The sequence below is a fragment of the Camelus dromedarius genome, chromosome 9 (genome assembly GCF_036321535.1).
Source record: "Camelus dromedarius isolate mCamDro1 chromosome 9, mCamDro1.pat, whole genome shotgun sequence".
Taxonomy (NCBI): Eukaryota; Metazoa; Chordata; class Mammalia; order Artiodactyla; family Camelidae; genus Camelus; species Camelus dromedarius.
Window position 1 is genome coordinate 21,852,837 of NC_087444.1, and position 288,358 is coordinate 22,141,194.

Genomic DNA, 288,358 nt, shown 5'->3' on the forward strand with positions numbered 1-288,358 from the left:
GTGACAGTCCTAAGATCTAAAGGTGCCTCTGCCTTCTGTGTTATGCTAACCAAAGAGAAGGGGAACTTGCGAGAGCTGAGGAGATACGTACAGTAAGGAACTACTACGCTACAGCCAAATACTTGAAACGCCTTAACCTTCAACTTTGACGGTTAACAGATGAGTTAATTCTGAGCCAGGCAGATTCCTATTCATTAAATCAGCATTTACTGGTTTAGCCAGCCACTGGCTACATACAATCCTTTGTACTGAAACTGTTTAATGACTAGTATCTCTTGCAAATGATGCAGTGTTACCTGTGGATGCCTGTAATGCCGTAAAGAGGCCTGCGAATGGTTTATCAGGAGTATAATTTCTAAGCTTATTTAAAATATAAATATATCAGTCTCCATATTTCTATATATGTTTATTTTAAATGAGCTTAGCTGTTACACTCCTAATAAGAAGTACATGCCTAACAAGTTCAAGGTCCCTGGCTGGAAGTCAGGTGCTTAATGTACGAATTGTAGTAATTCCTTCTCAGTGACAAGTATCCTAAGTCATATCTCATCCCAGAGAAGCCTAGCAGAGGACCTAGGACAGTAAGCAAGGAGGCAGCGGTGTCTCACTGGGCACAGGACGATCTCCACGGTTCTGCTCACCGACACCAGAGCAGCGTTTCCAGGCCAGAGCAGACGGGAGCTTAGGAAGAAGCCACCTGGCCTACAGCGAGTATCTCCAGTCCCCCCTTTCCTCACCATTTATTTCTGAGGTGTTACGGGACTCGAATGCTCTGATGTGACACGCCACTGGCCCGGCCCAGCCCTTGTTGGGGCCGAGCGCTTGTTCTTCCCTCTAAATGCAGGCTGGCCCTAAACTCTGGCTCCTAAAGAAGAGAACGCAGCAGAGGTAATAAGATGTCTCTTCCAAGGTTAGGTTCTAAAACACCCTGAATTCTGCCTCGCTCATGCGTTTTCAGGTCTTCTTGATTTTTCTGGTAAACATAAGCTTCTGTGTCGTGAGATGCCCTAGGGGGAGCGCAGCCTCCAGACAACAGCTAGGGAGGGACTGAGGCCCTCCATCTAATATCCTGCAAGGACCTGCATCCACCACCACTGCTGAACCAGAGTACCCACTGCTCTGCCTGGATTCTGACCCATGCAAGCCATGAGATAAACGTTGGTTGCTTTAAGCTACTCAGTTTGGGGGTAATTTGTTACATAGCAGTATCTAACTAATCCTATAGAGCACGTTCTATGGAGCAGATTACCTCACCTTGTTATGTTTCAGATTCCTCATCTACAAAATGGGCATAACGCTGCCTACACCATAGTTACTATAAAGTACTTACCACTGGCTCCGAGAAAACACAGAATACATTACTTTTGTTACTGTGTGAGATATACCAGATAGAAAACTACAGAATAACTCCAGTATATACATAAACAGAAAAGATTAGAAAGAAGTAACATTTTAGTCTGTCAGATATTAGAGAATCTTTATAGTGTTTATCTTTAATAAGTACAGTGGGCATCTTTTAATCTCATTAACTCAATATGAACAAAGAGGTATAAGGCAACATCACAAGATGTTTCTTCTACTAGATAGATTCATGACATTACTTTTGATAGATTGGTTCCAGCAGGTATTATGAATCTATCTGATAGCTATTCTGTAGTTTTCAGAATTATCCAACTAGAGATGAAAAACCACTACTTCTCAGTTTGGGATAACTTCTGAAAGTCATAGACAAGAACTAAGATAAACCACACCTTAATCAGTGGTTCCCAAAGTATATTCCAAGTCCCTTAGGGGTCCTGAAGACTCTTTCAATGAGTCTGTAAGGTCAAAAATATATCAAAATGATGTGTAATAGATTTAATAGTGTCCAGAAACTCAGGTCCACCCATGACACCTATGAATGTGATCTTATTTGAAAATAGGGTCTTTATAAATATTATAATTAGCTAAAAATGAGGTCCTACTAGATTAGGGTGGGCAGTAAGTCCAGTGACTTGCCCTTAGAAGGATGCCACATGGACCCACAGGGAAGGAGGCCCCAAGACAACAGAGGCAGAGATTAGGATTGGCACGATGGCAGCTACAACCCTAGGAACACCGGGGATTCTGACGACCACCAGAAACTAGGGGAAGAGGCATGGAACAAATTCCCTCAGAGCTTCCAGAAGGAACCAACTTTCGTAATACTTTGGTTTCAGACCTGAAGTGCAAGAGAACAAACACCTGCTGTTCTAATCCCCCAGCGTGTGCAGACTTGCTGTGGCAGCCTCCAGAAACAAACAGTGTGACCCCCATCAAATCGCCCAGGACATTTCCACAGAACTAGAACAAATCATCCTAAATTTTATATGGAATCACCAATGAGCCAGAACTGCCAAAGCAATACTGAAGAAAAAGAATGAAGCTGGAGGAATAACTCTCCCAGACTTCAGACAATACTACAGAGATACAGTAGTCAAAACAGTGTGGTATTGGCTCAAAAACAGACTATTGGATCAATGGAACAGAATAGCCCAGAAATAAACCTGTGTACTTACATTTGATTAATCTTTCACAAAGGAGGCGAGAATATACAATGGAGAAAAGACAGCCTCTTTAGCAAGGGATGTTGGGAAAACTGGACAGCAGCATGTAAATCAGTGACGTTAGAACACTCCCACACCACATACACAAAAATAAACTCAAAAGGGCTTAAAGACAAATATAAGACAAAACACTGTAAGCCCCCTAGAAGAAAACATAGGCAAAACATTCTGTGACTTAAATCATTGTAATGTTCTAGGGCAGTCTACCCAGGCATTAGAAATAAAAGCAAAAATTAACAATGAGACCTAATTAAACCTATAAGCTTTTGCACAACAAAGGAAACCATGAGCAAAACGAAATGACAACCTACAGAATGGGAGAACATATTTGCAAATGATGTGACTGACAAAGGCTTAATTTCCAGAATATATAAACAGCTTATACAACTTAACAAAAACCAAACAACCCAATCCAAAAATGGGCAGAAGACCTAAACAAGCAATTCTCCAATGAAGACATACAAATGTCCAATAGGCACATGAAAAAATGCTCAATTATTGGTAATTATCAGAGAAATGCAAATAAAAACTACAATGAGGTATTACCTCACACCAGTCAGATGGCATCATTCAAAAGTCCACAGATGATAAATGCTGGAGAGGGTGTGGAGAAAAGGGAACCCTCCTACACTGCTGGTGGGAATGCAGTTTGGTGCAGCCATTATGGAAAACAGTATGGAGATGCCTCAAAAATTAAAAATAGACTTACCATATGATCCAGCAATCCCGTTCCTGGGCATATATCTGGAAGGAACTCAAATTTGAAAAGATACATGCACCCCAATGTTGACAGAAGCACTATTTACAATAGCCAAGACATGGAAACAACCTAAATGTCTAACAACAGATGACTGGAATACTAGCCATAAAAAAGAAGAAAATAATGCTATTTGCAGCAACAGGGATGGACCTGGAGATCGTCACTGTAAGTGAAGTAAGCCAGAAAGAGAAAGATACCACATGATATCATTCATATGTGGAATCTAAAAGAGGAAAAAAGAAGACACTAATGAACTTTTCTACAAAACAGAAATAGACTCACATAGTAAACTTATGGTTGCCTGGGGGTAAAGGGGATGATCGGAAGGGATAAATTGGGAGTTCAAGATTTGCAAATATTAACTGCTATATATAAAATAGATAAACAACAATGTCCTACTATACAGCACAGGGAACTATATTCAGTATCTTGTAGTAACATATAACGAAAAAGACTGTGAAAACATGTATATATATGTATATGCATGACTGACACATGCTGTACACCATAAATTGACAGATCGTGAACTGACTACTTTAATAAAAAAATAATAGCAGATTTTTGTACCAAGAAATTGGGTGCTGCTATAGCAAATACTGTAAAATGTGGAAATGTCTTTGGAATCAAGTAATGGGTAAAAACTGGAAGAATTTTGAGCTGCGTGATAGAAAAGGTCTGGATCATACCTTGAAGAGACTGTTGGTAGAAATAATGGACATTAAAGACAGTTTTGGTGAGGACTCAGAAGGAAGTGAAGGGGACAGTACAGAATACTTCAGCCACCTTAGAGAATTTCATATCATGAACAATGCTGGGAGAAATATGAACACTAAAGGTGCTTTTGGTAAGACCTCATGTGGAAACAAACATGTCATTGGATAGTGGAGGAAAAGTGATCCTTGTTGCAAAGTGGCAGAAAATGTGTCTGAATTGTGTTCTGCTTTTGAGTGAAAAGTAGAACTTGCAAACAATGAACTTGGATATTCAGCTGACGTTTCTAAGCAAAATTTGGAAGACATGGCCTGGTTTCTTGCTGCTTATAGTAAAATGCAAGAGGAAGGAAATGGTCAGCAGAAAGAAACCAGAACATGGTGATGTGGGAAATTCACAGCCTATCCGTGTTCCAAGGGATGCCGAGATGCGCTCTGGATAGTTCATCAAGGGTACCGCCGGAAAACCCGGTGGAGAAATCAGGCTCGTGACACAGCCAACCATCTCAGCAGAAGCTCGGAAGAGAGATGAGACTTCCCAGGGAGGATCTGTGGGGACCTTTCAAGTCTACTGGTGTGCAGCCCCTGACGTCCATGGAAGACTGACAGTTTCTGAGGATGTTCTATCAGCAGGAACCCTGCCTGCCTGGCCTAGGGTGGGGGTGGGGGGACAGAGAGGAAATGAGGGAAGGCTGCCGGACCTCTGGGATTCTAGAAGCAGGAAATAGGCTGCCCAGAGGGTAAGACTATCCAGGCTAGGAACTGAGAGGGTGGGGCCAACAAGGCCCCCGAGGATCCAGAGGGTGAGACGGCGAAACCCCTGTGGCCCAGAGGGCAGATCAAGACACAGATGATTCTTCTGAGGCCCTGAAACATAAAATCTACCCCACTGCATTGCAAACACACTAGACCAGTGACTCCTTTATGCCTCCACTTTCTCCTTCTGGAATGGGAATGTCTGTCCTGTGCTTATCCCACCATTGTATCTTGCAAGCTGACAGCTTGTTTTCTCATTTCACAGGCCCACAGATGGAGAGGTCACTAGGATAGGTCAGCAGAGCCTCCCCCAAACCTAATTTAGATGATGAGATGTGGAACTAACAGAGCTGATGATATTTAGATGAGATTTTGGACTTAGAGTTAATGCTGGAATGGGTGACGACTTCAGGGAATGCTGGATGGAGTGAGTGTATTTTGCGTGGGAGATGGATGTGAATTTTGGGGGTCTGGGGGAAGACTGTACTGAGTTTGCCCCCATAAAACTCATGTCTACCAGAACCTATGAATGTGACCTTATTTGTAAATAGTCTTTATAGATGCAATCAAGTTAAGATGAAGTAACGGCTGTTGCTCTTATAAGGAGAGACAGAAATACACAGGGAAGAATGCCATTGGAGACAGAGGCAGAGATCAGGGTGGTGCAGTTATCAGCCAAGGATCACCAAGGACTGCTGGCAACCACCAGAAGTTAGGAAAGAAGCGTAGAACAAATTCTCTCAGAGCCTCTGGAAGGAACCAACCCTGCTGACACCTTGATTTTGAACCTCTGGCCTCCAAAACTCCAAGAGAATAAATACCTGTTGTTTTAAGCCCCCTGATTTGTGGTACTTTGTTATGGCAGCCTCGGGAAACTAATGCAAGATGTTATTTGCCTTTTCCTCTCATTAGTGCATACAGTGGACTTTTCCAGAGACTATGTGATGTGTGATATGGTGACAGGCTGAATACAGAGCATATGTGATAATCCAGCCATGTTCTATTAAGCCAGACATTAAAGAAATTCATAAAAATGTAAAACAATGCTCCTCTTACTAAATTTTTGGAAAATGGTTATTTTTCATTAACAATTTATTTCTGTTAATGTACTGGGTTTATTATTTTTTAAAAAAAGAAATTTTAAAATTTCCCCAGTTTTAATTCTAATTTTGTAAATGTTGATAAATGTGACCCATATAAATAAAAGCTTTGGGGGCTCCTCAATAATTTTTAAGAACATATAAGGAGACATAAGTCCAAAAGATTTGAGAACCACTGGCCTAACTGAGTTCTCGAGTCCAAAAGGACATGTGCTGTTTCTTTTTGGGAGAGTCGCATCAACATCGAAAACAGCACTTGAGAATGAACTTTTAGAATCATTGAAGCAGGTAGGGTTTTTACTTCTTCAAGATTCTCTGAGCTTCATTTTCCTTATTTGTAAAGTGGGGAAAACATCTATTTTGTAGATGGTATGAAGATTAGACAGACAGTGAGTATAAAGGGGTAAGCTGTTACAGTTATTAAAAACAAGTATTTCCACCGGACTAAGAGGCTCATTGGTTCCTGGCTGTTAAGAAGACAGGAACAAACTCGAGGTCTAAGGCTGCAAATCTGAATGGGTGACAATCAAATTACCATTTATTACTTACCTGACCTACTGTGGAGAAATTTCACGGGACATGAAGACTCCAAGGGCAGAGGCAGAAATTGTAGAAATCCTCTGGACCATGGGGTTTTCTTTACCCTGGGGAAAATCTTTTGGTCTCTTCTCATAATTGCTGCTTGTTAAAACTGGTAAAATACTCATTAAGGACTATGATTTTCACGAACAAATGATTTGTATATGTAAACTCAGATAACATTTTAGAATTAGAATCTCTTCTCTAGCATCATTAGCTCAATTTTAGGTACTTTTCTATCTAATGCAAATTCCATGTGCTCAGGCTTAGGGGATGAAGTGTGGGTATTGATCTTCCGTGTATGTTTTTCTGCAAAGTGTGACTGGCCTTTCTATAGGAGCCATCAGTCACCATAATCAGGCCCCAGACTACATCAACATCATGCTTTTTTGGTGGGGAGGGGGATAGATATTGAGAAATAGTTTACGAACTACCATTGTTTACATTGGAAGTAGATTAAAAATCTAATAAAACTCTTTCCCCATCTTTCTGTGCCTGACAGGGTGGTCTCTGTAAGCAAGGAAATAGAAATTTTATTAGCATAAATGTAAAATTATTTAATTGCTGTGATCAGCAGCAGGGTTTCAGTTACTTTGGATCACATCTAGGTGACTCGATAAAGAAGTTGTGCACATATAACATACACACACACACACATACACAGACACATACACAATGGAATATTACTCAGCCATACAAAAGAATGAAATAGTGCTATCTGCAGCAACATGGATGGACCTAGAGATTATCACACTAAGTGAAGTTAAGTCAGAGACAGACAAATGTCACATATCATTTATATGTGGAATCTTAAAAAAATGATACAAATGAACTTATTTCAAAGCAGAGATATAAAGACATAGAAAATAAACTTAGGGTTATCATGGAGAAGGGGAGTAGGGGAGGGATGAATTATGAGAGATTTGCAGATATTGACTACAATATATAAAACAGATAAACAATAAGGTCCTACTACATAGCACAGGGAACTATGTTCAGTATCTTGTAATAACCTATAATGAAAAAGAATATGAAAAGGATTATCTGAATCATTAGGCTGTACACCAGAAATACAACACTGTACATCTACTGTACTTGAATGAAATAAAATTTAAAAAAAAAGATGAATGAAGACAAGTCCTTGCCCTAAGAAATTTAACTCTCTGGTTTTAAAAATAGAATAAATGGAGTTACGGAGTGCAGATCTGAGGGGACTGGACAACAGCATTTTGACTTCTGTGTTCTCCTTACTCAAATGTAGTTTTTGCACTGCATGTGACTATTCAGATGGAACTCTGAAGGATATTTGCTTCCACGGGTAAGAAGAGGATGTCATGCTCAGTCATAATCTCAATATTGTGGGAGATGTGTGCTGACCCCCGGGCGCCGTCCTCTCCGACAGCCATGGCAAATAACTCCACTTGCAGCTCTGTCTGCAGACCAGCTGCCACCTACAAGACAACGTAGCTTTAGAATCAGGCATGAATGAGTTCTAACCTTGGTTTTAACATGACTTTGGACAAGCTACTTAAACTCTCTGATCTTGTTTTCTCATCTGTAAATTTGTCACTAATGAATGATTGCTGTTCCAGCATTTAGAAGAATTACTTCACAGATTAGTTAGGTAGAATTCCAAGTGGGACCCAGGATATGCTGCTGAAGGAGAGAAGCAGGGGCTATTTAGGAAAAAGCATAAGGAAACTAAATGCCAGGGTGCAGGAGGGGGCACTGAGGGCAAACTTTTATAATGTCTATAATTGTGCTATTTCTTGAATATCAGTAGCAAGTCTCTATTATTGTCATCCTTGCAGATAATGATACATACACTTACTCCAAGAGAAATATAAATTTAATCTTAAATTTAATCTAAGAGATTGGGTGAACACCACAATTTCCCAGCCCTGCACCTTGGTTTACTGTATTCCTAGTGTAGGACCTGTAACCTGGCCAAGCCAGTAGAGGGAGACAGAATTAGTTTAAATGCCAAACTGCTTAGATCTGAAAGCTACACAGACGAAGTTCATATCAACAAAAAAGAAACCTGATATATACAATGAAGACGCAACACAGCAAGGACTGGGCTTCTGGCCTTGTTCCTTGAAAAGAACACTAGCCGGGAAAGAAAGAGCGGTTTGTACTTCTAAGCTGCCTCTTGAGGAGGTGGGTTACAAAGAGGATTTGAGAACAGTTATCTGAAAAAAACAAGTGAGAAACTACCACATGGAAAGCAATTAGATACGAACGGAATTTGTTTTTTCTTCAATAGAGTTTTATAAATAATAGAGTGGAAAACTGTTTCAGTTTTTTCAGCACTGTGCTTGTGAACGTCTGCATGCTGGAAGAATTCCAACAGCTCTGTTTCTGAGACCTGGACCGTTAGCTCTCCAAGCCCAACAGTCAGAGCCGGGCTGGGGAGTGACGACACTCTGCACGTGGGGCAGGAGTACCGCCATCACACTGCTGCACCCTCCCTTGGAGGACATGCATTTAGTGTTGGCAATGAACCAAGCTGAACGGTGGCTAGATTTAGATACGGAGAAATCTGCAGGTTACATTTCTGCCAGAGCCAAAATCTACTGTTAAAGAGAAAAAAAAACAAACAAAATAGCATAGACTGAGCTTCAAAGAATACAAGCTGATTTTTTGGTACATAAAAGGTGGATCCAGCCGTCATTTTGGCATAATCCCTACTTTAAATGAGAAAGACTTGCGAACTTCTCAGAACAGCAGAAGAAGAGCTTGCTTTGACCATGTCTCTGCTTTATGTTGTGAAGGTTCTGAAACTTGGACATAGCACAGTGATGAAATGTTTCAGAGAGGTACTCATGGATTAGTGGGTCTAGTCCCCAGATGTATTTCTGTTTGGAACTGCAGCCTATATACCACTATTTTATAGATGATAAGATATTGTAACTGGAAGAGGGTTAGGAATTGATCAGGTTAAGCTCCTTTCACAGATGAGGAAAACAAGGTGCAGAGGATTAACCAACACCACCACCAAGCTGCTTGGTGGCTTAGTCATGACAAGAAGCCAACTGACTTCGCGCTCTTCCCAACATACAAGAACTGTGGCTGCGTTAAGATCTTGGGCTTCAGTGAGCACTGTGTGCCGGTTATGGGCTGGGATGCCCTTGCTCAGCGCTCTCACGAGCCCGTGCACACCCCCATCTGTGATGAACGGTTCACGTACCCACCAGACTTCTCACGTCATTCTGTCCCTCCATCACACATCTCTTGAGAGCCCACCATGTGCCCGGCTCTGTAAGCTTCTTATGTGTCTCACTCATTTCTAACATCCCCAGTACCCTGGGCATATGGGAGGAACTTAAAAGTATTTTAGTGAAATGAAAGGAGTGATAAATCAGCCAGATGGTACACTGACCAAGAAGTAAATATTAAGGGGGGAGGGTATAACTCAGCGGGAGAGCGCATGCTTAGCATGTAGAGGTCGTGGGTTCAATCCCCAGTAATTAAAAATAATCCATTTAAAAATAAAAATAATTCCCTGACGGGGAGCCAAAACAATAAAAATATAAATATAAATAAACCTAATTATGCCCACCAAATAAATAAATAAATAAAAGTTCCTTTAGAAAAAGAAAGAAATGTTAAGATTTACAAGTGTGGTTTTATTACATTTTGAGGCAACCTTTTGTTGGCATCATACTACACTTCTAAAATTATACTTTGAAGTAAGTGGCAACACACCTTTTTTTATACTAAACACCTTATTTGTAGGAATGTATCAAATAAAATCAGAGCAGGTTGACATTTTAAAATTTATATTTCCAGAGATTTTTGAAGAAATAAGACAGCTCGTAAATTTAAATATGCTACTATGTCTAAGTAATATTCTCCAGCAAATACCAAGTGAACAAACCAGATTTACATAAAATAAAAAGAATGAGATATTTATTTTTCCAAGGGATTTTTCACTTTGTAGAAGGATTTGTTACAGGATATCTTCAGGTTATCAGCTTCCCAAGTGTGTATTAAATCATAACTAATTTTTTAAAAGGTATATATTCTCATACAACTGTACAGAACTGCAGCATTGGGACAAGTGAAGTGAACTTCAGAAATGTTTCCATAGCTGGAAGTTTAACTCTGTTTACACACAGGGCATGCTCATGGTTGTTACACAAAGTAGGTGACATCAAGCTTTAAACGGAACGGGTAGGATGACTTAAAAGGTCACTTCACTGGAAACACACACATATTCGTATGCACACACATGGACCCACACAACAGACAGAACACAGGACTTACAGGCCCAGGTTTGTAGGTCACTTTCAGTCCTGTGCTGGGAGGGGGCTGCTTCACCCTAAACCTACCAGGCAAAAAGATGGGAATACATTTATGTCATAACGAAAAACACGAGCACGAATGCACTAGGAAGTAATCAAAGCAGGAAGGTGTTAATATCCCCTACACAGGAGGGCGAGGTCCAGACCATTAGAAAAACAACATAATATTCAATTGGAAGAAGAATCTGGAGCCTGTTTCACAACTGCCTTTCCAACAGTTTTCATCGGCGTCAAACAGACTCCAACACGTTTCCACCCTTTGTTATCGGATGCTGACTAGCGCCTGGGGCCCGGGCAGAGTGTTGTGAATGTTTGGCTGGAGTGTGCATCGCAGTGTGGCCGCCAGCGTGAACACAAATGCTGACTGCCAGATCATTAAGCTGAAGAATAAAGGCTCTTTTGGAAAGCAGTGGAGCGTGGAAGCCAGTCTTGCTCTGTCGTGGTATGGGGTTTGCGTGTTTGGGGAGAAGAGAAACAGAAAAGGCTCAGAAAACGTTGGAGAAGTTGAAAAGCCCCGTGCTCACACGTGGTGCCTATTGATCACCTCCCCTTCCTGTGGTTTGCGGGTTCTGCCTGAAGGTTAAAGCCCTGGAGTAAATTAACGTGCCGAGGAAAGCCTACCTCCACGTCGACCGCAATCCCACACCCTCTACCATCAGCTTTGCTGTCTGCCCTGCAGCGGCTGAACTGAGCAAGCGGAGGAGGGAAATCTCTAACGCTAAAATTATGTCCTGGACTCACAGTATCTGCATGGATGAGTTTTAATAGTTTGAGGTTGCCTCTCGATTTCTCCCCACCCACTCTGTTGGCAACAAACCGAAAAACCAGTAACATCTGATCTGGTGGCCTGGGTCCCTCTCAGGTTCTTTCTGAGGAAGTGAATGTGATTCCTGAAGTTGAGGATCTGCCTCAACTGAAATGGGACAGTGATCTTTTCAGCTGGATGCTCCCGTAGCATTGCTCCATCTGATCTCCAATCCTGAGTCTAGAATCACAGACATGCTTGGAGGACTTACCACTTACACGAACTCTGCAACTGAAATAAACATTTATTCCATTTTTTTTAGAGGGGAAAAAAATCCTGCGTAATCCTGAAGTATGATTCGAAGTAGAAGAGAGGAGATTTTGTAACTGTGAGCTGTCTTGGTAGAGATGGTATATTGACCCAATGGGAAGGACCAATCTCCCACAAGAAGCGGTGATCACAGCTGTGTTGACAAAGCAAGGTGCTCCAGGGAACTGGGCAGGAGATCTGAGATCTACCTTCGCTGCAGCCTGTAAGACCTTAAAACAAGTTACTCAGTTTATCCCTTTGTAAGAGTCTCTACAAGCTCTAAAATCCTATTGGTTTTGACCTGAAAGTTAACGACTCATTCTTTCTAGTCACTGACTGCCAGATACAGTATATTTTCAATTGGGAGCACAGACTGTGAGTTAAAGTATTTGTTATTAATTCCAAGTCACATCATCAGAGTCAGAAAGACCCTGATGATTCAGGGTTAATTTTTTTCCTTTTTGCCTCAATTATGCAGGATTAATGTAATTAAAATCACATCGAGATCACAAAGTGCAAACAAATGGTACCTGGTATTAGAGTTGGTGGTGGATTTGAGAAACAGACTTTCAAGTTTTGTGTGTTATTTATTGTAACACGTATACAACTTCCCCTTCAATTTTTGCTAGTGCAGATCAGGTCTTCTGTTTCTTCTACTGAAGTATGAATAATAATTAATGGGAAGGCAAAGAAGCACTAAACATAGCTGAGGCTTGGTAAATACTGATTTGTTGAAGAATGAATGAATGGATGAGTCAGTGAATAAATGATTGAATGAATGATGTGGAGATTCAAGAGTTAAGGTGCACTTAACAGTTCAGTTCAATAAACATTCACTGAAGTAGGCAGCCGAAGAAAAGTCACAGAGTAGGGGAGGTGATCTGGGCAGAGTCTGGAGCCTTGACCTCACCTGCATAAGTCCACTCCAACATTCTTGAGCTTTACAGTGGTTGCATAGGTGTGTCCTTCTTTGAGCACTCCAAACTTCACTGAGGGTGGGAGAAGGTGGAATCCAAAAGGGGATGAACTTGCATTATTAATGGCAGCAGATGCAACAGAAGATGTTCTCACTCTTCCTCCAACAGAATCTTGCACCTTGTATTGAGGAAAAAGCAATGAAATATAATAAAATGGTTTTATTTTGCATTCCCAATATAAGAAAAAGGTTCTGCCCTAACCCACCCCAGGCCATGCAGCAAACCATGCAGGAAGCTTACTCTGCGCTCCAGCCAGCCTACAGCTACCACACAAGGCAGGGCCTTGCAGCCAACTGGGCCAGGACCAGCCCTGCCTACCGGCGAGCCCACAGTGGTAGGCCCTGCCACAACAGAAAGGCACATGCAGCCCACATAAAGGCACCCTCAAGTACACAGATCTTATGACTAGAGGGGAGCATGCTGCTGGGCCCATGGGACATCTCCTACATAAGCTGACTTCTCAAGATTAGGCAATGTAACCAACCTACATAACACCCAGAAATAAACATAGAGAGTTGGGCAAAATGAGGAGACAGAAATATGTTCCAAATAAAGCAACAGCACATAACCTCAGAAAAAGAACTAAACAAAGTGGAGATAAGCAATCCAGCTAATAAAAAGCTGAAGATAATGATTATGAAGATGCTCACTGAACTCGGGAGAAGAATGAATATGGTGAAAATATCGACAAAGAGTTAGGAAAAAAAGAATCAAATGGAGCTGAAGAATACAGTAACTGAAATAAAAACTGCACTAGAAGGAACTGACAGTAGACAAGATGATGCAGAGGAATGGATCGGCAGTAGGGAAGGCAGTAGTAAAAATCACCTAAGCTGAACAGAATAAAAGAAAAACACTTAAAAAAAATAAGGATAGTTTAAGAGCCCTCTGGAACAGTATCAAACATACTAACATTTGCAATATAGGAAACCAGATGAAAAAGAGAAAGAAAGAGACAAAGAACTTATTGGAAGAAGTAATAGCTGAAAACTCCCTGACCTGGAAGAGGAAACAGATATTTGAGTCCAGGAAGTATAAAGTCCCAAACAGGATTAACCCACAGAAGTCCATATCGTGACACATTAAATTAATTAAAATGGCAATGAAAATGACAAAAACTTAAAGATAAAGAGAGGATCTTACAGCAGCAAGAGAATAGCAACTAGGAACTCCCACAAGACATCAGCTGACATCTCAGGAGAAACTGGGCAGCTCAGAAAGGAGTGGCACAATATACTCAAAGTGATAAAAGGACAAACCCACAACCAAGAATACTATCACGGCAAGGCGATCATTTAGATTTGAAGAAGAGATAAAGAGTTGCACAGACATGCGAGAGCTGAGAGTTCAGCACCACTAAACTGGCTTTACAAGAAATATTCAAGGGACTTCCCTAAGCAGAAAAGGAAAGGCCACAACTATAAATATAAAAATTACAAAAGGAAAATATCTCACTGTAAAGGCAAACATTCAGTAAAGGTAGTAGATCAACCACTTTTAAAGCTAGAAAGAAGGTTAAAGGACAAAAGTAGTATAATTATACATGTGCACAAGGAGTAGTTAAGGGATATGCAAAACAAAAAGATGTAAAATATGACATCAAAAATATGAAATGTGGAGAGGAAATGAAGAGTTGTTACACTATGTTCAAATTTAGGAGATTATCAACTTAAAATTATCATATAAATGGCTATATGCTGTCATATAGGAATCTCATGATAACCACAAGCCAAAAACCTGTAACAGATGCACATATAAAAAAGAGAAAGGAATCCAAACATAATACTAAAGATAGTTATCAAATCATACAGGAAAAGACTAAAGGAAGAAGATGGAGGGAACAAAAAAGAACTATGAAAACAACCTGAAAAAAGCAACGAAGTGGCAGTAAGTACATACCTGTCAATAATTACTTTAATGTAATGGACTAAGTGCTCCAATAAAAAGACAAAGAATGGTTTAATGGATTAAAAATCAAGACCAATTATTATATGCTGCCTACGAGAGACTCACTTCAGATCTAAAGACACACACAGACTGAAAGTGAAAAGATGGAAAAAAGTATTCCATGAAAATGAAAACGAAAAGAAAGCCAAGGTGGCAATACTTACATCTACTTGCAATACTATTTGCAGATGACATGGTACTATATATAAAGAATCCTAAAGACGTTACCAAAAACTATTAGAACTTGGTAATAATCCATATCGTAATAAGAATTTGGGTTACACAATATTTGCATTTATCAAAACTCAGCAAATACATGCCTAATATTTTTGCATTTTATTGTATGTAAATTATATATTGAGGAAAAATATAAGCAAACATTGAATTCTAGCTTATGATCTGCGTGTTTGAGTATTTAGGGCTAAGTGCAGTAATGTCTGCAATTTACTTTGAAGTGCATCAAAAAACAAGATGGATTAATGGATAGATAGAAGGATAGATAAGTGATAAAGCAAGTATAATAAAACATTACTGTAGAATCTTTAAAAAAAACCATACACACTATTAGAACTGATAACTTAATTCAGTAAAGTTAAAGGATACAAAGTTAACATACAGAAATCTGTATTTGTTGCATTTTATACACTAATAACGAACTATCAGAAAGGGAAATTAAGAAAACAGTCCCCTTTACAACTGAGTCAAAAATAATAAAATACCTAGGGATAAATCTAAACAAAGATGTAAAAGACTTGTACTCTGAAAACTATAAGACATTGATGAAAGAAACTGAAGATAACACAAATGGAAAGATACATTGTACTCATAGATTGAAAAAATATTGTTCAAATGACCATACTATCCAAGGCAATCTACAGATTCAGTGTAATCCATATCAAAATATTAAAGGCATTTTTCACAGAATTAGATCAAATAGAACTAGATGAAGTAATTCTAAAATTTGTATGGAAACATATAAGATCCCTAATAGCTAAAGCAACCTTGAGAAAGAACAACAAAGCTGAAAGTATCATGAACTCTGATTTCAAACTATACTACAAAGCTATAATTATCAAAACAGTATGGTACTGGCACAAAAAGAAACACACACACATCAATGGAACAGAACAGAGAGCCCAGAAATAAACCCATGCCTTTATCGTTAGCCAATCTACAACATAGGAGGCAAAACTATATAATGGGGGAAAGACAGCATCTTCAATAAATGGTGTTGGGAAAACTGGGCAGCTCCAGTTTGATTATTTTCTCAAACCATATACAAAAATACTCAAAATGCATTAAATACTTAAATGTAAGACCTAAAACCATAAAACTCCTAGAAAAAAATACAAACAGTACAATCTTTGACAACATTCAATCAATCTTAGTAACATTTTTTTTTTAGATCTGTTTCCTCATGCAATGGAAACAAAAGCAAAACTGAACAAATGAGACTCCATCAAAGTAAAAAACTTTTCACTGAGTGAAGGAAATGATCAAACAAAATAAAGGCAGCCTACTGAACAGGAAAAGATATTTGCAAACAATATATGTGATAAGGGGTTAATATCGAAAATATACCAAGAACTCAAACAACTTAACATCAAAAAACAAACAACCCAATTAAAAAATGGGCAGAGGACCTGAATAGACTTTTTTTCAAAGAAGACATACAGATGGCCAACATACACATGAAAAGATGCTCAGCATCACTAATCATCAGGTAAATGCCAATCAAAATCACAATGAGATATCACCTGACATCTGTCAGAACGGCTGTCATCAAAAAGACAACAAATAACCAGTGCTGGGGAGGATGAGGAGAAAAGGGAGCCCTCCTTCACTGTTGATGGGATTGCAAATTGGCACAGCCACTGTGGAAACCACTATGGAGTTTCCTCAAAAAAACTAATAGAAACTGCCGCAAGAACCAGCAATTTCACTTTTGGGTATTTACCTGAAGAAAACAAAAATGCTAATTAGAAAAAATATACCCATACCAATATTCACTGTAGCATTATTCACAACAGCCAAGATATGAAAGCAACCTGTGTGTCCATTGATAGATGAATGAATAAAGAAGATGTGATCATATGCATAAATATATATCCAAAATATTACTCAGCTATAAAAAAAGAAATCTTCTCTTTTGTAATAACATGGATGGATCTAGATGGAATTATGCTAAGTGAAATAATTCAAAGAAAAAGACAATCCTGTATGATCTCCCTTATATGTGGAGTCCAAGAAGCAAAATAATCAAAACAAAATGAAAACAGACTCATAGATACAGAGAATAAACAGGTAGTTGCCAGAGGGAGGGGACTGGGGGTGGGACAAAATAGGTGAAGGGGATTAAAAAGTATGAACATTTAGTTATAAAATAAATAAGGCACAGGGATGTAATATAAGAAATATGGTCAATACTACTGCAATAACTTTAACATGAGACAGATGGTTACTAGACTTATGATGATGATCATTTCATAATGTAACCAAATGTCAAATCACTATGTAGTACATCTGAAACTAACACAGTATTGTCTGTCAACTCTATTTCAATTGAAAAAGTTCAGAGAATTGAAAGACAGATAACTTGCTCAAATGGTAAATGAAAGAGTAAAGTTTTAAACTCAAGTTTGCCTGACAGTTTATGCTCTTTCCTTTGTGTCAGTGATTCTCAAACTTCAGCTCCCATCAGAATTACCTGGAGAACTGGTTAAGATATCAACTGCGGACTCCACCCCCAGAGTTTCTCGATCCGTACATCTAAGAGGGGGCCCATGAATGTGCATTCATAACAAGTTCTCAGGTGTTGCCAATGCTGCCAGTCAGTTAATCACACTTTGAGAACCACTGCCCTATGCCCTGTTATTCTCCAGGCTGGTAGCACTGACCTCACCTGGGAGCTGGTTAAAACTGCAGACTCTCAGGCCCCACACCAGAGCCAGTGAGTCAGAATCTGTATTTTAACAAGATCCCTAAGTAACTCTTTAAGTTTGAGAAGCACTCCTATCACATGCCACCTATACACATGGCCATAAATTCTCTGATGGCAATGAACACAGTGCATGAAATTTCTAAAGGATAACTATCAAAACTTGACTGGTGGGCTCAAGGAAGGCTTCCTGACAGATGTGAGATGGAATCTTAATCTTAGAGGTTCTGAGGAAGGAGCCTGGTGCCTTTAAAGAACCACGAGAAGCCCAGAATGGGTGAAGTGTAGTGAGCTTGGGACAAGGTGAGGGAGCCTTGCCTTGTGGTCATGCTAAGTCATCAGGATTTCATCCTAAGAGTCATGAGAAAGGTGCCCAATGAGCCCCTGAGCCAACAGTGTGCTGGTAACCCGGCTCTCCAAAAAGAAGCTTGATCATCAGTAGCATTTGCCAATTTCCATGGTTTGAGCACTCCCAGCCTGGCTGATTCAAGCTAGTGACGGCTTAACCGCTGGCTCATAAAATTCCTCACATAAGCCTGTATGAGCTGGCTCCAGCAAAGCACAGCCTGGGTTTCTCTCTTTTGACTGAAGGCCTTCATGGTGAGATGGGAGGACACAGAGGCCGGAAATCAACAACTTGGATCAGCCAGGAATACATAAAATGTGGACTGACTCTGGGAAATGTTTCCATGTCTGCTTTACCTTTGCAAGAGGTTGAGACTTGGGCTTGGAACTCAGCAAATAGTGAGGTAGCCTCACTTTCTCTTTCCTGGCTTGTCCTGCCACATCCTGCAGCAGTGACTGCGTGGGAATTTTCAGGGGCATACACAGCTCTGATTCTGTTAGAGAGAATGTTGAAATTACACCATGTGGATACTGTTTTCACAGACATTCGGGGTCATACCAGAAAAGAGAATAACATAGAACCAACTTGGGAAATTTTCTCCTTTCCTTCTTAAAGAACAAAGGCTTCTTATTAACTCTGGGACTCTCTCCTTACATTTTACAGAGATTTTACCTAGTATTAGTCCTCACAATAACCATAAGAGGTAGGGGGTGCTATTAGCATCATCTTTTTTAAAGAAATGAAGAAAATCAGAGTCTAAGAAGTTGAGTGACCTGCATGTAAATCAACAAGGTACAAACTAATAAGGAAAAAGTCTTAAGAATTTCGTTTCAACTAGTAAATTAATAGTTTGAAAAAGTGGTGTAGTAATTACAAATTACGCCAGGGAAGTAAATCCTTAGATCACTAGATTCGGTGAAGGAGTGAGCAAAAGTAGATAATCTACACAGCTGTGTGTATTTCTCCAAATATCCAGGAGGTTTAAATAAGAATTGTGTTTAAGGGATTAGCAGATACAAACTACTATATATAAAATGGATAGACAACAAGGTCCTACTGTACAGCACAGGGGATTATATTCAATATCTTGTAATAACCTATAGTGAAAAAGTGTGTGTGTGTGTGTGTATGTGTGTGTGTATGACTAATCCCTATGCTGTACACCAGAAACTAACACAACATTGTAAATCAACTATACTCCAATAAAAAAAGAAATAAGTTTTAGATCATCAAATTTAAATATCCTTTCTTGAGGTTCTAAATGTATCTCTAGACTTCCCAGAAGGCAGAGCCTGGGTGCTGCATGGAACCCCTGACCCTCCTCTCACTGGATCGTTGCACAGATAAACTAAGATGATCTAAGTAGAGAGATCTGGCACAGTGGCCAGTGCTGAACACATTTTCATTTCTTCTTCCTTTTTTCTGTTTCTAAGGTTAATTAATTTTGATTCTTTAAGAAAAGCTCTCTCTCCCTGTTTTTGCAATTTATTCTTAAAGTTGGACTCTTTAACCTAAAAGAAAAAAATTCACACAACTTTCTTGTTTCAGTGTTCTAAATGCTAACATTTAATTTCATCCATGCCTGGAGGGAATTAAATAAACTCACAGATCTGCCAAGGTTAAAATATTGACGTATTTATGCTAAAGGTATATAAACAGTTAACAGCAACAACCATAATATTCCAATGGGATGACCATAAAATAAACTTATTTCAAGTAAAAAGGGAACAGAGAGAAAGGAATAAGCTAGCAGAAGTTTTTTTCTAAGGTTTACAACCATCATACCAGATCTGAAGGATTTTTGGAATTTTCAAGAATACATATATATGTATATATGTCTGTGTATGTATATTATGTAAATATTATAGACATGTAAAATATATAAAATGTATAAATATTTATATATTATAAACATCCTTTCTTGAATTCAAATCAAGAGGAGAAAGGGAAGGGAACCGATACTTGAGTGCCCACTGTCCGCAGGGGAGCACCACACGTATGTTTTTATACAGAGCATCTCAGTTCAGCCGTCTGAGCTGAGGGTCATGGTGACTGTAATCTTGTATGCTCAGCACTCACCCCACTGCCCACCTCCATACTCACTCCTACCACACATACTTCTGGTGCCACAACATCCCTGACCCCGGACATCAGGATGATAAATGACCCATATAAGGCCAACGAGGGCCCTTTACTGGGATATTTCCACTGAAGCTGACGGGGGTGAGTCCACCTTGCCCATCAGGTTATGGATCTGGAAGAATCAGAATCCTGGACCTCTGTGGTCCTGTCCCTGCCACATGGACATTACCTGCCTTTTGTATGAGAGGATAAAACCAAACTGGGATGACTTAAGAATGGGGCAAGATGGAGAGAATGAGGACGCCCAGGGACAGGCAATTGGACACAAACACTCTCCTGAAAAGCCTGAGTGCCTGCATCACCCCTGGGCGAGCACCAAAGCCACTTCTCTGTGGTTTGCTTTTGAGTACTAATAAGCAATGAACACCCCACTCCCTGGCTTTTTTGTTATTGTTTAATGAGTTTGAGTTTCAGTTCTCAAGTTGAAGAGTCTTAACTAATATAATGGTAGTATCTCTTTTTCACATATGGGGAAACTGATGTTAATTTTATTTACAAGCCAGAAATAGACTCACAGAAAACAAACTGTGATTACCGTGGGGAAGGAGGGGGAAGGGATAGATTAGGAGTTTGGGATTAACAGATATACATTACGATATATAAAATAGATAAACAATAGGACCTACTTTATAGTACAGGAAACTATATTCATTTCTTGTAATAAGACATAACAGAAAAAGAACTAAAAAAATGTATCTGTATGTATATGTATAACCGAATTGCTTTCTTGCAAACCTGAAACTAACACTTTAAATTAACTAAACTTCAATAAAAAATAAGAGTAACAACAAAAAAAAACTTGTCCAAGAAACTGAAAAGTGGCAGGGCTGGAATGTGTCCCCATGTGTGTCAGATTCCACCAGGATCACACTCCTGACAGTGTGAGATAATAAAAATATACATTGGTCTCTGCCTCTGGTTCCTGGCACAGCCTTTCTAAATCCCTTGTAATTTTCTGAGTGGTAAGAGTACTAGGAGCATCTTTGTTTTAATATTTGGTCTTGGACCCTGATTCCTGACACAGAGCTTCTAAATCCCTTGGAATTTCTGGGGTGATAAGAGTGTCTTTTGACCTAACAAAGTGACTCTTGGTGGGCTCCTGAAAAGCTTCAGGATGGGGGCTGATCACCAGAAAAACTAAGCCATGAACAGAAGCTTGGAACTTTCACAGCTCCATCCCCATCCTCTGAGAAGGAGAGAGGACATGGAGACTGAGTTAATGATCAACCATGCCTGCGTGATGAAGCCGCCACAAAAATCCCTTAAGTAGTGGGTTTGGAGATCTTCCAAATTGGTGAGCACATTTACATGCCAGGAGCATGGTGCACCCCACCTCCAAAGGCACAGAAGCTCTTGTGCTAAACCCTTCCAGATCTTGCCCTATGTACCTCCTCATCTGGCTAGTCATCTGCGCCATTTATCAAATCCTTTATAATGAGTTCTGAGCACTGTGCTAGCAAAGTCATGGGAACCCCAATTTACAAGTGGTTGGCCAGAAGCACAGGTGACAATCTGGACTTCTAATCGGCATCTGAAGTGCAGGGGGTAGCCTTGTGAGACTTAGCCCTTAACCCACAGAGTCTGTTCTAACTCTGGTTAGTGTCAGAATTAAACTGAATTGTAGGACACCCAGTTGGTGTTGCAGAATTGCCTGGTGTGAGATAATCCCATGCATATCTGATTGCAGAAGTGTTCTGAAAGAGTACTGAGTTTTTCCTGGACAACTACCCAGTGTGTCCTAGTTCATCTGTGCATCCTAATCCCCTGGGCTGACTCTGAAAAAACAGAGATTCCCTAGCCACATGCCAGACAAACCATATTTTAGACCAGAACAGAATCAGAATCTCTGGGGGTGGAGCTCAGTGATCAGTGTTCTAACGTACGTATTCCCTTTGGTCACTGTTGCCTACAGGCAACCATCCTCACGACTCGATGTGTCTTTCTTCTTTGTATTCTTACCATATGTGTATCATTGTTTTATAGGAATGCATTTTACCAGTCTAATGTGTACCAAATAATCACTCATACTATTATCATTAACAGTAAATACTGATCGGGAGTTTATCATGAGCCAGGCACTGCTGTAAGCATTTTACATATGCTAACTAATTTAATCCTCACAACCCTGTGATGTATAAACCTTTACAGAAGAGGAAACAGGAAGATACAGAGAGGTTCAACAGCATGGCCAATGTAACACAGTTATTATATGAGGAGTCAAGTAGAGCCTTATATAAGTTATATACACACACACACACACACACACACACACACACACACACACACTTCATTATATAAGACATTGTATAATTATATACATCATTATATAAGTCATAAGCTATTTTCACTAGGAGTCAGATAGAGCTTGAGCTCTGCCCTATACCATACTGCCTCCTACAACAGATGGATTATTATCCACTGAGCCTACCCAGGGCTTCTCCAGGATTGGGGGGTGGGGGATTGAGGGGCTTGGAGTCACAGCTGGTCACCAGCTGATAAAGAGGTATATTTAATATCTGAATGACTGGAATGGTCTTACTAGTGGTATCATCTGAAATTACTGCAGGTCCTGACTAACTGAAGAACCAGTAATGGTTCTCTGTCTCTATGCTGAGGCCGACTATAGTATTTATGCCTGAGAACATTTTTGTTTGCTTTTAGGTCCTCTCAGAGCATGATTTTATTTACTTGGCTCTGAGCATGGCTTCCCAGGAGGTGGAGCGGACTTCTCTGCCGCGCTGACTTGGAGCTCAGCTGCAGTTCTTGCTTGGACCCATTAAAGAGTGTGTGAGCGGCGGCCAGCTCTGCGCAGAGGCTGAGGGCAGCAGCAGGCGGTCCGTCCCCTCATCTTTCCAGAGCTGTGCCTCTCCCCAAGATACTCTCCATACATTAAACTGTTACATTACGTGACAATATTTATTATAATCTGAACTCCTCTCATTGATTTGTTTCCTCATTTATTGTCTAGTTCTGCCCATAGTATGTTCAGCTCCCTAAGACTTTGGCTTCTTAATTGCTGTATTTCCATGCCTAAAACAATGCCTGGCATCGGATACACAATGAGCATCGAATAAATTACCTCCTAAATGAATAAGCCTTATAGAAGAGATGAGTTTTAGGTCAGGAAGGCAAAAGTTTTCTGTAAGATAAATCTCTTAATTTACCCATAAATGTGGCAAGATGCTCCCTTGATAAGAGGGAACTAAGACACATAGTCAGATTCCCATCTGGCTTCCCATAGGGAACATGACCAGGAATCAAGGGGCGCAAATTTATCCACACAATGTAAATTAGTCTGTTTTTCTTTCTTTCTTTCTTTCTTTTTTTCTTTTTACCTATCACATTTAGTTGAATTAACTTCAGTGAAATCAGTGTAGTGTGACCTCGTGAGAATTAGATATTATTCTATAGTATTCCATACTTCAATTTCTGCTACCCCAATGAGATGATGTGCTGTGTAAGACAGAGATTACATTTTTTTTTCTCTTCCAGCACCTGCAGACCAAGAAAGTACTGAAATAATAGGTAATTCTAAGTCCAACTACCAAATTCCTGGCTGCTCATAAAAAGTTACCAGGTTCCTGACCTTAAGTAAATCACACAAGCTCTTAGAACCATGGATAAAACAAAATAATGTAATAAATGAATCAAAATAAAATGAATGAAATTAAAATAATAAAATAACAAGTCTAAAAAACCTGTCATTTCTTTCCTTCAATCTGGGTCTTGTCATTCTCAAAATATTTTCTGAGATGCTTTGAGGTGCTAAAGAAGCCTTGCAAAATTTCATAGGTCCAGGATCCGTGCCCCTCTAGAACTCTTTCTGGAACCACAACCATACTCCCAACCCCCAGTCCCATCTCTGGTGCTCCAAAAAGACATGATGTTCAGTTTTGGGAAGCAATGAGATAAAGAAGATGACTGCCATACCGCTGGTAGATGTTGTTACATCTTTTGTTTGTTTCTGGCTAGCAGATTCCTTGGTATCCACAAGGTCCTCTGATTTTGGAAGATTAAGCATATCTGAGGATTCTTGTTCTGCAACTTTATTTGTCTGGGAATCTAGAATAAAACCCAAAACAAATATTTTAAACTGATATTCTGGACAATAATGATACAATGACTACTAATGTTTATAGTCTTCTTTACAGTGAACAAGGTGCTTTTCCCCTCAACCCTCTTTAGAAAGACTAAATGGAAACAAACCATTAAGAGGCTGAGATTCTTCAGTATATGATGCAGTGTTTGCCATGAACAAACAGGGAGACACACTCCCTGGGAGCTAGCTGGTTCTTTCTGGGCCTTAAGATTAACACAGTAGTTGTCATTTTGTTGGGTTATGAAACAGAGACCAAGTAATTTGGTCTACTTTAACTGGCAAGAGTAACTGAGATGCAATTTTTTTTTTTTTTTTACATTTCCAACCTTAAATCTATTTGTTACTATGAAACTGTAGCTCTTTATTAAAACGTATCCCAAAGAAATCAGCACAATAGGAAACAAACTTTAAATATTTGTTTAATATTTAAACTGGGGATGCAAATACGTTTCAATTTGTGTGTGTACCCAAGCTGGTTAAATGGTGTGGCTGCCCGCAGGACTGTGCTGAAAAAAATGGGGCCTTGCCCCCTTTCAAGAGGGGCTAGGCTCCACTGGTTACTGTCATCTGCCGGGGTGCAAGTGGCAGCATGAGCACCCTCCACCTTCATCCCTGACTTCACCCCATCACATTTATAAGACTTGAGCTTCACTCCACAGACTCTGTGGTAATGAGATGTTTTCCCTGGCTGTGCTCATTCCAGGCAGCTGAATTTGTGGGATTATACTGTACAGCAGAAAAATCCCTCTATCTGAGTATTTTAACTGCCAGGTTTATTACAGAGAAGGACTAAATTTCATTTCATCCCTAAGTTCTTCAACATGCATCTCCTGAAATGAGGATATTCCACATGTCCACAACACTACCGTCACACCCAGGAAAACATCCAGCAATTCCACAGTGCCCTCTAATATAGAGTCCCTTAATCAAACTCATGCAATTGCTCTAAAATATCTTCTTTTAAGGCTGTTCTTTTCCTCAGTTCAGCATCCACAACTTATGCATTCCAAGTAGTTTTTATGCCTCTCCTGTCTCTTTTAACACAGAACCACCACCCCATCTTTTTTCTTTTAATGACATTGACTTTTTTGAAGAGTCCAGTTGTCTTATAAACTGTCTACATTCTGGGTTTGTCTGATTGTTTCTTTTTGGTTCAATTCAGGTTAAGGACTTTTGGTGAGAATTCTGCACAGGTCCTAGGAAATTCCTGCTGCGTTATATGAGAAAGCACCTAACGCGAGGTTGTCTCACAATTGGTAGAAGTTTGAACACTTGGTTAAGATGGAAAATGCCATCTCTCTCCATTGTAAAGGCACATTCTCGTCCTTCTAATTAACAGGTAATGTGTGAAGTGATACTTTGAAATCATGTGAATGATCTATTCAGCAACCTTTCATAACTCCCATCATTTTTAATTAGTCAGGTCTTCTGAACGCTTTCCAGTATATTTTAAGCACCCAAGATGGAAACTAAATTTTATTTACTTCTCAGTTTCCTCATATAACTGAGACAAACCTGTAATATACTGGTCACAGTACGTTATGTCATTAGCTATTACTGAGGCAAAAAGTGGAAGGAAATAGTTCTGTTCTCAGAGGCCACTATTAGATATTCTTCATTTAAGCATGTTAACAGGATTAAGTGCTACGGAAACAACTTACCTTGAGGAAGATCGAATGTACTTCGAACAGCTGCCTTGTTTGCATCCTCGTCTTTCTTTGTAAAAGGAGGCAAGTTTTTGGAAAGGGAGTCCAGATAATTAAACTTCAAGGAAAAACCAAAGACTTATTAGACTCATGCACGGCTGAAGGGCAACTACCACTTGCCAGCAGGCTAAGCTGGCAAGCAGTGATGCAAAGCACGCTTTTTAAGGCCCTGAAAATACAGTTTGCAAACTACAAGTTTTTCAGGAGACTGGTTCACTCAATTCTAGATTTTTGTTAATTAGTCATAATTTCCTATCATCTCTTGTCGGGCAGCCTCTGGTTAATAATAGCATCTGGAATTTTCATAGAAACACAGGGAGTTCTAAACACGTGAAAATACTCGCTTTGCTTGAGAGTGTCCAGGTTTCATAGAAGAGGAGAGGGTTGCCCTGCCTCTGTGAGCTTCCGAGAACTCACAGTCTCTCAGTGTTGCCTCAGCAGCTAAGGGGTGAGGACATTTTAACAGAATAAAAACTTCAAAATGGGATTTATCAGAGGATGATCATCAACAGGGGGAATTCAACCTACAAAAAGGGGGTGCTTGAAGGAGATGGGAGAAGGTAACCAACAGTGATGATGCAGGCAAGGGAGGTGAAGCTGCAGAATCACACTGCAGAGAATTTCTCTCATATGCTTATGAGGACATGGGTTTAAACAGTATGGGTTAGCCAGTGCGGTTGATGGGTTGGCGGTTGAAGTAGGAAAGAAACAACATCAGGAAAGGTAGGTCACATTAATAACAAAGGCATTGCATCGACTTTTATGAAGACTCTTAATTCCATTGTTGTTAATTACATTCAATTACCTGAGACTGATACAACTTGCTCAGTTCAGATTTGAAGTAGGGTGATACTACTTTGTTCCTTATTTCCGTTAGATAATTTTGTGTTTCTTCAATTTCCTTCCTAGTTGATATTTCCAGAACAATGCAAAAGAAGACAGAGTTTTTTAAAATGTTATTTGCTTGTGTTTTACCTCTCAATCCCACAGAAAACGGAGATCACTAATAGTAAAACTGATAAGAACTTTAACTTGGGCATTTAAAAAGAATTAAAAAAAATTTTTTTCCTCCTAACAGAGGCGTTGGGGATTGATCCCAGGACCTTGTGCACACCAAGCATGCACTCTACCACTGAGTTATAACCCCCACCCCGACTGAGCTACATCCCCCACCCAACTCAAGCTTTCTTTTTTTCTTTGTTAACTTTGAGTTCATTCTCTACTTCTTCTAGAATCAGGCACATTTCCTACCTCAGAAATCAGACTTTTATATAAGACAGGAAATAATGATACCAGTTGGTCTCAAAAGGCTACAAACCACATGGTTGCCTTTTTGGCATGTCTTTCCATTTCTCTGAGTTTTAACTGCCAGCTAGTCTACTGATTTCCATAATTTCAGCAGCAGTGGTAGCAAGTAAACTAAAACCTGGGGAATGGCTTATGAAGAATGTGATTAGTGATCACAAAGTAAAATAAAAAACAATCATGATAATCCTACTAATTATCTTTCCAGAATGGGAATTGCATACTGGGGAGGCAATTTTGCAGCTAAAAGCTACACTTGCCCGCCTTCCCTGTATAGTGGGCTAGCCAGTGAGAAGTAAACTGAAGTCACTGGGTGAGGCTCCAGATAGCTTTTAAAAACGGTTAGCTCAGCAGGAAGGCTTTCCCTTTGCTCTTGACTCATCTCTCTGTCTACTTCCTAAATTATGAATGAAATGAATGGAGCTGCAGCCGTCATTCTGCAACTATGAAGCAACCCTGAGGATGGAAATCATGTGCTAAGAATGATGGAACAGAAAGAAGGAATCTTAGTTCCCCATGATGCTGTGGCATTGCACACTACGGACTGCCCACTTTTGACTTCTTCCATGTAGAAAAAATAAACTTCTTTCTTATAAAGCACTGATTTGGGCATTGTCTGTTAATTGTAGCTGAACCTACCCCATCTGAAATAGTTTTCATTTTTAAGTGCTTACCGCGTGCTTGGAACTTTGCAAAGTACTTTACGTTTAATTTTATAGTAACTCTATGAGTTACTATTATTATCCTCATTTTACTGGTCAAAAAATCAAGGTGTAGAGAAATAACCTACTCTAAATCACATAATTAGTGAGAGGTGAAGTCTGAATTGAAACCCAGGTTGCCTGCCCCCAAGCCCATGACCTTGGTAAGTGCACATGCATGTCAGGTGGTGGTGAACTGACAGAGAGCTTAGATATTAGGTGGTCTAACCGTTCTCACTTTATAGATAAGCAAACTGAATTCTTAAAGTAAATTTTACTGAAGTAAAACAACCAGTGGGCATCATACAGTCTGCAAGTAATCAAATTGGAGCTGACTCTAGGTCTGCTGGCTCTAAGACCAGTGCCCTTTCTCTTATCTGAGACAGCCTCTCTGGAAATACTGGCTGCATTCAAGTATCATCTTATTTAAAAAATTTCTCCTGAAAATATCTCTACTGCCTCACTGGATTCATCAGTCTCTGGCAGCCTGGCTTTTGCCTCCCACTCTCCTAAAACTGTTCTCACCAAAGAAATCAATAACCCTTCCAAATGATAGGCCCAAATTCCCCTTCTCATTCTCCTTTCTGATTCTTCCATGGCGTCTGACACGTGGTGACCACCTCCTAGATCCTCAAAATGTTCTTCTTCCTTAACCCTCCTCCCCGATCCATCTTCCAGACTGCCATCCCTTCTCTTTCTAGGACACCTATCTAATTATGTTTCACTTCCTTCTTCAAAAACTTTGGTTGGCTTGCCATTACCTACCTATGGATTAAAATTCAACATTTGTTAGTTTCAAAATTTTTTTAAAATGTAAATGGAGAACACATGCACATAATTCAAAAAGCATAAAAGAATATGTAATGAAAAGGAAGTCTGTCTCAAGTGTCCCCCATCCTCCCACTCCCCCCCGCCCCAGGCATGCACTATCTCCAGGCTCTTAGAATCACTTTCAAGGAGAGTCTCTAAGAAAGCATATACCCTCTAGTTTGACCTTGCATAGAGGGGTGGTCCCTGAGACTGAAGGTCTTATCTCACCACTTCTCCAACACACTCCACAAGGTAACCAAGACATTTTTATTAAGAAGCGTATTCATCTTGGGAGATATTCTGGAGAGGAGCCACACAAATGTGTACAATAGTGCCATCTGTCCTACGATACACTCAATAAATATATCTGGTTTCCTTTCTTTATGGCGAGAGAGCTGGGGTTGGAAGACTCAGCTCGGACTGAAAGGAAACTGAAACACATAATGCTTACAGCGCATTCATCACGTACATTATAAGAATCCTTGAATGTTCATGACTTTGCTCTTCGTTAAGTTCGAGAACATTTCTTAGTCTATTCGAATTACAAAGACACAGAGACTTCCTGAGAGCTTCCTTGCTTAGGAGAGAGAGAAGATCTACCTAATGGTCAAACGGGCTTCACCAAAGGCTAATAACATCACTGCACAAAAGATGAAGGACCCCCGGGCAGAAACACAGCAGAGGTTTAAAGAATAGCAGGGAGCTGGGATGATAGGATCTTTCAATGTATCCCATTCTAAAATTCTATGACTCCACAAAACTGGGCCTTTTCACATGCTTATGTGTATGCTTCAGGAGAACATTACCTCTTTTGGGCTATCTTTTCTTTCCAGCGCTTTACTGTTTCTGTGTGCCTGTGTGAAAGGAAAGGAAAAAGCATGATAAAAAAGGCAATGCTCTCAGCTTACAAACAATGAAAGAAAAACCACCTCTACGATACATTGTTAACAGTGTGGGAGAAGAAAGGCTGAGATTCCTCAGTGTAGTCCCCCCAGTGTGACACCTGCCCCTTCCCCCAGCTCCTGGATCATTGTGTGCTGAAGACTCACTGGAACACATTATTGGGTCAGCTTACCTCCGCTTCTTTTCAAAGACATCTGTATCGAATGTTTCTGGTGGACGTTCTGGTGTATTAGCCAAAGACTGATTGAATAAATCAGTTAAGTGGGCTGCAACTTAAAAAATAGATGCTTTAAATTTTTATCCTCACTTCTTTACAGCACAACACACAATCGGTACCAAATGACTCATTTGAGATGTTTTCTAAGAGATTACGTTCAATCTATCAAGTGTTTACTAGAATTTCCAGGACCCAGCTGCCATATAATAGGAAACAGGCCTCTGTATGAAATATCCTACGAGAGAACACACATCTTACAGTCAAAATGTAAAATGTAGTGACACCTTATTGGTCCCACATCATCAGGGGAGTCCATGTTCTACCTAATTGAATTTCTTCACATCTGAAGCACCAGAACTTAAAAAAATTAAACATTTTATAGAAATCGGTTTTCTAAAAAACGGTATCTAAGGATCTAAACCTAAGGATCTGAATATAATATCATGGTTGTTTGATAATTTGGACAGTAATTCTCAAAGTTTATGCCATAGAACGTGGTCTCGGTGGGATGTTAACAGGAGATAAAAGTAAAAAGGTTCCATGTGCCATGGTTATATGAGCCAGGGAAACACTGATTAATACAGGACTAAGTATGTTTCATTACTGTAGGACTTTTCTGGACCCTTCATTAGTTAGTGTGCATTGTGGCTGTCTGAGAATATAAGGCAATGCACAGCATTATCCAAACTTGTTATTTAAAAAAACTTTAATTTAATTCATTTATTTTAATTTTATCTTGGAGGGGGGAGGTAATTAGGTTTATCCATCTATTCATGTTTAGAGGAGGTCCTGGAGATTGAACCCAGGACCTTGTGCATGCTAAGCACGTACTCCACCACTTGAGCTATGCCCTCCCCTCTACCCTCCATCCAAACTTAATTTATCATAAGGCTCTTTTTTTTCCCCTGGAGCTATCTCATAGACTAGTGTTTCAAGGAAGTGCTTTGGGGACTGTTGACTTAGGATCACCACTATTAATAATTCAGGGGCAGCTGTAAACATGCAGGACTCTGTTTGACACCTGCATCCGTTTGTCTGTTTGAAAAATAAGCTTTTTGTCCTTCACTATCAGGCAACCTGCAAATTTATCTCTACAGTCCTTGTTCCCTCACACCAGAGGTTACAAACTCAAATGCTACAACACTGGGTTACCAGATAAAGTATAGAGCATCTAGGTAAATTTGAATTTCAGATAAACGACAAGTCATTTTTTAGTATAAGTATACACCACGTTATTTTGGGACATACTTAGAATATAAAATATTTGCTGTTTGATGAAATTCAAATTTAACTGGGCTTTCTGTATTTTTATTTGGGACATCTGGCAACCCTAACACGAGAGGCTGCCTAGGCAAAGGAGTGAGCACAGAGTGTAAGGACAGGGGGACTCTGCAGGTGGGATGGAGTCTTCCGTTCACAGCCGTTCTAAGGGGGCAGCTGCCAATCACCTCCAACACGTCATCATGTGACACCAGGGCAATTCAAGGAAAGGAAAATTCAGATATCCAAAACAATAGAAACGGCTGTGCAAGCCAACACTGTGGGGGACACAGAAAACTCATCTGTGGCCTGAAGGGAGCCAGTGGCTGCCAGTTTCTGACTTTTGTCATATGGTCAAAATAGAAAAGAAAACCCAAACCACCAAGTTCTCCGCTGCTTGTCTTTGTGAACTATGAAACCATATAACCAACTTTGTTGGGGCTGTATAAATCCTCAAATAGACGTGTTTTCCAAAAGGAGACTGTTTTACTGTGGAAAACGGTACAAGGCTTTTTTTTTGGTGACAGCTGTGTCGTTGCTCCAGAGTTCTCTGAGTCTGCGTGTGTTGGGGGTGGAGTGTAGATTGATTAATTGTTTCTTTTCCGTATGCTTGCTATGTTCTAAATACAAGTTGAGGCTAACTTAAAAGACAAATGTCAACTTTTTTCATTCACCCTGTGATAGTTAAAGAGGAATTAGAGGCCATCATGGTTTCAAGGATCTTACAATTTGGGCAGGAAAAAATATATAAATAAATCATCACAACACATCACGGCCAATATGACAACAGAAATACATACACGGTACTTTGCTATCAAATGAGAGAATGAGAAGTGTATTTAAAACTGTTCCTTTGACATTTGCAGACATTTTGCAGAAAAGATTAAATGTAATTACCTTCAGTAACATGACTTTTTGTAGTTTCCTCCATTTTAGGGAAAGACTGAAATGAAAACAGAGAATTCCTTAACGGTGATGAATATATTACATACAAAATTTACTTTGTTTAGAAGGGTTCTTTATGTGCTCTAATTGATCTTTTATGGAAATAACCATAAAATGAATTAGTTTTTTAATGCCGATACAGAAAGTTATTTGATTTTTTTAGTTATTTTTTAATTAGCAAATTTCTAAAAATGGAAATCATTTTAAGTGTAGAAATTGCTCTTTCTTCCTTCCTATTTCATTCATGAATTCATACAACACTGCAACGAAAGTCAGTTTCTTCGAAGACAGTAAAAATTTTATTTAAGAGCCTTTAGAATTATTTATGATTTAAGGAAGAGCCTAAAAAGCATTTGGAAAATTTGATACATATAAAAAGTCAGAATTCCACAGAAATAGGAAATTATAAGGAGGGAAATGCTTCCTGGAAGTGGCAGACACAGCTATTATTTATAATATTTTGTCTTGAAGCATCTAATACTGAGTAAAAGCACTGGCGTACGAAACATTTCCTTCTCACCATCACTAGCTTGAGGAGATCTGCTGCATTGCCCCTTTCCTCCTCGGTTCTGTAATCTTTAACTGTCATTTCCTGAAGCTCATCTTCTTTCTTTAGAATATGGTTTATATAATCCTAAATTGGCAGGATAAAAGAAATCAATAAAACCCGGAAATACGGTAGCGAGAGTTCCAAATTGTCAACATCAACCTGAAATACTACAAAAAGGTTAAGAATATGTTACATTCACAATGCTCAGCAATGGGTTATGGGTTAAACAATCTGGAAAGCCTTTTCCTTATTATGTTAATAAGCAAAAACTTGACAAGTCCCAAAGTACAGCTCTAAGAGCCACAGCACATTAGAATTGTATGAAGACCTCAGAGAGGCCCGGCTTCTAACTCAGTAAGTAAAATGGGCAGAGTTGGGTTAGATGATTTCTAGAGTCCTTTCCAGGTACAGTCTTCATGATTCTATGAATGTAAGTTGCTCAGTCCATGCTTTGCTTCCAAGAGAAACAGACTTTACTTTTTCCATCAATATTTGATCTGTTCCCATATATAACGGTCCCCTGCTGTATGCCACGTGTGAGTATCTAACCATAAACAGAGCACATACAGTACACGTTCTGAGAGAGCTGGCACACTGGACAATGTAACTACACCTATGACAGTTACACAGTTTACACCTGTACATAGCTTGTACAGTTCACTACATACTTACAAATTCTTAGACCATTTCTCAAAACCAACAATCTTTTTCTTCCATGGACAAGTATCAGGTTAATCTGCAGTTCTATTTTTTCAGAGGTTACTAGGTCAGTCTTCCATATAGTGAGAAAGGAGGAGGATTACATAGCAGTCACAGAGAAAATGACTTGTCTTCTCAATGTCTCTGGGGCCTCAACCCTCTCTGTATCTTATGGGAACCAGTAAGGATTTTCTGCCTCTCAACCTCCTACCCACAAGAAGATTGACAGTCACGTGTTGCATTAGATAAATATCAGTAGAATTACATAATTTCAGGTTCCACAGGAAACCGAGAGGACTGATTTGCCCTGTTCCTGATTCTCTGGGGTCAGGGTACCCGAATTCCGTTACCTTTAGGGACATCTGCAGCTTCAGTTTCACCTCATTCTTTATGACCTCGTGCTGGATGAACTGGCGTATCTGGAGCACATCGGGGCTTTTCAGGGTAGGGGCTGGGGCGCCCACTAACTGCTTGGACCCAATGTCGAGGCCCTTCCAAATCTGAGTGCCAAACGGAGGTCCTGGAGTTTTTTTCTGTTAACAAAATCAAAGAAAAACAACCATCAGAGAAATAAAAATTTTTTAACGTTGTTATTTTTTTTTCCACTGAGGACTTATTATGTAACATGATGCTAGGAATCACCTGTTAGGGAATACAATGATGAAAAAAATGATCCCTGTTCTCAAAAAGGTTTGCACATATAAGGAAAATTGGGGACAGAACTGGGCAAGTTCTCCTTTTTCTATGTGTTACCAAGAATAAGGCTATTTTAAATTCCTGTTGCATGATGTCTCCTGGGATAGCATTTAGGGGATGCTCAGCAATGCTTTACCACGGTAACACAGCAGCAGCCTGGTTGTGCCAAATGCGTGTGACTGTTCCTTAATAAATACCACAGGTCACCCAAGACATCTGAAAGCCATCTTTAACTTTCTGATTCCATGTTCATTTGGACCTGGAGAGCTTCTTTCAGAGAGAAATCATCCCACAGATCTGAATGGTCCTTGATCTCACTCCAGACTAAGCATGCCTCCAAGGTGCTCCCAGGACCCTCAGGCAGGAATGTCTGCCTGGAGTGGACCCACGTCTCTGTGTGCTCCTTGTGACTGATTTTCAGGAGTGGTGTGCTTTGATGCTATGTCCTGAAGTGTGTCCGATGTCGGGGCCACTCCCCTGGCATAGAAATTCACAGCCATAGGAGTTGCAGAGGAAGAGAATGAACTTCCTCCATTAATCTCAGATGTGGCATATTACTTCTCATAATGCAGTACTTTCAACTTGGATATACTCTTAGCAAACTATTTGGAGTGGCCTTTTCATTTTTTCAGATAAGGAGGTAGAGATCCAGTATGACTTGTCCCAATCCCACACTAATAATTGACAGAGTCCAGGCTAGAATCCAGATCATCTTCGTTCCCTGTGTTGATTATAGTCGCCAAATTAAAATATAGGGCTAGGAGATCTCTGTTTTCTTACGTGCTCATAATGAAAACTTAACACTAATATCGCTCTCTGATCATATCCATGCCTTCACTAATTTAATAATTTAACATTTTGACAGTATACTGGACATATTACATAAACTGCTTTCAAAATGAAACAGCAAACCTTGCAAAATGTAGGGCTTCATGATTCTTGATCAAGATAATTTCTTTCATCCTTTAAAAAACCTTAGGTGGGGCTTCTCTAAACTGATGCAATCATAATGTTTACTTTTTAAATGGCAGTTGCAAATTCCCTCTAATACGTCATATTATTCTTATATACTCAGTTTGTGTATCGCATAACGTCAGTAATTACATTACAGGAGCGGTGTAACATGAGTTACTCAGACTAGATATTTTTATATTATTGGAGGATGTTCAAGCTACAAGAAATAAAACTGAGATCAGCTAGTTAGGTAGATTGCTCTAAAATCTACAAATGTTAACATCTTCAAATATAAAACTCCTTGAGCTCATTAACGACTTACGTAAGAATGAAAATATGTGAATACACAGGAGAAGACCTGGACTCCAATCCATGGACGGATGGATGGATATGCAAATACAGTTATTTGAAAGCAGAAAATGTTATACCTCCACTGAAGGAAATGTGTCCCATGTCCTTGACTGGAGATTCGGAGGAACAATCGTATCTAATTCTTTCTTCATGAGCCAAGGTGATGCTTCATGGAAAGGGCGAAGGACAGTGATGCTCAGGGCACCTGGTTCACAGAGAGTTTGTCAGAGGATAATTTCTCTATTAAAAATATTCTGAGAAATTCAGTAGGTATTCACCACGTCCAATAAACACCTTTGACAAGCCAGACACAGCGTTTATGCTCAAGGGCCTTACAGTCTTAACCAGAAAGGAGAGGCTTTAATCACTGGAACACCTAGAGCCTGGATTGAGATCACCCGAAAGTATTCATTGACACCTGAATGTCCTTCAGAAACCATAGCCAAGTCCTGTCAGTTCTCCCACTAAACATTTCTTGACTTCATCCACCTCCTCCCTCTCCACTGACCCCCACCTTAGATTATTTCCCTCAGGGGAGCCTGTTTGAGACTCCAGCTACAACTAATGTTTCTGCCCGTATTTACTCTGTGAATGAACCTTCCTCCGTGGTCAGGGTGACGATGATGTCCGTCCGTGATGTGAACTCTTCTTGTCCTGCCCACTGCTCCTGGGATAAAAGTGAGTCCTTAATGTTTTCCCACCTCTGCCTCAGCTTATGCTCTCCTCCCTTCTGTCCTCTGTCTACACTGGCCTTTTTCCCTCTGTTCCCCAAAGCTGTAAGCTTCCTGCTTGGCATCCTCTCTTTCAAGAAAGCTCCTCCTCCTACTTTAATTAACGCCTACTTATCCACCAGCTCTTGGCTCCAATGTCTTCCGGGAAGCCTTCCAGACGATGTCAGGTTCCTCTGTTAGGTGCTGTCTTAGAACCTAATCCTTTACTTCATGGACCTTTCACCAATTTATAATCATACAGTTGCTTGTGTGACTATATAATTAATGCCTAGCTCTCTCACTAAACTCTAGGCTCTATGAAAGCAGAGTCCATTGGATTCCTAACACCCAGCCAGTGTTTGGCACTTGGTGGGCTATCAAGCAGATGCTAGTTAAACGACTGACTCATAAAGCAATTTGAGATGAATTCTTATTCTCTTACAGTTCCACACGTGCACCACACAGTCAGAGTTCCCCACTCCCCACGTTCACAGAGAAAGAGCAAAGCTGATTATATCACGCATGTGGTCACAGATACAGTAAAAGATACAATTGTTACACAGATGTGGGTATATTCATAAATGAGCACAAAATCTGTCCCACAGACCAGACAAAAGATACAAAGGAAACACACACACAAACCTAGACACAGCACATTGGCTTGGTACACAGATAACATGAAAGTGTTTTTTTCCTGTGTTTAAATACACGTTACATATACAATAGTTCTTACTCAATGTAATATAAGTCTCTAATCTTCAGTTACACACTGATTTCTCTGAAATTGACTCAAATATGTAAATACCCAATAAATATATAATATCCTATATTTCAGGCTGGTGTTCTAACTCACAGATCAAACGTACTTTCTTTTCTTATTATATTAAATTCATCAAGGCAATATCTTCAAAGTGACAAAATATGGGCTTACAAAAGATACCTCACTTTTGTTTTTTCCTACCAAGATGAAACAAACACATAACTAGGAACCTAGATACATAATGAAACATACCTAACGTACGTGAACACAGGTACCAATCTGCTTATAGGTCGGGGAGGGACCAATTTGCATAGGTTGATGCTTAAAGTGTGGTATAAACAAACCACTGCATAAATAGGCTGACATAGCCCGGTGGAATGTAGAGTTGAAAAGCAAGCAAAGGGAAGAAAGCAGAGATGAGGCGGGGTAGATGCGATGAGGAGGATGCGAGTTGGTACAGGGACCCAGTGAGTTCCAGGCTGGGTCCCTACCTGGCTGCTCCTGCACGGGCTCCTGAAGAACCACAGTCGCTGATTCTCCATATGCCAAGGAGAGGCATTCTTCTATGTCACTGTCTCGAAGAAGTTCCACTCCGGATCCATCAGCATAGACGACAAAAAACCTATTTGAAGAAATAAAAATCTAATCCCTTGACATATTCAGCTAAAATGCTCCTTGAACTTGGAATTGAAAACAAAACTCAGGATATTATTTGTATCATATTACCTGGGGACATGTTCACCATAGATTTGCAGGTGATTCTTACGGAGGTGAATAGATGATAAAGTATCATAGCCTTCAGGTTTTGAATTTAAATCATCTTCCAAATTGTCTTCAGGCAGGACAGTTGACACGGTACCATCAACCATGACCTAAGGGACACAGTATATAAACAATTAAAAGTAAAAAAATGCTATAAAGCTTACATTTCGATTGATCTCATTTGAGAAGGCAGGTGATCAGGTGGTATACTCAGAAAATCAGGGATATTTATTTGTAAGGTATTGTGCACTGAGTATAGTTAGCATTAATAAAAGTGACAACCTAGGAGCACATCTCCACTTACAAACCGCACCTGGACTGTGAAAACGAACTAGAAGATGAACCGGAATACACTCAGAGAGGGTGACTAGGACGGCAGGGGACTCACAACCTTATCTTCTGAGGATAAGTTCAAGGAACTGGGAATTTAAACACAGAGGAAAGGCTATCCATGTGGGCAGCTGTCTTGAAATATTAAAAGAGTGACAGTATGGGAGAGGTTTATGTTCTGTGATTCTAAGCACAGAATTAGGACTCACAGGTAGACTACACAGGGAAACAGACTGGGTATCTCTCTGAGAACTGTTCTGGCCATTACTACCATCTATATAGGGCATGGCTGTCTCCAGGAGGGAGTGCAGTTCAGGCTGACAGGCCACTGAAGGGAATGCCCCTAGAAGAGCATCAGTGCCTAGAAGAATGCTTGGCTTGGGTATTTCAACTTAGTGAGTCTGGGCTTTAAGTCTCAATTTCAAGTGGGAAGGGGAGAGCTCAGTGGTAGAGCACGTGCTTAGCATGCACGAGGTCCTGAGTTCCATTCCCAATACTTCCATCAGAACAAACAAACAAACAAACGAAAGTCAATTTCAATGCACTGTCCATTGAAACCTGTTAGTAGCCCGAATTTATGCTATGAAGAGTCTCACTTACTTAGCACAAAAAAAACTAAGTTGGATCAGAGCATATCGACATACCAAAGTCAGGGACTCTGGGGTAGAGTTCCAAGTCTAAAAAATAACTTTGCCACCTGCTTGCTAGCTAACACATGGAATTCCACTGTTGGGTGAGGAGTGAAAAAAAAAAAAAAGGTACCAGAGCAGGGGCTGGCAAACCTTTTCTGGTCAAGGGCCAGACAGGGAGTGTTTTAGGGTTTGCAGGCCATACAGTCTCTGTTGCAGCTACTCAACTCTGCCATCACGTGTGGAAGCAGCCGTAGACAACACATAAACAAAGAAGCATGGCTGTGTTCCAACAAAACTTTCTACAACAACACTGGAATCTGAATTTCCTATCATTTTTATGTGTCATGAAATATTTTTCTTTTAATTTTCCCAACCATTTAAAAATGTAAAAACCATACTCAGCTCGTGGGCCCATATAAAGACATGGCCATGGTTGGCCAACACCTGGCCACAGGGACGAGAGGAAGGACAGAGAAACAGAAGACAGAGCTCTACCATCAAAGAGCTGAGCACCTCTCTGGGCTCGCCGCCTCCCCATCGTCAGCCCTACTGGACCCTTACACTAACTGATAACTTCTCACCGTGGATTCTCTGCCTCAGCAAACAAACTTGCCTGCTGCTCCACACATAGTCTCTCATTTTAACCCTGATACAGAGCATTCTTACATCATTCCTCTTTGCTGGCATTGTTTTTAGTCGTTAAGTAATGTTGTTTTCCCTTTTGTTCTAATTATTTATTTGGCTTTAACATTTCAACCATCCCAATTAGGTGCTTGCTGTCCCCTAATGAAGTACCCTTGAGAATGAAAGATACTGACATTCATTACTGCTTGTCCCAGGTCCTGGCAGTAAGTAGACAACTAATTCCAAGGCAGCCACGGGAAAAAGTGACAGGGAAATTCTCCAGTGTGAAGTATCTCCACAGCGAAGACACAGTCTCTGTCCCCATACTAAGGATGCACTTTACCTGAAAGGTGTTTCCTTCAGGATCCATGACCTCGCAGATAACCTCTGATGTGTGCTTCATGACATACCTGCTGGCTCTCAGCTGCTCACGTTTTTGGAAAGGATGGTACATATCACTGCTTGATTCATGGCAATATATAGCCGAACAATCCCTATCAATATAAAGACAGCCTGTATTTGGAGGTAACACCTGGAAGGGTAACAGAAGGAGAGAAATGACTTAAAATTTCCTGCTCGATTTGAGGGATTTGGAAACTCATTTTAGGAAAAAGATTACCCCTAGATCCCAGCCACAACTTCCTGTGTTTCCAGGAAGAAAACATGGCCCGAGAGGACTTAAGCTTTGGGAAGATGACTTGATAAGGAGGCAAACTGAATGATCAGGATGTAACTGCTCCCGAGTCTCATGTTTTATCTACTCACTATAGTACCTCTTCCAAGTAATTGCCTTGTTCCTTCCTATTTAGGATGTTTAACACAGAATATTAAAAAATATTTTAACTTAAGTAAACACACTTGGCCCTATCCAAAATGTTTAGAATCCTTTTATGTTCTTGGGCAAGAAGTATCTCCAAGAGGGTCAAAAACTATGGGCCAGATGCATTTAGAAACTTTTATTTATCCTCATTTCTCTGGTGTTTTTTTTTTTTTTTCTTCCGTCTTTTGCCTCAACAAGTGACATTTATTCAAAGAAAAAAAAAAAAAAGAAAAAAATGACAGGCTGTCCATCCATTGGCTCCCTTCCCACCCCTCTCCTGCTACTCCTCAGACCCCCTTCAAGGGTTAATCCCCTCCTTAAGTAATAGCTTTTGTATAATGACTTCTGGTTCAGATAAACTCCTTTGTGAGGTATAATTCACATACCATAAATTCACCCTTTTAAGGTGTACATTCAGTGGATTTTAGTATATTTAAAACCTTGTGCAAACATTATCACTAATTCCAGAACATTTTCATCATCCCCCAAATGACATTAGCAGTCACTCTGCATCACTCCTACCCCTAACCCCTGGAAACCACTGATCTGCTGTCTCTGTGGATTTGACTATTTCAGACATTTCATATAAATGGAAGCATGCAACATATGGCCTCTTGTGTCTGGTTTCTTTCACTCAGCATAATGTTTTCAAGATTCATCTGTGTTGTAGTATGTGTCAGTACTTCATTCTGTTTTACGGATGAATGATATTTTATTGTATGGATATACCAAATCTTGTTTATTCATGAATTGATGGACATTTCAGTTGTTTTCATAGTCTCGCTATAATTGAAAATGCTGCAATCAACATCTGTGTACAAGTTTTTGTGTTTTAATTTCCCTTGGATATCTACCTAGGAGTGGAATTGCTGGATCATATGATAACTCTATTTTTAACTTTTGGAGGAACTGCCAAACTGTTTTCCAAAGTGACTGCACCATTACACATTTCTACCAGCAATGCATGAGTGTTCCAATTTCTCCATATCCTCACTAACACTTGTTACTATCTTTTTTATTCCAGTCATTTTAGTGGGTGGGAGGTGGTAGCTCATTGCAGTTTGATTTGCATCTCCTAGTGACTGATGACGTTGAGCATCTCTTCATGTGCTTATTTGCCATTTATATATCTACTTTGGAGAAATGTCTATTCAAATCCTTTGCCCACCTTTACAATTATTAGTTTTTGTTGTTGAGTTGTAGGAATTCTTTACATATTCTGGACACTAGATTATTATTAGACATATGATTTACAAATAACATCTTCTATAGGTTGTCTTTTCACTTTCTTCGTGGTGGCCTTTGAAGCACAAACTTTTAAAAATTTTTGATAAAATTTGTGCTTTTGATGTCATATCTAACAAACTATTGCCTAATTCAAGGACTTGAAGATCTGTACCTGTGTTTTCTTTTAAGCTGTACATTCAGTGGGTTTAAAGAGTTTTATGGTTTGAGCTTTTATAATAAGTCCTTGCTGCTTTAGAGTTCATTCTATGTATGGTGTAAGGTAGGGATTCAACTTTATTCATTGTTTGTTGAAAGCCTATTCTTTCCCCTGTCGAATTTCTTGGCATGTTTTTAAAAAATTTACTGACCACAAGTTGACAATAAATGAATTCTCTGTTCCATTCCATTGGTCTATGTGTCTATCCTTATTCTAGTATCACACTGTCTTGAGTATTGTAGCTTTGTAATATGTTTTGAAATCAGGAAATATGAGTAATCCAATTTTATTCCTCTTTTTCAAGATTGGTTTGGCTGGGTAACTTGAAGTAACAAAAGAATTTTATCTTATTGATTTTTACAAAAAAGGCAGTTGAGATGTTGACAGGGAACATGGGGATTACTGCCATCTTAACAATATTGTCTTCTATAAACTGAAAATAGTATATCTTTCCATTTATTAGGTTTTCTTTAATTTCTTTCAGTGATGTTTTGTAGTTTTCAGTGTAGAAGTCTTGTATTTATTTTATTAAATTTATTCTTAAGTATTTATTTCTTTTTGATGCTATTTTAAATGGAATTTCTTCATTTCAATTTGGATTGTCCATTATTAATGTATAAAAATACAATTGATTCTTGTGGATTGATTTTATATCTTGCAACCTTGAATTTTTTAATTAGTTCTAATAGTGTGTGTGTACACTATATTTCTGATAGATTGTATTCCTTAGCATTCCTTAGAAGTTTCCTTTTATTCCTAGTGTATTGAGTTATTTTCTTTTTAATCATGAAAGGGTGTTAGATTTTGTCAAGTGCTTTTTCTGAGTCTATTTATAAATGATCATGTGGCTTTGTCCTCTATTCTATGGTATATTATATTGAGTGATTTTTGTATCTTGAACCAACTTTGCATTCCTGGGAAAAATTCCACTTGGTGATGGTGTATAATCCTTTTTATATGCTGCTAGATTAGTTGGCTAGCATTTTCTTGAGGATTTGCATCTATCTTCATAGATATTGGTCTGGAATTTTCTCACGATGACTTTGTCTAGTTGTGGTGTCAGAGTAATACTGATTTAAATAATTAGTTGGGAAGTGTTCCTTCCTCTTCTATATTTTGGAAGAGTTTATGAAAGGTTGTTCAGTGTTAATTCTTCGATAAACGTTTGGCATAATTCACCAATGAAGCCATCTGGGCCTGGGCTTTGCCATGTGCCAAGTTTTAAATCACTAATTCAATCTCTTTAGTTGTTTTAGATTTATTCTGAGATTTTATATTGCTTCTTGAGTTAGGTAGTTTGTGCCTTTCCCTAAATGTAGCCATTTTATCTAGGTTATCTAATTTGTTTCTGCATAATTGTTCATAGTATTCCCTTATAATCCTTTTTACTTCTGTAAAGTTGGAAGTAATGTCTTCTCTTTCATTCCTAATTTTAGTAATTTGTGTCTCCTGTCTACCTACCCCCGCTTTCTCTTTGTCTGTCTGTCTCTATAAGTCTAGCTAAAAATTTGTCAAATAAAATAATTTCTGGTTTTACTAATTTTTCTATTATTTTCTATTCTTTCTCTTATTTCTACTCTAATCTTTATGATTTACTTCCATATGCCTGCTTTACATTTAGTTTGCCTTCTTTTTTTTCCTAGTTTCTTAGGATGAAAAGTTAGGTTGTTGATTCAAGATCTTTTTTAATATGGGCATTTAAGCATTTAAAGCTATACATATCCCTCTCTGTGTATTGCTTCTGCTTCATATAAGTTTTTGTATATTAAAATTTTTATTTGCAGTCATCTCAAAGTATTTTTAATTTCCTTGTGATTTATTCTGTGTTAATTTTCACATATTTGTGCATTCCTTTTGTTACAGACTTTTAATTTCATTCCACTGTGGTGGGAGAACATATTTTGTATGATTTCAATCCTTTTTAATCTGCTGAGATTTGTTTTGTGGTGTAACAGCAAGTCTTTCCTGGAGAATGTTTGACACACGCTTGAACATAGTGTATTCTGTTGTTGAGTGGAGTGTTCTATAGATCTCTAGCAGGCCTACTTGGTTTATTCTGCTGTTTAAGTCTTATTTTTGTGTTGATCTTGTCTATTTTAGATATTGTCTAGTATCTAAAAGGTACTTAAGTCCCCAAATATTACTGTTGAATTGTCTATTTCTCCTTTTAACTATGCATTTTAAAACGTACAATACACAGCTCTGGAAATACTCATTTGTTTTTGGGCTCTGTTGTTAGGTGCATAAAATGATTATAATTGTTATGTCTTCTTGACGGAGTAATCTTTTTATCATTATAATACATCCTCTTTGTCTCTGGCAATATTTTGTCGTAAAGTCTGTTTTACCTGATATTAGCAGAGCCACTCTGGTTCCCTTTCTCTTAGTTACTGCAGGTATATCTTTTTTCATTCTTTTACTTTTAACCTATTTGTGTCTTTATCATAAAGTGTATCTCTTGTTGACAGCATGTACTCATATCATGCTTTATGATCCATTCTTCCAATATCTGCCTTTCAATTAGGTCGTTTAATCTATTTATATTTAATGTAATCACTGGTAAGGTCAGATTTGCATATTCCAATTTTCTACTTGTTTTCTATATGCCGTACATCTCTTTCTCCCCCTTTATTCATCCATTAGCATCCTCTTTTGTTTTAAATAGATATTTTCAAGGGTGTCATTTTAACTCCTTGATTCTTTGACTATTTTTGAGTTATCTTCTTAGTGCTTCTTGGGGATTACAAATAACATCTTAATTTATAACTGTCTAGATTGAATTAATACTAAGACTTGCAATATTACACAAAATCTTTGCTCCTATATAGCTCTACCTCTCCCCCTTTTGTTATCATCAAAAAGTACATTTTTATACATTATAAGCACATAGGTACACTTTTGTAATTGTTGCTTTATGCAGTTGACTTTTAGATCAAAGAGAAAAAAAAGGTCACAAACAAAAATACATGTATACTGTCTTTTATGTAGTTACCTATATAGTTACCTTTAAGAGTGTTCTTTATTTCTTTGTATGTATTTGAGTTACTGTGTAGTGTTCTTCCATTTCAGCCTAAAGGATTCCCTTTACTTTTCCTTGTAGGGTATATCTAAGAGCAGTGAATTCTCTCAGCTTTTGTTTTTCTGGAAATACCTTAATTTATTCTTCATTTTTGAAGGATAATTTTACTGAATAATGAGTTTTTCATTGATGATATTTTTCTTTAAGCACTTTGAATATGTCTAGACTGCCTCCTAGACTCTATGGCTTCTGATGAGAAATCAGGAGATTCCCTCATATTTGATGAGTCTCTTCTCTCTTGCTGCTTTCAAGAGTCTTTCTTTGTCTTTTGTCTTTAGTTTGATTACGATCTGTCTAGGTGTGGATCTCTCTTGAGTTTATCCTATTTGAAGTTAAGATTCCTTTATGGGAAGATTGTTTCCATCAAATTTGGGAGGGTTGAAATCATTATTTCTTCAAATAATCTTTCTGCCTCTCTCTCTTTTCCTTCTCAGGCTCTCATTATGCAGAAGTTGATATGCCTGATGTTATCCTACAGGTCTCTGGGGCTCTGTTCATTTTCATTCATTTTTCTCTCTCTCCCTCAGACTGGTTAATCTCAATTCATCATTTTCAAATTTGCTGATTCTTTCCTCTGTCAGCTAAAATTTTACGTTGAGCTTCGTTAGTAAATTTTTCATTACAGTTTTTATGTTTCTAACTCCAGAATTTTCTGTTTGGTTCTCCTTCTTCGCTCTCTTTTTTTTTTTTTTTTTTTTTTTTTGGAATTTCTGCACTTGGTGAAGCATCATTCTCACATTTTGCTTTAGTTCTTTACATAAGATTTCCCTTAGTTTTAAAAACATATGATAATAGCTGACTTACATTTCTCTGTCTACTAAGTGCAAAGTCTGGGTTTCCTCGGGGATAGTGTCTATTGATTGCTTCCTCCCTCTCCACCCCAGTTTAGGGGCTGTAATTTCCCTTTTTCCCCCATGTCTCATAATTATTTGTTGAAAACTGGACATTTTAAGTAGTATAGTGTACAATTCTGGAAATTAGACCCCTGCCTCAGGGCTTGTTATTGTTGGTTTTGTTGTTGTAGCTGTTTGTTTAGTGATTTTCCTGAACTCTTCCTTTAACATTTACATTTATTGTCATGTGCAGACCTAACATGTTTGTATTGTTGCTCAGAGGTCTGCTCATAATTAGGCAGATGTTGTCTTAAGTAATTAAACTAATGCATCTTTCAGCCTCTGCTGAGGGCTGTTTGCCTAGTGAGGTATTTTTCCAACATTCCAGCAGCAAGTCTGCAATCCGACCTTAGCCCTCACTCCCTGCTTCCGTAGAGCCTCTCCATCTCGGCAAGAGTGAAAGATCAAGGCTTTCTGAGTTCTTTTATGGGCATTTACATAGCCCTGCATGTAAGTGCGGCTTTCTAGAGTCCAAGGAATATGTCAGAGCTCTTCAAAGCCCTCTATGGACTTCTCATTTCCCTTCTTTCCCCTTTAACTATTTTGTTCAGCCTCTTGTTCGTTACTGCCACTTCAGGCAGCTGTAACGTTAAATAATTACCTCTCTCTGGGGAAAAGCCTGTTTGTAGGGAGTGAGCTCAGAGTTAGATCAAATAAAGACAACCCCTGAAGGTGGAGGTTTCCAGGGAACTGCCAGACAGGCCAAACAATGACAATATTTTGTGATGGAGCTTTTGAGGGGCTCCAAATTTATTCTTCGTCTGTCAGTGCTGGTTTTCATAGCTATTATGCACATGAAGGTGATTTTCAAGGATGCTATGGAACTGGGGGAGGGGAGAGGAATCTGGCTGTTCTGCCACAGTGTCAGTCTTTCTTTCCTTTTTATTTAAATAAACAATGCCCAGATTATTGTCATCCTCTGGTTAATTTCCAGACCTCTGAAAAAGTTGATTTTGACAATATTTCCAGTTTTATAGTTGTTTTTAAAGAGAAGTAGATTTTTGGAGGTCCTTACTCCACCATTCTGGAAGTTTCTCAGATTGACTCTTCCACATTCCCCAGGCCCAGAGAACCCCATTGGACCTTGACTAATTCTGAGGCTTCTCTGTGGTTTCAGGCACATTTTAGAGAAGGCACCGGTGATTGGTTAAATTTGCAATTTTCCCGGCCTCCATTAGTCCTCATCAAAATGGACCCAAATTGTCAGAGACCGACTCTGTAATTTACCAAAAGCCGCTCTGGACAAAAAAATGATTGCCTATAACTCTCAGAATTAAGACACACACCATAGGTGAAGCAACCATGTACAAAAGCCAAAAAGAAAACCTGGTAAGAAGGACGTGCCTTGCCTTCTAGGAAGGTATCCTAGAGAAACAGCTATGCTGAAGCCTAGAGACTCAACATGGCAAATACAGCAATGACCCCTGTGCATACATACATATGCATACATGACCCCTATGCATACATATATATGTGTGTACATTTGCTGCTCCTGCTGTTATTGTTAGTGACTGTCTTTGATTAACCGGATACGCAGTTAACAAATCAAATTCCCATAATATTACACATTTATACTCCTCAGAGTTTACTATAAAATTTGCCTCTTCCAACTGATTTCACATTGAGTAGAGGACAAGCCACCCTCCATCAGGATGTTTGTTTATGGTATTGCTATTAAAGCCAAGGCCTTCTGAAGTCCTTTTCTGTAGGATTCTTATGAATGCTTATTACATTTGTGTATTTTCCCCAAAGGAGTCAGGATCAGACTGGTATAGAATAGTCAGAAGTTCACTCCAGCATGTACATACACACGCGCGCGTGCGCGCGCACACACACACACACACACACACACACACACACACACACACACACCTTTCCCCAGAAAGATAGGAGGTCTTCTGGTCTAGGGAAATGGGCTTCACCTCCTAGACCCAGGGACAGAGGAAGATTTCCTATGGGAGGAAATAAACCCATTACTTGTTTCTGAAACCCTCCAGATGGGCAGAAAGTCCCACCCTCACTTTTGACACATTATGGTCATAGAGGATAACAACTGTTACACTCACTTTCTCTTTGAGGTTTTGATTAATCTTTCCAGGGCTGCCAAGGCACAATAGTGGCCAATATTTCAAGCTCTAGCTCCCTTTTTCACACCCTGCCTGAAATTCAGCCTCAGTCATCACACTGCCCAATGTCCCCATGCTGGTGAGGAGGTAATGACAGGTGGGCCAAGGCCAATGGAGGCTGGGTAGGAGGTATTTTTGAATGGCAGCTTTCAACTCTATAAAACTACAGAACTATATATAAGTGTTCCTAAGCTTACTTGGAGGCTTTTTTTTTTTTTTCCAGTTGGGAGCTAAGACATGTGTGTTTCTCAACCAGGAGCCATTAAAGTTCATCCTTTCTTGGCCTGTGTTTCAGATTGGGCAAACAAGCAGTGACTGAATAGTGTCAGACACTGAATATCTCCAAGTTGGATCTCTTTTCTGTTACGTCTCTTCCTCCAGTGATAACTGTCATTGGTCCTAAAATTCCTTTGAACTCATAGCTGTAACCGTGAGAGTCTGGGGCTTTGATAAAAATAAGGCAAAGCTGGCCTCATCACTGAATCTTAGTAGGACATCTGGTACCAGAATCTGTTAGGACACATGGTACCAGAACATGGACGCTGCCTAAAAGAACGGACATTCAGAGTGCCACACAGGAATAGCATTCTTCTCCAACTGCAATATATCATGGTCATCTCTCACTCTCAGCATCTTCCTTGCCCCACAAGGATCTGCACTGGATGAAGAGGAAGGAGGATGACACCAGGAGAGATGGGAGGGATAAACTGGTTCCAGCAGCTTTCACAGTAATGAAGGTTTGTCACTGACGTCTTTGTCCATCATCTTTCGGCTTCATGCTCTCAGTATCCTGTGACATTAGATGTGACACACTGGCACTCGTGTCCCTTCTCCAGCAAGGGGAAAGACCAAGGCAAATCCTTCTGAGACTGAAGGGACTGCAGGCTGACCCAGCGTGGTTGTGTTTAACAGGGAAATGCAAGGAGGCAGAGGAGTTAACGGTGCTTCTCCTCATCGCTCCAAAGACAGAGCTGTGCTTCAGCTGGCTGACTGCCCTCTCAGGACCACACAGAGCACATGCACCCTCCCATCCTGCCGGGACACAAGGTAGCAAGGGGACAGTCTGGAGGTGGGAAGGACAGGAGAGTGAGAATGAGGGGAGAGGGGGCAGGAGCTGAAGCTGGTCTGATGGGGACAAGCCAGCACTGACTGCTTCTAAACCCCACTTTGCCCACACCTACCATATAAAGGATCCCCAGCAAATTCTGGTTTACAAACTTGAACCCCAAATACCCCAAAGTATTGAAAGACAAGCAGGACAATGTTTTTCTGGAATGGACTGTAAAAAGAAGGCGAATAAATTTAAAAAGATTGCAGATGTTCACTGCCACAGAGGAATGGGTTTCCTTCATTGAGTGGCCACTCACCTCTGGCACTCCTCATCGCCCCCAGACCTACCTGGTATGTTCCCTGTGGCTTTGCAATGATAGACGTCCCATCCCCAAAGGTGGCACAGCAGCTACTGTCCTCGCAGTTGGTGATGACAGTGGCGTAGTGTGAGTTTTCTATCCGCATGCACTTCACCTGCCTGGTGACCGTCCGAGGACCTTCGGCTGCAAGCAAATGCAAAGGAAGCAGGTCTGATAGGATGCATGCGTCCGCCTGCTGACTCTGCTCCTGGACTAGGAGTTGAGATCTGGGGCTGAGAACTCACTCCTCAGGGCTGGACTGTGGGCTACTCTATGTCAACGTAGAGTAATTCTTCCAGAATATCTCTTTCTACTTAATTTAGTGTGCTGTTTTGTTCTTACCAGTCTTTTTATTTTGAGAAATTGAAAATACCCAGAAAAGCAGAAAATGTAATTTAACTATTTGTAGGCTCACCAATCCAAATTTACACTTGTTAATATTTTGCCATATTTGCTTCATGTTTAATATGTCCATAAGAGGAAAAACTGCAGATCAAGTTGAAGTTCACTTTTCTCTTTATCTCTGGGTTTATTTCTTTTTCTCACAATTTATTTTTATACTTTTATATAAATGTATGTATCAAAAACAATATATGACCTTTTGTGTGCTTTAAATTTGCATAAGTTATACATTGCTCTATGTAACATTCTATACATCTTCTTTCACTTAATGTTTGGTGACCTTTAGCTATCTTGATGTATACATGTGTATGGATATGTGTATGTGTATGTACATGCATGTGTGTACTTCATGGCTTTTAATTGCTATATAGTATTCCTTTGTAAGAATATACCATCTTTTATTTTTCTGTTCTACTGTTGATGGACATTATGTTTTCCCAGTATTTTTTTTTTTTTTATTGAAGTATAGTTGATTTAAAATGTTGTGTTAGTCTCTGGTGTACAGCATTGTAATTCAGTTATACAGACACATATATACATATTCTTTTTCATTTTCTTTGCATTATAGGTTACTACAAGATATTGAATATAGTTCCCTGTGCTATATAGTAGGACAACGTTGGTCATCTATTTTGTATGTAGCAGTTAGCATCTGCAAATCCCAAACTCCCAATTTTGTTTTCCCAGTATTTTCATATTATACTTTAATATTGTGATGCAAGTAGCATTCCTGTGCCTGTTCCCTGTGCAAATGTACAAGAGCGTCTTTCTCTATAGACCCAGGAGTAGAGTTAGTGCATCATACGATAGGCACATTTTCCATTTACTAGATATTTTTAAATTGCCCTCCCAAGTGGCTCTTTTAATTGTCACTCCAACCGGCAGAGTATAAAGGTTCCTCTTTTTCCATTCACTTGCCAATTTTGTTCCACTTGATTTGGCAATGAAGCATTTAATGTATTAAACAAATAAACTCTGGAATTAAAGACAAGTGAGTCAGGGAGTAATTTTTCTTTTAAAATCTTGTTTAAATTTAGGTTAGGAAATGTGGTAGGCTTTTAGATAATCTGAACAGATTCCAGTTCATTAGCAGCAGCTGCCGCTTGCTTTTCGCTCACACCACCCTTCTGATAAGGAGAGTTATCACAAAGATCTGAAGGAGGACTGACCTGAGGTCACCTATTTCTGCAAATTAGATTCCTTAAGGATCAAGGGAAACAGGTCTGAGATCTAACGTCCAGGACAGTTGAGCCATGATTATTAACTTTCAGTTGCTACCAATCCAGGCTGTAGGTTTTTAGTGGTAAAAATGGAAAAGGCACCATTACTGTCCATCAGCCAACTAGCCCTGTGATCACTTGCATGTCAGCTGAGGATAAAGATCATAAAAAAGGGCCTCACAGGCCCTGCTCTGGACAGCAGCAGTATTCTCTGGTTCACCTCAGTTCTTAAAAAAATTATTTTTCTCGTGTGTTTCCAACAATCAGTGAGGTTTCTACCTGTCTTATTCTAAAGACATAAAATATTGTCATCTAGTTGAAAAATAAAACTTACTTGTTTCTTGATCATCCAGAGAGATAATCTGATCTTCATAAACTTGATAAAAGGTTGTGATTCTGGTACCATCAGCATGATCTACTATCCGGGTACCGTCTTTCATTTCAACGATGATCACTTTGTCTTCTCGAGTTGTCATAACCTGGACATACAAAGGCAGAGTGCCATCACTCGGTCAGGAGGTTAATTCCAAGCGTGCTTATTTTTACTTCCCACTGATCACCATCAAAGTCTGCTTATTTATTTATAAGTGAAAGTTTTATCTCATCCACTTGGTCTAACCTTTACAACAATCCAGGGAGGCAGGAGATGATATCCCTGATTTGCAGATAAGGAAATTTAGGCTTAGGGAAGTTAAGAAACTTGCTCAGGGTCACTTGGCAAGTGCCAGGGTTGATGCTGGACTAAGGCTGTCTGACTTCAGAACTGATGTTCCTTCCACCGTTGCATGTTTGTGAGTAAAAAGTGAGTATCAGGACTGACCAGACCTAGGTATTTAAGGGAAAATGACGCCAGGTCCCCGTGTTCTTGGAAACTACAGGTTTAAGGTAAACATGGCTGAGGCTGCTGTGCACGCTATGTGAGTCAGTGTACAGGTCTCGGCCTCGTGTCATCAGATCAGGAAGATGGGTGGGGGACAGAGACTTCTGTGTGTCAAGTTGATCACCCACCACAGGAAGCCAAGGGGTAGTCACCTTGTCAGCCCAGTACATTCCAGATCTACTCCAATGCAATCCACTGGAACGCCCATTTAGAGCGCTGACTGCGTGCTGTGAAGTGTGACAGGTGCCGGGGATAGGTATACAATGATGAACAAGACTGACGTTTAAATCCCTAACCTCTAGGAGTTATAGGCCAGAGGGAGGTCACACATTCAGAAGTTGCCATTCAGGGACCATGAGTGCCTTAGTGAGGGTTCCCACGTGGGCTGGCTTCCCCTGAGGAAGCAGCACCAGAGCCTGGATTTTGTGTGTCGGTGCAGGGGAGCAGCATGGGTGAAAAGCTTGCTAGACACAAAAGACCCCAGTGAGCAGTGGGCAGAGGGGTGGGAGACAAGCTGGAAGGTGAATGACCAAATTGGGGAGAGCTGTAAGCCACATGGAGGACTTCAGCCTTTATCCCAAGGAGGGCAAAGCAGTAATGAAGGGTTTTAAGTATGTCGACTAGAGCGGGAAACACAGGAAAAAAGGAAAAATTCAGTTAGTCTTGACAAGTACTTCAATCTGAAAGAACAATCAGATCATTATATATTGTAGCTAAATGGTTCACCAACGAAGGTCTGAACCCCCAGCTGTGTGTGTGGGTGTGCAAGCGTGTGCGTGTGTAGATGTGGTGGACGTGGAGATGCATGGACTGATCTCCCTTCAGGATGGGACTTGCTGCCCAGCTGCGGGGACGGCACTTGGCAAACTGCCTCCAGGTTTGAGCTCGTCCAAGCACTGCCTCAGCTGCAGAGATGCTTGGCCTGACTCACACTGCTTCAGGTGAGCTGTGTCCAGTGACTGAGTGTGGCAGGGGGTCCCGATCTGGGTCCCGCTCCTAGACTTGTGACCCTGAGACAGATGATCCTGGCTCCTGAGCTCCTGCCTGGGGACCACGGCTTTGTCGGGTCTGCCCCACAGCTCAGCTCCCTCCTCGGAACAAGGCGGCTTCCTCCCTTTCCTTTCACAGATGGTGTCCCTTATAAACACCTTGCACTCCAAACTCTATCTCAGTGCTTGCTTCTGGAGACCCCAATTGGCAACAATGTATTACAAATTATATAATGCATATTTAAATTACTGAATATTTTCTAATTTGGAAGGTCCTAAGGGACATAAATTTGTCTGAAGAGTCCAGAGGGAAGTGAGAGAGTTTGCTAGTTAGTTTTTTGACTTGAGTGTCTAGGGCTTTTGGGAGCAAGTGATAATTAACTTTTAATCTTTTTATGGTAGGCATAAATCACTATATTTGAAAAAGAAGTGCATGCTGATTATTATTTTAGGTTCTTACCTTTGGCACTCTCAGCCAATGGTTGCTATAGCTATGGATATCTACCCCCTTACCTCCCCAATGAGTACGTATAACGAGAAACACTGCTGTAGAATGCGGTGACTGAGAGCATGAGCTCTGCAATTAAGCTGCCCGAGTTTAAATCCTGGATCCACAGGTGGCTGGGTGATTCAGGCAAGTTGTTTAACCTCTCTGTGCTCTAGTTTCCTCATCTGCAACATGGAGCCAACACTAGTATATTCTTCAGAGATGTTATATGGATTAAATGAGATAATGATGATAAGCTGGTTAACACTTCATGTGGTCACCAAGTTAGCAGTGATAAATGCTAGCTCTTTACCTAGTATAGATATTAACGTATTATCATTTAGAATTAGTCAAACATTTTATACCACCACATAACATTGACAATTTCTGGTCACCACAGGATGGGAAAATCATTATTCTTAGTGTTGGTAAGAACACAGTAGCAAAAATATATACTGAACACCTGATAGCACTTTATCTGAATTAAAGTGAGTTATATGAAGTGACAAAAAAAAAATCCTGAGATGATATGCATTTTAAGTTTCACAAAAAAGAACTAGCAAACAAGGTAAGCGATTATGAAATTATTTCAGAAGTAGGCTGGAGAAGAAAGGAAAACACATTTGGTTACATAAAGGAATTTATCTCAATAGCAAGCAGGCATTTTGCTTTTGACCAGCAGCATGTAGTTGTGGTTGCAAACATATTAGAAAAATTTGCAATACACAATAGTTTGCCATACCGTGCCATTGACAGGATCCGTGGCCTTAAAGGACAAAAATGGGGCCAAGTCTGCTATTCTTTCTAATCCTTTGGTGCCAATCCGATTTCCTTGAGGTGTAGTTGTAAACCAGGTGCCTAGGTGAACCTCCACGGGAGTTACTGTTTGAACTGTTTCTGGCGGGGGGTCATGGCTTTCATTCTTATGTGCCACTGTTGACTGATTCTTTTGACTTTTTCCTGTGGAAGTTCAAGTAAAATCAAACACAACAATATAACTATAATATCAATGGTATAAAATTACTCATTAAGTTTTAATATAGTGTAAGCTACCTCAGACACTGTGGCAGAGAAATTCTAAGTGGCATTCATCAAATATATTATTTTTCAAGAAGGTCTTAGCACTTGAACCTTGGCTGGCTCCCCACCACCTCCCTACAGACATGCGCATGCCGACACAGCTCACTCTCTGTGGCACGGTGCCTGTTCTGGTCAATTTCTGTGCACTTTTGAGTCTTGCTTCTATATCCCTGGATTCCAGATTTGGGGTCCCATGGCCTGGTTTTGAAAACCTACGTTTTCTCCTGTATATGTGTCAAACTTTCAGATTCCTTCTTTTAACTTATTATACTCTAGCATTTCAATAGATTCCTTTCTTCAGTCCTGGATCTGGAGAGCATTACCATCCAAGCACACCTTGGCCTCTCACAGGGGAGAGGGTTTGTACAGTTTAATTACTACACTGATAATCACCAGATACACAGACCCCTCTCAGTCTCGTCCCCGTCCCCACCATTTAATTGGAACAGGAAGATAACTGAAGAAACCCACGGAACTCTGTAAATATTACCTCAATTCCTCTGTCAAGGTAGATTTACTCCATTTACATGAATAATAATGAGTATTCTGTGGACAAGTTTTGCTAGTGTTGCCAAGCCTCAACTACAAGGTAAACTCAGACTAAGAAACAAATTGCAAAAAAGGTAGCAAAGGATTGCTGCCTCCAGGAAGAGCCTTTAGATTCAGACCATGAAACATGCTTCAGGGCGTGGATCTTGGCCTCAGGTGCAGAGTCAACTAATGGGAAGAACGAAAGAGGACAGATACATTCAGCTAAGCATTTCCATTGCCCTAAGACTTAATTTGGACCTATTTATATTTCCAGAGCATTAAAAGAGAACCGAAAAATAGAACTGTAGGAATCATTTAACATGAGGCTCAGAAAGCCAATGTGATAGAAGTAACGGAAGTGAAATAAAAGCTCCTAAATATAAATCTAACTGGAATTCTAGAAGAAGAGGAGAAAGAGATGGACCAGAAACAACATTTGAAAAGATAATTGAGAAAATTCCAGAACCAATGAAAGATACTACAAATTCAAGAAGCCCAAAGTATTCCCACTTCTATAAATAAAAAGAAATCCACACCTACTTAAATCATATTGAAATTGTAATAAAAAAAGAAAATATTTTAAAGGCAGTTAGATTGTCTTCTAAGCAAAAACAATTAGACTAACAGCCACTGTTTCAAAAGCAAAATTGGAGGCAAGAAGAGTATGAAGAATATTGTCAACATATTGAGAGAAAATATCCGTTAATCGAGAGTTCTATACCCAGCAAAATTATATTTCAAGAAGGAGGGCAACATAAAGACATTTTCAGAAAATGTCTCTTGTACAACCAAGAGGCTAAAACCTCCAGTTAAAACACAAAACGGTCGACTTTAATTTTTACAATATGCTGCTCACAAGAGATGTTTTAGACATAAACCACATAAGGTATGGAAAAAGTTATACTGGGAAAGAATTAAACAACAGATGATGTAGCTATAATAAAATAAGCAAAATCAACATTAGGGCAGAAAGATTCCTAGAACAAAAAGTCATCGTTATTTATAACTTAGATGATCGATTTCTTGAATATGTGTGAGCACATCTGACTGTCTTTCATGATTGGATTACAGCATTCTGTTGATTCTTATTTTGTGGCTGGCTTTATTCCTTTCATAACTATGTAAGTTTAAAAAGCTAAAGCTATTAACTGTTCTTAGAAACAATGAACAGCACATATATGCAAATTTAAAAAGGTATGTGCAGTACATTGTATACATATATTTATATGCAATATATTGCACATGTGTAGTGAAATTGCATCAATTTTACCTAATAAAAATGAAAAGTGAAAAAAAAGTCATTGTGTGCTGATAAAAAGTTAAATTCCCCAGGAAGGTAACAATTCTAAATTTGTAAGGATCTAAAATCATAGCCTTGAAATATACAAAGGCAAATCTGAGAGAACTATTAAAAAACAGAATTATTTCAGATCTAAAGAAACAAAGATTAAATTGTAAGGAGTGCAAAAGGGGCTGTTCTGCTCTCTCAGGAAATTTATAAACATTATTTCTGCTGAATAAATTGATATTGTACATTAAAACATCTGTAACATAGAATAACGATTGTTAAATTTTGACATGTGGGGCAAATATGGCCCACTCTCTTGCTTTTGTACAGTCTATGAAGTAGTAATTTTTTGCACGTTTCTACAGAATTAAAAAATCAAAAGAAAAATATTTTGTTATGTATGAAAATTATATTAAATTCAAATTTTAGAGTCCATATATAAAATTTTATTGGAACACAACACAGCATGCTTATTTGATTATGTGTTGCCTAAAGCTACTTTCATGCTACAATGGCAGAGTCAATATTTGTGACAGACCATATGGCCCACAAAGTCTCAAATATTTACTACCCTGCCCTTTATGGAGAAGTCTGCTGAACTGGGATAGAAGTGGGATAACACAACTAACAAGTTTGATCTAATAGATATGAACAGAACACTGTACTCAATAACATCAGGGTATATGCCCTTTTCAAACATATACAGAATTAAAAAAAAAAAAAGTGACCATAGATGAGGCTATATCTCATGTTTCAAAAACTTCAAAAGATTAACGATCAATTATAAAAAGAACTAGAAAAATTTCATAGGTGTGGAAAGTTAGAAACAAGTTTAAATAACTTGTGGGTCAGAAGAGAAATTAGAAAACGTTTAGAACAGAAAAAATAATGAAAATAGTAAATATTATTTCTTGTGAGGTGGGAGCAGCAGATGTAGAATGGCAAGTCAGCGCCTTTGAAAATCCACTCCCCCCTCAAATCAGTGAGAACACTGGAAAAGATGATCGAAATTAACTTTTTCAGATCTCTGGAAATAAGTCAAAGGATTGCAACACTTGGAGGAACACTTCAAGGAAAACATCTGAATTGCAGTAAGAACAAGGGGTTTGTGGTGTCAGAACTTAGCCTGCTCCCATCCTCCACCCTTCCGCATCTCCAGCTCCACGGGAGCCTTGGACTCGCAGTAGCTGTGAAAACCAACAGCCCAGCAGCCACTAGAGGGAGCAGGTGGGCTTGGAACTCTCCCTAAACCCCTATTCACAGAGAACTGTCATTGTTGGACTTGCCTGAAAATGCTCTAGAAACCCGCCCTCTGACCTGAGTCAGAACCAATTGTGAATAACCTTTTTCTAGGGCCGTCGTTGAAACAATCTAGGACAATTGTTTACAGTATATCTTCCTGAGACAGCAATACTAGTTGGGGCAAACAAGAGGCTGACCAAAAACTGTAACAGGAAGAGCTAAAGCATGATGTATCCATAGAGGGCTTTGAAAAACTCCGACATTTGCCTGAGATTCTAGAAGGCCACAAGCAGGTCTGTACCCATGCCCCGGAAAGATCTGAGAAATACCGAATCTCTCACCCCTGGCTGACCTGAAGGCTAAAGCTAGGTTCTAAACTTCCAGAGTGAAGAAGGTGGGCCCCCAAAGCACACAAAACCCCTTGGCAAAGGCTGGGAGACTTTTTAGTTTGCAGCATTTAAGGAACTCTCTGTCCAATCACTAGCTGACCACTAAGATAACTGTGCGTAGACCCCAGTGGCCACACAGGACAAAGGAAACTGATTTTATTTAGTAATGTCACTAAACAAACAGTAATATGAGCAAGAGCAACAAATGCTAGGGGTGGGGATCTTATTTCCAGAGTTGCCATGAAATGAGAATTTAAATCTTGAGAGAGGTATCCTGAAGGACACAAGTTCAATATACAAACATCAATTGTACTGATAAGAATGAACAATCCAAAAATAAAACAGTTTTGCTTCTAATAGCATCAAGAATAAAATTCCTAAGAAAAATTTAACAAAACAAGTGGATAATTGTACCCTGAAAGCTACAAAATAACACTGGAAAAAAATAAAGACCTAAATAAATGGAAAGATATTCCATGTTCATGAATTGAGGGACAATACCGTTAAGATGGCAACACTATCAAAATCTATCTACATAAATAGTGGAGTCTCTACAAAAATCTCAGCTGTCTCTTTTGCAGAAATTGATAAGCTGATTCTAAAATTCATACAAGAACGCAAGGGACCCAGGATAATCATAATAATATTTAAAAAGAAAAACAAAGTTGGATGACTCACAGTTTCCAGTTCCAAACTTACTGCAAAGCTAATGCAACCAAGACAGTGAGATGCTGGCATAAGGTAGACATATATCAGTGAAACGGAATTGAGAGTCCAAAAATAAACCCTTCCATTTATGGCCAATTGATTTTTGATTTAGATATCAACCAATTCAATAAGGGAAATAATCGTCATTTTAACAAATGTAAAAGAACGAATTCAGACCCTTACCTTATATGACATATAAGAATCAAATCAAAATGAATTAAAAAAATGCAAGAGCTAAAACTATAAAACTCTTAGCAAAACAAATAGGACTAAATATTTGTGATTTTAGATTTTTCAATGGTTTCTCATATAGGATGTCAAAAGCACAGGAAACCAAAGAAAAAAATAGATAAGCTGGACTTCATAAGAATGGACTCCATCAAATGACACCACCAAGAAAGTGGAAAAACAACTCACAAATCATACATCTGATAAGAAGCTTGCATCCAAAATATACAAAAACGTAACAACAAAAGAACAGAAACTTGGGGAAAAGATTTGAATAGGTATTTCTCTGGAGAAGATACACAAATGGCCACTGAGCACATGAAAAGATGATCAACATCATTAACCATTAAGGAAATGCAAATCAAAATCAAAATGAGATACCACTGCATACCCACTAGAACGGCTACAGACAGACAACAGCAGTGTTAGCAAAGATGGTGAAGGAATTGGAAACCTCCATACCTTGCTGCTGAGAATGTCAAATAGTTCAGCTTCTTCAGAAAACAGTTTGTCAGGCCCTCAAAATGCTAAGAATAAAGTTATTATGTGACCCAACAATTCCACTTCCAGGCATCTACTCAAGAGAAATGAAAATACATGTTCACACAAAAATTGCTACAAAAGTGTTCATAGCAAATTTATTTGTAATTTTCAAAAAGTGAAAACAGCTCAAATGTCCATCAATTGATGAATGGATAAACAAAATGTGGTATATTTATCCAATGAAATATTATTTGACCACAAAATCCGAGTACTGATAAATGATATAACATAGATGAACCTTAAAAACATTATGCTAAATGAAAGAAGCCAGTCACAAAAGGCCACATACTGTATGTTTTCATTTATATGAAATGTCCAGAATATGTAAATTCGCAGAATCAAAAAGTAAGTTAGTGGTTCTAAGGTACAGGTTGGGAAAGGGGAAATGGGGAGTGACTGCTAATGGGTACTTTTAGGGAGGGCACTGAAGAAAACATTCTGGAATTGGATAATGGAGATGGTTGCACAGCCCTGTAAATATACTAAATTTGATTATTTTAAAGGATGAATATTATGGTATGTGAATTATATTTCAGTAAACCTGGTGTTAAAATAAAACTCATGAAATGAAGCTAACACAGTACCCTGAAGGAGATTTATAGCCACAGATGCTTACATTAGGAAAGAAGAAAGCCTAAAAATAAGTGAAACATCTTAGATAAATTAAAAAAAGGATAAAATAAACAAAAACACATGAGTTTTTGTCAGGTAGGTAGCAGCAACATAGTTGTCACTTTCCCCTCTTCTCATTCTGGAAATCATATGAAGTAATCATAACAATGAAAAACATCCAGAAATCACATTTGTAGAAAAACTAGGGAAATCCCCAAGGTCCAGCTGAACATAAGTGCTCCCGAAAGCAGAAATGAGAGAGCAAGCCCACAGGTTCAGATGTAAAAGTGTTATTAGAAGGAACAGGGTGTAGGTCAATGTAGTAGCGAAAGGACAGGATTCCATCCTGGGAGAAGCTTGGGTGGGCAGTCTTTAAAATGAATAGAGTAGGATCCCCCCTAAAATGGAGAAGGAAGATTTGGAATGTGCCAGGGACAAGGACTGAGGTGGTCTTTTCATGGCAGGTTCAGAAAGCACTAGTGAAATACAACCTCTAAGAATGAATGTATCTAAGGAAACAACCCAGTCTAAAAGTGGGTGAAAGATACCAACAGACACCTCACCAAAGAAAAATGAATATACAGTTGATAAGTAAGTATATGAAAAGATGCTCAATATCATATATCATTAGGGATTAAAATTAAAACAATGATGAGATACCATTACACATCAACTAGAATGGCTCAAATCCAATGACCGACAATGCCAAATGTTGCAAGGATGTGGGACAGCAGGAAGTCTCATTCATCACTGATGGGAGTGCTCAATTGTACAGCCTCTTTGGAAAACAGTCTGGCGGTTTCTTACAAAGTTGAACATATATATGCCAACAATCATGCTCCTACGTGTTTATTTAAATGAAATGAAAACATGTCTACACAAGAACCTGCAGGCAAATATTTATAAGCAGCTCAATTCACAATTGACAGAAACTAGAAGCAACCAATATATTGCTCAAGAGATAAATGGATAAACAAACTACTGCACATCTATATGATGGAATATTATTCTGTGATAAAAAGAAGTGAGCTGCCAAGCCATGAAAAGACATGGAGGGATCTCACATGCATATTAATTACTAAGTGAAAGAAGGCAACAGAAAAACCTGAATACTGTCTGATTCCAACAATGTGACATTCTCAAAATGGCCAAACTATGTGGACAATAAAAAGATCAGTGGCTGTCAGAAGTTCTAGGCTGGGATGACTCAGGATGGAGAAGAGGAGCAGGATGAATAACTGGAGCACAGGGGATTTTTAGGGTGGTGAAATTGTTCTGTATAATATTCTAGTGGTGGATTCATGATATTATGCATTTGTCAAAAGTCATGGAACTGTATATAACACAAAAAGTGAACCTGAATGTAAACTATGGACTTGAGTTAATGATAATGTATCAATATTGATCCTTCAACTGTAATAAATGTACCACATTTTCAAGATGTTAAAAATAAGGAAAACTGTGGAAGAGAGGGAGTCTCTGGGAACTCTCTGTGCTTTCTGCTCATTTTTTGTGTGAAACTAACATTGCTCTAAAAAAATTAAGTCTGCTCGTTTGAAAAGAAAAGGCTGTGTCACCTCAGATGGAAGGGCTGTGAAGAAATCTGAAACACCATGCTGGAGGAAGAAGCCCTTTGAAACCAGGTAAGGCAGTGAGAGGAGTGGGCATGCAGACCATCCTTACATCAAGTCCTCTTGTATCAACAAGAGAGTGAGCCATTGAGCTGGGAAGTTTGGAAAGCTCTAAGGAGACTTTCATTCACTTTTCCAACCACGAACCTTCTGCTACCACCCAAGGAAAATCCATTTCACTAAATTTTGAGTTACCAAAAAAGGAATTCACTTGGCGCCCACACAAGGTTACTGGATGCTGTGGTGAGATGTGTGAAACTGAGAAAAAAAGACTGAATCTTGGTCTCAGATCATTAAAGTCCTATGAGAAATTGAGAAATATTTGTAATGCATGAGAGAGTTAGTTAATCTACGAGTTAGTTGCCCAGACTCAAATCCCTGCTCTACCACCTCCTACCTGAAAGACCTCAAATAAGTTACTTGAACTCTCTGTGTCTCAACTTCCTCATCTGTAAATTGGGATTATTAAAATACATACCTCACAGGGTTGCTGGGAGGATAAGCTGATTCAACATTTTCAAGTATTAGGAATTGTGCCTGGTACACAAACACACATCTCCTATATATAAAGATCTCTTAAAATGAAAATGAACATCCTAACAGCAAACCAAAGAAAGATGTAAACAGAAAACTCACAAAGAGAAAAAAAAAAGCAATAAACGACTTTAAATGTTTAATCTCACTGGTAATCGAAGAAATGCAAATTAACATAGTAGTAAGATACATTAATGGTCTATCAGATTGAGTAAGATGAGAAGAATGACAACAAACACCCAGCACTGGCCAGGGTATGAGGAAGCAGACGTGTTCACACTGTGGTAGAGAAAGGGCTATGAATTGGCAATGTCTCAGAGGAGAGCAAGATAATAACACAGATTATGGCAGATGCTACTGACTGCTTACCCAATTCTTCTCCACCTTCTTGTTTCCCTAACAGTAGTGCTCATCTCCTGGGAAAAAAACAAAACTATCGGATGCTGTTTTCCCAGCCTAGGTCCCCTGGCAGGACTAGTCAGTGAGACACAAGAGAATATCTGCTGGGGTGGGGGTGGGGAGCTGGCAAGATCTGGAAACATCTTCCTCGCTAATACAAGAGAGCCTCGTGAAAACTCTCTGTCCACCCCCTCTCCTTTCTACTTTGGAAGTTACGATACGACGACCTCATGACTAGAGCTAATGTGGACTTCTTGCAACTTCTAAGGAAAAGAGAAAGACAGAGACGCCTACTCAGGACCTTGATACCACAGATCTGCTCATCTGGCTCTAAAATAGTAGTCAGCTAATGTAATGTCGGAGTACATAATGACATAGGAAAATGTCCGCTATTTATTACTAAGAGATAAAGCAATTCATGAAACAATGTGTAATGCTATGATTCCCAGTGAAATTCATATATATATATATGACTATCTATGAATCTATTCAATAGAAATAGAAGAGTGATAATAATATTGAACATTGGTTAAGCACCTGGATGTACTGAATCCATTATAAACTGAGAGGCTTCAGTGATTACCTTTCTTTGTGATTACAGCCTCCGATGGTGCTGTTTCCGATTTTTGCTGAGACACCGTGTCCATCAAGTCCCCACTGGGCGGGCTTGCTGGCACTTCAGCGGCAAGACAAACAGGACCTGAATCGGGACTACTGCTCACAGTCCCATCTGCAAAGAGAATCTGAAAAAAAAAAAGACAGAAGTTTGGCATTTTCAGAAAGGAGGAAGAGACTGATTAACGACAGTGTGTCAAACTGAAATTGGTTAAAAATCATTCAAAGAAAAGTATTTGCAAACTTCTGGACCCACCAACATAAAGCACGTTATAGAGGAGCAGATTTGGAGCTCAGAGACAACAGATTCATAGCCAGCACAATAGTATTACTTTATTTTCCGTTTACCTTCTACTTCGCTTCTTTTCTTTTTATTTCCTGTCTTTTATTAGATTGACCTCTTTTATGTTTTCCCATCTTTCCCCCTTCCCTCTAGGTAATTGGGAAATTACTCTATTTCAATCTTTCTGACTCCATTTAAAACTTTATCACATGTCTAAATGTTTAGTTTCTATCAATATCTATCTAGTATGTAGAGTATCTAAGGTAGTGTTTTTTCTTCTAACGTTATTCTTTGTCATTTTAAAGCATCATTCCATTTTCAAATGAGTTGCTTCTCTTCCCTGTCATAATACTGTTCCTTATATATACAGCTTGGCTGTATTTTCCTTTGCAGCAGGAAAGAGTAACTTATCTAACACATTCTTTTACCTGCGTGGATCCATCCAACATGTATTTGACAACAGTGCCTTGACGGGTGATGACTCTCGATGCCTCTTGCTCCAGTGGTGGCATCACCGTTTTGTAGAACTCATAGTACTTCACCTTCTGGGGGTAGCTCTGTCGGACCATGATGTCCCAAGTGGGGTCCTCATCTATAACATATTGATCTTAAAAAAAAAAAGGAAAGAAAAGAAAAGAAAAGAAAGAAAGAAAAGAAAAGAAAAGAAAAGAAAAGAAAGAAAAGAAAAGAAAAGAAAAGAAAAGAAAAGAAAAGAAAAGAAAAGAAAAGAAAAGAAAAGAAAAGAAAAGAAAGAAAGAAAGAAAGAAAGAAAGAAAGAAAGAAAGAAAGAAAGAAAGAAAGAAAGAAAGAAAGAAAGAAGGGCTTACTGTGAACTGGGCAATGCTGTGTGGCTGGGATTTTATCTTCCTGCTTAATTTTTTTTTCTTCATTCTATTGTCTACATCTGAATAAGAGGGCAGTTTTCATGACACATGGCCCGAGTACTGGTTCTCGGCTGCCTTTCTTACAGTTGAATGTAGTAAGGCCATCGACAAGGACTTAGTAGGTATGTTCTCCATGTGAAAGCCACTCCCTCAAATGATGTCCAGGATATTTCAGGGCAAAATTAGGAAGGGAGCAGAGCTATGCTGCCTTAGATGTTCTCCTTTCTCCCCATTGGTGTTTTTCTCTCACCTTTGAAGAAGCTTTTGCCTCTAGAAACACATTGCTCCCGCCTGGTGTTCCCTAGTTGCCTGGAGCTCAAAGGTGAATATACTCAGGCTTGCCCTTCTTAAATCATTTATCATCTTTCAAAGTTAACATAATCCCCTCATTTCTGATCAAGTCCAGATTTTTTCCTCAGAGTTCTACTCTTCGCTGGCAATCAAGGAAAAAAGCACCTAATATATTCCTCAAAAGAACATACTGTTAATGAGAATCTCTGGCACACAACAGCTACTCGGTTTTTGCTAACTGAATCTTTTCCTCTTCTCCATTTATAAAGTGGGTTATTAACAAGAAATGATGGCATTTCAAGGACTATAATCGGGCTGATGGGAAAATATTTTGGAATAAGCTTCATGGTATCCCTCAAGTCACAGAAGTAATAACTGTGACAAGATAATAAACATTTGTTGAGCTACTTCTGTATGTTAAATACTTTGTATATGCATTTTTATCAGCCCACCTCAATAACCCTTTTAGACACGTTCATTTTCCAGAGGTTTCAGGTGAATAAATAGAGGCTAACTTCTCCAAGGTCACACAACTAGTCAGGGTCAGAGCTGAGATAGGAACCAAGTCTCTGTGCGTAACTATTTTTTTATGCTGTAAAAACAACCCCTGCTACCATGACCAAAACAAAACAAAAACAAAAACCTAACATTGGAATAATGTGCTCCAGATTAGAAAGTATCTTCTCATTTAATACTTATAACAACTCTGTTTAGTGGATAACATTATTTTGTAAATGAAGAAATTCAGGTGGGGAAGGATTCCAAGGTCACTCTGGAAAGAACTCTAGACTAGGTTCTTTCTTCTTACACCATGTGACCTCCTTTCCCTTGCCCAAGGCTGACCCTATGAAGAGAGCTCTGCTTTGATTTATGTTGTAATTATTTTCAAACTTGAATTAGGATTTCATAATATATGGAGGGTTCCAGAAAGATTCTGCATTCCACGCAGAATTATTATTAACCACATTGTCTATTATGACATAAGAATACACATATCATACTAAATAATGGGGTGGGAAGGGATAAATCGGGAGTTCAAAATTTGCAGATACTACTATATATAAAATCAACAAGAAGTTTACACTGTATAGCACAGGACGAAATTGACACAACATTGTACACTGACTACACTTCAATTTAAAAATATCTTAAAAAATAAAAATAAACAACAAGGTTCTCCTGTGCAGTACAGGAAATTATATTCAGTATCTTACAGTAACCTATAGTGAAAAAGAATATGAAAAGAATATATGTATGTATAAATATGACTGAAACATTATGCTGTACACCAGAAATGGACACAACATTGTAAACTGACTATACTTCAATTTAAAAAAGACAATTAACAGAAAAGACAAGTGAAACAAGTATCAAGTTGTGGTTTAATAACAGGATCAAGCAAACAAGCAAGTAAATAAGTATGTCCTCGAACTTGAAAACAGTATCCCTCTCAGTACACTCATAGCATCTTCGACTTTGGTAGCCATCGTTAGTAGTATACGCAGTCAGAAACATCACAGAAACCTGGACCACTAAGAATCCTTGGAGATAGAAATAAGGGTCCATGCTCTATTTTTAATAATTCAGAAAGCCTAATGAAAAGAAATATTCAATCAAAATAGATCAACTACATCATTTAGTTTCTTCTCATTTGGCTGGCAAGTAAATACAACATTGACTTATTTTTCAATAGGCATAATTTTTATCTTCAATAGATACACTTTTCAAATATGGGGTACATAAGGGAATTATAATAAAGAAGATATTTGGCTATGAAAGGATAGGATCCACTGATATAATGTAACATTTGCCAGACAGAGAAACATGGTCCAGAGACAGTAAGTATTCAAAGGGCCATACAGCTAATGAGAACCCAAGTCCCCGCTCAGTGCTTGCTTTGTTGCATCTCCTAATTCTACTGCATAGTGGGTCTCCATTTAAATGATACTCACATCAACCACCAGTGTGGATTCCTTCCCCTTATCAGGTTAATTAAATAAGTCCTACTGTAATTATTTATTCATCTTAATAGGTTAGGAACAATGTACAGACTTAACAGAAAAAAACAGATTCTATAAAAGTATATATACTGATACCGAGGAACAAGACTGGTTTTCTTCATCCACTTAACCTGCACTTATCTCTACCTACTCTGTCCTTTGTTTTGATCAGACCAGCAAAGTTCTGTGCGTGCAGCCCTTTGTAGAGGCAGGAACACAGGGCCACACAGTGGTTGTTAAGAGCATTGGCTTTGTCACCACTGGACCAAGAACAGCATTTTATCTCTGCCACTTAGGGACTGAGTGACCTGGGGGAAGTTACTGAACCTCCTGATGCCTCAGTTCCTTTATTTTGTGAAATGAAATTATTAGGACTTAGCTTATGGTAGTTGTATTTTGTCATGTATGTTAAGTACTTAAATAGTGCCTGACTCATAGTAAGTGCTCAAAAAATGGTGGTTATTATTGTTATTAGCCTACTGTTTATCATCAACAATAAGTATATTTAACTGATAGGAAACCATTTAAATGGTGATTTAAGTCTGTATGACTTATTTCCCCCCTGCCTCCTTGACCCCCCAGCCAGCACTCACCTGGGGACTCTTGCCCAATGAAGGTCACCTGGAGCCCATTGGGGCAAGACACGTTCAGGTTTTGGAAGGTGGGGACATAAAGAGTCTCTTGTAAAACAGGTTCTGGTTCTACTTCTTCCTGTAAATAATTTAACATGTGAATAATTTCCTGTCATTTTCTAAATAAGCTATTGGTTCACTGGGACTAAACAAGGACTTGCTGAAAGCTGAGAATATGACTTGTCCATGACTAGTGGGCCCTGCCATGGACTCTAAGGATGCATGAGTCTCTACCTTTGTGCAATTTCTATTTTGCTTGTAGAATGGCATCACACATGTGAAACAGCTAAATAATAGTACCAAATGGTTGGCACATCTTTCCTCAGAAAAGGGAGATATTGGAGTTAATGAGAATAATTAGGAAAGGATCATGGAGGAGTTGGGGCTTGAATTTGGCCTTGAAAAATTGCTCTCTGTTTGCACATGTAGGTGTAAGGGCTGACCAACATCCCACTGCCTTCAATGTCGAATTCTTACTGTTTTGATGCTGGAGACATTAGGCTACTGGCATATGTGTCTTTATTTTTCTACAATGAGCATGCATTGCTTTCTTAGTAAGTCAAAACAATAAAAGGCAATAAAAAGATTATTTATAAATTAATGAGAGTTTGGGTGCATCTACTTAACAAAGTCTAATTAATTTTATGCTAACTGTGCCTGAATCCCTTGATTGGTCATGCATTCTCCAGGATGAAGGTTATTTGGCTACTTTCAAACCATAGCTGAAGATAATCATTTCAGTTTTTCCAACTGGCTCTCTTAGTGCCTCGCCACTAAAATCTGTCCAACTGACTCCCTAGTGCTGGACCTTTAATTTATTCTCTCTAGTCTTCTATTGTTGATCATTTAGATTGTTCTGCCTTTGTTACTAACAGAGAATGAAATCTGGATAGTTGGCTGGAAATCAAAAACACAAAGCAAAATTAAGAGGAGAAAACTCATGAAATTCTGTAGAATTTTAACAATAGTGCTCAAAGACACAAACATCCCATGACAAACCTGTCATTACACTCAAAACCAGTGACTACCCCCCACCCTTCCATTATCATCCATCTGAAAAAATGCTGGGTGGACTGATTGGTTTGCCACCAAATTGCTTTCAGCTCAATTAATGAATTACTGGGGGCTATTTTGCTCAATACTTGAACATTTTTACTTAACAAGGGTCAAGTACCCTAGCTTGAGAAAACTCATCTAGTAAAGCTGGGTAAATATGGTGCAAAGGCTAAACAACATTCAAACCCCATAACTTTTCAAGGATCAGGCTTTGAAATCCAGGTCCCCAATCACTTCTGAACACATTTTTTTTCCAATAAATTGAGGATTTGTACATTGTACAAACTGTCCAACTGTACCTGTTAATACCAAGAGTCGAGATTTTATCAGGAGATTCCTTTGTGTCCCTCTTTCAGAAACTATTTTGATCTGTATGCTTCAATAAGTGTCCATTAGGAAAACGTTTGTGTGTGTGTGTGTGTGTGTGTGTGTGTGTGTGTGTGTGTGTGTATTTGCATATGGTGGAGGGTTGGAGGCAGGGGGTGGCTACCCTTTAACTGGAAGTGGGTTGTCCCATAGTCTTGCTGAATTCTTAGCACACCAATATCTAAGCCCCAACCTACCAAATGGAAGTGTTTCCACTATTTAGAGACCCTCCTCTTCCAGTTGTTGTTTATCTCAATGGAACCAAATAAATGATTGAAAATAAGGAATAGTAGGAGCTTAATCAACCAAAAGCCTAAAGAACACCCAAGATCTAATATGGGAAAATGGCTAAACTAGTTAACCATTAGTTGAACTAATGGTTGAATGAGGTTGGGATGAATGACCTGAGACAGTCCATATATGACTATATCTCCTGGTATGGGGATCCCACTCCTGTGCCCAGATCTCTTCTTTTGCATTCAAAATGGAAACCTCAAGGAGTGTTCATATATCTACAACAGTAAAATACATGTACTGTAACAACACTATTGACATAACTCATGAATTTAAAAAAGTTAACATTGAGGCAGAAGCAGAGTTGGGGAATCCATGGTGATCCCTTCACCTTTTTCTCTTCCTTCTTTGGGTGTTCCTCTTCTTTCAGGGATTCTTTGTGTTTTTCTTTGCCTTTGGTTTTCCCTTTTCCTTTGCCTTGGGGAACAGTCACGATAACAGGAATTACTGTTGGAGCAAGTGCTGATGGGATATTCAACATCGCTTCCAAATCAGGATCCTTCTCCTCTATAAAGAGAAAAAAAAGCAAACAAGTAAATCAGACATTTATATTTGATGTGTTTGTTATATAAAAGTTACATCTCAAACATTTATACAAGTCAGCAATTTTTACCCTGCTGAGTAGGATTTATCAGCTGGATAGACTTCAGCGGTACTGCAGTTGATATGAAAATCAGAATTGTAGTTTAAAAATCTGAGGCGCTGAATACTTTGATATATTTGATTGAGTCATTATTTCACGTTTTTGCCTTCCCAACTAGATTATAAACCCCTAATGATACAGCAGTAACCATCTCTTCATTTATTTGAGAAATACTTATTGAGAGGCTCTTACATGTAAAAAGTGTGGAGCAGTGGACAATAATGAAAAAAATAAGGGACTTTATCAAGCCAATGTAGTTTAAATAAGATCTGCACTCAAATAGCTTCAATACAAGGACATATTAAATAGGAACATGATAAGGGATACAAACAAGAAAATTTAGAAAAGAAACAGATTTCTAGTTGAGATGAAAAAGTTTTCTTGTAGAAGACTCATTTTATTCTGGGTTTTAGTGGACTGTCAGAATTCTAAAAAGGGAGCTAATCCATGGAAGAATTACATCAGAGCCTTTGAGCATCCTTTACACCTTGAATTATATTCCCCTTTGGGTTCCAGAGTAACACCACCACCTGGATTTCCTCTCACCTCCCTGGTCATTTTTTCCTCAGTCTCCTTTACTGATGCTTCCTCTTTGTTATGCCCTTAAATATTTATTGTTAGGTCCCAGGGTTTTTCCCCTTACCATTACAGTTGTTCTCAACTCCAGCTGCCCATAATAACTATTCATGGAATTAAAAAAATAAATATTCTCAGCCCCAGCCTTGACCTATTGAGTCAGACTCTGGGGATGAGGCCCAGGCATTTGCGTCTGTGAAACACCTCACATGACTGTGGTACACAGCCAGGGCTGAGCATCTTTATTATCTCTACTAGATCTGAGTATCTTGGTCACTACCGGGGCTCCAGCTGTCACCTCTGTGCTAATGACTCCCAACTGTCCATCTCAAGGCATGCCCTTTCTTCTAAGCTCCAGCTCCATATTTCCAACTGCTTTTAGACATCTCCCCCTGCTTGTGGTACTGGAGATATTTCAAAATCAGTAAGTCTTGCCTCTTCCAAGCAGATAACCCTCCTAAGTTCATTCTGAACCTCAGTTAACACCATGACCAATCATGCCCTTTGTTTCTCAAGTTAGACACTGAGAACATTTGCATTTTCTCTTTCTCACTCACTCTATACATTCCACCAGTCACCAAGCCCTCAGAAATTTCCCTCAAATCATGCCTCTCCTATCTGTTCCTATCACCTTAGTTCATATTCTCATTATCTCTTGCTTGATTTTTTTTTGCAGCAGTTTCCTAAAACCACCACTTCAGTGTACTTTCCAAACCATCACTTTAATTATGTTCCTAAAATAAAATCTTTTCATGTCACTTCCCTTCCCTTATTTAAAAAGCTGCGGCACACATTAATCTTATAGGACAGACCATGCTCACTCTCCTCCACTCCAATCACACTCAACTTTTCATCCTTCTGTAAAGACACCATGCTTTAACACAACTGTGTATTTATACAAATGCTTCTTACTATCTAGATTCCCCTGTCCTTGCTGCTTTGTCCAGAGAGTTCCAACTCATCTATAAATAAAGTCTCATCTCAGATACTCTACTTTCTCTCTGAAGTATTTTCTAGCTGCACCCAGTACTCAGTTTATGTATGATTTCTAGCACTTATGCAATCATTTCACTATTAATGGTTTTTTTCCCATTAGACGATGAGTTCTTCGAATAGACGTAACACGGTTTTATTCATCTTTGTGATTCAGTGCCAGCAAGATGCCTGACCCATAGGGAGTACAGCATATAAATAAGTGAATGGTGTCCAGTTACAGGCAACTGGAAACTCCCGCTCTCATCCCCATTCAGTTACTCATTCAGTGAATATTTACTGAGTACCTATTACCATGAACCACAAATTGGGTAAGCAGTGATGCATGAGACCACAGGAACTTGTAATGGGCAGCTCAGATGAAGGGAAGCTCAGGCGTACAATGTCATGAGTTAAGTCTGTGATGGGGAAGTACAGAGCATCATGCGAACCCAGAAGAAGGGCATTTGACACAAAGACCCTCCACACTGCTGTACTTTTCCTTCGGTATCCATAGGGGACTGGTTCCAGGACACCCCATGGATACCAAAATCTGTGGATGCTCAAGTCCCTTATATAAAATAGTGTAGTACTGATTTGTATATAACCTATGGACATTCTCCCATATACTTTAAGTCATCTCTAGATTACTTATAATACCCAGTACAATGTAAATGCTATGTAAATAGCTGTTAGGCTGCATTGTTTTGGGAATAATGACAAGAAAAAAAAAGTCTGTACATGTTTGGTACAGACCCAACCAAACCACCATCACAGGCTTCACTACATGGAGCATGTCAGCAACAATGTAAGATTCTCTTTCTTTCAACACTTAGATAGATTACTTTTGTTTAATGACCCCCAAAGAGAAGTACATAGACTAAAACACAGAACATTGAAAACACAAGTACATGTAGAAAATATAATCATAAAGAGAAAATATAAATTCATTCACTCATTCTCTCTCTCACACACACACAGTGTGTTAACACTCACCCAAACCCTGCTTCTTCTCTCTTCACTACCCTTGTATGGTGATGACAGTGACAGTGATGGTTGCTGTTTGGCGCCTATAGGGCTGATGCAGTGAGGCGATGAGATGTGTGGCACTGTAGGCAAGTGGTGAGACACAAGGCTAAATTTAAGCCTTCTAGCAGGGTATCAGAAGGATCATCTGGCCAGAAGAATGGGGCTCCAGCTGCAGACACTGACTCTTTGGAGGAGGCTTCATAATACTAATGTCAGGATGTCTGGAGGCTGAGGCTGAGGGTCTTCAGGTATTGAAGGTCTAGGCTTCACAACTGCAGAAGCTTTGTTAGAAACACTGTTATAGGAAGCTGCTTCTTCCTTTCCTTTGCCTCGTCAAACAAGCCTTGCAGTGGTTGTAGGCACGTTGTCACACCTTGGGTGACATGGAGGTTTCAGTCCATCAAAGGATCTTACTTGAGGGTCATGTCCTTTAACACTGGCACCTGCTGAAAAACCACTGCAGTTTTTCAAGTGTCCAAATTGATGGGTCTGCTTCTTCTAAATTTTCTGCATCATCACAATCATCTGTAGAAGACTTCAGCAGATCTTTGAGCTCCTTCTTGGTGAGGGTTCCGCTACGCTCTTCTATGTGTTCCTTGATGTCATCCTAGGTGACATCAGAGAAGCCTTCCCCGCCGCCTTCCCTTGCAACATTTCAGATATTCCCGACTTCTGCACCGACAGTGGGGAAGCATCCTGGAATCACTGACTACCTCACGCCGCACGGGCTTCCAGCACGCACCGACTGTCTCAGCTCTGGGGCGTCTGCCGCCTCAGCGGTAGGCGTGAGGCCACTGTGACTGGAGAGCTCTTCCACACAGCCTCCGTGCTGCAGTCAGGGTCAGCACAAGGGCGGCAACAACGTCCCGGAAGGCGAAGCGGGTACACGCTGCGTTAACGTACTCCCTGAGGCCCGGACGGAGGGGCTGTAGCAGAGACGGGGCGGGAGGAGGCAGGAACAGCGCTTCCACTTTCCTGTCGCTGAGGCAGAGAAGTTGAGGATGGCTGGGAGCATTGCCAGTTGTGAGGAGCACCTGGAGTGGCAGCCCCTTCCCTCTGAGGTATTTCTTCACTTCAGGGGTGAAGCACTGGTGCAACCCTTCCCAGAACGAGATGGCCATCACCCAGGCCTTCTCGTGCTGCCAGAACATGGGCAGGCCACTTGTGGTTTTGTCCCTAAGGGCCCAGGAGTTGTTTACGCCTAGATGAGGCTTGATCCCGTGACCTGCTGCATGGCCGCCCAGCACCACGGTGAGGCGAACCTTCGGGGCCTTGAACCCCAGGGCCTGCTTGGCACTCTCACAGATGCAGGTGTGGTTGGGTGTCTTCTTCTGGAACAAGCCTGTTTTACCACAATTGAAGACTTGCTCTGGAAGGCAGCTTTTCTCTTCTGAGAGTTTCTGGAACTCTTCTGGGAACGCTGATGCGGCCTTGGCATCGGCTGATGTCTCTCTCCCGTGATCTTCAAGTTCTTGTGGGCGCAGCCCTTTACCTAACAGCCGCCTCTTAGTGCCCTTCCTCTCGCTCTCCTCCACCCCCTCACCGCAGTGCTCAGAGAGCCGCAGTGCTCCTTCCTGCATAATTTTGCCCCCAGCAGGGATACACTTCTACGACACGTCCCTTAGCTGCACACATAACGTTTCCTCAGTCTCTGTAAGCGCTTCCTTCATCACGAACCAGAGATCTACTTCTGCCATTAGAGGCGCATCACTAACACCTCCATGAATCTCGGCTTCTCTCTGCTTTACTGTGGGAATGTCCTCTTCGCTCTCAGTGACCTCACATCCCCTTCAGCAAGCCACATGCCGCTTCTCACAAGATCTGAGAGTTTTACTTTCTTGTCAGGAGACAGCACTTCCTGTTCCCTCTCAGCCTTTGAGAGGTTGCTTTGACCACTTAAATGCTTCGCGGGAGCCATTTTTTCACACAAACAGAGCGTGCACACGAGGAGCAAATGAATGAGATGCGAGGTGAATAGTGTCAGGCAGTGAGTGCTGGAGGGAGAAACGGAGGGAGCAAGCTGCCCCCACACATCACTTCCATCACGTGGAGTCAGCAGAGTGCTCGGCATGTGGCACATTGCGGGGCAAGTTTTTGCTTTTTGGAACTTTCTGGAAATTTTTTAAAAGACTGTTTTCAGTCTGAGGTTGGTCTAATCTATGAATTCAGAACCCATGGTTACGGGATACGGAGGACCAGCTGTACTGCACAGTTTGCTTTTCCATAAACGTGTCATGCTTTTATACAACAGGGCTTTTGCACATGCTATTTCTGGTCTCTAGAAGTCCCCTCCTTTGATTCTTTGCCTAAGCACTTTCCACGCACTTTCCACTCACCTCCAAAGACCCAGTTGACACGGGTGAAGCATTTCTGAGAGCGGGTAACCTGTAAGCTGAGACCTGAGGGGTGTGAGGAAGTTAACTGTTGGAAGTGATGGTGTTACACAGCAGCAGAGAGAGCTCTGAGCAAGTGGACAGTGTGAGCAAATGTCAGAGGTAAGAGAAAGCACAGTTTGTCAAAGAACAGAAAGGCACAAAAAGAATGGTAGCCAAGAAGCAGTGATAACCTAAATGCCCTTTGGCACATGAATAGATAAATAAAATGTGATGTATACATACAATGGAACACTACTCAGTCTTAAAAAAGAAGGGAATTCTGTAATGAGCAACAGGGTGAGCACATTATGTCCAGTGAAATAAGCCAGTCACAGAAAGACAAAACTGCGTGATTCCCCTTATATGAGGTTATCTAAAATGGGTGCATTCATAGAATAAAGAGTAGCATGGTGGCTGTCAGTGGCTGGGGAGAGAAGGAACCTGGAAGTTACTAATCAATGGGCACAAAGTTTCAGTTAAGCAGGATAAATAAGCTCTAGAAAGCTGTGTATACTGAATTAAGAGGGGAGACTTGGCCTGCAAATTTGTTTAGCCATTAGCAGATAAAAATTCTTACATATTAGTATTACATGCATCCTGAAGGAACTTATAATGTACTTTCTACAGACTCATGCCTTCAACTTTTTTTTATACACAGAAAGTAAAACATTACTTATTATCTACCCCTATAAACATTTTCAAATGCAGTCCTTATAACCTGAAATCAGGGACATTTGCTTTAAATGGAAAGATTATATGTTAATTTAAGGACTAAACCAAGAATGAGGAAATCACTTAGGAAATGGCAGTAACATACTTGATAGAGAGTAGTGTGTAAATGTCTTAATCTAAAACAACGGTAACCTTGTTCAGAAGGGGTATGGTTGTTTAGGGATGTGTTTGATCATGGATTTTAATACGTACTCTGTTAGGCACCAAACCACTTCTCCAAGTGCTGGATTAAAAATAAATTAAATACAAAATTACAAGTCAAAACTCCAAATAAAGCAAAAATGCTAACAAATTTAATGGGCTCTCTAACTCACTACAGTACTACAATATCTGGCACAAGGGGAGAAAACAAGATTATAATGATCCATGCAAATGATGTCTCTACAGAAATGGAAGTGCACAGTAAGGGAGACAAGGGGGTCCCCGTGCTTCACACACAGGTTAAGGCGGCCCAGCACAGGGATAACCTTTTGATTTTACAAAGCTTTTTTTTTAATCTGTTGTGGTTAGACCCCTGTAAAACGCATCAGAACCCACAAGATTTCCTAATTGGTTCCTGGTAAAGTGACAAGTTATTTTGTGGTTTGTAAGGAAATGGCTTCCAGTGGAGAATTTGTTTATTAAAAGTGTGGTAAATAAATCCTTCAAGATGTCCAATGAATGGCTCCTTTAAGGTGAATGTTCTGAAGCACCTGGAGGAGTTCCACCATCACAGGATTCACAGAAATATTATTCTGTAGGAAACCAAGAGGAATCCCCTTGGCAAATCCTGCCTTTTTTTGGCACCAACTAACAGACTTATTTTCGTGGGCTAGTGAACAAAGATAACTTATATGTGTGTCCATGTGATTATATATATATGAGAAACACTCTTTAAAATGCCAAACTGTTGTTATTTTCTATGTATGAAAGATTACATATGTACATACATGCACACACACAAATACATATGTACATACACATATATTCCCACTGCTCAGGAAACGAGGGGCATTAAATCAGAACATGTGTGTCTACAAGTGAGCGGACTGAGGATGGGCAGACGCCCTTGGTCACGGGACCCTTATCCTTCCCACTGTGTTTATTTCACCTGGCGCCATTCCACTCGGTCCATAGGAACTTATGGAGAGGCAGATTCCGTTTTCCAAGGTGGCAGAAAAAGATCCAAACTTGCTGACAGCTTTATTCTCTGCATTTGATTCTTCTAAAAGATAAAATCAAATCAAGGAAATTTCCATTTTATCAGAATGAAATGTAAGCAAAACTCACTGTGAAGTGGAAATCATCTAAATATGTAAAAACATGGATATGATTAAGTAATTGAAATATGTATATATAGACACCAATGAATTATTATAAAAATCATTTTTAAAAGCCTGTTTTTAAAGCATATTTAATGAATAGGAAACTGCTCATAATGATAAAGTAAGAAAAAAATACAGTACGAATAGTGGTTACTGATGGGGTGGTAGAATTACGGGCAATCGTTATCTTTTAAAAATATTCTTATATTTCCTAATTTTTACACTAAACCATATATTTTTATATCAGGTAAAACCAAAAAAAAGTAATTTTAAAATTTCTGTTTCTAAGTTCTTGGGTACATTCAGAGCTGTCAAACAGTGTATTCTTACCTTGAGTTTGGAAAACATTGTGACCATAACTAAATTTATTAGCAAGATTTAATTATTGAGCTTCTTACTAACTTGAGTCCAAAATATTTTAATTAACTCTTCTCCATCTGCAGGTATAACCCACAATGAGTGAGAAGCAATTAACCTCCCCAGGTGGTGTTGCCGGGAGACATTAAATGGCGTTATCAGAAAGTTTCATGGTGACTTATCAGTGGACATCCACTTGGAACTCTCACCTACAAGCAGGGAGAGACCATTCGGGCCAAATTTAGGATTCTTCTCTTATCCTTGGAACTTAAGAAATTTGATACTAGGTGACAGAGCATAGAAAGAAAACCCTTCATTTTGTAGCCAGTATTGGAGAGAAGCCAAGACATTCAGTAGGAATCATGAGGACTTGAGTCCTAGAGACAGCACTTGGTATGGTGCATAAAACAAAATTAAGCCAGAATGGATGTTGCAAACTCAACATTGCTACATAAAGGTAGCCAGGCTAGGAAGACTCTGCATGACAGCTGGAATCAAGGGCTGGGTGCCTAGAGGAGGCAAAACTAAGTAAGGTATAGATGGGCTATGTATGCAATGTACATACACATTACATTAGGGAAAATGGGTACAAACACAATGCAGAACAATTCAGTTACCATCTGAACAATTACACATACTAAGTGCCCGGGACGGGTCTGATGCAGTGCTCAAGTATTGACACCCAATGCCACCGAAATGCAGCCGCTTACTTGTTTCAAAATTCTGTCCTTCCTCTCTTTCTTCTTTCTCATCTTCTGAAGAATAATACTCTTCATTTTTTTCTTTTTTTTTTACAATTTTCTTAGGGTCTCTCAAATGAATTATAAAATCGTGCTTGTCCTTTTCCACTTTGACTTTGATAAAAGTTGGACCTGGGATAGAATCATGGGATAGAAGGCAGGCTGACTGTGATGCCCCGTTTTAAGCTCTTTGACAAGACCTCTAAGTCATGTAGCATAGAATTTAAGCCAGGGATAGGAGTATCTGGGGATATCAACATTTTTATAAAAAGATACCCAAAAGGAATAAAGTGATGGAGGAATTCCAAGAATAAATAAGTAAATACACAAATTCCAGGTGGGCCAGGGAGATGTTTGCAGATTTTCTGCTCGCATCAAAAATCAAATTGGAGAAGGGAGAATGAATTGGCTAAGCTAAGATATATTTATACTCAACTTTATGATTAATCACATATGATAGTTAATGTGAAAGGGTTTTGCAACTTACAAAGAATTGTATAAATGTTAGTTATAGTATTTTCATTAGTGGGAACATACAAGAATTTTCCAAACAATGCATTCTCTCTTCTAGTGCTCTGACTCATCATCTCCTTTTCCAGCTTTTTACTGCTTTTTTTACCCAGCCTTTTCTTTTCAACTTTCATTGAACTGTCATCTCTCAAAGTTGATAGGATTAAGATGAAAATACTGTACTTGCTATGAACCATTTGAAACTTACATACATTACATTCCTATGCAAATCTTGATAAAGGTGAAGAACAGTTATTGAAAATAGAACACGGCATTATAAGACTTGAGTCTGGTGCTCTTCTCAGTTATGTGGTCTAGAGTTCCATTTTCAATTACTACTAATTGTACCCTCTATCCAGGGATGATAATCAAAATATTAAAACATGGTAATATAAATAAATATTTATAGCTATGTATTAATAAAAATCCCTTTCATGTTTTAAATAAACAGTCTTTATATAATAAGATGGTCTGGCATTTGATATAAGTTGTACCACAAATCATTCTTTAAATAATCTGAATAACTTGCAGCCCTTTGTATTTTAAAGATCATTGCTATGATCTTTTGTCTGATGTGGCAGTTACTATCTAAGGATGCTTGAGCCATGATTCCACATAGAGAACAGCATCTCACTCTTGCAATGATTTCCTCATTAAATTGATGGTCATTTGATGACAAGATGGGAAGAAGGAAGGAAGGAAAATTAAGAGAGGGAGGGAGGGCTGGGGGAAGGATCAGGGGTGATAAGTGGTGAGCTGGCGTCACAGGCAGAGTGTGGGTGGGAGGAGCCCACGGTGCCCTTTGCTGGGTTGCATCGTCTTGTGGACATTAAATAGGATCCTGTTCCTGTCCCCTCCCCCACTGACTCTTCCCAGCTCCCAGAGACCACTGCTCCCTACTGGACAATAAGCTGTCAAAGAAGCCCAGGTCCTCAAATCCATCTTAAGGGAGTTTTAAAGCACAGTGAAAAGAGAAGCTCTGCATGACGTCCCTGATAGGTTCCCGAGAGCCCAGGTCTGCTCTTAAGAGAGAATTAAGCATTTCCTTTTTCCAGACTAGGTCCTCCACAGCTCATCTGTAAGATAAGAGTCCTCTTCTTCTTAATGACCTGAACCCAGAGGCCTTTGCTCTACAGCTAAAGTAACTGCATATTGGCAGCAGGCCCCCAGGCTCTGTGCTCCAGAAACCAAACCAGGAATTTGCTCCAAATTCACAGTACGTGCTTGGTTTCTGATGTAACACTGCATGTTGTAATTAATATTATTAATAATTGCAGCCACTATTATTCGACTTTCTAATCATACAGAAATATTTTAACAACTGGAATGTCTGTGTTACTGTGTCCGAGCTAACCTCTCAGTGGGCTTGTGCTTTGCAGAGTCAGTCATAATGGAAGTGTGTGGAGTCTGAGAAAGGCGGATGTGGGATGTAAATGAGTCTCAGTGGCACATCACTACTCTCAACTATCACTCAGGAGTGCAAGGCACCAGCTTGATCTGAAATGGGTTAGTAGCTTCCAAGCTATTAACCAGCTGCTTTCCAAATGTACCTTTTTCAAATGTTGTCTTTTCTACTTCAATCCTCCCTCCATCTGAAGGATACAGATAATAATTTGTTCCTGAGATGTGGACGGGTGTATCTCCCATATTGTATCCACGAAACTAGAAGAAAAAAAACATCATGCTTGGAGTGTGTAAAGGCAATTGACAAAAGTGAAGTCATCAGTGTAAGCCAACGAGAGGTGCCGTAAGCTTAATTTTTGCTAAATGATTTGTCTGTCACTTTGCAGACTCAGAAACCACTGTCCATATTATCCTGAGCACCTCCTGTGGTGTTATGATGACAGGTAGGACGAAAGGCGGTCCATGATTTTAAACTCTGTTCATTGGAGCATCCTCATGACCCAGTGCAAATCAAGTCACTGGACTACTGGCAAGGCAGGGCGAGAAGGAATCAACTTTCCTTTCACTGGCTGCTCATTTTCTGTTTAAAGTCAACTGAAATATTGAGGAGTTCTAAATTTACACATACAGAAAGAAGGTCATGTGTGTGTTAAAGACATTTTTTACTCAGTGTCACTAACAGCTCCAGGAGATGCTGGTGCGTGCTAAAGCATGAAAACACCTGGCTCAGACTAGTAACTAGAAATAAAGGGCTGTTACATTCCTTAATTTCATTTTTCCCTCATTAGGTTTTCCTCATAAAACTGCTTGAGGCGGAGACCAGCAAAAGGAAGTTTTTACAAAAGCAAGCAAGCAACATGGGTGCCTATAGAGAGGCAGCCCCATGTACTCAGCAAGTCCTGCCATCTGAGACAGAGAAGCCAACCTTTGTGTCCACTACTGTAACTGAGCAGAACCCTGTGGGGCCTTCCCGGGACAGACCCATATCCTCCGCTTTAGTCCCTTTCTGAAGGACATAATGGTATCTGATTAGTCACTTTAGAGATGCTAAAACCACCACCAAATGGAAGAAATGAGCTACCTGATGCCCATAAGCACTGAGCCTCCAGACCTCCTGGTGCCTAAGGATTGATCATGTTAACCCCCGTGACACTGCCCTGTTATCTCACCATCAACCCATCAGAGAGCTGTGCATGAGCTCTTTACATACCCTGGGATTCCCCCACCTCACCTTGCCTTTAAAAATGTTTCGCTGAAACCCATCAGGGAGGTCAGGGGTTTTGAGCACCAGCTGCCCTGGACTCCTTGCTTGGTGCCCTATAATAAAGTGCTCTCCTTCACTACAACCCAGTGTCAGTAGGCTGGCTTTACTGGGTGTGGGCAAGCAGACCCATGTTTGGTTTAGTAACGCTCTGACCTCTCAGAGACGCTTATTCATATATACCTAAGTGAATGCTTACGTGTCAGATGTTCATCTTTACCACCCTTAGTTAACCTAGCTTCATGGCACTCAAGAAAACTGGCCTGGGGGTGTTCCTATCTTGGTAGTTGGCCGCAAAAGAGATCCTTGGTGTAAGAGGGTGGAATACAGGTCTGAGATGATTTATACTGGAAGAAACCCCGAGGCCTCCATGGTGGCAGTGAAGACGGGGAACCTGACGTTTCCACAGAAGCTGTGTTTTCCCCCAGACAACTAGGAATGACCCAAAGGGTTTTTTTTTTTTTTTAGAAAATTGCTTTTACCGTGTAGACAGTCTCGGGTTCTGGTTCCTGGAGGGGCTCCTCTGCCATTTCTGGGATCTTTATTTGCTCTTCCTTACTTTTGTCCTTTGTGAAAGATTTTCTATTGAAATTCCTGTCTTCTTTTTCTGGCTTTTCCTTGCCTTTCTTTTTACCAGCTTCTTTACTCTTCTTTTCTGCTTTTTTTTCTTCCTTTAAGCGTTCTTCTTCTGCTAATCGATCTTGTTCTTCTTTCCAGGCCTGCAAACACATATAAAAAATTTAATGGGATTTTTCTGGCAGTTCGAAATTTGTAGATACTGACAGGCATATGTAGAATAGATAAACAAGATTATACTGTATAGCACAGGGAAATATATACAAGATCCTGTGGTAACTCATAGCGAAAAAGAATGCGACAATGAATATATGTATGTTCATGTAAAACTGAAAAATTGTGCTCTACACTGGAAATTGACACAACATTGTAAACTGACTATAACTCAATAAAAAAATGTAAAAAAAAAACCTCTCAAGCTTATGAGAGACAGAGAAAGATAGAAAAACCATTTGATCCAAATTGAAGGAGACTTAAGAGATATGACAACTAAATGCAACAATCAATTTTGGATTGGCTCCTGGGTGAGATAGGAAAAATAAACAGTTGTCAAAACACACACACACACACACACACACACACACACACAAATTTAATAGGATTTTGAAACAAAGTTGATCCCATTGAGGTTCATTCTGGAAACTGTTTCACATGGTTTTTATAAGCGGTGTCTTTGACAGATCAAAATACTGAGCTAGAAACTGTGTCACTCTTGATTCTATTTCTCACATCCAACTGCACACTAACCCCTGCCAATTCTCTTCACTGCAGCTTTTTTCTCTCACCCTCTGTTGAAGTTTTCTTTAGTTCAGGTCTTTTTATCTTTAGCCTGAACTGTTAGGTATCAACCTCATAACTGGTCTCCTTGCCTCCACGTGAGTCCAGGCCCCAATTTAGTTCCTAAACATGGTTAATCCGTAGTATGGTAGACCATGTCAAAGAAACATTCCTGGGATAAAACAGTTCCAAAATAGATAAAATAACAAATCAGCATTGTAATGCACGGGAGGACTGGCAGCAAAGTAAAACATAAGAGAAAGCACTAATCTAATGAGGAAAGGAAAAACTGAAAACAGCAGTTTCCCAGGGTTATCTGCCCATCTCTGGCAGCCTAGAACTTGGGTTTTAGGGAGTTATAGGGACTAAAGCCATAACCTGGGAGATCAGACCAGAGACCTCTGAAAAGGGCAGGTAGTTTTGTAATGATGCTTTCATTGAGTGAACTAGAAAAAAATCTTGCCCCACAGAGTAAGATCATGAATTTTAACCTTGACTCTTGAGTTAAAGCAGGAGTGAAGTGGGTAGAATGAAGGCCGCCCCTGAGAACTCCTAGCCACAAGTCTGTCCTCACATAGATTTGTAGCCAAAATGCGCATTAACTTAAAAATATTCTGAAAAGGCTGGAGGCTGATGTGAGTTCACAAAGGACAATCACAAAATGTGAGGAAATAAGCCAAAATCAAAAACCTGAAGGAGGAACTATGAAATTACACCTGCAAAGACTGCAGCTATTGGAACTATCAAACAGAGAATGTAAAATAAGTATTCTAACATGCATCAAGAAAAGGAGGCATCAAAAGTGTCACTAAGAAATGAGAGGATCAAAAATAATAAAGCGAGTTTGAATGCCCTCTTGGAAATGGAATAAGAGTTTTGAAAAGGCAGTATTTGAATAGATAATGGCTGAGATATTTCTGGAGTTGATGAAAACCACTAATCTTAACATTTGGGAAGATCAATGACTCAAATCCAGGAAATAACAGTGGTGTGCTGGCTGTGACTTGGCTCTTATTGACTTGAAAGAGTATATTGTTAAATCTTCAGGAATTCTGTGAGCCAGTTGTTAATCACAGCCATTATTAAAATCAAATGACACAAATGCACAATTAAATAACATTAAAAACAAAGGCAATAAATACTCAAAACTTGCCACTTTCCTAATTAATTTTGTTACGTGTAACTATTATCTATGCCCTTGAAGTTATCAATGTAAATTGTATGTGTGTGGTAGAAATACAGTGGTGTGCTACAGCACACTGCTTCCAACTCCGAATTCAGGGACATCATATTGGTAGCTTGAAATCAGCCATGATTGGAGTATTTATACTATGGATATCAGCAAATGCTATAAATCAGGGATTGATTATTTGTTGATCCTCTAGACTTAAAAATGTACTGGAGAAAATGTTAATAATACAGATTAAACTTAAAAGTATGTTGCGTTTGGAGCCGTTAATATTGTAACTAGCACAAAGACACTGAGGAACTATCATTCCAGTATTTAAAAACTATTATCTGATTCAGCAAAGAGGCTGCTCTTATCTTTGATGAATAAGTGAGATACATAGATACATCCCTTTGTTTTTCACTTTTGTCTTACCTGTTCACGTCAATGAAAGTATCAATCAGCATTCATTTTGGAACTACACTTGTTTGTCAGTTGCAACCATAGGCTGGCTAAGGATATAAGAGCTTGGTAAAAAATCGATGAAAGCATTCCGTGAGAATCAACTGGCTAAATGGAATTCACAATAAAGGGTATTATTTAGAATAAACTTTATCTATCTATAGACTTTTTTTTCTCTAGAGAATAAACTTTATCTATCTATAGACTTTTTTTTCTCTAGAGAGCTACTGCTAAATATTCATCAGCACATCACTGAATGTTTTCAAACCAGCTAGAGAGAAAGAGTAACTACTAGTAGGACAGAAATAGAGTGTATACATTCTAAACCTTTCCTGTCAAGGGCCATATAGTATTTTAGATCTATTGGGTCAAAAGGTAAAAACAAGGACATTGGGTAGGTATTTATGTAATGAGCAAGAAAAGTAATTTCTGCAAATATTTTATTAAAAAATCACTGAGTACAAATTTCCCCCATAATAGTCTACTAATAAGAAAAAAATAATTCTTTAGATGGGGAGAATAACATTTTACTTCATTACGGTTAAGATTAGTGTTCCCTATCATCAAATTGATTGCAAACGAAGAAAGAAAATAACCTCAATACAAAAGAAAACAAGAAAAAAGGAAAAACGGATCCTAGAAAAGGGAACAAAATAGAAGACAGATTGAAGAAATTCCTAATATAGTTTATCAGAATAGATGTAAATGGCTTCCACTCTTCTGCTAAAACAGAAATGAGCCATGATTTTTTAAAAACTGTTTTAATTCTTATTGTACTGAAATGTAATCAACTTACAATGTTAGTTTCATGTGTACAGCAAAGTGATTCAGTTAAACATGTACATACATATATGTATATATATTTTATGTATGTGCATATATATACTTTTTTTCAGATTCTTTTCTATTACAGATCATTCCAAGAAATTGAATACAGTTCCCTGTGCTCTACAGTAGGCCCTTGTTTATGTATTTTATATATAGTAATGTGTATCTGTTAATCCCAAACTCCTAATCTACCCCTCCCCACTCCCCCTACCCTTTCCACCCAGTAACCACAGTTTGTTTTCTATATCTATGAGTCTATTTCTGGTTTGTAAATAAAATCTTTTCTTTCTTTTTCTTTTCTTTATTTTTAGATTCCACATATAAGTGACATCATATGATATTTGTCTTTCTCTATCTGACTTACTTAATATGATAATCTCTAGGTCCATCCATGCTGCTGCAAATGGTATTAGGGATGGCATTATTTCATTCTTTTTTATGGCTGGGTACTATTCCACTGTATATATATATACCACATCTAGTTATCTGTCGATGGACATTTAGGTTGTTTCCATGTGTCGGCTATTATAAATAGTGCTGCTATGGACATTGGGGTGCATGTGTCTTTTCAAATTACAGTTTTCTCAGGATATATGCCCAGGAATGGGATTGCTGGATCATATGGTAAGTCTATTTTTAGATTTTTAAGGAATCTCCATACTGTATTCCATAGTAGCTGCACCAATTTACATTCCCATCAAAAGTGTAGGAGGGTTACTTTTTCTCCACACCCTCTCCAGCATTTATCGTTCATGGACTTTTTAATGACGGCCATTCTGACTGGTGTGGAGTAATAATGCCTCATTGTAGTTTTGCTTTGCCTTTCTCTGATAATTAACCTTATTGAGCATTTTTTCATGTGCCTACCGGCCATTTGTATGTCTTCACTGGAGAATTGCTTGTTTAGGTTTTCTGCGCATTTTTGGATTGGGTTGTTTGCTTTTTGTTATTAAGCTGTATGAGCTGTTTATATATTCTGGAAATTCAATTATTCCCAAAAGTTTAGCAAAAAAGATCATTTCCTGTCACACTACACAAACCCTCTAGCACAACATAATTTTGAAATTCCGATTAATCAGTTTCATTTATTTTCCCTTGGATTACCTTGAGAGAGCCTTCTAAAATAAAAGGAATCTTTTCCTTCTCTTTTTCTTTTTCTTGATCTGAGATCTCTGTTTTGCTCATTCCTTTGTTGCCTATAACCAGAGGAAATTAAACTTCTTAGTAAAACTCTCTAAAATAAAGTTTCATAGGGGGGACCAGACCTCTGGGTGGTAGGGGATCTCCATTCCTTCATCTCTAAATTCTTTTTTTTTTTTTTTTTTTGCCATCTTTGGACTGGACATCTGAAATGGAACCGAGCCCTTTCAGGGATGAGCACCTCACCATCAGCAGTAGAAGTACATTCCATTCTCGGTGTGTTAAGATTTGGCAGCTTTTACTGAACTGGACTCTCTCTCACTAGAGTTTTAACCTAATTCATTCTAATTTAATCCCTTAAGGCCACAAGAACAAATCTAACTTTTCCTTTCATACTGAAGCCCTCTTCTTGCTGTTCTAGTGATTCTGCTGTGAAGCTTTACAACTGTCCTGACCTGAGAGATCTCAAACTGTTTGCAATACCTAGCAGGTACATTCCAATCCCAAATCAACCATTTACTGAATTTCCACAGACATCCAGTTACATAGTTATTAAGCTTTTGGTTCTGCTCAGAAGCAGAAGAAAGAAAAGGTAGTCAACCCACAATTTTTCCTACTAGAGGCAAGTATGGCCCTGGACACAGTTGTGAGAGGGCAGCCCCACCTGTCTTTTGATACAGTTCCATGCAGCATTCCAAGTACTTACTGCTGTCCTGCTGCGTCCCCAGCAGGAGGAAGGCCAGGCTGATGGATGGATTATCTAACCATTTTGGTGAAAGGTGAATGTGGCATCACTGACTTGGTTTTCTAAGTTTTACTTTAGAATCAAGCCAAGAACAGATTCCTTGGTAATCAACAGAGGTTGCAGACACTTTGGAAATTACATAGCTTTGCTTCTTTATAAGCAATCACCCTCAACTTTGGTTATCAGAAATAATAAATATTATTTCACGCAGAATCTGTTCCCTTTGCACAAACCCAGTAAAATATCTTTATTTTCCTGTCGAATTACCTCAGTGTTTCACTTCTTTATCAACTATCTGTCCTCTTTTGTCACCCTCTTCTCCCTTCCCCTGACAGCATCAAAGCCATGAAAACTAACAACAAAATTCTAAAATACGTATTGACGTAACATCCTGTCGAGTCCCTGTCACAGGCCCCCAAGAATCCCTTTTTTCATTTTTAGATCACAACCCCCAGTTAGTCTCGGGACTCCTCTGTTTACTCCTCGGCTGTCTGAATCTCATTTTGGAAGTCATAATTATTCTAATGGAGACATACTGACTCTGAATTTACTTCCTATATTGTTAACATGTCTTAGATAGGGAAACCTATCAATCCCAAAATATAGACATCTGGCACTTCCCTAACATCACATTTGATCTGAACATATCGAATCTTCCAGATCTGGGAGGAAGTGGGGTCAATGTAAGACAAATGTCAACGTAAAACAAATACTCTCATGTTTGGAATGCAGCCGTTCTATTTTTTAGGGAAAGTGATGAGTCACAGAAATTTTGTGGACAATTTTTTTTAATCCTGAAATATTCACTGTCTTGATTAAATTAATAAGTAGGAGAATATCTTTGGACTTTAAAAAAATGTAAGTTCAACTGGTTACTTACTTTTAGATTTTTTAACAGCATAAATCTTGCTAGAAGAAGACATTTTGGTACCAGCAGATTTCATTTCCAGTTCATTCTTGGTCCTCATGATTTCCTCAGCCATTTTAGACTCCTGATATATTGCTTCTTCTTTTATGATCCAATCTTGAATGGATTTTGCAACAAGTTCCAAATAATTCCTTAAAAAGCCAAAGAACAGCCAGTGATAATGAGTTAATACTAGTTAAAGTCAACAAATGTTTAAGATACTGATTGTGCAAATGAACTTTTCAAAAATGAACTGATCCTAAATTGCCCGTAAAACAAATGTAACAGATTCAGATATATCCCAGATATATTTTGTACAAAGAAGTCATATACAAAAAGCCAATGAACATATGAAAAATGTTCAAGACATGTAAAATTAAAAATTAGATTATTTCTACCCAGACCAAGGATTAAAATGTTTGATAATACCAAGAGTTGATGACAGCTTGGAGAAACAGTCACCCTTAACATTGTTAACTGGAGAGTAATATGGTACAATCTCTTTTTAGAGCAATTTCATAACACAACAGGAACTCGCTTAATATTGACCGCTAGCTAACTGAGTCACGGGATTAGCTGAAACACTCTGTCTTGCTAAAAAACTTACTGGCCTTGTGAACACGCATGTCCTAAATACTAAGCCCTAAGCAGCTTGTACATCTATGTACACAGGATTTAGTAATATTTGTTCCCCAAATCATTTATTCTATTTATATTGATTATTGTAATTGTTTTTTAAATGTTATGTACACTTACAACACATAGGTTTTACAATTTAAGGTTTGACAACACAGAATAATTTTCAGACTGTGTGAAAGCAAGAATTAAGTTTTGAAAAAAAATAAAGCTAGATGAATTCTATACTCAAGTTGCTTCACAATTTCCTTTAATTCTTGATTCCTTTTAAAGAAATAAACTGCAAATTGTAGACTATGAATTATGGGTACACATCATTCGAAAGGTAAAAGACATCTTAAACTCAGTATGTCCCCAAATGAACTCCTGATCTTCCACTCTAAATTGTACCCATCAAAGCCCTCTGGAGTCTCAGCTGATGGCACATCTACACTTATCATCAGGTCAAGCTGAATAGGTCCAATGCCCTGAAGTTATCTTTGGCTACTCTTATTTTCTTATGTTCCTCTTTCAATCTGTCAGGAAATCAAAAGGATTTTTTAAAAACATGTATTTAAAGTATATCCAAAATCTGATCACTTCTCACTTCCTTTACTGTTATTGTCCTTGTCTGAGCCACCACCACCTCTCACTAGGATGGCTGCCAGAGCCTCGCAACTGGTCTCTGGTTCCTACCTTTGTCCCCCTGCAGTCTGTTTTCAACAGAGCAACTAGGGAGATCCCTTTCATCCTTAAATCAGATCACGTCTCTCTTATGCTCAGGACCTTTCAGTAAATCTGCATTTCAAATAAAACCCAGAATCCTTACTACTGATCTGTGATGAGGGAACACAGATATGTATACCTTGAATGAGATGACAAAATAAAGAACATTTCAGCATCCAACAGTTCAGGAAATTTGCCACCCACAGATACTTTCTTAAAGAATTACTCACAAACATATTCCAGCTTTCCAGCTGCATTTTTTTTTTTTTAAATCCAAGAAAGACAACATGGGATATAAGTAAAAGAGTTGACCACAAAACACAGAAAAATCTACAATTAAATGTAGATACCTATTTATGCTATTTATTTGTGATTAAAGAATATTATTTACAATTGGAAATAAAGATTTCTAGGCAATTTCTAAATGAGAGGCAGGGGATTTGTTGGGATTAAGGGAAAATATGTGAAAGATTTTAACATTTTCTGTGAAATAATATTCATTAACTCCAGCTATTAGATAAAAAGTTTAAATACGTGATTTAAAAGGGTTAAGTGTAACCTCTAGAAGAATATAAATACAATGTATGACTTTTAAAAAACTCATTTCCTATGCTAAGAATAAACTAAGGAGATCGAATCTAACAAAAGGAAGGAAAGGGATTAATCCTGAAGTAAAAATATGTTTATATAAAATTAATGGTAAGAATGAGGCCAAACATATTACCAATAAAAACTATAGTGAACAGATTAGATAATTTAAAATGTAAAATTCTTTAATGCTGTTATTAATTATTATTAAAATATTTTAAAAGACAGAAGGTCTCAGAGTAGCTGAAAAAATTCAAGCTGATATTTAAAAGAGAGGTTTCTAAAAATCAAATTGATGCAGAAAAATAAAAAGGTGACAGATGGCTGATGAGGTAGCCAGAAGTCATCTGGGTCCTTGATATCTTTTGAGTAGCTGCACTATCCCTGAGACGTTGTCCGACTACAGATTTTTTTTTTTGCTACAGGAGAAAAATAATACCCTTTTTAGTTTAACCATTGAAGTCAGTTTTCCATTAATGTAGTGAAATGCCATTCCTAGTTGACATGCAAAATTATTGAGAAAGGTATATTAGTAAATTGTTATATAAAAGAGAATTTCCAATATTAGTATCAAATATGGTTAAATTCAAGGTGAAAAGCATTAAAGGGAACACAGACATCTTTATCATGTTGATAAGTTACAATCCTTTATGAAGGATGCTTCTAAAAATAGATTCAAAAATAAATTCATGCATACACACATACATACTCAGTACACATGCAGAACTGACAGGAAGGAGAAACAGACAAAGTTATACTCATAAAGACAGACGTGAACATGTCTCTCTCAGAAATGGACATACGTTATGAGAACACTGTTTAATTTTATTCTAATAGACTGGAAAATCTAGATGTCATGCATGATCCCACAGAAAAATACAAATTACCAAAAGTAATTGAAGAAGTAGAAAACCTGAAAAGAGAATTAACTTTAGAAGGACTGAAAAAAGGTCATAGATAACCTATCCTTCATTCTTCTGCCCTACTATCTCCCCCATTCGTCCCTGCTAGCCAGCCCCTAGAAATCCACTAATTCTAAATGGTTTTCCTTGTGAAGTATCCTTACCCTTCGCAAAATCATGTACTACATTATGGAAGCTGCTGTGTGTGTGAGCAAAGGCTTAGCAACAGGGCCTTGGGAAATGACCTTGTAGTCCAACTTCTGACAGTATTGTTTCTTTGTTTGTTTTGGAAACTCCAGTTAAGATAGAGGTGGAACGTGCTGACTGCCATATGTGCTCTGAAACCTCCAATCTGTGGGCCTGCAACTTACTGAGGCAGCTGAGAGCTGGCCTGTAGCTCTTGGTAGGAAACTGAGGCTGTGGCTTCCCTGGGTGTGTGTCCCGTTTCAGCAGGCGTATACAACCAGCGTGAGTGGGGAAAGGAAAAGAAGTGGTGTGCTGGGGTGGCCACTGAGCCCCTGGGTGAGATGAAGATGCTAGTCACACTATACTTCCTTCCCTGTAGTCTTTCCTAAAGCTGAGTAAAACACAGGATGGGATTAAAGCCTATTGTGCTACGCACGCAGTTCTGATATTTGAACCCACAACCAACCTGGAGAACTAGGTCATAAAAATCATACGTAACTGTCAATGTTATCAGTAATGTTAGTGTAACACTGATACATCTCTAAGTGATATATTTTACACATTTGGGGAGAAGATTATAAACATCATTGATCTGATGAAATAGGTTCCTGAGAGAGAAAAATTGTAGCTATAAGTGATGTATCGAACTTATTAAGTTAAAATGTAGGTAATAAATCAACATGTTGGGTTTTATTACTTAATTTGGGATATCTGAAGCAAAGCATGTGTAACATTTTTTATCAAGGTTTTCCTTGAAAAGGCACGGTTTTCCTTTTGTGAAAAGTGTTGATGTAAATAACAAACCTTAGGGTTTGGCATTTTGGGGTACCCTATAGTTTTTGTTTCTGTTGTCAAGGTATCTTTTTCTTTTATAACATTAAATTTTCTAATAATTTCTTGTGATGCACAAATGTGCAATTAAAAGATAAAATCTCCAGGTAATTTCTCCCATTAATTCACATTTTTCTATAGATCATTTGGGATTTTCCTGTGTAAATAACAACCTAAGCTATCAATAATGACATTTTCTTCTCTTCCTTTTCAATTCTTACACTTTTAAGGTATTTTTATCAATTTATTTTGCAAATTTACATCTTCATTAAATGTTGCTTAGAATTGGTGATAGTGGTTATCTGTTTTGTTTCAAATTTTACAGAGCATGTTTGTTACACTTCTCATTAAGAATGATGTTTACATCTTAGTAACTTCAAAGGCATTCAAAAGACAATGGAATAATTTTTCCAATGTGCTGAGAAGAATTTACTTGTCAATCAAGGATTATATCCTGAGCAAAATTATCCTTCATGAACAAGGTTAAAATGCAGACACTTTCAATAAACAAACTTGACTTTATTACCAAAGATCCTCACTATAGGAATTCTTAAAGCCTTTACTTTAGGAAGAAGGGAAAATAAAATAGTAAGCATATGTTAATTCACACAAACACTGGATATAAAAACAAAAATGATACAAATTTGTGGGGTAAAAACATGAAGATAGGACTAAAGTCTTAAGACCACAATAACAGAGGCGACTACAATGAAACCACAGATGACTGCTAAACAACCATCGAAAAAAAGACTAGAACCTAGCAAAAAAAATCTTCAACTGGAAACAAAGAGGGAACCACAGCGGGACGGTAGGAGGGGCATGATCACAATATAATCAGCCTGTACCCCCAAGGTGGGCGACTCACAAGCTGAAGAATAATTCAGTCGTGGAGGCCCTCCCACAGGAGTGAGAGTTCTAAGCCCCATATCAGGCTCCCCAGCCTGGGGTTCCAGCATTGGGAGGAGGAGACCCCAGGACATCTGGTTTTGAAGGCAAGTGGGGCTTAACTGCAGGAGCCTCACAGGACTGTCGGAAACAAAGACTTCATTCTCTTGGGAAGCGTACACCTATCCTTCTGAAATGATTCCAAAAAATTGCAGAGGAAGGAACACTTCCAAACTCATTCTATGAGGACATAATCACTCTGATACCAAAAACCAGACAAAGATATCACAAAAAAAGAAAATTACAGGCCAATATCACTTATAAATATAGATGCAAAAATCCTCAACAAAATACTAGCAAATTGACTCCAACAATGCATTAAAAGGATTATACACCACGATCAAACGGGATTCATCTCAGGGATGCAAGTTTTTTCAATATCCGCAAATCAATACTTTCTTATCATGCAAACTTGGAGTATTTATAAAAACTAACCACATATTAAGCAATAAAGTAGGTCAACACATTTCATAGCATCAGTATTCTATAGAACATGTTATCTGACCACTGTATCTTGACATTATAAACCACAACAAAAATGTAACTCACAGCCAAATGTTTAAAATTAAAACTCACATTTCTATGCAGTCGATGGGTCAAATAAGAAAACATTATGGAAATTAGAAATGAAAGATAAAAATTCTATCAACCAGATATTTTGTGGTGCTGCTTGGTGGCACATAGAGATTTTGCCTTAAGTGCTTATAAAGCAACAAACAACAACTCAAAATCCTGGGATAAATTTCTAATTTAAATTAGATAAAGAACATCAGATTAATCCAAAGAAATTCAAAGAGGAAATAAAAAAGATAATAGAGATGAGAATATAATCAAAAATAAAAAGGAGAAAGAATCAAGATCAACAGCTGATTTTTATAAAAATCAACAAAACTGGCAAACTGTTGGCGAGATTGGTCCAGAAAAATGTAGAGAAATCACAGATTAAAAATATAAGGTATTAAAAGGAATAAAGGTAGATATGACACAAAGAAGCAAAAGCATATTGTAATCAACTTTATGCCAATAACTTGAAAACAGGTGAAATGGTAAATTCCTACAGGAATAGAAAGTATTAAGTCTATTAAAAAATAACTATATTCAATATTCTGTAATAATTTTTAATGAAAAAGAATATGAAAATGAATATATGTATATACACCAGTAATCGACACATTGTAACTGACTACATACACTTCAATTACAATAAATAAATAAATAAAAAGAAAACCCAAAGAATCTAATAACCCGACAGAAGCTGAATCAGTAATTAAACATCTCCCCAGGTCCAGATGTTTTTATCTGCAAGTTTTACCAAATGCCAAAGGAACATATACCTTAGTCTTGTACAAACTCTTTCTTTATAGAGGGAGAACATCCTCCCATTAATTTATGAGGCTAATAAAATCTCAGTGCCAAAGCCAGACAAGAACATTTAAAGAAGGGAAGATGATAGTTGAATCTTACCCATGAATTCAGACACAAATATCCTAAACAATATATTAACAAACCAAACGCAGCAACTTACAAAAAAGATAACATAATAGACAAACTGGATTTTCACAAGAATGTAAGGCTGAATACTAGAAATTTAGCACTTTAACCAATTAAAGAAAAGGAAAAAAAAAAGGACACCTAAATTGATGTAGAAAGATCATTTGATATGATTTAATAGTCATTTATGATTAAGAACTCATAGCAAACTAGTCATAGGAGGAACTTCTCTAACCTGATAAGGAGTATTTACATAAACCCTATAGCAAAAAACCAAAAACATACTTAATAGATGAATATTCAAAATCTAGAACAAGACAAGTATGTTCTCAAAATCGTACTGGAAATCCTAGTCAACAAAGAAATAAAAAGTGTAATTACTAGCAATAAAAAAAACCAAAGAAAAACAACAGTTCAAGATATGAGCTTGGTGTACCTATTATGTGCCTTAATTTAAAAAAATCATTTTATAACTTTAAAATGTGTGTTCCTGCGTATATATATATATGCATGTACACAACCTGTTTCCCCAATTATTCTGTCAGTCCATGTCCATTCTACCTTTCTGTATCCCTTAGGACTAAACCAATGCTATACAAAACATAAATACTGAATATACATTAGCTAGTATTGAAAAATAATTAAATGTCATTATTATTAATGAGAAGACAGAGCAAAATCTTAAGATAGCAACAAAATAACTAAGGAGCTGGAAAGAACAAAAAGAAAGACAATGATTCCTATAGGTCTCAGTTTTCTGGGAACCTGACTGCATATGCCACTCAGTTGCCCTACTTTTGAGTTTTCCCTAGATGAAGTGGAGTTAACCCGAAACCAGAATGCAGAGTTTCATGTTTTGTTGTTTCTACTTTAAATGTTTCAGAGGCTTTTTATTGGAGTCTAGATCAATCCAATATAGTTTAATAATATCCCCATTAGACGCAATGGGGCAAGGAATGGTATCTGTCTTCTTCAGTAGAATAGTTTCAATTCCTATCCTAGTGCCTGGCATGTAGCAGACATTCAACTTGACGAGCTGAATTGAACCTATAGTACCACACAAGTGCTTTTATCAAGTTGAACCACCGAGCTTCAGCCAAGGAGCTGAAAACTAAGTAACTAACAAGCTAACGAGATAGCTAATTACCTGAATCCAACATTGGAGTGAAGAGCAACATTCCAATATTCACGATGCAGACGTTGGAGATTCATTGGATTATGAAAGACTAATAGTAAGGAGTTGTCTTGGGTATGGTGATAAGAATCAATACACCTATATTGTTGATTGGCTTCGTGAAGAACCTGAAAACCAAAGTAATTCCATTGTTGTGTCTTTTTTCCCCAAGAGAAGGGTCTCGTGCCGGGGCATTTCTCTGCCCCTTTCTTTTTCTCCCCTTACCGCCATGAGGTTAGTCAAGGTGAGAGCATAAATGGTAGATATTTGGGGGGGCATTCCAGCAACTCTTACAGAAAAACAAATACAAGGCTCTAGGCATACAGGCATTTGCTCAAGTGTTTTTCATTAAGGCTTGGAGATAATAGTTACAGTCTAGGAGTTAGTTACTTAATGTTATCTGTGCCTTCATCTAGATCGTCTCATTTTATCATTATAAAAATCCCAGATAAGTAGGTAGGATTATTTTTCCCATTAAAAAATATTAAAAGTTGCATTTTTTTTCAGCATCAGTTGCGGCCAAGAGAAAATAAAAGACCTGTCCAAGAATACAGTACCCCTAAGTTCTGGTGTCAGGGCTCATCTAGATGTCACGTTTCACACCCCACACAGTGCTCTCCACGACACCACGCTGTATGTAGTACAGAGACATGACCTGAGTGGTCTTCTGGATACAGATTGGTCTACATGACTTCTATCCCTGACCTTTCCCCAAACATTCTATCATCAGCACTGCAACTCTAGCCCCAAACAGAGGGGCACAGTGGGCAGCTCGCTGTCCTATTGCCTTTTCCTTATGCCAGTCAACATAAGGAAACAGATCCATCGGGAAATAAATCAGACAGCTGCGGGTTTTTGTTTTTGTTTGCGCTGTCCATATCAATCTAGTGTAGGCAGATTTCTATTCTCTACCGTTTGGATGATCTAAAGGCATGGAATTGCCTATTATGTCAGGAAAGGACTGTTTTACTTTTGCTTTCAATTTTACACTGGTAGCATAATCAAAATAACACATTTACGTCCCCAATCTAGTCCTCCACATGAGTGTCTTTATGAAGTGGCATTTAAAGCTGTACATCTGTTCCCTGAGAGCCAATACAAGAAAAACACATGTGGTAAATATCTTTGCATTTTAAAAACTTGCTGTGTAGGGCACTAGCCATTACTTTACTTTTTTTTTGAAAGGCAAATTCCTTTCAGACTTTAAATCCAAAAAACAAATATGTTTATCTCTGATGAACGTGTATTCTTCCTTCTATTCAAGAGCACCACAATCTTTCTGTTTCCACATTAATTTTGACTGATAGGATATACGGCACTAAGCTTCTCAGAACTGAAGTTGTTCTCAATCAATATTTGATAAACTTTCATATATTTCTTCTTCTTTTTTAAAAACTTGGCCTCTACCTATTATTCTGTGTTAATATCGTTGGTCTCATTAACTAATTTTTTTGTTAACAATGAAGACCTACTATGTGCCAGGCTATGTATAGGTTCCAGGAAAACAAAATGAACTAGATAAGATTTTTCTCTAAAATCTAATCAGGATTTTTTATAGAGGATTCTAGAGTTCAGAGAGGTGTGTCTAAAAAGATGAAACTGATGGAACATCTGATATGTAGAGAATGGATCGAGTCAGGCAAGAGTGGAAGCAGGTTGATGACTGGGAGAACATTACAGTAGATCAAGAGGATGGTAGCTGGATTAAAGCAGCAGCAGTGGAGATGGTAAAGAGCTTGAAGATACATTTTGAGGTGTTCCCTCAAAACCTGATAACGGATCAGACATTTGGGACAAAGGAAAAGCTGAAATAAGGAGTAGCACTTAGCCTTTTGGCAGTGGTGACGTTTCCTGAGATGGATGAGGGGAGAAACATGCTCGGGAAAATTACAAGCTTCCTATAGGACACTGAATTTAAGATGCCTATCAGAGATTCAAGTGGAATTTGGAGGTAGGTACACTAAGATGGAGCTCAAGATAGAGATAGCTTGGAAGATAAAATCTTATGAGACATCAGGATTAGACATATATAATAGATGAAATAATTAAAAGAATATTTGCAAAGGCTTTAAGATGATTCAGGCCTGGGACTTGAGGCACTTCAATACTTGAATATTAGGTGGAGGAGAAGTATTCAACAAAATTTCAAATGGAGCCCTGAGGAGGAATCCAGTATGGTGCCTTGGAAACCAAGAATGAAGAATGTTTCACAGGGAAATGATTGGCTTTGTAACTAAAAAATCAAGGAAGATGAACATTCATTAGGTTTGGGGGAACAATTACATGTGACCTTGAAAAGTGAAGTTTCATGGAGCGGTGAGGACAGAGATAAATCAAAATAAAAACGTCTGAAATGAACTTCCAGGTAAAGATGGAAGATTAAACACATGCAGTCCTTAATCCCCTCACTAAAGGAACAGTAAAATTTTTGAGTTTTAATATTACAAAGTTAAAGGCCACAGAAGAGGCAAATGCAACAACATTTGACAAGCTGGAAAGCAGAAGGATCAGGGGTAACTGACTTAGCAGAACATACAAAGCCAAATCCTAAGATTAATTTCAAGAGAGCAGAAGGAAATTTATGTGTGTGCAGAAATACAAGAAGGTTCTGGAAATGCCATGGAGTGAAAGGGGCATTGAAAACAGGAAAATTAGTCTTTTAAGAAGCCATTAGGGCCCCCAAAAGCCCTCAACAGTTCTGAGCAGCCAGCGGACTGCCCATCTCCCATCTCAGCAGAAGGGTGACCCACATAAAGTGACCCTGTGGATTTAAAGGCACACTGAGGGAGAGATATACCCCGGAAGAAAGAGAATTGTGTAAAGTCTAAATTGGCATGGTCCAACAGAAATATAAGGTGAGCCACAAATGTGAGCCACATGTGGAATTTTACATTTTATAGTAGCCATATTTTAAAGGCTAGGGAAAAAAAGGTAAAATTAATTTTAACTATTTTATTTAACCCAATATGTCAAAAATATATTATCATTTCAATATGTAATCAATGTAAAAACTGTCAATGAAATATATCACTTTCTTTTCCCACTAAGTCCTTGAAGTCTGGTGTCCATAGCACTTACACAGTGCATAGTGTACTTACAGCACATCTCATTTTAACTAGCCACACTTCAAGTACTGAGAATCTACATGTGATTGGTGGCTGCCACACTGGACAATGAGGATCTAGAGACTGAGTGGTAAGAAACCTTAAACTCCTTCCCTCTACCACTTAGCACCCAAAACCCTGACTGGTAGGTTATATTTTGAAAATAGGAGATTAGATCTTTTTTTTTTTTCCTGGAGACTCTAAATGGCCCAAGAGTACAGAATTAATGTATCAGCACTGGCAGGTCTCCCAAGGAAACCCCACAGCCAAATCACCCAACAACAAAGATCAGTTTTTGACAACTTCCCCCAACCCTGGACCTCATGCAACATTCCTATCAAATTTTTAGTGCCTCATTATTAAGTTACAAAAGGGTAAATATCATTAGACATTATTTCCCAATATGAAAAATTGAAACAAAAAAAAAACTTAAAGAAAACTTTAGGAAAAAGACACAATGCAGGGAGAAGACACTAAGACTTCAAAGGAGTTTAATATCCTCATAGAGATAAGAGAAGATATGGTACCAGGGACTGTGAACAGATTGTTCTATAAAGGTAATTTGTAAATATAAATAGAACTTTAGGAAATTAACACTGTAAAAACAGACACAGAGGACTCACTAGAAGAAGTGGAGGAAAGAGCGCCATATTTCCAGAATAAAAAGAAACACTGTTGGAAACTAGGAGGGTAAAGATAAGGAAATTGGAAGTTCAGTCCAGGAAGTCCAACATCTGAATAATAGGCGGTTCAGGAAGAAAAACTAAAGAAAATGGAGGGAGATGATAATTAGTAAAGTTATGATTGTAGGACATTTCCCAAAATATAAAGACCAGAGTTTCTGGATTATACTGGGCTCCCCAGTACAGTATTCAGGAACAGAACCACATACCAGTGCCCATCAACAGGGAATCCAGACCCTTAGGAAAAACAGAAAACCATCAGAGACTCATAAACAGGTGATCACCAATCAGAATTTCACTGGTTTTTTTCTCAAGGACCATCTGGAAAGGCATTTGAGGAATGCCTTCAAAATTTTGAGGGAAAATGTTTTTAACTTAGCATTTTACATAAAGACAACTGACAGTCAAATATAAGGGTACAATTAAGACGTTTTCAAACAGCCAATGCCTCAAAAATTTACCTTTCATCTATTTTAATTCAGGAAGCAACAGGAAGAGATGGTCCCCTACAAAAAGAGTATAACCCAAGAGAGAAGATGACATGGGATTCAGGAGACAGAGTATCCAACTGGAAATAAAGGTAAAGTTGATACGAGACTCTGGGATGATAGTGAAGGGAGAGCCCAGGACCACAGCTGTGCAGGAGACCTGAGGGCAAGCAGCAGTGCAGAGCACACAGGGAAGGCATCACTTAGACAACAAAACTGATAAAATATCTGTTAGGTTTGAATAATAATTTAGACAACTAAATTAAGTGACAAAAAAAAAAAAACAACAGGTAAATACCTTGAAGATTTTTACTTCTGGGAATTTAGGCATAGGGGTGGGAAGGAGTGGCTATTTTTCATAAGACTCTTTGTAGAATTTTTTGGCTTTAATAACATGTGGATGTAAAACTTTGATAAAAGTAAAATTGAAATTAGCAAGACAAAAATATAGGTTTTGGCATAAAATGTAAAAGCAACAAAAGCAGCCAATTTTAGCATTAACTTATTATGTTGCATGGTGGTTCTGGGGCTGGATTTCTTGGGTTCATATCTTGCTTCTCTCACTTACCAGCCATGTGACCTTGGGCAAAAGTTACTATTGGTCAAGGTGCCTCCGTTTCCTACTACTGATACAGTTTCTACTTCAGAGGATTATTGAAAAGATGATATAAGCTAATAATATATATTAATCATTGACTGGCACATGGTAAAGTACTCTATAAATGTCAGCTATCACAGCTTCCACTGACCTGTCAATTGCATCAGAAAATAGTTTGAAATGTGAAAACGGAAGAGAACTGACAGGCAAAATGGGGGAAAACAAGGTTGCTACCCAGTAATGCTTTACTTTTATTATTATGGGTTTTTTTTTTTTTTAATGTGTAGCAGTCATGCACGTATCTTTTTTTCTTAAGATTTTATAAAAAACATCCTTTTAGAAAGTGTATTTCAAACAATCTTGGGCACGCATAGCTCAATCTGGGCATTAACTCATTTTATAAATGAAGTAAAATGGGAATATTGATCTGAACGAGATCTAAGCATGACCTGGAAGTGACCTAGAAGTTGCAAGTCACACCACGCCTCCCCAGACCTATACCCGACTGCCTTCCAGGGACTCACAGTCCGTTAATACCTGAAGTAGGACTTTCGGTTTAAAATGTTCCGTGAAACTCCAGTCCATCAGACTGCGTTGCTGTGTTTTCTTTATGTCCTCTAAGTCCGCTTCCACAGTCATCTTCTTGGGTTTCTAAGAAATCATAGGAATACAATTTCAGCTTTGATTTGTTTAAGTTCCAAGTGGAGCCCTCTTGGACTCCATCAACTAACCAGCATGCACTCCGTCTAATTGGGGAAATCTGCATATGTAGAAACCCATATGGCAACATTTTAAGAGAACTCCTGCCAGAAAGAATACGCCTTTGACTTTTTTTTTATGGGCAACATAATCTAAATATTTTTATTGTTAGGTTATACTCTTCTGAGTTCTGTTAGCAATTATAAGCAGGTTTTCTGAACTCGCTTCAAGACAGCATTAGTTCTACACGGCTGTATGGTCAGCAGGTGTTCGTGAAGTTGCCAAGCCACACTGTCTAGAGAGGCGCATGGAGCTGGGAAGTTTTGCTTGAGCGGCTAGTGGAATTAACTCCTTTCTCTCCAGTTGGAGCTGGTCTGGGGATGTCTGAGTAATCCCTCTCCTCTAGCATCAGCTTTCTCCTGCTAAGCGTCTCTCTCTGCCTTTTTTTTTTTTTTTAAGTTCAGTTTTCTCAGATTATCTTACTTGCATTTACACTTCTAGGACAATAATTTCTTACCTTTTCAAGAGGGTCAGCATTTGTGAAGGTTTCATCTTTGATCTCATCGTTCATGGTGCACTCTGCAAATCAAAGACACCAACATCCAGTTGCATTTAGGCTTTGTTCTTCCCTTGGTCAATGCTGTGCCTTTTTGTTGCCATATGTTCTATGTTTCTGTGCTGAAAAGGTAATTCCTGAAAGGCCTGTTTGATGCCTCCAAAAAAGATGTTTGTGTCAATAATTCTAAATCAGTGTCAACCTAGAAAAGTTATACTAAAGCCTTTGAAAGAACCCAGCTTCCTATCCAATACTCTCCTAAATCATGTATCAGATAGGGTGCCTTCAGGCTGTATGGCTCACTTCTAGCAGTGTACCTTTTTCTTTCCCAGTTGCAAATATTTACTGATTAAACTAAACCAACTGTGCAGTATACACTGTCTTACCTTGCTAGCGACTACCACAAAGCCTTTTCAAACTTCTGTGGTTCATATCTTGTGGGTGCTAGACTAGGACAGTGGTAGAGGATGCACGGAAAGGAGAACTACCAGATAAATGCACCTCCTGTTTGAAAATGATACTAGTCATCATCCTGTAAAGCATTTCTTCCATTTACTCATCATTTATTAATTTATGATGCATTTAACGGTCACTGGCAGATTTATAGATGGCGTTTAAAAAAGGTAGTGAAATCAATGGCTAGCTGGACTCCATGGACCAATATGAGTCATACACACCAGCTCTCCTTGTGGCCAGAGTATACTTAAATGATACCTGTGATTGTGACCTCCTCCTTGGCTTCTGCGCAAACAGCCATATAAATGGACAGAGAGGAAACAGATTCATGCTGTTGATTTCTGAATCGCCATGCTTTACTAATTCCCAACAATAACAAAAGTTACATAGAAGAGTTCGATGATGTATAAGTTTAACGTGGATAAATAGATGTCTTTCCTGTGAATGTCTCAGAAGTGCTAATACGCTCACGTGACTGCGAATCTCTAGCAAGGAAGTGGATAAAGTATACAGCATACTGCAAATCTGACCAAAGCAGTAGAGTGGGGGATGAATCTTGTTAATAGATCTGTCATGCTGCTAATAAACAGCCCATCTGACTTTTTATCATCTTCAGAGCAAATGAACCCCCACAAGGTCATAGAGGAAACGGCTCCAGCCTAAGTCCCAAACACATCTCCTGCCACTCTCCCTTGCTCTTTCCACACCAGGCTCACTGGCTTGCTTGTCGTGTCCTGAAGTTTTTGAACTTGCTTTTCTCTCTGTCTGGCATGCTTTGCTTTTACATAGTCACCTCTTTCCAGCCCTTACTTCATTCAAATTTTTGCTCAAATGTCACCTCCTCAAGAGCCTCTGCCTATTATCCAGCTTTATCTGTAATCAAAGCACTTATCAGTGCCTAATAATACTTGTTGATGTCTATCCATCTCACATATGAGTTCCTGGAGAGTAAGAACTTCATCTTATCTTTCCTAACGGTACTCTGAGCACCCAACACATGGGAGAAACTCGGTAAAATTTTTTTTTGATTGAGAGAAATTTACATCATATATTGAAATAAATATCGAGCCAGAGAGAGAGACAGCAGAAACATGTAAGAACTACAACAAACGCTTATTTGGGGCAAGCTTAAGATTCAAGTTTTCATTCTGTGGCAAAGAGATCCGTATCTGGGCTACTGCAGGGAGTAGTCAATTACATCCAAGCAGGATAGGTCAATGTTTTCCTTTCTTTTAGGAGCATAGCTACTTATATTTTTGCTACTAGTTCCATCTCACTTTGGGCTGGTGAAGGGGACAGCAAGAATGTTCCATTTTGATTTAGAGAAAAACTATATAAAGTCAGTTCAGTTCGGTATTCATATAAATACAGCCACTCAAAAGAAAACTCAGGCCAACTCTAACTCTAAATAGACCATGATGTCCCATGTGTCCTTGAAGCAACTGATATGAAATCTGTGGAATAAAAATTATTCTGTTCTATGGGCTGCCAGATTTCTGGGAGATGTGATATTCCCTCGTGTGTCTCCAGTTTAGAAAATATGTTCTAAAAAATTGTGCATTGGTTATTCTGTCAAAGGAGAGAACAGTCTAAGACTAATCTGAACTCTTTATTTAATGGTAGAGTAGAAGTCATTTTTTTTTAAACTTTCTTTCTGATTTCTTCGACCGCATAATCCTTTGACAGTGTGATTCAGTAGTTTTTGATACATCTGGAAATGGATGCATTCTCATCCCTTTGAAAAACAGCTTTCCTAATCTGTTTTACTTTAGAGATAACAAGATCCCTCTGCAAAGCAGTGACTTTATTAAAAAAACACCCAACAAGCATAAAGGGCACATCTAAACCTATAGCCTCACGGTTATCAACTCTCAGCTTTTTCATAAATATCCAATAGGCCCTGTCAAGTTCAAAACCAGTCTCAGATGGAAATCTAGTGTTTGGTAGAGAAAAGCACAAATATTCAGCCCTTCATGTCCAGGAACAGACTTTTATATGTATTTGATGCTAAGAGGGGTGTGCAGGAAATACAGGAACAATTTCTGCTTTGTTTAAAGAGATTTAAAGTGGCTGCTTTAGAAGTGTGACTCAGAGTTAGGGGGAAAATGCAAAAAAAAAAAAATTAGCAACAACAACAAAAAGTTCCCTTATATATAACAGCCTCAGTGAGGTACCAAGCCTCAGCTACCCTCCCTCATCCAAATGTAACAGCTCCTTGATGTGGGCCAGCATACACTCAGCAGAATCCCTTATAGACCGTGGGTTCAGCTCTTAAGATTGCTTGGCCTCTAGGATATTTTATAGCATTTTCAGTCCTGATGATTTAGGGAGTTGCTATAAACAATTACTTTGCACCAGGATCCAGAATGCCAATTTATGGGGTTTGACCACCAGGTGGCAAAAGCTGCCTGAGGAAAACTATATACCAACTGTTCTAAAAGACAGAACAAAACAAAAACCAAGCAAAATAAGACCACCTTTCCCCACAACAAACAAACAAAACAAAAATTCTGCAGCAACATGGATGGACCTGGAGATCATTATTCTAAGTGAAGTAAGCCAGAAAGAAATAAAAATACCATATGATATCATTCATATGTGGAATCTAAAAAAAAAAAAAAAAAAAAAAAAAGAGGATACTAATGAACTCATCTACAAAAGAAACAGACTCTCAGACATAGTAAACAATCATGGTTACCAGGGGAAAGGGGGCAGGAAGGGATAAATTTGGGCGTTTGAGATTTGCAAATGTTAATCACTATATATAAAAATTGATAAAAACAAATTTCTTCTGTCTAGCACAGGGAACTATAGTCAATAACTTGTAATAACCTTTAATGAAAAAGAATATGAAAACAAATACATGTATATGTATGCATGACTGGGACATTATGCTGTACACCAGAAATTGACACACTGTAACTGATTATATTTCAATAAAAAAAAAAGCTCCTCAGGTCTTATATTTATATCTCTCCTGGCTTATTCTGGCTCTACATTAACTCAAAGAGAATTCTTTGTCATACATTTATATCCTCACAGGACATACTAACACCATAACATCTCAGGTTAACTTATTTGGCTTAATTTTTTGTGAGACAGACTAGTAGGTAAGGGTACTTAGAACAGAGAAATAGGGAATCTGCCCTAATGGAAGGGAAGGAGGAAGGAAGAGGAGGAAAGAAGAAGGAAAGAAAGATTCAAAGGCAACAAAATTAGGCTATCAGCATGAAGAAGAGACTATGAATATGCCTAAACCATTAGATGCAGCACAAGAATTTCTGGAACTAAGGAAGCCACAAGACACAGTGGAGGAAGCACTGGTTTGGAGTTAGACAGCTCTCTGTTGGGATCCTGACCTCCTACTTGTATGTGGTTGAACAAATTACTTAACCCCTCTGAGTCTTTCTTTCCTTGTCTTCAGTATTAGGCTAACAGTAGCTCCCTTATAGGCTTGATGTTTACATAAAGTATTAGTCATATACGCAAAATATCTTAGCATAGTGCTTGGAATATAGGAGGCAATATTAAATAAATGTTATCTCCTTCCCTCCTCTGTCCCCCTCACCCTCACTTATCTGCTCTGCTAACAGACAAGCAGATTTTCTCTAAGTCCACTCCATTGATGGCTTCCCCTTCTACCCTCACTTAAATAAATGAAAATGGTAAGATGACCATTTAGTCAATATTGACTTAACACCTGTTCTTTTATGGCACTGACCATTTTTTAAGTGCTTTTTAAAATTATGAAATGTAACAACACAGAAAACTGCAATGATGTATAAATGTTTGGTATGATGAATCATAAAGTCCCAGCACTCCAGATACCTTATGTGTGTTCTCTCACTACTACACTTTTTTTTTTTAAATGAAACTTTCATATTATTCCTGATTTTTTTGTGTGTGGATCATTTTGGGTTCGCGACACACACAATATTTACAAATCCTAACAGTTTTGTTTCTTCCTTTTCAACCCTTATAATTTATCTCTTTTTCTTGTCTTACTGAGTTGGCTGGCATCTTCAATGTGACACTGAATGTGAGTGTTTATAGTGGATAGCCTCTTGATCAAGGGAAATCTTTCAACTTTTCATCTTAATATATAATGTTTATTATAGTAATTTAAAAAATTTCTCTGGTAGAGAAACTTTCTTTCTACTGCTAATTTCCCTAAATTGCTATAGAATTTTAAGTGCTTTTTCTGCATCTATTGAGATTATGTATTTTCTCAGTGTGTTAATTGATAAATTATATTGATTTTTATGTATGTTTTTCCTTCTATTCCTGTTATAAAAACTTGTTTTTGATTATTATCATTTTGTATATTGCTAAATCAGTTTGCTTATGTTTTGTAGGATTTTGGTGTATATATATTCATGAATAAGTTTCATTTATAATTTTCTTTTGTTTTTATTTTGTTATTCTTGACAGTTTTATTACAAGGCTTACATTACCTTTATGAGTAGGAAAGGATACCCTGTTTTATTTCCTGGAATTAATTTTTGTTAAGATTTATCTTGTTAACTATTTATTTTTTGAGTGTTTAATATCACTAGTCAATGAGATTATCTGAGTTTGGCATGTACTATTTGGGAAGATTTTTAATGATTGATTTGATTTATTTAAATAGTTCCAAGACTATTCAGATTTCCTATTTCTTCTTGAGTGAATGTTGTTAAGTTATACATTTCTAGTCATTTTCTCATTTTATCTTTAGACTTAGTGGAATAAGTTGTTTATATACCCTTTTACTATCTTTTAAATTTCTATAAAATCAAGTTAAGTCCATTTCTTTACTCCTAATGACTTTTTCTCCTGATGTCGTTATTCATGCTTCTTCTTTGTCATTATCTTTCATAAAAAATTTCTCTATTTTAGAAGTCTTCAAAGAACCAAACTTTTGCATTATTTGTTCTTCCTATTGCACCTAAAATTTCCATAATTGCTTTGTAGTTTGAGAACAGACTCAAACGTTTTGGTATGTGAACATTTTGTTGAGACTTATTTTATGATGCAGTATGTAATTAATATTTTTGAAATAAACATACTTATGCCCTATAAAAAGCTATAGTATTAAGGAGGCCTTGATATAGGCATATGGGTAATTGTAATAAATGGTAGGAAATGGTCACTGATGCCAGAAAGGAAGTGAAGATTAGTTATGAGCATGGGAATGCTAAGGGAGGCGTTACCAAATGAACACCTCTGACAAGGCTTCATGGAGATGCCAGTGAAACCTAATCATAACCAAAAAGGGAACTCAAGGTGAAAAGTATCAAGGGGGCAGAATCACAGAGATTGAAAAGAGGAGCCTGCCCAGAGGAAAGAGGGCTTCATTCTGTTTGGCTAGAGCATGGGATAAGTGAGCAAAAGGGAAAAAGTGGAAAGGGTTTTGGAAAAGTAATTTGGAACTACTGAAGAAGCATGTAAAGCAGGCCAAGGAGTGGATTCTGTTTTGCAGGTAGTAGGGAGCCACTGAAGGTTATAATTAGAGAAATAACAGCTGTATTTTAAGTAATTAATCTGACAGCTGTGTGTAAGATAGCTCAATAAAAATTTAGCCTAATATTCTTCTATGCATCTATACCTTCTAATGTAACAATATTTATGATGCTTTATTCTAGGATGAGAGTAATCAGCTGAGCCATATGGAGGAGGAAAGGGAACTGATGTTCACTAAGCACTGACTGGGCAGTTCATTATGTTACTGCAGGTAATTTTAAAAATAATTTTTGATATAATCACAATAATCCTGTGAAATACTGATGATGAAAGTTTTAATTATGTTCACTGTACTATATTTATGAAGGCAAGAGTGGACTAAGAGGCCTTATGATATTTTAAAAAACAAGGGCTGAAATAAAGATTTACTCTACAAATATAAATGCTAGAGAGGGTATGGAGAAAAGGAAACCCTCCTACATTGTTGGTAGGAATGTAAATTGGTGCAGCCACTATGGAGATTCCTTGAAAAGCTAAAAATAGAGTTACCATATGATCCAGCAGTCCTGCTCTTGGGCATATATCCAGAAAAGATGAAAACTCTAATTCAAAAAGATACCTGCACCCCTGTGTTCAGAGCAGCACTATTTACAACAGCCAAGAAATGGAAGCAACCTAAATGTCCATCAACAGATGAATAAAGAAGATGTGGTATATATACAATGGAATATATTGCTCAGCCACAAAAAAGAATGAAATAATGCCATTTACAGCAACATGGATGGGCCTAGAGATTATCATACTAAGTTAAGTAAGTCAGACAGAGAAAGACAAATACTATATCACTTACATGTAGAATCTAAAAAAATGGCACAAAAGAACTTACTTACAAAAAACAGAAAAAGACTCACATAGCAAAAAAAATTATGATTTCCGAAGGGGAGGGTGGGGGGAGGGATAAATTAGGAGTTTGGGATTAGCAGATATACACTAGTATCACAAAACAGATGAAAAATAAGGTCCTACTGTACAGCACAGGAACTATATTCAAAATCTGGTAATAACCTATAATGGAGAAGAATCTGAAAAATTATATATATATATATATATGAATGAATCACTTTACTATACCTGAAACACTGTAAGTCAACTATATTTCAATAAAAAAGATAAAATGAGGACTCACTGAATAACAATACTCAGTAACAAAGCTTAATTAACCAAATAATTTAGATATTAAACAGTTTTTCAGTTGAATTAGGGAGGCATTTACATTTAAATAATGCATCTTGAATTTTTTTGGATTACAATTCTATAATAGTGTCTGTACACACACATGTGTGTGCACACACACATACACGTTTACTTACCCAAAGGCTCAGTATGGAGCTGAGACCTCAAGCTGCTCTCCTGCTCTGACATTTCTCTATTATCAGAGTCTAAGGATTTCTTATTATTCAGGTCAGAATGCTTCAGATTGTTAGTATCAGGCTGGCTAGGATCTGAAGGTTCTTTGTTGACCATGTCATCTTGTGCAGACGTCAACAAATTCTGATCCAGAAATAAAACTCTGTCTTTGGCTTCATTATCTAGGCAGCGTAAAGAGGATCTGTAAGGTACAACACTAGACAAACGGACAACCACACAAAGCAGGAAGGTCCTTTGCTCCTTCCAGGCGGTGTACCTGATCGGCGTTTTGTCTCTTGGGTGCTCATCTTCGTGATGTATTGTTGCCTCATCTGCTTAGCGAATCTGGCAGGGTTGTCCCATGGTATGTTGAACTCTTCAGAATCTGTCCCATACATCATCCTCGGAGGCTTCAGTTTCCCTTCTTTATCAACCTCAGAGAGTTTCAGGCTCTCAAAAGTAAACACTTTGAAGGCTCGCTCCACTTCATTCCAGCTCAAGACTTCTGTAAGAAAGCAGGACCAGCGCTGCTAGGAATGCTCTTTATTACCACCCGGTTCGGGGCTGACAGAAGGGTAACCAGGGGTCAGTCCACCAGAATGACATAGGAGTCACTCTGTTATAACGGGTGTTGACCTGAATTTAAATGTGGACTCCACAATTCTGCCACAAATATCAAAGGTAACTAATAAGAAAGCTACACCATCAAGACATAATTTATCAAGATAATGCCACAAACTGCTTCACAGTTTAATGAATATTAGGTGTCCAGATTAATTTACCTGGACTTTCCAGGGTAACATATTGGTTGAATATGCTGAAAATTTGTCATTTTTAAGCAAAAGTGTCTTTTGCTGCTGTTGTAATTTAAAACAGAAAAATTACTCATTTGTGTCTAACATAGGCTGTTATATTCAATAGGCTTTTCTTGTCACTCAAGCTCAGAAAAGGCCTCTTTCCACCCAATGAACTGGCACGATGCTTTACATAATTTTACTTCAAAGGTTATCAGCCTTTCAGGGGCTCCATTAATTTGTGTATTTATTCTTCTATAGCATTTATTCATACGTTCACTTACTCTTTGTCTTCGGTGTGTTAGGTTTTGCCATAGATCCCTGAGAGTCAAAGAAAAGATCTGGTTCCTGCACTTTAGAAGTTCAAGACAGAGAGGTGGGAGGTAGGAGTTAACAAATAATGGTGGAATTTCACTGAGGAAAAATGAAATGTTTGTGGCAGGTCGATGAATCACAGGTCACCTCCACTTTCTCTCCAACAGAGATGAGGGCAGTGGGAGGGTTCCTTTTGGAAAAGCCATGGGAAATTCAGAAGAGAGATAAGAAAAAGGTAAAAAATTACAGGATTAAGGGAAGTTTGCTCATTCATTCATTTCACAAATATTTTTTGAGCACCGACTAGTTGTCGGTGACCTTAATAAAAGCTGGGGCTACAGCAGTAAACAAATCAGTGAACTGATGATCTCATAGAGTCTTCATTGTAGCAGCTGGAGACAGTGAAGGGTTAAGTGTACACTGTACCAGAGATGATAAGAATAAAGCCAGGTGAGGGCATAAAAAGTGAGAACAGTTGGGGACGGGCTTCTATTTTTAAAAGGTAGTCAGAGAAGAGCCCCTGAACAAGTAAAGCAAAAATGGGAAAGAAGGTAGGGGGTCAGATGGGTATCTGGGAGAAAAGTGATCGAGGCAAGAAAAGCAGCGAGTCAGAGACTGAGGCAGGGGTGTGATGGCCTTGCTCAAGGAACCACAGTGAGGCAGGTACTGACAGAAGGCAGGGGAACAATGAGAGCTTGACAGAGGATGAGCTCAAAAAGTGGGTGGCAGAAAAGTTTAGACTTCAACTTTGGGAAATGGGGACTCAATAGAGGGCTTTGAGCTAAGAAGTAAGAAGGCTCATAATCTGACTCACATTTTAGGAGGGCCATTCCCATGACGGTGCAAAGCAAAGACTGTAGGTAAAAAGCCTGTAGACCAACTGGAAAGCTACTGAAATAGTCCGAGTGAGAGGTGATGGTGGACGGGCCAGGATGGTAGTAAGGGACGTGGTGAGACTGGCTGTGGGGCATTAAAAAAAAAAGAGGAACCAAGGTTTTGGTAGCAAATAGTTGTCATTTACTGAAATAAGGAGAACTGTGAAGGGACAAGTTTCAGGGGAATCAAGAGTTTGGTTTGGGATCTGTTAAGCCTAAGGAAAGGGAAAATTGGAAGGCGAGGTGGAGGGACAAGGGCTTGGGATGGGGACAGGCGAGCAGGATAGGTGGGAAGTTTCAATGGTGCCAGCGAAAACAAGAATCCTGTGTAGTATACAACACGAGGACTGTCACCAATATTTTGTAATAACTGTAAGTGGAGTGTCACCTTTAAAAATTGCATAAAAAAGAATATATGTACATATTTTCCTACAAAAGACAAAAGCAGATGTCAGCATACTAATCATGCTCTTCTTATCCTTTGTTTCTTTTCCTTTTCTTTTTTTTTAACTCAATTATCTTGGAAACTGTTCCGTATCATGATATAGGTGCGCCTCATTGCTGTTCATCTTGTACCACCTAGATGTCCGATATTTTAATGAGAACTTTTGATGGACACTCAATTTGTTTCCAGTATTTTGCTACTGTAAAAAAAACAATGATTCAACAAATGTACTTGTTCATATAAAAAAAACAAAAAACAAGACTCCTGGGCTGTGTGTAGACCTGAGGTGAAATGAGAGAGAATGAAATCATATCACAAGGCAGGAGGAGAAGAGGAGGGGGCAGGATTCAGGTAAGAGCCACGTGTACTCGGGACATCAGGATGATGCTCTGTGAACAGCAGACATGACACTAGGCTGCAACCCACATTTCCTTGAGGTGATGGCATAACCAGGTTAAACGTTTTGGCTTTTTCTATGTCTACCCTGAATGAAAAAAAAAATCAAAGGAAAAATCAAGATAAAAATATTTCATAATTTGCTTAGAGTTAGAAATGAAATGAGGAGAATCTGCACATGTTTTCTCTTTTCTCGGTCAAATCAAGATGTCTGAGTAGTCTCATGTCTCTTCTTGTAAGCAGGAATGTGTCTGCACACTGCCTCAAGTGAAAATAGGATTTGTTTTAGGAACTGACTGTCCAGATCACAAAATCCCAGCGACCTCTGCAATGAGGAGCCGATTTTAGCTGTCCTTAATGACCCCTCCTTCCACCGTCCTCAAGAGCAGAAAATGGCCCTTCCTACGTTGAGAGGAGGTTCACTAGAATCAACACTCTCAGAAACAGCCCACAGGGGGCGCTCTAGTCTCCCCCATTCACCAGGATCGAGAGATTTCCCCACTCATCTCCAGTGATGTCAATGAGGGGATGCGGGGTTGGGAGGCCAGGAAGAGGAAGAAAGAAGACATTATTCAAGATAAGAAAATTATAGTCAGTCAAAACACCCAGCTCAGCCTCTGCGAGGTTTTTCAATAACCAAAAAATTTTTTGCAGATGGGCCGTAATGGTCAGAAGCACCTTAACTCTAAATGAATGCATGTAAGCTGTGACAAAGCAGTGTCCTTACCGCTCGTACAAAAGTGCATGAGCTCATGAATTGTAGCTAGACGCTTCGTGCTGTTCCGTGGCGGGGGCAGAGGGAATTCAAGGAATTCCCACAGTGGCAACTTGGACTGCATCTCCTGCTCAATTTGAACCGGGTCAAAATTCTTGAGGTCCTGATGAAAAAGAGCAACATGACAGAAGACATTAAAATAAGCTGTCAAGCGCCTTATGCATATGGAGAAGGCAAAACATGATACCTCTGCTCTCATTATTGGGGAACAGGGGAAATCAGTGGTAATGGGGGAAGACAAACTGTTGGTATTTTGCTGAAAGTCAAAAAAAAAAAAGGCTAGTTCTCATTTTGCCAGAGATTCTTGGTGCACAGAAATGACGGCTCCCTCATTCAGAGTGACAGCCTGCCAAAGTCTCAAATATATTCATCTCTCCCTTCTGAGATCCTTTTCTGGCCTCTGCTAGTTTTTTTCATATTAGCAGATATATAAAGTAAATTAAACTACAAGGTTTTCATGCAAATTTGGTGTAGCCACAATCAATTTAATGGTTAACTGGACCATTAAATCTACTTAGGCCAGTTTTCTTTGCTGGCGTAATTTCCGTCTTATCTATTTCCATTTTCTGAGCTCTCACTTTGCAAGTGGGTATCCACTCGGTGTATTACTTTTAATTAGCAATGGTAAAGCTAATTAAGATTTCCTCAACTGAATCATGACAAATGAGCTGTCTTGCATCAGTTATCCTCGGGGTAACCTGGTTAATTATTACCTTTAGCACGTACTTCTTGTGGGCGTGGGCATCATGATAGTTCAGTAGGAGAGGGGCTTTGGGTACTGGTGTGCTTTCATTTTCTTCTTCAGATAAAAATAGTTCATGGAGGTTCTATTCAAATTAAAATAATATTGATTTAGGAGGAGGGTATAGCTCAGTGGTAGAGCTAGCATGCATGAGGTCCTGGGTTCAAATAAATAGATAAATAAACCTAATTACCCCCCCCCCCAAGAAAGATTAATAAAAAAAATAAAATATTCTTATAAAAATAATAATTTTGATTTAAAGAGAGAATCCATACATTTTCAAAGCATGCACACTTTGGGGATTTCTCATGCCATCTGACCTTTTTCTCCCTCTCTGTCAAGCAGAGAGAGGGCAGGATGGACACAATGTGAGTGGCGATCCTACGGTCCAACCCATCTGCTCTGGGAGGCGGCTCCACCAGACTGGGTGGGACAAGGTCTTCTTCACTTGCCACAACCTGTTGATGTAGAGTTGGGAGGAGTTGGTGTAATGGTCAGCTCTTTACTGATACTCGTGTATTTCCCTTGTTCTTAGTGAAAAACGAGGCAATTTCTACCAAGAAAGGATCGTGATTACACAAAGTGCCAGGATAATCACCAACAAATGCCCAAATAAAAGGAAAAATGTTTATGATCAATACGTTAAAGGATATATAATTTTAATACATGCATTAGACAACATAAAATACAAATGGTAAACAAGAAAACTGACCATGGTGGAAACCAAAATAATACTATTAATATAATTTTTCTTAATGATTTTCTCTTCAAGCATTCAAAACTGTGCTGTCACATTTTGGAGTCAATAAGCATCTACTGAGTGCCCATAAGTCAAGCACTATGTGGGGCATCCTCACATACACTACCTCATTTAGGCCTCACACTAATACTGCTGAGTAGAAATTATCTTCTACTTCACAGAAATGCAACTAAGGAGTGAAATTAGGTGATGGACCCAAGCCCAAGACTATTTAGTGGGAAGAACTAGGGTTCAGGTTAAGCCCTCAAGACAGAAAAGTTACAGATGGTGAGATCAGTAAAGGGTAACATTCTCCTTTATAGGAGGAAAGTGATGTCTAGAAAGATTAAATGCCTTGTTCAGTTTTACATGGTAAACAAAAGAAGTTGAATGTCATCGAGATGGGCACCTAATTTATAATTTTTCTCTTCATCTTAAATACTGAAATCACTCTCTGTGATTTCACATCCCTCTACAGGATTTCTCAACCTTGAAACAAGACATTTTGGATCATATGATTTTGGTCATGGGGGCTATCTTGTGCACTATAGAATGTTTAGCAATATCCCTGGCCTCTACCCATTTGATGCCAGAACCCCTCCCAATGTGGCAACCAAAAATACCTTGACATTGCCAATGTCCCCTGGGAGGCAAACCCCCCTGTTGAGAACAATAACAAAATTGTCTTGTACTCTTTACCATTTGTCAACACCCTACTTTTAAAGAATCATTCCTGTCTCTACTTGCTATCTTTACCATCTCTTGGACACACTCCAATCACAAAAGACCATGCAGAACTGTTCCATCTCTGAAATATTACATTCTACTATCCTCTCCTATAAAATCCCACCCAATTTCTCTTATATTTCAATTTTTCATCCCTCTATTCTTAAGCATATATTCAGCCAACATGTATCTATTATTGGAGCCCTCAGGCACTGAGCATATCAACTGTCCCCTTTGGTGCCTGGGAAATAGTAGATGGTTAAAAAATGTTTGCTGCTTTATTTTTTTTTTTAACATTTTTTATTGATTTATAGTCACTTTACAATGTTGTGTTAAATTCCAGCATAGAGCACAATTTTTCAGTTAAACATGAACATACATAGTCACATTTTTTTCTCTGTGAGCTACCCTAAGATCTTGTGTATATTTCCCTGTGCGATACACTATAATCTTGTTTATCTATTCTACAATTTTGAAATCCAGTCTATCCCTTCCCACCCTCCGCCCCCTTGGCAACCACTAGTTTGTATTCTATGTCTATGAGTCTATTTCTGTTTTGTATTTATGCTTTTTTTTTGTTTTTGTTTTTGTTTGTTTTTTAGATTCCACATATGAGCAATCTCATATGGTATTTTTCTTTCTCTTTCTGGCTTACTTCACTTAAAATGACATTCTCCAGGAGCATCCATGTTGCTGCAAATGGCATTATGTTGTCGGTTTTTATGGCTGAGTAGTATTCCACTGTATAGATATACCACCTCTTCTTTATCCAGTCATCCGTTGATGGACATTTAGGCTGTTTCCATGTCTTGGCTATTGTAAATAGTGCTGCTATGAACATTGGGGTGCAGATGTCATCCTGAAGTAGGGTTCCTTCTGGATATATGCCCAAGATTGGGATTCCTGGGTCATATGGTAAGTCTATTCCTAGTCTTTTGAGGAATCGCCATACTGTTTTCCACAGTGGCTGCACCAAACTGCATTCCCACCAGCAGTTAGGAGGGTTCCCCTTTCTCCACAGCCTCTCCAGCATTTGTCATTTGTGGATTTTTGAATGATGGCCATTCTGCCTGGTGTGAGGTGATACCTCATTGTAGTTTTGATTTGCATTTCTCTGATAATTAGTGATATTGAGCATTTTTTCATGTGTCTTTTGATCATTTGTAGGTCTTCCTTGGAGAATTGCTTGTCCAGGTCTTTTGCCCATATTTGGATTGAGTTGTTTGGTTGTTTCTTATTAAGACGTATGAGCTGCTTATATATTCTGGAGATCAAGCTTTTGTCGGTTTCATTGGCAAAAATTTTCTCCCATTCTGTAGGTTGTCTTTTTGTTTTACTTATGGTTTCCTTTGCTGTGCAGAAGCTTGTAAGTTTCATTAGGTCCCATTTGTTTATTCTTGCTTTTATTTCTATTGCTTGAGTAGATGGTTCTAGGAGAACATTTTTAAGATGTATGTCAGATACTGTTTGCCTATATTTTCTTCTAGGAGGTTTATTGTATCTTGTCTTATGTTTAAGTCTTTGATCCATTTTGAGTTGATTTTTGTGTATGGTGTAATGTTTGCTGCTTTGAGTTGAATTGAATAAAATGAGGAAGACTAAGATAAATAAAATGACACTGTAAGCCTTATAGGGCTGTTGAACTCTTAGAAATGTACTGATATAAAAAGACTACTGATGTTTCAAAAGCCTTATGGGGTAAATAAAGGGAAATATGAGGGTGTGCACCTAACTGGTTAGAAAGCTAAAGCAGTCAGCAAACATAAAGATGTATACTGGAGGTAACAGAGGTGATATGTTCTAAAAACATTTTAATACTTGGCGAGATAAAGGAATATGTTACATACATGAAATAAGAACAATAGGCAGTTCTAAAAAGAAGTTAGAGGATTGATAAATTTAAAATGTTAGTGTTGAAACAAAACTTCAATAGCAGCCTGGACTCCACTGAAGAAATGTATTAGTTGGAAAGTAAGCTGGAATTCCCAAAGGGGTAAAACTGAAAGAAATTTTAAAATATGTGGAGGAAAAACTAGGAATTCCAACATATATCTAATAATAATCAGGATAAATCAATAGAAATACTATCTGAAGATATAATTTACTTGAGCAAATACATATTCAGAGTCTACTGTGGGTGAGGTGTGGTTATTGTGTGCTGAGCAGAGAGAACAAGACTAGATTAGGTCCCTGCTGGCATGGAGATTACATTCCAGTGAGAAGGAGGAGGTAAGACATAAAGCAGATAAACATATTTTTTAAAGATAAGCATGTCAATAGGCAAATAAAGCTAGATGAAGTGGTACAGAGTGCTCTGTGTTGTTGTGGGCCTTCCTTAGTTTAGGAGGTCAGAGAAAGCCTATCTCAGGAATGCCCTTTCATTGGGGACTGAGTGACAAGGAGCAGCCACCAGGCAGACGTGTGAGAGCAAAACCTTCTAGGAAGAGAAGTCAGAGTAAAAAACTAAAGTGAAATTGGTGCATATGAGGAAAAAAACAGCAGGTCTATGTAGATGACCAATAGTAAGAGTGTGCTAGAGTGTGTGTGTTGTGGGGTGCAGGAGATGAGATGACAGAAACAGCCCAGAACCATATTTCTAGTCTTTATGGACCAGTGTAAGGAATTGTGATTTTACTCAGAATGAGATCAAAAACCAGACTGTAATTCTTTAGAACTTAATGACAATGATAAAACAAAGCCATACTTATACATTGCCTTATGTTATCAATTATAAAGAAAACTCTAATAAATGTCAGGGAAGAAAACCAGATTACCTACAAAGGAAAAAGGATCAGACTGACATCAAACTTTTCATTAGCAACATTAGGAGGAAGACCACAACACAGCAAGTTATCCAAATACTTTTTCATTTAGATGGACTAGGTTCAAAAGCAGTTTCTGCCACTTACTTACTACTTGGAAAAGTTACTTAACCTTTTTATGCTTCAGTTTCCTTATCTGCAAAATGGGGAATAAAAATAGTTCCTGCTCCATAGGGTTGTTCTAGGATTAAATGAGTTAGTTAATAACAAACTCTTTCAAATGCATATGTATCACTCTCAAGAATTGACCAGGTGCACCAGGTCATACAGGAAGCCCAGGAAATCAAAAAGCATCTTTAACATGCAGATCATGCAATACAATTTGAAACTGACAATAAACAGTGGAAATTAAAAGATTTGGAACTGAATACATTGAAAACATCATGATGCAGCTAAAGAAATACTCAAAGGGAAATGCATAGTCTTAAGCAAAGTGAAAAAGACTAAAAAAAATGAGATTTCAATTAAAATGAAGTTTAAAAAGTAGAAGGAAGGACATAATAAAGATAAATGAAGAAATTTATAAGTGAAAAGGAGTGGATCCATGATATAAAATGCTGGTTCTTAGAAAATTGCTGTTTCATTGAAATCCGTGATGAAGAAAGGAGGGCACCCAAAAAGAACACCAGTCATAGGAAAGGAACATAACCAGATACAGAGGGAACTTAAAAATGCATATTAGTAGACAAAGAACTTTTCTGATACTAAAAACACAAAATAAAATGGACATACATACTAAAGAACATGACTGATTAAAATTGGCCGCAGAAGTTGAAAAATCTAATTAAATCCAAAAGTGTGAAAGAAATTTTAAATACATTTGAAGATCATTAGCTCCCCCATCCACCTGTCCTACTCCTCTTTCTCTTTCATTAAAGTGACACCACATAGTTTTAAGGATGTCAACCAAAACTTCCGGGAACGTTACATAAACTGTTCCAGAGCATAGCGAAAGAAAGAGGGTTGAAACTGATAAAGCAAACTTTAGTTTTATCTAAAATGTTCTAATCTTTGTAAAGAAGAATGCTTTCAGATATTAGGAGTGTTTTTTTAAAACAGTATTTTTTTTAAAATACAGAAGCAAAGAGAGATGAAGACACTGACTCAAGGATGCCCACCTGGGAAAGAAGCTTCAGCGTGCATCCACCTACCTGTTCCAGCATACAATGCAGTACCAAGGGCACGGAAATGAATTCCTCTGGAATTGGATTCAGTAAATCGTTGTAATATCTCATGTCTACTTCATTTGTGATGATGGACGCCACTGTGAAATATACAAAACACCACTGTTCAGTTAAGATGTGTTCTCTGTTTCTTCCATCAAAATTTCATCCACAAACTCAAACTATGATCATGCACTGATAAATGCAGGATCTGTAGGTAGAGAGAGAGATGTGAAAGTGACAGTCATTCCTTAAAGCACCAGCTCCTGGTGCTGATGCTCCAACAACAGGTTTCATACATGCCTGGTGGTGGTGGTGGTGGAGGTTGAGCCTGAGGTTCCTCATATTGTGTTTTCTTCTTTCCAGGGGTTGCAGTGGCAGTTTGTGGAGGCTAAAAGAAGGATAATTAAAAAGAAACACTTGAAATACCCAGCTGAGAGATGCTTTCATCAAATGCTGGTATGATGGAATCTGATGGGATTCTGAGATTATATGGTTATGTTCACACCATGAAACCATTTGCTGATATTAGGATCAAATAAACAGGTTTTGTCTCAGGAAGGAAAGAAGTTAACGGGTACAGACACTTGCCAGTTTTTCCTAACAGAGCCCACTGAGCAATTGCCAAGAAAGAGATGGGAAGATGGGACACTGAGTCAAAAAAACTTTTCTCCCCAGGGTGACTAGGAATCATGCCATTCCCCCTCTTAGAATCCTTCAATGGTCCCCCAGGGCCTTCAGGGTAAAATCCAAACTCTTTTGAGCTCAGCACCAAAGGACATTCTGGCTCCTGCCTTTCCAGCTTATATTGCTGCTCTCCAGTTTGCAGTATGGCCTGGGAGCACTGCTCTACCCCGTGGTGTGATCCTGGCTTCTTTCCTTTGACCTCCACATCCTTGTGCGTCTTGGCCCCTTTCTTGAGAATACCACTCTGTCCCTCTCCACAGTCAGGCTTTGCCCGGGCAATTCATGCTCAGCCTTCACCACATCACTTACCCTGACTCCGGCCTCTCCACCCTGCTCTTCTTGGGATCAGGCCAGGCACCGTATTTATTGCTTCTACTGCATTCTCAGCTTCCTGTTCTCCCAGCATTCATCATGCTAGGTTGAAATCACCTTTGGCTTGACTGCCATCCCCTTTAAAGGGGATGTCCTCAGTGAGGACAGGGGCTGGGTCTTGTTCATTACTGTATTGCCAGCACCTGGCTCAGGGCTAGCACACGTCAGGTGCCAAATAAACATGATGATTCAGGTATCCGTATCCCTCCTTGTTCCAGATGTTCTTTATTGCACCACGGCTGAAAGTGGGTTCTATCATCACCTCTGCGTGTGGCAGATAGTCAGGGAGCCTGGTAAAGCCCCCGCCACGTGAATGCCCTTTGACGCTGTGCCTGGGGGCCTTTCCTCGATCCCACCCTCCCCCATGAAACCCCAGCAGGTAGTGTTCCCTTGCTACCAGTATTTATGTGATTTTTTTTCCCTCCATGTTTTATGAACGTGAAAATTAAGTTGTTCAGTTGATCGCTCAGCACGCTGAAGACATCCAAGCATGCGCCTACCTCAGAAATCGACGTAGCTTCTAAGACAGGTTTCTCACTAACCACCTGCGGGACGTTAATGAGCTGCATGTTTTCCAAATAGCGCTGGTGCTGCCTTTTCCAGTCCAGGCTGTCGTACATCAAACAGGCAATATTTTCAAAAATCTCGGTGCCCAGTTCCAGCTACATGTGAGAGAATTCGTGATGATTAGTTATTAGTTTCATATTGCTGGAATCCGAAGTATGGTTTGAATCTCCTTTAGAGCCAAACCTATTACTTTTTACAGGGAAGTGCATCCCCGGCTGGTCCCCAAACCACTGAATCCCAGCCACGGGGACTGAGCCTTCATTTGTGGAGCCCTTCTGGCCCGTCTTGTTCACCACAAGGCAGACTGCTTGCTCCCTTGGGAGAGGCTGTGGCTGCTGAATATTGTAGGAGCATAATGAATGCTTCAACATAGTGGAAAATGCCCTATTCATTCATCTCAGCAGGGTGGACTACTTTTTAGGTATCTCAGTTCCTAAAGCAACACACTGGATATGTGGTTTCCTTGTCCTCAGCCGAAGACAGGCTGTGGATGAGCTCTTACTTGGCGACAGTGGAAATCACCTGCACAGCTTTGAGCACCATCCGTGTAAGTACTCGGCAGTGCACGTGCAATCAGTATTTCCTCCTTTCCTCCTCGCCTCTTTTCCTTCCTTTCACTTGTGCTACCTTTAGGGAGGAAAAAACCTGGAAGGCATACTGATAGACTACTACTACTACAGTACCCACGAGCTGTATGGTCTGGCAGGCAAGCTATAGATCAGATGCTTCTCTTATCCGGGCTTTCATTTCCGGAAGTAGAAAAGCACTAGGTGTGTCTGCTTGAAAGCAAAGAAGGATTAAATAAGCTCATCCTGTGTCTGAATTGAAGCGTTAAGAGTGAGAAAGCTTCCTGTAGGGCCAGTGAATCACAGTCTGGCAGGAGTCCAGGGAAGTGCCTAGCCTTGACTATCACAGCACAGCTGTCAGTCTGAGCTTCATGCATCCACGCTAAGAGGGAGGGCTACGGTGAGGAGGGTATAGCTCAGTGGTAAAGCGCATGCCTAGCATGCACGAGGTGCTGGGTTCAAGCCTCAGTACCTCCGTTAAAAAATAAGTAGTTAAACAAACCTAATTAGCTACCTCCCCAAAAAACAAAGCCTAAGAATTCTTCAATTAAGCTTCAACCTGATAGTTTTTGCCAAAATTCTGGTATATAAACACGTTTGTTTGTATTTATAAGAAAAACAGTAAAAATCTTCTGCCCAATTATCCCATAGTTCATTTAATTTAAAATCCAACAGCAAATCACATGCTAAAAGCCAGAAACCTATTTCAGCAACCAAAGTCTTAACTTGAGATGTTGCAGATGTCATCCGTGAGCAGTCAGCACATCTTGATGGGCATATATTTGATGTAAAGCTTTTGTTACCTTGGTTCAGCAGAAATACAGTCTGCTTGTTTGTGGCCAAAGGTATTAATGCTTTCCTTCTTCCAGAGAGGAAGAAGACAACTCGGCTGGCTCCTGGCTTGGATATGAGGCCATTATCAACTTACATATAGAGCTGAGAGCGAGACACCATGGATCTACACTGTGCATTTAGTCTCCTTGTAAATAGAAATAGGTTTGTTATTTGTATATTTCTTAAGTGATCCTGAGTTTAAAATGAATTCTGATCTTCAATATTGAGTCCAATGGCCTTTTCTTCTGGATCCCAATTCTTTTACTGAACTGCTTTCAAGGCTTCCTTTCCCCATCACCCTCAGTGCCAGGTTGTTCACTCACAAACCATACCTTATAGAGGCATACCTAGGCTCTGAAAGTCTCCTGCAGTTGAACCCAGATCACAGCCCTGGCTTGAAGAAGAGGTTCAATAAATACCTATCAGCAAAGTGGCTGACAGAAGATCGGTGTGTGCAGGGGGGAAGCACAGCCCTGCAAGTCTCCTGCGACAGCTGAATGTGCTCATTCCTGACAGTTACATTCATGGCCCCACTAGACACCCTGGACGTTCATGTTCAGTTCTGAAGTCAGGAATGTTCTACCATACCTAGTATTTCAACTTAGCTGATAATATTTTTTCACCATGAAATTTTTGAACTTTAATTGCCACTTAAACTCTTCCACTCTACATTTTTAAAAAGGAAAATAAAGCCACATTCGCTTTCTTAAAAAAAAGAACTGATTAAAATCTTCCAATGAACAGAAAATGGTTAACCCTGGAGTAGGAAACAGGATGCTGGGAACCATGCTGGGTCTTTTGCAGCTCCAACTGTGTGCCTTGCTGTTCACATCTACGTACAGATGATGCCATGGAATGTCTTCGACCTTGGGCTCGCTGCACTTCAGCTCTTCTCAGCCTATGCCTGAAGGGTAAAGAAGACACACAGAAGGGAGCGGAGCCAAAGGTTCTTGGTTTGAGGTGGCTTTAGAAGACATTTATTATTGCCTCCTCTGAATGATGATTCAGGCTGGGATCTCTGCCCTATCGAATCAAAAGTGAACACATGTTCTTGACAAGGTATGAAGCCAGAACTTGGCCCAAATGAGAGGAGGACTATTTCCACAAAACTGAAATTTGTGGATGTGGGCTTTTGCTAGGCATAGATTTTTATGTTCCTGGTAGAAGAGCTGGTCTGTTATAGAAGATGAATAGAAAGCTGCCTTTGAGATGATGTTTCAGGATCCCAGGGGTATAGCCTCTTCCTGAACATATCACACATTTGCTAGGCATAGTCTAGAATTACAGTGAAATGGGATGGAATATTCACAGCACGACATGACTTGGGATGTCAGTGTTGCTGGGATGGGGAAACGCAGCCCAGTTTCACACGGAGCAATAAAGGACAAGTGGCTCGTTTCTGAGCTCGGGTTTGAGAGGCAGGGGAGTGAAAGGCGAGGTGTGTAGATGAAGCAGTGGGAGGAAGCAAAGCAAAGGGAGTCCGGGGTAACCAGTTTTGCCCACCACAAGCTCTGCCTTCAGCACCAGCTTTTCTAGGTTCAGCTTTGTTTCCCGCGTTGAGGTCAAAGACAATATTTATGCTTACCGTTGGCAAGGTATCCGACTTAAGTATTCTGTTGCTACATGGTAACATCTAATGCCTTCTGTTGACAGCCTTTTTAACTGCAACTAATCTGTCCATTGTTACTTATTCAAATCCTATCCATCCTTCAAGTTTCAGGTCTAGGCCCCCTTCCTCAGTGTCTTCACTTGCTCCGCTAAGTGCACACCCATCTCAAGGTAACGGAATCAGGGACTCTTATGGTGAGAAATGTATGTACTCCAACCCACGGCCATGGGCAGCCTACACTTTGGCTCAGAAACTGTTCCAGGCTTTGATCTCACTCTCTTCCTCTTACACAGTCAGATTTGGTTTTCTGCTTGTTTCATGGCAGCTACCTTCAGTCACCATCCACAGACACCCATCCTCTACCCTGCTTTTCCCAGCCCCCTTCAAGGCAGCCTCACTGTGGTCCCTCTCCAGGACTCTGCTTTCAGTTCAGCCCCTTTTGATGCTGAGATATATTGCCCTGCAAGGGATTCAATGCTCCTGGACTCCTGTTTGTTGGGATAGGGGGTCAATTAGAAAGAGACCTGAGAGGTCTCTTTTTTAGTAACAGGAATGCCTGGATAGCTTCCCCGACATCCAGGATAAGTAGTTGCTCAACATTCTTTTCAGAAACACCCCCATATATCTAGCATTTGCTACTTTTCAAAGCATCCCATTTCTTCTTTTTCTGAATGAACAGGAAACTCAGAGTGCGCATCATATAACAAAGCACACAGATGTGTGGCACCTCAAACACTGCTTCTCTGATCACGGTTTTGGTCCTGCCTCTCTGCAAGCACCTTGACAGCGGGGGCCAAGAAACACTCTCAGCAAATGCCTGCTAATTGTTGGGGACAGATCCTGTTAGGATAGATCCTGTTGGCCAAATATGTTTTTTAAAAATATGATTTTGGCAATATAAGCAAGGACCTAGAAGAACAGTGCTTTGAACTGATATGTAAAAAAAGAAAGGCAGTATAATCAGACAAACTGTAAAATTCACTATTTTCACAATGAATATATTACATATTAAGACTCTACTGTCACCAAATAAAATAATTAGCATCCTCTATCTTCATCGACATCTTTTTCTTTTGTCGTTAATTCACACAGAAAAAGCTGAAGAATCGGGCTATACCCATGACTGGGCATTCAATGTGATCATTGTCTTGAAGGTAAGAGAGCCTAGCACAAAGCCTCTCTACAGTCAGTGATCAAGAAGCATCTGTGAAATGAATGAATGGGGTAAAGGGAACCACAGCGCCACATGTTCAAACCACTCTCTCTCACTAACACACGTACTAACCAACATCTTGCCATCTGACCAGTCGGAGGGAAAGTCATCAGCCTTGACCATGTATTCAAGCCGAGCCACATCAAAGAGATTTGTTTCAGGTCTCTCATTATTCAGGATTGGTTCCAAGTACTTCCAGAAAATTTCAAGTTCTTTTATGGCATGCTCTTTCTTCAGTTTTTCAGCTTCTATATCTAACGAGAGCAACATGTTTACATTACAAAATGAGACTGCCGAATTTCTTCCCACTTTAGGTGGACGTGGTGAGTCATATGCATTGTAAGATGTCTGTACAGTACCAGAAAATGCATATAAAGAAATGTGATTTTCTTCAGTGTTTGAACCTGGACTAGATAATTAAATAATCAGAGGATTTTACTTCTGGAATTGATATTAAATATGACATTAAATTTTCCCATCCCTTCATTTTTAGAGTTGAGGCCCAGAAAGATTATGATAAGGTCACACATTTTGGGAGCTAAATATGGTTGAAATTTCCATCACTCTTAGATGGCATCTATATAGAAGCAAATTTTTTTGCCAAATCACTTTTTGAGTATTTTAGTGTTTGCTGCATAATTGGTTAGAAATGCCATTGATCCAGTTCTCCTTCCCGCGTGGCTAAAAACAGACTGGATCAACGGTTCATGCTTCAGTTAACTTTCAGTCCCACTGAAACAGCTGCCAGCTTCTCTGGGCATCTGTGCTCTGACTGTAAAATAATGCCAGCTTTCCACAAATTACACTTGAAAATTTGTCTCCCACATTTATGTTTATTCATCTACAACTAAATAGGTTCTACTAAGCTTTCATTATTCTCCCGTGAAGTCTCTTTTTCTATGGTTTTATTTTTACACATTAAATATTTTTCCTAAAGAGACTATGGAACTTACACACCATTTCCTCACTGGCTTCAATAATAAGTTATTTAATGTTACAACTATCCTTTGAGAGCGTCAGGAGTAGCTGGGTTTGAATCTCAACTCCTTTACTTAATAGCTGCCTGTAGACTGAGAGTCATTTTTGGTAAAATGGAAATAATAAAACAGACTTCCAAGGGCTGTCATGGAAACTACATGAATCGACACACTTATAGCCTTGAGCAATAAGCCTAGACCCAAGGCACGTGCCCAGTAAATGATAGTTATTATGATTATTGGGGTAGCCATTTCTAATTTAGAACAGCAATTTTTAAAATGTTGTGTTACAGAGATTGGGATGTGGCTGTGTAGGTTACAAAGCACTGCGCAAAGGATATTATTAATCAATAACAATAAAAGCAACAGCATATGGGAAAAAGAGCTTGGACCTCTAGGTCACACGGGCTTACACTGAATCCTAATTCTACTACCTGAAGTACACAGTAGAGTTTTGTTCTCATCCCACAGAGGTAGTCTAGTCCAACCCCCTGAGGTGAAGACCCCGAGGCTCCAAATGGCAGAAGAGTCCTGTGGTTGGGCCTTCATCCCACAACTTCCTAGTCTAAGGCCTGGAAGATAAACACCCTCTCTGATTTATCACAATAGGCCAGCAGCAAAGCAGAGCAAGAATCCAAGGCTACGATGTCCCTCGGGCCATCTGCCGACTGTGGCTTCCGGAAGGACAGATTATCTGCAGTTGATCCATCCAGCTCCTGCTTTGGGGAAAAGTTCTAGATCAAATTTTCCTGAGCAATGTAGTTGGATCACCAAGTCTTTTGACCTGCAGTCTGTGTTCTGTGTAGCTAGCTACGCAGGGGTGTAAACACAGGGTGTGATTGGAATTTGTGAAATTTATAACCCCTGGCTAGCGCAAGCGGCATCAACAGCAAAGCAAAGTCTTGAAAGGACTGAATAATGTATGTATTGTATCACTATGTTTTGGACAGAAAATGGTCTTTGTACTTTGAGGACAGCAGGCAATATTCAAGGACTCAGTAAGCCGCGTAATGGACCACATACCTTCTGGCTGCAGAAAACTCTCCTGTTGCTGGCTAACTGTTGCCAGGTGTGTCTGCAAAGGTTCATAATTCTCTGAAGATATTTTAATCACGCTGCTTATGGGAATGCCAAGCTCAGTCATAATCGCTAATAGCTGAGGGTTGTTGAAGCCCACAACGATAATGTAGTGCTGGGCACCGTCATCTGGCTCATCATCTGTTCAAAATACCATAAAAGAAGAGCAGCCATCATTGTAAAAGAGAACAGGTTGCGCTCAGCCAGTTCAATTGTTCTATACATTATGCATGCATTTATCCTCCCTCTGGCTTGCCAGAAACAGTCCGGTTGGCTGGAATGCAGTCATGTAGGCTGGTTTTCATTATTGCCCTTCCAGGAAGAAGGCCGTGGTCGGTTTACAGAAGATTAAATCACTTTTGCAAATGAGACAGAGTCGTAATCGGAGGACAGACATACATAGGGCCTGTCGTCATGGAAAATGTGTGCTTGGGTTTTTGTTAAAAAAAAAAAAAGAAGGAAAAAGAAAAAGTTTAGGCTGTAAGTTTTCTTGGTTCTAATCTCTTTTGAGCAACATCTGGCTTTACTCCTGAATTACGAGTAGCTGCAGCTTTGTGGTATTTTATAAGTAGAGGTGTTTACAGGAGAGGGAAATACTGAATATGAGCATGCTCCCTACCAAAGCATTCTGTGTATTTATGTCAATCAGTGTGAATGCTATGTCTTATGCAGCAACTATGTATTTACTACATTCAATTTAAAAAATGTATATTGTGCACTTTCCTAAAATTTTTCTCATTTTGCCCTTCTGTCACTGTTTTGTTAGTGTTAAAACATGAGTTTATAGTAATTAATATGATAATATCTATCATTATATTAAATTTATATTATCATTATTAATATATGTAATTAATATGTTTATATTAACGTGAGATTATGCGGGGTGAAAATAATTTTCGGACTTTGATCAATACAAGATGGTATCTGAAAACATCACAATAGGCCATTAAGATCAATTTTACAACAGTGCAAGGATCGCACAAACTTTCAATCTCCAAGCAGTGATTTTTCTTCAATTACTAAAATAAATCTGTATTGATATTGCCTATGAAATCCATAATATAACCTCTCCTAAATCTAGCGAGTTGAGAGCAGAGATATATTAGGGGAGTCAAACAGGAAATGGACGTGACGGCTGCCATCTCATTTAAATATGACGCAAATGACAACAGTAGCTCCTTTTGGGTTCGTGGGAAGGTGGCAATGAATTACTCATGGCTGCCCAGGTCAAATCATTTTTATGTCAATAATCTAAAATGAAACAAAATTCTGGTGGCTCTGCCTAGGACAGACTGATAGTGGGAGAAGCTGAGGTCAGGAAGCTACGTGCTCTGCATGATTAACTGGTCAGGTTTTATCACCACTGTGTTTCACTCAGGGCAATAATCACTTTACACTGCCTTATGAGTATGTTCCCAGCAAGACAGTCAGCAACTTGGCGGCACAATCAGCTCATTATTTCATCTGTTACCTGCACTATGTAATGTGCCTATAGCAAGTCACATGGCTGAATAAATATTGGCTCAAAACATAAGTGAATTACAAATAGAAATATTTCTCTATTAGGGTGTCATGGGGGATATGTGATTCATGGTCTTGAAGAGAGTGAAAAGGCTGAGGAAGATTAAACATAGTTATTGGGATGATTTCCCAAGTGACTCTGTAGGTCATAAGGCAAGAGGTGAAAGGAACATCTTACTGACCAATGTAATGTTTGCAGTCGTCCTCCTCTCCCCTCCTTACTAACTGGGTGGTCTTCTTCACTGCTGAGTTTGCCTCAGGCGGATCCTTTCCCTTTCCTTTGGCAACCTTGGCACCTGGGGCCTTCTTCTCCTTGGGAGATTTTGCTTTCCCTTTATCCTTTTCAATCTTAAACCTGTCTTCGAGCACCTGGAAAGAGAGAAGACTTTTTCTGTAAATCATACAGTGTGCAAGCAATGGCTTTTATCCTGTCAGGTGAATGAATTCTTTATTTCATCCAATCACTTCTTTACTCATTTATTCATTCTACAAGCCAGGAGAGAGGAGATCCCCGGTGGAACCCAAGCTGTGAGAGGGCACATCTATACACGGGGACTGGAGAGGCGGATGCTAGGAAACTGTCACACAAACAGCTTTCTGGAAGGGAATTTATCCTAAAGGAGTCAAGCCTGGCCTAATAAACACCTCAGTTGGTGGTGGGCAGGGCGAGTGGTGGATTCTGAGTACACTGTGGTGGCAAGAACTTAGGTTTATCTAATAGCCTAACCCCAGGGGCCCCTATCTGCTACTACCAGAGACAGAGGAGCTGGAGTGATAAACAGTTTTTACTTAAGGTGAGCAGACTGTTCCGAATTATCTTGTTAAATCTGAGATGCTCCTGAGATGACAAGGAGGTGGCTGAAGACACACGTTCTCCTCTCAGAAGAGAGGTTTGGCTGGAGTTAGAAATTCAAGTATGGGTAACACAGAGATAGTAGTTAGCTGCATGGGAAAAGAAAAAAATCCCCTGGGGTAGGAGAGCTCAAGAAATATGAGAACTGAACCTGGAACCATGATGGAAACTCTAATACTTACAGATCGGATATAGGAGGAGATGCTGGCAAAGAGAAAAGTGTCAAAAAGGTATGAAAAAATATAGAGTGTGCAGCTAGAGACCTGGAGGACTGAAAGTATTTGTTGTTAGGGGTGACATTATGAGAGAAGTTATGGTGAAGTGTGGAAGAGTAAATAGGAAGTAACAGTAGGAGAACAATTTGTGTGGACCACCCCTCCGAGAAGTTTGGTGGTTAAGGGGAACCAGGGCTCTGAGACTGTTCAGTGGATGGGTGGGCAGAAGGGGAGTATGAGGTCAAGCTATCTATGTATGTGTGTGTGTATATGCATGTGTATACGTAAAGTAAGGAGGTGCTGTGTTTGCAGGCTGATGGAATGATCCAGGAGAGAGAGAGATACTGAAGACACTTGGGAGACTAAAGTCCTTGAGGAGGCAAGATAAGATCAAGAGAATGTGTCAATAACTGGACTTTGATAGGAAGAAAGGCAATTTCTCAGTTTAATAAGAGGAGCAAAGAGGGGATGGATGTTCAACATCTATTCACGACAAAAAAAACTTTTACCAAAGTGGGTATAGAGGGAACATATCTTGACATAATAAGAGCCATTTATGACAAACCCACAGCCAACATAATATTCAATGGTGAAAAGCTGAAAGCCTTCCCTCTAAAATCTGGAACAAGACAAGGATGCCCACTGACACCACTTCTATTCAACATGGTATTGGAAGTCCTAGCCACAGCAATCAAACAAGAAAAAGAAATAAGGTATCCAAATTGGAAGGGAAGGGGCAGAATTTTCACTATAGGCAGATGACATGATACTGTAAGACTCTACACAAAAATTACTAAAACTGATAAATTCAACAAGGTAGCAGGATACAAGATAAACTTAAAGAAATCAGTTGCATTTCTTTACACTAACAATGAAATATTGGAAAAGGAAAGTAAAAATATAATCTTTTCCAAAATCACATAAAAAAATACTTAGCAATAAACCTGACCAAGGATGTGAAAGATTGAGACATAGAAAACTATAAAACACTGATTAAGGAAATTAAAGATGACTTAAAGAAATGGAAAGCTATCCCATGCTCTTGAATTGGAAGAATTAGTATTCTAAAAATGGCCATACTACCCAAAGCAATCTACAGATTTAATGTGATCCCTCTCAAATTACCCAGGACATCTTTCACAGAACTAGAACAAATAATCCTAGAATTTATATGGAATTACAAAAGACCCAGAATTGCCAAAGCAATACTCAAGAAAAAAGAATGAAGCTGGAGGAATAACCCTCTCAGACCTCAGACAATACTACAAAGCCACAGTAATCAAAACAGTGTGATATTGGCATAAAAACAGACATGGATCAGTAGAACAGAATAGAGAGCCCAGAAATAAACCCACACACCTACAGTGAGTTAATCTTTGACAAAGGAAGCAAGAATATACACTGGAGAAAAGAGAGCCTCTGCAGCAAGTGATGTTGGGAAAGCTGGATAGCAGTATGTAAATCAATGAACTTAGAATACTCCCTCACACTATACACAAAAACAAACTCAAATGGCTTAAAGACTTAAACATAAGACAAGACACTATAAAACTCTTAGAAGAAAACATAGGCAAAGCATTCTCTGACATAAATCTTAGCAATGTTCTCCTAGGGCAGTCTACCCAGGCAATAGAAATAAAAGCAAAAATAAAAAATGGGACCTAATTAAACTTAAAAGCTTTTGCAAAGCAAAGGGAACTATAAAAAAAATGAAAAGACATTCCTATGGAATGGGAAAAAATATCTGCCGACTATGAGACTGACAAGGGCTTATTTTCCAGAATATACAAACAGCTATTACAATTTAATAACAAACAAACAACCCAATAAAAAAATAAACAAACATTTTTCCTGTGAAGACATGCAAATGGCCAATAGGCACATGAAAACATGCTCAATATCACTATCAGAGGAATGCAAATCAAAACCACAATGAGATATTACCTTATACCAGTCAGAATGGCCACCATTCAAAAAAAAAACTCCACAAATGATAAATGCCTGAGAGGGTGTGGAGAAAAGGCAACACTCCTACACTGCTGGTGGGAATGCAGTTTGGTGCATCCATTATGGAAAACAGTAGGGAGATGCCTTAAAAAACTAAAAATAGACTTACCATATGATCCAGCAATCCCACTCTTGAGCATATATCCAGAGGAAACTCTAATTCAAAAAGACACATGCACCCCAATGCTCATAGCAGCACTATTTACAATAGTCAAGACATGGAATCAACCTAAATGTCTATCGAGAGATGACTGGATAAAGAAGTTGTGGTATATTTATACAATGGAATACTAGTCAGCCATAAAAAAGAATAAAATAATGTCATTTGCAGTAACATGGATGGACCTAGAGATCATCATACTAAGTGAAGTAAGCCAGAAAGAGAAAGAAAAATACTATATGATATTACTTATATATGCAATCTTTAAAAAGGACACCAAGGAACTTATTAACAAACCAGAAACAGACTCACATAGAAAACAAACTTACAGTTACCAGGAGGGAAACAGCAGGGTGGAGGGATTAATTGGGAGTTTGGGATTTGCAGATACTAACTACTACGCATATAATAGATAAAGAACAAGTTCCTGCTGTACAGCACAGGGGACTATACTCAATACCTTGTAATAGCCTATAATGAAAAAGACTATGAAAAGGAATATATATATATATATATTTCTTCAGTGGGGAGGTAATTAGGTTGATTTATTTGGTTTTTCAATGGCGGTACTGGGGTTTGAACCCAGGACCTCTTGCATGCACGTGAGCTATACCCACCCCTATATATATATATATTCTGAATCACTATGCTGTACACCAGAAATTAACACAACATTGTAACATTGTAAACTGACTATACTTCAATTTAAAAAAAGAAGGGATGGGTGGCTGGATGCAAGTGCAAAAAAGAGAGAGGTCTTGATGGTGTTGAGGAAATCTCCATTTTTTCAAGTGAACGATGAGGCAAAGTTATCAACTCAGATTGGTCAGGTACGAGGTAGGAGGTTTGAATAGAGAAGATAACATCACAGAAAGTGAGGGAGCAAGCTCACTGAAGAAATAGGGTTGAACTCTCTGTCAGTGTTAAGCTTATTGGAAATTTTGAGATTGTTAATTTAAAAGGAAACCAGTGCCCTTGAATCCACTCAGCTAGGAGGCACTGGTAAGACTGGTGCAGGTGCTCTCAGGGCCACGCCTGGGATCATGGTGAGTCCACTAGAGTGGAAAACCCTGTGCAGCTCTCTGGCGAACAGCTAGTCTTGCCACAGAGAAGTCCCAACCTGGCCATCAAAATCCACCAGAAACCTCTACAACTATCATTTTACATAAAATCTCAGGGTAATCTCTAGAACTGAAAAGAAGAAACCATTTTAGATTAAATTATTCTCCAGTTCACCTTCCTTCATTTCATTCACCTTTACACAGTCATTCAGGTTCCATCATTTTGAAAAAAACTTCCTGCGGACAGTAGACATTTATGCTCTCATAAGACACACACGGTCCTCTAGCCCTGTGGGCCCTTGTAGGTGGGGCATGCACACCTGTGCAGTCACATAACTCTCATCCCTTGGGAGCCTCTGTAGCAAAGACTGGGGTTCTTTAAGGTGAGGGACTCCCTGAGCCTTTCCTCCTGCAAGGTTTCCTGAGATCCTAGAGAGAACAGCGCTGACAGCCAAGATTTCAAAATAAGAGGTAACTTAGCAGTGACTTAGTTATGTAGTGTGATATGTGCTTTCCAGACATCATCATCTTTAATTCACAAAGCGACCTGCAAAATGGGTAATTTTATTCCCACCGTATAAATTAAGACACTCAGTTTGCCCTCAGACCCATAGCTGTGGTAGAGACACAAGGAGTGTCAGTGACCCCCAAACCTTAAACTTGTTTTATTTCTATGGTTTTCTTGCTAGTCTCCGTGTTAGACGCCCTCACACCTCCTTTTCCACACCGGTCTGCGGTCCCTCTACTCTGTCGTTCCAGGGGCTGAAAAATGCCAGCTGGATGCCCTTCTGTTTCTCCAGAGAACTTCATCTTCCTCAGCTCCTCTTCCCCTAAGTACCCTCTTCTTTCCCTTTCTTTCTTTTTTTTTTGTCTTTGCATTCCCTTAGCAAAGCCAAACTTGGTATCCTAGAGACAAGCATCTATTAAACTAATTTCCATTAACACTGAAATTATCAATATTTATCTCCTTCCTTTCACCAAAGGATTTTTAAAATACTTATAAACCCTGATTTACTTCAAGTATCTTTTTAAATTATAAAAAATAATCATTATTGAAAAATTGGAAAATATAAAGAACTTACATAAACCACCATAATCCCACCATCCAGAGGAGTAAAGAAGCTATTAATGTATTCTTTCAAATTATGTTAATGCATAATTTTAATGTAATTATTATTGTTGCCTCTATACAACTTAGTGCTCTGCATTTTCCATTTAACAGTGATGTATCTTCAATTGGTAGAATTACAAGAACATTCCAGAGCAACTATATAGGTTCCTATTCTATGGTCTTTTGCTCAAACTTAAAGAACTCAGAGAGAACTCTTGCCAATTCAAGTCAAAAATTTAGGAGGCATGTATCCAAAAGGCCCCCTTTTCTGCCATGGTTGGGGAACACACGGTCCCCAGCATCTGAAGGGAGAGTCAAGTTCATTACAGAGTACATTTTCTTTAAAATGCAGTGTGTGCAAAAAGCATCTGGATACCGCCTCCTGTGAGAAAGCTTTGGATGGGCACAGAGGTTTCTTAACCAGTTAAGCTACGTAGCAGACGTGGCGCTCTTGTCTTAGGAACAAACAAAAAATTTATGTGTTTCACATACTCAGTAGAGTATCAAGTGATACCTACCCAGAATCCTTCATCTTGTTATTCTCTCTTTTTAAAGGGAAAAATACAAAATTCTCCTTCTCTGGAGCAGGGCAACCTAGTCATTTGACAGTTCAAAATATTTTAGATGGTATTTTACTTCTAAATTACTTAAAACTATATCTTTTTCTGTAGGGGGAGGTAGTTAGGTTAATTTATTTAATGGAGGCACTGGGGATTGAACCCAGGACCTCATGCATCCTAGGCATGCACTTTACCACTGAGCTATATCCTCCCCCCACCAAATTACTTTTTCATATCAACATTCAAATACCTCAACGGGTATTCATTCTGTTGTTCTTCACAATGAAAGGGAGGTAAATGGTAAAAGTCAGTGGAACTGATGGTAAATACTATACATCATCTTGCTTTTATGGTTAATAGTCCATCTATATATTTGTGCATAACTTTGTGTTTCATGTATGTTCTATCATAAGACTTCCACAATAATATTGTTAAGGATATAGATAAGAAAAGATGCTCATGGAGATTAAATGACTAAGTCACTCCATTATTATGTGGCTTTTGAGAAACAAGGTCTGTCTTCTGAGGGCTACTCAGTTCTCATTCAAGGTATCACTCCATCTCATAACAATCTATTCTGTTGGTCACAGATGTGAAAGGATAGTAGATGGACTGAAAGAAATGTATGGTGTCAAGTAAGTCTGAGGTATAGTAGATTAAACATAATTAAACAGATTTGTTTTCATGAAACTCCTCCATCTTTAATAAGTTCAAAGTTCATTTGAACCAGGGGGTCATTTATTATTTTTTTAATGGAGAATGGGGTCTTTCAAATGGTTGTAGAACCTATGGTGGAAACACAAGGTTGTGGGAACATTTTGGGGCTCAATTAATCCATTTCTATAAACCTATGCTAAGGAAATTAAAATATGAAGAAATTTATATGATAAAGTTGTTCATCATAACACTGTTTATTATGAAAAATACAGAAATAATGGAAATGTTCAATAATAAAGGAATTTTAAGAAAAGTATGGCAGTCAATAGACTATTACCCAGCCAATAATTATGATAGATGTGGATGCTGTGATACTGAGTAAAAATGATGGTATATTTGAATTGAGAAAAAATGAATTAAAAAAATTTTACAATGATTACAGCTATGTAAAGAAACAAATCGACAGAAAGAAAGGAAATATACCAAAATGTTAATATTGATTGTGACAGAGTTACGGCATTATAAACATTTTGTTTTTTCTTTTCTATATTTTCTGTTTATTCTTTGCCCTCCCTGCTCACCTGCCAAATAGAAAATATACTGCATGGGGTTGAGTTAGGAGCTTGCCTTTCTAGAGAGCTGCTGATGTGCAGAAAATGTAGGCCTATGAATGTACTGGGTTCACTTGGCCAAATGACACAATCTTTAGAACCCTGTAGAAAGTCCTGGGGTGCCACATTGCCACTTCAGGGTGAATTACTAGTCCACAGAATCAGAACGTGGCCATGTCTCTGTGTGGTAGTGGTGAGGGGATAGGTCTGATGTCTATCTGATGCCTGTCTCCTGCAGAATCCTACGTGATTTAGAGGTTTTAGCACCAATGCTATCCTATCTCAGCATCCAGAAGGGCTGAGGATGTTTGGAATAATTTCAGAAAGTCTAGTTTTAAAAGATTCCCCTAGAGACCAGCGCATTTCTGGGCAGGGCTTGGGACTGGATAAGAAGTCAGGATTCCCTTGGGAATTGGGAGTTGGTTGGCTAGTTCAGAGGCCTGTGTCTTTGGTGAGCTTTGTTTCTTTCCTTGACCAGTTCCCCCATGTAACCTCAGGATGTTGTTGTATGCAACGTAATTAGCAAGTTAGTAGATCCCATTTGGTCCCATGAGGGAACATCTCTGGGCAACTCTTCACTGACTGTGAGTCAAGAGCGCCATTTTGCATAATTATTGAGACACACTCACAAGGGGTATGTAAGTGGTTAAAAACATGGTTTTAGAGTCTGAAAGTCTTGGATTTAAATCCTAGCTCCACCTCTGAGTCGCTTTGGCCTTGGGAAAGTTACTCAACTTTTCACATCCTCAGTTTCCCCATTTGCAAATTGAGAAAAATATTCTGTATCTTGTAAAGTCATTTAAAGGATTAAGTGATAAACATACATAAAGAGCTTAGTATAGTGCCAAGCAGACAATAGTGCTGGCTAATTTATTATTATTATTATTATTATTATTATTATTATTATTATTATTATCTGCTGTAACTATAGAAATTTATATTTCAAAATACTACTCTATTTGAAATATGTGTGTTCCTTTACATTTTTCTTAAAGTCTGTAGAAAGGTTTCATTAATTAGTAGCATCCCAATTAGGCAAGCATTGCTCTGTTTTACAGGCAAGCCAGCCAGAGAGTGATTTATGACTGACTCTGAAATGCTGAATTTTGTAGCTCTTTAGATCCAACAGTTTTGTTGGTAGTATCCTCATTTCGATAATCCAGCCTCAAAGAATTCCATCCAGTTAGCGAAGCAAGTTATTCCTTTCCTGAAACCACACGGGTCCCTCTAAACTGAGTTTCTGCTCTTCCTCTGTTTGATTTCTTAAAATAGTTTCTGAAGATTTTAACCACAACTGAATCAAAACTAACCAGCCTGTAATTTCCTGGTATGTCCCTATGGCCTTTCTTTTAAAACAAAACACACATACAAAATGGCATTACATTGGCTGGTGTCCAGTGTTTCGGGGTTTCTACTGGAGTAAGCTGGAAAACGTCTGTGAAAGTTACCCTAATTTCTCTTCATTGGTCTTCTGGAGCAGGCTCTGGGTTGTTTGGGCTTCATCTTATCTTATCAAATGTAGGTGTTTTTAATTCTGAGTTGCTTTAAGAAAAGTTTACCACTACCATCTGTCCATATTCTTTACTGCACTTCTTCCGTCTCTTCAATTCTAGGACATTGGAAAATAGGCAACTTGTACTAAGTGTGTAAGCCAGAAAAAGAAAGAACTCTTCTGCTTTTCTATAAAAGATATGCTAAAAATATCCAAGAAAGTATGGGCTGGTTATTTGAATTCACAAATTAAAAGCACAGTTAGAATATATTTGGGTCTTTTCCTAAAACCTACGCAAATGTTCTGAACTCAACTCAGAAGCACAGAAGACTAGATTTAGTTTGGCTAAACAGCCAAAGGGTTAACTTTTTTTTTGGTATTACAGCCATTTTTAATTTGCTTGATGATTAAATGTTTTCTTTTAGCTGGATTTTCAATATATTTGGAATATTTTGATTCACAATGAAGTGTTTTGGTTTTTTAAAATGTTTCTAATTAATAGATAACATGAAAGTTGGAGTTAAAAAGGATTAAAAATGTGAATCATAAACTGTAGTCTTCAGATGACTAAATTAAAACAATGCAGAATAAATGTTGAGATAATTATGTGTGCAAGGAAAATTCATTTCTAAACAAAATACTCCCTTTTTCAGTTTATAATACAATCTAATTTGTGACTAATTGTATGAAAGAGTCATTTAGAAGTTCTGAACTGCTAAAATATATTTATAGAAATACAGTATATTTTCTTCATTATATGTGTATTTGGAAGTAATCAACAAGATGTTTACACATAGATAAAAGTTTTCATATATATTCAACATATTACTATTAGAGACAGGAATCTGTCTCCCAGAAACCTAGGAGCTAAAGGCTTCGAAACTATTCTTCTAAGAAATACCTTCCCTTGTATTATTTTTATAATATTAATTAGCCAGAACACTTTCTGCACGGACAAAGCAAATGCATGTTAAGCATAGCCCAGATTAAAGTGTTATAAATTATGAAAATTAGTGGAATCAAAATCATATTTTTACTGTATCTGGCTGGTACTGGAATGATATTATTTACCATTTGTTTTTTAAGAAAGGTTTTGATTGATTAAAACAGGATCAAATATATCGTATACGTTACATCTGTTTCACTGTGGAAAAGGGGCAGGGGCCTAATTATATTTGTTGTTTTTGTTCACACCTTCTCCCTGGTATTTTCTTTCCTAGTATTGCTATGGATATTTTTTAAGCATTCATTTAAAAAAACGCAATTCTAAAAATTCAGCATAGAAGATACGAAAGGTACTCTGGGTCTTAGAGATGTAAGCCATATGATTAATATCTGGGAGAAAAACATAGATTTCACGTTGATGTTGAAAAGCTGAAAAGATAGTCCCTCCTTGCAGGAATCTCAGAATCTTACCGGGGGTTCAGAAAAGAGAAAAATTGGGTAAAATCCTCCTTTTATTTTCTTCATTTTCTGATCCACAGTATGGTGTCAGTTTTACATACTTTATATTTATTTTGCTGTCTGCAAAACTCCCTGGCTGACAAGCATTAACCTCAATTGTTCCAACTGACCCGCTGGGCAGTGTTGTTGAAATGAACATAGATTATATCATCCCTCAGACAACACCCTTAGTTTTGCCTTTACCAGGAGTTTTTCCTGGAGAGTACTCCATTCCAATTAGTTTTCATCAATTTATTTAGCACTTACTCGTATGGTTGCAACTCAGAGATTTGGGGCTGGTATTTTGGGAAACCAATCTAATGAAGACATCAAATTGGATTATGTAATTGTTAGCTCTTAATTGCTCAAAGAGTTCTCTTATGCTTCTATTACTTTTTTATTCTTATAAACCTAAAATTCAACTCCAATTCCTTAAGACTCTTGAATTTTCAACACATAAATTAAGATTATTTGCATATCTTCAGAACCTCATAACTGTATTATTGTATCGTTCACATTTCAAAGAAATGCTGAGCAAAATAGTGCAGAAATATTTTTATACTGTTTCTAGCTTTAAAAATTTTCCTGATCTGCCAGGATATTCCATTTATTGCTACTTAACATTTGTTAACTGAAATCTGAAACCTACTCCTGTTACAATTACTGACCTAAAATAGGTGGCAAACAAGTAAACCGGCACTCAGCACGTTACATATATTTGTAGGCGCTGCGGAAAAGCACAAAGCAAACAGGAGGTGCAAGAATTTTTGCAGGACTCACAGTCTACTTTTTATAATTCAGATTCCCATGTGACATTGGAATTTTAAAAAGGCAAGAGAAGATGTTTCTATACTAGTTTCGAATTTTCCCATTTTTCTTCTGCCAAGTCTTAACGTCCCTGAGTATTTCTTAGGGTACAAATCTCCTACATGATGGAAAGAGCTTTAAATAGACAGAAAACTATGCCATCAACTGTGTTCATTATGAGTAGAATTTTTCTGGGGACAACATATATCACCCTAATAAGATGCTATATGGGGAATCTCTCTGAAAAACATAAAACCCTCTATTATAAATATAAGGGGGCATTATTATTTTTTCCTACAATTATGCTGTCAAGAGTTCAATTGAAATAGGAAACTTAGACTTGGGAGTCTTGCAAAGGGGAAGAAGGTATTATTGGAAAACGTTCTCTTTTCTCTTTCTTCTTCCACGAGTTGGTTTTTGCCTCTTCCGCTTAAGGGCATAAAGAAACAACTGACTTATAAATCCATTTCATACATATGTGTGCGCACACACATGTACATTCAGAAGCATTTGGCTTTCCAAAAATGATCCGGAAAATAAGAAAAACATCTCTTCTTTTGACTAAGGATAAATAGCAAATGAATTTGAAACTGGCCTCATTTCGCTAAAAGTGTTTTAAAGTATGTTTTTCAGATGAAAAAAAATGAATCTTTGGGAAGCACACAGATTGATTTCCATAGGCAAATTAAATGAAAAATCTACAAGTGAAGAAATAATCAGACATTTAACATGGGAGTGGGTGTGATGGATCACTGCTGAAATATTTAGATTATTAGGAAGGTGACGCTGACGGAGCTTATTATTTTAATAGGTACACCTACTGAATAGCGTATAAAGTATTTTAAATAGTTAGACCCTGACTTTGCGGGGTTTTTCACCTTTTATATTTACTTCTCCTGACTCTGTGTCTCTCCTTGGTTTTCTTCTTTGTTATTAGCATACAAACAGACAACCACAAAAACCACCTCAGCCACATGCCCTGGATATTGTCAGATTTCTGCATAAGGGAACTTATTTTTGATGGGCTTGTCTTTGAGAAAATGTTAATTCCTCCAACAGATCTTTAGATAGGCTTTTCCCTAAAAAGTTGAGGCAACAGTTAAATGTGCTAGGTAACACTTCGTGGCAGGCTTATAAAGAGAGGAAGTGCCCCCGAGAACCTGGCTACGGTTCACTCGCTAATTGCCGTCTTTAGAAAACCCACCATCGCCCGCCCAGTACCTTCTTCTCGTTTTCCCGTCGCTGCTGGTCCTTAAATTTAATCTGGAGAAGCTGAAATTTCAAGAGTTTCCCTATCAGTGGTAAGGTTAATTTCTCTCCGCTGTCCATAATTGCTTTTGCTGCCGTTAACACCTATGAAGAAACACAATTATTAGCAAAAGTGGCGTCTTACAATCTTTGGCACAGCCTGCCAGTGATGAAAAGATGAAATGGTATTTTGAGTTTTGTAATATTTGTCTTACTGCAAAGGTGCCTCATGGCTGGCCAAAAAAATTAGGGAAAAACGCCCCAATGCCGTAGAGAGAGGCATTTATCCTCTACTCTAAATGGATTGGGTTGTCTGAAAATGAACTTTTTCCAATAAGGCGGGGAGCGCTTCCCACAATGGTGCTAGACTCAGACTCCCAAATGAGGGTAGAGGAGAGACAGGCAGGGCTCCACGTTAGGATGACTGGTGGGTCAGTTTTATGCTACAGAAAGTCTGTGTTTGGCGTAGCCAATACTCCAAACTGTCAAACGCTGAATTATTAGGATGTTATAAATTAAAGAGGGTTTTATGATAATGGAAATGGCTATATTAGCAATCTTTTATTTCTTGGTGACCAAATTCCAATGAAAGATAAAAGGTGTTTGACACAGAGGCGCCATGTGAATGAGGCTCCCGCCCTACCCCCTTGCAATTTAATGTTAATCCTGTTGGTATGCGGCCTAATTGGGGTGAAATAAGGTTATTGAGTTTTCTTTGGGTGACGACAGCCACTAGGAACATACAGCTGTATTGTCCAGATGTGTGGCACTGACAGCCTGTTTTATAACTGTGCTTTTTACAGCTTGTTTCCCCTAAATTTCACACAACTCTCTAACATCTGGGCCCTTTTCCTTGGAGCCCTATAACCACTTTATTTACTGCAAAAAAAATAAAATCATGTAAAATATACCATAAAAAGTTGTTACGTGTTTCTTTTTATTCATGTTGTCTCCCTCATAAAGTTCACCTCAGCCGGAAGCACTGTCACAAAAGTAATCTAGTCAAAGCGTCTTTCGACTTTTGTTTTTAAGCAAGCATCAGACTTATTTATAACTGCGGGATGAATTAGGTGTTACTAAAATGTTCTGACGTGTTGCTTTTCTCCCCCCTTGGAGCAATTACTCCTCCGGGCACATATGGTGTCAATTTCAGAGCCTCCGTCTCAGACAATGACGGCGCACACCGCATCTCATCAGGCTGCATCTTGTCTGAGCTTCGTACCAGCTCTTGGTCAGGGCTTTCCTGACCGATCCGGTTCCTTATGACCGTTCCCTTTGCCAAGGGAAATAGCTGAAAGAAAGGGAGATGGCGATTTTGCTCCTAACTGCAGAAGGCCCTGTGGATTATCATATGCCAAAATGTAACCGGACCGCCGCGAGACCACATCGGGGTTTCCTGCAGTGCACTGCATGCAGAAGGGGAAATCCAGGGAAAGGATCCCTTAAGGATGCTGGGTCTAAAATCCAAAGTAACGCATCAAATGTCAGAAGGCTTTGCGTGTGTCTAAGCAAACACCCTCCATGAAACGGAGCTCTTTGTTTTTTACCGCGGTTCTCCTCCTGCTAACACGATTTAGGGAAGGGGACGTGATGGCTGTGATTTCTGGGAGCTGGAAAACATAAGGGTACACCTGCAGAACCTCACCATTTAATGCTGACCAGATTCAACAGAGGAGGGGATCCTAAGGGGATAGACAGTCACACATAAAATGAAAGCTGTCCAATCGGGTCCAGCCTCAAGGGTAGGTGTATTTGGTTTGAAGTAGCATTTTTCAGTACCAGCTAAACAGTGTGCCGACAGTCAGGTTTCTTTGTTACATCTGGTTCAAAATATACAACTCTGGGCTCTTTGAAAGCTCACAGCAGTCTAGTATGGGCGTTTCCCTGTGATACAAACATAGACAGCGTTGAAGAGAAGTCAGCACTAGCCTGGGTCTCTTCCTGATGGCCTGTGAGAACAGGATATTTACCTCTGCCCAGGGGGTGTGGGAAGCCTGCCTGGCGTCAGGGTGATGGATGGGGTGTCTCTGGAGATGCTTTCTAGCTCCTTGTCCCCAGGAGTCTACCCATGTTACCTCACTGTGTTAAAATGTACTCAAAGCACAACAAAATGTCCCAAGAGAAGGGTATTTCGCAGGCCATAAATGTTATTGGCCCATCTAAAACTGTCTGTTGAGAGTTGGGTTTTAAACAAAAATCTGGCACAACATCAGAATCTCAAGGATACCCTACTGTGAAATGGGGAGATTAGGAGATGCTGGGTACTCGTGTTCTCATGGACACAGAGTGAGAAAGAACTGTGGCCGGGAGAAGCAGCCCTGTGGAGGGCCCAGAGGAGGCTCCCTCCTCCCTGAACAGCCCCGGGCAGCCAGATAGGGTGGGTTCGATGGCGAGCCTTCTGGAGAGAGGCACAGCCGGGCACGTGCAACTGGGAGCAAGGGCAGAACCCGTCACGCGTGTCCTTCCCCAGGGATGCTCGGAGGAGACGGCTCCCACACAGGCCATTTTCTTTCTGTGCCTCCCCCCAAAGGGAATGATGGCACGACTCCCCGGGATAATCGATGAAAAGGAAAATCTCTACTGAATTAAAAGTCTCAGACTGAACATTTTTCTGGTATGTGGGTCATTCCCAGGAGAGACAGAAAAAGAAAGATGTTTATACATTAATTTCTACTGAAAATTCTTTCTTCCCACTTGCCATAGTTCACAGTTCCACCCAGTCTGCAGCCAGGAGGTGGTCTCAGATGAAAAACAAATCCTTAGAATCCTTGCTTGAAGGACAAGTCTTCAAGGGAAGGGGGAAAAAAAAAAACTGCAGAAGAGACAGAATTTAAGAGGAAGTGCAGCTTCTCACATAACATTCCAGAAAGGCTCCCCTTTCCCTGCCTTACTTGTATTAATTGAAATAATACTCAAACCTTCAACCTTCCAGCATTGCAAGGGTTACTTGTCCAGTATCTAGTTAATGTGCGTGCGTCTCTCCGTGTGTGTCTATGTCTGTGTGTGTGCTGCGGAGACAAGCCGACAAGGGTCACAGGTCTTGGGAGGATGAGGGGTACAAGAGAAGATAGGAGCAGTGAGCTGGCTGGGGTTGAGAAGTAATTACAAAACCCCAAGCTTCCAGAACCAGGCAGAAAAACAGCCCTAAGTGGGTTAAAACTGCGTATCCATCAAGCCAAAATACCAAATAATTGAGCCTGGCATGAGTCAGAAACTTAAAAAAAAATGAGTCTTACGGTCAAATGAGACTCGTTAAATGGAGAAAAACTGTTGCCAGGCGAGACCTGTATGTGTCTCCTGGACCTCCTCAGGCCAGGCCTTGGGGCTGCCAGGGCTGGGGGGAAGTCCAGGCCAAGCTCCCCGAGGGCTTCAGTCCTGGTGCGGAGGAAACACAGCTTCGGAGAGAGCAGCTGAGGCAGAAGACACATCTTTGTTTTACTGTGTGAAGATCTCATTTTGAGGCTGCATGCCCTTCGTCTGTTAGGAGGAAGTTTGTGATTCTGAGCACACTAAGAAATAAAACATTTCCCTCTTTATCACTGACCAGGCTCGAAGACTTCCGTCATATTTACTATCTAATGATCTGATCCAACAAAAATATACCAAAGGAGCCAAATTCTCCCCTTGCCTGGGGATCAGGCTCACCCACGGACACTAGTGCCCTCCCTTCCCCTCTCCTGTCCCTCCTCTCTGTGGATGCTCCCCACACTAGTGGTAAGCATGGCATCTGTCTGGACAAATACTTAGACCTGCTCCACAGACGCCTACGAAACCAAACAATGCATGTGTGCAAGTGCGTGTATATATATATAAATATGTATAAACATGCATGCATACGTATATGTGTATGCATGTGTACATATGATAAACAGATGCAGATAGATGATAGATAGATAGATTATAGGTGATAGACAGACAGATAGGACTTCCACGAGGTCTGCAGCTCTGCTGCCTGGTTTCCCTGGTGTGCTTTTAAGTAGATACATGGGAGCAGCTTGAATCATTGCTTAATTTGCTGCATGTTCAATCCAGGTGAGTTCTGAGGAAGGGTAACGATTATGGATCTGCATTTCTCTTGCCCGGAACAAGCCAGGGGAAGGAGGTGGTGGAGGAGAGGAAAAGGTGTGCTTGTGTAGGGTGGAGAAGGGAGGGGTGGTGGGAGAGGGATGGGGTGAGGGAAGACTTTCCTTCCAGGAGCTCCAGTCACCAGTTCTTCCCCCCACCACCCAAAATCTTTTGGGTTCAAGGCCCTCCTTGGGGGTCCATGGGATTTGTAGCTGTACAAACGCACAAGATATGGTTTCACCTTTACCCCATTATCCTTGGGTCAATGACTTAGGGTTGGGTTGGATATGTAAAGATCTCAGCAAATAGGAGCAGAATCCATAAACTTGACTCAGTCCAGATCAGCACAGGGCTGAGCAAACAGGTCTTTGACATGCAGATCTAATTCTGTTTGTTAGTTCGTTCGTTCATTCATTCATTCATTCATTCATTTGGCATCACATTCTTTTGGTTATCTCATTTCTTTAATGTATGACTGAGTGCAATGGTTCCTCATCATAGTAAAAAGTCTAAACAGTGTGCTGTTTTAGATCATTTAGTGCATTTTACATCAGAGGATGTAAAATGAAAAGAAAATGCTCCCCAATCTCCTCCACCATTCCATTAACCAGTCGTGGTGTAACCTTAAGTAATTTCATATATATATATACACACATACACACACACACACACACACATACATATATATATATATATCTCCTTTTATATTTTAATACAAATAGTCTCATACTTTCATAGTGTCAAGTGATTTGTGTTTTTACATCCAAAGTTATCTACCACGGCTTTCTGTGCTGACATGTATTGCTTATATATGTATTTTAAAATTATTTGCACAATCTTCTACTGTATGGGTGTTTGGTCATTTATTTAACCAGTTTCCTATTGATGGATATTGAGGTAATTTCAGTTCTTTTCTATTAAGTGCATGTGTATTTTAAGTATCTACCGACACTTCCAAATTGATATTTGAAAAGTTAGCAGCATTTTTGTTCCCACCGCCACTACATGAAAGGGTCTGTTTCTCCACTGCCTTCATTAACACTGTATATTCTCCAATTTTTCATTGTATCAATGCTGACATATCTTTCTGTGATCGTGGCAATGTTCTTTATCTGTCCTGTACAATAAAGTAGCCACCAGGCACTGGTGGTTACTGAGCACTTGAATATTTCTAGTGTGATGGAGGAACTGAATTTTACATTTTATTGATTAATTGATTAAAAGTCAAATTTAAATAGCCACATATAACTAGTGGTTACTGTTTTGGTCAGGGCGTGTCTGTGTGATAGTGAAAAGTGAAAAAATTAATATTTCATTTAAAATTACATTCATTAAAACAACAAGGATTTACTGTATAGCACAGGGAACTATATTCAATATCTTGTAATAAATGATAATGGAAAAAGAATCTGAAAAAGTATTTCTACATATAACTGAATCACTTTCCTGTACACCTGAAACTAATACAATATTGTAAATCAACTATAGCTTGAAAAAAATAAATAAAATTATGCTTATTTAATCATCCCATCACTTTGTCCCTTTGGTTTTTACTCCAAAACTGAAAGGAAAGATATCCTATTTGGCACCATCCTTGGCAAAGTTGACTAACGTAGGAAAAGCGTACATACATTTCAGTACATACATACTAATAATTATCTACTCAGATTTACGTAGCACTCAAGGTGAAAGGTAATGGAAATCTATGACTTCTAGGCAAAGGCATTTTTTTCTGGCCCCTCAAGAAATTTGTAGAGCTGAAGATAAACGGGGCTGATCTGAGGAAAAATTCAGAAAGATACAGAGTGACTTTTTGCTTTCTAAATCCCTCCTGTCACTAAAATAGAAAAGATTTAAACTGGTCACTCACTTTGAATGAATTTTACTCATACCAGGGAGTAAACTGTACTTAAAGATTTTATCCCTTAGTTATAGAATGAAAGGGACTGGCAACTGCTGATGCAATTCCAAGCAATAAGTAACAGGCGTGGCAACTGAGAATTTAGGGCAGAATAGGTATTCTTTCTCACCTGAAAGCTCGCAATGCCTAACTAAGGCTGGCTCTGAAGGTAAATACAGTTTCGCCTTTGTGGAGCTTGGAGGCTGGAGGGTGACAGCAGCCTTGCGGCCAGGGCTGGTTTCCTCTGCACCCCACGCTCAAGTTTCACTGCCTGGAGTTGCTCTTATACTCCAGGACTAGGTCATTCAGAGGAAGGGACCTGAAGGGAAAATGCAAATACCCTTTGGACCAGAGTCAGAGGAGAAGCATCTGAGAAGGTGAGTGGGTGGGTGGGTAGGGGAGAAAACCGGTGAGATCGTGGCTCTGTATTGTGAGAGAGGAATAAAGGCAGAGGAGACTGCTCTGGGGAATAAGACCTAGGACTTGGCTGTGTGTGATCGTGTCTGCGTGTGTGTGGTCATGTGGTGTCTGTGCGTGTGTACATGTGTCTGTGCACACATATGCCTGTGTGCATGCATGTGTGTGCATGCCTGCACAAGACTACGTGTGTTTATGTGCTGACTTTGGGGATGATTAAGATTATTAAAAGATACTCAGTTTGTAAAAACATTGTCAAAACTGGGATGGTAGATATTGAAGAGTTAATAAAAAGGGAAGAATGCTAACATCATTGGCACCTTAAACATAATACTGCTATTTACCACTTCTAGCTAGTTATCTTGTAGAACACAAATTATGTTTATTATTAAATACATGCCAGATTAAATATATATAATTCATTCATCAAAGTAAATGTGCCATCTTCAAAGTTTGTTGCTTGTACACTCTGCTTTTGTCTTATATACGCTGTATCTGCTTGTAATATGAAAAGTCAGAGGAACTAACCTCTGCCCCAGTGTATGTACGTGCATGTGTGTTTCACAAAATTTTCAATGTTTAGAGTGAAAGACTGCTTTAGGTGGGCCTGATTCTGCTTATTCGATACAAAGGATGGACAAGCACGTGATTTGCAAATGACTGAAAAGGGCCAATTATATGGAGATGCTTTTATATGAAGAGATACTTGTTGGGAATTTTAGCTCCTTTGGTACAAGGGATGATGAAGCGGCTGCTGAAGCCGTAATGACTGATGGGCAGTGCAATGCAGTGCACGGGCTGCGTCTGTATTCCAGTCTTCTCAAATACTCTTGGGTAGCCTGGGGCAAGTCACTCAATTCCTTTAAACTTCAGCTTTTTAAGCTGCAGCAGGGTTTCTCAACAGTGGTACTATCGGCATGTTGAGCCAGGGAATTCTTTGTTGCAGAAGGTTTCCCTGTGCACTGAAAGATGTCTAGCACGCCCCCAGCTACCTGCTGTGACAACCAAAGGTATTGCCAGACATTGCCAAATTTCCCTGGGGGACAAAACTGTCCCTGGTTGAGAACCACTGATGTACAGAAAGAGAATACGAACAGTGTTGATCTCACAAGACTCATTTGAGAATTGAACGAAATAACGTGTAAAAAGACTCAACATGGTGAGTGACAGACGCACAGGAAACCTTCATTAAAATTAGCTGTTACTCTTGTTGTGCTTCTATCCAGGGCAGGATTGGAATTGTAATTCTTGAAGACCTTTCGGCTCAAGTTAGGAGAAAGGGAAGAGGCACGAAGTGATGTGCATTTGGGCAGGCAGAAGGGGACCTTAATTTATTATCAGCTGGTGGTAACCTGGTTGCACCTTTCACTTACCCCTGTCTCTCCTCTGACAAGGACAGACAAAGATCTATTTTGGGAAAGCAGACATATAAAGAAAAGGTGTAAAACCCAATTCTGTTATGGTGCAGTGTATAATGGGAGGTGGCAGAGAAGGAGGAAGTTTGTTACTCTTCTAAAATGAGACGGAGGAACTATATAGGCGTCCTGCAACTCCTCAGCCTCCCTCCAGTCTCCTCCCCGCTTCATTCCTTCTGCACTTACTGAGTGCCAACTATATTGCAGTCATTGCATTACTCGAACCTTTACATGTCTAGTCTATCCAGTTCACATTCTTTAAGTAATGAATAATTTCCAATAAGGCATAATTGGAAAAACAGCTGGAAGGAAAAAGGCAGCAGTGAGAGCAGGCAACAGAGAGAGACAGAAAAAGAGGAGAGAAAAAGAATAGGCATGACGGAAACGTATTTTCTCACTTCCAGCAGGGGAAAAGAAAATAATCAAGCAATATTAAGCTGTCCATACATAAATTTAAAGGTGACGGAAGATCCAGGCTCCATATAGATCATCCTGTCTGTCTAAAGCAAATGGAACGTTATGAAAGCGCTCAGACCACAGCTTGGTGAGAAGTTCGTAATGATGATAAATATCTGTAGCAGGTGACTCCTGGATCATTTTCAGCTGTCCATAATTAAACTGGTATCCATCTCTCGACAATGTCAGGGCTGTAAAATAATTCCAGTCATTGGACCCCTTACATCTGTGCTGAAATGAAATAATATTTGGCAGTAACAAGGAGTCACTGAAACTAAATAAACAACCCCTTTCAAGACTACATAAAAGTCGGTAACATAATAACATTTGACAGGGATTAAGACCTCTTTGGGGCTGTGAGGAAGTTTCAGAAGCAGCAATAACAAATACATGGAAGGTAGAACAGATCTATTCTTTAACAGACATGTATAATTTGAAACGTGATGAATTTCCCAGAGGAGATGTGCATTTTGAACATCCACTATGCACATGTCAAAAAGCACAGGACTCTGTCTTAGAAATGTTGGCTGGTTTCTATGTCTTGAGTCTGTTTCTCTTTTGTAAATAAGTTCATTTGTGTCTTTGTTTCTAGATTCCTCGTATAAGTGATAACATTATGCTGTATAACAGAAATTGACACAACATTGTAAACTGACTATACTTCAATTAAAAAAAAACGTTTGTTGGGATTACTCTTCCAAGGAAGGAAAAAGCAAAGCTTCCCTTTTCTATTAAGGAGTGTTTGTTACATACCTGCAAAATATATAAGGCCCTTGAAGCTGAATGTGACAGTATACAGAAGGATGATATAGAAAGCTCAGGTGTGTATTAGCTTTAGGTGTGTGTTAAGAACACATGATTCTACTGTCATGGCAAATTTTTTTCTTTTTTTAGATCAAGCTCTTGATGCTCCTACCCCTCTGAAGTCATCATTCTTGGTTCTTTTGGCTTGTAGTGAGAACTACCCCTGAGCAACGCCATGACTTTTCTGCACCCTCCCGAAGGGATTTAACTCTCCTGTATTGGAATTATTTGTGGTCAGGGTTTGTACCCTCTAGGAGCTCGGAAGGGCGGGTCCTGATCTGACTCACCTTTCTGAATCCCTTCACAGAATCTGACGCATATGTCATTCAATAAATATAAAAACGGTGTCTTTGGAGTTCTTTCTTGTTTGACTCGAAGGTGAGTGTTTTCAGATGCCCACAGCTACCATTACAAAGCTCCAGGAGTCGACTGCACGTAGGAGTAGGTTCTCAGACTAACACATGAACGGTTCCAGAGCACCATGAGACACCAGACCAGGACTCTCTCCACACTTGCACTATATCCTAGCCCCTCCCCAGTCTCCATACCCAATCCTCATCTTAGCTGCAGGGCTATAGAGCTTTTTAGCCCAAGTTTTTATGTTTGAATACTCTTGATACTCTTTAACTAGTTTTGTCTCTTCCTGGTGCCTCCACTCCAAACAGCTGAGCTTCTTTCTCCCCGCCCTGAGACGGGGAGACCCCTCCGTCCTAACAGCTCTGAGAGGTGGTAGAATAAGCCACTTTGGCATAAGGATGATTTTGAACTAAAGGCACTTAAACAGCAAGATACAAAAAGGACATTCTAATCTCTTCTTAGTGAAAACTGGAGATAGAAACTTCCACGTGAAAGATGCCCTCCCCGCCCCAGAAGGAAATTAACATCAGCATCCCTGATGACAAGAAGCTGGGAGGAGAGAGCTCTCTGCAAACAGACTTTGCTAAAATCATTCTTACCTTCTTTTAGCCTCCCCACATAGTTCTGCTACTTTTTCACTCTGCCTCTCTCAGCTCAACCTGACATAAAGGCCCATACTTTTTGCCATTTCTTTGGGAGTGAGTTTTAATTTCCTTAAGAGGGCTGCCATGTCAGGTCAGGTAAAACACATGCAAACTTCTGTGCTTTTCTCCTGGTAATCTGTCCAATGCCAATTAAATTCTCAGGCCCAGCCTGAGAAGAACCCTGAGGGTAAAGGTTAAGAGGTACCTCCCTAAATATAGCTCTGTCTCTTGTCCCCTGGCCTGAACATTGTGTCTTAGAAACTTCCTCATTTCCTAGCCTTCTTCTCCTTAAATCCTAACCCAGTCTCCTAAGATCCTGCCTCAGTCTGAGCGCAGGGGCTGATACCCTGCCAGTCACTGATCAGCCTAGATATCAGAATATGGCTGGTCCCCCATCTCCCTGCGTCCCAACACTGGACCACTCAATGTGGTATTTGCCATTTAGTTAGGATTCCACTCACCCGTCACCTTTCTTCCTTCCTAGGAGAATCTGACCTTTTTTTTCAGGCACTGACCCCTCTCCCATTCAGCTCATGTGCTTCAGGGGAAATGCAGCTCCAGGGGTGGACCCTTTTGCACCAGAAATAATCCTAATCCCCCTGGTCCAGGACTGGTTCATGATGAGCACGTGACCTAGTTCAAGCCCGTGGGACGTGAGGAGTGGTTTCCTAGGGCTGCTGGACCCCTTGTCCTCAGTTCTGACGGAGCTGCAGGAAGAGGCTGCAGCCACCCCACGTCCGTCGGAAGAGGGAGCCACCCCACAGATGCAGCAAGTGGGGCTGGAGCCCGGGGGCTAAGCTGACCCTAAAACCTGCCTAGGCTTCTGGTGTCTACAAGCCAGTACCCTCCCTCTTTGTTTAACCTAGTTTTCACTCTTTTTTTCTTGTGAATTTAGAAGTCTGGTGATCAAGCTGGTACAGATATGGCGAGATTCATGCCTTCAAATTAATAGAGACCTTTTTTTAACCCAGTGATTATAAGGTGTGTCTCCCAGATCAGCAGCATCGGCACCACCTGGGAACTGGTTAGACATGCAGATTCCTGGGCTCCAGCCAGAAGTGCCTGGTGTTCTCCAGGTCTGAGAGCTACTTACTGCCTTCCACTTTCCTCTGTGGCCTTTCATAGTAACATATTTAACCTGCATATTATCAGCACCCTTGAGTGCCTTTTCTTAGTTATCTGTATGGCCTTAATTTTTTAATATTTATTTTTTTAAAATATAGAATTACCAAGCTGCTCATTTCACAGGAGAGCCTGGAGTGGGATTTCTGCCAATGCCCTGCTGGGTAAAGAATGTATTCAGTGTGTCGGCTCCCTCCTCTTTTCCCCTCAGTACTCTGTTCCTCCACAATTATCAGAGTTGTAGTGTGTCTCTAGCTTGATTTTGTTCTTCAAGGCTATTGTTACCTCCTTTCAATCTATTCCAGCCCTGTTTCATAAAGAGTCTTGTTTCATAAGTTTCCTCTGTTCTCTCCTAATCTTGTTGACTCATTAGTTATAGAGGAGGCATATAGAGCCTTGAGGTCTCCTGGCTGGCTACTGGGAACGCCCTTTGTGAGCAGATGATGTGGTGCAGTTTCCCATCAGTGTTCCTCTGTGTGCCCTGTGGACCGCCTGCCCCAGAACACCTGGGACTCTAAAGATACTGATTACCTGGGATCTACCCCCAGAACTACCAAATCAATCTCTGGAGGTGAGGGCCTAGGAGTATAAAGTTTTTTGTTTTTAATTCTTATTTCTTTATGGAAGTGTAGTTGATTTACAATGTTAATTTCAAGTGTACAGCAAAGCAATTCAGTTATACATATATATATTTTTTTAAAATTCTTTTCTATTATAGCTCATTACAAAAAAATTGAATATAGTCCCCTGTGCTATAAAGTAAGTCCTTGTTGTTAACCTATTTTATATATAGTAATGTGTATCTGTTAATCCCAAACTCCTGATCTATTGCTCCCCACCACCCCCTCACCAGTAACTGCAGCTTATTTTCTATGTCCATGAGTCTATTTCTGGTTTGTAAATAAAATCTGTATCTTTTTTTTTAGATTCCACATATAATCAACATCATATGCTATTTGCCTTTCTCTCTCTGACTTACTTCACTTAGTATGATAATCTTTAGGTTCATCTGTTGCTGCAAATGGCATTGTTTTATTCTTTTTTATGGCTGAGTAGTATTCCATTGTATACATGTACCACAGCTTCTTTATCCATTCATCTGTCAATGGACATTTAGGTTGTCTCCATGTCTTGGCTATTGTAAATAGTGCTGCTATGAACATTGGAGTGCATGTGTCTTTTTGAATTAGAGTTTTTTCTGGATGTGTACCCTAGAGTGGCATTGCTGGATCCTGCAGTGTATCCTGAGCTTCTGCAGGGCCCTGAGAATGGCTTCTTTCTTTTTGTATCCCTTTTTGTATCATCTAAAATCTGCTTTGAAAACACTTAAAGCAAACACTCCCTGTTCTGAATTTAGACAATAGTGGGTCCCCTCCCATTATCATGAGAAATCTGAAAATTAAATTACATAATCATTTCACATTAATGAATTCCATAGTCACAAAACATGGCCAATAAAATATGATTAAATGCTCAATCTTATGATTTTTGCTTATCAAATTGACTAAAATACAAAAACACAATGTTGAAGAGGGTGTGGTTAAATTGGAACTGTTAGAAGGAATGTGAGTTGGCACAAATTATCTCAAATGAATTTTGACAATGTGTGTCAAGAGCTTTCAAAAGATTTATATTCTTTGACCCTGTAATTCCACTTCTTGAAATTTTTCATAAGGAAACAATCAGAGTTATAACTATTGGTAAACAGTCTATATTTAGCAGAAGGGGGAGTGGTTAAATGAATACTTGAATAGAGACATGCTTTCTATTATATAGACACTGGATATGGCTTTAGAAAAAGGCTAGTGCCATAATATGGGAAGAGGATATGACAGAAAGCATACATAATTCAGATTTTTAAAAAAGAAGCATACATCTCTGAATGGTGGAATATTCTAGAGATACTTAAGTACCTACTACTGTATGGGCTATGGTCTTTCTATATTTTCTAAATTTTCTACAATTAACATGTATTGCTTTTATAACAAGACAGTTAAAAAATTATATATACAATGTAAATGCTATACAACAAATGATTGTTTTTTAACAGTGCCACCCCTCCACTTTCCTGCAGAATTTTTCCTGCATGCTGATCTTAGTATCTTCACCTCAGTTTACTTTCCTGCTCAGAATTCCTCAATGGCTCCCATACCAAAAAGATAAAGTGTTCACTTCTTAGCAGAGCATAACGAACCCTTTACGACCTGGCCTCGACACCCCTGTGCAGCCTCGTTCCTGCCGCTCCTTCCACTTTCCCTCCTATCCGTCAGGGATACCCACTATCTGGAGTTCTTTGGTTACGTGGTGCTGTCTTACATCTGCCTTTTTTGCATGGGCTGATTCCTTTTTGCCTAGCATTCCCCCCTCCTTCTTCATTACTTCATAAATTCCCCCATTCAGCTTTCAAGCCATGTTCCTAAAGCCAACCCCTCAAACTTTAGAAAGATTTAGGCAGTGCTCTGTGTAGTCAACATACCTTTAAAAACAACTCTGTTATTATAAAGTAATAGAATACGGTAACGTGGTATTAGAACAGAATATAGTAATAGACTCATTCGGTAATAGAATTTTAACAGAACACGTCATCATACAGGAATAGAATTCCTCGTCTCCGTATCTGTTTTCCAGGTTGAAGGCTAGAATTAACTCTGTGATTGGCACATTGTAAACAACCAATAAAATACACGCAGAATGAAAGAATCAGCACACAAATCACACAGACATTCACACACGTCCTGCGGGTTGTTTCCTGTAAAAGGTCGCAACAGGCGGGTGTGGGCTGACTGCAGCCAGCCCTTCTCTCGCCAAACCAGTGTGCTCAGAGGCTGGGAAAGCACTTGGCACTGATTCACTAATTTAGAAAGTGACTGGTGTCATGGGAAGTGCCTGATGTGCCAAAGAGACTCATTCCACCAACCCATTGCACAAACATTTATTGCATCTTGCCAAAGTGCGAAAGTCAATGGCTTTTGTCTCCAAGTGCACCCCTGGGCATGCATGAGACTACTCAGGAGGAGAGCAAATATTAGAACTCCTGATTATGTTTGTCTTTATTCTGTGCTTTTTAATTCTTATTTTTGAGGATGTTCTATGATATTTGTAATACATTTGTATTCTGGTACATCTCTCTCTCTGTCTCTCTCTGCATACACACTCACGATGTTCGTGAACAAATGCTCGATTTCTTTAACTGACGGGATATGTGATCAGAACAATTTGGGATTGCTAGCCTAGAGCACGGGGCTTTTAGTGATGAATAACACATGTCCTCTAATGCTCAAGCCGTTCACCACAAAGGAGAGAGAGGTGGATACAAACAAACAACCACACCATGACACAGCAAGATGAACTTTGCCTCCAGGAATCCAAGATTTCACAAAAGAGATGGCATTTGAGCAGGGTTATTTGGCTGGTAAATGGGAACATCCCACCCTGAATTTTACATACTTCTATTTAACTCAGTGCACTTTGCACTTACTGAGGAAGGAGTGAATTAAGTGCAAAATGGATAAAAAGGAATGAGCTAGAGCTGCTGCAACACTGTGGCTCACCAGCTAAAGAAATGGGGGGCCGTGTGTTCAGTTACAGCACGAGGTAGATGTGCTTTGATGCAGAGATTCTAGATTGACCATCACTTCATCATGTCTGATCAAGATCTACTCTGACTTTTTATCTATTCAAAAACCCCCAGGTCCCAAAAGCTCTAGAGAAAATCCTCAGTTAACTTCTATCAATTCATATTTTATTTTCCCTGTCTAATTTAATTTATTGTTGTATTTTACAACTTTGTGCAAAGGGATTAGTATCCTAAGTGGGGAACATTTTTAGCCCAGGGAATGATGCTAATTACTGATGATGCCTAATTCAACCATCTGGAGCCAAACGTGTGCCCACAGTCTGTGTTTGGTGCAGTTCTTTTAAAAATTTTAAAATAAGGAGAAATGCTTTCTCAGTAGCAGCTCTATATAAAACTCCCAGAGAGCTTGCTCTTTTATTTAGATGAATTACTAAGTAACTTAACATTAACTGTCACCTCCTTGACTGTTGGGACTGTCCCGAAGAGCTTGAAGTAACAGGGTGAGCCCTGAATTTGGAGTCAGAATGCCTGGGTTCCAACATGGGGCTCTGACATTAGCAGCTGTGGGTGTAAGGCAAGTCACTTAACCTCTTTGAGACTCTTGGTTCGTTTGCTACAGGAGAAGTTGTAAGTCAGCCTCACAAGGTTGTTGGGATCTAATAAGACATTGTGCGTGACACTATTTTGTCCTCTAAAAGGCATCTTCCAAATGTGAGTTGTTGTTGTTATTCTTGTTAATAAGGTCCCAGCAAAAAGCACTGCCGGTTTGAGAAATGTCATGTTCCTTAAAATATTGATTCAAAAAAAGACTGACTGAATGCATGAATGTGGAAGAGGTTTAGTTTCAACAAATTCACTCAGTGGTGATGCAGAAATTGCTTCCGGGGACTTGGATCATTATCCTAAGCCTTGGGTGTTGCTAACTTTTCCCCCCACTCTCCCTGCACAAATGGACATTCCCTTAGAGTCCAGCCTTTATTTCCGATAAATAAACGCATGCTGATGGAATAATGGTATAACGGGTTAACATTCTGAAAATGCAGTTTCATTTCATTTAAACCAGGGTTTTATGGACACTGTGCCTGAACTCAACAGGCAGTTGTGGGGGCTATTTTTGGACAGGCAGAACTTCCATCACCTCTTAAATCACATCACACGGCAATTGCCTGCTCCACCTACACACAGGGCGGGCCTGCATACATAAAACAGGACGCTAGCCCAGGGGGACCGAGAAACTCTTTCCCCCATCTGATGACTAATACTTGTCTCTGCTTCCAGAAAGCCAAAGCACCATATGCAAACTTTACCAATCCAATATATTTTCCTTTGCTTGCTCCACAAAATGGGGGGAGTGTGTGTGTCTAAATGTGTCTGTGTGTCTGTATGTGTGTCTCCAGTGATTGAGGAATCCTGAAATGAACCTCTCTAGGAAACCCCTGACCATGTTCTGTGGATGGTTTTGCACAGGGAATTGAAACAAGTTGGCAGGAAGAAGAATTCTTTCTGCATAATTCAAAGCAGACATTTTACTAGGGGAAAAGCAAATCAGAAATTTGCTGTCAGTCCTTGAAATTTTATTAGTTACAAAAAGTAATATACTAGCCCCTCGCATTAAATCCAGATAGGATCTATCCTTTTCTTCCCCCCTCAATGGGATTCCTACAACGAAACTTTGAGAAGGTAATACAAGACTAGCGCCTCATAAATCCACACGACTCAGCAGTGGTGGTTTGTGACTATGTCACATGTTATTAGTCTCTGCTCTGTTCTCTGCAGCTCCAGATAAATGAAAGGATAATATTATAAGACTTAAGAATAACGCAACTAATTACATGTTCCTTCTGATGAAGATGATGATCTAATTAAATAGTTCCCAATGAGTGAAGGAGCCCAGAGTGAGTCTTTTTCATATAAATCCTTGATAAAGGCTAAGGAGAAGAATGATAAACTTGTTCATCTTCGAGTGTCTGGTGTAGTGCAAGGCACTAGGCAGTGCATCCTATTGGCCATGCTCACTGTCAGCATCCCAAAAATTCAGAGTTATGAGCATTGTAATCCAAATAAGGATGAAGCTGAAATATGTAATTTTAAAGGAAGAGGCTTATTGAACAATTTTATTTTGTCCAGGTAAGAATTTTTGGAGGACTGGTTTCCTAGGTCTCAAACCTCTCAACTTGTAATTATGTATTTTAATGTATTTTTTAAGCAATAGAGAGATCATATTTTAGCTCACTTACATTATCATGCTACTTCATTAGGTCTGAGGGTGTTTTTCCTTTTCTTTTTTTTTTTGGCCAATCAGATTTGTGAAATAGAAGAATGGATTCATTTTAATATACAAATATCTATCTAAAAGTCACTTACTCAATTTCTATCTAATTTCTATCTAATGGTCAATCCGCTCATCTTTAGTTTGGTATTTCTTCTTCCTTTCCTTGTTACCAAAAATTCGAGGAAAGAGTTAGAATTTCAGAAATAGAAGTCACACTCAAAATATGCAGAAGCATGAAAATTGTTACCACACTTCAGTTCCAGCCATACATTCTCTCCCTCTAAGGAAGCAAGTCTTTCTGTCTTTTTTTGCATCTTTGACTGTTTCAGTGAGTGCTCTGCCCCTCCCTCTCCCCTCTTTCCAACATACCCTGTCTGGGGACCATTACCCTTTTGGCTGAAAGTTGTGAACAATAGGTGAGGTCAGCCACAGGGCTCAGTGAGGAATAGGCTCAATTATAACCAGGGATTAAATATATACCTTTTACATCAGACTTACTACAAGGTATTAAAAAGTCCTGAAATAGCAGGAAACAAACATATTGTTTACAACATGATCAACTAGGAGCTATTGAGGGCGGAGACCACGTCTAACTCAATCTTGGCCCGTCATCCAGCACGTAATAGAAACTTAGTCAACGTCTGCTGAGTGAAGAGTGAGCTGGGATGAATGTCTGGTGTATCCTTTAGCCCAGGGAGATGCAAAAAGAAGATAACACAAAATAGGTTTAGAGGGCTCTAGGGCATTGGTTTTTCAAACTTTTTTTGACCTATATTTATAGCAGAAAGTTTACATCACAAATTACACACGTACACACACAGATGCAACCAACTAAATAACTGTGTAAACTACTGGGTCGTCACCCACAGTTAAAAACCCATCATACGGGATATGGAACCAATAAAGAGAAAATGGAAGAGCTCAAAGCTGCTGGGACCCAGAAAGTGCTACTGACCTGCTATTGTTGAAATGATCCTGTGTGTACTGCTGTGGGCTTTACCAGCAACTCTCGCTAGTTCTTCCTTCAGAAGTTAATTTTTTCAGACAACAAACCCCTTTTCAATACTTACTTTGTACCAGCACTGTGCTAGGCACGTAAAAACACAAAAAATGAAAGAGACTAAAAGAAAATCTGACTTCTTTTCTGACATCTCCTCTTAGAATCTCTCTCAGACATACCAAATTTAACCTATCCCAGACGGTACTTCCCAATTTCCCCCCACTTAAGTCTTCTCCAGTTTTCTCTATATTGGTAGCTATTTTGACTCAGTTTCTTGAGTCAGAACCCTGCAGTCCCTCCCTCAGCCCTCACATCTCACATGGGCACCATCCTGATTGATTCTTCCTCCTGAAACATACTCTGCATCTGCCTGCTCTTTCCATCTCTTCCCGGACATTCCAGTGACCTTCTATCTGATCTCCTCCCGCCCCCATTCCAATTGATTCTTCACTCTGCAGCAGGAAAATATTCTGAAAAAGAGCTCAGATTGTGTCACTCTTCCCTTTAAGAGCCTTTATGACTTCCTGTTTCCTAGGAAGTAAAACTGCAAACTCTTTCTTAACAAGGACCTACCAATTCCTGCAGATCTGGCCTCTGCCCACCTCTCTCTCTCACACTCTCTCTTTAATTAGGTTCCAGGCATGCTGGCTTTTTCATTCCTCTGATAGGCTGACAGCTTTCCCTCCTCCCTCAGATGCTTTGCACATGCTGCGCCCTCTGCCTGAATGTTCCCCTCCTCTTTACAGTTGGCTCTTTTTCATCTTTCAGTTTATTTCTACTTAGTCTAAAGTATTTTCCCATGTAATTCCTTCTGATTTAAAGCAATCACCCCAATTTATAATTGTGTATATATCTGTTTGTTTATCTGATTTTTGCCTAATGTCTGCCTTCCCCATTCAAAGGTAAACTCTGCTAGGGCAGGAAATTCTCTTTTTTACTCACCAAGATAAACTCAACCATCGATTCAGTAGATGACAGACACTCACATATTTGTGCAATGCATGAAAATAAAGCATTTCTTAAGCCTTAGTTATTGAGTATGACTTGATGATTTAGCCAAAGCTGTGTACCTGTGCACCCATGGTTGAATGGATAAATGAAATGCAGTAGATACATATGATGAAATATTACTCAGCTGTGAAAAAGAAGGAAATTCTGACATATGCTATAATGTGGATTAACCTTAAAGACATCATGCTTAGTGAAATAAGCTGGTCATTAAAGAATAAATACTGTATGATTCCACCTGTATGAGGTATATAGATTTGTCTAATTTTTAGAAACAGGGGCTAGGAGAGAAGGGGAGTGTGGAGTTGTTGTTTACTGAACACAGAGCTTCAATTTTGTAAGATGAAAAGGTTGTGGAGATGTGCTGCATAACAATGTGAATATAGTTGACATTACTGAACTGTATACTTAGCAATAGTTAAGATCATAAATTTTATGTTTTTACCACAATAAAAAATTCAAAATTAAAAAAAAAAACAACTGGCTCAAAGATGTTTCTATTCCTTTTTGCTTCCTAAAGTACAAAACTACAACAATCACTGGGACTAAGAATAGAAATTAAAAAAAATAACAACCTTACCTGTAATAGCTAAACCTTATTAAATAGCTAAACCTTGTTAGACACTCTTGGTCAAGTCCTATGCTAAGTATTTTCTATTTACTATCTCATTTAATCACCACTACAGCTTTATAAGGTAGATACTATTAGCAACACCAACTTTACAAAGAGAGAAGTGAAGTACAGCAGTTGTGTAACGTGCCCAAGATCACACAGCTAGTGAGGAGTGGAGTCAGCGTACGGCCCGGGCAGTCTGGTTTGGATCAGAGCATCCAGCTCCTGGGCACACATCTCAGTACGCTAGCAGAAGGCACTCTGGAGGTGAATTTAGCTCTCCCTAATTAGCTTAGGATCTCAGACCGACCTCTTTCTCTCTGCACCTTCATCTCTAATGACTATATGTTCACTTTCCTCTCATTTCCCATCATTTTATCTTCCTTCTCCCAAGGGAACGGTTCAGTCACCTTAACCATATAAATATTAACTGTAGGAATTAAAAATTCCTATTGATCCAAACATTTGGGCAGAAGCTCATGAACATGGCTCAAAAATACCTGAAACTCTTCAGCACCTTCATCATCTGCTGATACACCTTCACTGATTTCGCCTGAGTAGTATGGAAAGTAATAAACATGTCACAGAACTACCGAGGGGTTTAAAGCTTAATTCTAAGTATGAACAGTAGCTTGTGTTCAACAAATGTTAAACTACCACCCCCACTTGTAGAATCTAAATCGTTTATCCTTAATTTTTGTAAAAGACAAGCAGAAGGAGAGGCGGCTTCCAGATCAAAGAGCTATTTAAACTCTTTGAGCTGCACTTTCATCATTTGTTAATTACCACCTGGCAAGTCATTGAGAAGATTAGGCTGGCTAATGTATAGGACGCACCCAGCACACAAAACTTGGCATAAACTAAGTGTTCAATAAATGGTAACCATTATTATTACTGTATATAAGGTGGATTATGCACAGTCTTAGATACAAGAATAGAATGAGATGGTCTTCCTGATTCCTTCGCCAACATCCTTCCAGTCGGGCTGGGTGTGACCTGTAACATGTTGCCGAGGCTCCGGCAACGCCCCAGCCAAGGCAGTGATGGCCGCTCTTCACCAGAGGAACCCTGTCTTCATTTGTATGGCTGCTCCTCCACTGATCTGTGTTGAAGAATCCTTGACTAGATTCCTGCCTTGCCCATCAGTTCTCCCATTGATCAGAGGTCCCAGCAGCATCCCAATCCTCACATGGTGTGCCTTTCGTGGGTCCTCAGCTTTGGGTACCACTCCTCCCCGGTGACCACCTGCCTCCTCCTGCACCGATGACTACTTGCCATGTGGGCTTAGGCAGCTGCCTGTGCCCCAGGGGGGAAAAGAGCTGGGGGCATGATCTGGATGTTTTTGAATACCTTTGCTCGCCAGAGTTGTGCTTCTCTTTGAAAACAGAACTCCAGGTCTCTGACGTGAGAGACAAACGTGTTCGCAGCGGATCCCTGACCTCTTGCCCCTCAGTGACTAGCAGGGCTGCACCTTCTCTGCTGGGCTTCTCTGGCCCTTTCCAGAACACAGAGGCTCAGGGTTGATAACCCATCCGCCTGCTCCTTTTCCCATCTTGACAAAACTCATTCCACTGCAACTCTTCATAACCCTGTACTCTATAAGCATTTCTAGCACTGAGATTTCTCCTCATTTTCCCTTCTTTGGGTGAGAAATGTCTCCAAAGCCCAGATTTTGGCACAATAACTCCTACATTGTTTTTATAGTCCCAGCGTTGTACTTCTTTGTTACAGCTCAATGTTCTGAAATTTTGTTCCAAGTCATTATTTCACATTTATAAATATCAGGTTGTATTAATTGGTCCCAGCTTTAAAAATGTTCCATCTGAGGTTATTTTGCTGCTATTTTGATAGTGGTTTCCAAACCTGGAGCTCCGAGGCCCTGATGTGGGCCGTGTTCTGCAAGCATCCCTGAAGGACTGATGCGGAACGGAAAAGATACGCAGACCCTGGGCCTCGCTGTGTTCTTTGAAGACCATACCAGCCATAATAGCTTCAAAGAATTTCAGCAAGTTCCTAAGACATGACCTTCCCTTTCCGAAAACCACGTTGGCCAGGCTTGCCTTAATCAAGCTGTGCTTTTCTAAGCATCCTTTGACTTGATCTCCTGCAGCAGTTTTTAATACTTTCCCTACAAGTGAAGTTAAACTAACTGGCCTGTAATTTCCTGGCGTGTCCCTGAGCTCTATGAAATAACGGCATTAGGTTGGCTACCTTCCAATTCTTCCCGAATTTTTTGGTTTTGTTTGAAAACGCAGCATTGAAAAGCCCAAAGAATGCTTCCTGTCTCACTTTTCCCTTCGTTTCTTCCATGACATACCGTTCTTTCTGTTCCCAGTAGACCTGCCATTTTAATAACTTCAAACCTCTTAAATGTGTTCATGTATTATTTGTTCCTATCTCCGAAGCATGAGTTTTCCATTTTTCATTTTGACAAGGGCCACCCCCCAAAATAAGGGCTTACAATTCCTATTGAATAGACTGTTACCTCGAGGCACTGTTTAAGAAATGAGTTTCATACTAGGAATCTGGAAAAGAGCAGCAACTAAATAATAATTAAGCCTTACTTGTGAGTTATTACAAATATATGGTGGGGAAAGAGCTGAGAAATATCTCTACATGCCTAGAAGAGGAATCAAAAACGGAAATGTACATCTGGGGATTCTAATCCAATGTACTAGCAAAGTGTCTTAAAAATGTGGTGAAACTAATCAGATCTGAAGATACAAAATTTGCATCCTGTGTCTGTTTTAGCTGCATTTGGTTTACTGCTATCAAATCTATTATCACAAAACTCTTCCCACATTTCATAATCTCCCAGAATTATCTCCTAAAGGAAAAGCCCATTTTAATTTAATATTTTAATAAAAGGTTTCATTTTTTTTACTGATATGGGTAAAGAAGAAAATGAATAGTTATTTGTATGTGTAAAATTGCAAGGTATCACCTAATCTTTAGGATTGTCCAAGTTCTTCATTGCATAGAATTGACTATTCTTTGACATAAGCGAGCCATTAACTAGGACATAAAAAACCTTTATCCTTTATAGAAGACTTTTGTTTTAGCAGGCTATTTTTGCTTGTTTGTTTTTGTGAAAAGACCTGATTTGTCTTTTCTGAATAAGTCACAGACAGACACACAAACCACAGCCCACGTGCGGATGGAGGCTCATTTCCAGGTAGGGAGGCTCAGTGATCACCATTATGAAATGAGACTACGGACTGGAATCTGAAACTTTTAAGACAGCTGAGTCTGATTTCAGATAAGCTGGGTAAACCAATCCCTACCCAACTGGTATTTTTTTCTGTCGAATTTATCAAAGCCACAATGTCAAAGTCTGACAATGTTACATCTCTCTTACGCTCACATGCCACGTATCAGATTGAATCCTAAGCAGGAGAATCTTTGCACGCATGATACACAAAGACCTCTCTCATGGGTACCGTTTCCATTGGCTCTGAATGACTGTTAATATTTTCCTTCCTGGTTTTGGTCAGGACTGCGTTTACCTGCAAATGAACAGGTTGGATTCTCTATGTGAACCAGAAAGCGCACACACACACACACACACACACACACACACACACACACACACACACACACACATATTTCTGCATATTTGGAGAATAAATTTAAGTGCAGGCCTGAACCTTAAAGCATGGATTTTTTTCCCTGGTGTTTGCAGGATTTTCTCCTAGAATTCCACCTTTGGGATATTCAAGTTGTAACTGAAATATGTACAGGGCTTATCTTCCCTGTTTGGTACTTACTGTACCACGTAATCACACATTTAGTACACACGCATTCAGTCTTCTCTCCCACTCCTATGCCTTTGCATGAGCCGTTCCCTTCTCTTAGAATGCCCTCTCCCAGATTTGAAAGTCAAGACCTATCCATCCAAGGGTAGCCAGTCTCGAGCCCAGTGACAGAGCACTGGGTTTGTGGTAAAGTGGGTAAATTTGAGGCTATGTATTTAACTGTGGTTAAATCCAAGCTCTTCAACTTTCTAATCAATAAACTTCCTACCTTCTCTATGCCTCCATCTCCCTCTGTGTAAAATGGGGGTATTTATTTCCTTTTGGAATTGTGATATGAGTTAATTGGGATAATATATTTAAAGGATCAGAATTGTCAGCCTCCCTTTCCTTTCCGTTCCAATGCCACCTTCTCGGCAAAGTTCCTCTGAATCTCACCCCTCCCAAGCCCACCCAAGCTAATGACGACCCCATCTCCTGTGAAGGCCCAGAAGGCTCACTCCCTCATGGACTTCACCATTTTCTGCATTGTGTTACTCAGTTTAACAAACATTGATTGAATACCTACTATGTGTCAGGCTTATATATATATTTTTTTCTTTTTTCCCCCTAATTGGTCCTTAAGCTTTTTGAGGTTAGAGCCTTTATAACATTCATATTCCCCTCCCTCCACTGTCTAGATAGTGTTCAACATTTAGTGCTTGAACAAGAATGTACTTGTTCATTGTCTGGTATTTGGTAAAATACCACTATTTGGCAAAACTGATTGTTGATAATGCCGGCAATATCTGTGTGTCTATTCTCATATGGGTACACAACCTCAAGTAGGATTACAAGATGGAAGTTATGCTTATATGTGCACAGAATTATAATTATCTTCATCCTCATCTCTAAATACGACGACTGTACAAACCACTGCGATTACTACTAGAAGAGTGGCGTGGTAGCTAACATTCCCAGGACTAGACACAAAGGTGAATCCTCTCTTCCCATTCCCATATGGGTCCTTGGGGTCGTTCCTGCTAGAGCAAAACTCGTGTCCAGAAAGAGAAGGTGAATGCACACGTGGCTAGCTACGTCTCTGTGGAATGACATTAGCACACATCTAAGCAGGTTTTCAAAGAACTGTGGTTTGTAAATAAAGCCTCTCATATATACAATACCATGGCCAGATGAAATTCTAAAGTTTCAGGGGAAATTACCCAATTTCAAAAGGAGGCTGTGTGTGTACACAGCACCAAGCCATCCAAACGAAATCTTGAGCAAATCATTCAGGAATGTGGTCTTTGCTAGCCCAGACATTTCAAGTCGTTATTGGAAATATGTAATGTGGTTCTGACACTATTTTACTACTCGTGGATCAGCTGCACTACGGTGAAGTTTCACTTTAATTCTCTGCTCCGAATCGACCGCAGGTTAGGAAACCAGAAAGCCAAGCTGGTTAGAACTGTGTTTAAAGTAAGACGACCAGGCTCTGATTTAAGGCCAATCAGAGGATCCTGTGAGTAGAAGTCAGTGTAAGTGCAGGGCCTTTATAATATCTATTTTGAGTTCTCCCTCCTCCAAAGCTCTGTGATTTCCCATGTAACATAAGCAACATTGTTAGATTATCTTTTCTTCTCTCATTGCACAGTTCCCGTTGAGAAGGACAACGTTTAAGACTTCCTAGCAGGCTGAGGAGTTCACCTGTGGTGACGGTCCTAGTTGCTACAGACCATGCAACACCTGAAGCGGAAACAGTGTCACAAGCAGGCTGTCCACGTGCCTTGAAAGTGCAGAAGTCCCACAGGGCTTGGCGTCTGGGCCTCTTCCATGGGGCTCTCAGCAGAGCCTTGGGAAGAGGAGCCAGAACAGGTCCTACGTGTGGAGGCACTAAGGCTGGAAAAATGCCCGTCTTCTCCAGATGTGCATTCTGTCCTTGACTGATGCTGACCAGGAGCCGGATTTTGTTTTATGTGGGTTTTTTTTTTTTTTAAATCAATGTTTTCTACAGTGATTGACATTCATGCATGCCTGGTGCCTGCCGGGTCCAATCTCTGTGGTGCTCATTTTGCCTTCCCTTTTCTTCTGGAATCATTCAGAAAAGGGGATGTGAGCGGGTGTGGGAGGCTTCTTGCCCAGATGTGCCACTGGAAGAATGTGGCAGAGCCAGATGTGAAGTGGACCTCCCATGAGTGAAGGGTACCCGGAGTCACAGCGCAGATCGGAGGGGAATGGCTTTCTAAGTGCTCTCTGGATTCGTAACATCATGCTAGCCCACATCCAAGTCAAAATGCCTGTCCAGATTAAATGTCAAAACTGGACTGTTATCATCTTTGAGTTTTCCTGAGCATCTTTGAAGAAGAAAGAGTCTTTTGGGGGAGGCTAATTGATCCCAGGCCTGAGAATTGGACATGGGTTTCTATGGCTCCTTCAGAAGAAAACTCCCAGTATCTTAAATCCAGGTATCACATAATGTTTCAGCCAGGGCACACACATGCAGAGCATCAGAACAAAAGCCAGAGGCACAGTTATCTGACATCCACAGGGCAGGATGAGTTTTCTATGGTAGTGAGAGTAGTGGTAGCAAGAGTTGATGCTACAAAAATCTACACTATTGTTGATTATAAATAAATCCAGTGACACTCGTGCAGATAGCACTCAGGCAACACCACAGAGCCCATTATGAAATCATCCAAGAACTGAGACACATAAAAACTTTATTAGTCATCCCAGAAATAAAGTGCAAACAAGTTCGTCTTGAGAGATCCCCAAATCTTTATGCTTTCACTGGGCAGAGCCATAAAATGGTGCCTGACAATTTTAAGTGATATCCTAATTGATCACTGGATTTTTACAGTTGCTTGTAAGCTGTAAGTTGGATATTAACAAGGCAGGATTAAGAGGAAAGCCCCTTGGACTGAGCATTTGTTCTAAGTCCTTTGCACAAACCCACCGGTCAGCCAGGCCAGACTTCTGCATGGACCTTTTTGAAATGGACCTTTAATCTGAAGATCATTGTTATTTCCACACCAATTAGAGCAGAATGTAAAATGTGCCCCAAGTTCACAAGCAGATGGAAAATTATTCCAGTTGTCTCTCTGTCTTGTGCAGGAAGTACTTTCTGGGCATTTTTACATTGTTTCTTTGGTGAAACTAACACATTGTAATACAATAATAACACGGCCTCCTTTAATACCATCACATACTCCGTAATTACCATGAAAAGTATGACCCAACATTTTGTATATACACATTTCTGCTTTATAGTCTTCAGTTGGATACAGTGACGGTACAGACAATCCGGGACAATTTTGTTCCTAAAGGGATGTTGTGTTAAAAGGGAGGCAGATTTTTTTACATGCCCACCATCAGGAACAAACAGCTCCAATGATGAGCAGGGATTTGCTTTCAAAGACTGAATTAAATTTTTTAAAAAGTGACTATACGATAAGTACATCAATTCTCCTTTTCTAAAAATTACCAAAATCAATAAATACATTCACCTACCTCATAATATAAGGGAGCATTACTGTCTAGAGGTTTCTTTGCCTTTTTAGACGGAGTTTCAAAAAGTGCACTCGATCCATTGATCTGTAAGAAAATTCATCGATAATGAAACAAAAAGGCTCACTTAAAAAATCCTTAGAGATATGTAATTTTGAAATATCTTGGTGACTTGAGGGGTTGGGGAACCTAGCAATGAAGGGATAGTCATTGATTAGTTCAATTACTTTAATCACTTTGGTAAGCTGTTAGTAAATCGGACAGAACTTTTCTGTGTTATCATTCCCCTCTAAACCCAGACAGCTACGATTCTCTGTAGACTTCCTTCTTTCAGTTAGTTATGGACTTCCTTGGAACATTATTCAACAGTTTTGTCTTTTACTGTTACTGTATCTTTTAGTAAATAATTCCTAACGGAACCTCACATGGAGCCGGCTATGACTTCAGACATTTTTGTTGAATGAATGAAGGTGGAATGAGCAACAATCACAGAAAAAAAAAAATAATTCTTCCAGATTAGATGATTCAAATTGATTCCAACTAAGTGTTTATATATAAGTCATCCACCAAAACTTACCAAACAGCCCAAGAATGTGATAGTTTTCTTTATTTCATTATTTTATTTTATCACTTCAAGGGAAAAAAAGTCTCCAAGGAGCTTAGAGGGGGAAGGGACAGGTACCTTCTGGAGAATGTCTTGCCACGAAACCACACTGAAGAGTCTGCGCTGAGGGGCTTGGACCGCGAGGGTGAGGGCTCGAATGAGAAGCTCGTCCTCAGTCTGGTTTCCAACTACAAAAGCAATGGAGCCCTTCCAGTCGTTCTGTTGCAAAACCAGAAGGAATTAGATTCTACGTACTCCTGGCTAGGTAATTTTGTCTCAAAGGCTTCCATTGAAAAACAGGATAATTGTCCTATAAACCCTACTTTAAATTTAAAGACAGCGGACCTTGTAGCATATGTGGGTTTTTGATTCAAGCAGCCGCAAGGCGGCAGTATTGTGCCAAATTTCATGCAACTTTACCAAAAAGCAATTTTCTTGAGAAACTAGGTCTTTTATTTTAAAGAAGACTTTTTTTTTTTTAATGACACACTTTCACTAGAATGCTATCCAAGAATACATTGGTGTTTGGAAGCAACAGTTCATTCATTCGTTACAAATATACATTAAGATATAATCTCGAATGCAGGGATCTTTGTTCTTTTCCTTGATGCATCATAAGACTCTAATGCTAGGAACGTAGTAGGACGTCTATGAATATTTGTTGAATGTTGGGTAATATTGAGTGAGTTGCCAAGTGGGCTTGTCTATAAGGTAAAATTCAATCCCGAAGTTTTTGCAAAGCACAGAACTAGAACACATCTTTTCCTCCTAATGTAACATAAGACTCTCATTGCTAATTCAAATACGAAGTTCTTTCTACTCTCAAAAAATAGGCTGCAATATTAAACTTGTCCATGAAAGTTTTCATCAAATAATTTAAAGAAATAAGTTACTAAAAACAATATTCTTATTCAGTAATCCCTTTTTCTCTGTCCTTTATAATTATAATTTCTTTTGGGCAGAAGCAATTCTCTGGAGGAGATCAAGAATGGAATTGACCGAATTTCCCATCATGTGGTGCTGAGGAAAAAGCCAAAAGCATACAAATCAGGCCTAGTGTTTTCAAATACTCATCACCTTATGCGGAGATGGACCAAGCAAACATGGTAAAGACATCAGGAAAGAGAGATAAATGTAAGGGAGGGTACTCTAGCCAAGGGACCTCTTTTACTTTCTCCATTTGTACAATAAAGGGCAACAGCTAAGCTTCCCTCTGACTCCACTCCAGAGATCTGATACAAATAGAGTAAAATTCCCCCTTGGTGGATTCCAGAACCATGTCTAAGACAATTTGGAAAGATTTTATACAAATTTAATGAAATACATCATTTTCTGTGGTTCTCTCTGGTTTCTGTCCAGTTCATAATCAGGGTAAGGCTGGAAGTAGGGTACAGATGGGAGCAAAGATGGTGCGAATTCTTCCTTATCATCAAAGAGTGATTGTCCTGAAACTTCTCTTACTTCTCTCCATGGAAACTCACCAACTACCTAACAAAAACCCACCCAATTTTCAATGCTAAACCCCAAACAAAAGCCACACATAAAAGCATAAAAATGTATATTTAATCTACAAAGTGTATATCTGTGTGTGTGAATGTAGACATGTGACTCTGTGCTTCCCTCTGTGATACTGAGTTTAAAATCTTTTTTTGTTTGTTTACTAATTTACCATTGTAAGACTGATCATCCGTTTTGTCAAGTATCCTGATGCAGAAAAGCGGGTGTGATATTTAGAATGTAATCTTTGGAAAAAAATTCCACAATCACAAAACGATCTCTCCTGTATCGAATGCCTTTATTTTCTCTTGCCTGCTCCCTCAATCAAAAACTGCAACTATGCTCATCCTCAAAGAAGAAAAAGCTCTTTCAGTCCATGATAAAATAGCCATGGTTCCTGAACAGACAATACCTTCAAGTTCCTGTCAGTTACACTTTCTGACACTGAAGACTTTAATGAGCATTACCCCTTCTCCCACTCCATCCTGCGAACTTCCTTACCACTATTCAAAAGCTAGTGGTTCATTAGTGTCTTCTTTTTTCAGATTCCACATATTAACTAGTATATATAAAATAGATGAATAACAAGTTTCTTCTGTATAGCACAGGGAACTACATTCAATATCTTGTAGCAACCTATATATAATGAAGACTATGAAAACAAATATATGTATGTATATGTACAACTGAAACATTATGCTGTACACCAGAAATTGATACACTGTAACTGACTATACTGCAATTAAAAAAAAAAAAAAAAGCTAGTGGTGACAAGAAATGGCTGCCTTTCAGCTCTTTGGGGGACAATCCAGAAAGAAGGCATCGCAGTCCACCATCTACCATTTAGTATCTGGTATCTAAGGCAGGTGTTGACTATTTTAGACCAGAAAAAATGGGAGGACAGGGGGAGGAGGAGGAACTAATAGTTATTGAAATCTGCCATGTGCCAGGCATATGTTATCTTGTTGAATCCCTAAGTAATCCCTTTAAATAAGGGCATTAATACTTTATAGATGAACAAACAGAGGCCCAACAAAGTTAGACAACTTGTTCGAGGTCATTTTGGCAGAAATACATGGGGACCACATACCTGGCTCACAATTTTGTGATCATTTCAGAACAGTTTTGAGAGCAAATTTTGGAGTCAGAAACTTTTCATAATTCTTAAATTGCACCTAACAGCTACTTTGGCCACCATAAACATAATAGATAAAGATTTACATCACGTGTTAAAAATGTATAGAGCCTTCAAAAATAGATTATATATTAAGTCCTTAAAATGTCCAAGACTGCTTTTTATCTTTGATCATTTTTCAAAGACTCAGAGTTTAAGGAAATTTCCCAAGGTTGTCTCTCCCCAAGCCTGCTGCTATTGTTATGTTGCTCTAGGATGCAGTTTTTAAAAATTTATTTATTTAAAAAAAAATTTTTTGTGGGGAGGGAGGTAATTAGGTTTATTTATTTACTTATTTTTAGAGGAGGTACTGGGGATTGAACCCAGGATCTCATACATGCTAAGCATGCACTCTACCACTTGAGCTATACCCTCCCCACTAAGACACATCTTAACACAAGATCTGTTCCTCTGTCCTTGGCACTGTACTGAAACTTCCGGGCTCCCTGCAATCACCCTGAGACAGTTCACCTGCGCTAGACCAGATCCAGATTTATTTAAGTGCAGAGCTGTCTACAAGGCCCACTGGGAGCTAGACCATGTCTCTCCACTAGAAGGGATCTAGAGAGTCCAGCTGAGTCCCCCTTTCCCTTCTGTACTCTCGAAGCCACCAAACTCCTACTCCAAAAATTAGATCTGTTTGGCAAAATAAGACCCATGAAGGACTTTGTCAGAGTCACGGATTAGTATCTAATCACATTGCCAGAACCCAGCTAGGCATGAAATGGACTGATCAGACAGTAATAATGCAAGGATCGCCTACAGCGAAGGATGCACTCATGGCCATGCTGCACTAGGGGGCAGCGAGATGCCAGGAAATGCACAGTATGTTATAATGACCAACGTTATCATGTATCTAATATCTGTATCTAATTAGGAAAATGCATTAAATAAATGACACTCTGCCAATATAGTTTTTGAATCTTTTTTCTTAGTATTTCAAGATAACTGTGGATTCTAAATCTCTCCTAACTGGCAGCAGTTTTAGAAACAGGAAATTGTTTTGGAAAAAAAAATTAGACACAAATTAAATTTGGTAAAATATGATGAAAATACATCCCTTTACCCGTATCCTGCCCCGACATGCAGTTAAACACAGTCCTTAGATTTAAGTTCACAGAGCAGCAAAAGAAACTGAAGGCAGAGACAACGAATGCTGACCGTATGGGAGAAATGAAAACACAGCGTGCAGAGCCTGATTCATCACACCCGTGAGTCCCTCAGTGCTACTACCTGTGCGGGAATTAAGACAGTTCAGGAAGTTTGGGTGTAATTAGGAGCAGAAGCCTAGAGAAAGAAAACAACAATCATTTTAGGAAAACTACACTGGACATATCCAACAGTGAAGGAAGAGGGTTTTAGTCTGGCACACCTCAAACATCTTAAGAAATAAAGTCAGCTTTCATTGCCTGGAGACATGCACTGCACAGACTTCTGCTGAATCTTGCCCTCTAGCAGTTACTGATAAAAGTCATTCAAAGGATGGAATGAAGTCATGTATGGATACAATCCATTACCTTTTATTTACTTTACCAGCCTCACCTAATTTGAAGCCTGGCGGGAGGGCGTCCTAACCCAAACACTCACACTCTAGACTCCTACGGCAAGAAAGGACTCATGTAAATGCAGAAAACCTGGCCGGCTCACATAAACTCACTGTCCCAGAGACACAGGGTAGATTCATAACTATTTTTCTTTCATATATTGCAAATTCTAGCTTCCGGACGATGAGAATGAGATCACTTCTTTCTATTAGCATAAGTCATCAGCTGGAACGTGGAACAGCCAAGGCGGACAAGCACGCATGCTCTCTCCTGCTGCCTTTGCTAGGGGGTCTGTTGCCCTGGACGACCAGGGGTGAGAGTCCCACAGTCCTCTACCCAGAACCGATCGGAGCCTGTTGAGCTCTATGAAGCAATGGCATTTAGCACCCTTATTTGGAGAAGACGTTATAAAAGCCCCAAATAAAATTAATGCAGTACTGAAAAAGTCAGGTTTTGTTAAGAGTTGTTTAACACTGTGCAGATATGCGAACCTGAACTTTATGTCAATACTCTGTTGAAAGGATAACCTTTTTGTTAAGGAGATTTACTGCCAAATGGACAGGGATTTGTGAATGTCTTTCTCATACCGGGTTTTTCCTTCAAAAGGAGTCTTGGATCTCCATCAGCAAAGGAGTGTTAGTATGGGCTGTTGGCCAGCAGAAGAAATATTTTTATTACATTGAACTGGCTGCTATAATCGTATTTGTTAAAAAGAGATTCTAACTGTGAAATAAGTTGGAAATATAAGTTAGAAAATGGGTACACGTCGTTAGATAACAAACAAGGACAATACAAATGACCAGGATATGTAGTTAGCCAACTCCTTCGACTGTCTTTATTAAATCAGTTCTTAGGATAGATTCTTCTTTAATTACCGGTTCCTCACAATTTATTATAAAGCCTATAGCTGGATGGGTCATCAGCATGCTCTTACAAGTGCTCTTTATTTAGGAATTAGTTCATGAGGCTGTCACATTTTCTCAACTACACTGTAAGCTCTTTAGGTCAGAAAATTGTTTTATGTGCTTTTGTAGCTCACCATGCTCAGCAATGAACAGAAAATAGAGCATGGCTCTCTGCGTAAAGTAGCTGTTGATCGACAGAGAAGACGCGTGGACTGAGGATTTTGACCCTGGGAATCATGAAGCGCTAGAACGTCAGGATACTGAGCAGGGTACACAGTGCACAGCCTTGACGTCCTTTAGGAGGAAGATGGAATGTATCGGATCTAACGTGGTTCACATTAGGGGTCAGTAACAAAGATTTGGAGAGTTAGGTCCTGCCAAGCCATTCATCTGCTAAGACACATTTTTCTCTTGACCATCTCAGGAGTCCAATTTCCCACTCAGGATCTGAGCACTGGGGCCATTGTTGTGGGAGGTCCCCAGCTCCGCTTGCCCACAGGTGACAAGGCTCCCTTGGTGGCCTCTTGGAGAAACACAAGTAATTGTGGCACAATGATTAAGAGCCTGGGCTTGGGAGACAGAATGCCTGGATTTGAATCTTGGTAAACCAGCTGTGTGTCCTTGGGCAAGTTACTTAACTTCTCTGTGCTTCACATATAATTGAGGGTAACTACAGTACCTAACTTTGGGGATTGTTGCAAAGATTGAATCCGAAAATCTATAGAAAGCCTTTCTGAGCACAGCACTCAGCAATTATCAGAGCCATCACCATGGATATTGTTTTGGGGGATTCTGTTCGTGTTAGTCATTGCAACAAACATGGTTATTCCATACATGCTGTTTCAAGTGTGGAAAGCTTATGGGTGAACCAAGAAAAAGATCACACAGAATATCAACAGTTGCATCATGAGCAACAGCCCATTTATAAAATAATTTTCTCTTTGATAACAATAAACTTATTAATATATTTTAAAATATTTTTGGTCTTTGAGACAGAGGGCAAAGTCATAAACACAGGATATTTAAAATCATACAGGTACAGAATTTTCAGAGCTGTGGGAGAGAATGTGAGAGTGTGGCAGGAGGGGCCTTCAAATCATTTTGCACCCGGTGCAGTTCTATCCGAGACATCAACTCATCACCACCTGTGAAAAAGACATCGATTGAATTAAACGAAGAGTATGGAGGCTGCCTAAGGAGATGATAAGTTCTGAGGGAGCCACACTGAGGACCAGACACCAGACTCATTTTCATTACAGATGGGGACCTGCTTCCTTGGTTTAAAAAAATAAGAACCTGGATCAGGTGTTAGTATTTGGATCGCAAATATTGATCTGGTTAATCTTACGGCTCCAGATCTGAAATACAGATGTCAGGTAAGGCTAGATCGTAAACACAAAAGCAAAGTGGCTGAAGTTCTTATTTGATAGAGCACCTTGGTGTACACCATCTTCCCAATGCAGTGGGCTCCCTGACCTGCTGCTATATTCTGGCTTCCCTGGGCCCCTTACAGGTGAATTTCCAGAATCCCCCACCCCTTTTCCTGGATAGAATGAAATTTACCCACATCACCTCCTATTCAACTCAAGAGACTTGAGAGTTGATTTTGCTAACTGGATGAATAAATATATCCCAAGGATTTAGTGAAATAAAAAAGTACTTTTTAAAATATTTTTTCTGTCCAAGCTATCTACATTTTCAAAAAGGAATCCCAATGACTCTCGGACTAACTCAGAGGATGTCCTGCTGATGGGGTGACTTAGGCAGTGCACAGGGCCAGTGGAAAGGCTCCCTTAGAATCATATCACCTAGACAACTTCCTACTTTGCCTGTGTGCCTGGCATATAGTAGCATTCAATAAATGTTCTTGAACTTAGCAGCCAAAACCACACACTAAAGTGAATTTTTACACATGTTTAGTAGGGGAAGGCCAGCTATGTGGCATTTTATCAGCTACACTCAGCACTTTGGAAGGAATCATGTCTCTGAGTCACTGAGCATTTGAATTAAAGGAAGAGCATATTCGTTTGATGTTTAGGCAATACCATAATGTCTTATATTCATTGATGAGAACTCAGCCATCTAGAAGTCTAGAAACATCTTTACTACATATGGACACACTGTCTGGTGTTTCTTGTTTTCGTGACTGTTATATGTGATTGCTAATTAAAATGACTGAAGTTCTGGTGAAAAGAGCAGAACTCTGAAGTGGTATCAAATTCTGCCTCTGCAGTTTCTTAGCCAAGTGGCCTTGCATCTATCTTGGTGACTTAGCTTTCTCATTTATAAAAATGGATCTAATAATACAAACTTCCAAAGGTTGTTGCAAGTCTCTAATGAACAAATACATATGTAGAAGCATTTTGTAAATTGTAAAGCTCCAAGCAAAGGTAAAATATTAGTATCTGCAAAGCTAAGATTCCAATTTTCCTTAGAAAGTTCTGCAAAAATGAGTTAAAACAGGTGATTATTTCTGGATAGTTTGGGCTCCAAGCTTAGGCTATTTTGGTTGTTTTCCCTTTGTTTTTCAGAGTCCCTGGCCCATCCCAGCAATCTAGCACATGAGCCTAATTCGGTTTTGCTTCATGCATCAGAGTTTTAAGACAGCTATTAAAACACCACATGGAAAAGCTTTGCAGGGAATTCTACTCCACAGAGAAACCACAGAAACCACTACACACCTTAACTATCTCCCCACCCACCCCCCTCAAGAGTTGGCTAAAATTACAGCTCCATTCTGTTAGTACAATCCAACCAGTTTTATTGCTTGGAGCAAAATCTGAGGTCCAAAATGAACTTCAGAACATAAAAAGTAAGGCAAACCTCAAAAGGAAACAGGCTTCTTTGGGTTTTCAAACAAATATTACATATCAGAGGCATTCTTCTAACGGAGGAGACAGAGCGAAGCCAAGAGAAGTCCTGCTAATTGCTCCACAAATGTAAAATTGGAATCAGGGACTCACCCCAAAGAAAGGAGATCTCTTTTCATCATCAGATGTTAAGGCTACAACCTTTCATCAACTCCCTCCTCAGACATCAGACCGTTTTGTGCCTTCCTTGAGTTCCTTCAGTGTTGAGTTACTATCTCCCACGTTAAAAATTAAGATATATTGTCAAGACTCAAGATTAGCTCAGTAGGTACCCTTTGTTAGCCCTTTTATTTTGTTTTTTCCCCCCACCTACCTTTCTCTAACTGAATGCCATTTATTCCCTAAGCATTGTGATGGAGCCCACGAACTTGCATAGCCTTGGCACTGGGGCTACAGAAAGGAAACAAAACCACCAAACCAAGGCTCTTTCTAATGAGCATCTATGCCCCTAGCTGCTGCGTGGTTAGTGACATCTCACCTATTATTTGTGTACTACACGGCCATGATAAGAGTTTAATTCTCCACATCCAACTTGAGTGCGCACAGAATATCCAAGGATACTTCTAAGACTGTCCTGATGACAAGTACTCTGTCCTGTTCACCCTCAAGTTCAATTAAATATCCAAGAAATGCCAATAGTTTGGTAACCAAATCAGATCCCCCATATAGTCTCTAAAACTTGGAAGCAGAACAAAAATTCTTTGTCTGACAAATGTTTTGACTTTGGGATCTAAAACTATGTTCTTCAAATTATGATGTGGGAAAGAAGGGGCACCCAAGGACGGTCCTAGGGCAGTGTCAGATCTTCTAGATACCCGGGTTTGTATCCTGCTAGGAGGGGGTGAAGAGTCTACCAGAACAGTCCCCAGGGGTTACAGAAAAACTAGGAGCATGTACCTTGAGCCAGAAGTGTGGTAGGGAATCTGTGCCCTGCCTCCATTCAATTAAAAAGAAAGGAATAGTTCAACTCAGAAAGCATTTATTACAGTACTATGACTAAATGTCTGCGATGTAACAAAATGTAAAAGATACACAAAAATGACTAAGACAGAAGTTGGAAAGTGAGCAAAAAGTGCTTACATTTCTAAAGAAGTCCCTTAAGAGGCCTTTTCTTGTGCAGGCTACTTAACCACATAGTTACTCTGACTGGCCTATCAACCCAGTTAGGATATGTTACTCTCCAGAGCTGGTTCTGTTTCTGTGCAGCAATCCTGACTTTTCTGGCTGCTCAGGACCCGAGTTGTTTGGGGAAGACAAGAGATGGTAGAGACCTATCTCTGAGTGAGGAAACTGGGGTAAGACCTCTAAATCGTCAAGTGAAGGGTTAAAAGTATTGATCAATATTAGTCAATCCTATCGGTCATAATGGCCATCATTAAAAAGTCCACAAATAATAAATGCTAGAGAGGGTGTGGAGAAAAAGGAACTCTCCTACACTGTTGGTGGGAATGTAGTTTGGTGCAGCCATTAGGGAAAACAGTATGGAGATTCCTCAAAAAACTAAAAGTAGACTAACCATATGATCCAGCAATCCCATTGCTGGGCATATAACTGGAGGAAACTCTAATTTGAAAAGACACATGTACCCCAATGTTCATAACAGTACTATTTACATCAGCCAAGACATGGAAACAACCTAAATGTCCATCAACAGATGACTGGATAAAGCAGTTGTGGTATATATACAATGGAATACTACTGAGCCATAAAAAAGTTTATTCATTTGCAGCAACATGGATGAACTTGGAGATCATCATACTAAGGGAAGTGAGCCAGAAAGAGAAAGAAAAATACCATGTGATATCACCTATATGTGGAATCCACAAAAAAGACACAAATGATCTTATTTACAAAACCAAGACAGACTCACAGACATAGAAACAAACTTATAGTTTGGGGGTAAAGGGGATGAGAAGGGATATATTGGGAGCTTGGGATTTGCAGATACTAACTACTATATACAAAATGGATAAACAACAAGGTCTTACTGTATAGCACAGGTAACTATATTTGATACCTTATAATAACCTATAATGAAAAAGACTATGAAAAGGAATATATTACTGAATCACTATGCTGTACACCAGAAATTAACACAACATTGTAAATCGACTATACTTCAATAAAAATATAAAACAGATAACAAGTTTCTACTGCAGAGCACAGGGAACTATATTCACCATCTTGTAGTAACCTATAATGAAAAAGAATATGAAACAAATATATGTATGTATATGTATGACTGAACTATTATGCTGTACACCACAAATTGACACAACATTGTAAACTGACTATATTTCAATTAAAAAAACACGAATCAACCCTAAAGGGAGGGCAGATTAGAATATGGGTGGGTGTCTGAGGCAGAACCTGAGACTGTCTTCTAAGAACATGTGCAGTTCCCTTCATATCTCTACTCAGCTGTCTGTGTTTTAGGGAAGGGTTTCATAGGAGGTGGACAAGAAGGTGAGGTGGAGGAAAGCCAGGAGGGAAAGTGTCACTGAAACCAGGGGAGGAGTGGTGTATGCCGTTAAAGGCAATTAAAAGGTCACTAGTGACTTTAGCAAAAGCAGTTGTATTTGCTTGAAACTGCTTCCTGCTCATTCCTCCCCTCCTGCAATTGTATACACCTTCATAATTCACAGATTTCCATTACAATATGAACCTCACATGCTTTAAGGACTATTTGACAAAATATTCCCAGTTAATGATTATGATAAATTTCAAGCCCTAGATCTGGTTATGGTGATTAATTTTCTCCAATTACATAGGTGCACAGAGTCTATTTATTGGTTACATAGGGGCAATAATTCATTATAATTATTCCTCTCCTATTGATTCCCTAATATAGTCCTTACAATAGCTCTTTCAATAGTGTAATGAAAAGGCCACTGGATTTAGAATCAGAAAGCCTGATTATTAGTCCTGATTCCAACCACACAGTCTTGCAAAAACACTCATATAACTCAGAACCTGGACCTTAGCAAAATAATACTTAGAGCAGAGAGTCATTCACTCATTCAACCAATGTTTACTGAGGAGTTACTATGTGCCAAACATTGAAATGGGCATTAGGAATTACTATCCTTAAACAGTTATCAGCCTGGGGAAGAAAATCCACAAATAAAGGCAAGAAGAGATTACAGTTAGAAGTATTTCATAAGAAGGCACTGTACACAGTATCCATTTCTATTATTATACTGTTTACTCTAATTTATTCACTCATAATTGACATTTGCTATGTGGGTACCTGTGCTACCCTGGAAATGGAGGATGCGAAGATTACTAAGATAAGGGAAATTGAGGAAATGAACTAAATCTGTTATTTCTCAACACGGTTAGACTTCAAAACATAACGCTGAATTACAAAAAAGAAAAATCACAGAATTGTTAAGCACACTATGGAACCATTTGTGTAAATTTAAAAAATTATACAATAAACAATACTATATAATATTCATGGCCACAGATAAATAGCTACATAGGCAGGCTGAGAGGATATGCGTCAAATCCATGACAGTGCTGGCTTCTAGGAAGGGAGACAAAGGAAAGGAACAGGGGATGAGGGTAAGAACAAAGCGTTCTTCCGTGTGTTTTTCCCCCCACATTGTGTATTTTAAAAATACAAAGACAAACAAGCAATTGTCCTGATGGTACAAAATGTGCTTCTTATATTACCCTTTGTGCTTTTCTGCATTTAAAAAGATACCGGGCAGAAGTCTCTGCTCTCAAAAGACCCACGTTCCAGTAAGGGAGACAGATGTATGCATGGTCATAGTGTAAGACGGTGTGCGTTTTACTAGACCGCGTCTCTCCTGTGTTTTATCTCCCCGCCTCATGGGCAGATGCCACTGGAAGAAACAGTGGGAGGAATTTGTTGTGTCTCTCGATTATCCACTTCCTCCCTACACAGTGGCCCCATCTCTACCTCCTCAGCAGAGCACCTGCACCTCCTCTAGCTCAGGTTTCCTCCCTTTTCAGGTTTTCATCTCAGTACAGCCCTTTCGCCATCTCAAGAACTTGCTCCTTTTTCTTGGGCTGAGGTAGAGATTCTGCTCCTCCTTTCAGTTTTGTCCTAGAGCAAATGGCCCACCTTCCTCTGACCTCTTCTTAGAGCTTTGGCCTCTCATCCCTCCTCTCTCTCCCTCTCCAGTTTTCAGTCCCTTCCTCCCCTTTCCTCTCTGTCCCATTTCACAAGTACTTAGCTATCTTCACCTAATCTGTCTCTCCCACTAACCATTTTCCATCTGATCTTCTTTTCTTCAGTCAAACTCCCCCAAACAAGTGATCTAACTCTTGACTCCCCATCTCCTGATAGACCACGATGCCTTTAAATCCTGCAGTCTTGTTCCCACTCCCTCCCTCACCACCACCACCACCACCATTCACTCTATTGAGATTACATCCTTGAAAATCACCAGTGGTGTCTTCATCACCAAATATGGTTGACTTGCCCTAATCTCCCTAGATCTCTATTGGTGGGAGGCATCCACTGCCACTGTGTGTCCACCTCCCTGATCCGACTTCTCTGACACCACTCTGTCTTCACTCTGTCTTTTATTGCTTTGTCTGTTCCTTGTCTGACCATCAGGCTCTTTCCTTTCTTTCCATCTCATAAATGAGAAACTTTAGAGATTCCACAGCATTCCGTTCTCCTGGTGCTTTCTCTCTGTTGGATATTCTACCTACTCCCATGGCACCGACTATTACCTCTCTGCTGACAACCCCTAAACTGGTATCTTTAACCAAGGACTGTGAGCTAGAGTCCGTATTTTGGACCCCTTGGTGAACATTTCTACTTTGATGTTTTAGCATCATCTCAAACTCAGCACGTCTAAAAGCTGAGTTCTTTACCTCTCTCTATAGACCCTAAAAACATAAACAAAATCCCCCCATTAAAAACAATAAAAATCATCTAAGTTCTTTTGGCTAAATTTGTCAGCTTCTGAGACTTTCCATTTTTTCCCAGTCATCATGACTTCAAATCCTCTCCCAATCTCCCTTTGGATATAAAATCACAGTTACTGTCTTTCCAGAACTTCTTGAGTCTGTCACTTCCTTTTTATTCTCATGGTGACTCTCCTAGACCAACCTATAACTATGTCAACTCTGGACCTACTGAAGATGTCTTCTGCAGGGTCTATTCAAGCCTCCAGCTTCCTCCATCTCTAACCTATTCCTTTCTGTAAGACATGAATCCAATCATTTCACTCTTCCCTCACAGAAAGTATTTTAACGTCTAACTCTTAGACTCTAGTGGAATAAGACAGAGTCCAAACTCCAAGGATTGGAATTCAAAGTCCTTTACATTCTCTTCCCCACATATTTTTAACACCACATCACCCATTCATTTTCTAAACTCACTTCTCTCAGACAAATTGATCTGTGTAAATTCCTGAGCCTAAATTTCGTCATGTAAATAGGAATGATATTTTGAGTTTTTGTGAGGATTAATCATGATAGCCTGTGTAAAGCACCTAATACAGTGTCTAGTTAGTGGTTAACTGTGTATCACAAGTATGTCCATGGGTTTTCTCAGCTTTCTGCTTGCTCAGCCTGGTTCTTTTATACAGAATTCCTTCCTTCCAGGTGAAATTCCCGCTTCATCTGTGACTCCTTCCCCGAACATCTAGCCCAACAGTGATTTCTACGTCTCTGCTTGCCTATGAAAACTCGTCGTCAGTACTATACTAGTAACACAGAGTTTCCGTTTGTGGTCACGGTATTAACGTACGTCTTGAGCTTCAGTGTGTGTCAGACTCGTGCTAGTTAAAGCACAAATCTATATACAGACCAGACCCCAAACTCCCGATTCAGTAAGTCTAGAGCGGGGCCTGAGAATATGTATTTATTTTAAGTTCCCAGATGATGCTTTTGCTTCTAGTCCAGGGATCACACTTTCAGAAGGACCGGTGTATATTTTCTCAGATTAACTCCAGGTGACAGGATGCTGAATTGCCCCTTTTCCCACTGATTCATCCTCCCTCTCTGTGCAACCCAGGCAGTGCTTTCATATGGAACTAGCTAATGTTTCTTAATGGAAGTTAATCACTTACTGAAGCTGTAGGCAAACTCCATATTCACTAGCTGGTTGCACTCAGTCTTAAACTATTCCAAAATAATTAAAAATCTGCCAAAAGAGAATGCCTCAGTGATGGCAGATAAACAACATATTATTTATATATAAAGAAAAAACACATTAGATATAGATATAGCCAGGCAAGCTTCAACTCTTCATGTGAGTGGAGAGGTATATGGACTCCAGGAATTTTAAAAAGGAAAATTATTTCTATTTTCCTCTGGAATGCATTTTTAAAGTTATATTTTGGGATAGGCCCATCTTACATTTTGGAAATTCAACATTCTTCAAATAATTTCCATATGAAAATATGTTTCTGTATCAAGGACCACTCCGCTGTCTCCTCTGAAGCCTTGTGATAGATTGGGGGTACAGGGGATTGGAAGGAAGGTGTCAATAGCAAAAGAGGATAGAGGAAAAAAAATAGGGAGAACTTCCAGAAGATAACAAAAGGGCAATTCTGTCCACAAACCCCAAAGATAATGGCTGGCAAGTTAGTAACTGCCTATTCCCCTCCTGGCTCACCCACACCTCAACTACTCCTGCGTTCAAGACAGAGACTTCTGCTCCACAGCTGACCGTGTTTAGGGCATGGAATTAACCTGTGGGGAACACCTATCCTAAGGACTTACATAAGGAACATCCAGGAAGGCATCCATCTTTCCTAGCTTGATTTTATTTTAATCCCACTTTTTTCCAATCCAAACTGAACAATCCAAGGTGAACAATCTTTCCTACTGAATTAATTTAAAACATTGTCAAGTACAATTTTTTTAAGATGCTCGTTTGTTTGACCAAAAACTTTCATTGATCAAATTAAGTTAGATCATTTTAAAGACTTTTTCTAGCAGCTAAATTTCAAAATAGAGAGGAAACTTTCAAATTCCTTGATTTTAGAGGAACATTAGCTTCTATAAAATAAAAGTAATTAGAGGTGGTGAGGAGGTCTACAACAGGAGAAAGCAAAAGAAAGAATCCTGCCAAGGAGGTTGAGAGCAGACTTTCAGTGATGCCACCAGTGGACCCACTGGGACATGCTGGGTAGGATGAGTGGATTTCCTCAGCTACTTTGAAGACGGTACTAAATGAGGGTACAGCCAGAGGTTCAGTTCCCATATGGATGTCATGTGACCCAAAAGTCTGCTCCACATGATCAAAACCTTTGGTCTCTAGACATGACTGCTCTTAATTACTGAACATAAGAGGGACTAAGCAAAAAAGTTTCTTCAGAGGAAACAGAACATCACTGCTTTAAATATAATTTTCAGAGTACATCCTTCTGAGCAAATGTGACACCTTCATCACAAAGAGTAAAATAACACATCCACAGTTATTGCCATTGCAAAGGTGGAAGATATGGTCATAATAAATCATTTTTCCACAGACATTTTCCTAGCATTCTCTACTGCTTCACCTTACTGTTACAATAACGTGTGAATAACGAAATTCTCTTTATCCTTGCTCAGCCTTCTAAATACTTGGTGTGAAGACAGAGGTGGCTGAATTCAGTATTCCTCGCCTCAAACCAGTTTGATCAAAACTCAATTATTAAATACATATACAAAGTAATAACCATTTTTAAGGATCACATGATTTTTCGTTGGTGTTTATATAATTTGAGGGGGTTTCCTCTCCATTTCTATGAATATATCCTTCCTGAAAAACTGTTACTGTCTGTACCACCCAAGGCCACACACTATAATTATGTTTAGCAGAAGACACAATAAGAACAGCACAAAGAATAATGATTTGAGGGGTGAGGACAAGGGGAAGCCAGGAGACAGAATTTATTTAATTTTAGAAAGCATCTCACAAGTTCTCCTATCAAAAATACCGAGTTGCCATGGAGTAGAGATGTTTTGTCACGGGTAGGTAACTGGTTTAAAAACAAAGGTGAGGTTAAGGGCACAGTTCTTTGGATGGAGAAGTGTTAACAGAGGGGAGCCCTGGGCATCTTCCCTGCATAGGTCTAATTGACCTGTTTTATAGAAGAAATGCAAATAGATAATAGTGACATCTGAAGTTGCAGAGTTCAGTACTGGAAGATTTCTTTCATTGACATTTAGTTTAATTCCTTCATTTTGCAGATGGGAAAAAAAAATCTACGCCATGGAGGAGTGGTGAAGGTGGCACAGACAGCAAGAGGCATGTCCTGATTCCCAGACGATGGGCCTTCCTCTGCCACCTCGCCTTACCTTCATTGGCAGATGTTGTGACAACGACACTATGCCAGGGGGACAATTAAGTACCTCAGGGAGATTTCACAAAAGCTTTCTGATTTGAGCAAGCATATACATCAGATGAGATTCAATGTGGGAAGTATAAGTAAGTGTATGAAGGAAAACATAATCCAAACTCTAGTCAGAAGTTCAGACTTTGATGTCAATTATAGGAAAGGTACCTCTATGTACTGCTTCCCCATAACCATCAGCTTACTGTGCTGCAGTTCTATTGAAAGGCCTTGGCTCACCATATTCAGGAAAAAAATGGGAACAAAATAGAAAACATGTGGTAGGAATAACATGATTTAAAGAAGGGTGGTTTTGGTATAAATAACAGGAAGAACAACCACGTTTGTTTTATCATTCCTCCAATTATGATTGACTGAGTATATTCCAGGCACCACATTCCAGAGAGGGAACTCACCATGACTCACCAGATCACTATTTGACCTTGAGAAGTTCACAGTCAAGTGAGAGAACAGATCCACCAACAACTCTAATAAGCATGGTAAGTACCATCATCACGGTATGTATAAGCACTGTGGGAACGTGGTGAAATGAACATCGGAAATCGGAAGTCAGGGATAGTTCCGTGGAGGAAGCACATTTGATTAGTGACTTTAAGAATGAGAAGTTCAACAAGTAGTGTTCGAATTTCTAAAAAGAAATTCTATATACATGAAAGCACACACTTGCCTAGAAGGTTTGAGTTGTCTAGTTGTTAGGGGTGACAGTGGTTGGGATAAAGGAGGGAAGATGAGGCTGGGATGGATCTGGGAAGATTGTTAAGGGCCAAGGAATTCATAGTAAGGGTGGAGACGGAAGCAGGAAGTGACATGATCTTATTGGTATTGCAGAAGGACGACCCAGGTGGCCGTGCAGAGGGTACATAGAGGGGAGAAGAGGCGGTGGTTCTGATAGTCACTGAGCACACAGAGGTATGCCATCTTGGTGGCTGAACTGAAATGAATGCTGGTTGGTGGATAGAATAAAAGTAACTGTGATAAGCAGTAAAATTAAGAATGTAAAATCCAATGTAAACTTAGCACAAACTGATCATTATAAGATGTTAATTTGATCTTTGATACCTGAGCTTCCTGGGGTTGTAACATTAAGGGAACTTTCACAGCATAGTCTGTGGTCTGGGCTGCATCTGAAGGCAGCAAATGTACAGGGCACATCTTTTCCTAAGCACTCTGGACTTTCAGGTGATCCCTGGCTAATCATCATCCCCAACCTCAAACTCTGCTTTCGACTTGATTCATTTTTACTTTTATTTTAATTATACTGCAATCCAATTCTTGTGTGTATTGTTTTTAATACTTGTAACACATACATTATGTTTATAGAAATTTATAACATAAAATGTTTAAAATGTAAATCCACAGTGAAGAGACTTCAAAGTCTGGATATGTTGCTGAATTTTTTTTCAAGTATCATGAATAGGTCAGTATTCTGAATTTTCAGGAGATCAAAGAAGAAAAATATAAACAATCACAACCCAAGGCACGTTCTGATACTGTGCAAAAATCATTAAAATGTTTACAAATAGTTAGTATTTCTAAAATGTAAAACAACATGATTCTTTCAACATAAAAATTTGATTAATTAAATCTGATTACTATTGCAAGTGATATAAATGTTGGATGGAAATGAAGCTCACAGTTTGTGTTGTTAAAAGTTGAGTAGGCAAACACTTTTTAAAATCAGAATGGCAAATATGTTTTGTTAAAGCTCCTTATTCCAAAAAAGGAAGTCTGCCATCATTAATGAAGGAAAATTTAAAGAATATAATATAATCATTTTCATGCATTAAAATATTTGAAATAAAAACTTTTCATCAAAATGTGTCATTAAAGTAATTGCAAAACATTTTCAAACACATCATCAGAGCTTTTAACATAATCTATTATGTAGTTAAACACAAGTGAGCATTTTTAGACATAAAATACTTAGCTGAACTTCAAAAAATAATATATGGCTGTACCACTGGAATGCAGATTTATAGTTTTGACTGTGGCAAAGCATTTATCTACTGAAATGAGAAAGCAACCTTTTGGAAAATGTATAAATCAAAAGTAGTAAAATTTAATCACTGTTGATAAAATTTTAAATGTTTCATGTAAAAGTGTTTTAATAATACCTCATTTGCAAAAGCCAATATGCTAAAGACAGTTACATTTTTTGTCATTGATCTGGTGGAGCTGGATGGAACAGCACCTGCGATATCTCAAACTATTTCAATAGGCTCCAAGAAAAATGGCTTCACTGAGAAGTATTTACATGAAAACAGGGCCAGAGTAGTGAAATGGAGAAAGTCTGGAGTTTCAGCCCACAACTGTGAAAAAAGTTCCAAATGTTTTGTTTTGGTCCTAACTCACTGTATTCAATATATGCAGCTGGTGCAATAAAAGATGAATATCAAATAAGTCAACATAAATACTTCTTGGTAAGTTTTCTATTTACTACCGTATGTTAAATAAACACCAGAGATAATTAAGTAATTCATCTGAAGGGAGCTTGGGGTTGAACATTAGACAAATATTAGGGTCCCAGTGGACAGTCATCGTGCTAGAACTGCAGCCACTGAGTGGAAACCATGCCAAGCCTTGTGTGTTTCTTTTCATGTGAATTGTGAAGTTGGAGTAGTTAGCATTTGGGAAATGAAACTGACTTTTAGTGATTTGTTTCTAATGAAATATTCTAACAGAAATGTCAACTTCCTTTAGCTTTGTAAGAAATAAATGAAAATTTGTTGCCCATGTAAAATTAATAAAACAAACTAAGAGAAGCAGAGGATATACAGAAACACAGAAATAAATGGTACAACTTGAAATAAAACAAAATAAAGTATCAGTTATAAAAGAAAAACTATTAGATTGCCTAATACATTATATAAAAATGGGTTGTTATTTTATGATAAAATGAAAAGTATTAACCTCTTTCAACTTTTTCAATCCTAAAATTTAGCCACACTATGTTTATAAACAAAGTGGATTTGGGATGATCAAACATTTATAAAATTAAGCCAACTAATTAAATATGACATTTCAAGAAATGGTTTTGTGCCTTAATTGATAATAGATACATTAAGTACATAAAATTTTTAGACATTATTATGAAGGCCAGAAAAATTTTAAACATAATTATTAAGAGTTCAAAAGTTGAAAGAGCTTTCAGTATGATGAACAATATTGTTGCTATTAAGAGAAATTACGTGTAGAGAACTACAAATTACATAATGACTATGTATGTAAAAGGAAAGTTATGGGATGAGCCTAAATACATTCCCCAAGTCACCTCATGGCTCAGACAGGGCAACACTTAGTGTGTGAAAGCCATGTCAACCAAAGACTGCACCAACACTTCTGAAAACCAACAAATGATTTTGAAACCACTAGAAATATTTGATGAGTGGTATGTACTAAAAATTATAGCATCTAGCAAGGAGTTGTATAAAGTACATATAGTTTTATTTTTATTATGCTTTAAAAATGCGATTAAAATTTTTTTGATTTGTATGTTGATTTACATACAACTGTGAGAGTTATTAGCATATTTTGAAGTTTCACCCTTGGCTGAAAGAGACAAGAGATGTTAGAAGGCTGTTGTAACAGTGTCAAAAATTACAGGAGGTACAAAAGAAGGAACTAAAGTAGAGAAGTTGGAGTAATAGGAATCGCTGACCAATTTTATTGTTGGAAGATTGGAAGACGATTTCTAACTTCAGTGAATAGGATAGTAGCAGTTTTGAACGTACTGAGTTTGAAAAACATGAGTAACATTCATATGGAAATAGACAAAAGAGTAATAATAAGTATTTATATCAGACTAAACGGGGTTCCATACTCTTCCACATACTTTGACTTTCACACCACTCTAATACAGCACTACTACTGATAAGAGCTCCTCCTTACTGAGCACCAACTTGTCCTTCATTCATTCAAAAGTGGTATTTGAGCCCAATATATCAGGTGCTGGTGACAGATCAGTGAGCAAGATAAATCCCTGCCTGCGTGGAGCTTACATTCACATGGAGAGAAAGACATAACATGATATGAATGTGAAGTAGAAGGTCAGGAATGGAATCAGGGTAAGGGGATAGAGTGTAATGATGTAGTTGACACAGGGTGATCAGGGAGGGCCACATCTGAACAGAAACCTGAAGGAAAGGAGGGAGTGGCTCACAGGAATATCTTGCGTGGAGTCATTCTAGCCCAAGGGCACAGCAAGAGCAAAGGCACAAAGGTGGCAGTGTGCTTTCTGATGGATTTGCAGATCAGCACAAAGGCCAGTACGGTTACAGAGGACTGAGTGCAAAGGTGAGTCATACAAATAGTTGGAGTGGTTGGCAGAAGCCAGATACATGGGCTGCGGTGGAGCATCTGGATTTCACTCAAAGTCTGGCGAATTAAAAGGTCCACTCTGGCTACTGTGTGGAGACAAGATTCCAGAGCAGCAAGAATGGGAGAAAAAGACTAAGTTGGGACGCTCTTGAGCTGTCTATAGCTCAGCAAGAGATGGTGATGGCTTGGACAATGGAGTCGTAGTGGGGGTGTCCCAAAAGAAAAGACTTAAGATCTATTTCAAAGGCGGAGCCAACAAGACTCTGTAGAACTGGATCATGGGGTTCAGAAAAGGAGGCGAAAACAATGAAATCAAGGTTTCTGGCTCTTGTGACTCGCTGGGTGAATGGTGACACCTTTCAATGAGAAGGTGAAGACTTGGCAGAGAGCAGGTTTGAAGAGGAAAATCCAGTTTGGGTTTGGATGTGTGAGGTCTGAGATAATATGTGCTAGATGCCTTTAAATCCTCTCAACAATCTTTTTAATACCTGCAAGGGATGTATGACCACTGTTTCTGTTTTACGGATACCGAAACTAAGGCTCTGAAATTTTCTCATGATCAGTGGGCTGCAACAAATTCTGGAGCTCAAAAAAGAAAATAGGCCAGGAAACTGAGGCAGTAAAAAACAGTCAATGAATTTAATTCAGTAGGTATTTGCTGAAGACCACGATGTACTAATCACTATTAGGTACTGTGGCCAGAAGGGAGAAAATTAAAAATGTTAACCTTTTGCTACCCTCCAGGAGTCTATAGGGCTGAAAAAGAATGCAGATACAGTAGGTAACACCGAAACTGTTGGACTACAGCTCAAAGCAGGACAGCATTAAAAAGATAACAATCACTGAAGTAGTTCAGTAGAAGGAGAAAAGTCAGTAAGGGTCAGAATCATGTGGCTTAAGCTCCCTTCTGGAAGATGTAAGGGAAGGTTTTAATGAGAAGGAGTCGGATGGAGGCAAGAAGATCTTTGGGCCAGGAAACTGCATGGGAATAGTCAGTATGCCTGGGGATACTACAGAGACCACTCAGCCAGAGTAAAGGCAGATAAAGATGAATGAGCAGAGAAAGACCAAACAAGGCAGGGCTGTGAAAACCCAGGCAGAGCATCTTAGATTTTATCCTGTGGGTAACTGGGAGCCAGTGATGGTTTCTACGGCTAGAGCTGAAAACATGGTCAACATTCACCATTTCTTAACTAACATTTTCCTAGTATGTTGCCAAACTCATATGGGTCACACTTACATTTGACTTATATTTAATATTTTTCATTTGCAATAAAAATGATCACATATAACTTCTAGGTAGATATTTTGACAGGCGAACTCTCTGGTTCCAAACTCACTCAAATAATACATTTTTGTCCAAAAAGAGAAATTATAATGTGAGGTTATGAAAAGTCCATTTCCCTCTTAACATTCTTCCTAGCAACTCAGTTGTTTTCATTGGCCTTTATTAAAACAACCTTTGTGTGAACTGGCAATTTGTTTTGTAAATATCTATGAAAGCATATTTCAGAAAATAGAGTAATAAAAACCAACCCAATTTAAGAAATATGCTTGCTGCCAGACATCAGTCTTCAGCTCGTATTATGAGTATTTCCAGTAAGTCTTAAATACACATTAACATGAGAAATAGCTTACTGTTTAAGATCAAAAAAGTAGAAAAATCCTTCACTGCCTCTCAAAAATTATTCAAGGGTTCTGTCCAAAAAAATGTATTTCCCTTTTGATAAACTGCATTTGTAATGGTTTCAAGCACTTCAGTTCAGTTGAACATCTTCCCCTAAAACCTACTTAGACTGTTTATTATCATCCTAGTATCTGTACACTTTCTAGCTTTATTTAAGAGGTCTGGAATAGTAACAGTTTAGCAACACCTAGCTGGAACCCTTATCTATGTTCCAAACTTTTACAAGATAACAAGCTTTGTTCAAGACTCCAAGGAAATTCTATCACTATTTTTCAAGTGTGCACAACTCAGTTATTGTCACTCAGCAATGTTTAGGAAGAGAAAAATATTATTCCTCCACTTGAAGCACAATACGAAGGAGACACTGCTAACTCAATGTTCTAAAGAGCTTTCACTAGAATGCCTCGGGGCGGGCCGATGAAATATCTTTGAGAAGTGGAATGACACTGCTGCATAGGTCTTTTGGGGGCAGTGTCACAATCAGCTTATGTATCTATTGTGATGCTTTTTTTCTTAAACTGAAGTATAGTTGATTTAAATGTTGCATTAGCTTCTGACGTACAACATAGTGGTTCAGTCATACACATATGCATATTCTGTTTCATGATAGGTTATTACAAGCTATTGAATATAGTTCCCTGTGTTATACAGTAGATGCTTTTTTTATATAAATGTTTCCTCTTCCTTTCTCTTCTTGTAGAAGAGAAAGTCTACTCATGGTCCTGGTTTCTACAATAAAAGTTTCTTCATATTTCAAAGTAAATCAGTGACTTAATTTCATATAAAATTTGAGTGTGGTTGTATGTTCCTAGAAACATGCCAGCCATTATGGAGTAGACAGTAGGAGTACCAGATATGATTTTTTTCTGTAAAGCAGCTCACATTATACTGGTGCTCTATAAAACATTAAATGATAGCAAATAATGCAATGCATTCTTCCAACTAAGGACCAGGTTGTGAAAGACAGAGGCTCGAGCCAAGGTGAGGGAAGATAAATGTGGGTTAGGGCACTTAGGAAAGCTTACTGCAATATGTGGCTTTATGAGGCCCTCAGAGAGTGGGCATGACAAGGACAGAGGTGGAAGTTCATTTCAAGCAAAGAGACTAATAAGAGTGAAAGAGCACGATGGAGGGAGGGAACTTATTTATTGAAGGATTATTAGCTGCCAGGTGCCACAATATTATTTATGAAATTAAATAAATATCATTTACTCTCCCCAGCAAGTCTCTGAGGTGGATATTATCATCTCCATTTGACAAAAAGAGGACAAGACTCAGAGAAGGCAAGACACTTGCTCTAGGCCACCCATTATGCCTTTCAGAATCAGGACTCAATACCTTGGTCTACCCGGTCCCAGAGCTGGGGCTTTCTCTAGCAGCCCCTCGCCTCCTTCATGTGTCTGTGCTTCTGTGAGGAGACAGTCTTGCCCACAGCAATTCAATCTGATGGTTAAATTGGGACCAGATTAAAGGGGCTCAAGAAGCGAGGATGATTAGGTTTTGAGATTACAGATGATCACTGACAGTTTCTCAGGCGGAACATGCACAATGGCGTGAGCAGGGTTTAGGAGAGACGAGTTGGTCATTTTGACAGCTGGGAATAGATGATTCTATAGTGACTTGAGGTATGGTGTTCTTATAAAAATTCAGGGATCAAAAGATGCAGGCCTGGGCTAGGATGAAGTCATGAGAATAGAAAGGAAGAGATGGAAGTAAAAAAATGTCAAAGGAAAAATTAAGAGGACTTTGAGGCTGGTTAAGTAATAAACCAATGACTCGTAGGCGAACTTTAGTGACTGAGAATTATAATACCATTGACAGAAATTGGAAAGTTGAGAGACGGGAGTGGTCCACCTTCACTGATGAGCCACATTTTCCAGGTAGCAGAAGGAGTCAATTCTCTGCACTTGTTAAAAAAATAGCAATTTTATATAGCCCTTGTGTTAAATTTAAAATTTAGTTTAAAAATATTTGTTTTAAATTGCAAGGTCTATATAAAATGCTACAATTATCATATCATAACTTATAGTTCTATTAAGGAGGAAGGATGGACTAGTGAGAAAACCCATGATCTGGTCCTTCACTTGCCAGATCATGGCATGTTTTTGGACCAGACCTTAAAATGCTTGGATCCTCAGTTCTACAAAAAAAGCAGCTTAGTCCAGATACCCTGGGAATCTAACCTCTGAGGGAGTATTGTAAAGGGCAACACTATCATGTATAGCATTAATTTGGGTCTTTGATGTAAATATTATTATTTGTTTGAAAAGGGATAAACATACCTTGAAAATGACTATATAGAAATTAAAAGCAAGAGCTCATGAGTCTTAGTAAAGATCTCAATACATTACAGTAGATGTTCACAAATATTTTAATATATGTGGATATTTATATTAAAAGAAGAATTGAAGGCTTAATCAAGAAGCAAAATCTTAATGATAAGTGTAAGGCAAATGACAATGAGTGTCTGGTCCCTTTAGTTTGGCATCAGGGACTTGAAATCATCATTAGAAAATGAAATCAGTGAATTGGAATAGTGAGGCTGGCTGGGTTAAGGGGTGCGCCATTAATTTTTTTCTGATTTTCTTTTTAGTATTTTCTGTGGTGGGTCACAGTAAGTGAATGAAATAATTGCTGTGCCAATAGTCAGTCTCATGAGTTATGGCTGCCTTCTTGCTACACATAAAAATGAGACCTTAAACTAGGAACAAATGAAAAGAAACAGCCATCCTCAGATAACATGGAAATATGAAAATATTTAAGAATTAACATTAGCAAAATCTCAAACCAAATTCTATCTGTGAGATACCTACTCAAACAAACCAATCCAAACATACTTTTGGAGAACTCTTGAATTCTGAAGAACATATTTGGGACAAAAGGCCATAATACCTTAAAGAAATTTCAAATGTTCTTTGGCTTCTGAATATTCTCTCTACTGGTATCATGCTGTCACTTAACATAGGTAACACTGTGAGGTGTCTCCCCACTGTATTAACACCAAAGTTCTGACCATAACACACAATTGCACTTGAAGCATGTAGCTCACTCCTTTTGAAGCCATGTGACAATCTTTGAGGTCTGGAGGGAATGGCTACACTGTCTGAACAATTTTGGAAAATTTTCCTATATTTTCATGAACAAAATTTCTATTAATTGCCCCTTTCCCAGCATCACTTGCCATATAATAGGCTTGGAAGAAATGGAAAAATCAGAATTGATTACAAAACCTCGTAGACCACCATAACATCAACAAGAAGAACAACTAGGAAGCTCCAGGCTCTCTGTCCTTCATAGAAACATTAGAAAAAGAACCAGAGACTAACTTAAACAACTGTACAACAGCTCTGAAACCGGTCAAAGATCTAAAGCAACCCAACAAATGCCCAATCAAGAGAAAGCCATATTCAATATGGCAGAAAACTTTGTGGCACTCTTACTCTCCTTTGCCCCACTTTTTCTGCATTCAATGGAGAAAGGCCAGTTTTTTTCAATAATTGAGGCTGAGAAAACTGGAAATCCACATCCAAAAGAATGATGCTGGATTCTTACCTCACACCATATACAAAAGTTAATTCAACATGGACCAAAGACCTAAATGGTAGACGGAAAAACTAGAAAACTCTCAGAAGAAAACAGAGGGGGAAATCTTCATGAAATTGGGTTTGGCAATGGTTTCTTGGATATGACACCAAACGGATAGGCAACAAAAGAAAATTTAGATAAATTTAACTTCATCAAAATTAAAAACTTTGTACATCACAGTACACAGTCAGAGTAAAAAGGCAACCCACAGAATAGGAGAAAATATTTGCAAATCATGGATCTGATAAGGGGTTAATATCCAGAATATATTTTAAAAATTCCTATAATTTAACAATAAAAAGCCAAACAACTTGATTTAAAAATGGACAAATGAAGATCCTTAGCCTAAAAGTACATAAAAAATGCTCAACATCAAAAATAATTAGGGAAATGTAAGTCAAAGCCACAATGAAATATTACTTCACACTCACTAGGATGTCTATTACATATAGATATATCAATAAAAAACACAGACTTTCAAAAGCATTTCATGAGGACGTGGAGAAATTGGAACCATTGTGCATTGCTGGTAGGAATATAAAATGGTACAGCTGTTATGGAAAACAGTATGGCTGTTCCTAAAGAAATTCAACATAAAAATTACCACATGATCTGGCGATTTTATTTGTGGATATACACTCAAAAAATTGAAAGCAGGAACTCGAACAGATTTTTGTACACTCATGTTAATAGCACCATTATTCACAATAGCCAAGAGTTGGAAGCAACCCAAGTGTCTGTCAGTGAATGAATGGATAAATAAAATGTGGTCCATACACACAATGAAATATTATTCAGCCTTATAAAAGCAAGGAAATTCTAATACATGCTACAATCTGAATAAAGCTTGAGTACATTATGCTAACGGAAATAAACCAGTCATAAGAAGACAAATTCTGTGCGATTCCATTTACATGTGGTACCTAGAGTAGTTAAATTCCTAGAGACAGAAAGTAGAATGGGGGTTGCCAGGGGCTGGGAGAGGGAGGTATGGGGTATTATTTAATGGGTGTAGTTCCAGCTGGGGAAGATGAAAGAGTTCTGAAGATTGGAGGTGGTGAGGACTGCACAACAATGTGAAGATACTTAATGCCACTGAACAGGGCATTTTAAAATGTTTAAAATGGCAAATTTCATGTTATGTATATTTTACCACAATAAAAAATACAAATGAAAATATCTTAGACCAAAATATTTCCAGATAGCACTTTCAGTCACTGAGGTGCTTGGGTTAATACCTCTTCCTCTCACTGGGTCAACAGAGAGGCTGCCTTGACAGCTGCATAAAAAGATTTTAATTTATATGATCCTATAGCATCCTTAACTTTCTCATGCTGCTAGAGATCATAAATATGTCTATGTCACATACAAGCCCACACTAAGATGCATTTTTATAATCTTGTACCTAAATACTTTCTACTTATCTAATTTGAGGTGTGACATTTCACATATATTAATAAGCTAAATGTTTGGTACGTGGATAGCAAAGTTAGTAAATGACCATTTGATTGGCAGAATTAATTGACGAGTAATGTTCACCCAGAAGCCGTCTAGCCGGCATTTCTCTCTCTCTCAATTTAAGCGCCCCAAATTTTTTTAAGGAATATATTGGTCTCCTTTCCTAAAATAACTGTCCTCCTTCCTTCTACTGGCTCAAATCTACCTACTCTTCAGAGCTCAGCCAGCAGCAAGTATGTTACAAAGCCCTTCCTGACTACCGCAGCCCACTTCCATCTCCCTGACCTCTGATCTCTAATCACTTAGTGCTTAGCGGTAGACTGCCTTGTAGTATTTGCCATCATTTTATGTTTTAGAACGAACTAAATTGTGCTGAAAAATCGACAATTATTCTAGCCTGAAAGGACAGCCCAGAATAGTCATACAAGGTAAATTCACTGAAGCCAATTTGTGACCTTGTTTATTCTCTGTAAAGTCTAGTGCAGCTCAATAGGAACATGAGTTCAAAACTACTTTTGAAAAGAGTTACTTAATCAGCTAATTCTCAAAACTGGCTTATGGAAGACTGGGAGAAAAGACTTTCCTCTCCTACACCCCCAATACACACACAAAACACACACAGGAGCATATACATATACAACCAAGCGTTCTGGATCATAGTTTGCACAAGAAACTCTGGAAACTGAAGCAGTAACATATTTTGAGCACCATGTATGTGCAAAGCACTTTGCTGAGCCCTGTGGATAGGAATTCACACATCTACAGTCATCTTTAATCCCAATTCAGAGTCTATTACATTGGTGGTCAGAGCATGCCTCTAAGAAATGGACTTCGGGGTTAAGCTGGGAATTCTCCTGGATGAGATGAAACCAAGCTGAGAAAAAAATATGAGAGGAGGTGGAGGGTAGTTATCTTCCTCCTGCAATAAAAGAATCCCTGTATTCCAACATACTAAAGAAGTTTACTCCTTGTAGTTAAAACTCCGTATTGCCTTGAGTTCAAATTCTTTCTATTACTATATAAGATTTATTGAAATTATATATTTTAAGCAGGAACAAGAAAGCTGAATATTATTTCAGGTTTTCAAGCCATTAGGAAAAATAGTGCCTTTAGGTTTTCCACTCAACTAGGAAAATTATAGCTTCATATTTGCAACACTAAAGCTAATGCAATGTCAGCAGCTCCATCAAACTCCGTTGTTCAGCAGTTTATAATTCAAGCAGAAATGTTCACTCCAAGCCCTAACTTGGCCTACACAATTTCAAAGAAAATGGAGAAAAAATTATTTTGGCTAGTGCTGACTTCTAAAAGCAAAAGGGAGGGTGCTTTTATAGAGTATTTTAAAAAACATCTTTGAGAATTTGAGAATGTAACTGGGAATTACTGAGTTGACATCCTTCATTCCTAAGGTTATAGAAATAACCTCAAATTCCATGTAAGCATCAGCAGTATCTTAACTACTTTTATGAAATGCTTCATATGGTAAAATTTCATATCAGACATATGACTGTTTATAGGAAAAAAAACAACTATAGTGGAAAATAAGGACAAATAGGTAGAAATTTCTCAGGAGGGCATCATAAGGCTTTAGATATATTTTTCCTTTAAGTACTAACTCTCTTGTGTAATGTACACACACACAGAAAATGAAAACAAGATTTTTTTCCAGCTTTTAAAGTATATTGGAATGTCAGGCTGGAATTCCCAGAATCTAGCTTCCTTCTTCCAAATGCTATCTTGGACTTGGAAACAACTTAAGTGTTGAAGTGGATTTCTGGCAGCAGATGACAGGAGCTCTTGGTCTGCCCAACTCACTGGAGGTAGAAGAGTGAGAGTGGGGGGCTGGGGGAGCTAGGCAGTTCTGAGATGGTAATTTGAAGTCGCGTGGCAGGTGGGTTACAGATAGCCTTTGTGTCATCCTATAGATGAGTCTAGGAGCCAACCGCTCATTACTCTGATCTCCTACAGTACCTTCAAATTATATCGAAACTTTTGATATTGTAGCACCAAGGCATTGCATGAGAAAGTCAAGCTTTCCTATCTGTAGATGGCTCGCTTGTATTAAATACGTTGATACTTTACACACTCCATGTCTGTTTTCATACAGCATTTATTCAAGACATATGCGCCTGGCTACAGATGATTCAACAGGGTTTCTTCGCTCTGGATAAGTCAGGAGGAAGGGAAGAGTTTATAAAGACAACTCCAGTACAATCGTGGAGTGCCATCTGGATGACTTCACTGAAAAGGATCGTGAGGTGTCAGAACCACACCTGCTCTCTTCCCTACAAGCACCTTTCACCGCCCTCTGAAATCCACGTCCCCTGTCTTCTGCCCCTAATGCTCACTCTGTGAAGCTCTTCCTGCGGATGGGGCCCTGGGTAGTTTTGTGAGAGAAACCGTCAAGCCTGAGAAAGCGGTACCAGGTACAGTTTTCAGAGGGGGCAGTGGGGGCGTCTGGAACAGAGCGCGAGCCTGGCGGTGTTGCCTGGAGGGTCTGGCCGGGCTGTAGCCTTGCGGGGAGCAGAGAGGATCTACGGGGCTCTGGGCATACCTGGTTGAAGTGTGCAGCGATGAGCGACGGTTCCCATAGCTTAGAACCGGTGGTGGTCGCCGTCCCGCCTTTCTCTTTCTTGGGTGCCATGCAAAGAACAGGAGGAGCGTCGGCCTCTAAACTGGCCTCAGGCCCGGACTAAGCGTCCCCGCTGCCATAGTAACCGAAGCCACGCCCAGTTTCTGAACGAATTTGCTCCCCTCTGCCAAACCTGTTCTGAATCCTCTGGTCAACCGCTTCCGTCGTCATAGCAACCAAGTTTCCCAAAGCTGGCGGCAATTTAGGGCCAGGACTCCCCGACCCATGCTTAAATCTTAGGATTTTCCAGTGGGAGCACTGTGTAAATGGAGGAAGACAGGATAAGCTGGTCAGGCTACCCTCTTTTACTCAATTCCACCCTCTGCTGCTTCTTGGAGTCTTCTGTGGTCCGAGGCATTGCCTAGAAACTCAAAATCCCTGAAATCCTGTCCACAACTCCTCCACCAAGATTTCTTCCATGCTGAAATAAAGAACTGACCCCTTCAGAAGACAGCCCACCTGCTCTAATCTGCCCAAGATGCCTCACTAGGGGAAGCCACATTTGTCTTTCGACTGCCATCCTTTGCTCTGGTCTCTGTTCTGCCTCTCGGGGCCTTACTAAACAAGTCCAATCACTCCTTCACAAGATCCTTTATTTAACTGTAGTCAGGATTGGTGTCTTTCTAAACCATTTTCCCTGCCTGATTAGCCCCAGTTCTTTTACTCTGTCTTCCACTGCTAAGTAGAGTCTTTCTTTTTCCCCTTTTCCCACCTCCAGCACCAACTTCTAAAATATCCTGATCAGAGTTCCCAAAATAATAACTATAGTAATAATAATAATGGCAATAACAACAACTCTTGTTTCTTGAGCACTGATTATGCTCTGTACATAGTTACACTATTTACTTCTTATAACACATTGTTCCAGGTCCCGCAGTGTATCATCGATGGCACCAGAATTAGAGTCCAGGATGATCTGAGTCCTAACTCTAGTGTGCTTAACATTCCACACTACTACCTGCCGCTGTTTTAGGTCTGCTAAAATGAGAGATGCCTGTCTTTTAGGGCTAGACTTTTATTTGCTTTTTTTGCAATAAGACAAATTTGAGGACACCAAGCGCATAGAGCCCAACCAAGGTGGATGTCTATCTCTTTAGTCCCTACATAATGCAGGACTGACCAGTGCCCACCAATTCCTCCCAGCCCTGCACTTTACCTGGAGGTGAGGTGCTTCAATTATCCCTAAGGGCCAGGATGCCAGGATGGCTAAGGTGATGCATGTGACCCGCAGCTTAACTTCATTCAGCACAACCTTATCTTAAAGCCTTCACTTCTTGTCATAAGAAAAAAACATCTGATGATGCATAGCAATGCCACAGGGATCTTGCCAGAAAGAAATTTTCCTGAGGGTTACTCGAGCAACCACCTAGGCTGCCACTGATTCACTGTCATAGAATTTTCTTCAAAATTTAGTTCTTTACTAAAACCTTCTTGATAAGATAAAAATGGTCTTTGGATTATGACTCGAATATAATGGTGAATCTCTTACAAAGAGAAAAAAAATCAAATTATCATTGATTACCTCATTCCAAATTTTGACCATAATTTTTCCTACAGGTTTATACTGTTTGGGAAAAATGTCTTGTGTTTCTACTAGAAAAGCAGTAAAAAGTTTGCTGGCCTTCCAGTTAGTTTTTTTTATAAAAAATTAACTACATGTTTATGCATGCCATACTATTTACCAATTTTCTTTCTTCTTGAATGTGAAAGCATATTTCAAAGTAAAACATATTATGTACAATCAGTTCAGTCAAATCACTAGCAGATGATTAATAAAATAGGTTGCACTTAAGAAAGAAAATCAAAGGAGCAAAAACAATGAGAGAAAAGTAAAATTGTTATTTTATAATTGCAGAGAAAGTGTCACTAACTATGTCTTACAAGTTGTAACTTCCAACTTGTAAGTTACACCTCCCAAGCATTATTCATTCTCTTCCCCTATCTGCCCAGATATTGGGGTAACACTGAAAGCTTTGAATCTCTGAAAGACAGCTGTGACACAAAGGTTCTGAATTCTCCCTTTCCCCTGAGCTTCACCCTGCTTTCTCCACCACAGGCATTTGCTTGAGACTATTAAGTGGATGAGAAATAGGTTTTTATTTTCTTAAGCTGCTGAAACGTAGAGCAGCTGAAGTTACCCTAACTACTCTACCATTTTTGATAATTTTCATTTGAGACTCAGCTTTTAATAAATCTAATATTAGCCAGGCTTCCCAAAGTGGCAGGAGAAAACAGCCCTGTTACTTTCAAGTAGGCAGGACACAGTCTAAATATTGTGAGACACACAAAGATTTAATCCTTGCCCATCAAGAGACTTCATCTAGTATTACTGACCAGATCTCACCCTTAGCTTGACTTCTACCTGCTTATATAGTACGTTCTTTCACTTCTTCATCAAGTAAATAAACTTCTTACTTTAAAGAAGTAGTTTGCATATTCAAGTAATGTAATACCCTAGTGTACTCATGTCATATACACTTGTGAAAATATTTGCCCATTTTTCAGCAGATGAATGAAGATTCATTGCTAGACATCTATACACACAAATTATAACTTAGAAAACAATTTAAAGAATTGACATTTTAAAGTTCAAAAACAAAGGTTTCGGGATGGAAGAATATAATTTCAGTATAATTTTTTATAGTTTCTTTTGTAAAGTTCTACCAGAATAAATTTAAATATAGGTTTTCCAAAATTGATTTAAAGAACTGAAAATAAAGGTTTTATTATAGTATGCTTTTTGCCTAGTTTTGGCCTGTTCCATTATTCGAGAGAAAGTGGGACTCCGGATAATTTATGAGACAAAATGGGAAGACATTATACAGTAACCAAATTTATAGGGGGTTTCATCTTAGAACTGGTCTGTTTAATTTCAGAAAATAGGTGTGAATGACAATGTTCATAGTTTTAAAAAGCAAAAGTCATCCAGCTAAAAGAGGACCCTGCCAAGAAGAGAAAAAAATGCATTACCATCTGTCGTACATTTGTGCTTTTTTGGTATAATAAATTGTTTCCCCCACTAAATATAAGTTGAAACTTTATAAGCATATACTTTACTACCTAAATTTTCCCATATGTCAGTGGCTAAAACAAAACTATACTATTTGGAGCTCTTTCTTTCACACTGGCAGGGTTACTCCTGGTTTGTTTGATTTTGTATTTCCAGGAAGATTTTGCATTTCGTATTATTTAGCTCACCCAGGATTGCCCACTTTGGGGATGCACTGTTTCTCTGGGATACTATGATTACTGAATAGTTATGTTTTCACATTTTATACTTGGATCTTGGAGTGTTCGGTGAACTCTAATTCAGGTGTAAAGTCTCAGGCATAATTTCTCACACCTGAAAGGGTCTAGCCAGCTACTGATGTGTCCAATGCATCCACTGTTACCAAGTAACATCAGGAGCTACGGGCCCGTTCACTTCTAGGCCAAGATTTCAGGTTTTCAAAGTGCATTTAGCTTCAGCAACCTGCTTGCTTCAGCTAAGAAGGCCTCACAGATGTCCACGGATTTCTCAGACTGGCCTCCTTCTGCTGAGAACACCTTTCACTATATGTTCGTGTTACTTACCATCATGATCTTTGTGACTCTAACCTTCCAAATAGAGTATTATTCTGCGTTGTCCTGGAGTTTCTACAGTGTGTGATAAAGAGGGCTTGATGCCTTTCAGCTACAAGGTCCAAAACATATGGAGAATATTACACCTGCACTCAATGATCAGCCTTAGCTTCCTATTCAGTCGTGAGTGCAATTTCAAGTGTTGACTTTAATCTTTAAAGCCCCTCATTGTTTAGAAGCTAGTTACTCCAGGTATCACCTCTCTCCCTATGCATCATCGTGGCAATTACAATCAGCTGCAGTGCTCACAGTTCATCATCCCCTGTGCACTGTGCAGAGCCTGAGGGATCATTTTCTAAAGAACAACTTCCCTAGGAACCCTCTGTTTCTGTCAATGATAAAAGCAGTATTCAAAGTTTACAGTTTTGGCCCTGACTGTTGTGTAGTGTAACTGTAGGTCTCTGGAACCATGATTAAGGCTGTTGATTTAGTTTTTATGTTATTATATGTAATTTGTGGCCGAGAGTTTAGAATATCAATCTACTTTTTAATGAATCAGGAAAATAACAGTTGTATACATTAAAAATAGATAAAGCTAAAATTCATCTGTTTCACATTTGTTAGTGTGGGAGTTTTCACTCTAGTGTTCTCTCACTCAAGTTTTTCTTTGAATCTAATTTTAAATGTCTTCAGTGAAGGGATTTGCTGCAAATCCTTTGGGGACGATTTCAAAACCCATAACTCATGGTAAGTCATTTCTCTAAATGCTTAGCTGAATGTCTGATTTCTTAATGTTTTATCAGACGTCTGTTACTTATCCATTTTGCACGTTAAATAGTAACTTTTTTTTTTAAACTGTGTACCAGGTTCAGAATCTATGGTTAAGGTGAAGCTACACCAAAGCATATTATGTCAGACCGTGGAGCAATGTTTTGGAGAGAAAAGATGATTGGCGATTTAGACAAACAGTGGTGTTCGTCACCTTTCTTACCTCTCTTCCCTCAACTTCTCTCTTTCTCTTTTCCAGCCTGACCCTCTCTGTCCCTGAACCTTCCTAAAAATGTGGGTTACCAGTAGGAAGATGTCTGAATGATTTCCAAAGGAGTTTGTTTCTAACTGTGATCTTGTAACTCTTAAATGCAACTGCTCAGTTACCTTTTCTTTTACATGCAAATTCTTGTTTCCATGAATGAAGTTTACTTTTGCTGGCTTCCAACTTTTGTGTAACATTCTGGTGTCAAATGAGCCCAAATCAAGACTATTTGTAGGCTACAACACTGCTGAGAAAAGGGGTGTTGTTCAGTTGGACTAAGAGGCTTCATTTCCTTATATTCCAAACTCATAGATCATTTGTTTATCCAACTTGTAATGTGCTTGCTGAAGTTTCTTCTCCCCTCCTAATGTAGTATTTTATACCTTATCCATCTCTCTGAAAGAAAATAAAACTATCTGATTAAATGCCATTTTATTTCACTGGTTGATTGGTGCTGTTATTTATAGAGATAGGAAATACTAGAAGACGAAGAAGGGTCTGGGAGTGCGGTGATGAGGAAGTAAGGGCTCTGGTTGTAGATACATTCAGTTTGTATACCCTTGAGACATCCAAACATGTAAAGAAGTCAGTTGGCTGTGTGGGCCTGGTGCTCAGAGCAGGGGAGACATGGGTGAGCCATCTACTCAAATGCAGCAGTCGAGCCTGAATGGACGAGTCTGCCTGGAGACATCACCCCGTGAGCAGGGGAGCCAGGCCCAGGGCTGAGCTTTAGGACTCCCACAGTCAATAGCTGTGAAGAAGAGGCTGGGCCTGCAAGTGGCTGTGTGGCCAGAGAGGAAGGAAGAAATCCCAGTGAGGGTTGCGTCACTGGAGCCAAAGAGTCGGGGTATTTGCAGAATGAGGGATTGGTCAGCAATTCCGAATGCTACTGAGGATCCAGGTACGAAAGACCAAAAAATGCTTGCTGGATGTAGGAACGAGGAGGTCAGTGGTGGTTAGCTACTTTACTTTGAAGTCTTTGGAAAAGCCCATTGATAGATGAATGGATAAAGAAGATGTAGCAGACAGATATACAATAGAATATTACTCAGACATAAAAAATGAAATCTTGCCATTTGTGACAACATAGATGGATCTAGAGGGTATTATGCTAAGTGAAATAAATCAGAGGGCAAATATCATATGCTCTTATTTATATGTGGAATCTGAAAAACAAAACAAAACAAAACAAAACAAAAACAAACTCATAGATACAGAGAACAAACAGGTGGTTGCCAGAGGGGAAGGAGGTGAGGGGGCAAAATAGGTGAAGGGGTGATTAAGAAGTATAAACCTTGAGTTATAAACTAAATAAGCCACAAGGATGAAATATACAGCAGAAGAAATATGGTCAATAATACTGTAATAACTTTGTATGGGACAGATGGTTACTAGACCTATGATGGTGATGATTTCATAATGTATGCAAATGTCAAATCTCTATGTAGTACATCTGAAACTAACATCATATTGTACATCAAGTATATTTCAATTTAAAAAAAAAAAGAAAGAAAACAACAGTAGGGTTCATTTGACTGCAATTCCTATACAGGTAATTTTTATTACTGTTTTGGGGTCTAACTGTGGTGGTTGACTTCATGTGTCAACATGACTGGGCTAAAGGATGCCTAAATAGCTGATAAAACATTATTTCTGGGTGTGTCTATGAGGCTATTTCTGGAAGAGATTAGAATTTGAATAAGAAGACTGAGTGAAGAAGACTGCCCTCACCAACGCTGTGGGCATCATCCAATTGATTCAGGGCCTGAATAGAACAGAAAGGCAGAGGAAGGACAAATCTGCTCTCTCCCAGAGCTGGGACATCCATCTTCCTCTGCCCTCAGATGTCAGTTCTCCTGGGTCTTGATCCTTTGGGTTTGGACTGGAACACCACTTGCTTTCCCAGGCCTTCAAATTTCAGACAGCAGATATGGGACTTTTCAGTCTCTATAATCTTATGAGCCAATCTCTCATTTTTTTTTATATCTATCTGTCTATATTGCTATATATCCATATTGATATATATCTCCTATTGGTTCTGTTTCTCTAAAAAGCTCTAGTACATTAATCTTTAAGAGCACATTTTTTAAAAAGTTACATTTCCTATAGTTTTATATGCAGTGAATTCTTTGAAAAACCTATCAACATGCAGCTTTATTGTGTGAATTTTATTTGCTATCTTTTTTGATATCTATAAGCATTGGCTTCTATGTGAAGTATAAAGAAATATTTACAACCATGGCACTTTTTGTGTTTTTAAGAAGTTTCAGAGGGGATTTCATTGAAACCTAAAGATTCTTTCTAGTAAGAATTTAATAGAAAGGAAGTCATCTTACTGAAATCTACTTTAGGTTTTGTGAAGATAGTCTGAAAAAAGAAGAAAGATTCTCTAATATTAAGGGAAAGGTCCTACACTCAATTTCTGTCGCCTTCCAAATACATATTCTCAGAAAACTTCCAATGAAAGCCTCACCTTATGGCTGATGTAAGTGTACATAAGGAGAGAAGATGAGGAAAAAGAAAATGTTTGAAGTCAGATGTTAGGAAGAAAAGGAAGATGATAAGAAAAGATTCATTCAAAGAAAAAATAATTTCAGCCAATGCACAAGTCAATCAGCAGAACAAACATTGCTTCTAAAGGTCATATTAGAGGCTGCTTCCTCTGCCTCACTCTGTTTCTGAATGCATCTATTCAGTTCTTCACCATTTCCTCTACGGAAGCCAGCCATTTCTACCCTCGCCTACCAAAATAATGGTTTCATTGACTCTTTCTTAAATTTCAACTCTTTACTATATTAAACAAAACCAAACCTCATTCTTTGTCTGTTATGCTTTGATGTACTTCACTTTATCTTTTGTGCAGAGCAGTGCCTTCTTTATGCCCTCATAGTTGTTTTTTTGTTTTTTTGTTTTTTTCCTTAGGCTGGCTGTACTCTCCAGGCTTCTATTTTTGTTCACAATCAAGTTATACAATTTGTCAATCATCCACATTTTAAAAGTTTTATGATTGTTTTTGCATAAAAGTATGTACTCCACCTGAGCCAGCCGTCTTAATCCTTCAGAGTGTGGCCATTTGTCTCTACTGTACTTTAGGGTAATAACCATTGCCAATTTATCCAGCTCAGTAAATTCCTCATTTTATTGAAGTTGTTTTCATAAAGCTTAAGTTACTCACTTGTATGCCCATAATCTCTCCTTCCTCCCTCTTCACTCTGGTAGAAATGTGGAACCCTATTAATATATTTGTTATCATAGTTTCCCAAACTCCTCAGCATTCGCTTTTTGCCTGGCCATACCCTCCTGCCTCAATACAACAGAGGCTTATTAAAAATCAGAGAATCAAATCATAGTCCTGAGAGGCACTTCCAGAAATCCTCTTGGACTGAGAGGACAAAATTCTTTCTCCTGAGTTCAATTCCCTGCTCCACCCCTTGCTGGCTGTGGGACAACCCTGTCCCAATTACTTAGCCCTTCTTTGCTTTTCTTTTTGAAATGGGGATAATCATGTTTGCATTACTGGGTTGTTGTGAAGATTAAAGCAGTAGCTATAACTGCTTAGCACAGACAGTTCATGGCAGACACTGTGCCCTCAATACATGTTAGCTAACATTTTTTTAAATAAAGTTTTTACTTTCAAGTAGTTTTAGATATACAGAAAAGCTGCAAAGATTGTGCCCAGTGTCCCCATACACCCCACACCCATTTTCCCCGACTGTTAACATCTTAAATTAGTACAGTAAGTTTGTCACAATTAATGAATCAATATTGATATTCTATTATTCACTAATGGTTTTTAACCTAACGTCCTTTTCCTGTTGTGGAATCTTATCCAGGAGGCTGTATCCCACCCAAGACATCTTGTCTGCTTTGCCACCTAAAAACTCTGATAATTTCTCACACTTTCCCTATTTTTGAGGACTTTGACAGTTTGAGGTGGTTAAGATATTTTGCAGAATGTCCCTGAATTTTGGTTTGTCTGATGTTTTTCTCATGCTTAGACTGGGGTCATGGGATCGGGGAGGAAGAACTAATGATGTCATTCATATGACATCGAATGAATGAATATATGTATATTCATGTACGACTGAAGAATTGTGCTGTACACCAGAAATTGACACAACGTTGTAAACTGACTATAACTCAACAACAACAACAAAAAAAAGAACCACATCACGGCATAGCAAGGGTACCTGCTGTCAACACGACTTATCAGTGAGGATGCTAACCTTGATCTCTACTACAAAGTGTCGCCTCCCCCAACTTTCCCTACTCTATTCTTCAGAAGGAAGTTACGATATGCATCTGACACTTAAAATATAGGGCATTATGTTCCACCTGCTTGAGAGGGTCAGTATCTGTGTCAATATTTGAAATTCTTCTCTATCAGAAGTTTTCTACTCTCCTCCATTTATTTATTTATCCAATCAATCATTTATTTATATCAGGAAGGATCATAAATGTTTCCTTTATCCTTTGGGTTATAATCCAATCCTACTTTATTTTGCTGCTTAACTGGCGTGTTCCAGCTTTACCACTGGGAGCTCTTTCAGCTGGACCCTGGGCCCCCTCGTCATACTTCCTCACTGTTTTGCTTCTTCCTTTGAGCACGCATTTACTTCGTGGCACTACAAGACGCTTCAAGTTCGTGTTGCATACTCCTGGCCCAGCCCTAGAATCAGACGTTTCTCCAGAGCCCTGGTTCCTTTTATTGGAGTATCGTATTAAAAACCCAATCTGGGGATTTGGCATGCTCTCTGCCACTGGAGTGTCTTTCGTTTTTAGGCCCACTCAGTCAAAAGAATTAAGAAATAACACATGTATATATACACATACACATATAATTATTTCTATAAATACCTCTATTACACATGCCTCTGTTAAAGTAAACATGAGTTCATAATAATATTTATTTTTACTACTCCAATCCAATATCACAGTTTCTTCTAGCCTGTTAAGTTTATTAGCAATTCATTCATTCACTCACTCATTCATTCAGCAAATTTTGCTGAGTGTCTATTATATGCCAGGCCTTATGCCCAAGACTGAGGAATAGAAAATATGGTGGATGTTATTCCTACTCTGTTGTGCCTTAGAATTCAGGAACAGCTTAAATTTTTACTTCAGTTCTTCGGTACTACCAAGGATTGACACCGCTGACAATAGTCTATTTTCACATCTCTGTTTTTTCCCACCATATTTCATTCTCCCACTTTCAAGATTGTACTACCTTCTACTGACCATCGAGTTCCCTCTCTACCCTCATTTCTCTTCTCTCAACTCCTTGTCCTCTGGGATTTTCGCCTTTCATAGAACACACACTAGCAAAAAAGTGATGTAATATGATAAGTACATTACTCTCTCTATTCTCAATCTCTTTCACATCTTATTTTTGATTATAAAATTCCTTGAAGAATGATAAAGTTACTGCTAAGTTGCTCTGTCTATAGTGGCATTTTATATTGCTACTGACATGTATGAATTTGTATGTGATGCTTCACAGAGGAGGTCCCACATGTTCACCTATTGCTGTCAGGAACTGGAGGCCATGAGCTATTCTACTATAGGGCCACTGATTTTAGTGGCTTTCTTTGCTGCTTACTAAACAAAAATTCACTGACATTTTTATATATTGTTATACTTAGTAAATATTTTAATTCTTTTATGTTAAAGTCAACCCAATCCTTCTCACGACTTGAGGGAAAATAAGATTATCTCTGTCCATGAAAGAAACTCACTTATAATTTTCTTTTCCATACTGTCCTAGTTTTATTTTGTTTTGGTAACAAATTATACTAAATTTGTTATCAAATTTAGTAAAATGTAAAATGCACTAGGTAGTATTTTCTCTTTTTCTGTTTGCTGATGGAGTTTGTATAAGATTGGAATGAATAGTTACAAAACTATATGGGCCTGGTGATTTTTCTTTTTTTTTGGTAAAAAAATATTTAACTACTGATTTGATTTCCTTAATGGTTTTAACATTATTTAGGTTTTCTAGCTATTCTTGAGCTAGTTTTAGCCAGTTATACTTTTTAAAAAACGTTTTCATTTCTTTTGTTTTAAAATTAATGATATAGGATTGTTATAATATTCTTCCATTATTATTTTTAATCACTAAAGAAATATAATTATATCTTTTCCTTTATTCTGAAGGTTGCATATATATGCCTGCTTGCTTTTGTATGGAGAAATTTTTCCAGGGATTTGCAAATTTTATTAGTCTTTTCTAAGAATGAGTCTGAGATTTTTTAATTCTTTTTATTGTTTGATTTTTATTTTATTATTTTTTGCTCTGTTATTTCCTTCTATCTTCTACATTGTATTCTGTTATTCTCAAATTTATAAAGTTGGATGTGTAGTACATTAATTTAACCTTTTCTGTTTGCTACTGGAATTATTTAAGCCCTCATATTTCCATCTAAGTACTATTTTAGCTTTATATCACAAGTTCTGATAAGTAGTATTTTGTTATTATTATATATTTTCTAATTTTCATTATAATTTCCTTTTTACCCATAGTTATTAGAAATGTGATTTTATGTTTCTAAATGTATGGATTTTTTCCCAGTTTTGTCTTTAATAGTTGTTTTTAACTTAATTGTATAATGATTAACTTGTTCTAAATGGGATTTATTCTTTGAAATTTATTGACATACTTTTTGTGGCCAAATCTGTGCTCTACTTTTGTAATTGTTTTATGTGTCCTTAAAATGAATGACTATTCCTCAATTGTCCTGTGTAGAGATAAGATTGAGCTTGTATTTTTATTTTTTTCCATATTCCTACTGCTATTTTTGCCTGGCTAATCTATCAATTATTTAGAAAGGTGTTAAAATCGCTCTCCTTGAGGGTAGATTTATAAAATCTTCCTTGAAGTTTTATCAAATCTTGTTTTACATCCATTGAAGTGGTATAATTTGATTCATTTAAGTTTAGAATTATTATGTCTTACTAGTATTTTCATATTAGTGATATTAACATATCACTAATTATTAGTAATATAAAACTTTCTACTATTATGTAGTGATTCTGCTGCTTTTGAAGAATGATTTTTGCCTTAAAGTCTATTATTTTTTATATTAATAAAGCTGTTCAAACTTTCTTGTGGATAGTGTTTGCCTGGTTTATTTTCATCTTTTTCAAACTTTTTGTATCCTTTTATTTAAAACAAGTAACAATTTAAAAAATTCAGTCTAAACATTATGCTGTACATCCAGAAATTTACATAACATTGCAAACTGACTACTTCAATAAAAAAGGTTAAAATTAAAACAAAAAACAAACAAAAAAAATCAGTCTAGAAGTCTAAGTTTTAGAGTATATACACTATTATTACCAGCTTATTTAGGTTTTTTTCTACCATATTATTTTGTACTTTCTTTTTGTCCTGCTTTTCTAGCTATCTGTGTTTTTTTCTCCTTTCTTGCTATTTTATTATTATTATTTTTATTTGCTGAGGTTTTCTTGATTATTTCATTTTCACCCTTTACTAATATGCAAGCTACACACTTCATTTTTATTCTTTTAGAGACCACTTTAAATTCCACTAACCCCTTGTCATTTGTACATTACTGTTGGCCAGTATTTTGTTCCATTTTGTCCTCTCTCCAACAAGATCATCAATGTTTGTTTGCTTAGATGCTTAGATTTACCTACTATTTGGGTTATTCCTTGCCCATCATTTCTTCTTTCATTTCAGATCTTTCCTTTTCTTTTGTATAATTTCCCTTCTTTGTGTGGTTCAGTTCAACCCTTATAATTTACTTTAATGATTATCTGAGGGATATAAAATATTTTAGATTTTATTTGCATGAAAAAGACTTTATGTTACTAAGTTCTTAAAAAATATTTTCATTGGCATACAATTCTAAGCTGATGATAACCTCCTTTCAGATGTTGAAGAAATTACTCTCCAGTTTTCTGATTTCCATGGATGCTGACAAGCCAGCAATAAGTTTATTTGTTGTTTCTTTGTGTGTAGCTGTTACATTCTCTCTGGCTTTGTTAGGATCTTCTCCTCATCTTTGTTTCTCTACAGTGTCACGACGACGTACCTAATCATGATTGCTTTTCTTTTATCCTGCTTGGGATACATTCTACTTCCTGAATCTGCCAATTAATATCTTTAATAAATGATGCAGATTTTCTCAGCAGGTATGTCTTCACATATTTCCTCTCACCCACTTTTTTCCTATTGTTTTCATTTGAAACTCCAAGATCATTCATTTGAAACTCTGAGTTTGATCTTCTTATTCTATCCTCATGTTTATTACTTCCCTTGTATTTTCCATCCTTGCTTCCCTTTACAGGCATACCTCAGAGATATTGTGGGTTCAGTTCCAGACCACCACAATAAAGCAAATATTGCAATAAAGTGAGTCACAGGAATTTTTTTTAATTTCCCAGTGCATATAAAATTTACAGTCACACTCTGCTGTAGCGTAGTAAGTGTGCAAAGTATTACGTCTAAAAAAAGTGTGCATACCTTAAAAAATACTGACTGAAAAATTGTGCTGAACACTGGAATTTGACACAACATTGTAAAATGATTATAAATCATTAAAAAATGTTAAAAAAATACTTTTTTTGCTAAAAAATGCTAACCATCATCTGAGCCTTCAGCAATTCATAATTTTTTGCAATAGTAGCATCAAAGATCATTGATCATAGATGACCATAACAAATATAGTGATAATGAAAAAGTTTGAAATATTGTGAAAATTACCAAATTGTGAGACAGAGGCACCAAGTGAGCAAACGCTGTTGAAAAAATAATGCCGACAGACCTGCTCAACACAGGGTTGCCACAACCCTTCAATTTGTAAAATATACAATATCTGAGAAGTACAATAAAACCAAGTGCAATAAAGTCTGGTGTGCCTAAACTTTCAGTAATTCATTCAGATTTCTCCTGTAATACACGATTTCTCTCTTCATCCAAGTCTAACTTGCTATTTAACATTTCATTAAAAAAATTTAGTCCTAGTACACCCATATGAATTTTTATTTTTCAAATGTTCCTGCCATACTTTTTTAGTGTCTTATTCCTTGATCTACTCAATATTCTCTTGTGTTTCTTTCAACATAGTAAGCATGCTTCTTTTACACTCTTACTTGATAATTCTACCATTCGAAGTATTAAGTATGTCTGAATACGTCTTTGCTGTTTCTGGTCTCACTCATGGGGCACTGTTTCTTTGTGCACTTTATTATTATTACTTTCTTGGAGTATACAGTAATATTTAAGGCCTGGGTCTTGGAGTATACAGTAATATTTAAGGCCTGGATTGAAGGTATCTTTCTCTCATAAGCGTGTGTACGCTATTTCTAGATTTGAAGTTTTCTGGATCACAAAACTACAGACCGATGAGGGTGGGCCTGCAGTTTTACAGTCTCAGGAGAGATTCAGTCCTCACCCTCTGTCAGGGCTAAGACAAGCAAGTTCCTTTGCTGTCATCCTCTGTGGATGGAACTGATGTCTGCACACACTGGGGCCCTCTGCTTCACCAAAGGTACACCCCCCTGTGGGTTCAGCTTTAGGTGGGGGTCTACCCTCAGTGACCCACCGCAAGTAAGCCCTAGACGTTCTCTCTAGTCCCCCGGCCCCTCCCATGATTGTCAGAATGAAAGGTCATGATGACTGTGGCGCTTCCTTACCCTCCCGATTTCCTGTTTTTTCTGTTTCTGGCCTCTGAGGATTCCTCTTCCATTCCCATCAGCTCAATAGTATACTTTAACATATTCCAAATACAATTTTAGTCAGAATTATATTCCAAATACAATTCCTCCTCTTGTTCTTCGCTCTTTCCTCTCTCTCTTTTCCAAAGACAATTTTAGTCAGAATTTTAAAGTTTGTAAGGAGATATTCCAAATACATCTAATATTCCAAATATAATTGTATAATATTATAAATTATTCCAAATACAAATTTAGTCAGAATTTTAAATTTTTTTGTAAGGAGAAGGTTGTGCCCTGTATTTAGCCTATCATACTGCTGGAAGTATTATAATCTACTGTCAAATGACGTCTATTCTAGAAAGGCAGCTTTCAAAATGAAAGTGCAGCTGGTAATCTCTCTCCTCTTAGATTATCCCACATTTAAGAATTCCTGTCTGGGAAGTATATTCAGCTTCTTGTGATAACATATAATGGAAAAGAATCTGAAAAGAAAAATATACATGTATGTGTATGTATATTTATAACAAAATTGTACACCTGAAACTAACATTGTGTATCAACTACACTTCAATAAAAAATAAAGAAAGAAAGGAAAAAAAGAATTCCTGTCTGACCAGTTGGTGGACGTCTGGTAATTCTGCTTCAACATATGCAGCCTCGTTAGTATTTATGTCTTTTAGGAAAAACATTTTTTATGTTAATACGTTTTAAGAATTTGTTTTCCCTACATTGATTTTTATTCTTTGCTTCTCTAAACTAAAAATGAACTAAACCTGTTCAATGATAGAAACACTTTTGAATATAAAGGAGAGAAACTCTACGAGGTGGTAAAATCTCTAAAAAACAAGACCACTGGAGTGTTCTCAGGAAGAGCCAAAGGTATCGTCCTTTAACCTAATCCCCTCTCAAACATTTTGGAAAGTAGTGTAAGCCAAAAATGCAACAGAAGGATCTTCTGAGAGTGAGACCGAATAAATCTTCCAAGCCTGGAATAAATGTCATTGCAATCAAAGGCATTGTCTACCACATGAGAGGGATACTGAACACATATGCAGAGCATAGGAAATCCTCCAGTCAAAGGTCACACGTTAATAGGCAACAAACTGTACAAAATCACTTACTGGGGGAAGAGCACAGATATAAAATGCAGATTTGAATGGAACCACACCCTGCATTTACTCCCTTTTTCCTGGTGTACGAGCCCTCTATTGCCCTTGGGAAATGAACAATGCACTAAGAAATATTAAGGAGGGGCTTTATGGATGGAAACAGATGGAGTGGGCTGCTGGCAGTATAACGGCTCTGTGAATTGCATTTCTTGAGCATTTTGAAGTGGGAGAGAGCAGAAGAGGAAAGCACGAAGAACAAGCTGAAGGAGGTACGGGGCTTAGGTTTTCAGAACAGAAACAGTAGTTGTGGCAACCATATGGAGAGATAACTGGGGAGCTTATTCAATGAGGGAAACCAGCTCTGGCTTGATTCAGAGTCCCTTTATAATTGCAGCTCCCTCCACATTTATATTCAGTGACAATATGGAATAATGGAAGATCTTCATATTCAACTTCCTATCAAACGTCCTTAAATAAGAAATATCTGACTTTCCTCAGTGAGCTACATTTCCAGTGCCCACTGAGAAGGTGATGTGGAAGGATCTGCTCTGAAAATGATCTACTTGAAAATTGCAAGTATAATAAGAATAGTTTGATACTAATGAAATTCTACTTAGTAGCCCAGGAAGGGAGAAGGGGTAGATATTTTTCAATTTTCCAAGTTAAAATTCAGAAAGTTACCAGTTTTATGTGAAGTAGAATTTTTTCTACTTCATTTATCTTTTTCATTCTCATCAGAACCTTCAGATAGACATTTGTCTGAAAAGATGACGTGTACTTTACACAACTGAATCCTTGCTGACTGGAATTCAAGCTGAAATGAATGTCTGCTGCAACTCTGCTTTGCAGAAATTCAGAATAGTTACATTCAGCTAAAATATCCAATCCAGAATGTCGTGCTCTCAAATCAAGAGTTAATCAGTCCCTCTCAATGCATGGCATATTGTCACCACGATTCTGATTAAAATAATAATTCTGATCATGGCTGGTAGTTACGAGAAGGACACATTTTTGTGTTTGCTGAGGGATACAATCACCAAAAAGGAGACAAAATGATTGTTTCTTACTTCTGTAATTGTTCCCACAAATATTCTGACAAATATTCATGTACTCCACGGTATCAAAAACAGAGTGTAAGAAGCCTCTGAAAATCAGCACCAGCCCAGCGACTGGCACACGTACACATCAATGAATGGTAGCCATTACGGGTTTCAGTTTCATTACTATTGTTACTGGCTTTATACAATAGATTTTAGCAGTAACTTGTAACATCATTGTGCCGACAGTCTCTGATTGACAAACACCAACTCACTCATACAAAGCACCCGTGGCTGTTTGCCCTACTTTATTCTGGCCACTAATGCCTCTGGTTCATCTGCAACATTAGATTAAAAACCTCACATATTCTAGCTCCCCTCCTGACCTCTCCCCGGCAATGGAATATTTATCTTATTTTTCTGTTGCTGAGGGTGTCGCAGTGTTAGGAAAGAGTCCTCTTCCTTCTTCAGCCCAGGAAAGGAGACGGAATGGATGTTTTCCAAATCTTCCAAGTTACAATTTAGAACGTATTTCCCTTAGAAACAAAGTCCCAGTGGAAGTAACCAAATAACTCAGCGACTTTCAGGCCTGTAAGATGCTCTCTGTGCAGTGACAATAAAGAAGCTAGCCAGTGGGAGGAGCACGTAAAGCTGTCCACTGATTCAGAGCAAGGAACCCTCAAACCTGGCAACTTCAGAGAAGAGCTGGAAGGACTTGGATACAGAGAGAACATTATAGAGTAAGGCACAGGTGAAACCTCAAAAAAGAAGTCTATGGTGTGTGTCTGTGTGTGTGTGTATTCGTATGTGTATGTGTGCGTGTTATGTTGGTCAGTTGGGGTGGGTTGGGGAAGTCCAGTAACAAGACCAGTAAGATTGGAATCAAGTGTGTTAAAGACAGGTAGGATCTGAGGTTGGGAGTGAGTGTTAAGCCAGGTTACTGAGGTTCTCCTTAGAAAATTTCAGAGATGTGCATCCTACTGGCCTTGACTCCTGGATCTTGAATCTCATCAGGTTTTCCAATAAATCAGCCTAATCCCCATCCATAGGTTCAGTCCTGACTCATGTCAAGGAACGGACAGTCTTCTGGGACCTCTGATTCTAATTATCAAGTTTGACCCTGTTCCTGGTTCTGAAGCCTGCCCCTGTGCCCTGATCCTCTCCGTATTTGGGGTTCTAGCTTATTTCCCATTCCTGGCTTCTTGCCTTGTCCAGATTCTACACACTAACATCTTCCTCTCATGCTGTCATCCTTCCTCCCTCTTTGGCTTCCCTGGTCCCCTTTATCTCCCTCTACATTGGATTCCTTCCATGCGAGCTAGGTCCTGTCACTCATACTGGAACTCTTTCATACAGATTTCTTTTTGAAAATACTACCTGTAACTCTGCCACCGTGGGTGCGTTTGTGACATTTCTCTTGCTCTCTTGTCTCTGTCTGCTGCTTAAGAGATTATAGCTGTGTGGAGCTAAATTTTTATTTTTTCACTGCCTTACTCTAGAAGCTTTAATAACCTCCTCTTCCTTAGAGTGTAGAATCTAAGTTCCCAAGACTGGGAGCAACTTTTGAAGAGAAGATACCATGATTTATTCATATTTATTTATCCCTAGGGCTTAGCACATAGAAGGTACTCAGTAAATCTTTACTAAAGGGATGGATTTTTGTTTGCTTTGTAAATCTTCCTCAATAACCTGGCCTCATTCTACCCACCATTTCTTCTTTTTAATACACACACCATATAATTAGTTAATAAATCAAACCCTCTATATACTATGTTTTTTCCCTATAGATATATCCCTATGATGTTTAATTTATAAATCAGGCACAGTAAGAGATTAGCAAAAATAACTAACAATAGAATAATTATGACAATATACTGTAATAAAGTTATGTGAATATGGTCTCTCTTGCTCCCAAAATACCTTTTTGTACAAATTTAATGCCTTTTCCATCTTAAGCAACCTCAAGCTTGACTAGCCTTAAGCAACCACAGCACATGATTTTTTTCTCTTCCCTTTTAAGTCAAGAACTTCCAACATTTCACTCAAAGGAAGCACTTTATAGCTTCTCTTTGGCAAATCCAAATTGCTGGCATCACCACTCTTGTGCTTTGCGGCTGTAATAGGCTTGAACACAAGCACTGTGACACTGCTACGGTCTGATAATCGAAACCACAGACAAGGGGGGAGCTACCGTACAATCCATTTATGTCTGAGTTACACTGGAGGGTATGCGTAGTGTATATGCGCCAATTTCTTACTTTTCGGCCAAGTGATTTCAATTCTATGTTGTAAACAAGCAGTCAGTTATGATGTTCATCACACTGTGTTTACAGTAGGTGGGAAAATAATCTAAATTTCCACCAATAGGAAATTGATTAATTAATAATGGTCCATCAATATGATGAAATACTATGCACCTATTAAAATGATGTTTCAGAAGAGTATTAAATTACATGAAAACTTTTCAAGGTATATTATTAACTACGAAAAAGCAAGTTACTAACATAGTTTGTACAATCCGATCTCAAGTTTATGTGTGTGAACTGGTGTATCTTAGGGGCTAAAAGCACATTCTCAGGAGTTAGGCTGCTTTGATTCAAATCCCAGTTCTACCACTTAATATGTGTGCAGCCCGGGGCAAGTCAGCGTCTCCTCCCTCAATTGTGCTAAGTGGAGATGGTAATTGCGGCAATCTTGTGAATTGTTCTGAGGGCTAAAATTAAACCACATAAAGTGCTTTGAACAGTGCCTGCTCACAGTGTTTATGGAGTAGAAATTAGCTATTCAAATGGCCAAGTACACAGGGAGGGAAGTCTTATGGAGAACTTTGGAGAATCCCAGGAGGGAGCTACTTGGTGTTATGAATAGAGCCAGGTGGGAGCCATAGCAAAGAATGAGGCTCACCATACCTGAGTGAAAAGAGAAGGGACCAGCACAATACTGTAAATCAACTATACTTCAATTAAAAAAAAAAAGGAGAATGAGGGCACAATCACATCTCTGCTAGAGTGGGGAGCATCCTGGGTTGAGTATGGGATGGTAGAAGTCTTGTCTATTTTGGAATCAGAAAGACCTGGGCTCAGTCCTTATTACCCTGATTACCTAATTACCCTTTATCCCCTTCACTCCTCTCCCCTTCCCATTCTTTCATTTATTCAGAAAACTTTCTGAGTTTGTTGTAGATATTATGGTAAGCTCTGGGAACACAAAGTTATGAGAAATATACTCTGCACCTTCAAGGAGGGCAGGGTCTGATGGTGGCGATGGTGACCTTGCTAGATAATCACAGAGCAGTGTGCTCAGTGCTTTGGCTTAGATATTCCTAAGGGGCTGCAAGAGCAAGAGGACAGGTAACTAGACCGGCTTTTGTGATGAGGTGGTCGGTAGTGGGGCATGTGGGGATGGGGTGCTTCCCAGAAAAGGGGCCACAAACTGAGTCATAGGAAATTAAAGGCAGATGAAGATGGGAAGCATGAACAGAACATATGATGTACACGGAGTGAGACAGTAGCTTGAGGAATGGAAAAGCATGCCATGTAGTGGGAGAGGTTGGTGTCCATGGTGGGGCAGAAAGACAGGTGAACAGGAGCCAGACCCTGATGGGCCTGGTGTGTTAAGATGAGGATTTGCTTCTATTCTGAAAGCACCAAAACCTCTGAGGAGCTTTATATCCTTGAAAGTCATGGAAAGTAACTGATCAATTTGGGGCAGAAAGCATCCGAATTATTTCTGTATTTGGCTATGTGATCTGGGGCAATGCAATCTTTAGGAGCCTCATTTCTGTAAAATCTGCAAGCTGATTGTACTAAAGCCTACCTTGTTGGGCTGTTGAAAAATGAGAGAATGACTACAGGGCACCCAGTACAGTACCTGGGCGTATAGCTGCAATGTGGTGGATAGCTCCAGAAACCAATTCAGGCTTGGTATGTAAATCAGAGAGAATGCCAGCCTTGAAATAAGAATTTGACTTTGGTTCTGCCCTTTCCTGGCTCTGTGACCTTGAGGACTCTTGACTTCTCTGAGCCTCTTCTCACAAGGTACAAACAGTATCGCCCTCACCACATGAAGTCCATATCGTTCTTGCCATAGAAAAAGTTGCCAGTACAAATTACTTCTCGCCTCTACTTTTTTTCTCTTTCTAACTCTTTCTGTCTCTCTTTGTTCTTTTTCTTCCAAGGCTACAGGCTTTTGTAAATTAACTCTCTGCTTCATGAGGAAGAACACCCCCAGGTGGGATGTGGGACCCTGACTCGTAATCCACATACCAGGAGCGTCACCTGGAGGTCCCCGCAGCTGTGGGATGTTGCAGGAGAGGCACTGGCCTGCCTGCAAGGGAGGGCGAGTGACTGTGTGCACAGAGCGCGACCTGGCCCAGGCACCCGCTGAGCTGTTCCTTGAAGGCTGACACAGGTGTAGACCAAAGTCAAGGCCTACATCAAGGAAAAGTATTACCACATGTTCCCAGATGGAGACTAAAGGAGAGAGGGTTGCTCATGGTGAGGTGGGGAGGAGGGCAGAGGTGGGAGTGAGGAACTGGGAAGAGGAAGGGGGAGAAACATAAGAGCTGCCAATATAAAGAATTCATTAGAGGAGAGTCATGTTGTGACCTCCAAGATGAAGATGAGTGAAAATTCTTGTATGATTTAATATTCTCTGGAAATATGCCAAACCACACGCTCTCCGGGCAGAACTGCGGTCTTTCACCTTAATTTCAGGGAAGTCCTACTCCCCGTTACTCTGCACACTGCTTCCTTAGTCTGAGCTTCTTTGTAACGTGCTGGCAGGGTTAGAGGCAGAGGCTTGACTGAGGCGGCAGTGATAGAAGCCTGGCTAACGGTCTGCATGGGGAAGGGAAGGGAAGCGTCCTGGCGGAGAGCCACACAGGCCATCAGGCAAACTTACCTGTGGGGACAGATGTGTTATCTGTCCATATCAGTCTTGCCAGCTCCCTCAGGTCATCAGATGAGTCCAACGGTTTTGAAATGTGGGGAAAAAAAAGTATTAGAAACACCTTCTTAAGACCTCTTACAAAGTGATGGCACCCCTTTAGAAAGGAAAAATAACAAACCAAAAATCTGCTCTAAAATCTAATCCATAAAAAAATATATCTGCTCCGGTTGGAAGTTAGAATGGGGTCCTGGGGCCTTGCCCACTGGCTTCTCTCCCCTTACGTAAATCAGTCTCTACGGACATCACAGAGAAAGTGTGAACACTGTGGTTTCAGTCCAACTCCTTCAATTTGTGCATGAGGAAATGGAGACCCTGGAGATGAAGAGACTTGCTCCTGAGCACCGGTAATTAATTAGGGGCTGAGACGGGACTAAAATCACATTCCTCTGGTACCTATTTCAGTGCATTTCCCCAGCCCTAGACTCACAGCTCTTTGCTTTCAGAAGAGACGTGGTTAAAGTGATGTTGCGTCTAACCAGCTAGAGATCCAGGAAGGAGTGGGGGGGATTCGAGCAACCTGACGCCCTCTGTTCTTGGAAGCCCTAGAGGAGGCCTCCACACCTGGTTCTCTGTGGATTTAGGCAAGGGTCCCTGGAAGCCCCCAGGCCTCCTGGGCCTAGAAGATCCCTGTCTCAAGGAGTCTTGGATTCTGAGGAGCCACCTCCTCCCAGGAATGCTCTGTGCTCCTGGACCTGGGCTCTGGGCTTTAGACTCAGTCAATGAAACCTCAAATTGCTAGTTTATTGCCGAGACAAGCAAATTCATAGCAAGTTGCTGCATCTCTCAAGTGTGGCAAAGAGGACCAGAGCAAAGCCTGCCTGCCTGGGGTTTTGTTGAGCTATGTCTCCTTCCTAGTCTCAGAAGAACCATCGGTTTGGCACATGAATATTTACTAATAGTAAACAACAAACTGTTATTTAAAGGTTCTTGTTGAGCTTCTGATTCTCCCAAGGCATCAATCTCCTTAACCCTGCTGGGTGCCCTGAACAGGGCATGTCCTGACCCATCAGGAAACACGGCTGCCTGATGAAACCGCCACAGGTGCGACAAGACTGCGGTACCGACCACACGTTCCACCTGCTCCCGCACACCTGCCAAAGCCCTTGCATTTAGGTGAGGCCATGAGACTAGTTCTGACAAATCAAACATGAGCTGAGATGATGAAGGCCTGGGGGCAAATCTCCAGGCTCGCCTTCACTGCCACCAGCCCTTTCCAGGTGGTGATGCCTCGTCAGTCTGGGACCCGGGTAATTTTGATAAGCAAAGCACCCTCCTATAGTGGACCCATGCTGGGCAGGCGTCAGGAATGAAACATAAACCTTTGCTGTTTTAAGCCACTGAGATTGCTGGGCTAATTTGTTATGTAGCATAACCTAGTTAATCATGGTGGATATGGAGGAATTTGGGTTGGAAGCAAGGAACGCCTGAAGACCAGCTCTTGGAGGAGATACACTGAAGACTTCTCTTGAGATCAGGCAGCTGGTGTGCTGGGACTGGGGCTTAGAGAAGGTGGCTTAGAGAAGCTGACTGCGCACACCTTTTTCCGGTTCTGCATTCAATGACATCACCTTGGTAACTTGTAATTGGCTGCCATGGGAGTACTGACACCACAGAAACTGGCAAGTACTGCAAATCATGGCATTTTTTTTTTCACCTGGCAAACTGGCTGTTAAACATTTATCAGCAGACCAGTGGTTTCAATTCGCCACAGAGAGATTCAAGATGGGAGTAAGAAATGGGACAGGAAGATCTTCAGTAAATAAGAACCCCCTAAGGTCCTTAATTGTTTCATACTTCCTGTAAAGGGAAAATTTGGTAGAGAGATGCCCTGCTAGATACGGTTTTCCTCAAATCACATAACAAGCAGTAAAATAAACTTTTTGCCAGCATCAGAATTCTGAGCTCATTTTATTTCAACAGCTGCCTTTGCACAGGCTAGAAATGCCAAGGTCATGTTCTACTGTTAATCAACAACACTTAGCAGCCTCCTGTACCTTTGGGATTTTCGAGTGAAGCAGCTGATAAGGAAGTTTTCAGTCTGGCTTTGCTACTTGCCTGCATGTAACCTGGAGAAGGTTCTCAATTCAGCATTATTTTTCCCCCAGCCTTCTATTTAATTTATTTTTAATATATTTTCCAATGTATTCTAAAGTATAGTACAAGTGGATTATTTACAAAACAGAAACAGACTCTCAGAAAACAAAGGGGAAGTCAGGGGGAGGGGTAAATTGGGAGTATGAGATTAACAGATACACATCACCAAATGTAAAATAGATAAACAAGGATTTACTGTGTAGCACAGGGAACTATATTCAACATTTTGTCATAAACTATAATGGAAAAGAATCAGAAAAAAGGAATATATATATATATATACACATACATATATGTATAAATGAATCACTGCTGTATACCTGAAGCTAACACAGTATTGTAAATCAACTATATTTCAATAAAAGATAAAACATATATTTTCCCATGCATTTCTTTCCCCTTTCTCATCACCCCTTTCTCATCATTATCCTTCTTCATAAATACAAAACAAATAGATTCAAGTTTGATTTGTTTGGAGTTTGATGTTAAATTTCAAAGCCTAATGAATTACCATTTTGTGAAATGATATTTAGTATGATTGCTTGAGGGTTCCAAGGATGCAGGATCTAATTCCTTAATATTTTACCTATAATTTCATGTACAGAAATAAAGTACCACGTAAAGGAGCGCCTCGCCTTGACTGCACACGCGTGACAGTCCCCACTCCTTACAATACTCATGGCCTAAGAACTTTATAGAGAGGTGTTCTGGAGATGGGCAATGCTGTCTGTCCCCTCCTCTCCAGAAGCTGAGAAAGGTCTTGCTTAGTTAGCTACATAGTATCAAATTAGTAAACACTCCTCTAGTTGCGTTTTTACTTCTTTGTAGCATCTTTCCAGTTGTTCAACTGCGAAATGTGGGTGGCCTGGAGAGGGGAGGCTAACATACTGACTTAAGAAAAACTTGACTTCTTTATGTTATAAGAAGGTACAAAATCATTCTGATCATCGTATTACATTACTGGGCTTGAATATTAAATACCATTGGTGAGTAGCTTATGTTTCATTGCACAGGCAACTCATATCTGCTAAAAATAAAATACTAGGATATTTTCCCAGCTTATGTCATTCTGAGAAACAGTCCTGTCCTGACCTTCATGATCTCAATTTCTTCATTTGTAAAATAAAGGGTTTGACCTGATGATTTACGGGGTCTATCTCAAGCCCAACTTTCTCTGATTCTACAGGTGGGTTGTCATATCAGAGACAAATAGGGCTGAAAGTATCTTCATTTATGCAAAACACATTAATTGCCTACTAGATATCAAGCACTGTGACAAGGAAAGTTATACAAGGTCCCTGCCCTTGAAAAACTTAGTTTAATGGGGAATAAAAACAAGTAAGAAGCAATTACAATACAGCAGAATCAATGCTACAGTAGAAGGGAAAAGTGGGATGCAAACGAAGGAAACAGGAAAGGGATCTAATCCATTCAGGAGGAAGGAAGGTAACAGGGATCAGGAAGAAAGTGATACTAATTGTAGGGCTGGAATTAGGGTGAGGCAAGAGGCACCTATGGTGTAAAATTTAAGCAGGTGCTCACTCTCAGGGTCGCACACGTGCACTCACCCTAGTCCCAGGCCCTGAGTATATGATCTGACAGTATGTTTGAGCTTGACCATTAGGAGGATGATAGAAGCTACTGCAGGTAAAGGGAACAGAATGTGCAAAGGCTCAGAGGCAAGAGACAGAAATTTAGGAAATTGCGAATGCCTTAGTATATGCTGGATTTGGGAGGAGAGTTACAGATGTGAAAGTTATAGATGTGGAAGATGAGAGGTAAACAGGGCCAGCTCATGGAGTATCTTGAAGAATATGTTAAGGCATTTGGACTTTTTTCTTGGGTTAATGGGTATTCAACAGGGAATTTGTTTTTAGGGGGTTAGTATGACTAGACATGCTTTTTAGAGTACTCTCTTTGGCTGAAGTGCGGAGACAGTGATAGTTAGGTAGGGAAAAAGACTGGCGGCAGACAGACCAGTTGGGTGTGGTGGAGATGGGGATGGAGAGAAGCAACCTAAGCAGCTTCTAGAGGCGTTTAACAGAACCACCTGGGGCTGATGACTAATTGAGTAAGTTGTGTGTTGAGAGCAAGAAATAGGATGCTTAGGGTTTCTGGTTTGAGAAAGTAAGTGGAAAATGGTGCTGGCCACTGAAAGATGGAGCACACCAGAATGAGGGTTGAGAGGGAGGTGAGGAGCTCAGGCTGTGACTTGTGGGTTTGAAATCTGACGGGGGGAGATTAGGTGGTTGGGTGTTTTCTCAGCAGAGAGACATGGGTGTGGGTGTGGGTGTGGGTTGACCAGCCATCCGCCCAGGAGTGATAAGGTGAGTGTGGATGGATGAAATGGCCCAGTGAGGTAGGGCAAAGTGAGAAAAGAAGGCCGACAGGGTATTGAGACCTCCTTGCCACGTTTCAGTAGAACTACTACAAAATACAGGAAAACCATTACACATCCAAAAAAAAAAAAAAAAAGCACATCTTCGGAGCCCTCCTTGGGCGTGGAAGGGTAGGATGTGTAAGCAGTTGTGAGGCTGTGCCTTTGCCGCAGTGGATTTCCAGAGTCACTAAGGAATTGTGTTAGTCTGTGGTTACAAAGACTTTGTTGCAGCTGGTGATTCTGTCTTCTCCCTGCAAAGGAGGAGCTTGGGGGCCCACTCTGCCTTGTGGTTTTGGAGAGCACACCACTGCTCATTCCTGAGGAGAGGGGGGAAATCGGGCAGATTTAAATTTCTCTTTTCCTCTAAGTTGCAAAAGCACAAAATTAGTGACTTTTTTTGGATGGTCCTGCCGAAATGTTCACACTTGAGAGAAAATGGCTTTCTCCAGGAAGTAAGTAATAAATCTCTCTCACCAATGGAAGTCGCTACATCCTGAAACAACAATCGTCAGCTGAAAAGGAGGAAAAAAATAAAACATTCCTTCCCACCATGAAACTCTCTTTCTCCAAACACGTGTCCCTATCAGACTATAGTGAGCACCATTATGCAGACATCTCAGACTCGTTCAGGACTTGCCCAGAAACATAATTGGCTGTGACCAAATGACCATGGCAAACTGCCCAGAGTGTGAAAATGTTCAGTCGGGGTCATTGCTGGAGGGGCTCTGCTGTGTAAGGCAGGTTGAATGAGCAAACCAGGCCAAGTGCACACAGATGTGGCCAACGTTTAATGTGAACAGAGAGTGGCTGGGGAGGGGAAGTGGAGGGAGATACTTGGACAAGTGCCCTTTAAATCGTTTACATCTTCATCTTGCAGGCTGTGTACGTGTGTGTGAAACGGCTGAATGTGCTGTGTTTTGTCCTTTACCTGTTTTGCCCTTATTATAAGGCTTTCTAACTTTTTCCTCTGTCCCCAGTCTTGCTTCTTTCAAATCCATCTTCCAACTGTCACCAGAATGAAATGTCCCCCCAGAACCTGCTCCAGACTTTTCCAGGGCTTCCTGCTCCTACCACTGTGGGTCCATACACCCTGAATGCAGAAGGGAGGGCATGCCTGACTCCCAGGGGACTAGGGACAATTCTCTCAGAAAGGAGAAATCTCACTTTTAATTTAAAAATTCAAGGGAACTTTGATTTACTCCATAATACAGTCATGGTTTTTTTTAATAAAAATGATTGTTTTTAACTACTTATTACTTATCATTGAGGAAGAGTTAACACTCCAGGAAGACGCACCATTCTGTCCCCAAAGCATGTGTGTCCCAGCTTGAGAAACTGGGCCCTGGGGGAACCAGTCCCAGCTCCTATCCAGGGCCCCTTCAACCCATCTCCTTCTACTTGAAATTCTCCAGATTAACCCAAAGCAAATTCCTCCATGGAAGTGTGGCCAGGTCTTTATTTTCTGATTAACTGTGCCTTAACACAATCTGATTTATAGATGAAGTCATTCTATTTGATATTGAAATGGTGTAGCACAGAAGCTGGGAGAGAGCTAAGCAGTTCTAACCTTAATTTCTTACTCCATCATTTATCAGGTATGTAACGACATGGAGCCTCAGTTTCCTCACCTGTGAGATGGGAGTTGTAACGGCAACTGCCTCATGGGGATGTTGTGAAGATTCAGCGAGTTGTCTGTAAGGTATACAGCACATGCCTGTCACGTGGCAAGTGTTCAATACATATAAACAATTATGCTATGGAAATAATTTAGAGGTGATTCAGATACACAGTCTGTCCTCTGTATCTTCAGATTTCACATCCACAGATTCAACCAATTTCAGATCAAAAGTATTTGGGAAAAAATTCCCAAATTTAAAAAAAACAAAACTTGGATTTACTGTATACCAGCTTCCATTTACCTAACATTTACGTTGTATTAGGCACTATAAGTAACCGAGGGAGGATTTAAAATATACGGGAGGATGTGTGTAAGTTATATGCAAACACTTGGGCATTTTATATAATGGACTTGAGCACTGAAGGTTTTAGTATCTGTTGGGGGTCTTGGACACAATCTCTGTGGATACTGATGGAGGACTATAATTACAGGCACTAAATAATCACAGATAAATACAATTGGGTTGATTATATTAGGCAATTTGCAGGAATAAAACAATTTTGAAAAGGTTACTTTGCATTGTGCCAAATGATACTTCAAGACTACTAAGACCTAGAATGTGAATTAAGGAAAGATTTCAGAACTCATGATAAGTATTTATTTAAGAAATTATAGAATCACGTCACTTTTTTAGTTATGTTCAGTTCTGGTGTGCACACTATTTTGACGTTCTGTGTAATACAGTTTATTGTACTAACAGGGCTTTCCCCAGAGCAGAAATATCTCAAAAACTTAAGGAAAGAATATAAATAAATATGAACATCTGGTAGAGGAGCTGAAGCAGATGTGCAGATTGAGGTACATCAAAGACAAGTTCATTACTATCTTGGTGACTGACTAGCACTGCATAATACAAACAACTTATAGAAATGGAAATTAATGGCCCAGAGGTGTCAGTTCATGTAAAAATATATCCTGAAAGCAAGAAACATTATTTAAACCATAAATGATTACCGTGTATGTAGTTAGTGCTCAGGTTGATAAAGGGCATCAGTAGAAGATGCATTTAAGACACAGAAATACCAAGTGTTTGGTTCTGTTTACAGGAAAAAGATTTCCTTGAACGTGGAGATAAGAGCATCTCTGAGAGATGTTCTCATGCAGCTCTGCACATACTGGACAGATTGTTGTTCCCAAATTGATAGATTACATGTGGTGATTAACTGGCACACTTATTGCTATTGTGCACACACAATTATGTGTCCAAGGGACTGCAGGGCAAGAAGGATCATGTGACATGCCACATTTTAATTCAGGGAGCAGTGGAATGGCCTTATTCCCAGAATGATCCTGTCTGATGTCATGTAAGATATAATCCTAGACCTTCAAGTCTGAGGTCAGAAAACTGGACAGAATAATAATAAGACTTCAGATTTATTGATAATAAATCCAAATATATTAGTTTTCTTTGACATCCTGCAAGACAGGAAAAGGTAGTGTGCCTGTGGCTTCGAGTAATCTCTCTACCATCTTACTGATGACTTTTATAGATTCTTTCTGAAATCCTTACAGGCAAGTTATGCAACAAGTACGTAGATGTGGGAAGTCTTTCTTCTGATGGTTTTGAAGGTGACAAAAGGTCCAAATCCTGAACTTTGGGCAGGTGGAGAATTATCTTCAAATGCAGAAAAATAAAAGCCAGCCCCTCAGTGTGAATCCTGCAAGTTCAGTGTCACGGGGTTAGCCAAAGAGTTTAAACTCCTTCTTCAAATGTCATAATCTGACTGGGAAGGCTAAGCAGAGTCTTCAAAAGTATTGAATAATATAGTTGTAATCCAAGTAAATCTGGGTACCCAGAGGCACAAAGCAGGATCCCTAAGTACCACAAATAAGACTCCATAAAACACTGAAATACAACAAGACTTTTATTGAAGGTCTCTTGAACAGGGAGCAAAGGAGAGATTTTTTTAAAATTAAGAAAACTTAGGAAAATCTCCTTTACTTATCTCTCTCTACCAAACTCAAGACCAGCTGGCTCTCCTATTTAATTCATCACCAGCCCCTCCTTCTCACCCTCTTTTTCCCACTTTCTGGATCTTCTCTTGTGCATTCAGGATATAATAATGCTTTTCCTCATGTAGCATGACCTTAGCATCTCTCTGCTTTTTAAGTTCTGCCTCTTGGGTTGTGACTGTACTCAGCACAATAAGGGCTCAACAATCAAGCAATGAATGCAACTGAGGGTGCTCCTTGGAAGGGGAGAGAAGGACAGCATGGACAAGACTGGGGGTTTTTCTGTGTTCATCTACAACATTAAGATACCATTTATTAAAACAACCGAAGAAATGCCACAAAGTCCTATACAATAACTGCTAAATGGGTGGCCTAGGCCGACAGTTAGAGATCTAATTCTTCCCTCTTAGACACGGTGATCAAGAAAGAGTTGATGGTCAAGGTGAACAGGAAGTGAGTGAGCCTGGACTGGGGAAGAGGAAAGACCTGAAGGATTTTGTAGGTAATCAAATATTTTAAGACTATATCCGACACATTATGCATATAAGCTCCTTGAAGGCAGAGGAATTTGAAAAATTCTTGACACATACACTAATAGGAAATACATATTTGTAGAACGAATATAACCTGCATCTGTGGAATGGATATAATATGTGAAATAAATTATGTTTGTGGAATGTGTAATTTGAATATAATCTTAAGGAAGATCTTAATCCTAAAATACTCTGTAGAGCAATGTTTCCCAGACTTTTTGTACTATCACCATAGAAAGAGATGTGTTTTAAATTTGTATGTACAGTCTCCGCACATGCAGGCATGCACACTCACACACAAGTGCACACACACATAAAGCACATAAGGTGGAAGTGTTACAAAACAGGCTTGAGGTGCACTGCTAATTTCTATCTATGCTGGTCTGTGGCAAACAGTGCTAATTCCAGACCCAATGAATAGACTCCACAGCCTCTAGCGAATGGAGACTAGCAGTTTAAGATATAAACTGCTCTGCAATAGAGATCAAAACAAAAACAAAATAAAACAAACAAACTAAAATGTACATACAAACCGAACAGTATAAATGTGTGAATTTGCCTGGATATGACAATAACTAGCCTGTGGATCAATTAATATAATGTGTGACCCTTGTAAGGCCATTTAAAATGTCTTAAAAATAGGAACAACTATAACCACAGTAAAACAAATGCAAAATAAAATATATTGTGTAAGCCAAACAAAGCTGGTCCGGGCCTATTGTGACCCACAGTCAGTCAATTTGTCACTTCTGCTCTAGACGGCAGAATGCAATTCTAGAAATTTTAAGTAAATCACAAATGTCTTAAAACTGAGGGTTTAGTTTCACTCTTAGTCATTGAGTTTCCTCATCTACCTTCAATTTCTTCTCTCTTCAGGCACGTGAGCAGTGATCAAAGGAATCTGACCTTTCAATAAAATAGAAATGACTAAAGTTTGAAATGATATGGCACAGATCAATTTATCCAGTTAAAAGCCACCCACTGACAACTTTCCCATTCAATGGTGTATGAGTTTGCTGTTGTCATTAGCATCATTATTATTCTGTCTACAGCCCATATTTGAAAATATTTGAAATTTCAATATCTGAGTTTTCCCTTGTGATAAGGAGGTATCTTTTCTTTCTTTTAATGCTCAATTAGGGCTCTCCATGATCTCCAATTCTGCTTTCTTGTCCCCATATATATCCAGAGGCTGGTTTTTATTTTGCAACGAAATAAATTTTAACTTAAAATAATTTCCACACCTACTTTGTTTAGTTAAAGAAGAGCTATGAAACATTAAATTTAATTTATGAAGCCTTCTATTTGCGTTCCAGTTCTCTGCACATACACACTGGGGTAATGCTATGTCTCTATATGCCAACGACATTAGAGTTTCTGGCAAAACTCAATATGTAATCAATTATCACCTGTCACGAGTGACTTTTAAGATCCAGCCAGATATTTTAGAAATACCGCTTAGCTCCACGGAGAAGGGAAATCTCCCTCTGAAAGTGGTATAGCCCTCACCCTTAAATCTCTTATTCAAAGGAGTTTGGACAACTTTCAGCTTAGTCAATATGAAATAGAGTCCAGCAACTGAACATCTTAAAAAAAATTTGTGCTATTTCAAAACTGCTTGACGAGTATGCCTGTTGCTTAGAAATGATAACAAACCTTTAATCATTTCTCTTTCTCTGCAGGGGAGCAAAACTCTTACACGCACTAGTTCCCAGGCAGCACCTCTTTTTGCCCCTTGCCTCAATGCTCATTTTGACTTCAAATTCACCAAATGAGAACAACTGGAATCTGCCACCTAGGATTTCAATAGTGTCGTACTTTCTTTCCCTTTTCTTTTTCTTAATTGATTTTCTCAAAGACAATACAAATCAATCATTATCCTACCAGCCAGAGAAAATCACTAATATTCCAACAAAACAGCTTTTCTTGGCTTAAACACACATTTTTATTTTTTCAAACAGTATCAGATGGCTTTGTGACCTGCTTTTCACCTAATTAATAACATAGTGTGATAATCACTTTATATCACATTTAATTGACTCCTAACTCTCTCTATCAACAGAAGGAAGCTGTAATGTGGAGAGTTTCCACATCCCCCTGCCCCAAATTACACAGATTTGCAAATGTAGTGAGAGAACTCAGCTGGTCCACATCCATCAATATTTATTCTCTCAGCCTCACATGCTCATCCCTACATATTCAGCAAGTACCCACCCAGCATCATGAGCCGTTCGACCCCACTGTGTGTAGTTTGGGGAACCAGTGCTAATGATTTGAAATTGATTATGCTGAGACACAAAAAGCATAGCCTATTACTTGGTGACAACAGCACCTTCCTGCCAAGAGAGAGGTCAGAGGATTACTGTTTTTAACATAATCATTGTCATAACACCAAAAAATTGAGCAGCTACTATGCGTAATTTATTTCCTGAATAAATATGCTGGGATTAACAGGTGAGTTACAGTGGTCAAGAAGCAAACGACTCATAGATTAATGCTAAGCTCACTGTCTTGTCTGCAGTAGGTACCTGATCAGTGCTATCAAGGCACAAGTGATCTTCCTGAACAATCTGGATACAAATAGATAAACTTCCCCAGTTTCAAAAGCTGCCTTAAGTTCCCTGATAAGGAATATACTATGAATCCCATTGTCTTGCATTGCTGGGAGGGATCTCTGAAAATGACTGCATCTGTGCAAATTGATCCCCAATGTTGAAGCCACCCTATCCTATGTAAGGGGCCTGGAATGGATGGTCAGATGATCTCTTCCAGCTTCAAAATCTGAAATGCCTCTGGCCTGCCTTTAAGGGAACAGGCTTTCTTAAACCTCCAGGGGGCAGCCCCATACCAGTTGTTATGAGGGATAGGGTTGGATCTTGGGAGGAAGAGGGTAGAATTTCTGCCCCTTGTTCAGACAGCCAGCAGTGCCCACAGAGAGATGCTGACATGGACATCTGCATGAAATTCATAGCACCTTCCAGGGACACAGTGTGGGGTGGAATGAGTGTGGGGCAGAGATGAGCCATCCTTACTGGTGACTAAACAGTCAAGGCTCTTCGCTGAGCCTCAGTTCTGACACTTATAGATATTTTCAGTGAGTTCTTGAGAAGTGTAGGAGTTTGTCTCTACAAAGTGACCGCAGGTGAGTGATCATGTCACAGCAATCTGTTTCCCAGGGCTTGAGGATAGAAAAAACATGTGCATTCACTGTATACTTGTATGTGTGTTATTAAACTTGGGAAATTAATAAACACCATTCAAATATCTGTTTGACTATATAGCTGCAACTCTCTTAACTGTCCACGACTCAATTTATGCACTCAAGGCTACATCCTGCAAACATCCCCAGCATCCAACATCTTTCCCCCAAAAGGGGAAAAATGCAGATTTAGATGCTTATTTTTTGTTCTTGGATATCCTGCTAAAAATAATCTCATTGCAAGCAAAAGAAACTCATTCGTGTTTCTGAATCACTAATGAGATTAGTGGAGGAGAATCAAAGTTTCTCCCCCCTCTTGGTGCTTGGAATCCCAGTTCCCAGCTGTAGGAGAAAAACACCAAGCAAAATATCAAAAAAAGGTGGATAATAATCATTTCAAAATCAGATCTATATGGAAGTAACACCGTGCTTTGCTGATAATTTAAGGTGACACAATGGTTAAATTATTCTCATTCCTCAAGCCCATTTCACTGAGAAAGGCTTCCTAGAGGGACGTCCTCATTTATGAGTTTCAAGGACTGTCAGGGCTGCCTGAGCAGTAGTTGTGTGTTTCACATGGACACACACAAGCACACATACTTGCACACACACATACACAACAACTTACTAAGGTGGTCCCACTCAAGGAATTCAATGGCAGGGAAGCATCCGCTTGATGCTATCTTGAAAAGAAAAGCACATAACCAGCGGTCTAGAGAAAGGTCAGCTCTCAGAGGGGACCTCTCTTGGAAGATGCCTCAGAAGAGCAGCTTTGACTTCATAAATCCTGAGGTAACTAACATGTGCACCCCACAACTGCCCTCTCCCGGATGGAAGCCTGTCCAGCTAGTCTAGGAGGTCTCCCCAGAGAAGGAACTTAAAGAAGTGACAGCTTAGCAATGGGTTCCCAGGCTGGGCAAAGTGAGATTTAACCTCGCAACTATTATAACTATTCCTAAGTTGAAAGTTCATCCATCTACGATGTTGTTTCATAACGTCATTTTAGTAATACTACTTAACACTCAAGCCTTTGAACCCACTGTGTGATTTAACCCTCACAACTACCCTGCTATGACGATACTATTGACTCCATTTTCCAGAAGAGTAAACTGGAGTTCAGAGTGTTTAAATATCTTGCTCTATGTCTCACAGGTGGAAAGGGGCAAAACCTGACCTTGAGCTCAGGCACCTTTCACGCTAAATCTCAGGTTCTTCCCCTGCATCATCCTAAGTGCCCATAGGCCTGTCGTGAATATAATTTCCTGGTAGGCTGCCACAATGTGTACATGAACATCAGACAAAGAATGGCCATGAAATATGATTGATCAAACAAAGCACATTAAAAATTATCCTCACCACTGTATCATCCCCCCTATAGCCATACTCAGCCGACACTCTTTAGAGCTGTTATCTATGCTCACTGTTAGTGTGTTGAATGCACAGTGATTCCTCAGGATTCAGATAAACAGTCCCTGCCCCACCCACTTACTCTGCCACCATGGTTCCCTGGACCCGGAACAGCTGAACCCACCTTCCACCCCAAACATGGCCACTCCCACCTTGGTATTAGAGACTGTCAGGATTTGTCTCTTCTCTCCCCACAGCCCTGCAGCTCAGTCACACAGGAAATCCAAGACTCCCAGGTCATTCCTAGAGTTCTACCCCAGTGTAGTCATGGCCAATAACCATGGCTACTCCAGATCTCATTTCAAGTGCTCCTCTCCATGACTAGTACTTCCTTTCTTTTTAACTCATTTTAGTCTCCTGTCTCCAGCAGTTCCCCAAGTCCCTAGAAAGCTACAAATCTACTAATTCCCACTCCATGTTCACTGTCAGTCATCCTTCCTTATCTTATCTTTTTCCTACCACCCTCGATTCCATGGTTCAGCAGTATAATCGTGACCTTGTACACATACTCGGCCCTCTCATTGCTCTTTCCCTTCACTATACTCCTATCTAGCAAACCCACAATTTTAATTAAGCCAGGATCTGACTACTCCATATCATTCCCATTCCTGAACATAACTGGGGAAAAAGCACTCAGCCTTATGGATGGAGCTCACATTTAAGCCATGACCACTTAGTTCAGGTGGGCCCCGGTGCTGCCCAGCAAGTCTACTCTACTTCCTTTTCCCAGTCACTCCACCACTCTTCTAGGTGACTGCTTTACCTCTTTTCCATTCTTCCTAAACCACTACCATCTCTTCCAACTTCCCTCTTGGCTATTACTTGGCTTCTTATTTCAGGAAGAAAACACTAAATGAAGGAAACTCTGTACATCTGTTCCCCTATTGTCTTCCTTCCATCTTCTTCTTATGGATGTGCTAAAACCACCTATATATGCACTCGAGTCACCTCTTCTTCCCTACTCGAGGGCATCTGCTATGGGCTGAAATGTGTCCCTCCAAAGTTCAGAGGTTGAAGTCCTAACCTCCGTTCCTCAGAATGCGACTGTATTTGGAAATAAGACCTGCAAAGAGGTAATTAAGGTTAAATGATGTCATAAGGATGGAACCTAATCCAATATGACTAGTGTCCAGATAAGGGGAGAAGATTAGGACACAGACAGGTATAGAGGGAAGACCCCGTGATGACAACAGAAGAGGACAGCCATCCACAAGCCAAGAAGAGAGGTCCTCAGTGGAAACCAATCCTACCAACACCTTGATCTTGGACTTTCAGCCTCCAGAACTGAGACAATAAATTTCTGTTGTCTTACCCACCCAGTCTGTGGTACTGTGTTATGGCAAACCAACACACACCTGAAATCCTTTATATTTTTCCTGTATCGTCAACAATTTCCTTTCTACTAAACTATTCACATCAGCATACGAACAAGCTAAATACTATATTCCATGGTTAAAAACCAAACAAACCCCTGCCCTGTCCTCACACTGCCTTCCAGCTCTGCTCCTTTAAGTTTTCCCTATTTCACTGCCTCCATTTTTCTCCTCTTAGGCTCCTCTAAACCAACTCTAATTGGGCCTTCAGCCCCATCACTCCATCAAAACAGCCTCTTCCAAGTTCAGCAGTGACCTTACATTGCCAAACTAAGTGGGCCTTTCTCAGTCCTCATCTTGCTCACTTATCATATATCTGACATGACTTCTTTCCAAAGAATTCTCTTGGCTTCTGGGACTTCTTCTTTCTCTTCTTCTTCTCTTTTCTTCTTCTTGTCTAGTTAGATTCTGATCTGTCTCTAATCACCTCTTTTCTGTATTTTTCTCTTGCTTCTCCTGACTTTTGCTACCTCTTTTTACATTATGGTTTCCGTGGCTCAGTTCTTGGATTTCTTCCCTGACTACATTCACTCTTAGGGAAAATCGCATTCTAGTGTCTTGGCCTCAAAAGCAATTTCTGTGCTGATGGCTCCCCAATTTGTAACTTTAACTCAGACTCCTTCCTGAACTACAGACTTCTCTATTCAGATGTCCATAGCCTTTTGAACTTGACTTGCTCAAAGAAGAGCTCTTGATTTTTGAACTGTCCTCCAGTCTTCCTCCTCTTATCTTCTTCCTCATCTCATAAATGTTGTTCCTGGTTCTCAGGGCAAAACCTTGGAGTCACGTTTATCTTGTCTCTTTCAATCACATCACACATCTAATTCAAAGCAATTCCCTAAAGAGTCTTCCTTCAAATATACCTGGAATCCAACCACACTTCAGCACCTCCACAGCATCCCAACTGGTCTGAGCCATCATCCTCTATCCCTTGCACTAGTACAGTCTTCTAGCAGCTTGCTCTGCTTCCATCCTTGCCCCTAATGATCAGTTCTGTAACCAAAGTGGTACTTTTAAAACTTGTCAGTCTATGTCTCCCCCATGCCCCGACAAATCCTTAACTAGTATCTCATTTCACTCAGAGATGATCCAAAATCTTTAACACAACCTGGAAGTATGATGTGATCTGGTCCCTTGACACCTCTGACTCCCTGTCTCCCAGGCTCCCCTTGCCCCCTCTCTTCCCCTTGCAAGGGTTGTCCCTGTTTCTACAACATGCCACAAAGCCTCTTGATGTAGGGCCTTTGCACATGCCATTTCCTCTCCCTCTAATGATCTCTCACTGACTATCTTCATAACTCTTTGTCTCCTTAGATCTTCCCTGTACTCTGTCTAAAATTGCTCCTCTCTCTTTTTCTCTCTCTTAATCTCTACCTCTCCCTCTCCACTCTGCTCTTCAGAGGGCCCATCATCATCAAACTTTTTACGTATGTGTTTGCTGAATGAATAAAAATATATATCTAGATATTTATGAAAAGAATTTTGGTATATTTATTTCAAATGATTTTACAAAAAGAAGAAAAATTTCCTGCAATCTCATTTCTCTTAATGATTGTTGAGAAATTTGTGCTTGGAAAAATAGCCCCTGATGCACTCCCCAACTTTGGTAAAAACATTATTTTGAAATATAAAGGGGACACAGATTCTTTGTTATGGGCAAACTCCTACACACTTAAGAAGAACTTGAATGAGAAGGAATCTAAAGCTAAAGGCTTATGTTAGTGCAGAAATCAAACTAAGTTGAATGATATTCAGGAAACAACTGAAATATTTAAACCTTTTTTCAGTCTATAGTAGAAAGGAAAAATAACAGGTAATGTCTCCTAGGCTTCATCCTGCTGCTCAAAGTCTTCTATGCTACTTTCTAGCTCCCCCTGGATTTGTTTTACTATGGATATACAATAATAGGGAATGTTTTGTAGATAGATGCTTGCTTTTACTAGATTTGCAATAAAAAAAACTGAACAGCGAAGCAGAAATTTGTAGTAGCAGTAGCAGGAGGTGGCACAGGTGAATGTAGGCAAGGCCAACACAAAATTAGCAAGCATCATTTGTGTGGGCCTGGGGAAAGGTCACTGCACAGTGACTTGCAGGAACATTTCAAGTTGGGGAGTTCATGCCAAATTAAGAAATTACTAAATAGGAGAGCAAAATACTTACAGAGGAAAGGAGATATCACTTTCTAAGATGATTCTCAACTACTGTTAATGGAAATGAAATCAATATGGATTTGTCTACTTCATATTTAGAGAAGAAGTGTGCATTCTGTATGTATGTCATAAATATTAGCAACGAAAAATCCCACGGAGTTAAACCTTATGACTAATCACCATCAGTCATTGTTACTGTCTTTTTATTGAAAAGCCAAAAAGAAATCTCTTCGGGTGACCATTTACTTTCCAAAGTTGTACGCATATGTTCAAACTCACAGTCTGTATACATTAAATATGTACAGGGTTTTGTATGTCAATTATATTTCAATAAAGCTGTATTTGAAAAGGAAAAACCTTAGGGTTGAATGTGCTTTCCTAAAACACATTAATAGTAATCAATCTTTTGAATTCCACTTAAAACTCTATAGAGTAGGATAAAGGTCTGGCTCACAAAGAAAATATTTGATGACTCAGATTATTAGTTAAAAGATTTCTGTCACTTTAGAAATTTGGACTCTAGGGTCATCTTTTTTTTTTCTTTGTAAATAAAAAGTATTTACAACTTCAATGAAAATGCATAAATAATGTTTTCACTATAACTTCACAAACAATACAAAACCATTTTCTATTTATTCCTCGAAATGCTCCACTGGAGCAAAGAAAATAATTGGTTTCGCCTGGTTCCTTTGAATGAGGCAGAAATGACAATGGTTCCTAATCCTTTCTTGGATATAATACCAATAGAAAGTTGGAGAAAAGGAATCCATTCCTTAAAAAATATTTCCTTAAAAATACCCTCTCCTGGAAGTCCTCTGCATAATGAACAGTAACGATAAAGGGCTATAATAACACGTAGTTTACATTCATATATTTTGTAATTTACAAAGTCCATCAATAACTTTTTGTCAATTGATCCTCATAATAACTATATAATAGATGGTTTAGATACAGTTTTCAGACAACAAAATTTAAGTTCTGCCAGCTTAAGCTACCTGTTAGAGAAAGAGAAGTAAGCAGAACAAAGTTAAAATCCATACTTACTCTGTTTATCTGTAGAGGTTGCACCCCAGTAATCTTCCCACCTATAATAAAGTCAGTTAAGAAGATACAAGACCTGAGCTCGTGTTGCCATCAAAGTGTTCCAGGGAGGCAGGAAGTAGGAGGAACAGAAAGACTTTATTCCTGAGGCAGAAGCCCAGATGGGAATTCCAAATCCCGGGGTGGCGGCAGCATGAGGGCAAAGTGGATGGAGTTGGCCGGGGAAGATACTTCAGGAGAGGTATTTGCTCTCTGAAACGTTTGATTTTTCGACGTGACCTCAAAAGCAATGGAAAACCATTACTCAAATCCTGTCTTTCATCAAGTTTCAAGTCTCTGAGATCAACAACTGCAGGGCTCTGACTTTCTACTTCTAGCTTTGGATACGGTATAAACATTCGTTTAGAACTTCCACCTCCCTCTGACAAAGTTTCACAGATGAAGTGTAAAATTGAGACTCTGGCTGTTTGCGCTTATTAAAGGCCCCGTGGTACCTTTTACAAGAATTGGGTGATTAACATTCACAATCTTGGCCTACTTCCAGCAAGGAGAAAGAAACTGTGCTTCGACATTGCCGGCTTGCCCCTGTAGATTCCACTGGGTGGACTGCACAGAAACATGACACAGGGACTGAGCCCCTGGTAGACAGGTCAGGGTAGAGAGGCTGTGAGAAACCCATTCTCACTATGTTTTAATTTAGGACATCTGAGGACCACCTGGATGAAGGAAACCAAATTTACTCCTGCCTTCAAAGGAAGGGAGAATCAAGGCTTTAGGAGTAATTCACTTCAATCAGTTTCAACTTCACTTCCCTGGGCTGTTTTGTAGACCCAACACTTTTCTCCTCACTATGAAGGACCCTGGCCTTAGGCTACGAGGAGATGCATTTTTCGGAACACCTGGCGGATGCATAAGTATTGCTGTGTCTTCGTTCTTGGTTCTGCATGGTGGTTTTAAGGCTAAAGTATCACGCCCATATTTTAGCTTGGGGATAGATGGCACAAAATAAACAGCCTCGTGACTAAGTTATTGCTGCAAGTGTGGAGGAGGGGAAGAGGGCAGGAGGAGCAGCAGAGAAATTTTGCTCAGTTTTGCACGCGCTTTGTATTTCAAACCTTTTGTATTTCGGCATGCACACCCTTAGCAAAAAGGTGAATCACTCTTAACGAAATGCTTGGCGAATATCAACTGACCCTTACTGAGTGGCCTATGAGTTGAGTGTAAATGAGTCTGAAACATGTGAGTTTCAAGGTTCACAAAGCAAGGGAAAACAATATGTAGGGCACGGAAAGAAGCTGAGCATTCTCCTAGGAATAAAGTAACCCCTTGGCTGCAGTCAGTAAGGTGTTAACAAAAAAACACGTGCAACACTAAGGTTTTGACTTTGGAAAGTGAGTGGTCACTAGGAGAGAGTCTAATTTGCAGACAGTAATAAGAAAGACTGAGGGTGGTCAGTCAGGGGTTTAACTCCCGTAGCTCTTTCATTGCCAATATTTATGAAATTCATCCAGAAGGCACACTGCATCTCTAAAGATAAAAAAAAAAAAGTGGAAAAATCTACATTGCTTAAAGTCTCAAACCATGTTTGGCCCTAAGGCTACAGAGAGGGAGCAGAGACAAAAGTTTGGAAACTTCAGTGAAATAAAAGGCGAGGTCAGGTTTGAGGATTAAGCCATTGCCACCCATGCTTCTTCGGCCTATTTATTTTAGGACGAGGTCTCGCTATTCCTGATTCTTGGAGGGGATTCTATTTCCTTTCATTTTCCCAATCACAGGTACTGCTTAACACCACTTAAGCCAATAACTCTCTAGATCTTACCCAATGTGACCAACTTCTGGCAAAGTCCCTCTGCGTTCCTCTTCTGCCGGACTTTAGGCATTTTTAACTATTTCAAAGGCCAGAAGAGGATGCAAATATGTGGCAAGACATTAATTTCTCACAAACTGGTTGTCACTAAAGAAGAAAAACTACCACCACCACCAGCAAGAGGAACAAAACAGGCCCCCAAACAGCTGATTTGGTCATGGAAAATCTGGAATATGAATGGGAACATTTGAGTAGACAGTTACAGGCTGGACAAAATTAAAATGTTTTTCACACGATTTCTCTTTTCTTCATGTTCCAATATTCTAGTGAAAGGGCCAAGGGAAAGCTTAGTTGAAAAACTGGAGGGGCATCTATCTTGTGTGCCAGAGAGCTAGCATGTCCTATTAAAGCTCTACTTTTGGTGGCTTAATTAATTCATCAAATAGATATTTCTTGGGCAAACACCATATTCCAGGCACTATGTTAAGTGTTGAGAATATTATGAGATGCAAAGACAAGACACCAGACTCTGAGAAGAGAACCATTTGGGATAGGCATGGGCACCAGGCAGCTCGGAAACCTCCTCCAACGAGGTCAGCAGAAAGTTGAAAGCAAGAAAACAGGATTTTGCCCTGCTCTTCCCTACAAGCAACAGCTGTGGCCTCTTGCAAAGCAATTAAGCCTGTGGCTAGGATTCCAGTCTCATCTCATCTCAGCAGCCTCGTAGCCTTGGAATGGCCTTGAAGGGAGACTCTTAATCGATTGCATTCCTTTGTTTTTTCCTTGGCATCTCAGATGGTGGCATTCCCAAGGCTGATTAGCTCCAAGTCCCTCCCCTATGAAGTCAAAGCCACCATGGAATTTCCATTAGACCTGAAAATTATCCTGATTTAAAACACAGATGGAGCCTATAAGCCATCGTCTAATCATACTTAAGAATGAACTGGCCTGAGCTGTATGTTCATCATTCCTTTAGCAGTAAAATTATTCTGAAATATATGTGTCACTCGTTGTGGACAATCAAATAAGCGTGATGACAATCTCATCTAGAATTAAGTGCTGCACAGAATTTCAGAACTCTGATGCTCAATTGCTGTGTCTTTGGGTAAGCCTCTTAACCTTCCTCCTTCTGTTTTTTTCTTCTTTGTTCTCTCTGTATCTTTGATGTGCCAACCTTTAAAACTGGACTTGGGGTGGAGTAGAGTGTAGGGAAGGAGGGAAGGAAGGGTCTACAAAGATAAAGAGAACCTGCCTGTGCTCTGTAGAGGAGCACAGTCTACTGAGGAAGCAGACTTTAGAGCCAATAAAGAGAGCACACCACTGTCACCGAGGGGTGTGCAGGGTCCTGAAGGGGCACAGAGGAAGGAGACTCCCTGCTTCTGGTAGACCATGCAGGCCATTCTGACAAGGTGTCCGAGTGGTGTTACCAATGCGCTGCATCCTGAGGGATGGATGAGACACTCCCTGCACGGAGAGGGGGGAGGGCACTCCTAGCCTTGAAAAGGGGTGGTGGTCTTTGATTCTGCTTGCCTCTCAGAACTATATTGAGAACAGATACATAAAACACAGCAGATTTGGGAGCCCAACTCCTCCATGAGGTCAAAGCACTCAAACCCCACCAGAAGAATGATGCCACTTCAGTCTTCAGAACTTCTGGTGGCTTCTCTGCCCCAGGCCAGGAAATGCTTGTTAATATTTTTGCCCCTGGCAAGTGAGAGAAGACCCGCCCACAGCCAGCTTCTAGATCCTCTCCTGGCTCATGCTGATGCTGGGACTGACACAGCCTATGACAACGATGGTTCTCAGAGCTGCTGTGGGAGGGACCCAGGATAGCGCCCAGGGGTAAGCACCACCCTCGTAGGAAGGGGACCACCTTCTCCCACCATTACAGTGGGAGGCCTTTCTCCCCCAGCTTTCTAGAAGTGCGCTTAACTGCTCTGTTAGCTCTAAACACTCTTCTCAGTAAGAGTCCCCGCATGGCCCTCAGGAGCTTATAGCTGTCATGACATGCACTGCCTGTGTATGCACAGCTGCCCTGAGGAGTGGGGGCACATCAGTGTAAAAGGGACATGCAGGCATTATTAAGGCGGTCCGAAGCATCAGGGCTGTAGGGGTTTTGTGCCTAACCAGTCAACAGTGAAAAGGACACATACCAGGCAATGCCGGGTAGGCCCTGACGTGGGATTCACAGCTATGCCAGGCACTGGGATCCTATGAAGAGTCTTGCAAGCAAGAAACAGGAATTCCACCCATACTGCACCCAGGCCAGGTGCAATCCCCGGGCTTCTGCTTCCGCACTGATGGCGTGACAGGGAGGGGCGGACTCAGACCACATGACTGGTTCTTCAGAGCTAGATGTGCTAGCCTGTGATCCTCTGACTTCACAATGTGTGTAAGGCTCTCCAACCAGAAGACCGCCGTTACTACACGGGAGTGGGGATTTTAAAAGCTGATGTAATAGCATGTTATGTAAGAAAGGTGTTACATTTAACAGGCTGTATTGGTGAGTACACTAGTCATCTTCATAGACAGTATTACCAATTTTAATGACTTTGTTGTACAAAAGCAGGGAAGGAAAGTCACAGGGAGATGAAGTATGATGCGCATTACTCACAATGGTGTAGTGCTAAGGTCCCCCCTCCCTCTTGCCTGTTACAAAACCCACAGTGGCCTCAAGAATAAGCAGCAAAGAAAATACAGGAAGCAGTAGGATTGCTGGTTTATGAGGCAAAAAGATCAGGTTTCAGTTTGGTTCTTTTTTCCCTTTCTGTTTTGTGACCTATAGTATGTTGTCATTACTTTTAGGGCCTTAATTTCCGTGGCTCTCAAATTAGGGGTAGCAATGCTATCTTCATACTGACATCGTAGGGACAATTTAAGAATGACAGGTGTGCATTAAAGGCTTTTCTGAGATAAAAGGTGCAAAGGGATGGCTCACACTGTGCCTGGGTGCTGGTGGGGTCCATATGTTTGCTGTGGTGAGATGTTTCTCTGTGAGACTGTTGTGTGTGAACGCAGTAGGGCCCGTGGCTTGTAGAAGCTCCCCAATCTCTCGATGTTGTTTTAACCCCAGTGGGGAGCAACCCCCCTCTCTCTTGGCTGCCGTCTTGACTCATACTGCCTGAGGACCTTGGAGCATAGGACCTGGACTCAGCTTGGCTTATTCACCAGGGCAGGCATTCAAAACCTCCTTTCCTTCTCCCCATCTCCCATCAACCCAACAAATGTTTCTGAAGCCCCTGCTACGTGATATGGACTGTTCTGAGCAGGCACTGGCTGCTCCTATGGATTATACACTAGCATGGGGAAGACAGGAAACCAATTTCAGATAACTGTCTATGTGCAAAGAAGAAAATAAATGGGATGATGTGAGAGAAAGTGACTGGGGGGTGGACTATCCCACCTACAGAGATTCAGACTCTGGAGGCCCCAGGTCGGGTGCAGGAATCTGCACTGTTAACCAGAAGGTCAGGGGATTCCACTGCAGCTGGTCCCTGGACAACCCTTTTAGCATCACTGCTCTAGGGAATGTTCTGAGTGCATGGCCCTCGGGGTCGTGGTCTCCTCTGTGAGTGGTGGGAGTGGAGTGGGGCGTGTTTCAGGGTGAAGGTTAACTGCTCTGTATGGATTCCCACCTGAAGCTCCCTTTCCTGGCAGCCCTTCTCACCCCTAGCAGCTGCCTTCAGTGCAGGGATGGGCCTTGCCACCTGTTGGCTATACCCTCACACTCAGAGGATTAATGTGTCCTTATCTGAAATGACAGAAAGAGGAGGAGGGGGAAGCAAAATTGTTAACATGGTTCTCCTTATCTCTCCTCTCCCAGATCCTTTTCTGATCCTCCCCTTCCTGGATCCTCACCCCACCCCCCCACCCCCCAAAATCCGCTATGAGCAGCTGCTGGCCTCTTGGCCTGATGGGCCTCCTTGCCAGCTGTCTGACGTCACACATCAATCTTCCATCTTTATTGCAAATCTCTACTGATCAAATTTCACATTTCCAGGACGCTGGCCATAAAGGCCCTTTCTCTGGTATAATTAGTAATTAGAGGAAAAATGTTAGCTAACAGACATTCAATCCCCATCTGTCAACTGAGGAAATTTCCGTTCAAGTGAGGCCTGACCACTCCATCCAGGTGACAGACCCCTCACGGTCTGCTCCTCTGAACTGAGAGGTTCTAAGGGGATGAGAGAGCAACGTTTCCAAGTGTCATTTGGCTGGACACATCTCTCTCTGTTTCTGTACAATTTAATTCATAATTTAAAAACATTCCTTCTTCTGTTCTCTTATCTTCTTTCCCACACTGCGTTTAATATTAAGTCAATGGAAACATTATTAAAAGAAGTTCCTCTTACTAAAGCAGACTTCCTAGGCTGTCACTGGAACCTCCTGATTCCCTTCTGAAAGGCTGGCCGCAGCTGCCAGGTGGTCAGGGAAGGGTCATATCTGTAAAAATGGGAGGTAGGAAATGCCCTTCGAGAGGCCGAGGTGATACCTGTGGACTTGCCTAAGCGGGGACATCTTAGCTGCCGGCAGTCTTTGCTTGTCAGTTGTTCCTGTCACTTACAAAAGGATCTCATGAAATAGTCCCCATACCTATGCTTTGCAGAGGTTTATTTATTATTTAGCTAAACCTGGGCCACTGGCAAAGTATACTCCACGGATACTCCGATCAAACACACAAATAAAACTCCCTAAATAGAATGTGTCTAGAGAGAGACTCGTGTTGGTGGAACCACACACTAAGCTGGCTGGATTACTGCTGACGCATCGACTTCGTGAGGACCTAACCACAGAGGTGGTTCAGAGGCCAGTCATCAAGAAGGTAAGAGGATTTTAGACCTTGTCACTTGAAGAATGGTGGAAGAATTCGAAGATTCAGAGACGAGAGGCCTCAGAAAGAACCTCCGTTGCTCTCAGTTAAATGGTTCGCTCGCAGTAAGAACGTGGCCTCATTGTGCAGTACTCAGAAGTCAACATGGGATCACAATTATAGGGAGTGGCGTTTTAGCTTCATATACAGGATTCGAGTCAGAAGATCTGGGATTGAATTCTGCTCCTTCCACCCATCAGCTGTCTGTCTGATGGTGAGTAAACTTCTTAACCTCTCTATACCTCAGTCTTCTCATCTGTGAAGTGAGAACAGTAACTACAGCTTAGGGGGTGGTGAGCACTAAGTGAGTTCATACATACAAAGGATTGCAACAGTGTCTGACACACAGTGAGCACTGGCTGCCTACGTAACACAGGAGATGTGATCACGTACGTGGTCAGGGAGCTCGACATAGCTCAAAGCATGTCCCCCAAAACACAGGACTCCCTGAAGATGCCTCATGAGAAAAGAGTTCTCAAATTCAGTCGGTGGATCCCTAGCCTGGAGATTCATGATACATAGGGCAGTAACAAAATGCAAGTTACATTTGTTTAATCAACTATTTCCCATTTACTTCACCATGGAATCCTCCTTTGGTGGATAGTGAAATACTGTGTTTCACGAAACACATTTGAGTAGAAGCTGAATGACAGAATCGGCCAATCAGCTGTGCTGGTGGGAGAGTGGCTCCATTCTGATAGGCAAGGTAGATCTGATTTCTGCAAAGAGCTTCTACTGATAAAGCATCCCGTGTTTGACGGGAGCAAGTGAGGCACTTTAACAACGATACCAACAGTGTGGAGATGCCATGTGCATCACTTCCCCAAGTTACTCTGTCTTGAAACAGACACAAGCTTCAGAAGTAAGAGAAGGCAAGAAAACAAAACATTTTTCTTTATTTAACACTCATAGAAAGAAAGACATTTGCTTATCTCAGGCCTTGTGATAAGCCATGGAGACACAAAGATGACTAAGACACCATCCCTCCCCTCTGATGCAGTGATAATGACAGCAGGAGCTGAGCATGGAAGCTTGCAATCCCCTCTGATCACTGCCTTAGTGGAAGTTTAGAAATAAAAAGCCCAAGAGAACAGACAGGAGGGAAAACTAATTCTGTTTGAAGCAGAGAGGTTTCTGGAGGTAAGAGTGGCTTCCACCGAGATCTCCCCAGTGAGGGAAGAAGAGGTACGTATTATAGGTGGAGACGTGGGCCAGGGGGAGGTTAGTCATTAGAAAAAGGAAGTCCAGGGAGAGGGACCTGGGGGAAAGGCATCAGAACAAACACAGAATGAATTTATGCTCAAAGAGAAGAAGACATCAAAAGTGACGCCACATTTAGAACTGCTGGGTTAAGGGCTTAAGAATCAAGAGCTCCTGAGGTTTCAAATTTACTTTTACTGCTAGAGAAATCACTTTAATCAACTACACCCTTTTTTGAACTATTTGAGTCTTGGCTTCATTTGTAAAATGGGGGAGGGATGGAATAGATTTCTAAGACCCTCCCCTCTTCTCTAATATTCCATGATTCCACGACAGTTTATAAACTGGGATTCACCATGCTTTAACGTTCCTATCTTAGCCTGATGCCAGCCAGGCCACTCAGTAAAATTTTAAAATCTTCATCTTAAATCAACCACCTTTAATTACCTAACTATTCGTTTTGTACTTTCTTTGCCTCATTTTTTTTTCTCATCCCTTATTCTCAAAGAGAGAGACTTGAACTCAGAATTCCAAGTGTAGCCTCCCCTAGGGGTACACAGATCATCCATCTTTTCTATTCACTGGCATGATGGTTCAGTCTCCAGCTAACTTTGTTGCCACAAAACATTGCAAACTCATGTGTTTCTGGTTACTTGCTCCCAAATACATTACTTTGCATTTTTCAAAGTTGAATCCCATTTCACTTTTTTCTACCAATATTTCTATAATCTCTTAATATCATTCACGTGTTCAGTGCCTGTCCACACTGGGGTCTGCTTCTTTTCGCTTGGTAACATCTGCACGTTCTATTAATCTTTTTTAAAAAACACTGGGTGTAATACTTTCCCGCATGTCTTTTGCCTATTTACTTCACAGCCCAATGCCTGGGGTTAGTGATGACACTCAGATCCCAGACTGTCTTTGCCTTTCAGTCAGAAACATCATTTTACAAATGTAGTTTAAACAGTCTAAATGCTGCTTCCTTATTTAATAATTGCTCAGTTCTTTGAATTTTAATACCATGTAGTTGGATGCTATTATTAAAATAAAACAATTCAATATCCCCATTTTACAGATGAAGAAACAGGCCCGGAGAATTTAAGTGTGCAACTGGCAGGGTCGGGTATGGAAGCGCTTAAGGTTCTCATCTACCAGACCAGAAGTGCAGAGAGCACATAAATGACCTGAAGGTGCTGTAGGAAAGACAAGGAAAGGGGGAGGAATGAAGAAGGAGTATTGTTACAAATTTCCCTGCTCTCAGTAGAGCTGCACAACTTCGGTGCTGATCTAACTCAAGCCCCGCGAGTCTCACTCGTCCCAAGATGCACCCACCGTGCACGCGCCTGTGCCCTCTTCCTTTTCATGAGCCTCTAAGAGGCCTGTAGGTGGGTAGAGCTCATCCATCATCAGCAACTAAGGAGCCGTGTTCCAATGAAACACAATGTTCAATATCCCTTTCCTCTTTTCCCACCTTTGGTCTAACAGTATTCATTTTCAGCCAGGTTCCTTGGATTCTTCTCTATTCTTCATCAGCCTTCAAAAATATTATAAGTGGTTTCTTCCATACACTTTTTCATGCCCCACATTGTAGTTTATTGTTTTCTCCTAATCTTTGTACAGTTAGGATTTCTAAACACCCACAGAAATGATTTATAAATCATCTTACTTTGAACCATTTTTATGGCTTCCTAACTTATCATTTGCCTGAATTGTGCAAGAGGTCTAAGGGTTTGATTCCTTATTTTCTGTTGCTTGGTCATTACTCACAAATTTAGAAAAATGCTTCTTTTTTCCCCCAGTGTCTTCTCACATCATGACAATCATAAATGAAAAACCTTTATTCTTTTTAGATTATTAGGCTAGCACTAAGTCATTCTGGTTTTTTTCTGCCAAATTTTTTCTCCAAGTTTTGACTGAGGCTAGGTCTACATGACATCAACATGACATCAAAACACCCAAATGAAAAAAAAATTCAGTTGAACCACTCAGATGTTTATCCACCAAATCCAGATGTTTGGCAAGTGTGGATGATACTTCTGATAATGAGTGAGTCCCCCTAAGTCAGCATTTTCCTTTTAAAGCTTTAATTAATAAAGACACAGTTTGTCTATGAGTGCTCTACAAAGAATGGTAGTTTCTGATGGACTCAACCCCTGTGTGTAAAAGAACCTATGACTCACTAGTTTGTCCAGGTTAGGATGAAGTCGCTTGTCCTACGTGGAAGTGATGGGCTCGTTAGCATGAAGAACTGGAGGTCAGGCAGTGGGCATCTATCCCGGCATAAATAAATGCAGATGCAAACAAAAATTCAAGGGAGAAAGAATCAGGAACTGAAATCTTCCCTGGCTGTAGAATTCTGGTAAACATTTCAAGATATCCACACTATTCAATTCTTTTGGTTTGCATAATTTGCCTAACTTGTCCCTTAATATAATTAAATGAAAAATACCTATTTTGCATTTAGACATTACTTGTCATTCTGAAAGATTTGCAACACTGAACGCATGGGGCCTTTTACATTCTCTCAATATTCTAGTGGAAAGAGTTTTATTATCGATCAAATAACTAGAGTGAGGCTTAGACAGCTTCAACATAAAAGGTGGAAAACATTTGAAGACTAGAGCTGGGTGCCTAGGATTATAGATTCAAGGAACTTTAAAGGTTTTTTAAGGGAAACTCTCCATCCAATGCTTAAACCTGCTCCCCGCCTGGCACATTTGCTAAGAGGTACCCAGGCAGTTCTAGAGACAGGGAAGGGCCTTATTACTTATATTTTTCTTAACATTTTCTGACAATTCTATGAAGCAGGACTTATTTTTAATTTTCCCAAGAATCCACCTCTCTGTGGCTTCCATTCCCTGAACTCTGACTTCCTCCTTGGACCCCAGAACAAGTCAGGCTGTCTTTTTTCCATCACTGATATCTGAAATAATTGATCACATCATTTGTCCCTTACCACCCACTTGTCCTGAAATTTCAACCAAGACTTCTCTTCTCCAGTCACTTCTGCCCCTCCTGTCACAAGGTCTGAGGTTCTTCCCCGCGTGCGTCCCAGGTGGTTTGTGCTTCTCTTGAAGCGCTAAACACAAGGAAGGTCATGCTCTGAGGCTCCCCTCTCCTGAGCCACTGACTCCGCCCGGGTCTGGCAGCATTCCACCGAGGTGGGAGGAGGGCTCACTGGCCAAATCGAGATGGCGTGCACCCTGGTCTGTGTTTCACCTCAGAGTTCGTCCTCACCTCAGGGGCCTGGTTTTTCAACGATGAACAGAAACTAGAGTCATGTCAAGCCTCCCTCCAACTTAGTGAACTGCTCCTCCCGGCAGCAGCCACTACCTCCCAGCATCTCTCCTGGCTGGGCTCCAGCACAAGGTGAGGGCTCTGAAACTTCTATACAGCACTAAATAGGTCAGGGGCTCTGACAGGTACCCCGGACCGCCTAACGATGGAAAGTCTGACCTGGCAGGCAGTTAATCAGCAGCAAGGATCCTGGCGCTCAGGGCCGAGTTGAGAAGCAAGTCCATGCTCCCTCTTTGGGGTGAGGTGCGGGTGGCCCCCTTTTCTCACCCAGGCTTTCTTCACCTTCTAGCAGCCATTCTTGAGGCCCCAGTGGCAAACCCCCCAGGTAAGAACGCAGAACTCCCCTTCCACCTCTGAGCCTTCCTCCAGGTACAGCATCACACTACCTGGTCCAGACTTGAAACTTCTCTGAATTGTGGTTTGTACCACTCGCAGTTTGGGTTTATTTTTTAAAAAGGGTAAAATTTCTGCCTTGCACTGTGACTATAAAAACCGTTAACCTAATTTTCCAGCTGAGCCAATTTCAAATTAAACGGCTTTCGTGTCAGGAACATCAACATCTGGACGAGACTCTAATAGACCCTGCAATAAATCAGCAGCTGCTGTGGGTAAAAGGCCACACTAATTCCAGATTCTCTGCCTGGAAAACACCGAGACAATAAATTACCACACAGATTCTGTACCAGCCACAAGGGGTTTACATGGGAGAGGGAGGGAAGGCGAGCAGGACAGTCTTGGGTGGCAAAGTTGACAGCCTCCCTGATGTTGCCGCTAGCTGGAATGAGCTGATGGCGGTGCAGACCGGAGGAGACCGAGCAGCCTCCGTTCTCAGTCTGTGCCCCTTCACAGCAGAACCCAGCACATCACCGCAGCCCCAAAACAGACCAGATGGGCATTACTGGTAAAGACTTGATGAGGGAGGTGGTGGGAAAGAGAGTTTACATCACAGACTATCCAACAAAGCATCATAACATCCTGTGTAAACATCTCAGCCAATTCCCAGGAGTCCCCTGTGGCCCTCTGGCCACTTCGTCTTTCCTCCCTCTCTGGTCCTCTTAAGGGTCAGCATCTGCCTCTTCCTTTCCTCCCTGGCACCCACTCTCAGCCCTACCCTGGACTATCCCAAGGTTTCTCTCCACCCTTTTCTTATACAGAGCACTGCCACACCTCAGCCTCCAGCTGGCAACTCCATACCCATGGCTTCGTGCTGCAGGCTAAGGACTCTTCCTAGGGTCCACACATCCTAGATGGGTGGGACAGGGGTGGGGGTAGGGTTGTCAGTACCAAAACACTTCCCTAGCCACAAACAATTTCTCCCCGACACACAGGTAAATTGTTTAGGACTGTATCAAACACACAGTATACGTATCAAAATGGTAGAGTCTAACATTGCTATTAAATATTATTATTTTAAAGGGGGAGAAAAATTCTGATACTCATTTCTGTTCTCATTAGACTTGAAATTTACATAAAAGACACTCGATTTTCAGTTTTAAGGACTCCAATTCTTTGTTGTTCCCAAACTTTGCTGTTCAAAAGAATAATCTAGTAAGCCCTCACAATGGTTCCTGCAAGACTTCAACTCTGGAGATCCAGTCAGGGACCAAGGAATCTGTATTTTAACAAGCTCTGCAGGTGATGCAAACGTAGGTGGTCTGTGGCTCACCCTGGAGAACCACCGTCTCAGGACTTCCAAGTTCTTCCTACTGTCAACACATTCCTTCATCCATCTGAACTGCCAGCTCAACCTTCCAGAAGCCCTGATCCCATGTGTCTTCCTTTGCAGTGTACCTTCCTACCCTGGCCACCCTAACCTCTCTCAAGTCTCACCAGAATGATCCCAAATCACTCCTAACCACCCGCTCCAGTCCTGCCCTTATCCTCTTACTGTGAATACTCAAACAGTAGCCACAGAGGCATCTTTAAATAATAAAATTTAAGTATTTCTCCTCAGCTCAAAATCCTCCAGTGGTTTCCAATCTCACTCAGAGTGAAAGTCCTTACATTTACTTCCAAGGCCTGCGCGATCCAGCCCAGCCATCTCTCTGGCCTCATTTCTTATGACTCTCGCTCCCTCACTCTGTCCTGAGATTCCCTCCTCTTTTGGTATCCGATGGACAAGGGCCATAGCCCTGTTAGGTTTCAGTATACTGTGCTGTCTTCTGGTTCCTGAAATCTCTAATCCTGGCTGACACTGAGTAGTAGCTCCAGAAATCTTTGTTGGGCCAAAGTTGCAAGGAGCAGGAGAAAACCACTGGTCTATACAGCGGTTCCATACCACGTGGATACAATGCCTGTCACTGGGTTATAACAAGCCCGGACTCTGCTCTGTGTTTCAGCGTTAAGGACATCGTTGCCTGCATCGTGCAGGCTGCTCCTCTATGGAAAGCACAGCGAGAAGGATGCTCCTCTTGAGCAGTTGGTTTGTCCTTATCTTACAGACACAGTGACTCCTGTAATTGATTAGCTTTCCTTTTATTTTGTTCTGGTTTCTAGGAGGCTGAGTCTGATTGCAGCAAATATGGAGAATATGACCTTCATGTTCTATGTTAATTATTTTCTATGTTAATCATTAATCATCTACTTGTCCTACATCTGTTTTTCTTTCTTCATTAATTTTCTCACTTTAAAAACTCTTTGTAATCTTCCTGAAATCCTTTTAGAATAGGGCAGTTTAAATAAATAATAATCTTTACCAAAACAGGTGTTCCCACTATGGTCATCACAACACCAGCCACTATCTGCAGAGAATCCACAAAATCCAAGGGCCTAGAGACACAGGACTTTCCTTCCTGAGGGAACAAAGAAAACAAGACCAAAGCGCTTCTGCAGACTGTAGCTAATAAGTGGTACTAATGCCCAGAAGCCCACCCAGAAGCCTGAGAAACGTGGGTAGACTTCCCAGGGCACAGTCAGCGCTCAGTAAGACAAGCCCCGCCCCTGCCTGAGTGTTTTCATCCTGTGGATGTAGCTAGATGCTCAGCTGGTCCCGACTGGTACAGCTGTCCCCAGCTGGGCACGGTACTACCACATAAGCCAGCAGCTGGGGAGAAAGAGGCACTTAGCTTAACTATCTCTGCTCAGAAATGCCATCAGCTTTAAACACCTCTCTGGCAGAGGGAAGTCTCCAAGCCCCCTGGGCTCATTCACTCATTAGCTAATTTCCCACCACGATTCGGGCACTGTGAAAGGAAGCCTAAGAAACACGAACGTGGGTGATGCACAAACTTCAAGGCAAGCAAAGTGAGCCTGGTACGGAACCAGCCCGAAAGTAAGGCGAAAAGTGTTAAACGTGCCAAAAAGAAGCCTAATAAGTAAGCCGCTATAGGGGCTGAGACGAGGGGAGAGTTCCTTTTAGCTAAGAGATCAGAGACACTTTCACAGAGTTTAAACTGCAGCCTGAGTTGGGCAAAATTTGGACGTTGCAGGCAAAGGGAACTGCAGGAGCAAAGCGATGGAAGTGTTTAAGTGCAGTTAAGCATTTGAAGAACAGTACTTAGGTCAGTCTGGCCAGGCGGAAGTTGGGTGAAGGTAAGAGATGGTAGGGGATGAGGCACACGGTGGGATTGGTAAAGGGGTTGTGCTTAATGGGAATTAACCCCCATCACGATGGTTAGACACGAGAGACGGAAATTCTAACAAGACAACTGCCAAAATAGTCTAAGCAAGAGGTAACACTAGGAAAAGACGCTAGCGATATTTCAGAGAAATGTGAATAAATGTGAACAAAGGTACTGTCAAAAAGATAGATGTTTTCAGTCTCTGCCTTACGCTACCTCCTCCCCATGGCTTCTACCCCATCTACACTTTCACACAAATCTGCAAATAATTCCCCTTTGCTTGTAATCACCAATGAAGCTGGTTGCTCACAAGTTGCCCAACTTTCTTCCTTGGATATTCCCAAAGTAAACTCAGGCATTCAGGCAGGAAATATATTGGGGAAAAACTGAAAGAATTCAGATAAATTTTTATTACTCTTTAATAAGTCACTTAATTACTTCAACTCTTTCTTATAGACAGAGGCTGAGTGCTTCAAAGCAGGCCTTCCATCATCCCTGACCCAAATGTAACAGCAGTGCAGAGACGAACGTGGCCTTGAGCTCCCATGAAAGGTTTGCTACCACTGAACCTGGGAAGGGATGGATCTTTTCCTTCCATGTCTGTGCATTTACACACACTATTCCCAATGCCAAGAAGGCCCTTCCCTGTCCTACCCAACATGCTGAGCCCTCTCTGCCCTTCAAACTCAGCTCACCTTTTCCTTTCTTGAGTTTTCTTTGACCTCTTATCTCAGTTAGATGCCTGTCCCTATAATCCCAAGGCATCCAGGTTTACGTCTATCATAGCATTTGTTCATCCATTTCTTAAACTAGTATTACTGTATGACTATCAGACACAGGTACCATGCTGGGTCCTGCATACATCAGAATTAATGAGACAAAGACTCTGTGAGTGTATATGTATACACATACACACACACAAATATATATATATACACACACACTCATATATACTCTGCCTGGACAAAACTGGCTTGGTCATTTCTGACATGGCCAGGCTTTTTGGCAGGAATAGCTGAGCAAGCAGTAAAGCCAAAGGTGCAGCCCTTGATGGGCTTGTGGTGCAGGCCATTTCAGGCAGATTTCTCCAGTCATCACAACACCATGGGTTAAAGGAAGGAAAATATTGATGTTTTATTGAATTACTTCTATAGGTCAGATCATGTATCACTGCTGTGATCTAAACAATGAGCCGGTGCAAGAGGAATGCACAGCTGAGACTGATGAGATAAGCCTTCCCCAGCCCTGACTCCTCCAAGAGTCAGTAAATTGCTTCCTTTATTTAATTACAAATTAATTGAAAACACTCCCATGCTGATAAAACAATACTAGTCCCCCGATTTGTTGATAATAGCCTAATCCTCCTGTAATAGTCCCACAGACACCATCTCATGATTATGTCATCAGTTTTACACTTGCAGGGTCTGGATAAATATGGCTGCTTGAGGTTCAGGAAAAGGATAAACATGCAGAGAGGTACACTTTAGGAAGGCCAATTTCGAGGTAAGTTTGGTGTCAGATGGTTCTGGGTCCATTCCCAGTTCTGCCAGTCACTAGCTGGGAGGCATTTTGGAGACACTGAAGATGAACAAATACATAAAAATGTCTAACACTGGGCTTGTCACATAGTCCGGGACTAATTAATATGTTAGCTGTGTTCTTTTTCTCTCCTCCTCTATGCAGTTAGGGGAACTCAGGCTTTTCTTATTAGTTCAGAAGGCCATCTTATTCCCAGGAAGTCAGAAATTATAATGATACCCTCTTCAGCATCCAGAGCCCCTTAGCAGTCTGGTCTTCTGTACCCACCAGGACAATTTGCATCCCACGGTCACTCCTTCCTGCTTACTATATGCTTGCTTATGCACCATCACCAGATTGTCCCATTGTCCCATCTTTTGAGAGTGAGCAGTGGATCCCATTATGTGAGGTGGCTAGCAAAGGTCACGTGTTGGGGAGACTACTCACTCCTGGGTAAGGCTATTAGCAAAATGTTACTGCAATTAAGGACAGGCACTCATAATAGAAAGTGAAGCACTACTTACAACAGCCAAGATATTGAAGCAACCTAAATGTCCATCGACATACGATGTGATAAAGAAGTTGTGATATATATACACAAAGGAATACTACTCAGCCACAAAAAAGAATAAAATAATGTCACTTGCAGCAATGCGGATGGACCTGGAGATTGTTATACTAAGTGAAGTAAGTCAGAAAGAGAAAGAAGAATACTGTATGATATCACTTTTATGTGGACTCTAAAGAAATGAGACAACTGGAGTCATTTACAAAAAAGAAACAGACTCACAGACATAGAAAACAAATTTGTGGTTACCACATGGGGAGGAGGGGTAGAGGGATAAATTGGGAGTTTGGGATTTGCAGATACTAACTACATAAAATAGATAAATAGCAAGGTCCTACTGTATAGCACAGGGAACTATACTCAATACCTTACAATAAAAACAAATTTGTGGTTACCAGGTGGGGAGGGGAGGATAGAGGGATAAACTGGGAGTTTGGGATTTGCAGATACTATTATATACAAAGAGATAAACATCAGGGTCCTACTGTATAGCACAGGGAATTATACTTAATACCTTATAATAGACTATAATGAAAAAGAATATGAAAAGGAATACACACACACACACATACATACATATATATAAAACTGAATCACTATGCTGTACACCAAAAATTAACACAACATTGTAAACACTATAAACCTTGTATACTTCAATTTAAAAAAAATTAAAAAAGAAAAGTGAAGCAGCATCCCAAGGCATAGGACTCATTTTAAAGAGCAAGTAAGAATGAGTTAAGGATAAAGTTCAAAGGATTCTGGAGGCCAGGCCATTTATTTACTAGGATAAGATGGTCTCTATTAAAACAAGAATCATCTCCCCGTTATTATCATCAGAATAATAAGATTCTACCAAGATGATGAATTAATTTTATGTATTTTTATATAAAGCAGAAAGTGAGATGCTTTATTTCAGAGAATGAAATTTTGAGAATAGGGCAGAAAAAAATCAGATATTGGCTCTGCCTATATTAAGAGAGGTAGGGACTGGTCTCCCACAGTTTTCATCAAGAAGTAAAAAGAGTACATGAGTATGTCCATAAAGCAGAGAGGTGGTACACTGCTATGTGACTGGCCCAGAAGACACCAAGGATTCATTGTTTCAGAGTTTTCAGACCACTTTCTACTTTCTTTCCAAACCTCACACTCGCAGACTCTGGAAGAAGGCCAAGAGAGGAAGGAAGTTCTTTTTCAAGACAGAATCACAATCCTTATTATGTGTTCGTATCATTTTTGCAGGAGTCATTTTTGAGACTGTTTCATCACAAAATAAATTGGTGTGGGAAGATGGACAATACTGAAGTAAACCCTTTGTCAAAAACAAACAAACATCTTAAAGCAGGAGTTAGGGACTTAGAGAAGTGTCTTGCCACGGGGCCACGAAGAATGACTTGCTCTCTTAGCAGCACGTGGCTACACCCTCCCACTGCATTTTTCACAGGTACGTCTGGCACTGCTCTAGGCTTGAGAGCTTTGAGGGCAGTTTATAGGTCTTGTTCATCTTTGAATTTCCTTCACCCAGTGAATGTCTGACACATAGTAAAAATCAGTAACTAGTTGCTTTTATGAAACAACTGGAAAGAGAAAAAAAAAGAAAAACAAAGGAAAAGAAATTATACAACGAAAAATTCTTTCAATCACAGAAATACATTTGCTTCAAATTTAATCAGAAAGTAAAAGCTGATTTTGCATGTATTATAAGAAAAGACAGTATTTTGGGATCTGAAAGTGGGTAAGTCAGTATCACCTCATACAACTATTTAAGCTACACACAGGTATCTCTGGAGTCAGAGCCACAACAACTCGCAGCCTAGTGCAAACAATGGTTTCACCCAGGTGAAGATAAAGTAAACTTCTCAAATTCAAAGCATGTTTCAGCCAAGCCTATCACCCTGACTGAGGGACTAATTTGCTGTAGTGAATCAGATCATCTAATTGGCAAAGCCGAGATAAAATACTGATGGCGGATTTCAGCAATATAGATGTCTGCTGGATCTTATCTTGCTAAAACTAGAGAAGCACCAGATAAAATTTTGATTCAGATGACATGCTGATAATTTCATTTTTATTTTGCAGTGTATAGAAATCAATGGAGGCACTGAGTCTAAAGTTTCATTCTGATCAACCAAAAAAAATGGGTTTAGGTCAACTAGAATGCGTTCAGCCACAAGTATCTTAGTATCTCCTTTAAGGAAATGCATTAGCGGACATACACGGAAGAGCAACAACAGGGCAGGTTTCTCCCTTGGTTCAATCAGTGACTCAGTGTTGTCATCAATTTCTGGCATCCTCTTCTGCTGGATGATTGGCCATATCACTCTCATCTTCAGTCTAGTTTCTTTCATGGCAACAGAATGGCTGCTGGTAGCAGTAGGGTGTACTTTCCTTTTCACATCTAGTGGCAGAGAAGGAAGGGCCTTATGGTGCCTTCTTTTAAGACAGATGAAAAAAATTTTCCCAAACCTTAAGCAAATCCCCTCTGACATCTCATTGGCTAGAATTAGGTATTTTACTCATTTCTAAATCAATCACTGGCAAGGAGATGGGATTCTCTAAGACCCATCAGGTCCATCCTTGAAACCAGGAGTGGGGACTGCCCTCCCTAAGTCTTATTAGCAGCATAGGAGAGGGAGAAAGACGTCAACCTAGCCATACACACACACACACACACACACACACACACACACACACACATATTCCTAATATATATTATATATTAGGAAATCAAAAGAGAGTAGGGAAAATAGATGCTGAGGTGGCAAACAAGAGGGTCTCTAAAAAGCAGAGCTGGACCAAATACACATTTTGACAGAATCCCAAATGGTCAGGAGTTAAAACAGATATGTGGTTAAAATCAAGACTTGAGTCAAATGTTGTCATCATAAAATTGACTTCTGGTATAAGAATAAATTAGAAAACTGCAAAAATTATTATTGTAATACATTATTCACAGTATTATGGGCTCATACCCACAGGAAGGTGAAAGGAGCATTATGTTTATTTAAAAGCTATGTGCAAAAGGACTGCCTCTCACTTGCCAAGCAGTGGAACTGAAGGAGGAGAAGTCTCCAAATCCTTGGAATAGATGATAGAAAATTCAAAGCAACGAGATGATGGATGGTCTAACTACTTCACACATGGAGTAGGGCTGTCTTTAGGGCATCAAACATCAATTTGTCATTACCTTCCTACTAACTAAACAGAGGGGCACCATGAAGCATTCTTTTAAGAAATAGTGCATTATACACACTCTTGATGGCACAAGAGATGATACTGTCTGGAAAAATGTGGACAAAAAGTGATTTAGAGGAGTTGGACTCCCAGTTGTGGCTAACAATTCTTTTGCTTCTATTTTCCTTTTTATTTAAGCATAAGTGTGATTGTGATAAAACTATGCCTAAATTACTCTAAAATTGATTTTAGTAAGTATAAATAAACATTCTAAATGATAAGAAAATATTGGTGGGGTTAAATTTAAAAGTTTGACATTATAATGTAAGAGCAATCCATTCTCTTGGAGGCGTTAGCTCTTAGATGACGCCTGAGGGACTACTGCTCACTTGTGATATTATATAGGTACCCACTACTAACTAAGGTCAGTGGAAAAACAAAATATAGTTGGCAAGCTCATGTTAGAAACATTTGCTATCTTTCTAACAGTAACTAAGATGAAAATATACCTTTTCTTTATCTCCTGAACTTGAAGATTTGGCCAATGATTATGACACAGTCTTGCTGAAGCAATCCCCAACTGAAGCTTTGTGCGCTGCTTGAAGATACTGAGTGTTTTCAGAAGCAGACTTAACTGGTTCTTATTTTTATTTTTATTTTGAATACTTTTGCAATCACTTATTGCTTTTCCCAAGCACTTGGGGTTCTTTTCTTTTGATCTACTAATGCAGCAATAGAGCTGAATAACAAGATTTCAAGATAATTACATCGCTCTGGCTTTTCATTTATACCTGCTTCCTTGGCAGGCACACAGATGTTAAAATCATAGCTGTAGTTGAGTAATAGGAGGCTCTTCACCACACGATTCATGAAAGAAATACTGAACACTCCAGGCACAGCATTTGATGACTTAGCATCAGGCTCCAGCAAACTACTTTCTTTAAGCCATTTTTATTTTCGCTAGGTTCTGCGATGTAAGCACTGCCATTTACAAATTACAAAGTTCAGGCTTTTGTTGTTGGAACAGACTTTTTAACTTCTACTGGTTGTGATTTATTTTATTTCAACATTTTTTTATGTTCCAGGTACTTATCAAGTCAGTTGGCTGATAACAGTGACCCACAGTCCTTCTGGATCAGTTTGTGCTTCTGTTACATTCTGTTGTGCTGTGACGTCTGTCTGAACACCCTGCTGAAGGGTGTGACTAAAATTTGTGACTCCTAAATTGCTTCCCTTGATTGTTCCATTGTTAATGACAATTATATGACATTTTCTCAATCTGTAATTATTTCTTCAGTTAGACTTACTATGTTGTTAATTGTGTAAGACCCCAAAATCTCCTGGCAGAAGAATAAAGCAACAGTGTGGTTTAATTCATCTTTAATCTACCATTCTGTGAAAAGTTAAGCAAGACTGGTGTTTGCATTTGCAAAACTGAGCAGTGTGAACAGTTATCATTAAAAGTGCTGCAACTTTGTCATGTAATTAGATTTTTGTTTGACTAATGTGTCAGATTTTCTTGAACATTAGACTTAAAATAATAAATATATATCATAGCATTCCTAAACATACACAAAATATTAACAGTAGGTGTTGATTTACTGCATCATTTCTACATTAAATTCTAATCATCTCCAGGATTGAAAAGGCACTTTCACTATGATGAGGAACAGTTTTTCTATCTTAAGCAAGCTGAGGTTTCATAACTGGGTCAGGTTCAGAATACGGGCCTCAGGGGCTGTGACCATCTAGGAAGTGTATGCTGGTGCCACAGATGATCACGAACAAACTACAGGACATCATTTTGCCGTCTTGGGAGATTAGCCATGACTGGCTGAAAATATATGAGATGAAGTTACAGTTATTTTTTCAGCAGAAAAGCGAGACCAGGACAGAGGACTTCTGTATTATTACATGTAAGATGATACTACCACAGGCACTGATGTGCTGCTGGGTCATCTCCTTCATGGCCCCTCACTCAACAAGACTTCAAGTCCATATACTTAAGTGGGATCAAGTTCATATCTTGTGTTCCTAGTTTCAATTTAGCCTTCTCTCTAGTTCTGTAACTATATTCAAAGTTTATTACCTGATTTAGGTAGAGAGAAGTCCAAAAACCCCACCTGGACTGTTTTCAATTAATTTATTTGATGTGTATTTGAATTCTTCATTCTTTTCATCTTCTTGACCAGTTCTGGTCATAATTATAAAGACATTTTAATGTCTTTACATTTAGCTCTGGCCAGAACTCTAATATTCCACTGAATTGTGAATTTTTGTACTTTGGCTCTCCAGTCAAAACTTTAAAGACAGAAACCTTAAAAATTAAGGAAGCATAACTCCTAGGCAACTGAATGTTGCCAACAATATATTTTCTTCTTCTTTGCAAATGTGTAGTCTGTATTCTAGAAAAGACACACATATTCCTATTGTATTTTGTGTAAGAAAGAACAATACTCTTTTTAGTTCATCTGGTCCCCTTGACAAAGGAAAGATGTTGATGTCAGGCAGCTCAATGTCAATTTACCAAAAGCCAATTCCCTGAAAACCAATTTGCCAAATGGCTAATTGACAGAATTGCTAATTAACTAGATTTACTTGCCATTTAAAAATGATTTATAATTTTTATAGTAATTCATAACAGCTTTTGGAAATTTCTGTGAAGATGTTTTGATTGATTTTTACTTTACATTCACAGTAGTGTGCTGAGGAATGTTCAATTTGTTCCTGCCCAAGACCCTGCTGTTGTAGCTGGAGGGAGCTAGGACACATTAGAGGGATCCTCTGCAGTGGAAAAGTCTGGGAAGAGAGCCAGCTCACAGCTTAGACGGGGCTGTCGATTCTAGAAGGGGTTGCCTGTGGGAGGGCAAGGAAAGAAGACAGAGGGACTGGTGTTGAATCTACCCTCGAATATATTTTTTCATTTTTAAGCTTTATTGAGGAATAGCTGACATAATAAAGTGCACATATTCAAAATGTTTAACTCTTAAAGTTTTGGTATATGTATATACCTATGAAACCACCACTGCAATCAAGATCATGAACTTATTAAAAAAAGAAAGAGGTATTCTAGAAAAGAAAAGAAAGAAGTGTTCTGCCCCACCCGCCCAAAAAATCATGAACACAGTCATCACTCCCACAGTCTCCAATTATATATACATATGAAGCCATCAGAAGTCGTCCTACAGATCACTGATATTGTATCCATTTTTTCAAATTTTTTCTCTCTGAGTTTCATTCCAGATAGAATAGGTTGAATATACCACCTGTGACAACCATAGGGTTAAAGAATGAGATAAGGAGACAAGTCTAAGGTAAGTCCAAACTTTCCGTTCTGGAAAATCAGGAAAAGGGTGACAATGTTAAGAGAAATTAGGAGTCAAGGGAAGCAGGTCCAGATGATGACCAAACTCCTAAATGAGAAGATTCTTTTCAGGAAGACTGAATCCGGGAAGCATCCTTGCAAATGCAGTCTAGTCATGGAAGGTCAAAGATAGAGTTAGACTGGGGGCACCATCAGCTCAAGGGTGTCAGGGAGGCTAATTAGGATGAACTGGGCACTGAATCCCAGGGAGGGCTCATACATCTAGGGGACACAAAATGTACGGAAGGTGTTTCGTAGTTTATGACCCGTCTCCAAATGAGAACGACGCACACAAAAGATGGAGCAGTGCAACGAAAAAAGCACAGGCTTTGCTGCCAAGTAGACGAGAGGGTTTGTGCCAGCTGGCCTGCCATCTGTAGCCCAGACCATGTCCACTGTGTCACCTTAGGCAAGTTTTTTAACCTCTAATGTTCAGCTTCTTAATTTAAAAATGGATTTTATAATAGATAATCACAAAATTATTGTGCATATTAATCAAGGTAACAAAGCATGACCGTGAACAAGCTTGCCTTGGGGGATATAAAATCATAAAGCAACCCTTTCCCCCTTGTTTCCTTCTGTCCCTTTAATTTTAATCAGTGAGGCAAGTTTTCCCCCTACCCCTTGAAGAAAACGCGAACAAATCCCATGTATTTGTCTGCTATTGCTGCTGTAGGTGGCTTAAAACAACACACATTTATTATCCTATAGTTCTGGAGGTTAGAAGTCCTCATGGGTCAGCAGGGCTGTGTTCCTTCTTGATGCCCTGGGTGGGGTGGGGGGGATATATTTCCTCACTTTCTAGTTTCTACAGGCCACCTACCTCCTTGGCTTATGGTCCCATTCTCTGTCTTCAAAACCAGCAGTACAGTACCTCCCAATCTCTCTGTCCCTCTGCTTCTGTAATCACATTGCCTTCTGTGTCTGTGACACTCCTGTCTCTCCCCATAAAGACCCTTGGGATTACACTGGGCCCACCAGGAAACTCTAGCATCATCTCCCTATTTCAAGATTCTTAACTTAATCACATCTCCAAAGTCCCCTTTGCTGTTTAAGGAAACAGATGCACAGGTTCTAGGGATCAGGGTATGAACATCTTTAGGGGGCCATTATTCATCCTGTCAGATCCCATTACTTCTCCAGTTGCTCTCAGGTAACCCAGGTGTTCCATCCTTTCATGTCACAAATACAGTTTCAACTCAGGGATTAAAAAATGTAGTTTCACGTATTAATCAAAGGTAAACTTTAAACCTGACACTTCTGCTCTCCTGCATCTACTGCCTCTCTGAGCAGGAAGTACCGGCTAATTTCCTCTTTCCTCATGGAATCTCCTTCTTTTCTTATCAGTGCTTCTAACATCCCCAGTGTTACAACAGAGGAGAGAGGGCAGAGGTAAGACAAATGGGAAATCGGGGGTGGTGCAGAGTCAGCAATCTGTGGACCTGGAAGACATTCAAATGATTCTTCTTTCCCGGATGCTTCTGGAAGTGCTTCGGTGACCTCACCCCCAGCCATCACTACAGCCCTGTCACCTCATGTTCTTCCTCTGTGCACTAATACTTGATTCCTGCATAGTCTCGAGGCATCTACCTCTGGTTTCCCAGCTGTTGAGGTCCTCTTCCCCCTCCAGGAAGTTCGCTCCAATCCCCTGGTTCACAGGAAATGCACAAGGTGTCTGCCCTGATTCTGGGAGTGTTCTCAATTCCCACTCTACAGTCCCTTACTCTGTTTCAGCCAGCCTCTGCTTGTTTATATTCCTCAGATGTGGCTCAACCACAAAACCAGTATGTACCCCGAAGATTACAGGAATAATATTACGATCTCCAATTGGTCTCTTCAAAGTCCCTCTCTCTGGATTTGGGCTTAGGAGATGGTACTCTCATCCCCCTCTCCCTTGGAGAAGCAGGATGGGAGACACACAGCACTGCTCTCTCCAAAGAAAGTCTCTTCAAATATGTACCTCTTGACCTCTTATAACCTTGATGTGAGTGAGTAATTAAGTCCTATAAGAGTCTTTGAGCATGTCCTTTGACAACTGTACGAATTGGAATGAGTTGCTTCTCAGCGTCTCAGCGTCAAGTTCCATTTTAGCATCCTGTTCCATTTGTCAAACAGCTACCACAGTGTTTGACATAGAAAAGCACTCAATAAATGTTCATTTCCTTCCTTCCAAGAAAACAAGCAAAGCATAATTGCAGATATATAATTAAATTAGTCAGATGTTTTGAGATTTTCCAGATGGAAACACCGAAGAAGGTGTAAAGCACTATTCTGAGAGAAATGTTCATTCTCTCTCTTCATCTGGGCAGCCGGCAATCCTCTGACAGGGAGTGCTGACACATCCTGATGTATCTTTCTCTGGGACCAATTTTGATGACAGGCAAATACAATTTGACATTATTCAGAGCTGTAAAATTCCTCCTTTCTTCAGGAAGCATGCTCATCAAACTGATCATCTTGGTTGGCTCTTCTGTGCCTTTTAATAGTTAAAAAGCACAACAGGTGAAGTGAATTTTTAGTATGCATCATTCATCGACACCACTTACCTGGAAACTTAACCTGTCGCTATACATATGGCGTGCTATGATTTAACTGACCCCAGATGAGTAAATTACATCATTTTGCAGTGCCTCTGTGATGGGCAATCACAGAACCATGAACGGTTGGATAGTCAATCTAAGTTTGCTGGTGAGATAGCTAAGATACAGTCTAAGGTCTGGTTATTTCACTCATCTGATACCTGAATTGGGTGGGTCAGCCAGGGCTTGAACTGATCCTTTTGGAAGGTCAATCCATTAGTCTGCTGGACATTCAAGAGCAACTGGACCCTACAGCCCTCTGCTTATATCAAAGCTGTCAAAACCCACCTCGAACCTCTGCATGTCTCCACACAAAATAGGAAGAAAAGACTAAAAGAAAAGACTGAATGGTCAGCCAGCTGGGCTTTTCCTAGCTTATTTCTCTACACAGACTGATGGAGTTTTTTCTATAGAACTTCAACAGTTGTCTACCAAGATTTCAACAAATCTTTAACCTGAGTCATCATTTATATGCACATATAATTCTGGAAGCTTATTAATGGGGAGGCTGCATTTTCCTTTCCATCTTATCTTGTCATCATTTTCCTATGAATTGAATGTCCATGCTGAAGAGTCTTAATTTTCTTGGATTAAATGGTTGGATGTGGAATAATGGGAACAAGGAGTATACACATCTTAAAGATTTTTAAATGTATTTCCCAATTGGCTCTTATCCACTTTCCCAGATGTGGGACACAGGGGGAGAGGTAGGAGTGAGTCTTAAGAGCTGTCAGCAGTCCAACATTACAAAATGGAGTTACGCTCTTTACTAAAATTCACCCCTGATGTCTGTCTGGTGACTCAAATGTGCTGTTTTTCATTGAATTGAATTTGAACGTGTTTAAGTAGGATATTAGCACACTCTACAAAGCTTGTGAGCTGAAGCCTGCAAAAGAGATGAAAGTTCCATTGAATGCTTTCTTCAAGAACCTAGCATCATGTATTCTAAGAAATAAAATGAGCGCCTTGATCAGGATCAATAATGTCTGGCACTCTGAGGGAGACAAGGACTGTCCTGATGAGACCTCGTGTTACAGCTGGCAACTGCCACCCTAATGGCAGAGAGCATGTGGCTTTCTTGAGAATAACTAGCAATTTTCCTCCGAATTACTCTCCTATTAAATACACTTTGGACAAGATGATGATAAGTGTTTAAGTCAATCTTTAAAAAGATGATTTCCATGGTATCTGGTTTATAGTAGGCATGCAATAATTATGCAGGGGAAAATCCTGAGATTCAATGATTCTGTAATTTAAAAAATTAATGTTTGGTAGTAGACATTTCCTTAGGATATAGAAGGCATTACCAGTAATACTTGATACTAACTACATGTAACTAATTTGAATAAATTGGTAACATGGCCTCTTCTTGCCTCTCTCTTTCTCCAACTCACCCAAAGAAACATATCAGGGCCAAGAATGGGCTTGAACCTCTGCTCTTACAGTTTTGATTTCTTCCTCAGTTACTGTAGGTGCTGGAGACAGTTTCAGACTGAATTCAGTGAAGTGAAGCAGTGCTATTTTTGTTTTATTCTACATATCTTTCTTAAACATCACTCAGTTGTAAGTTTTTTCCAAAGAACCATGTCTTCTACCATTTCATCCCCTGTTCCTAGCACTTTGCCCTGCACTCAGAAGGTGCCCAGTAATGTGAGAAGATGACAGCCACTGAAACTCTTGGGAGGCAAGCCTGTCAATCAAGTTTCCCCAGCAGATGAGCCCAGAGCTTTTGCCCTTGAGCCTGTGGCCTTGGGCCAGGAAGGTTCTACTGTGCTGCTGTCAAGTTTTCCACTGTGTCCTCAGTTCAGCCCCAAATGGCTGGTACTGCTGTCCTCACACTATTTTTAGTCATAGATCGGTTATCCCTGACACGCAGTGATGGGGATTAACAAAATGCGCCCATATGCATCCCTGAAGGCTGAGCATGTGTGTCCCCCAGCCCAAAGTAGTTTTGGGCAGTTCTGGGTAGGATTAGCAGGCTTAATTTTTTTATTGTCTCCTTCTACTGTGCCTGGCAGAGAGAGATCAGGGCCAGAACCACTTCTAATCTGTTTAAGGAATTTAGTAGGAGGCTGTTCTTAACACACATCAGATCTCGGTTTTGCCACATTCAGTACTTGCAGCCCCCACGGTGGCCAGGTGAGGCTTCCCTTCTGCCAATGGGAAGAGGCCTGTTGAACTCCATCCTGATTTTACAAGAACACAGAGTAATAGGTCACACTGTGGGGATGTCCCCACCAATCTCTCATGTGGCGAAGGTTCCACATGCCTGGGGCAGGGAATTTCAAAATGCCCAATGCCAGCTGGGAAGGCTGGACATGACAGAGTGAACACCATCGTAATCACATCATGTCCTGAAACTTCAGCCCTGATTACTCTCATCTTTATCCTCTTTTGACCTGAGATGAATGCAAGGAATGGTCTTTAAATGACCCCGTTGTTTTCAAACTCTAGTACAGTGTTTGACTTGGACTTCCCCAGTGGCAGCAAATCACACCAGCTGACTCAAGCTTGCTTGACTTATTTATTTAATTACTTTAATTTTGGGGGGGTTTCTTCACTTCATGAAACGACCCTTGATTTTTATAAGGGTGAGGTAAACTTAGGACATTCAAGACTTTATGTGAGTTTTTATAAAATCAGTTGTGTTACTTGAGAAGTCCTTTCCTGCTTGGTGCTTAAACATCTGTGTTTATTTCATGGCCCCTCGTGTTCTCTGCAGGGACACTGTGTGTGGTCAGCTTAGGAATACTGGGCTGGGGGACAGGAGCTTGACATGACTGTCTCAGATCTTGCAAGTTAATGCCAACATTATTTTAGGATCCTTATTCAGAAGGTTAGAATCTCTTGGGAGATCTCAAAAGCTGACCTGCCATTCCCCTGTCTGTGCAATTCCTTATTTGCTGTGGTTGTCTAGGGTTCCCAGCAGGAAAGCAACTGGAGCCAGTGGTTTCAGCTATATGTAAGCATTTTTATTCTTTTACCATCCTTTCTGCCACCCTGCCCCTGCCTCCTTCCTGAACTGTTCCCTCCACCACGATGTCAAAGTAAAATAGTCATTGTCATCATGTAAATAACAACTACCCCCAAAAAGGAAGAAAAAATTTAGCCAAAATCTTTTTTGCTAATTAAGCAATAATTATTTATTGAGTACCTAATATATGAATAGCAACAAAGGTTTTGTCTGCCTCCTCTCCATGAAAATTCTTTAAATGTAACTTTTCCTACTTAGGATTTATCTGTAGATGAGACCTTGTCCCACACTTGAGATAAAGTTCTGGCCTGGGATGAAGGGTGTACTACAACTTGCTTTAGTAGGTCTCTCTTTCAGTATTAAATAAGGAAAAGGGACCTTAACTCCTCGTGTAAAATCTTCTGCTGAGTGACTGCGCCCAAATCAGCCAGGGTACTTCTTAGGCAGTTTCTGGACTCAATCTTAGCCCAGCCACACACTGTCCTTATCACCACGCTCCAGGGTCAGACAGCCTGACCCCTCCTATTGGCCATGGCCATGGCCATGGAAATACTTGGTGCATTTATTTTTCCAGTTTCCTGCTACCTGTTCCCAAATCTCTCTAATAGCACCTGTCTGTCCACCTACTGACCTCTCCCATGTCTCCCCTGCTTGCAGAGCTCTGCAGAGCCCCCATCCTCTCCTCTTCCTTCTGATCTCCTCATCTTTTGGGAATTGGTTTCCCATTTTTATGTCCCTGGATTAATATAGCCTTGCTCTCATACATCTTTGGACCCCCTGGTACACTGGTCTTTGCAGTCAATCTGATCCCCCACTATGATATCATACCATGATAGCTATGGGGTTTTTAAAACCTTAAGGTGCTTGTGACCTAGGTAGAAAGGTAGGATAATTTTATATGAAGATTGTGTAGGACAACTGAGCACAAAATTCTGATTTTCTGCTTTTACTAAGAGTTCAGAGAGGCAAGATCTTGGTGAGGACTAATACAGTAGAAACAGATTGAAAGGGCTGCATGGAAAGCAGTTTGGAACCTGAAGAATGGGTGGCAGAGTGCAGAGGAAAGGTGTTCCCGACAGAGATGAAGAGCGCAAACTAAGGCGCAGAGAGGTAGGAATAGGAACGGCATGTCCAACCTGTGCAAAGCGACAGCGCTGGTTAGAGCCGGGGCGGGGCCTGCAGCCGCTGTGGAAAGGTCTCAGTGCTCTCACCTGGACATCTGAGATAAGAGATGCTTCCTTCGCTTTTCTCATCAGACTCTCCAAACAGAAAGAAACGGCACACAACACAGTCTTCTTTCCAGTCCTCGGATTTGTTTCCTGTGGTCAGAGATCCAGAGAGCACATTCTTTTAGGGAACTGTCTGTCAAAACTAGGAGTAAGTGAGACTCGAAGCCTTGGCCAGAGATAAGCCTCTTGACTGCCCGGGGGCCCTTGTGAGATTTCCTCCTTTATCTCTTCTCAGTGAAGTTACTGTTTTGTTAAGCATATGTGAGAAAAAAGGAGTGGGGGACAACTTAGATATTCAGCAGTAGAGAAACACTGAGTCAATTCTGATTCTTTATGGAATGAAATATTATGCTTCTGTAAACATAAAATTTACCAAAAATAATTTAAAGACACAATGATGTTTACTATGTTAAATGAAAAAAGTAGGATTCAAATGTGAACATTTACTGTGATTTCAACTTCGTAAATATTTATATTGACAGACATTTGGCAGAATAGATTAAAATCACCTGAGCCTGACCGCTCCTGGAGGGCACAGGATTTGAGAGAAATCTGAGAAACTGGAAGAGCCTACCTGAGGGCCCTAGAGACCTCAGCTGAGAGGAGGAAGAGGACAGAGAATGTCTGTCTTCATGGCACAGAGACTTGGCAGGCCAACAGCAAACTCTGGAGTCAAGGATTTGAAGGAGAAAGTATTATTGCATCCTTGGCTTGGTGTGATGACAAAAGGCACCAGTTTTTAATGCACAGGTTGACACTGGAGCAGATCGAAGTATTTGGTTGGAGCTGGGAACCCCCTGGTATTCATGTTTGAATCACTACTCGATAAGGAGCATTCAGAGCTGGTTTGCTTTCTGAAATGTCACAATGTCACCATACAGAGACACTTACACCAACACTCTCGGCCAGGTATGCCATGGATTGGTGATAGCCCTCAGGTCCTGGACAGCCCACAGCTTCCATAAATCAGTGCTAAGTCATGTAATCAGATGTCTCCACAGTGTCTGCATGATACCATCCCAGGAATCCAGCCCAGGATTCTCCTGTAAGCTGCGAGGGGTTTGGGTTTCCCAGGGAACGCAGTGTCCCCTCGGCTCCTCCACTGTGAGTGCCAGAGACATCCTCCTCATCATTGTCTTTTATGAGTGCCTACTATGTGTGAGATGCTTTACAGATATTATGTTTAATCTTCTCAACAGTCCTATCAGAGAGGCATTATTACCCCAATTTTATAGACGATGGGATTGAGACACAGTGTGATCAAATAACTTGCCAGAGACATAAAATTAGTAAGTTTGAAACTAGATGTCTGTCTCTGTCCTTCCTGTGATCTTTCAACTTCTAACTTGCCAGTGTGTGTGTGTGTGTGTGTGTGTGTGTGTGTGTGTGTGTGTGCGTGTGCTGTGTATATGCAAGTGAGAGAGACGTCCTTTTGAGTTTGAGTATTTCTTAATTCCACCTATTTCCTGGCACTGGTCTATTTTTCAAATGTTTCTCTCCAACAACATACAAAAAACTATGTATCTTAGTTCTTATTTGTCTTTGTATTAAGTGAGTCCTAGCCACAAGTGGAAACTGGATTGAAAAATAATGATAATTTTTAAGACTAAAATTTTGGCTAGAAAGCAAAATGTGACTTCTAGCCTCAGGAGGACAGAAAAGCTCATATGTAAGTTAAGAGCAACCTATGATTAATGCTAAAGGTACAACAAACAAACTTCAAAAGTCCCTCACTTCACATCTAACAGAGCCCATGCTCAGACCCTTTGATTCCACTGCTTCTCTGACATGCAGGGAACCATAACTTGGTGTCAGCACACTCAGCCCACAAGCTGAAGAAGCGAGGCCAGATCACTGTGTATCCAGTAACACTACATCCTCGTCCCTCCCTCTTCCTTTTCTTCAATAAATATACATCTAAAGGCAGGCACCATGCTAGGGAACAGCAGTAAATAACGAACATAATAAGCATGGTCCCTGATATCACTGGCAGACAGAGACAAACGAGGAATTAAGATACAGAGTGGTAAGTGCTCTGATCAGGAAAGCAGAGGGTGCTCAGGGGGACAGATATGGTCAGTGAAGGCTTGCTCAACCAAAATACATCTGAACTGAGACTTGAAGGATGAGTTAACACTAGCCAGGTGGGGGTGGAGAATGTGAAAAGTCTGTGAAAGCCTCAGCTTAGCTGTCTGTCTCATTCCATCTGCCCACCACTTGTACATGAGTGTGGCAGAGGGGCTACTGGGTTTGCTTTTAACTTTTTAAATTAAGAAGTATCAGAATTCAAGGAGTATCAGAATTCCTATGGTCTCTAAGAATTTCACAAAAACATTGAGATTAAGGGAAACTCCACAGAGAAATCATAACCTCAACTTGGAGTCGCTACCTGGGGGGAGTGCAATACCAATTTCCTGGAAGGGGCTCGGGGCCCACTGAGGGAAAGGCTAAGGGGTGAGGTTTTTATTCTGTACCTCATTTCCCTGCTACTCGGGGTGCTAGGCTCAGTCTAATTTGGGGCTGTGACTATGACCTCTGCCACAGAAGAGGACTAGAAAAATAGCCGTGGGTTGACCTTGATGGTCAGAGCAGTAGTAATGCCAGCATGAAATCAGACATGGTTCATGACAGCTCGTTTTCGCCACTTAACTTTACAAAGAAACTCCAGTTCAGGGTACGCCATCTTCAAAGACAGCACCTGAGGATTTAGACACACTGAGTGTTTGAGTCCTGGTCTAATTCCAGGGGCAGTGTCAGGGTGAGGTGGACCAACTTTAGGTTGACTGAGATTTCAAACCCCTAACCTGTTGCTAAGGGTCTAATATAAGAAACTCAATATTGACACAAGGCTCAACGTAAACTGGCAGAGCTTTAAAAATGTTATTAAGAACTCTTTCCTGATGATACAAAAGTTCACCATTTCATGAAATTCTTTTCCTTCCTCTTCCTCCCTTCTCTTTTCAAATAATAATCCATAAAAATGTATCTCATAAATTGAATGCTTAGTATTCACCACACATAACAGGAGCTAAGGCTCACCCTATCAATAATTCACATAACTGCTCCACGGAGTAGATATTATTTCACTGATTTTAGAGATGAGGAAACTGAAGTTTAAAGAAGGATAATTAACATGCTTATTACAAATGGACACACAAATAGTCACACAAATGGAAAGTGTCTAAACTGGGATTTGAACCCATTTTGTCTGAATTCTCAAGTCTGTGCTACTAATATTGAGCGATTACAATACACATATGGGCCGCAGCGTCTGTCTGCTGTCCTATGCGCCTTCTCTGCTGAAGGCCAGGGACCAGCTTTCCTAGTTGTCTCTGCCGACGGCACTACGCACAGCATGTGGCACATGGTAGGACATCAATAAATGAGGGGAGGCCTGCTCTAAATTTATCCCTGCCATGCAAAGTGCAGGATTTTGTATCCCTCTGCAGCTCATCTCCTGAGGACAGGCCTTGCTGCTATCCCAGGCCTGAGCACCCAGAACAGGGCGCTCCCTGTCAGGGTGACAATAGGAAGCAAGGGAAAGGAAAGCCATAAATTAGGCCAGGGTAGTGAGGCAGAGGAAAATAGATACAAACTGCTGACAAGATTAATATGCAGTTGACGGGAGCACTTTCACACCAGAGTGCCAACAAATAAACACAATTCAGAGAGCTCATCCCTGCCTTACCAGAGAAGGCAGATTCCTGAGCCAAAGAAAGGGAGTGAACGAGCAAGAGAAAGAAAGAGAGGCCTGCGTGTGCACGGGCCTGGTCTGCCGGGAATTCAGTCAGATGGCTGAGGAACGACGTAAGCAGCAGGCCCTGCGATTATCCTTTTTCTGACCAAAACCAGGGAAAGGAGAAGCAGCGCCAGGTCCTGCCGGGCAGGTGGGCGCGAGGACACAGCAGGAAGGCGGAGGATCGTGGTGCCTGCCCTGGGCACGGCCTGCCCTGGGCGGCCTGCCCTGGGCTGCCAGCTAGGTGTCATTTCTCACAGGGTCAGCAGACCTGCGGGCACTCTGGCTGGACTCCTACTGGGCTGCCTCACTCCCTGTGGTAATGAATGGGACCTCCGCAGGCTTCAGCGGAGTACCCCAGAGATGAGAACCAATTCTTCTATATTTTAGTACGTTGAAATATATGAAATTGCCATTTCTGAAGGTCAAGAGTGCTTGAATATTGGCAATTCCATGTGGTTCAGGGTAAGAGTAAAGGCAAAGATAGTCTTCAAAGCCAGGACTTGATTTTAAAATTGAGACTCTTAACCACTATGCTATATGGTACCTGTAACGGAGCAGGACCCCATGAGTCCTTCCAGGGTCAGACCTCACCCCCATATCCTCTGCTGTAGCTCCTCTCTGAAGCACCCAGATAACAGTGTCCCATGTATATTTCCTGAGTTTTTCAGATGCTAAAAACCACCACCAGGGGGAAGAAATTAACTACTTGATGATCAAGGGCAAGTGGCCCCCAGACCTTCTGGCGTCTGCGGGTTGACAGTGTTGACCACCTTGTTATCTCAACATCAACCAATCAGAGAATCGTGCATGAGCTGATCATGTACCCTGCAACCCTCCTCCCTTACTTGGCCTTTAAATATGCTTTGCTGAAACCCTTCAGGGCGTTTGGGATTTTCTTGGGCGTGAGCCACCCAGTCTTCCTTGCGTGGCCCCTGCAGTAAACCTTTCTTTGCTCCAGACGCTGACTTTTCTGTTTGGCCTCACAGTACATTGGGCACACAGACTAGCCTTCCATAACACTTCTGCTGAGTAATTTTCCTTGCTTGAACATAAAATCCAGACATCAAGCTTGGCCTAAAAGTAATTTCACGATCTGATCTTTGCTTAGCCGACTAGCTTCTTTCTCTGCAGCAAGACTAAACTTCTGACTATTCAACTGTTACTTGAGGTTACTGATTCTTTATACAGACTCTTTCCTCTTCCTGGAATACTCACATCCACCTCTTTTCCCCCTGACGTATCATCCCATCCTTCAGGCTTTGCTATCTTAGCACTTGATGTGCTATTCTGGAACTTCGACGCAGTGAAGAACTGTTGGTCTTGTGCCCTACTGCTTAGTGTCTAGTTAAATGCCTGACAAATGGATGGACAGATAAACAAATGGATGAGTGAATGAATTACATGTATCAATACCCCCGACACACACACACACACACACACACACACACACACACGCGCGCGCGCGCTCTCTCTCTTTCTATGGCTAACTTGCTATTCCAAATTAAATAATTCTGTCTCCTCATATAGATGTCCAGTTTCAGGAAAATCCTCTTGACTTTGGCTAGCACCCTGCTCCAGAGTTCAGTGATGCATAAAATGTCAGGCAAGAACACACGTTAGAAAATTCAAGAACATTCAAACATACCCTGAGGACCTAGCTCAGCTCTTGGTTTTACATACTATGCAGTAAGTTTCTCATTTGTTGTATTGTTTCTCCTGTGGAGCCCGGCTTTCACTGGCAGAATTTTCCAGAAGCACCACTAAAATAAGCACATAAAGCCCCTTGGAGGCACTTATCAGAACTAATTATGGATCCTGATGCTGGTCATAGACGTTAGAGCTATTATTGCTGATGATTAGGAAAAGCTCAAGTTATTTTATATATGGTTTATTTAGTTGGATTATACATAACATCTTTCCCCTGAAGAGAAAGTTATGGAAGAAATGGCTTAGCAGAGAATCATTTCTGAGGATCAAATTTGCTCCCTCCTGTTTCTACTAAAGCAAGTTTGACAAAGGTCTATGCCATATAGACAGAAACTTTTGTAAACTACATGTCTGTATAAACATTTACTGAAACTGGACAAAGGAGGTGTCAATGAGCTCCCTGACAGTAGACGCCCAGGATCAGACGGGATATTATATCAGGGATGTTGGGATGGGCACTTCTGGACTAAGACACTTTTAACAGCTCTTCCAACCACAAGACTTTATGATTCTATAGTCATAAACTCTACACCTATCCATTTTTGTTGTTAGTTTGGAGCATAATTTTAATATAAATATATACTATACACATTCATAAATACATTTAAATAGAATCACATTTAAACGGTATTTATAAACTATTTTAATGACAACAGTATATTATGAATGTATCTCTGTATCAATCTATTTTTCCGTAACTTTGTTTTTAGTGGATTTATAGCTACATTCCATAACTGAACCAATATCCTGATTTTTAAGAGGAGTGGTTTCCCCCCTAATTTTGATGTAAATAGCAACAATGACTCTCTCTTCCGAAATTTTTGTGAATATCCTTAATTATCTTATTTAAATTGTGAAGTCAGAGTGTGTCACATTTTTCAGGATTTTGAGGACTACTAAGAGACTGCCTTTCAGAAAGATGGTATATTTTATACCCCACCAGCAGTCATACCATGACTCTTGATCACAACTTTCTGGTGATATAAATCTGCCACATGAGAAATCCCAGGAAACTGGGGTTGCCTATGTTAGACCCTCTCCAGGACAGTCTCTCCTCTTACAGTGCAAGAGAATTACAGGAAGGCAGGAAGCACACTCATTCAAGAAATGCACGGACTTAAGAGTCAGAATTTGGTTCCCACTGACTCCCATCATTAAACAACTTTAAGAGAGTTATTAACCTCTCCTAACTGGTTTCCTCATCTGTAAAACGACAGATTCTGCCCCAGAGAGTGTTTTTTTCATGAAGGTGATGTACAGAAAGAGCGTAACAGAGCAGCAGACATACTGTTTTTAACCGTTAGCCAATATTTCTATTACACTATGTCTAGTCACTTACTCCTCACAACTCTATTTCCTAACTGTGAGTGGAAGCATGAGTTGGGACGCTTAAGAAGGGAGAAAAGGAGACGAAGGACTCAGGCTGGTCCAGAGAAGAGCTTTTAGGGTGTGGAAATATGTCTTTATCTTGCTGGGCAGCCTGCACCCTCGGAGCCTCTAGAATTCACAGCAGCTGGGGAAAGCCCTCCGCCTGCCAGCCTTGATTGGGGTTTCAGTGGTTTTGCTGCCTGTCCCCTCGGCTTGGTCTGACAGCAGCTCTGCTGACCTTGAGGGTCCAGGACATAGTGTTGATCCCAGGAAAGACAGTAATAGTTTTGCTGACAGATACTTTTCAACAGCTGTATGGTATCTGGGAGGCTGAGAGAAGAGGTGGAGGAGAGTGACTCAGGGTTAACCCCTTCTTGGCCCCAACGGTATTCCCTTCCCTTTGTAAGAAACCCCTTGTATTGATGTCATTTGCTTTGCCTTTGAGAGTTGGCATTTCTTTTTAAACAGACTCTCTTAGTCATCTTCTTGCAAAAGCAAAGTAACGTTTAAGGTTTAGGAACACGTGGCACAAAATTTTAAAGCATTTCAAAACATTGTACTTGGGAGATTACAGAATAAGGGAACACTCTGAAAATGACAAGACCCTGAAATGCCCTGGGATTCTAACATCCTGCACTTTCAAGGCACGTCTGACCTGCAGAAGATGAGATACAGGGCCTGAATGTGGGAGAGTGAATGTAATTTATTTTGTTAAATTTCATTCCAGTTTTCACAGTCGATAACATTCACATGTGGTTTACATAGTTATTTTCCTATTTATTAATCATAATATATGTGGTATCATAGCCAAGGCCTCTTTTAAAAAATTATTACAGTGCTTTAAATGCATGACATTTTAAGTGCTAATCCACTGGGACGTTTTATGATGTTGAGGGATAAGGCTAACAACCGCTTGCAAGCTGACACTGGTGTCAGACTTTGCCTTTTGGCTTTGTATATTTTAAGGGCAAATATATCTAGAATGTCTCAGTCAGTATGATAAACAAGAAATAGATAAGGAGATTCTACAGAAAATTATTTAGCCTATTCACAGCAAAAATTCAACAGTGAGACTACAACTGTATTCATTTTGTTTTTATATACATTTACTGAGAACGTTACGGAAATGCAGAATTTAAGCATTCTAGGGACTACTAAGCACTAATCACCTATGAGGATCTCTGCCCTTGAGAAACTGTCCCCAGAGACAGAGCCCAGATCACTTAGAATTAGCTGTAACACACGCAGCACGTGATGATCTGAACTAAATAACAAGCAATGGGAGGGCTTAGGGGATTAAGGTGGCAAAGAGGAAGCATTATTACAATCCAGGCTTTGTTGTTAGATTTTATCCATGCTCTGTCCCTTATTAGCTAGGTGACATATCTACTGTATTTAATCTCTCTGGGCTTTATTTGCCTTATCTGAAAAATGGGCATACCTAACTTATGGTGTGCTGCTGCAATTGTATGTGTAAACCTGTACTGCATAGCACAGAGCAAATGCTTAATCAGCGAGAGCTTACAGTCATAGGTAAAGTTAAAGGGGGTATTTTACAGAGGTACCTGGCTTTGGAGAGATGTAAGATTTGAGCTGGACCAGATATGGGGAGAGGACGTTCCGGGTGGCAAGGATGGCATTATCACTGGTGTGCAACGGGACGAGAGCATTCTGGGCACCTTTAGAAACTGAGACTTAGATTGACAGCTTGGAATGTAGGGTACACAGCTTGGAAACTGAAACTTATCCAAAAACACTTCAACTGATGTCATCACTGTAAGATAGAAAGGTAGTCTGCGAAAGCTGATAAAGGGCCTAGACTGTCATGTTAAGAATTAGGGGAGGTTACTTGGTTATTTGGAGATAATGGGGAGCTCATTTGTGTTTTAGGGGATTACTTTAGTGACCTGGAGGCTGGACTATAGGTGAAAGGAAGAAATTAAAAGCAGGCAGTTCCAATACTCAGGCAAAAGTAAGCCCAGGGCTAATTTTTACTACAGAAAAATAAGAAATATCACCTTTGGCTTGAAAGGACTGTTTTTGAAGGTAATGTTGACTGAAATAAAATCACACAACCTAAGAGTTGTGAGTTAAGTTTTATTTGGGGCAAAATGAAGACTATAGCCCAGGAGACAGCATCCCAGAAAGCTCTGAGAACCTGTTTCAAAGAGGCAGGGGGAGAACTCAGTATTATACAATTTCAGTGAAGGGGGGACGTGCAGTCAAACAGATGTTACCGTTAATGATTTTAATGCTTTTCTAGATATGAGGAGATGCAAGAATTGGGGTCATAAAATCTTCTCCTGAAAATATCTATCTGAAGACCTGTTCAGACAGTTTTCCCAGAGCACAGAGTGCCTCATTCCTGGCCTCCATCCTGAACTCCCTTCAGGGTGTGCTGGAGGTCAGGGGCCACAGAGGCTCAAGATTTAATCCAAGCAGAGTTAGACAGCAAGTACCAATGTGATCCAGTCTTTGTAGAGGCAGAGAGCAAGTGCCAATTTTTAGTTAGCAGTAACAGTCACTAAGCTTTGTGCAATATGCTCTTTACTCTTATGGACTCACTCACTCCCCCAGGGGTAAGGTGATTTCCCCCCCTTCACTTCACATACCTGCCCACAGACAATTGCTTGTTCATATTCCTGCTTTCTAACTTTGTCATCCTGAGAACACCACCAAGAAGCAGACTCTAGGCCGTGGGTTGCTGAGCCTGGATCACCTCAAGTGGCTTACTTTCCAGTACAGAAGCCTGAAACCTCTGATTTGGTAGGTCTGAGGTGAATCCAGGAAGATTCTTTTTTGGCAAGTTCCCCAGATGTTTCTATAAGCAGCCAGGTTCCAGAGCCACTAGATTTAAACTAGCTCAGCAAGCCTGTTTCTCATTCACTTTTGCATCTACAGGACCTATCACATTATCTAGCCCCAAACAGGTGTCCCATGAATATTTAGCACACAGAACTGAAGTGTTATAACAAGTGCAGAGAGACACTAAACTTTAGGGAAATAATAGCTGCATAATGCCTAGTTGGGAACCCAGGGCAATCTTTGAAAAGAGCAATTTCTGCTTCTGTTCTGGTAGGAGGCAGGGCTGGACGCCTAGACTGGAGCTTTTCTTGACTGACTGCCCTGTAACGCGAGGCCTGACTTTGACCTGAGAGAGCACTGGGTTTATCAACTTGCAAATTACTAAACTACTGTTCAGGAGAAAGCAGGTATTATCAGAGAACTGTATTTTTTTCAGTGAGAGGATTACAGTCTGATTTCCAAAGTTAGTATATCCTTCTTTGTAATTAAAGAAATACAAATGACACAGGGAAATATATACAAGATCTTATGGTAGCTCACAGAGAAAAAAATGTGACAATGAATATATACATGTTCATGTATAACTGAAAAATTGTGCTCTACACTGGAATTTGACACAACATTGTAAAATGATTATAAATCAATAAAAAAATGTTTAAAAAAAAGAAATACAAATGAAAATGAAGATACTTCTAAGTTACTACAAATACTTGTTTAATGTTAAGAACTAAGGCTATTAAAACTGTGATGAGCTCACAATGACCCAACCCCATTTCGAAGAGCAGTTAAGCCTTTTGTACCAAGATCTCTAAACAGTTCATTTCATTTGACTCAGTGATTTCATGCCCATGAATACATCTTAAAATTATCTGAAATATGGAAAAAAGACAACTGCACAAAGATGCTGACCACAGAGTAACTTATATTGAATCAACTAAAAGTCCTACAATAAAGGAATAGTAAAGTAAATAAACTGGTGAAATTTTAGATAGCCATTAAAAAACGATGTGAGGTTTGGTGCTTTCAGGGGAAAAAGCTTATGATATAATGTAAATGCAATAAGTTAAGTGAAAAACTTTTTATACATTAGAATTACAGCTACATAAATAATAAGCATAGTTATAAAAGGCTGGAGGGATGTGCAGGAAAATATTTCCATTGTTCAGATGGTGGTATTATGAGTCATTCTTCTCACTCCTAAAATTTACAGGTTGGCTGTGGTACTTTTATGCTTCAAAAATTAAAATATAAAAAATTAAATTAAAAAACATACATATTCACAAACGCATACTAAAGTAGGTGACTGGATCATAGTCACTCAATGAACCGGTAGTAAAACTGAGGAGGCAAGACTCTTGATAAGCCAGCAGAGTACAAGTCCCCTTCCTCCGTTCCTGAGGGACCACCACACTGTTTTATGAAAGAATGGCATTTGGTTTTTGTTATACAAACTACTTCCGAGTTTTAAAACAAAGCAAAACAAAAAACAAGTTAACAAGAAAAAAAATTCCCCAGACAACCCTATTTCTCCTCCCCACTACACTCCACAGGACTTATATCAGGAGAGATTTTTTTACTTATTTTTTTCTCTTTTGGAAAGTCCTTTCCTGCCTTACTTGAAAATGACTCATATATGTACTGCCCCGATTAGTATCTAAATCTTGGTGGGCTTTTCGGAGACATGTAGGAGGAAGAAGTTTCTGGGACAAGTGTGTAATGTTAACTAAGGTCACGCTTGCTGCTGGTGGTGATCTCTCCCACATGACACGGTCCTATTTTTAACTGAGACAATTGGTGAATGACTCAGGAAGACCTCTGAAGCCAAATGGCAGCTGAGAGGAATAGAATTTGCTATTAACTGAGGAGTAAATAACTAATGCAGTCAGCTGAAACTGTCCGTTTTCTGCTTTAAGTATATCTGGCAACCTAATAATGCTACAATAAACCCAGTTTAAAAAGTCTCACTCTACAGCAGATAAATGTGTGTTGCTAGTTAAATACTCTTTTTCCTCCTGTTCAGAAAATAAGAAAAATACTGTATGATATCACTCATAGGTGGAATCTAAGAAAAAAAAAACAGGACACTCATCTACAAAACAAAAACAGACTCACAGACACTATAAACAATCTTATGGTGACCCAGGAAAAGGGGGTAGGAAGGGGTAAATTTGGGAGTTTGAGATTTGCAAATGTTAGCCACTATATAAAATAATAGATAAAAAAACAAATTTCTTCTGTATAACACAGGGAACTATATTCAATATCTTGTAATAACCTTTCATGAAAAAGAATATGAAAATGAACATACATATGTACATGCATGACTGGGACATTATGCAGTATACCTAAAATGGACACACTGTAACTGACTGTACTTTCAATTAAAAAAAAAGATTAAAAAAATAAAATAATTACTGTGGGAAAATAATTTTGGAAAATGGTGAACAATAAATAAACTTTTTGAATGTTCACAAGATAACTTTGTACAATGAAGACTGTTTTTGAACAGATTTCAGTGCAGATTATTCATGCAGTGAATGGGGGTAGGGGAGGAAAACGTATAGAATGCTCCAAGGAGCGCACTCTGGGAAACACTAATCTAGTGTGATACCCTCATTTTACAGATGAGAAGAAGAGAGACCTAGGGTGTTCTAATAACTTGCCCAAGAACACCTAGCTGGTAAATGCAAGAACTGGGACCAGAACTCTGCTGCATTTTCCCAGGGCACCAGATTATGTCTATCTTCACACACAGGCCCTGCGTATTATTACACAGAATCCACAATAGATTGTCATTAGATCTACAATAGGCGTGCCAATTAACACTGTTACTATTATTCTTGTATTTAATTGTCTAGTTAAAAAACTTCAGTCTTCTCGTGTTCTCATAAGTCCTATCTGTTACAAATACATCTGTTACTCTTTGAATGAGAGGTACTTTATACAGACAGGTCATTTTATTATTATTATTAAGGACCTATGGCTGGTAAATCATAGAACTGGGGTTTGGGACAGAGCTTTTACTGCCACATTACACTCTATTTCTGAGCTGATTTTAAAAGCAGTGAACCCCTTTGTGGTAATTAAGGGAATTTCAGGCTGTGGTTGGCCAGAGGAGACCTGCCTCTCCTAAACCTAGGTGAAGTGATCCTACAGAGGGAGAAGGGAAGAGGCCATGTCCATTGGTGCAGTGATGGTAACCAAGATGAGGTTAACTTTGAAAAAGCACTTTAACTTGTGTTATCTCAAATGACTGTTTTAAGTATCCAAGGTTTGGTTTCACCCCAGTGAGCCAGACGCAGGATCCTTTGTCTAGAAAACTATCATTTTGCAGCCCCATTAAAGCCATATTGTGTCTCTTTTCTTTCAAAATCCCATCAGTGTGGAAGAGCTCACAGGTGTGAGGGTGTAGCTGAGAATAAGCAGCATGTCAATTTCACATCGCTTTGCTTTGGTAAGACACAACCTCAAGGGCAAACTCAATGGCACAGTGTCTCAGCAAGGGCTTTGGGTTAGGGCTTAGAAAGGTCACGTGTCTTACTTTCAGCAAGGCGGGGAAAAGCTGAAAAGCAGGTCAATAACTCAGCTGTAAGAAGACTGGCTGCTTCTAGGCAGTAAGTTGTAGGGGCTAGGGTGCATGGGGGTGGGGGGCACTCTTAATTTAGGTCTAGAGTCATCGTTATGTATTAAGTGCCTGTAGACTTTTGTCTAAATTTTAATAAGCTACCTATATGTTTGGCTGAGTTGATTGAATCCACCTGAATAATTTCCTGCCTATTTCAGCAGCATTAATCATATGTACTGTTTCCTGACACTTTTACTAATGTGGTATAGGACATGAACAAAAGCTGTAGTTTCATTCTTTGTGCTCAGCCTAAAATATCCATATGTACTCATATGGATGACTGGCACTTGAAATAGAGAAGAAAGTATATATTTCTATTTTAAATGGCCATGAGGTAGGTAAACTCTACTATAAGGCATGTTAGGAAAAGGACTAACTGAATAATCTAACTGAATGAGAGCAATCAAAAGATGCCTCTTTTAATCCTCATAAAAACACCGTAAGGAAACATATAAAGCTCAGAGAGACTAAATAACTTTTCTTAAGATCACATAAATAATAAAGATGACTTCAGAATTCAAATCCAGGTCTGAATTATTTCCACTCCACCAAGCTCTGGGAGACTTAAACTCTTCTGAGCCTGGCTTTTATCTTTCAGTGAAGATTCTGCAGACACTTCAGAGATGCTCAGGGCCTCGGATGATTGCTCCAAATGTCAAGTATTGTATTACAGATAGATGTATTCACATATACATCTATATGCATAATATGTATTATATGATTCTGTATTTGTACCATAAAACTGCTCATTATCTACTTTCATAAATAGAAATTTGTATTACAAAGAATTTTCAGCATGGACAAAATTCTAGAATGTTCACCCCAGGTGAATGAAGGTGCAATACTAACTCAGAATTTGATAGCCTTTACAAGTTACCGTGAGACCTTTGCCTTCATTTGTAAGGTTAGGATAACAATATTTGATCTTATTTGTGATGCCATAATGAGGGATGTTATGAAAGTACTTTGGGCTCACATGAAAACAAAACAGATCTATTATGGTAAAAAGCATCCCATGAGTTTGTCAAGGGACCAGTTTTTGCAAATTTCCCAACCTGGTAAACTTCTTAGGAGTCATGAAAAATGCATATAAAAATGGGGATTAACATTTTGAATGTGCCTGTAGAAATACTTCATATGGGAAAACGTCTTAGTGGTTTTATTGTGTTGAATAAAGCCAAAGAAGGATTATTTTTACATAAAATCTCTCACCTAACTAGGACCACCTGGTGTACAATTATGTCCCATAAACCAGTGATGTCCCAAATCCCCTTCCAAAACAAAAGTCACATTGCTGAGGTTAATTCTAATTAGGAGGCACAGTCAGTTCTCCTTTCATACTCTGGGGGGCTGCATGCTGCAATCTTTAAAATGTACAAGCCCAGCCACTGCTTGGCCACCTAGCTTTCCACTATCTTTTCTTTTCCTGGCAGTGAAGTGATTGTTTAAAAATCTTACCACTGTCTTGAGCTTCTCAAAGAGCAGTCTCTATGCATGTTGACACCTAATGTGTGTAGCTGGTGAAAAGACTTCAATTTTACTGAAGGACTTCTACTAGCTACTGTGAATTTCTTGGTATAAAAATGCCACAGCATTAGCAATGACAAATTAGAGGTTTGTCTGAGGTTTCTCTTAATAAACAAAAATACTCAATTAGATACTTCTTAAAGCAGTTAAAAAATCTCTTAAAGTTTCCTTTGTACATCTGACAAAAATTATGTATACTCTACCATGAAAAAATGTATCTACACATGTTTTCAGGTGGCCCTTAGTCTTTTGAAAGCCCATCACTCCATTGAGAATTCCTGTTTTACAGTGCCTATCCATGCATACAGCAAGAATATGCATTTGCAACATTATTATCAATAACTAACATTTATACATATTAAACTTGGCATAATGTGAAACAGTCAACCTCAAAGATCTAAATGTTTATATTTAAAAAAGGGCAAACAAAAAAATAAACAAATGGGACCTAATGAAATATAAAAGCTTTTGCACAGCAAAGGAAACCATAAACAAAATGAAAAGACAACCTACAGATTGGGAGAAAATATTTTCAAATGATGTGACTGATAAGGGGTTAATTTCCAAAATATACAAACAGCTCATACAACTCAATATAAAAAAAAAACCCAATCAAAAAACAGGCAGAAGACCTAAACAGACATTTCTCCAAAGAAGACATAAAGATAACCAACAGGCACATGAAAAGATGCTCAACATTGCTAATTATTAGATAAATGCAAGTCAAAACTACAGCAAAATATCACATCACACCAGTCAGAAGGGTTATCATCAAAGTCTGCAAGTAATAAATGCTGCAGAGGGTATGGAGAAAAGGGAACCCTCCTACACTGTTGGTGGAGAAATTGATGCAGCTATTATGGAAAACAGTATGGAACTTTCTTACAAAACAAAAAATAGAGCTACCATATGATCTAGCAATCCCACTCCTAGGCATTTGTCCAGAGGGAACTCTAATTCAAAAAGATACATGCATCCCAATGTTCACAGCAGTACTATTTACAATACGCAATATATGGAAGCAACTTAAGTGTTCGAATGGATAAAGAAGATGTGGTATATGTATACAATGGAATATAACTCAGCCATATAAAAATGAAATAATACCATTTGCAGCAATATGGATGGACCTAGAGAATATAATACTCAGTGAAGTAAGTCAATGAAAGATAAATATTATATCACTTATACGTGGAATCCAAAAAATAATACAAATGAATTTATTTACTAAACAGAAACAGACCTACAGATACAAAAAATAAACTTTTGGTTACCAAAGGGGAAAGCAGGGGAGGGATAAATTAGGAGTAAGGGATTAAAAGATACATTACTATATATAAAATAAACAACAGCGATTTACTGTGTAGCATCAATCTCTTACAATAACCAAAATGGAAAAGAATCTGAAAATATACATAACTGAATCACTCTGCTATATACTTGGAACTAATACAATATTGTAATCAACTGTACTTCAATTAAAAAAAGAGGGGGAAGACTGATTTCTCGTTTAAGATAGGTTTGTAAAAATCTGCAGAGAGGAGTCTCTTACACATTTCCTCTGTTTGTGAGTACCTGAGCAAATATGAGTATGTGTAGGTGAGTGTGCATATGTATAGTTGTGGGTGTGTATGTGTGGGTAGGTGTATGTAGATTTACCAAGTATAACATTTTGCTATATTTACTTTCTCTTCATATATATGTATATATGAATATGAACACTTCTATATTACCACAACGTCATTATCACACCCAAGAAATGTAACACATTCAAATTTCTGCCAATTCTCTCAAAATGTCCCTATTGATATCTTCCTAAATTCCAGAATCCAGTCAGCTATAACTTACTGCATGTAGTTATCTCTTTAATTTCCTTTAACTAGAAGAGTTTCCTGATAGCTTTTATTTGTCTTTCATTCACGTTCACATTCACATGACATTCACATTTTGTCTTTCATGACATTCACATTAGTACAAAGAAGTTGTCTCGTAGAATGCTCCACAATTTCCTTGTGATCAGATTCAAGGTAAACCTTTTTGGTAATAAGGATCCCCACAAATGATGTGGGAACTCACTCTTAAGCACAGTTCTTGCTGTTTTTGGACAACTCACAAAGAACATACTATCAAGTTTCTCACCCTTTAGGCATTATTGAGTTAAGACAACATTAATCGCACATAAGGTATCACACACACACAAAGTACACACTTAAAAAGATCAGATTCTTTTAAAATGCATCTATTTTTAAGGTTTGCCACAGTCCCCATGAGGATATTTTGGAAGGGAGTATGAATCCACTATTTCATTGGCCCCCGTCTTGGAAGGTTTTCATTAAAAGGGAGGGGTTCAGCAAGAGGATTAAGGTGTCTGCAGGCCTATGAACCTTGGTGATAGAAAACCTGAAATCTGTAGAGGGTCAATGGGAACAAAGAAGAACCTGATCAAAAGAAAGAAAAAGGCAACGAAATCAGGGAGAAGCAGAGAGAGGTGACGTGGACCAGCGTAGACTGACAGATTTTCAAACTCGAATTCTAGCTGCAGTTTAGTAAACTTTTTGGTAGTTTATTAGGCTATGCCTTTGGAAAACTGTATCTTCTTGTTTCTAAGAAATAAAAAAGGGGGGGGAGGGCTTGAAAAGCCTTTTGGACAGAAAATAGCACTGAAACAATATTTTGATGAGTTAGTGCTAAATGAATTAGAAACATGTGGACTGAATTTCCCTTGAAATACAAATGGATTGAATAATTAATGGAAAAAGCACTTGGCAAAATGTACTTGAGGTTTTTATTGAACCAAAACCAAAACATTTGAAAATATTTTGAAATATGTGAAAAGTACAATATACATCTGGATTTGCCCAACCCTAGTAAGAATGCAGGAAATATTATTTTTATTTAACATTTACATGATAGCTATAGCTGCAGTGTGCCTCAACCCTAAGGTATTTCTTACAACAGCCCTGTGGTCTAGGTCGTAATTATTATTTTCATTTGGGGCAAGAAATTCACCAGCACTCACACAGTGGGCTTTACATACAACCTTCTATTAGTCTATGTTCTTTAGAGAATTTTGTTCGTAGAAACACTGGACCAGCAGACACAAAATTTGGGTCCAAGTCTTGGGACTTCTAGTGGACCAATCACATTGTATATTTTCTTTGTAGATTTTATCATTATGCAGTTTCTCCCTTTTCCCTACTATTTTGACTTAAATATTATTATAACCATCACCATACCAGGTTTCTTTGGTGACTATTTGCCAACTATATCTGTGGTAGGAAGAATATGCATCTCCCAAAGATGTCCCTGTCCTAATCCCTGGAACCTGTGAACACATTATATTACAAGGCAAAGAGAAATTAAGGCAGCAGATGGAACTGAGGCTGCTAGTTAGATGACCTTACAACAGGGAGATTATCTTGGGTAATGTAATCGCAATGATGCTTACAAGTCAAAGTGGGAGGCCCAGGAGAGAGTCAGAGAGAGACTTAATGACAGGAGAAAAGTCAGAATGATGCGATAAGAGGCAGACCCAACCAGTGTTGCTGTCTTTGAGGACGGGGAGGGAGGGTCATGATCCAAGGAATGTGGGCAGCCTCTAGAAAATGGAAAAGGTAAGGAGCCTCCAGAAAGGAACGCAACCCTGCCTACACCTTGATTTTAACGAAGACCCACGTTGGATTTTTAACCTTACAGAACTGTTAGATAATAAATTCATTTTCCCCTCAGCCACTAAGTTTGTGGTAATTTGTTAAAGCAGCAATAGAAAACAAATAAATCTTATCAGCATCTTTCATTCTGAACCATTCTGTCCATCTTAACTGTGTTTCTCATAAATAATATTTAGCTACTTAAAAAAACCAATTTCATAATTTTTTTCTTTTAGTAGCTATGCAATTCCACTCACATTTCTTGTGATTCTTGATCCACTAGTATTTCTGCCATAGTATTCTGTCTTTTTTCTATTTATTTTTTATTTCTTCTTTTCTATCTTCTGTTCTTTAATCACATTTATTATTCCTTTTCCTACTTTACTGAGTTTAAAATTTTATCATTTATTTATATTATTGTGGTGGTAACCTTACATTAATAAACTACTTTTTATTGAACTATAATATACATACAGAAAAATGTATATGTAATAATTATACAACTACATGAATTATCATAAAATGAGTACAGCCATGTAATAGTCAGGTAACAATCATCAAGAAATAGAAAATTCCTCATACCCCAGGAGACCCCCGGTGTCCCTACCAGGCACTACCCCTTCCCTCCTCCTCAAAGGTAACCACTTGTGACTTCCAATAAACCAATAAACTAGTTTTGTTAGTTTTAGCACTTAAAAAAAATGAGATAATAGGGTATATATGCTTTCTTGTGAGTTTAATCTTTGTTGTTATGAAAGGCTGTATTTCATTCATTTCCATATAGTGTCATACGTGCATCCAAAGAGATGCAAAAAAGAATGTTGATAGCAATATTCATAACCCCAAACTGGAAACAACTTAAATGTCTAGCAACAGTAGAGTGGGTACATGTATCTTGGTACATTCATGCCTTTATGTTTTTCACATGCATAATTAAAGTTAACCAATATCTTTAGTTTGACTCTTTCATGTTATTATTGCCTAGAATTTTAGTTCCAAATTGATTTAAACCTAATTCCCATTGGTCGTTACCACTTTTTAAACAGATACCAAATATTTAGATTTAACAGCATGTTTACCAATCTCTTTGCTTACCTGTACATCTTGGTTTTTTCTATTCTTTCCTTCCATATTAAATTTTCATTTTGCTAAACTGTATCTTTTATAAACCTCTTCTTAGCATGGATCTGGGAGTAGTAACAGTAGTCTTTTTATGTCTGAAAATGTCATTTTTATGCTCATTCTTTGAGGATGTTTTAACTGCTTATAGAATTCTTGGTGGATTTACTCTTCCTCAGCCCCTTTAAGATACTTACTCTACTTTAAACTTGCATCTGCTGCCATTGTTCAGAATTATTCTGTCATTCTACTGCCATTCCTTTGTAAGTAACCTGTTGTTTCTGATAGATTTTGAGGGTTTTAATGCTCTACACCTAACTAGGTGTGAATCTATCTTTATTTATCCTGCTCAAAACTCAAGTGTGCTTCTTCAATCTGTGGAATCACATCTTTTTTCGAGTCTGAAAAATCATATCCATTGTCTTTCAAAATTTTCTTTTTCTTCTTTCTCTTGTTTCCTTCTGGAACTTGAATAAACAAAATTTCAATTCTTTCTTTTTTGTCTCTTTATTTCTCTTTTATATTTTCTGCCCCATTATTCTTTCCTTGCTGATTTTCTGTGTGATGCCCTTGGATGTGTGCTCTAATTCACTAATTTTATCTTAAGCTGTATCTAGTTGTTATTTAAGCCACAAATTCAGCTTTTCATGTCAATGACTATATTTTCCATCTACAGAATTCTAATCACTTATTTCTCAAATTTATTTTTTCTTTCTTTTCAAAATATTGTTTCTCCTTTAAGTTGAATTATTTGTTATATCTGTGTGACCATTTTAGACATAGCTTTATTCAGATTGTTGTATTATCTCTAGTTTGTGGTGTGCTGTCTCTTGTAAGTGTCTGCTGTCTCTCCTGGATGCTAATTTAATCATAAGATGTACCATTCTTGTACTTTAACATCATTTTCAGCACAAAATACATTCTGTTGGAGTTTAGTGTGTCTGGGGATGTGGGAATGCCCCTATATACTATTCTCCATGACTTCCCTGGATTCACTCCAGTTTTCAAGTTAATTTCTCATTTTGAGGTAACTTTAGCCATATGGTTTCATGAACCTCATACCCACATACTGTATAAGCCTGGGTTTCCAGTTCTCATGTATTTTCTACCTATAGTTCCAAGTGGATTCTAAACATCCCTGCTGCTCACTCTCTCCCTGGGCCAGACTCCTGAATTCCTCTGTGCATTTCTCAGTGAATTTCCCTCTGGGTCCCTCAGCATTTGCACCACTTCTTTGATTTAAGAAAATCAAGAAATTCTCTCATCCTTTCTGGCACCTGGAGATTTTCATTTCTTGATTTTGGCTCTATATTCAACTGTCCCTGCTGTATTTGGGGGGTGGATTTGATGCGTTTGATGTGGGAGAGATTTTTCAAATCATCTCAGTCTGGCTGACTGACAAGAAGTTTGGACAAATCACTTTCTCTTGACATCACATCCCTCAAAGGTAAAATAGAGCAGATTATACCTGTTTTATGGAATTCTTGTACTATTAAAATAGAATCATACATTTAAATTTTCTTTTCTTTTCCACTGTAAAACATCATACATATATGCTATGAGAATAAATTAGTATGCCAGCAAACTCAGGCTCTCTGGACAATTATTTTCAATAATGCAGTCACGAAAGTATGTGACTCTCTCGAAGTTAACAGTTCAGTATTCAAATGGCTTTATCAGTGCTGGGGAAAGAAAAGAATGGCTTTGTGAAGGTGTGTTTGAGGGTGGGAGATTTGAGGAGATCCTTTCACAAAATGTGATACAATTAGGATTATTGCCATAGTGACATCCAAAACAGAAAAGGAGTGTGTGTTAATTTTATTTGAGAAAAAGTCAATACTGTTACTGGAATAATCATCTCATACTTGTATAAAATTTTCATTGGTCAAGTTAAGTATCAACGTGCTAGACATTTTATAAATTACTTGTGATCCAATTTACAGAAGAGAACTAAAACTTAAGACTGCTTCTCATGGAAACGTAATGTAAATAACACTGTCCTCAGAGTACATAGCTGTGAAAACAGAGGTCCAAGGGCTCAGGGCTTGTATAAGGACTCACCCTTATAAGGGGCAGAGCTGCAAGGTACTCTGTGCCCTCTTCTCACGAGTGTCTTTTCCAATGTAAATGTATACACTTTTGCCCTTATTTTCTGTGCTGTATCTTGTACAGACCAAGTCTGGGATTTTAAGAAATAATTAGTATCTATCTTGCTCTTTCTGACCCTGCTAGAACCATTCTTACTGTCTCATTTTTTCTTATTTTTAAAAATTATATTTTGTGTCATTGCAATTAATCTTTATCAATACAAATGTTTCTAACATGGAAGTACCCATTTTATTTCCCTAGTCTGTCTTTTGGTTAACAACAGTTACTGCATACATTCAATCAGCCAATGTCTGTTGTTAACTTCCCAGCAAAAGTCTTATCACATTTTCTTACACCATATACAAAAGTAAACTTAAAATGGACTAAAGACTTAAATTTAAGACCAGAAACTGCAGAATTCCTAGAAGAAAGCATAGGCAGAACACTCTTTGACATAAATCATAGCAATATTTTTCTTGGATCTGTCTCGTAAGGCAAACAAAACAAAAACAAAAACAA

The 288,358-nt window shown here is 39.6% G+C and overlaps 1 protein-coding gene and 1 non-coding gene across 2 annotated transcripts; both read right to left on the reverse strand.

Moving 5' to 3' along the window:
- Positions 1-6,442: 6,442 nt before the first annotated feature.
- Positions 6,443-196,910, reverse strand: SPAG17 (sperm associated antigen 17). Its single transcript, XM_031457908.2, has 48 exons — positions 196,821-196,910; positions 166,978-167,118; positions 166,299-166,382; positions 139,381-139,512; positions 127,365-127,551; positions 125,608-125,802; positions 123,680-123,861; positions 119,319-119,480; positions 118,063-118,150; positions 117,748-117,860; positions 112,630-112,767; positions 112,281-112,394; positions 111,520-111,670; positions 108,245-108,472; positions 107,931-108,149; positions 100,624-100,685; positions 99,945-100,058; positions 94,508-94,662; positions 87,050-87,228; positions 85,389-85,480; positions 80,956-81,192; positions 79,359-79,470; positions 77,269-77,430; positions 75,988-76,101; positions 68,902-69,077; positions 66,816-66,933; positions 63,476-63,654; positions 62,733-62,892; positions 53,707-53,924; positions 50,943-51,087; positions 48,976-49,130; positions 39,559-39,747; positions 37,594-37,739; positions 37,359-37,489; positions 35,475-35,602; positions 33,747-33,929; positions 32,668-32,781; positions 32,100-32,145; positions 29,898-29,997; positions 29,629-29,676; positions 26,812-26,911; positions 25,962-26,064; positions 24,132-24,263; positions 18,416-18,552; positions 12,762-12,946; positions 10,760-10,820; positions 7,797-7,941; positions 6,443-6,605 (listed from the first exon to the last, which is right to left on the reverse strand). The coding sequence occupies exons 1-48, from the start codon at positions 196,908-196,910 to the stop codon at positions 6,466-6,468; spliced, it is 6,690 nt and encodes a 2,229-aa protein (XP_031313768.2). The 3' UTR covers positions 6,443-6,465.
- TRNAP-AGG (transfer RNA proline (anticodon AGG)) lies at positions 133,289-133,361 on the reverse strand. The gene has a single exon. It is a non-coding gene; the product is annotated as a tRNA-Pro (tRNA).
- Positions 196,911-288,358: the final 91,448 nt, after the last annotated feature.

Coding starts and splice junctions, on each gene's coding strand:
- SPAG17 (XM_031457908.2), bottom strand. CDS start 196,910: ATGGCACCCAAGAAAGAGAAAGGCGGGACGGCGACCACCACCGGTTCT. Junction 87,229..94,507: donor CACTCCAATGTTGGATTCAG/GTAATTAGCTAT, acceptor TGGCTTTTTAAG/GAATTATTTGGAACTTGTTG. Junction 37,740..39,558: donor CTGAAGGAAACACCTTTCAG/GTAAAGTGCATC, acceptor TGTGTCCCTTAG/GTCATGGTTGATGGTACCGT.